The sequence below is a fragment of the Neofelis nebulosa genome, chromosome 1 (genome assembly GCF_028018385.1).
Source record: "Neofelis nebulosa isolate mNeoNeb1 chromosome 1, mNeoNeb1.pri, whole genome shotgun sequence".
Lineage (NCBI taxonomy): Eukaryota > Metazoa > Chordata > Mammalia > Carnivora > Felidae > Neofelis > Neofelis nebulosa.
The window spans coordinates 131,935,299-132,223,656 of NC_080782.1; the positions used below are offsets into that span (position 1 = coordinate 131,935,299).

At 38.3% G+C, this 288,358-nt stretch overlaps 3 protein-coding genes and 2 pseudogenes across 8 annotated transcripts; 2 read left to right on the forward strand and 3 right to left on the reverse strand.

The window, feature by feature from the left end:
• Positions 1–14,861: 14,861 nt before the first annotated feature.
• Positions 14,862–205,788, reverse strand: CDC42SE2 (CDC42 small effector 2). 6 transcript variants are annotated; one of them, XM_058717709.1, is made up of 7 exons: positions 148,465–148,552; positions 143,878–143,952; positions 99,117–99,293; positions 51,284–51,633; positions 21,713–21,814; positions 17,699–17,815; positions 14,862–17,264 (listed from the first exon to the last, which is right to left on the reverse strand). In XM_058717709.1, exons 4-6 carry the CDS (start codon positions 51,335–51,337, stop codon positions 17,717–17,719), a joined length of 255 nt encoding a protein of 84 aa, XP_058573692.1. In that variant the 5' UTR covers positions 51,338–51,633; positions 99,117–99,293; positions 143,878–143,952; positions 148,465–148,552; the 3' UTR covers positions 14,862–17,264; positions 17,699–17,716. The 6 variants fall into 6 exon arrangements, with proteins under 6 accessions (XP_058573692.1, XP_058573522.1, XP_058573781.1 ...); XM_058717539.1 differs by lacking the exons at positions 143,878–143,952; positions 148,465–148,552 and adding an exon at positions 205,702–205,788; XM_058717798.1 differs by lacking the exons at positions 143,878–143,952; positions 148,465–148,552 and adding an exon at positions 205,702–205,724 and having other exon boundaries at positions 14,862–17,183.
• LOC131504968 (plakophilin-4-like) lies at positions 91,813–95,517 on the forward strand (annotated as a pseudogene).
• LOC131490126 (U2 spliceosomal RNA) lies at positions 133,793–133,877 on the reverse strand (annotated as a pseudogene).
• On the reverse strand, positions 190,772–224,672 carry LYRM7 (LYR motif containing 7). Its single transcript, XM_058717318.1, has 5 exons — positions 224,551–224,672; positions 212,257–212,329; positions 210,702–210,772; positions 205,702–205,783; positions 190,772–195,362 (listed from the first exon to the last, which is right to left on the reverse strand). Exons 1-5 carry the CDS (start codon positions 224,617–224,619, stop codon positions 195,292–195,294), a joined length of 366 nt encoding a protein of 121 aa, XP_058573301.1. The 5' UTR covers positions 224,620–224,672; the 3' UTR covers positions 190,772–195,291.
• Positions 224,673–229,478: 4,806 nt separating this feature from the next.
• Positions 229,479–233,940, forward strand: HINT1 (histidine triad nucleotide binding protein 1). The gene is made up of 3 exons (XM_058717210.1): positions 229,479–229,703; positions 231,945–232,049; positions 233,226–233,940. Exons 1-3 carry the CDS (start codon positions 229,593–229,595, stop codon positions 233,388–233,390), a joined length of 381 nt encoding a protein of 126 aa, XP_058573193.1. The 5' UTR covers positions 229,479–229,592; the 3' UTR covers positions 233,391–233,940.
• The last annotated feature ends 54,418 nt before the right edge of the window (positions 233,941–288,358 follow it).

A 288,358-nucleotide genomic window follows, 5' to 3' on the forward strand; every position in this document is an offset into this window, starting at 1 on the left:
TTCTGTATCATTTGCATTTCCAAATAAATCTAATGGCCAGCTTATCAACTTACACACACACACACACAACTGCAATTTTGAGGAGGGTTTTATTTTGAAATAGTGTAACAATTTGAAGGAAATTAACATATTCATAAAATTCAGTCTTCTGATCTGTGAAGCCAGTATATTTCTGCATTTATTTAGATTTTCTCTTGACTCTCACTGTTTTATTGTTTTGGTTTAAGGTCTTTAATATTTTTCATATAAGATGTATTTTTTAAGTGATGTGATTTAGGGCTCCCCACCCCCCCTGCTTTACTGAGGTATGCTTGACAGATAAAAATTGTGTATATTTGAGGTATATGTCTTAGTTAGTTTGGGCTACTGTAACAAAACAGTTCTGAAAGCTGGGAAGTCCAAGATCAAGGTGCCAGCAGGCTCACTGTTCTTTGAGGGCCGCTCTCCGGGTTCATGGATGGTGCCTTCTTGCTTTGTCTTCACAGAGAAGGGGCTTCTATTATAAGGGTACTAATCCCAATCATGAGGGTTTCACCCACTTGACCTAATCACTTGCTACAGGCCTCACTTCCTAATACCCTCACCTTTAGCGATTAGGATTTCAGCATGTGAATGGGGGTGGGGGCATAAGCATTCAGTGGATGGCAGCATACAACTGTACAACATGATGGTCTAATGTATGTGTATGTTGTGAAATGGTTACCACAGTTAAGCTAATTACCGTATTCATTACTTCACATACTTAGAATCTGTGTGTGTTGAGAACACTTAAAATCACCTCCCATAGCAAATTTCATCTATGCAGTACAGTATTGACTCTAGTCCCTGTGCCATATAGTAGCACTCCAGAACTTACTCATCCTGCATAAATGAATCTTCGTACCTTTTGACCAACATCTTCCCGTTCCCACACCCCTCAACTCCTGGCACCCCCCATATTCCACACGTAAGTGAGATCATGCATTCTTTGTTCTTCTGTGCCTGGCTTATTTCACTTAGCATAATGTCCTCCAGGTTCATCCATGTTTCCCACAAAAGGCTAGATGTTTTTTTTTTTCTTTTTAAAGGCTGAATAATATTCCTTTGTACATACCACATTTTGCTTCCCCATTCATCAACAGATTGTTTCCAAATCTTGGCAGTTGTGAATAACACTGCAGGGAACATAGAGTTCCTGCTATGTATTCAGCCAACAGTCAGGAAGAAGGTGGAACCCTCAGTTCTCCAGGGAATGAATTCTCCCCAAATCTGGACCAGCTAGGAAGTGGCTTTTTCCCTAGGTCAGCCTCCAGATTTGAGCACAGCACAGCTAGCAGCTTGATTACAGCCGTGGGAGACCCTGAGCAGATGACCCAGCCAACGTCAGCCCAAACTCCTGACTCACTGAAATTGTGCTATTTTGAGCTGCTGAGTTCGTGATAATTTACAGCAACAGATAACCAATATTGTTACTTATTCGCTGTATATTCTCTCTGCCTTAGTTAGTTCTCTTATCCACAAACAGGTTACCAGCGATAACCTGTCCCGTATTTATTGTTGCTCTGCAGATGAAGTGAGTTCACACATGTATAATCCTTTGTCAGTGCCCGGCCACCTCGCACGTGCCTGTGCTGCCACTCTGCCTGCCTGCCTGCCTGCCTCCCTGCCTCTTAACCCGCATCACACTTGGGTAGTTTTCTACCTTAATTCTTCCATTTCATCTCCTTTTCTAGAATTTCATTTCTTGACCCAAACTTGGCTGGCCAACACTCCTTTATGTAGTGGTCACTTATCTGACAAAAGCACCTCTTGGAAATATAATCAAGATGCTCCCCAAACTAAAATTGGTTCCAAATAGAAAATGCACTAAGACTATACTCTTAACGTGTTGATGAGACTCAGCACTTCACTGTTTCTAAGTTAAAACACACTGGGAGTCAGAAATTTAATAAGTGAGTGGAGAACTAGAAAGAACCATACTCCTAGCACTAAGAATGTGATGAAGGCACCCTGCGATGGAAGGAGCCTAAAAACTCGGACAAGGCACAGAGGAGCTCTAAGGTAGAGGCAGGCTGTACCCTGGGGTTCTCTGAAGGTATCACTGAACAAATATAACGTCATGTTGGGTAAGACACTCCTCTTAATACTTTCACACTTTTAAAGACATATATTAGAAATATCTAATAGTTTAAAAGATTTTTTAAAATTTGTTAAATATTCCTTGTTCAACAATAAAAATAATTTTAAAATGTGTAAAGGACCTAAAAGAAACTTCTCTAAAAAAGATACACAAATGGTCAATAAGCACATGAAAAGATGCTCAACATCACTTAATTATGAGGGAAATGGAAATCATAATCGCACTCATTAAGATGGGTACTATAAAAAATAAAATAAAATCCCAAGTGTTGGTGTAGAGGTGGAAAAATTAGAACCCTATGCCCTGGAGGTTCCTCCGAAAAATTAATAGTACCATATGATCCAGCAATCCTATTTCTGGCTATATATCCTAAGGAATTGAGAACAGAGTCTCAGAGAGGTATTTGCACACCCACGCATGATTCACTATAGCCAAAAGGTGGAAGAAACACAAGTGTTCATCGATGGAGTCATCAAAAAATAAATTGTGGTGTGAACATAAAATGGAATATTATTCAGCTTTCAAAAGGAAGGAAATTCAGACAGCTGCTATAACATGAATGAACTTTAAGAAAAGACATTATGCTAAGGGAATTAAGCCAGCAAACAAAAAGATAAACCGTGAATGATTTTGATTGTGTGGGGTACCTAATAGAGTCAAATTCACAGGCACAGAAAGTAGAATAGCAATTGCCAGGGGCTAGGCAGGAGGGAAAAATTGAGTTATGGTTCAATGGGTATAGAATTCCCATTTGGCAAGATGAAAAATTTCTGGAGATGGATTGTATGACATTGCAAATGTATATAACACTCCTGAAATGTACACTTCAAAATGGTTAGGTTTGTGTATTTTACCACAATTTTAATTGCCAAAAAAAAAAAATCCAATCCAAGAAAAATGAACAAATGAAGTATTTGTGGTAGGCTGAGGGAATCAGTAGGCAGTGATGGGTTTCAAGTCCTTTGAGACCAGAAGCATGTTTAGGGCAACTGCACACACCTTAAAAAACCCAAACTCCAAATGATCACTCCCCTGCATCTCATCCATAAAATCCCCTAGGGCACCAAATATCAAGTAGCTAGTCAGCACTGATATTGCACCTAGGGCAAAAATTCACCAGGAAACTTGAACTTGGGTTTTAAGTCAAGCACTTCATTTCGCTAAAACCTTCTAGGGCTTTGTCATACTAAGGAGCAAAGAAAGAAGCTTTAAAAGTAGCAAATTTTTTTGTCATTGCCAAGGTCAGACTTTAAATCTTAATTGAACTCGTGACTTCCTTTGAGAGGCAAAATAATAGACGAGATAGCCAAAGAGCTCTTTCTGTTCCAGGAGGCACGTGGAAGGGACAGGTATTGGGTTGAGGTCTAGAGATCGGCCAACGATCAAGATGCTCAGGATGGCGAGAGTTCCGGAATCCTTTGTGGCCTGCTTAGAGCAACACATCAGGCCTCCGTTCTGGCTTCTGATGGCCCCAAAGCCAGCAAATCCACTGCAGCCTGGATCTTCGGGTGGGTTCTACCGCTAAGTCATTGGCGTTCTGGGTTTCTTTTCACTATTTTTTATCTTCCAATTAAAAATGTTTTACACTAGTTACTCCTGAGCCTTGTCATGTCTCCACCTTCTGGTTTAAAGACTACTGGGGCCTGGAATGTTACTGCATCGGGGCTCCTGATGAGCATGGGTTCGAGGCTTCAGAGTCAGGTGCCCCCCCACCTCCACTCAGGTGACAGGGAAGGAGAGTTAGAAGTGTAGCAGAGGGGCTACTGTCTTTGCTGTGAAAGCCTGTTCTCTTAGAGATCATGACTGGCAGGCAGCCGACCTATGTGGACTTAACCCCAGTTCTGCCCTCTCCTTCCTTGCTTCCCTGCCTTCCCTCGTTTTAGAACATGTCCCCAAATCCCTTTTTTTAAGGCAACCATTCCATCTCCAAGGCATGGTGTTCTGGTGGGATTTCAAGTGACAGTAACCTCCCCCCTCCCCCCGTGTGCAGACACACACACGTATTGTGTGCATGACTGCAGGTGGGCCTGTGTGAGGCCTTCCTACATTCCTTAGCATATAGGTGGAGGTCAATTCCTGTGAGCTCCTATGACACTCTTTTCTCAACTACAAGACTACTACACCCAATAATTAGCTGTTTGACCTTGAGCAAGTTACGTACCCTCTCCAACCATTGGTTCCATCGGTGCAATAGGGGATAAAAGTTCCCTAATAGGATGGTTGTGAGAATGAGCACAGCCCACGCATGCCTAGCACAAGGCTGGCCTTTACTAAGCACGTCTTCATCCCCTCCATGCAGTGGCCCAACCCTCAAATAGCCCCACGGCCTAGCATGTCCACTGAGCTTTGCTTTCCCTCCCCTGTTAGGCCAGGTCTGTAAAGGGCTTTTGGCAATCTGGAACTAATAAAAGTCTAATGAATAAACCAATCATTGAACCTGTACTGGAAATTTATCTTCTGCATTTATTTCTTAAGGTTGGAAAGAAAGCAGCGCTCTTAATTAATTTTGTACTATCTCTTTCAATAGGAGCGTATGCTGGTGATTTTCTTTTATCAGTCCCGAAATCCTTGTTTTTAGGAAATAGAGGGTCTGACGAACTTGCTCATGAACAGCCTTGAACTAGATTGAAACACCTGCTGGTTCTCTGGTTTTCTGTTCAGATTTGAGAGCTGCAAGTGGCTGGCGACAAAGGAGAAAGAAACCTCCAGTGACTTCACAAGCTACTGGGCAGAGAAAGGAGGGTGCCAATGTCATGGAAGGCAAAGAACAGACTGTTTTCTGAAAATCAGGTCAAGAAGATCATTGAGAGGTTTGTTTAATTCAAGGGAACACGTTGTGCTCGCCACTCACTGATTTCCTGGAATAACTGGCTGGGCTGCCCTGGGTTTCCCCTTACTCTCTGCCCATCACGCCAGGAAAGCCCCTCGGCCACGTCACGGTTTGGCATGTGGTGTTCTTCATGTGGGATGCTCTGATGAGATTGTCTGACCCTGTGCGTGATGTCTGAGGCTTCATTTGAAAGCATCAAGTGGTTTTTCATAGCCTTCCATGATTTGTTTCCCCCAAGGCCCCTGCTCCACACTGGCCCAGTGAGGACGCTCTGTGGGAGCACTATATACTATCTGTCCAGTGAGTCGAGCGGAGACCTTGTAATGGTTTGACAGTCTGTACAGAACTCGTGCTACCTGAGGAAAGAACACAGCTTAGTCGTGAGGTATTGGGCAGTTGCTCAACAGCCTGAGCTTCTGACATGGCCTCTTTCGGGGTCTCTGGTGCTGGCAAAAGGCACGTGCCCATGTGCCTTTTAATGAGATCTCAGTCCTAAAGGCATTTCTCCTGTCGTGCAGGGGTAGGCGGAGGTTGACTGTATTCAAGTTCATCCCCAGGATGCATTCAGCAGGAATAGAGAGGAGGGTGTCCAGTGATTAAGTCGCTCATCGGCATTTCTCAGCTGGAGGTCCACATCTGCTCTGAGGCGTTTCTCCCTATGCACTTGATCATGCTCTGAATAGCCCACTTTGTTTCCCGTCTCTTCATTTGTGCACTCTGCGGTTGTCTGTGAGTCAGTTCACCTGACCTGTTCTTTGGCTTTCTATTTGAATCTGACTACCTTAGATAACATATTTTATAAACTTCTATTAACTTATATAAAAACACAATGTTTGTCTTTTTGTGCTTGGTGTGTGTCACCTAGTGTGGTGTCTGCAAGGTTCATTCATCCATGTTGTACGGTGGCAGAATTTCCTTTCTCGTCAAGGCTGAAGAGTATTCCTCTGTGTGTGTACCTCTGGGACTGTGCTTTCACTTCTTTGGCATATACCCCCAGGAATGGATTGCTGGATCATAGGGTAGCAGCATTTTTCATTTTTGAGAAAACTCTGTACTGTTCTCCCATGGCAACTGTACTGTTTTACATTCCCACCAGCAATGGTACACGGTCCCAATTCCTACACATCTTTACTGACACTTGTTATTTTCTGGGGGTTTTTTTGGTTTTTTTTGTTTTTTTTTTTTAATTGTAGCTATCCTAATGGGTGTGAGGTGGTATCTCACTGTGGTTTTGATTTGCATTTCCTTCACAGTTAGTGATGTTCAGCATCTTTTTTGTGCTTTTTAGCCATTTGTACATTTTCTTTGGAGAAATGTCTATTCAAGTCCTGTGCCCATTTTTTGACGGTGGTGGTCATTGTTGTTGAGTTGGAGGAGTTTTCTTTTGTTTTTAATGTTTGTTTATTTATTTTGAGAGAGAAAATGTGCAAGCAGGCTCAGTGTTGTCAGCACACAGCCGGACACAAGGCTCGATTCCATGAACTGTGAGATTGTGACCTGAGCCGTAATCAAGAGTCGGACGCTCAACTGACTGAACCACCCCAGGCATCCTTGGAGGAATTCTTTATATATTCTGGATATATGATTGCAAATATATATTCTCCCATTCCACAGGTTATGTTTTCATTCTGTTGTGGTTTTTTGATGCAGTTGTTAATTTTGATACAGTCCAGTTCACTTTTTTTTTTTTTTTTTTTTACTTTTGTTTCCTTTGCTTTTAGTGTCATATCCAAGAAATTATTGCTAAATCCTCTTGCGAAGCTTCCCCTCAAAGCCTTTCCAAAAGTTTTGTGATATTAAGTCTTAACATTGGCGTCTTCAATCCATTTTAATTTTGATATTTTGTGTAAGGTGAAGATCTGCTATGGTCTCAGTGTTTGTGCCTCCTTCCAACTGATACGTTGAAATGGCTCTTTATGATGGTATTAGTAGGTGGATCCTTTGGGAAGGCTCTGCCCTCACGAATACAACTGGTGCTCTTGGAACAGAGAGATCCCTTGTGCCCTTCTACCACGTGAGGACACAGCAAACAGGCACTGGCTGTGAAGTGAGAAGAGGGCTGTCATCAGAAAGCAACCATGCTGGCACTTTAACCTTGGGCTTCTCGGCCTCCAGAATGTGAGAAACAAATTTCTCTTGTTTATAAGCCACTCAGTCTGTGGCATTTAGGTTATAGTAGCCCAAACAGACTATGACAAAGTTTAACTTTATTCTTTTGCATGTTTATATCCCATTTCCCAGCAGCATTTGTTGAAAAGACTGGCCTTAACCTTTAAGTTGTCTTGGCATCGTTGTTGAAAATCCCTTGTAGGGTAGGTGGAACATACACAGGAGAAATTATTTCTGGGCTCTATGGATATCCAGTGTTCCATTGGATTCTATGGCTGTATATGCTAATCCCACATGGGATTTAATTACTGTAATATGTTTTGAAATGAGACCTCCAGTTTGTTGTTTTCCAAGATTGTTTGGTTCTTCAGAGTCCTTTGAAATTCTATATCCATGTTAGGATGGGTATTTTTGCTTATGCAAAAAATGTCATTGGGATTTCGATAGTGCATTAAATCTGTAGATTCCCTTATATAGTATTGACATCTTAACAATATTAAGCCTTACTATCCATGAAAACAGGATAACTTTCCCTCTTTTGTGTCTTTAATTTCTTTTACTAATGTTTTGTAGTTTCCAGTGCACAGTCTTTTACTGCCTTGGTTAAATTTATTCCTAAGTATTGTAATTTTTTTTTTTTTTTTTTGAGGCCAGTATAAATGGAATTGTTTTCTTTTTTTTTCTTTTTTTTTTTTTAACATTTTACTTATTTTTGAGAGACAGAGACAAGAGTGCAAGCAGGGAAGGGGCAGAGTGAGACAGAATCTCAAACAGGCTCCAGGCTCTGAGGTGTCAGCACAGAGCCCAACGTGGGGCTTGAACCCACAAACCGTGAGATCATGAGCTGAGCCAAACTTGGATGCTTAACTGAGCCACCCAGGTGCCTCTAGAATTGTTTTCTTAATTTCCTTTTTGGACTGTTAGTATATAGAAACATAACCGATTTTTGTGTGTTGATTTAGAATGTGCAGTTTTATGGAGTTTATCTGTTGTAACTGTCCTTTGTGAGATCTTGAGGACTTTCTACATACAGATCATGCTGTCTTTGAAGAGCGGTAATTTTACTTCTTCCTTTTTAGTATGGATGCCTTCATTTCCTTTTCTTGCCCAACTGCTGTGACTAGGACTTCTGGTATTTTGTCCAGTAGAAGGGTGAAAGCAGGCAACTAAGTCTTGTTCTTGATCTTAAACGAAAAGCTTTCAGTCTTTTGACCAGAGTATGATGTTAGCTGTGGGCTTTCCATATACAGCCTTCATTTTGTTCAAATATTTTCTTTCTGTTACTAGAGTCTGTTGAGTGTTTTTTCTGTGAGATTGTATTGAATTTTTTCAGATGATCTTTTTCTCTATCAATTGTGATGATCATACCAGTTTTCTGCTCATCATTCTGTAATTGTGGTGTCTTACAATGACTGATTTTCTTAAGTTGAACCATTCTTGCATTCTTTTTATTATTATTATTATTATTTAAATGTTTCTTTTATTTAGTTTTGAGACAGAGACAGAGCATGAGCAGGGGAGGGGCAGAGAGAGAGGGAGACACAGAATCCAAAGCAGGCTCCAGGCTCTGAGCTGTCAGCACAGAGCCTGATGCGGGGCTCGAACTCATGGACTATGAGATCATGACTTGAGCTGAAGTTGGACGCTTAACCGACTGAGCCACCCCAGTGCCCCATCTTGCATTCTAGGAATAAATCCCACATGGTCATCTGCATAATCCTCTAAGGTGCTAATGAATTCTAGTTAGCATTTTGTTGAGAATTTTTGCATCGCTTTCCTCTTGCTGCCTTTAAGATTGTCTTTCTTTGACTCTTGATAGTTTGATTATACAGTTTACCCTTGAGCAACCTGGGGGCTACGGGTGCTAACCACCACCCTCCTGTCATGTACTCAAAAATCCACGTAAAATTTTTGACTCCCCAAAACTACTAAGAAAATAAATTTTGATTGGCTTCTGTTGACCAGAAGTCTTACCAACAACATAAACAATTAATACATATTTTGTATGTTACATATATTCTATACTGTATTCAAAGTGTGAAACTAGAAAAAAGAAAATGCTATAAAAATAATCAGGAAGAGAAAATATATTTGTCCATGTTCACTTAGCTCACTGAACATATGTAAGACCCCTGTTTTAAAATCTGTGCCAAGTCAGAGAGCTGCATTTTTTTAAAGACTGGTTTCTAGAGATGTATTTTGTTCCTTTGAATGAGCCATGTTTTGTTATTTCTTTCTATGTCTTATGATCTTTTGTTGAGATCGGGGCATTTGAAAAAGGAGCCCCCTCTTCCACTCTCCACACACCGGGTTCATGCAGGGGAAGACCTTTGCTCATCAGCCCAACTGAAGGCCTGATGGTCTTCTCTTTCCTGGGGATGTATCTTCCCTGGGACAGCGTGTGTGCTTTTGTCCTAGTTCTCCACATAGCAACTGCTCTGACATGTTTCGCTTCCGTAAGAATCTCATTCGTGCTCCTTCTCAGGAGACTTGAGTTTGTGTTCCCCTGCCTGTGATCTCTAGTCCCCAGCCATCCACAGGTCTTGAGTCCACATGCACCCATGTCTGTTGTCAGCATCCTCCAATCTACCTTCCACATTATGCCACCATTTCCATCAATGTTGAGTCCGGCGAGACAAACCAATCCCTCACATAGCCCCCAGACAAGCCAGAAAGTTAGAAGCAAGTTTCATTCTTTTCCTGGAGTCCTGAGGGAGAAATCCAGAATTAAGTGGTTTTCTCACAACTGAGGCATACTGCACAAGAGCAAGAGTGTGGCAAAGGCCAACAAAAGGCGTCAAAATTTCTGACCATAGCCTTTTTTTTTTTTAATGTTTATTTACTTTTGAAAGAGAGAGAGAGTGAGAGCATGAACAGGGGAGGGGCTGAGAGAGAGGGAGACAGAATCTGAAGCAGGCTCCAGGCTCTGAGCTGTCAGCACAGAGCCCGATGCGGGGCTTGAACCCACGAACTGTGAGATCATGACCTGAGTCAAAGTTGGACGCTTAACCGACTGAGCCACCCAGGTGCCCCGAGCATGGCCTTTTCTGTTAGGCGTTCACTTAGTTGATGCAGGTGAACTGGTTTCTAGCATTTTCACAAAACTATTTTGATTCATATATTATGTATTTGATGTTGCTGTGCAGGAAACAAGAGCCTAGAGCATCCTAGCCTGCCATCTTGCTGAAAACACCTCCCTGATAATTATTTAAAAGGTATTGTTACTTTGTTTTATGTTAGTGTTATGAAATTAACAGTATAGGGGCGCCTGGGTGGCGCAGTCGGTTAAGCGTCCGACTTCAGCCAGGTCACGATCTCGCGGTCCGTGAGTTCGAGCCCCGCGTCAGGCTCTGGGCCGATGGCTCGGAGCCTGGAGCCTGTTTCCGATTCTGTGTCTCCCTCTCTCTCTGCCCCTCCCCCGTTCATGCTCTGTCTCTCTCTGTCCCAAAAATAAATAAAAAACGTTGAAAAAAAAAATTTAAAAAAATAAAAAATAAAATAAAAAAGAAATTAACAGTATAAAGAAAATGAAATCCAAACAGGAAAACCGGAACTACATGAAAACTAAAAGTCTCCATGCCTGCTTCTAACTCCATTCCTACTTACACACATTGCATTTTGCATTATTCTGCAGGTTACCTCTTTAATAAGAAATTTCATTTCTTGACTCATCAACTTTTAATCCTATAAAAGAGGAGGCTTGCAAGACTTCCTTCTCCCTCATTCCATTTATGGTTTTAGTTTACATTTAAGTTTCTCAATTGTTAGGTTTTTGTTTGTTAAGTAAGCTCTGCACCCAACATGGGGCTCAAACTCATGACCCCAAGATCAAGAATCGCATGCTCTACTGACAGAGCCAACTAGACACCCCTAATTTGTTAGTCTTAGAATTTTTTCCAAGCTCTACTGAGATATAGTTGACATGTAATGTTGTTTATAACTGTAAAAGATAAACACAGACCTAGAGGTAGTACTTCCCCAGGATTTGCATAAAGAGATTAGCACTTACACTCTCCTCCACAACTTTCCCTTGCATTGAATTTTGCCATTTTCTAAAATGTATGGGGTGTTCTGTGAGAATAATTCTTTTATGCTATGCTTTTAAAAGATGATTATCTATGGACTCTTAAAGAGAGGCAATTAGTTGTCATATAACTCTTATTTGCATGGCTGACCCTGTCCTAGGTTCTTAAATTACATACATTGTTCCCTCAAAATCATGTCCTAGCTTTGGACAAGTGTGTGGTTTATACCAGCATATCAAGAACTGTCCTTTCTGCTCACTGACAGAATGTGTTATGTCACCCTGTTACTACAGTCCTCTCCACTTATCACAGTCTCAGCCTGGTGGCATTTCCAACTGTAGGTCTTCCAAATCCCCAGCTGTCCAGGCCACTGGTCATTTTGTGATCTCTCGCATGATTTACTTATTTGGCTTTTAAAGTCCATCTGTCTGCATCCCCAACACTAGAATGAGAGCTCCCGGAGGGTAAAGGAATTTGTTTTGTTCACTGCTGTATCTGCAGTGTGTGAACAGTGCCTTGGGCACATAGTGCTCAATAAAAAATGTTTGAATGCGTGAATCTTGCAGCTAATGATGCTTCTCATAATCAGCTTTCCTAAAATCTTCCCCTTGTTTCTTCTCATTAGGATAGACTGCTACATCAGCTTCAGACCTAGAAGTCCTGGCATTTCTTTGAATTATCCTCTTAATTTGTTCTACTAGTTCTTGCAGAGCATACTCTTTGGTACGTGTTTTCAGAAAGGGTGTGTGGAGAACTTTCTGACCACTCATCTTTATTTTGCCATCTCGTTTCACGGACAGTCTGGCTGTAGATAGAATGTACGAGTTCAAAATAATTTTCTCTCACAAGTCTGAGAAAGCGCTCCATTATAGGGCTGCTACTGAAAAATCTCCTAATCCTCAGAAGAAGAAATAATCTCCCAGAGCAGGGTGCAAGTCTTCAGAACAAAAGGTTCATTGAGGCTGTGAAGTGGGAAAGTATAAATGCAAAAAGGTTTTTGAAATTTCAAGACACAAAGAATGAAGAAAGCATTTCTTTTTGATATTTTTTTTCCTTCCCCGTGAGAGCATTTTCTGGGCTTAGCACACCAGGGATCACTTGAATCCTCCGTTTCCCTTAACTTTTCACACCTCCTATGACCTAACAGGCTGGGTTTTTTTTCTAAAATGTCTACCTGTCATGTTAGTCTCCTTCAGGAATATCAGATTGGTAAAAGGGAGGCAGGGAGAGAGGGTGGCTGGTTTTGGCTTCTCGGTTTCAGTAGTGCCTGATCCTGATAGGCTACTGGCCTGTAGCCTTTGCTCCATTGTGCACAGGTTGGATGTGGCTGCCTCTAAAGAGGGACGATTCCACTCACTTCCTGTAGCTGAGTGCTTTGGTCTTTATGTGTGTATCCCCCAACAATTCATGTTGAAATCCTAACTCCCAAAGATGATACTATCAGGAGGCGAGGCAACCGGCAAGTGCTGGTCATGAAAGTGTCACTTGTGAAGAGATGTTTTATAAAGAGATTCCTCTTCACCCTATGCAGATCTGAAGCCCAAACAGGCTAAGACACTATCCAAGCAGTGAAAATTAGAGGTAAGCAAAATCTACAGAGATTTGTGAAAAATCAAACTCAAATCTCATAGCATTTGGAATTTAGAATCTGAGTGACTACCAAAAGCAGCAACGAGGATATTTACCTCTTCGCTGCACTATTTCTGAACAGCGAAACGATGTTGTTGAAAGACACCCAGAAACAGCAACTAAAAATGTCTTCTGACACCGCCTGAGCATGCTGTGGCAAAGAATCGGGGTCTAACGTAAATAGTCGCCTGAAACATTTGAAAGGCACAGATGTATAAAGAATGAGTTTGTTTAGGTAACTAGGTGAAACTCTGAGGATTTTTAAGTTTTTTTAATGTTTATTCATCTTTGAGAGCGAGTGACAGGGGAGGGACTGAGAGGGAGATACAGAATCTGAAACAGGCTCCAGGCTCTGAGGTGTCAGCAGAGAGGCCTATGCGGGGCTTGAACCCACCAACTGTGAGATAATGACCTGAGGCGAAGTTGGACTGAGCCACCCAGGCACCCCTGGGGATTTTTAAATAAGTGTCTTGTTGGTTGTTCAAGGGGCAAAACCAAAAATAAAAATCCTTGCTTAGGTATCCTTTCTGAGCTCCCAAAGCAGGCTGTCCTCATATTTATCCATAGAAAGCTACTGCCCATGGGAGTTTGAGCCAGTTGTAAAACCTCCAGTGAACTGTGTTTACAGGGGAGAAAATTTGGGGTGAGAGGTGGATAATGTCTTCTCTCCCCAGCTGTCACCTTCCAATCAGACTACAGTCCCCCTGACTGCGTACCAGGATCACCAGTCCTTCCCCCTCAAATCAAACGTTTCCGTCTCCTTATTCAGGTGGTAACTGAAGGCAGGCCAGACAGAAACTGTTAAGATCAGTAGACTGGAGAATGAGGGAAGGGGTCAAAAGTAGCTAACTGGTAGGAAGCACTGAAAACATAGTGAAAAGTTAATGTGCTTAGATATAAAGTCAGAATAACATGAGTTGTTGAGTGGTAAAGTTTTCTTACTGGACCCTTTGAGATGGAGACAATAAATTGAAGGTTAACATTTCAGTTGCTTTCTTTGCCGTGTGCTCAAAGCATACTTTAAGCAGAAGGTAAATGATTTCCTTACCTATGCCAGTTGCAAGTTTTAGCAAATTCCAGATCATTTTTTTTTTAACGTTTATTTTTGAGACAGAGAGAGAGAGCATGAACGGGGGAGGGTCACAGAGAGAGGGAGACACGGGATCTGAAGCAGGCTCCAGGCTCTGAGCTGTCAGCACAGAGCCTGACGCGTGGCTCGAACCCACGGAAGGTGAGATCATGACCTGAGCCGAAGTCGGACGCTTAACCGACCGAGCCACCCAGGCGCCCCCAGATCATTTTTATAGATTTGTCCTTTATGTGCTTATCTTATGAGTTCTTGCACATTTTATTCATGTGTTTTGAAAATGTGCTCAAAGTAGAAATCTTGATAAACCAACATCAGTTTCTTCAGATACTTTTATTCTTAATCATGATGTCTTAATTGTTACTATTTTATCATCTTAACCCAATTTCCTTTTAGAGTCTTGGGCCATGAAATGAGGACAACAGGCATCAAAACTTTTTGCAATTTAAAAGTTTGTTTTCGAGAGAGAGAGAGAGAGGGAGACATAGAATCCCAAGCAGGCTCCAACCTGTCAGCACAGATCCCGATGCAGGGCTCTAACCCACAAACCGTGAGATCATGACCTGAGCCGAAGTTGGGACACTTAACCGACTCAGCCACCCAGGTGCCCCTGAAATATTCTTCCTAGTCTTCTCATTGATTTTTCTATTTTAGGACCAACATTACTTCACAAGATGCACCCAAACCTACCGGACCTATGCACAAGTGCAGTGGAGAGTTTCTAACTGGATGTACTGGTCAGTGTGTACACATTCTTTGTCCTCAGTCAGGGTTTCTCAATGGTGGCACTCTGACATCTGGGGGCTGGATAGATGTTCGGTAGCGCCCCTCCCTGAAGATGTGACAATGTCTCCAGACACTGCCAAGTTTTTCCTGGGGAGCAAACTTGCTGTCATGTTGGAAATATTCCAGAACTGCTTAATATGGTAGCTCACCGCTTCCTTACTATGTGGCTACAAATTTAAATTCTCTTTTAAAAAGCGACGGGTTGACAGTAATCACAACTGAAAATACAAGAATGCTAAAAAGGGGCTCTAAGAGAAATGAAAAACCAAACCAGGATGGAAAGAAAACATTTATTGAATCAAAATCAATACTTTCTTTTTAATATCTACAAGCCAACACTGAATGAACACAATGTACAAAAAAAGTATGCTTATATTATAAAAATATGTCAATTTCATCTTCTGGGAGCTGAGCAGAAGTCATTTTAAACAAAATCAAGGCAAACTTGCTCTCTATAATGAAACTGCTATAATTTAATAACAAAAGTAAAAGCTAATATATACTCATAAAGTATCTCCAAAGGCCCACTTGAAAGGCGATAATGCTGCACTGGAAATGCCAAACCCCATCACCACAGTTAACGTTCCCGGTCTGTGCTTACTGGCACCACTTCATGCCTCCACCAGGGGAAAGCAGCTCTTATATAGAACGCAGATCACTCTTAGAATCCGTGGCATCAGTTAACCCTTGTTTCAGCAAACCACTAACAGTCAATCCTGTTTATTTAGACTCAATTTTAAAATGAGACATGTTGCCCAAAATTTATAATTCCACTTAGGATGTGGGGAAGCTGCACCTTTCACACTCTTATCTTTAACCCTCCCTAGAAAATCTGTGTCCAAGATTAGTATGTTAAAACTGTACTTGTCTCCTTGAATTTATTGGCACCTTCCTTGGCATATGTTCTTGCACACAGTGTGGCTACTGCAGGTCAGTTACACGCCGAGGAGCATAGTGATGCTCCTGGAGTATTTGGTCCACACAGAAGATGTTAATTAGAAAAAGAGTAACATCAAATCATGAATTCAGCAAAAAGGAGCATGGCTCCCTGTGCTGTGATCCCAGGAGTTATAAGACAAGTATAAAAGTTATACGAATTTTAAAAGTCAAAGTAGACTAAACAGCATCAGTACTGACAAGGCCAAGGTCAGCAAATTCCAGAATGCAGTATCCACAGAGTAAATTAAACTAACTGCCTATTTTTACTACTAAGCATAGATGTTTTTCTTCACAGATTCTCTCTCCGTGTGGGGTTGACACCTAAGAAGACTCAAAAGTGCAGAAACACAAGCACCGAGTTACCTAGCACCCCCACTGCACTGGGTAACTTAAATTCAAAAGCACTGGTGGAGAAATGCTTGCCTGTTTTGCCTATAAAAACCCATTATTTATCCAGTTACCTAATTTCTTGGCTGTCTACATTTTCAATTAACCCCACCTGCTGCATAAAATGCTAACCCTACAAAGTGTAGTCAGAACTGAATTAGACATTGGATTTAAACATTTTAATAAGACTACAAAACCACTAACTGTCTTAACACTACACCCTCATAGGGAAGGAAAAGTACTTACAGAATTATCTGAAATATACATAATTTGTGAAGAACAAACATTTTGGAGCCTGAGCAAAGGTTTCTCACCCATGTCCTAAAGAATCACCAGCCAGACTGTTTTCACGAGGAACGATTCAGTCAAGTCACTAAATAGCTCTTGGTAACTTCCACTACCCTGAAAGAAGTCTGAATATGGAAAGGCCAAGGACTCTAGAGTCTGAAGTTAGGAGTACCGGCCAGGACTTGAACAAACTGTTAGTGGAAACAACTGGATCCCATAAAACTAAAATAAAAACAAGTAAAAACAGAATGAGTACACAATGAGACTGGATGAGGGCATCACCCCAACACGCTGATACACAACCATACCTGTTTACAATCCCAGGTCCTTGCTCTCAAAATAAATATATTGAACATTTACAACCAAATGAACGCCTTATGAATGCCAGATTTTAACTTTAAAAGAAGCTACAGTTAGGCCTCTTTGTGTGAAACTGACGAGACTTGGTGCCACAGCTAACCTTTCTCTAATAGCAGCAGTTACCCTCAGCCCACAGCAGCAAAGAAATACTCCTTTCTGGCATCCCATGGGCTCCCATATGAAGCAACTTCATAAAGCATGCAGATATCTATTCTGCTCAAGTTTCAAATGAATAAAAATGATCATTGTGCTTGTGGATGTCATACCTTCCAAAATATACATAAATGGTGACAAATTAACAAATAATAGCAGGTCCTACCTTACCAACAAACTCATAAGGCAGAGGGTTGGAGATGGAAGAGAAATGTTTCAAATGGCAAAAAAAAAAAAAAAAAAAAAAAAAAAAAAAAAAAGCAAAACAGTGCTAGCATTCACAAAAAAGATCATGCTAAGATCAGATTCATATTGGTAAAAATTAAGCCACAATCCAAAGTCTGTGAGTCCAAAGGCATGCATGCCAGCTGAAGGAAATGCAGGGTTCATCTGACAACAGCTTCTTCAGAGCAGAACAAGAACATCTCACTGGAGAAATCACAACAGGGTGAACAAGATGCCATCACACTTCTTTTTGTATTTGAAAAGGAATCACAACAACAACAAAATTAAAGAAGAGTGAAAAGAGAAAACACAGAAATTCACAATGACCTATAAAACCAAAAGAAAAATCCAAATTATTTTTACACTTTAAGGATTCATCCTTTACAAATTAAACTAGACAACTCTTTCAAAGTTTATCATGAAAAATATATTAATAACGCTGTGTAAAATATAAAGGTACTTCATGATATACGGCATTCCCCACAGTATCAATACTCAAATCAGTAATTTCACTTTTGTTTAAGGGACACAATCTGTCAAAGCCTCCTTCCCAACTGGATGTCTTAAAGCATTTGAGAAGAGCAACCTAAAACTAATACTCAAAGTAAAGTGCCTACAACGATCACTAGAAACACTCAACGGAGTAATAGATGTTTGCCCTTTTTCAGTAATTCACAATTTCTAAAGAGAACAAAGTATGTATGTTTTAACTCCAAGCCCTCACAAGCTATGCTGTTGGCGTGTGGGAGCTGGGTACTCACTGGAGAAGGGACGCGGGGCTATCCAGCCTTCGTGTCCACAAGCTGCATCTGTGCACTGGCAGCCATGCCACCCCCATAGCCCCCCTTGGACTGCATCTGGTTCTGGATGGAGCTAACCTAGAACAAGACAGAAACAGAACCAAGTCAGCAACTAGGGACGATGCAGCAGATGCTGGTCTCAACATTCCAGCTGAGCAGTTGTGGAAAGCATACTTTTTATAGAAAAAAATTCCATTTTTATAGACTTAAATTTTTATTTTAATATTTTATTTTTGAGAGAGATCGTGAGCAGGGGAGGGACAGAGAGAGAGGAAGACACAGAATCTGAAGCAGGCTCCATGCTCTGAGCTGTCAGCACAGAGCCCAATGCTAGGCTTGAACTCACAACCAGTGAGATCATGACCTGAGTCAAAGTTGGACGCTCAACCAACTGAGCCACCCAGGCGCCCCTAGACTTAAATTTGTCTGATTGCCCTGAGGCAAGTTGAGGAGGCTAGAAAACCACTTGCTGGGCCACCTCTTTCTCTCCCCATTTACCAGTGACAAAATCCCTGTTCTGTAATTCACAATATACTTGGTAACACTTCAAAAACAGTCTAAAGTATACAGATCAACTCAAAGTATACAGACACCTCACGTATAGAACCACGTCCATTAGAGACAAAAATAATTATGAATGAAATTGGACCAAAGATCAATTTTTAAAGTTCCATGTGATAGGATTTATATACTTGATAGTGTTAAAGTTAGGCATCCAAAGACTTGGATGGTAGTCCAAATGTATTCATTAATATGGTTAACTCTGGGTGAAGTATTTATTCTCTCTAAAGGTAAGTCTTCCTATCGGTAAAAGAGTCAACATGACAATCTGTCCTAACCACCCAAAAGGGCTATTTTCTGATGTATGAGATACATAAATGGTGCGGTATTTTCTCTCTTACTGGGCTAAAACAAAGGTGCATAAACTTACTGGCAAGTTGTGAAGTACCCTAAGTGTATCATCCATCATTCCAATCTTACTTCATACCCCACTGGAAGCAGTGAATGAGAGAATCAGGCTAGAATGCTAGAAAAAGGAGAGGTAAGAAAGTGTCAGAGGTGTTGACCTAACTGTGAAGAGTCAGAGAGCCCTCGCAATCAGCTCAGCCAGCCAGTTGACACTTCCATGGTTCCCCAGGGAGGGGACACGACAGACAACATCCATTATTAATCTACTTATCAAATACTTAGTAAGCACTTAATAGAAAACATGACTTGTGTGGTGTTTTCACTGGTGATGCTGAGTCAGTAGGTTTAAAGAAAATAGTAAAGACTTGCCTATTTTCTGAGCAAGGCAGTTTTAAATATATTCTAACAGAAAAGCAAAAAATAAAATGCATAGCTTATTTAGAATCCAAAAGGATTTAAGTAAGAAAATGTAACTGGCTCTCAAATGGGTAATTTTTACCCATCTACTGAAAATTTTACTCACGTTGAACATCTTATTCTAGTGGTATCACATGTTTTATCTGTTTTCACATTATTTATAATGACTACTTTATTAAAAAAAAAAAAAAAAAAACCTGAAATCTATAGGCCAATTTATTTTCAATAAACATCCCCAGTCTGAGAAGGCCACAGTACAGTCCATATGCTACAGTTAAAATTCATGTTCTGCTCCTTTTTTGTGGTACAAAGTTGATTTTACCTACCAAATAATTTCCCACCTAACATGTTACTTTTTCTTAGATATTTTAGGGCCTATTTAAAAAAAAAAAAATACAATCTTTGTATTTTTACACAGTGGATTCATAATGTCATGCTAATTCTTACCAAGAAAAGAAACTGGTTTTCCTCCAAAACTCAATTGTTCAATTTCAAACCACAGGATTTAGGTTTTCTAATGTATTATTTTGACTGTGTCTGTATTTTAACACAGTAAGTCTACATTATTAAAACAGTCATGGAATCCTTTTCTAGCAAAAATTTAGTATAAAAGGTTATCTTGGGAAGAACAGTTTATTTAGGAGAAAACAAATTCCACGTCATCTGACCATTCAATAATCCCGTATTGCACAGCTGTTTCATGTGCATCAAGCCATGTACCTAACACATGCTGCTCAGTCTAGGACAAACTAACAAGGCAAACTATTTCTTTGGATAAACAACATTTATGCTTTTGTCTCACACTATTACTGCATGTAAGAGCAAAATTCTCTCACCATATCAGGCTCAGACGAGTTTTATCTATCAATGAGACTTTCAGGAAACTCAGCAATGGCATGATATTCAACCTGACAGAACTGACTAAAAAACCAAGCCCATGCCCAATAGGAGTCAGAAGCTGTTTGTCACTGTACAAACAAAAAACTAATGTCGGCAGTAAGTACAAAAAGCCTTTGGGAGACATATTTGGTTCTAATGAGCTATGACACTTTTTTTAAAATCCCATCCCTTAGCAGAGAAAGCTGCCTGGAGACAGCCAAGGGCCTGTCTTGATCCAGCTCCTTCAGATGAAGCAGAAGTAGACGCCCCTTCAAGAGTCCTTCCTGAAGTTCTACCTAAATCAACGGCAGCAATAGTCACCAACATCAATGACAGGCTCCTTGTAGAGACAAAATGATGAATAGGAATCTTAAAGGAAATTGTGAAATGTACATAAACAAGATTTAAAAAGTTAAATACCATGAACTAAAAATTTATTTTAAATTAAAATGAATTTTAAAAACCTGAACTGGGGAAGACATTTATTAAGAAATTAAAATTTGGGGCGCCTGGGTGGCTCAGTCAGTTAAGCATCTGCCTTCAGCGAGTCTGAGCCCGGCCATCAGGCTCTGTGCTGACCGTGCGGAGCCTGCATTGGATCCTCTGTTGCCCTCTCTCTCTGACTCTCCCCTGCTTGCATTGTGTCTCTAAAAAATAATAAACATTAAAAAAAAAAAAAATTCATCAAAATTTGAAGCCATTCATTCTATTTATATGTATTAAAATAACGCTCTAAAGAAAAATCCTAGGTTCCTATTTGGTTATTTCATGCTGATCCAGGAAACAAAGCTACTGAATTTGTATTTTGATTGCAACCTGACACCTCTTACAACTCCACAAAAGCAGTTGAGCAAAACAAAGTACTTTTCCTACAGATTTAAAACAAACAAGCTGTTTCCTTTCCAGGAAGCTACAAATGTTATTCCTTTGCTTACCTAGTAACTGATGTGACAAACTTGTTTGCTGTATCCAGGATAACCATCTACCTATTTTAAAAGTCTCTGCTCTCTTGTAAAGTCTTTTGTTAATTCTGCCAAGTAAGCAGACAACGGGCAATTCGCTATCTATAAAAGTCTTACTCATTTTCTGGTTCTAAACACTTCAGAGACCATTTAGGTATATTAGTTTACTTTAGATTTTGGGCAAAGAGGCTCCTGATACTTAGTGGCTTATTACTTCAGGGCAATAATGAGCCAGAGCCCTGACAAACCCTCATTTGGTGCTGCTTCTATTCTAGTGCACTGTTTTCCTCTTGGATGAAAATTAAAGAATATACAAGTTCAAGTGAATAAATCTAAAGTCTATTCTGAAATACACTGAAATCTCTATAAATAAGAGCAAATATGCACAAATTTTAATCATCTGCTTAGTATCTAAGTTATTTACATTTCAGTGATGAATAAATCACATTCTAGTATCAAGTAAAGGCTAATATTTTATAAGGTAAAAGTGATAAACAGGTCTGCAAAAGGCAATTAAGTAAATTTAAGAGAACAGAAAGATTAATGTTACTAAAAGGCTGGTGTTCAAGTCCTTTAAAGTATTTTTTCAGGAGAAAGGCAGAAATAAATGCATAGTTTAGCAAGTTAGAGAAGAGATTAAATTTTCACTGCTTATTTTCTTCTCTATATACTCAGGTTATGTATTTATATTCAGTGCCTACACATTCAATGAGCATTGTATCACCATTAAGAATGTATGTACCTGTCATACAGATGACACAGGTCTATGCCCCAAGACCCCATCTGTATCTTCCATCAAAACACTTACGGAATTCATTCCACTGAACAGGTCTCCTGATCCTACATGAGCTGTGTGCACAAAATTTGTTGGCTCTCCAATCATACTTCGGTCAATCCGCCGGCGCCTTTTCTACAATATAGGGAATAATGTGTTGAGAGATGGATTTTATTAGCAACAAACTTAGTCTGGTCGATTTATATACTACAGATGAATGATTTTAATAACATAATAAAATCTGCCCAAGACACCAGGATCCTGAAATCTTGGACTACCACAATTACCTCATATGATGAAATCCCAAGAGAGATACGTGTGCACACACACACATGACCCGTAAAGCAAAACAACATATTATTATTCAGAATTTAAAATAGATTTTTTTGGCATAGCTTTAGCCACTGGCTTGTTTGCATAATAACCATTTAGGTTTCATTGTTTAAAAAAAATAAGACAAATGTAAATTTATCATCAGTCGCCACTATTGTTAGCAAAGAATACAGTGTGATTTGAGTACAACACTCTGATTTTTAACATCACTTTCTAGCTTTCATGGTTAACTGACGTTATTTTGATGGTTATTATTACTTAGATTACACCCAAAAACTCTCCCACACTGAAATAAATCAGCTGCTCCGTCTGGAGGAGATTTGGTCCTAGCCTGTTCACTCTTTTCGGGTCTGCACTGACTGGGAATGAAAGCCTATCCAAACTCATACTAGGCTGGGCCTTAGTAAGTCCTAATTTCTGACAACCACCTCTGACAGGGTACAGAATCCTATTTCCCAGTAACTTGTGCTACCAGCTACAATCCTTCCCTCACCAATATGCCCATTCACCCATTGAGAGGTATTTCCAGGGTAACTGTTTTACTTATCGTGAGATCATGAGAATCATGAGATCCTTCCAGAGACCACGGTTATCTAATATATTCTAGAAATTGGAGTGTATCTACATCCACTGAAAGGTTGCTAGAATCCTGATAAATCCTAGAAACAAGACAGACTCAAGCAACAGCCCCTCATGATTAAAAATTTATTTTCTACAAAGCCACACAAATGGAGGGTTCATGCATTAATTTTAGGAGCCACCAAAGATTGTTTTTACTGTCCTCTAGTTTTTTAAATTTTTTTTTTTTTTAAACGTTTTTTATTTATTTTTGGGACAGAGAGAGACAGAGCATGAACGGGGGAGGGACAGAGAGAGAGGGAGACACAGAACCGGAAACAGGCTCCAGGCTCCGAGCCATCAGCCCAGAGCCTGACGCGGGGCTCGAACTCACGGACCGCGAGATCGTGACCTGGCTGAGGTCGGACGCTTAACCGACTGCGCCACCCAGGCGCCCCGACTGTCCTCTAGTTTTTACTGCTACTGTTTAGAATCCCAAAAGAAGCTTGAGCTTTTCCCTGGAAATACTTATGTTCATCCTCACAGTTCAACAGTGACACTGGACTACCTCCAAGTTCATTGGTTTTTTCCATCCAGGGTTCTATATGGCAGGTGGTGGTCCTTGTCTATCTGAACATAAGTTTTACTGTCTCTTGGGAAAGTTTTCTTCTATTATGTTTTTTAATAATGCACCTTGTGTTCCTTTTTGTAATTTCTGTAGTTCCTGTTATGTGCACAGTGGATTGTGTATATTTTCATCCATTATTTTTATTTCTCTTTATAGTTTTACTGTACTGGAAAGTAACTTTATTCGATTCTCTTTGGGAATCCACTAATTTTTTCCTATAGGCCAAGACAGTAAGTAAGCCATTCAGTCTGTCATAGCTTCAATTCCACTCTGGTCCTTTTGGCACAAAAGCAGCTACAGACATTGCATAAACATATTAAGTGGAGCTGTGTTCCAGTGAGCATTTATTTAAACAAACAAGTACCAGGCCCAATTTGGACCATAAGCAGTTATGGTCCAAACTGCTTTGGATGATGATCCAAAGTTGGATCATCCCAGTTCTAGACCATTTTTTTAGTAGATATGTATTATTTCTCATTTATGGTTATCTTTTCAGAAGCTTTGTTATGAGAGGACATCACTGCAATATTTTCTAATCTGAGAATTTGTATTATAGGTTTTCATTTTTCCCTCTCAAAATGCTTGACTGTATGGATTATAGTCTGTAAAATTCGGAGCAAAACATTCTCATTCGTGTACTTAAAGCCCCATTTAGTTACTTCAAGTCCCTTTTTGAAGGGTTCATAAATTCAATCATTCTTTTGGGGCCCTGCTTCCTAGGATTACAGAAAATTTTCATGTTATCAGAAAACCAAGGGAAGGTATCACATTCTTCAATTTTCTGTCAGCACAAAGGCACAGATTTCCTGCTTTTTATTATATGTTCCTACTTCAGGTGTCCTAAAGGAGCCTCAAACTGCCGACCCCTCCATCAGACTTGACACCCACAGCATCTTTTCATCAGGGAGCCCCATATCAGCAATGCACCATCCTTCCCACTCTGTTTTCCATCTTTTCCCCAGACTCCTAGTTTATCTATTTCTATCATCCCATTTAACGTACTTCCCTTCACACTATTCTCATCTGAGATAACATAGCATAAACGAGCCTTAAGAAGTAATGCTACCTTCTCTTTTCTAGGATTCATGTAGGGAAAGAAGAAGCTAATGATAGTCTTGCAGCTTTTTTCATCTTGGCTACCCTGTTACATTCCAGTGAATTTGTGTGTGAGAAAGTTGTTTGTCCAGGCACAACCAAATAATTTACATTTGCCAGCAGAAGACAAGAATTTTCTCAGTACCCAGGCAAGACAAATTGTTGGGGCTTCTTCCCCAGTAAACGCCTTGACTGATAGAAAAGACTTCTAGCTTCCTGGCACCCTCCACAAAGCAGGAAAGGGTGGATGGCTCCAGGTGAAGAAAAAGATAGCAGTTAAGTTCCATGGGATAATGGCATTTGCAGACCTACAGACTTTTCCTCCTAAGGGCTTGTGCAACCAGCTTGCAGGTGCAACAGCTCATGACAGCAGAGGGTGCCACTCAGCTCAGCCAGAGGGCCCTCTTAGGCAGACAAGTGACAGGCATATTTCAGAAAGAAAGATGTACTTCAGGCCACTGGCAGTCTTGACCATCCCTTGCCCTGTGAACACACAGGAGCAACTTCTCAAGCTGGATCTTCATCATTGCCCCTGTAAGGTATGTTTGTCTTAGCAGAAGGCTACACTTGGCCCACAGCTTCACATGAAGTGATTCATTCTAACAAATGGATTACTGCAGGAAGATGTTGGGAGAAGAGTCAGCACTCAGGCCATCACCCAACCCTTTCCAGAAAGGTCTCCTGAAAGGAATTAACAAATGGATCAGCTTGTGAATCAAATTCTAAGACTAAAACATTCTGAATTTTGAGGGAGGATGTTCAACAGAGACTATTCTCTTAATGAAAAGCAAAGAACAAATAACTAATTTGTAAATCTGAGAACAGTGAGTACTGAGTTCAGAGTCTGGATTTCCCTTACATACTGGAATGTTTCTTCATGCCGTGTAATCCGATACTGATTTAAGGTACAGACGTTGAAGCTTTCAGTCCTTCCTTCCCTGATAACATGACAAGCTGGTTTTAAAAGCCACTTTGTGATATCTGCAGCTGGCAGGGAGGCTGGAGGGGCCAAAGGAGAAGTTATTGCAGTAATGTTGGTGGAAAGAGAGGACTTGGATTTAGCTGACAGCAGGTGAAAGGGAAAGAAATGGGTGGATTTAAAAGGTATTTAGGGGGCAAGATCAACAGCATTTGGTTACTGACTGGATTTGAGAAGGGAGAGCCAGAAGTTAAGAATATCTGAGAACAATGTGCACAATTCACAGGGTCAGAGAATACTGGAAGAGGGCCAGACTTTAGGAAGAACATGAAAGAGTTTAACACACACCGAATTTGAGTTATCTGTGAGACATGCAAGTGAAGTTACCAAGAGGGCAAGCTGGATACACGGATATAGGATTCTGAAAGAGGCTAAACTAGAGATAAGAAATTAAGTCTCACCACTCAGCACAGTAAATTTTTTTAATGTTTACTTTTGAGACAGAGAGCCATCAGGGAAGGAGCAGACAGAGAGGGAGACACAGAATCCGAAGGAGGCTCCAGGCTCTGGGCTGTCAGCACAGAGCCCGACATGGGGCTCGAACCCACAAACCATGAGATCATGACCTAAGCCAAAGTTGGACGCTTACCTGACTGAGCCACCGAGGCACCCCTCACCAGCACATAAAGGTGTACAAGTTAAGGGGACTTCTGAGGGAGACAAGTGTACAGAGGAATCCTAAAGTTGGACAGAGAAAAAAAATCCCTCAAAGGACACGACAAAGAAAATGCCTGAAAAGGAGGAGGAAAATCAGGTGCGTCCTCTTCTAGGTGTCATGGAGTGATGAGGCAAACAGTGGAAAGCTGGGGAGAGGTCAGGTCAAGGCTGGAATATGTCTGCATATTCAGATTCAGCAACATGCAGTGAGCACCTTCGTGAGGGCTAAGAGTGGAAGACCACTGAGGGGGCAGACAAGTGTGTAGGAGTCAGGAAACAGAGCGGTCAGACACAAACAACTGGACACGCCTAGGACAGGGACAAGAGGGCAGGCTGCAGCTGAAGGAAAAAAGCCGTTTTTCCATTTAAGATGAGAAAGACTGGATTTATGCTTAATTTCTGATAAGATGCAGTGAAAGAGACTCAAAGTAGAGAAAAATAATGATCAAGGTGGTAGGTTCCAGAGAAGGAAGGAAGGATAGATGCACACACAGACTGCAATGTTCTTTGGATCTGTGTTCTAACATTATCAATAAATCGAAAACCTAGATTCCAAATATAATTTATTTCAAAATACAAAAATGTATTTTTTTTAGTCACTGTGGACATTTAAGGAGTAGGACACCTCTGTGGTAAGACAGAGACAAGATTTAAACTCATGGGTAAACAAGGGGAACTCCACAGTTGGGCCTCTGCAAAGAAAAACAGGAAATGGTGCACTCACTCTGATACGTATTAACTGCTGTCAGTAGCAGAGTCATCGCTTTTCCTGGAAACGTACTCTATTCTTTATAGGGAACTCTATTAAGAGTGTCAACCTTTTGAATAATTGTTGCTATCCTTGAAATACTGTTAATCTGCATAAGGTCGAGGAAGGAGACAAGGAAAAATGTCTCTTCACATTTACTGAATGTTACTGATGCCTCCTTAAAGCAGTTTAATCTTAGACACACATACTGAAATTTTTTTTTTGAAGATTTTTAACCTCTACACCCAATGTGGGGCTCAATCTCAATGACCTGGGAATCAAGAGTCACGTGCTCTACTGACAGAGACAGCCAGGTGCCACATACTGAAATAGTGTGGGATGAACTTGCTTTAAGTTTTCCAGCTGAGGCGAGAGGGTCACAGGTGACACAGGATGGGGCCCCCATCCACAGCTAGTGAAGCTGGGTGCTACATACCTGGGAGAGGCAGTTCTCTTCCCTGTTTCTGTGTACATGTGGTAATTTTCCTCATCAGTTTTTTTAAAGTAAGTTTTTAAAGATTTGTTATTTTAGTGAATTTTCTCCTACCTTTACAACTTAACACAAAAACCTAAGTCTTGTTTACTAGTAAAAACTATGTGACACGAGAATGAATAATAAACAATTCCTTTTCTGATTTCCACCAGAACTTTTGTCCTCCTGATACTTTACTTTTTTTTTTTAAGTTTATTATTTTTGAGAGAGAGAGCGCACGCATGAGTGGGGGAGGGGCAGAGAGAGGGAGACACAGAATCTGAAGCAGGCTCCAGGCTCGGAGCTGTCAGCCCAGAACCTGACTCATAACTTGAACCCATGAACCGCGAGATCATGACTTGAGCCGAGGTTAGACGTTCAACGGACTGAGCCACCCAGGCGCCCCATGCTACTTTACAATTCTAAAATCATACTCTACCTACTTCCTGCCTTCCTCCCCAAAACTACTGGCAGAGATTTTAGGTCCTTGAAAACTACACTGCAGAGCTCCCATGTGACACTGGAGCTGGCTACATCGTCACCTGAGGGTGTGTGTGCTATTCGCATCCATCACTCATGCACTCCCATCACATGTTCCTTCTCTCAAAATAAAATTATAGCTGAAAACTAAAAATGGCTTACACAGTAAGGCCCAGGGGCAAGGTGTTCAGTGTACCCAGGGCTTCCACAAAATTTCTCTACACTTTTCTCAGCTGTGCCCTCCTGTCAGCTTCATTGTCAGGCTGGTAGCCAACAAAGCTGCAGCAAGTCTAAGGCCTTCTGTCCATGTTTACTGACATACAGAAGAATAGCGCTTTATTAAAAACAAGACAAATTCCCCCCTGAGGTTTCCACAAAACTTCCTCTGGCATCTGAATTCTCTGCCCTGTCCTGAACCAACCCCTCTCATCCACAGAATGCCTTCCTTGAGCCAAACTCAAACCCAATCGCTGCAAAGGGACAGCAGTTCCCTATGAGCAGCACAGACCTAATCAGGAATCACCAGGAGCAGGGGGGTCTGCCACTCAAACGATGGCTCCTATACGACAGACGAGGGGGAGAATGGATGCTGTGGTTGTAACAATAATATCCCGCTAGGCAACCATTAGTGAAATTACTAGTCAGATATTTATTTCAAAAACCTAGAATGTACAAAGTAGAGAAAGGATTACTCTGAGATTCTTCTTGCAACAGATCCCTCTTCTCTGGTTCCTCACTCATCCACTACCTTACATCTCTGTGCTTTTTTTGATCTTGTGTAAGCTGGCACCCTTGGTGTCTTTTCTTCCCTCTTGCACATCTTTACCTTATCAAGTCTATGCCGATAACTAGTGAGTCTATTTTCTACTTTCTGGGCTTGAGACTATACATTCAACTGCTTACTGATGAGGCCAGAGGACACTCAAGCTTCTGCACTTAACGCACAACTTTCTTTGCATAGCCCATTCCTCCTCTTCAGTCCATGTTTGGTCAACCACATTTCTGCCAGTATTTCCAGCCAGGTTTGAGGGCTGTCCCTCACCACTCCTTCTCCCTCATATGATCACATCCAATTAGCAAACTATCCTGGGGAGTCTGCCGCTTTCCTCCCTCCATCCCCACATAACTGCCACTACCTTATTTCGGGCCCTTGAGCCTCTCACCTACGTCAATGCAGGAGCCAGGAGTCCCTCACTTATCTGGTTCCAGTTTTACAGTGTTCTTTCCCCTTCCAATATGCCTCACCCTGAATCTAGATGTACCTTTCCAAAGTACAAAACTGATCGTGTTACTCATTTCAAATCCCTCAAAGGCTTCCCAAATTTTCAGGATAAATAAAAAACTCCACAGGCTATGGAAATCCTATTTCTCTCTCTATCCTCATCTTCAACTACATTCTTCCATGCATTCTAAGCTTTCATCTGCTATTTCAAGTTCCCTAAGTATACTATGCTCTTCCACAACTCTGCATGGAAGATTCTTTCCTCCTGTTCCATCAGTTCACTAACTCAGGCCTGACTCCTTTACTCCCTGGGGTTACTCCCACTCAGGACTCCCTGACTGCCTTGTATTCACCTACTAAAGCAAAATTTACATCTCGCACCAAATTTAAACTGTCCCCTGGATAGGAGATGTGTCCTATATAGGCAGGCATATAAAATGTGAAGCCACAAGGGCCAGGGCTATATATAACACACAATCTATCAACAAACTTTTTATGAATAAATTTATGAATAGTATGACATTCATGTTTTCAACACACCTTTTTTTTTTTTTAATTTTTTTTTTCAACGTTTTTTATTTATGTTTGGGACAGAGACAGAGCATGAACGGGGGAGGGGCAGAGAGAGAGGGAGACACAGAATCGGAAACAGGCTCCAGGCTCCGAGCCATCAGCCCAGAGCCTGACGCGGGGCTCGAACTCACGGACCGCGAGATCGTGACCTGGCTGAAGTCGGACGCTTAACCGACTGCGCCACCCAGGCGCCCCTCAACACACCTTTTTTAAACACATTTCTGCAGCAATATAAATACTCCCCCCCATAAATATTGCACTCTCATATTTCTTGAATATTAACCAAATATAGCTTCTAGAGAAATAGTGATTAGTTAATCACTTAAATAGAACTTCCTTCAGGACTACCATCTGGGCAGTTTAGTGTGCAAACACATGCCATTGAGGAACAATTTGTGGCCAAGCCCCACAGGGCAACAGGAGGCATAAGCTAAGAGCACAGGTAGGTACTTCTAGAAATGGGCACACAGTGAATAGAAAATGAAGGTGCCGGGGCACCTGCCTGGCTGTCAGAAGAGCATGAGACTTGATGTCGGGGTCCTGAGTTCAAGCCCCATGTTCAATGTAGAGATCACAAAAAAATAAATAGAACTTAAAAAAGAAAAAAATGAAAGTGCCACCTGAGGCAGTGAATAAAGCTGGTGCCTTCAGGCTATTAGGTAGCAATCACTCACACCAGTGCATCCTAAGTGAATGAAGAACAGAAAAAGAAAGATATGCTACTGACAGCTTGGTGACCCAGACAAAATATAAGTGAACCCCCACCTGTGTATTTTATCAAATAAACCTATGATTCCCAGGAAATATCCTGGGGCCCCACACAATATTTTCAATTTGAGGGAAACCCAATGATATTCAACTTAGTAAATAAAGGTAATTCAAAATTGCAACATTATGAAAGAAAATGTCAACTACCTTCATTTTGACTTTAGGTTGTACTTTCCAACTGATTAAGTTCTCCTTTCCAGCTTATTTCTTAAATCAGGCAAAAGACCCTGTGGGCAAAGCATCCCCTGAAGGGAACAGAAACTACTCCCTTGAGCAATGAGCACTGTCCTGAGCCACAAGACCCCATGTGACTGACTCCAAGACAATGATCAACTTGACCTTCAGTGCCCACCTGTTTGCATTCAACCATGTTTATCCCACATTATCCTTATATAAACCTGGTATTTTCGGCACTCTGGACAGGCTTTGAGACTTCAGTCTACTCTCACCCTAGTGTCGGACTCACTGAAATAAATTGTCTTGTTTCTCCCTGCCTATGGATTTGATTTGTGGCAAGTGGCCAAACCTGGTCTGTTTGAGACCCCTGGAACCAGGTGCTCTTGCAGCCCCCTCCACTCCAGGCTACAATTAGACCATATGCTCTAATGGCACATCTCTGCAAAGCAGTGCTTTCTGTGGTTGCTGTGAAAAAACCCCAAGCATTGTACGAGAGACAATATGGAACTAGAAAAGAGAGTTGGTGGCATTCATTCTGATTCCATGGCTTGACAAGGACAGGCATTGGCATCCGATCAGATCAGTAATCATGATTATATTCAAAGGAAATTAAAATTTTTTCTTTCAATTTGTTATTTTTTTTAAAGCAACCAAGGTGTTAGGACATACATGTTTACCAAGTTGTCTGCACAAAACTAGTTAATACATCTTAAAGAATTTCTCTTGGCTTAGAGGTGCCATGAAAAAAGTTACTCAAAGTATTAAGGGGACCAAAAAACAAACTTTGGGAACCTCTGAAATAAGTTTATGTTTTGAAATATTGACAGTAGGGGCGCCTGGGTGGCACAGTCAGTTAAGCGTCCGACTTCAGCCAGGTCACGATCTTGCGGTCCGTGAGTTCGAGCCCCGCGTCAGGCTCTGGGCTGATGGCTCGGAGCCTGGAGCCTGTTTCCGATTCTGTGTCTCCCTCTCTCTCTGCCCCTCCCCCGTTCATGCTCTGTCTCTCTCTGTCCCAAAAATAAAAAATAAAAAAAATAAAAAAAAAAAAGTTGAAATATTGACAGTATAACTAGGCAACAGGCATATTTCTAAAACAGTAATTTTTTCTATGATACTGATTCCCTGGGGGCATGAGCTGCTTTTGAGAGGCCTATTAACCAACCAATCCATGTAACAGAAAAAACAGAGTAATAAAAGTTATAATATAAAGATGGATTTGAGATTTTTTTTTTTTTGGAGCAAAAGAAAAGTGTGTCTTCACTTAGGCAAAAAATGAAAACAGTAGCTTTTATAGCACTAATATCAAAAAATACATGGAACACCCTCACCCCAAACCTATCCTCACTTGGCAACTGCCCATTATTCCTTAAGACCCAGATCAAACTCAACCTTCCAAGCATGGAGAGAAAAAAGCTATTTCAACCTTGTGAGCTCCTTGATCTGAGCATGGAGTGAAAAAGGCTATTTCTATTCTAGCACCTAAAACACCGTATCATAATCGATATACTCAGAGTTTGATTTCCCTAACATACTAAGAGTTACCCTATGACCAGAGCTGTGCCTGACAATAACTAGACAAGAAATGACTGCTAAATGAGAAGAAGGCTTTTGAAATAGTGTCAGCTCATTTCTCTAAAACCTGTCTTATTCAGTATTATGACCAACTATTTCTCAAAGAACTATTTTACGTGAAAGACGTTTTTAAAAAGGGGGAAGGAACGCAAATTCTGGTGTTCCTATTTGTGCGCAAGTCACTTATCTGATAGCTTTTTTTTTTTTTTTTAATCTCTGCTTCACAGTAATGCCGTGTCCTAAAGACCTCAACTGTCATCACTATTTTGGTTTCATACTGGGTAGAACCTCATAAGTAGTGGTTTTCAAACTTCTCTGTACATCAGAATTCCTGGACAGTTTGTTAAAACACAGGCTGCATAGCTCTACCTGCAGGATTTCAGATACAGCAGGTTTGGGAGGGACCAAAAATTTGCACGTCTAGCTGCAGGCCCCAGCTACTCTGATGGCTCAATGGTTTAGAAATACTGGTTCTAAAAACTTACAGGTGAATAGCTTAAAATAAATAATAGGTAATACTTAAGAGTCTTACTACATGCCAGGCACATTTCTAAGCACTTTAAACACAGGCACTCAATTGCTAATACCTTGAATATGTGATGCTTTAATATTGCCTTCAAATCTCAGCACCTCTGGCAATTCTCACTTAGTATCCTGACCTTTCCTCAAGTCATGCATTATACTCCCATTTGTTCACCTGTTACACTCCCTGAATAAAATTTTAAACTTTATGTGGGTTTCTTTTTCCCCTTTATTTAGAGAGAGACAGAAAGCACAGGAGTGGCAGACAGGGAGGGAAGAAAGGAAGGGAAGGAGGAGGGAGGGAAGGAGGGAGGGAGGGAGAGAGAATGAGAATTAAAGCTGACTCCACGCTGTCAGTGCAGAGCCTGACAAAGGGTTCAAACTCACAAACCATGTTATCATGACCTGAGCTGAAATTAAGCGTCAGACCAGTAACTGACTGATCCATTCAGGCACCCCCAATTTTTGTGTTTTTAAGTTACTTGGCAAGCCATTAGGTTGAATGGGGTTTTTTTTTCCATTCAAAATAACTCTACAACAACCAAGCCACCAATGGTGGTTTTTTGGGTTTTTTTTAGTTTTATTTTTTTAGTTAGACTTCACATCCAGCACTGAGCCCAATGCAGGCTTGAACTCACAACCGTGAGGTCAAGAACTGAGCTGAGATCGAGTGGGAGGCTTAAAGTACTGAGCCCCCCAGGCATCCCCATACAATGTTTTTTTAATCAATTTTTATCAGAAGACCCTAGGGGTGTCTGGCTGATTCAATCAGTAGAGCATGCGACTCTTAGTCTCAAGGTCAGGAGGCTAAGCCCCACTTTAGGTTTAGAGATTACTAAAACAATAAAAAAAGAAGAGCCTAATCAATGAAGCAATAATGAAACACTTCTTAACCAGCTATACCCTAGGGGCCACCAAAGAGGAGGCAGATACAAACTCCCATCTCTCAGTCTCTCCCTGGAAGCAGCCTATGTGCATACTTTAAGAGCTACTGTCTGAGTCTGATTTTTAACAAGGCTCCATATCTAGGTCCCCTTTAGGACACTGACAGGTCATGGCATATGGTCAAGGATTAGGAACCACTAACAAAATCTCACAAGGTTTTAGAGAGAACCAAAAACTTCCACCAGGCTGGAATGATACACTTCAACTCCTACACAAGCCCAGTCCATCATGACTGGAAGAGGTGGTTCTTTGATATAATGGAAAGAAACCAACACCAAGTCAAGGAAAATGAGAAAAGAGAAGAAAATTTTCCAAACTAAAGAACATGATAAAACTCCAGAAACACATCTTAATGAAATGGAGTTGATTTCCCTGAAACCACTAAAGATCTCAAAATAATGGTCATAAAGATGCTCACTAAGGTGAGGAGGACAATATATAAAAGAGAAACAATTTCCACAAAGAGAAAATAAGAGTGTACCAATGAGAAATCACGAAACTAAAAAATAAAATAACTGAAAAAAAATTAAACATTTTAACAAAAAACTAGCTCAAGTGGAAGAGACGATCAACAAACTCTTAAGATACCCCATGTTCACAAATCAAAAGGATTAGTATTCTTCACAAGTCCCTATTACCCAAAGCAATCTACAGATTCAATGCAATCCACATCAAAATTCCAGTAACATTTTTCTCTTAAATAGAATAAACCATTTAACATTTGTGTGGAACCCTCCCCCCCCCAAAAAAACACCTGAGCAGCCAGAGCAATCATGATAAAAAAAGAACAATGTTGAAAGCATCACACTTTCTGATTTTGCATTCTATCACACAACTACAGTAATCAAATCAGCATGCAATTGGCATAAAAACAGATACAGAGACCAATGGAACAGAGAGCCCCCAAATAATCCCAATCTCATATATGGTCCATTCACTTACATCAAAAGAGCCAAGAATATAGAACACAGAAAACTGGACAGCTACATGCAAAAGACTGCTATTTTATACCCAAAATTCAACTCAAAATGAACTGAAGACATGAACATACAACCTGAAACCATAAAACTCCTAGAGGAAAACTCAGGGGATAAACTCTTGGCAGGGATTTTTTGCATTTGACACCAAAAGCAAAACAACAAAACCAAAATAACTGTGATTACATGAAACCGAAAAACTCAGGCACCACAAAGGACAATATGAACAAGATAAAATGGCAACCTACAGAATAGGACAAATTATTTGCACATCATTTATATGATAAGGGGCTAATATCCAAATACATTAAAAACTCACACAACCAATGTATTCTCTTTCTAAAGATCTTAATAACATTTTCTACAAAGGGCACGTGGGTGGCTCAGGTGGTTGAGCCTCTGACTTTGGCTCAGGTCATGATACCACATGAGCCATGATCTCGTGGTTGATGAATTCGATCCCTACATCAGCCTCTGTGCTGAACGCTTAGAGCCTAGAGCCTGCTTCAGATTCTGTGTCTCCCCACCCCACAAACTCCCCTGCTCACGCACTTGGGGGCATGTGCTCTCTCTCTCAAAATAAATGAACATTTAAAAAATTTTTAAAGATCTGCTTTAAAAAATATTTTCTTTTCGGGGCACCTGGGTGGCTCAGTCAGTGGTGGTACAGAGCCTGCTTGGGATTCTCTTTCTCTCTCTCTGCCCCTCCCCTGCTTGTGTGCTCTCTCTCTCTCTCTCTCTCTCTCTCTCAAAATGAAATAAAACTTTAAAATAATAATATTTTATTTTCTCTGACTTTATTGTGAAGATACAGCATATAACACAGATAGCAGCAGTTTTTAGGGAGTTTCAATTGTGCAGGGGATTGGCCCCTACCTCTGCACTGTTCAAGGATCAAATGTATATACATACATCAAATCCATTACATTGCATACCTTAAATGAATATAATGTTATATGTCAATAAAATTGTGGGGGAAGAGGAGAAGAGCCTATTTCTACCTCACAGACTAGAAATAGTTAGGTCCATAGTTCTCTCAAATGGTCTACCTGTACACATTTTCATTGCTTACCTCTAGGCACTAACCAAGTTTTCTACAACGTACTTCAAATGTGAGTCATGGTTTTATTTAAATAATGATTGATAAATCACAAGCTTACCAGGATGATTATTCAGAGGTCATCTATAACCTATGTACAGATATCACTAATGACCTGACCTACCCAATCCACTATTTCCCATCTGTGTCCATAAGCCCCTTTAATGCTGAGTCAAACCACCTTTGAAGGTAGTCTGTAAATGACAATACATTATACTCTAAAAATAGTCCTTACTATTTAATACATTAAAACTGAAAGAAAATTTCTGCAAAAATCAATAGACATAAAAAGCTGCTACCCTGGAAAAAGGCATTGTCATTATTGACTTTAAAATATACAAAAATAATTGATTTATCAGAAGAGTTTATTACCTATTAACCAACATGTACCTAGTAAGTGTCAATACATTATTCAAAATGACACAACACTTATCATTTTAAGGGGAGGAAAGTGAAAACCATATGAATAAACTGTGATAGATAATACAAGTAGCTTCTACCTTTTACATTATCTTTCATAACAGATTTATTTAATGTGGCACAAAAGTCAAAAGGGCTTACATAGCTCAGCTTTGCTAAAACCCTGCTGAAAGTATGTAATTAGCACCAGAACTTGAGCCTTCTTTTACTTTTTCACTTTGGTTATTCTATCAAGGGGTTGTAAAATAGCCTCAAAGTTTATTTTAGAATTTGGTAAAGAAATACAAGTTTCTGACAGTATAAACTATCATTTACCAAAAGATAAAGAGTTGTTTTTACAATTCACATATCCTTAGCTCCTATTTCACTGATTCAGGTTTAACTTTTTTTTTTTTTTTTAATACAGCAAGCTTAGGGCATTCCAGACCTACAATAAATTTTCTATTGTTCTTAAAGGATTTCATGCAGCTTTTTAACATGCTTATCAGAATGATTAACAGATATCTAAACTATCAAAGTGAGATTTATCCTTTTGCAAAAATAGACATAAATCTTATAATGGACACATGCCATTTTTCCTGCAAATTTTTTTTTCTGGAAACACCAGTCTCCTTCCTTTCCTTTCAGGAAATCACCTCTTCCCAAACCCAACCTTATGATTTTGACAGGCTGCCAACCACAACAGTCCACAACCCTGATTATAAGTGTGCGCATATGACACAGATTGCTCCAGAATCCTTCACTGGAAAAAACTAAACCAGGGAGAAACCCTTTCTTCCTCATGGTTGTGAAACTGACATGACGGACCTGGACCTGAGGGTCACCATGTTTCCTATGAAGGAAAAACAACCACCTCTCGTCAGAAAGCAGCCTAAGTGCCAAGAATCAAGAAAGACAGAGAGGAGTCTTCACTGTGCCCCAGGCCCTGGATACAGATGTTTAAGAAGTCAGATCCAACTTTCCCAGGACTAGTAATAATATGAGCTAATAAAACCACCTGTGGAAGTCTGATTTCTAAGATCATAACCAAAACCCCCCAATTAATAGGTTAAGGGACAAAGTGAAGAGAAACCAGGGGTGAGATACTGCAGAGACTGGAAAAAAAAAAAAAATCTATTCTTCAATAACTTAGCCTACTTTACATTTCATATTCCACCATGAGGGTGAAACTTTTAAAAACAGTAAGGCTTTTCAGTATATGTATCAATTTATACTATATCTTCCGCTCTGGGAATGATAAACAATAATCTGCTGGCTTCTAGATCTTGGTGCACACTCACCGGCATGCCAGCAGTGGCCCTGAGGTCAAAGGGCTTCTCTAAGCCCTTTCGATAAAAAGAGGAGAGCCACACCACATATCACCACAGAGAAATCAGAACACCCAACTAGAGTTACAAGCAAGGAATTACCTCAAACTACAATAGGCAGGATATTTTGTGCTGGAAATGCACTGAAAATCCAATCCTGAGTACAGTCTTCTTTATTTTGCCTTTTAGAGTTTAGTAGAAACTAACCTTTTCCCACTCAATATAAATTTCACAGTTGGTAACAGATGAGAAGTTTGCAGGAGGCCTCAAAATTTGCTTTTAAAAAGAATCTCTAAGCAAATTTATAATGACCTTTCAAGGGCAAAATTGCTAAAAGCAAAACTGAAAGAACTAGCTGTTCTCGCTCAGAGGGAAACCTGAAGTGAACATGAGTTCTTTTGTCCCTTCTATTTAAAGTTAGTATCTGGATTAAACCACATGTTGCAAGCACCAAATAGGTTTAAAAAAATAATCTGAAACTGGTTTTCTAGGTACTAATGACAGTTATTTCAATGATCTTGAGTATAAAAGCCTTTCCAACACTAGAGATTTCCGCCACCACGAGTTGTTGTGAGATTGTTTCTGTCCATTCAATATGCAAGCATGTGTGTATACATGCATAACATAGCTACCTTTAGACTTGCAAAATACCTTCCATACTGCGCAAAGAAAATGTGATGTGGGTGACTCAGCTGAACATCCCTCTCTTCATTTCGGCTCAGATCATGATCCCAGGGTCATGGGATCACGGACTGAGCCCCACGTTGGGCTCTGCACTGAGCATGGAGCCTGCTTGAGATATTCTGTCTCTCTTTCCCTGTGCCCCTGTGCCCACTCGCACACATTCTTTCTCTTAAAAAAAAAAAAAAAAAAAAAAAAATTTAAAAGAAAATGTAATATGATGACCTACATTGATTTTAGTACAGTGAGACCTGTATTGGACTTGTGGCCTCAAGAAGTGTACATAATAAATTTGTGCTTTCATCTACTAACCTTGTGACAGACAATCTGTTACTGCAGCAACAGGAAACTAATGCACCCAGAGAGATCGTTACTACTACCCAAGGAGCCACAGCTGCTACTAACGCACATCTGGGAATCTTCTTGTCCACTATTCTTTCCATCTCTACTGTACTGACAGTTGCTCTAAAATAATCCATTTTCTTAGAACTGCATTATTTTATTTCTTTTCTTTCTTTTTTATTGTCAAGTTACCTAACATACAATGCAGTCTTGGCTTCAGGAGTAGATTCCCATAATTCATCACTTACATACAACACCCAGTGCTCATCCCAGCAAGTGTCCTCCTCAATGGCCATCACCCATAAAATAAACATCTTTGTTTCAAAGAAAGTCATGTAACTCCCCACAAATGCTATGTAAAATAGAGAAAGAAAAATCCAATGTTTATATTAACTTTTTGTAAATACTGTTCACAAGTGAGTCAAGCAGTGTTCCATCATTTTCTTTTCATGTACTATGTTGAATTGCTTCTTTTTCTTTGCTTCATGTTCTAGGAAACTATCATTAATTACTCCAAAACCATCCATAAATATCTGCAGTACAACTGGTTAAATAGCTAAATGGCTAGTCCATGTAGTCTGAAATTTCATTCAATAGGCCTTCAACCAAGAAATCTGTTGTTGGGGCCCTGGATGGCTCAGTCAGTTAAGCACCCAATTTCGGCTCAGGTCATGATCTCACAGCCCCATGTGAGGCTCTGTGCTGACAGGTCAGAGCCTGGAGCCTGCTTCAGATTCTGTCTCCCTCTCTCTCTGCCCCTCCCCTGCTGGTGCTCTGTCTCTCTCTCAAGAATAAACATTTCCAAAAAAAATTTTTTAATAAAAAAATTGTTTTTACAGTTCAGTAAAATATTCCTGTAATGTTACTTTGGTAACTTATTCTTGAAGGAATTCTGAAGCGCAAGGCAGTTAAAGAATGTTACGTTACTTCTGGTCAGTATGTCCCTTTTTAGGCAATTAGGCTGTGGCTGTGTTCAGCAAATTCCTATTCTATCATCCACTTTTTATTAACTCTCATCCATGCTTATCTCTTTATTCTCTTTTTCTTTGTGAGTTGTATCATTTCATACCTTTTGTTTTTAAACTCCTTTAATGTCACGTAAAGTGGGTTTCAGGAGAGCGGTGATGGGGAAAGAGTGAGTGAGTGTGTGTGTGTGTGTGTGTGTGTGTGTGTGTACACTTGGAAGATCCTGTTCATTTCAAATACAATGTACTTAGGGGCGCCTGGGTGGCTCAGTTGGTTAAGCATCTGACTTCCACCCAGGTCATGACACCATGCTTTGTGGGTATGAGCCCCATGTCAGGCTCTGTGCTGACAGCTCAGAGCCTGGAGCCTGCTTCATATTATGTGTCTCCCTCTCTCTCTGCCCCTCCCCTGCTTTCACTCTGTTTCCCAAAAATAAATATTAAAAATTTTTTTAAAAATACAATGTACTTAAAAATAATCAGTGGAGATAAAAACAAGAAAAAGCAGGAAAAATGTTTTTTTTTTTTTTAATTTTTTTTTTTCAACGTTTTTTATTTATTTTTGGACAGAGAGAGACAGAGCATGAACGGGGGAGGGGCAGAGAGAGAGGGAGACACAGAATCGGAAACAGGCTCCAGGCTCCGAGCCATCAGCCCAGAGCCTGACGCGGGGCTCGAACTCACGGACCGCGAGATCGTGACCTGGCTGAAGTCGGACGCTTAACCGACTGCGCCACCCAGGCGCCCCAGGAAAAATGTTTTTAAATGAAAGGAAATTTCAATTTATCAACTCAATATCCATAATAAGAGCAACCCTGTAAACCATGCACTATTCTAAGCACTTTACATGAATTACCTTACTTCACATACTTAATCTATTATATACTTTAATATATTCAATCCTAGAAGATAGGATTATTATTCCTAATTTTCCTATCATTATTCCTACTTGCAAAGGTTTAATTAATCTGCTCAAGGTCAAACAGTAAATGAGTTTTGGCAATGGAATTCAAACCCTTATCTCAACAACTCTTAAACCTCACAGAAAACCACATCTCATATGACGAAGGTGGAAAAAAGGAAAAAAAAAATTTTTAACTACCCTTAACTTTGGGGTTCCTAAAAATGAGATCAATTTCCCATAGCTCAACACTATTAAAAGTAGGTTTCTCTTATGTTTCTTATTAATTTTATCTGTTCCTAAAGTAGGCAAGAAAATGGTATCTAGTAACAGCTCTTCTGTGTTTAATGTAGAGAAAGTTCTGTTTACTTAATGTATATACAGAATTCACTCAGCTAGTATTTTTTTCCAGTATCTTAATCCCTTTTAGATACATGCATATAAGTGTATACGCAGAAGCATTTGTGTATCTTAAGATCCCAGTGAGAAAATCACCCAACTACTACCCAAGCAGACACTCACTGTAAGGACAAATAAAGCCAAAATCAAAACCACACAAAGAATGGCAGAAAGAAAAACGCAAAGATGGAATGAAAATGACAGGAATGTATACTATTAAGTTAATATATATGAAAATATTTGAACTAAGAAGGTCTATAAAAATGGCAGATAATAATTAACATTTGGTAGCAAGGAGAGCCTTTTAAAATGTTCTAACTGTTCTGCTGGTTTCACCTTAACTTATTAAAAGTGATGTTTATTTGCAGAGTTTCATAATTCAATTTCTTATCCAATATACATATTCACTTCCATTTGGGTAAAAGTTACCGAAACACACAAAGAAAGAAAACCAATCTTCAAGCACAAAGACTCTACCATTTACTCATTAGTCTAAACTTTACTGGTTAACTTCAAGTTTCCAAGTCTGCACGTGTCCACACACAAGCATTTGACTAGATGTCAGTGCAAAAATTGTTTTTAATTCACAAATGAAAACAGAAAACAAATCACAAGTAAAAGAAATAATGTCTCACCTTCTAAAAGAGAACAATTTAAGCATAGGTATTAGCTTTTCAAATAACTAAAAGAAAATTCAATGTACAAAAGCAAATGGAACATAAACATGAGAAATGTCTTATATAAAAAATCAAAATTTTTACTATGTACAAAGGTGGTGAGAGACCAGACCAACCTTTAGAGTACTCAGTACTTAAAGCAGATACAGCTGAGATCTTAGAATCTGTCCTGCATATAAGAGCTACTAATAAAACTGATCTCTAATATTTTCTACCCATTATAAACAAGTTTAAAGTAGAGAAGGATAAAAAACAGAATTTTTTTCCATGTATTTATATCACTGATGAACATATTCTTAAGAAATGCTTCTCAAATTTTCAGTACACTATAAACACCATAAATATCTATCCCAGATAATTACCACTATCGCATTAGGTTCCAGAAATTATTTAAATTCTAATTTCTCCTTAGTAATAGATCACATAAAATTTGCATGAAAACTTCCTTTTTCTACAAAAATGAATAGTTTGTTACCTGGCCTGGTATACTCATTTTTTTCCCCTGATTTTTATAAGAATAAAATTTGTGTTCCTTAACAGTATTACTCTTCTTTCCTTGTTTGTATATAATACCAAGGCAATGGGGGGATCAGGACCCAATCCACAGTAACTCTAGATATAGGCTTAAACTACCTCAATCTTGCAGTTTCTAAGTTTATAAAATCCAAAAGTCAGTAAAACAAAACTTAATGCTATTGATGTTTTAGAAGGGCCTTTATTTTAGCATTTTGAGAATTCACCACCTTATGAAACGATGCAGACCTTCACACTATTTACACAAATGACACAACTTAGAATTGAAGACTGTGTTTTCTAAATAAACCTAACAATATCCCAGGTGTGGTCAGAGGACTTGCGAACAACAGATCTTTTAAGAAATGCTTCAGTATTCATATAAGCAGCCAATTAATACAAGCTCACGCTACTTAACATTACAGATGAGGAAGATTTTCTTTATGAACATGAGGATATGTACTTTGTAACAAGCAAAGAGAAAAAAATTAAGTTAGGGCTTTGTCATATACATACATACTTTTCAATTATTTGATCACAATGGGTTTTTTCCCTCCCGGTTCATAAAAAAAAAAAAAACCTCTTTCCAAGTTTTTCCTTTTCATTTTAGCAGTATTTTTAATCACAAAGAACATAATACAATCTTGCTTTTGAGCTCCAAAGCTCCATGCTCTGACTTGTTCTGTATTCAATGGTCTATACCATGGGATACGCTTACTGAGGAATGCTCAAATGATCTGATGGGATGTCAGAGGAAAATAAAAGAACTCTGGTTTTTTTCATTTGCCCTTAATGAAAATTGAGTTCTAGTAATATCTGGTATATATAGACTGACATGGATGATGCTTGGTGGCTACTGACGGCATGTATTTCTACAACACTAAAAGACTAAATAGAAAGCACTGAATTAATGCTTAACCATACTTTAAATACAAAAATGAAACGTTACAGAATCATGTCTTAACAATGTGCTTCAATTTATCTAAAATGTCTTTTCTGTACTCTTCAGTAAGTGATTGTATGCTAGAATATAAATAGAGTATGCTGATGAACAAACTGTGGAAGAGCTGATTTGGGGAATTGTATTTGAAGAAATTTCTGGCTTGTGTATAATCCTGAATAGTCAAAAAAAAAGTCAGGTTACTTTTCACTCCACTATATTTAATATACAAGATAACACAAGTTCAAACTTCAAAGAGCTGTCATTACTTCCCTCCCAGAGTGATAAAAATGTAAAAGTTTGCTAATACGTGTTCATGAGGATATGGAACAGTACACTCAAACTACTGGTGGGAATGTAAACTGGTAACACCAAATTTAAAACAATTTGGTATTGCATGGTAAAAATGACTGCCTTTAGACTTCAAAGCCACTGATTCCACTCCCAGGTATATACCCTAGAGAAACTCAAGCATGTGTTCACTAGACAACATACTCACAGGAAGGCACAAAAGAGCATTATTCACCACAGTCCCATTTTGCTAACAACTCAAATTTTCAAAAGGACTATAGTGGATAAACATATTATGGGGTAGTCACACAACAAACTGTGAAAGAAAAAAGAAGTTTAGCTACCTGAATCCATATGGTCCAATCTTATAAAGTTAATATTTAATTAAGGAAAACACAAAAGAGTACAGCTAGGAGAACTCCATTCATTTAAAGTTAAAACAGGTAAACTAAATAATACTGTTTGGGGATATATATATATAGATGGCAAAACAATAACACAAAGCAAGGAAGTGATTTGAACCAAGGTCCTCCCAGTGATGGACCTGGGGTGTGTCTGGAAAGTACACTAAGAGACTGCTGGGGGGTTGGCAATGCTCCTTTTCTTAATATAGGTAGTGTGTGCTGCCTAACATATATGCTTCATAATTATTTACAATACTGTATGCTTAGATGTAAAACAAACTTTTAAATTATTAATATTTTGGTATAAGAAAAGTGTCATGGTTATGTTAAGTAATAGTCATTTATAGGAATAAACAGTGACATATGTATGGATAAAATTATATAAGGCTTGGGAGTGGTCTTCAAAGTAACAAAGGAAAGGCAAAAATGGATGGAATGGAATAAACAAGGTCACATAAGAATTGAAACTGTTGAAGCTTAGAGATGGGGTATCACATGGCTTGCTAAGAAATAGCTGGTTGAGGTTGAGGAAGAGTAAAAAACCACAATCTAAACTGAACAAAGATCAATTTAAGAAAAGCATTAAAGAAACCATTTTTAACATTTACAAACTTATAAAAGCACTGTAATTTCTGAAAATAAATGGCTTTCTACTACCTCTGCTCATCCCCAACTTGACCTCACGTGAAACGCAAGGGACACTAACTTACAGGGCTTGCTGACTGGTCAAGGGCAAAAACCTTCCACTGCACTCTGGTGCCAAGAGCCTCTCTAATTTGTCTTTAAGCGTGTACACACAAATTCAACCTTCTCCTTGGGATCTGAAGTGCACAGGGCACACAAACCCCCACACTCCAAAGTAGGTGACTATGAGGAAATATGGCAGCTACTCCTGAGGCAGGTATGGAAGTTGTGGGGCATTAAAACAGTCTTAGGAATTTCTAGGTTTAGTATACACCTGAAACATTTCAATCAGTCTTCTGCAATACCTTTCTAAAAACTAATGACATTTTTCATTTCTCAACTGATAAGGGTAATTTTTTATTTTTATTAAGCAAATTCATCTATTAAATGCTTTGAGATGCTTGTAGTTACATGATAGGATTTTTTTGTGAAATTAAGCAAATGAAGAGCACGTACTTTTTTGTTTTCAGAAGGAATAAAGATATTTTTACCATATTCACATTTCACATATGGTATATGGAATGTTATTCTTGAAAATGGAAGTTCTAAATAAACCTGCCATCTGGAGTCATTATAATATAGTACCTACAGGGATGCAGTGCACTTGAGTAAGTACTCTTCTAACTATACAAATCCCCCGAAATCACAGAATGCCCTCAGCTAGAGTTTCCTCTACTGGCTTTTCACAGAATTGTTAGTTCATTTTACGAGGCTTCAGTAATGGCTTTGATGCTTGTGAGGATATCTATGGTCTTCTTAATAATTCCAAACTGTCTAGTGACCCAAGCCACCCCTTCCAATACCTCAACTATTTCCTTTGAAGAAACTTTAAACCCTTGAAAACATAGAGCACGATAATCTTTGTTTTGTTGTGGTCAGTCCAGCAACACCTCCACCACCACCATCACCACCACCACCACACACACACACACACACACACACACACACACACACACACACAAACTCTCAACTATACATTAAAACTACATGAGAACAACAACAAAAATGACAGGAAGAAGAGCCACTGAGGGCTTTTCTAACAGCCTCATTGTTCGACACACTACAGGCTGATGAGGAACCTCTGGGTGAGTGTGCACAGAGAAGGCAACTACTCACCAGTCCAGAGCTTAACAGTATGGTCAGTCACGGCTAACTCTGAGTCTGGGCTTACAGAAAGTAACATTCAAAACATTACAAAAAGACCATGTTCTTCCACTTGTTTTGTTGAAAACCATTCAATGATTTCCCATTTCATAAAGAACAGAAACCATGAAGTCTTTTCATGGCCTGAAAGGCCGTATAGGAGCAGGCCCTCAGCAACCTCCCCGACCTCATCTCCCAGCACTGTTCCCTGGGCTCACAGCCACTCTGCCTTCTCTGATGCTCCTGTCACACACACAAACTCTGCACTTGCAGAGCCATGCACTCTCAGTCCCTCTGACTGCATGCTCCAACCTAAGGATCATGTGTTTTATTCCCCTCCATCTTTGCTTAAATATCACTTCACCAGACGGGCCTTTCCTGTATACTCTTAACACCTCTATTTCTCCTCTATCTCTGCTCCCTGATTTCCTTTTCCACAGAGCAGTTCTCCTCAGCTGACATCACAAACACTTATTTATTCACTAAGTTTCTCCTTTACTAGAGTGAAAGCTAAGACAGCAGAAACAATGCCTGCCATCACTACCTAGTTTACTGCAGAAATAACTGGTGTGATAGTATATGCACTAGCATACATTAACTGTGTGTATAAACCTAATTAAAATGACACATTTCAGAGACAAATAGCATTAACAAAATATGTGATGAAATATTATAAGTGGAAGGCATGTAATATAAATGGAAAAGTGGGGGAGGGTTGTAATTAATATTCACTATTTTGAGGATACCTCAGAAGTTTATTACCTTGATTGTGGTGATGGTAACACAAGTGTATGCACATGTCCAAATTCACCAGACTGTATACATTATTATGTGCAGTTTTTTGTATACCAATTATTCTTAAATAAAGCTGGAGGAAAAAAGAAGCCCTCCAGTACTGTAATGCACAATACTATGTAAAGAATCACTAGAGCCCTAAAAAGATCTGACAGATCTTTTCATCTTTTTTAAAGAAAATTAAGTTACAAAGCAGCAACCATCCAAGTTTATTACTGTAGCTATATCTAATAACAGTAACTACAACATTAATAAAATATAGTCAACTTGAAAAGTTAGGATTGCCACGGCTCAAAAAATTTGAGACTCCTTTATTCTCTGTACTGTACTGTGAAGTGAATGAGTAGGAAGAAAAAGTATGATCTTGTGCCACTACACAGAAAAATGCATCTGTTTTCTTCCCATATTGGGTTGTTTCTTTTTCATACGTGGAATGTGCAAGAGCAGGCGGTGGCAAAGAACGAGTGGGAGAGTTGGCATGCAGCACTTAATTTCAGTAAATACTTTAGAAAACTTCAGAGATGACCAAGCAGCTTTCAAACAAGGCATTCTTGATACGTCTCATAGAACTTCAAGGATATGTTTTTGAAGACTGTAAATATACATAAAACTATTAGTGCATCCTTTAAATGTTTTTCTGAGGCCAATAAGCAAGGTATTCTTGCACTGTAACAGCCACATGGCCTTGTTAAGTTTTGTGTTCTTTTTCTTGGCAAGCCAAAAATAAGAACTCATATGCCCATGGAATTATGATGGAATATTTCATGCAAATATATATTATTAAACAATAACAGAATACTGACGTGTTGTATGTGTGCAAAAAACTCAAGGTGTATGTAAATCCTCTGTGTAACAGAAAATGTATTTCTAAAGTTTCATACTTTCAATTCCAAGGCTTTATGCTCCTGTGGTCTACTCTCCTAACCTATATTTTTCTATTTTAGCTATTAGTGCTTATACCTACATCACATACTGGAACAGGACTCACTTTACTATTTACATGATAAATAATGACAATGAAAAAGTCAATCTTAAAAATTATAGCAGTACTGACTTCTGGTTTCCAGGCCGGCATGTAAAGAGCGTGGCAAGATTCACTCTCTTCCACACGCAAGGAAAGAGTTGAACAAACTGAAAACAAGTAACTTCTTAGATCCATCATCAAACTGAGATCACAGAACTGCTGCCCCCAAAACCAGATAGAGAAACACAGAAAGTCAAAACTTACTGGAGCAGAAACCCATGATGAGGAACTTCTGGGTACCCAGGACCAGTGTAGGAAGGCCTAAACTCTAAGTGATGAATTACTGGAAGAGGAATGTACACGAGTCTGAGAGTTAAGTACTTCAGGGGGCCCAGTCTTAGTTTCACCTCCAGGAACTCTACTATATACTCAATTGAAGATCAAAGAAACATCTCCTTGTGCTTCAACAAAGAGAGAGAAAAGTAGGTATTTTTAAGTAAGACAGGGCATTTTGTTCTTAACAAAGGCTACAATCATGACAAACTATTGTACCCCACACCTTACCAACACATCAATAAGGCTTCTATATAACAGGAGAATACAACTGAAAGAAGTAGACATCTCAGATCTTATTTAAGAAGTCTCCAAGCAAATGTAAAGAAAATATGGCACAAAAACCAATATACCAGAGGAAATTTTATCTTCTGACACCAACAACTACAGTAAACATTGGCCTAACACCGAGACAGATAAACATAAGTTGGCCTGTTCACTTCAGTTCCTTTACTCGTTACTATATCTGACTCTCAACAAAATATTACAAGGCATAAAACAATACGGGGCGCCTGGGTGGCTCAGTCGGTTGGGCGTCCGACTTCAGCTCAGGTCACGATCTCGTGGTCCGTGAGTTCGAGCCCCGCGTCAGGCTCTGGGCTGAGGGCTCAGAGCCTGGAGCCTGCTTCCGATTCTGTGTCTCCCTCTCTCTCTGGCCCTCCCCCGTTCATGCTCTGTCTCTCTCTGTCTCAAAAATAAATAAATGTTAAAAAAATAAAAAATAAAAAATAAAATAAAAAACAATATACCCACAATTCAAAAATTCCATAATTTTTAAAACTGGTGAAAATGTAATCCTTGACAGTATCATTTATAACAAGTTACACACAATAACTTAAATGTACAGGTAAACACACATTCACTAAAATATATATTCATATTATGTTTAAATTAGAACCTTTCCCATTAAAGTCAGGAAAAGCAATGATGTTCACACATCACTGGCACTATTCAACGTTACACTGGAGGTCTTAGTTAATGCAGTAAGACAGCAACAGGACAAAAGATTTACTTACTAGAAAAAGACTAAAAAAAAAACATTGTTACCATAAAAGATATTTTGAAAATATAAAGTGTTCAATAAGTTGGTTAAAAGATTAGTGGATAAAATTTTTTTATTTCCTATATACTAGTAAAATTCTATTAGAAAATGTAATAGAAAAACAATTCGATTCACAACAGTATTAAAAGACCCTAAAATATTTAGAACAAATCTAACAAGAAATGTGCAAAATGATGAACTGATGATGAATGATGAAGTTTTAAAGCTTTTCTACAAGAATATTAAAAGGTTTATGTAAATGAAAACATATGGTATGTTTCTCAAAGGGATTGTCCAGAATTTTGAAGACATCAATTCTCACCCAATTACACTCTATATATAATGCAATCCTAAAGTAAACACCTGTTGGATTAGAAATATGCATTATAGGGGAGTGCGGGTGGTTCAGGGAGTTGAATGTCTGAACTTCGGCTCAGGTCATGATCTCACAATCTGTGAGTTCAAGCCCCGCTTTAGGCTCTGACAGCCCCACCAGGCGCTGACAGCTCAGAGCCTGGAGCCTGCTTCGGATTGTGTGTGTGTGTGTGTGTGTCTGCTCCTCCCCCACCCACACTCTGTCTCCCACTGTTTCTCAAAAATAAATAAACATTAAAAAAAAATTTAAAAAGGGGTGCCTGGGTGGCTCAGTCAGTTAAGCTTCTAACTTCAGCTCAGTTCATGATCTCACAGTTAGTGAGTTCGAGGCCCACATTAGGCTGTGCTGACAGCTCAGAGCCTGGAGCCTGTTTCAGATTCTGTGTCTCCCTCTCATTCTCTGCCACCCACACACACACACTCTCTCTCTCAAAAATAATAAACATTTGAAAAAAATTTTTAATTAAAAAATATGCATTATGAAATATTTTATATAAAGAAAAACCTAATAAGGAACCATATAAAAACCAGCTACCTAACAAAATATTACCAACATAGTTGAAAAACAGTATCTATAGAATAGATATCCTCTATGATACAGCAAAAATTTACTTAGTAACTACAGCAATTAAAGCAGTATGGGAGTGACACAGATGTAACCATTATGAATAAAACCAAAAGAAAAAAGAGACTTCAGGAATGGACCCTGAAATATATGAAAAAACATAGTATATAGTAAAAGTGACATTCCAAATCACTAATACAAAGATTATTTAATAAACTGTCTGTAGAGGCTACTGGGTGTCTCAGTCGGTTAAGCGTCCGACTTCAGTTCAGGTCATGATCTCGCGGTTTGTGAATTTGAGCCCCGCATCGGACTCTGTACTGACAGCTCAGAGCCTAGAGCCTGCTTCAGATTCTGTGTCTCCCTCTCTCTCTGCCCATCCCCTGCTTGCACTCTGGTCTCTATCTCAAAAATAAATATACATTAGAAAAATTTTAAAAATAAACAAACTGTCTTTAGATAGCTGATTAGCATGAAAGAAGAGACCCCTACCTCACACCACACAGAAGAATCTTCCATACTTCATGGATCAAAGAGTCAAATGTAAAAAACAAAATTATAATAGTTGTAAAAGGGGAAAAGGCAGAGTAAATGGCACAAGGAATCTGCATCCAAACACAACAAATGCATTGGCAAAATCCGTCTTGACAGAACTATTTTAGAACTCTGGAGTCTATTCAAGGCTTGCAACCTCCAGGGAAGACTTCGAAGATAAACTACAGTTAATTTCCCCTCAATCTCAGTTCTTACTAGAGTAGCAGCTACCCATCCCCCACTCCTAGCTGTGCAGAGCAGCTTACCACATCTTGCAGAGCCAGGGTGGGCAAAAATCAATCCGTCCTCTAATTACCTGTGCTTCTCATCAAAAAAGAGCAAAGAGGTGGGCAGCCCTTGTACCTCCCCTTCTGGCTCAGCCACTTGTAGGGGATTTAAAAGCTGGCATCCTTTCTCCTCTCCCCCCAAATCCCTTCATTTTTTCATTTTTTCCCCCTTGAGGAACCAGACATAAAAGACTAAGACATTCAAAAATCACTGCATGTATACCCAAGAAAAAATTTAAAAGTGACAGCACATGCTCTGGAAAAGGCTCAGAAAATATCTGAGAAGACTTTAAGATTACACCTCATTCTTCCTTTTATGGTCTTACAAGTGTAAACCAAACAATACAAACTCACTTATTCAGCCAGCCAGCCACCCGGCTAACCAGCTGGCATCTATAGCTACATTCTCCAAGGTAACAGATCTGATCCTGAAAATACAAAGTAAATATAGTCAGGGTCCCTAAAGAATTAAAAGTGTGGTAGCGAGACTGTACAAGGGTTATTTACCATGCAGAAGCTCCATGTCATAACAGAAAAATGAACTAAGGAGCTAGTAGGAATAAAGATGAGGTAATGGCTAAGTCAGGAAAAAGCTGGTGGAGATTTTATAGAGGTTATTTGATGTACACATCTTAAAAGATGAAAAGAAAATGACACTTTGGAGGGCAAGATTTAGGAAGAGGTAACAATATGAGTGTACAGGTTAGAACGCACAAAAGTGGGGCATGTACCAAAAAAAGTCAGCTAAGACCACTTACTATCTATAGGACTTTGAGCGAAAAACTGAATCTATTTCAACTGAACAATAAGGGTAATGGTATCTTCCTCAGAGGTACTGTGAGGAAAAAGAGGTGGTAGATCAAGAAGGATGTAAATGCAGTCTGGCTGCCACACCCTTCACCTGCTAACTTCCAAGGCCAACTCTACTGTTTTACCTCAAATTGGAGTCTCCACCTCTCACTGTTCCTCTAGAAGCCATGTACTCGGTAGAGGAGGACAACATCCTCACTCATGTACAATGATCTAGCACAGTTCTTGACACATAGTATTTACCCAAAAAACAGGTGTGTTTTTTTTTTTTCTCTAACCAGATGTTCAGAGTTCCCCTAAACTACTTTCTGACACTCCTGAGATCTGCCCTCCAATTACTGCTACAGTCCTGATTCTCAGCTTAAGAACCAGTGGTATGTTTAATAAGCACCCTACCCAATCTGTACACATATTACATCATACTTACAGGCTGAGGCTGTTCTGCAATACAGCAGTTGAAACATAACCAGAATTCACTCATGCTTATAGTCCACAGTATAAAGCACCAATGAGCACCAATGAAGTTCTTGAATCTTAGCTCAGGAAGCTTCACAAAGCACGCTCCTTGAGATGCTGAATGTCCAAAGATACCAAAAAAATAATTTTATTACTTCTCTGTGTTTTTGCTCCTGGAAGTCAAGTATCTTATACAGATAATTCAATGAAGAAAGTCAAACTGTCTTTCTTTCTTTGCTTCTGGCTCTACAGAAACTTGTTTCTGAACCACCAGGAAGGTACAAAAATTCTTGTCTTGACTCAAGGCCTCTAACAGGTAATCTAAAAAAAAAAAGAAAAAAAAAGAAAACAAGTTATTTTACTGATCATTAGATTTCTCAATTATTTTCTCATTTTCTCATTATTTTCTCAATCTGTGATAAAAATATTTCCCTAAAACATAAGCATTGAAAAAAAATCAAGATTTTAATAATCTGATATTCGACAAAAAATTTTTAATGTTTATTTTTTTACTTTGAGCACGTGAGCAGGGTAGGGGCAAAGAAAGGAAGAGAGAGAATCCCAAGCAGCCCCCACGCTATCAGTGCAGAGTCCCAATGGGGTTGGATCTCACAAACTGCAAAATCATGACCTAAGCTGAAATCAAAAGTAGGACGCTTAACCAAGTGGGGCACCCAAGCACACCACAAAAATTTTTGAACATTTTTTTTGAGTGTTAGGTATTAAGAATATAGCAGTGAAATAAAACAGAAATCCTTGCTTTCATTAGGCACCCTATTTTATAACTATAAAAGTATTAATTATTCTAATAAATTTGTCTAATCACTAACTACAACACTATGACTGCCATATAAAAGTCTCAAATTCCAGGCAGAAATACTGATCATTTTCATGTTTCTTCACTTGAACACTGTTTTCAAAAACAACCCAGAAATAACTGGTACAGCAATCAATTCTTCTTACTCATTTTGTGAATTAAGACATTAGATCCCTGCCACCACCAACACCACAATCAGCGTCAGTAAAAATAGTTTATATCCCACTGGTAGTCAACCAAGCTGAGTCGATCAGAATACATGTCTGCCAATCTTCTTTGTGAACTTGGGCTAAGAGTGAACCTATCTTTTCTTCTTGACTGCCAAGATGTTGATTTTAAGGCCTTAGCCAACTAAATTCCAAACTTCATGCAGATGACCATTCTGAGATAATAATGCTGACAAGGAGACAAGAGAGGAGAAAATTTAGACGACATGAATCTCTGCTTCCTGTCATCCCTAAGACTAGTGTGACCTATGGGCCGGAGCTGTGTTTTTGTGAGGCAGTGTTTCTCTCTCTGCAGCCTGAAGCTACACTGAAGTGGATTTATATCACCTGCAGTCTAGTACAATTATCATGTGAAGATGTCCAGTAGACCACTGGATATACAGCTTTGAAACCAAAGAAAATTCCTTGAATTATCAAGAGATGATAAATGAAGCAATGAATCTGAAATTCTAAAGTAGCATAAAAAATAATAAAGAAAGCAGTATCATGAAAAGCAAAGAGAATCTAATAGAGAACTCTAAGTAAGTAAGCATTATTAAGTTAGTGAGTTACTAAGTAAGCAAGTTAGGAGCATTTAACTGATGGGTAGAGAAAGAAAAGTCTACCAAGAATATCTGAGTGCTATCAGAGAGAGAGAGAGAGAGAGAGAGAGAGAGAGAGAGAGAAGGAAAACCAGCTACTTTGGTGATCCTGCTTCAAAGAGGAAGGAGATAACATAATTAACTGACATGGAGAGAGCAAAGACAGAAAAGAGTCCATTAGAATATGGGCAGCGAGGAGTCTGCTTGGGATTCTCTCTTCCTCTCTCCCTACCCCTCCCCTGCTCTCTCTTGAGTGTACATATGCATGCATGCTCTCGCTCTCTCTCTCAAATAAATAAACATTTTAAAAAAAGAAGACAACGATGAAGAAGAAGAATGGGCAGCAGTTACATGGCCCTGGTTACATCTGTTTCAGTAAAGTAGTATGGGCAGAAATCGGATTAGAGTGGGTTAAGAAGTGAGTGAAAGGTGAGAAGTAAAGGCAACAAATGTTAGGAAAAATTTCCAGGAAGACAGGATACGAAGTTTTAGGGGTGCCTGGGTGGCTCAGCTTGATTAAAGCATCTGACTTTGGCTCAGATACAATGAAGAAAAAAGCCATCCTGGAAATGAAAAGATCAAAGACCAAAGATGCATTAACAATATTCCTCAAAGATCTGTTAACATCTTTGTCCCAAGCAGTCATATGTTTATAAATTTTTGAAAACGTTATAAATTTATAAGCTATGCAAACTATAAATCATAAACCATCACAGGCCCTGAACATTAAGTGAAATAACATTCCTCCTTTTCACTGTCTCCAAAACCAGGACTCGTATAATAGGAATGATAGTAATTTTTATATTCGTACACATGAAGATCTTCAGTAAAGATAAATGCATCTTATGTTTATGTCACAAATGTAGTACTCTGCTTCTACGAAGTCCAGAAAACAAGTCTCCTAACATACCACAGAAAAATGACATGTTAAGATTTAAGCCTACATTTAAAGAGAAAGATGAGAAGGAAGAAAATTTACATTCTTGCCATAGTTAACAATTCAGAACAGGGAAGATTTATTTTCAAGCAAGGATGAACATTCCTCATCTCACTCAAACTTCCAAAACAAAGAAGTGGCAGTGTTACAATTGATTCTGTCCACTGAAGTAGGTAAATAATATGAAGGTTTAAAGGCTCAGAAGAACAGTATGTTTCACTTACTTCCTTCTTAAGAAGAATATAACAGGAAAGAGTTAAATTCACAATAACATGAACATTATTTCAGTGTTGCATTTAAGAAGTTTAATTCCACCCTGAATCAAAGACAAGAAGTCACTGTAAAATAAGTCACTGAGATGAAACAAGCACAGCAGAGGGAATACAGTCAATAATAAAGTAATAACTTTGTGTGATGACACATGGAAACCATACTTGTGACAAGAATTTCATAATGTATGTAACTGTCCAATTTCTATGCTGTAAGCCAGAAACTATGTCAACTATACTTCAATTAGAAATTAAAAAAAATTTTAATGATAAAAAAGTCTTTGTGAAATGAAGTATCTTTTAACCAGTTCCACAAAAACAAAAATACATCTCTGTTTAAAACTGCAAATTCTTTACGCTCATCATTGTTGCAACACAGACATGGTAAAACTCCAAATCTATTGAAATATGAGGTTAATTTTTTTTGTTCCAAGTTTTTATTTAAATTCAAATTAGTTGACATATAGTATGTTATTGGTTTCAGAAGGAGAACTTAGTGGTTCATCACTTACATACAACACCCAGTGTTCAACCCAACAGGCACCATCCTTAAGGCCCATCATCCATTTAGGCCATTCCCCCACCCACCCACCCCCCGCCACCTCCCCTCCAGCAACCCTAACTTTGTTCTTTATACTAAAGTCTCTTACAGTTTTCCGCCCTCTCTCTTTTTACCTTCTTTTATTTTTTCTTCCCTTCCCCAAGTTCATCTGTTTGGTTTCTTAAATTCCACATATAAGTGAAATCATATGGCATTTGTCTTTATCTGACTTATTTCACTTAGCATTATACACTCTAGCTCCATCCTGAAATCTGATGTTTAAAACTATTGTTTAATTTAATTTTCTTATCTACATATAAAGTCAGGTAAGTTTCCTTCTTATCTGGAAATTATGTTTTTCAGAAACCACCTTTAAATATTAATTTTGGATTGGGAGGTGTTGTGGTTTTTTCTCCTTTTAACCAAGTGTGCTTTCTGCTTAATACTTGAAAATAATAAACGGCTTCCTAATTTACAATCCATAATATTTCATTATGCCACATTTTACCAAATTCAAAATTCCTTCCCATTTAAAGCACAGCTATTAATTTGTGAATTTTAAAATACACAATTTCCCACTCGCAGGTAGTACTTTGAAAATGACATTCACAAGACTTCCTTCATGTTTAGTTGCAGAATTATTTTTTTTGAAGTACACTAATCTGTGCTTTGTTTTTGAAAAGGATAAACAGCTGAAGTTATTTCCACCTAGATAATACATCTGGAGAAACATACTTTCAGACCAAGAGGTTATTTGCAACTCCACAGATGTGTATTTGTTAAGTAAATACATAACTCTAAAAATGGTTCAAACATGCCTTGGAACGTCATCCCAATACATTTTCCATCTTCTTGCTTTTCTTAAACTTCCTCTTTAGAATTATTTTTCGGAAATGTATAGACTTAAAATATTTATACATACCCATCTTGAGACAAGTACTAAATTTATCACAAAAAAATGTCACTAATAATATATATACTATAGTTACTTTCATTTCTTGAACTGCCAGTTGCTTAAAACATGCAACATGATGTTGCAACAACATCAAAATCTACACTTGGCTTGAAACACAGCTCAGCATATGCTGGACATGTAAGGGGTCAGACTGGTCTACAGACCACAGAGTATTTCACAAACACAGAGATTCACAAGATACAAAATTTTAGTAAAGCTTGCAGTGAATTATCTGGCTATTTATCAACTGAGCAGAGCTTCCTTGAATTAAAAGCTGGTCTCTTGATTTTTAAAGAGATTGGCATGAATAAAAAACTGTGGTAGTATTCTCCACCATCAGCTTCCACTCCTCCTCACTTTCTGCACTTAAATGCTACAGACGTTCGCTTTATATACTTGCATGAAAACGTTTCCTATAACAATGTAAAGAACATCCTACCCAAGGTAAAACTGTTTCTTAAACTTCCAAAGAAACAATAATAAAGCCTTGATTTAAGACACAGAAGGGCACCTAGCTGGCTCAGTCGGTTGAGTGTCCAACTTCGGCTCAGGTCATGATATTGCACTTTATGAGTTTGAGCCCTGCATTGGGCTCTCTGCTGTCCGTGCAGAGCTTGCTTCGGATTCTCTATCCCCCGTCTCTGTACCTCCCCTGCTCATGTGACCCCCCCCTTAAAAATAAACATTCTAAAAAAACAGGAAACTGAGACACATCTTTAGCTAAACAATTTCTTTTTTGTAGATTATTTTTATTTTTATTTTTTCCCAATATATGAAATTTATTGTCAAATTGGTTTCCATACAACACCCAGTGCTCATCCCAAAAGGTGCCCTCCTCAATACCCATCACCCACCCTCCCCTCCCTCCCACCCCCCATCAACCCTCAGTTTGTTCTCAGTTTTTAACAGTCTCTTATGCTTTGGCTCCCTCCCACTCTAAAGTTTTTTTTTTTCCTTCCCCTCCCCCATGAGTTTCTGTTAAGTTTCTCAGGATCCACTTAAGAGTGAAACCATATGGTATCTGTCTTTCCCTGTATGGCTTATTTCACTTAGCATCACACTCTCCAGTTCCATCCACGTTGCTACAAAGGGCCATATTTCATTCTTTCTCACTGCCACGTCGTACTCCATTGTGTATATAAACCACAATTTCTTTATCCATTCATCAGTTGATGGACATTTAGGCTCTTTCCATAATTTGGCTATTGTTGAGAGTGCTGCTATAAACATTGGGGTACAGGTGCCCCTAGGCATCAGTACTCCTGTATCCCTTGGGTAAATTCCTAGCAGTGCTATTGCTGGGTCATAGGGTAGGTCTATTTTTAATTTTTTGAGGAGACTCCACACTGTTTTCCAGAGTGGCTGCACCAGTTTGCATTCCCACCAACAGTGCAAGAGGGTTCCCGTTTCTCCACATCCTCTCCAGCATCTATAGTCTCCGGATTTGTTCATTTTGGCCACTCTGACTGGCGTGAGGTGATATCTGAGTGTGGTTTTGATTTGTATTTCTCTGATGAGGAGCGACGTTGAGCATCTTTTCATGTGCCTGTTGGCCATCCGGATGTCTTCTTTACAGAAGTGTCTATTCATGTTTTCTGCCCATTTCTTCACTGGGTTTTTTGTTTTTTGGGTGTGGAGTTTGGTGAGCTCTTTATAGATTTTGGATACTAGCCCTTTGTCCGATATGTCATTTGCAAATATCTTTTCCCATTCCGTTGGTTGCCTTTTAGTTTTGTTGGTTGTTTCTTTTGCTGTGCAGAAGCTTTTTATCTTCATAAGGTCCCAGTAGTTCATTTTTGCTTTTAATTCCCTTGCCTTTGGGGATGTGTCAAGTAAGAGATTGCTACAGCTGAGGTCAGAGAGGTCTTTTCCTGCTTTCTCCTCTAGGGTTTTGATGGTTTCCTGTCTCACATTCAGGTCCTTTATCCATTTTGAGTTTATTTTTGTGAATGGTGTGAGAAAGTGGTCTAGTTTCAACCTTCTGCATGTTGCTGTCCAGTTCTCCCAGCACCATTTGTTAAAGAGACTGTCTTTCTTCCATTGGATGTTCTTTCGTGCTTTGTCAAAGATTAGTTGGCCATATGTTTGTGGGTCTAGTTCTGGGGTTTCTATTCTATTCCATTGGTCTATGTGCCTGTTTTTGTGCCAATACCATGCTGTCTTGATGATGACAGCTTTGTAGTAGAGGCTAAAGTCTGGGATTGTGATGCCTACTGCTTCGTTCTTCTTCTTCAGAATTACTTTGGCTATTCGGGGCCTTTTGTGGTTCCATATGAATTTTAGGATTGCTTGTTCTAGTTTCGAGAAGAATGCTGGTGCAATTTTGATTGGGATTGCATGGAATGTGTAGATAGCTTTGGGTAGTATTGACATTTTGACAACATTTATTCTTCCAATCCATGAGCACGGAATGTTTTTCCATTTCTTTATATCTTCTTCAATTTCCTTCATAAGCTTTCTATAGTTCTCAGCATACAGATCTTTTACATCTTTGGTTAGATTTATTCCTAGGTATTTTATGCTTCTTGGTGCCATTGTGAATGGGATCAGTTTCTTTGTCTTTCTGTTGCTTCATTAGTATATAAGAATGCGACTGATTTCTGTACATTGATTTTGTATCCTTCAACTTGGCTGAATTCATGTATCAGTTCTAGCAGACTTCTGGTGGAGTCTATCGGATTTTCCATGTATAATATCATGTCATCTGCAAAAAGTGAAAGCTTGACTTCATCTTTGCCAGTTTGACGTTTGATTTCCTTTTGTTGTCTGACTGCTGATACTAGAACTTCCAATACTATGTTAAGCAACAGCGGTGAGAGTGGGCATCCCTGTCGTATTCCTGATCTCAGGGAAAAAGCTCTCAGTTTTTCCCCATTGAGGATGCTGTTAGCTGTGGGCTTTTCATAAAAGGCTTTTATGATCTTTAAGTATGTTCCTTCTATCCCGACTTTCTCAAGGGTTTTTATTAAGGTTGCTGAATTTTGTCAAATGCCTTGTCTGCATCGATTGACAGGATCATATGGTTCTTATCTTTTCTTATATTAATGTGATGTATCAAGTTGATTGATTTGCGAATGTTGAACCAGCCCTGTATCCCAGGAATGAATCCCACTTGATCATGGTGAATAATTCTTTTTATATGCTGTTGAATTCGATTTGCTAGTATCTTATTGAAAATTTTTGCGTCCATATTCATCAGGGATATTGGCCTGTAGTTCTCTTTTTTTACTGGGTCTCTGTCTGGTTTAGGAATCAAAGTAATACTGGCTTCATAGAATGACTCTGGAGGTTTTCCTTCCCTTTCTGTTTTTTGGAATAGCTTGATAAGGATAGGTATTATTTCTGCTTTGAATGTCTGGTAGAACTCCCCTGGGAAGCCATCTGGTCCTGGATTCTTATTTTTTGGGAGATTTTTGATAACCGATTCAATTTCTTTGCTGGTTATGGATCTGTTCAAGCTGTCTACTTCCTCCTGATTGAGTTTTGGAAGTGTGTGGGTGTTTAGGAATTTGTCCATTTCTTCCAGGTTGTCCAGTTTGTTGGCATATAATTTTTCATAGTATTCCCTGATAATTGTTTGTATCTCTGAGGGATTGGTTGTAATCATTCCATTTTCATTCATGATTTTATCTATTTGGGTCATCCCCTTTTCTTTTTGAGAAGCCTGGCTAGAGGTTTGTCAATTTTGTTTATTTTTTCAAAAAACCAGCTCTTGGTTTCATTGATCTGCTCTACAGTTTTTTTAGATTCTATATTGTTTATTTCTGCTCTGATCTTTGTTATTTCTCTTCTTCTGCTGGGTTTAGGCTGTCTTTGCTGTTCTGCTTCTATTTCCTTTAGGTGTGCTGTTAGATTTTGTATTGGGGATTTTTCTTGTTTCTTGAGATAGGCCTGGATTGCAATGTATTTTCCTCTCAGGACTGCCTTCGCTGCATCCCAAACCGCTTGGATTGTTGTATTTTCATTTTCATTTGTTTCAGTTTCATTTGTTTCAGTTTCGTTTGTTTCCATATATTAATTTCTTCTCTAATTGCCTGGTTGACCCACTCATTCGTTAGTAGGGTGTTCTTTAACCTCCATGCTTTTGGAGGTTTTCCAGACTTTTTCCTATGGTTGGTTTCAAGCTTCATAGCATTGTGGTCTGAAAGTATGCACGGTACGATGTCAATTGTTGTATACTTATGAAGGGCTGTTTTGTGACCCAGTATGTGATCTTGGGAGAATGTTCCATGTGCACTCAAGAAGAAAGTATATTCTGTTGCTTTGGGATGCAGAGTTCTCAATATATCTGTCAAGTCTATCTGATCCAATATATCATTCAGGGCCCTTGTTTCTTTATTGACCGTGTGTCTAGATGATCTATCCATTTCTGTAAGTGGAGTGTTAAGGTCCCCTGCAATGACCACATTTTTATCAATAAGGTTGCTTATGTTTGTGAGTAATTGTTTTATATATTTGGGGGCTCCAGTATTCGGCACATAGACATTTATAATTGTTAGCTCTTCCTGATGGATAGACCCTGTAATTATTATATAATGCCCTTCTTCATCTCTTGTTACAGCCTTTAAAGTCTAGTTTGTCTGATATAAGTATGGCTACTCCAGCTTTCTTCTGACTTCCAGTAGCATGATAAATAGTTCTCCGTCCCCTCACTCTCAATCTGAAGGTGTCCTCAGGTCTAAAATGAGTCTCTTGTAGACAGCAAATAGATGGGTCTTGTTTTTTTATCCATTCTGATACCCTATGTCTTTTGGTTGACGTATTTAGTCCATTTACATTCAGTGTTATTATAGAAAGATATGGGTTTAGAATCATTGTGAGGTCTGTATGTTTTATGCTTGTAGCGATGTCTCTGGTACTTTGTCTCACAGGATCCCCCTTAGGATCTCTTGTAGGGCTGGTTTAGTGGTGACAAATTCCTTCAGTTTTTGTTTGTTTGGGAAGATCTTTACCTCTCCTCCTATTCTGAATGACAAGGACTTGCTGGATAAAGGATTCTCGGCTGCATATTTTTTTCTGTTCATCACATTGAAGATCTCCTGCCATTCCTTTCTGGCCTGCCAAGTTTCAGAAGAGAGATCAGTCACGAGTCTTATAGGTCTCCCTTTATACGTTAGGGCACGTTTATCCCTCGCTGCTCTCAGAATTTTCTCTTTATCCTTGTATTTTGCCAGTTTCACTATGATATGTCGTGCAGAAGATCGATTCAAGTTACATTTGAAGGGAGTTCTCTGTGCCTCTTGGATTTCAATGCCTTTTTCATTCCCCAGATCAGGGAAGTTCTCAGCTATGATTTCTTCAAGTACACCTTCAGCACCTTTCCCTCTCTTCCTCCTCTGGAATACCAATCATGCATAGATTATTTCTCTTTAGTGCATCACTTAGTTCTCTAATTTTCCCCTCATACTCCTGGATTATTTTATGTCTCTGTTTCTCAGCTTCCTCTTTTTCCATAATTTTATCTTCTAGTTCACCTATTCTCTCTTCTGCCTCTTCAATCCGAGCCATGGTCGTTTCCATTTTACTTTGCAGCTCATTTATAGCATTTTTTAGCTCCTCCTGTCTATTCCTTAGTCCCTTGATCTCTGTAGCAATAGATTCTCTGCTGTCCTCTATATTGTTTTCAAGCCCAGCGATTAATTTTATGACTATTATTCTAAATTCACTTTGTTATATTGTTTAAATCCTTTTTGATCAGTTCGTTAGCTGTTGTTATTTCCTGGAGATTCTTTTGAGGGGAATTCTTCTGTTTGGTCATTTTGGATAGTCCCTGGAGTGGTGCGGAACTGCGGGGCACTTCCCCTGTGCTGTCTTGAATAACTCGAGTTGGTGGGCGGGGCCACAGTCAGACTTGTGTGTACCTTGTCTTCCCCTCTCCTAGGGGCGGGATTCACTGTGGGGTGGCATGGCCTGTCTGGGCTACTTGCACACTGCCAGGCTTGTGGTGCTGGGGATCTGGCGTATTAGCTGGGGTGGATAGGCAAGGTGCACAGGGGCGGGAGGGGCAGGCTCAGCTCGCTACTCCTTAAGTAATCTGCTTTGGGAGGGGCCCTGTGGCACCAGGAGGGAGTCAGACCTGCTGGAGGGATGGATCCGCAGAAGCACAGCGTTGGGTGTTTGCACGGTGCAAGCAAGTTCCCTGGCTGGAACTGGTTCCCTTTGTGATTTTGGCTGGGGGATGGGCGAGGGAGATGGCGCTGGGGAGCGCCTTTGTTCTCCGCCAAATTGAGCTCTGTCATCCCAGGGCTCAACAACTCTCCCTCCCGTTGTCCCACAGCCTTCCTGCTCTCCAAGCAGAGCTGTTAACTTATAACCTTCCAGATGTTAAGTCCCGCTTGCTGTCCGAACACACTCCATCTGGCCCCTGCCAGTTTGGCCAGCCAGACTTTGGGGCTCTGCTTGGCGGGTGGGCCGCCCCTCTGCCCCAGCTCCCTTCCGCCAGTCCGTGTAGCGTGCACCGCCTCTCCGCCCTTCCTACCCTCTTCCGTGGGCCTCTCGTCTGCGCTTGGCTCCGGAGAATCCGTTCTGCTAGGCAGTTTTCTGGGTTATTTAGGCAGGTGTAGGTGGAATCTAAGCGATCAGCAGGACACGGTGGGCCCAGCGTCCTCCTACGCCACCATCTTCTCCCAATTATATGTCTGTAGATTATTTTTAAAAATTTTTTAATGTTCATTTATTTTTGAGAGACAGAGTATGAGTAGGGGAGGGGCAGAAAGAGAGAGCAAGACACAGAATCTGAAGCAGGCTCCAGGCTCGGAGCTGTCAGCACAGAGCCCAACATGAGGCTCGAACTCACAGACCATGAAATCATGACCTGAACCGAAGTTGGATGCCCAACAGACTGAGCCACCACAGCACCCCTGGATAATTTTCACTGACATGTTTTTGAGGGAAAGCAGCAAGGTACAAAATAATATACATGGAATGGTTTCATTTACATGAATTTCAAAAATTAGTTAAACTAAACTATTTTGTTTAGAGATACACACATTGGTAAAAGGAAAGCAAGGAAATTACTGTAATAAATGTCAGGAGAGTAGTTACCTCTAAAGTTGAGGGCAGGGATTGAGAATAAGCCCATGCATAAAAAGCTCCTGGCATGCTGGCAATATTCTACCTCCTGATCTGGCTGTTATACTTGGTTTATAATTATTCATTAAAGAATACATGTAAGTTCTATGCAATTCTCTATATATTTTTAAGTAACAATTTAAATGAAATGTAACTAAAAGAAGCAAATCCTAACAGTGTCCACTTGATCATAGTAGAATGATAAAGATCAGGAATGGAAATGCAAAACATGGAATCAAGCAAAAATGAACATCCTTGCTACAGACTTTGAAGGACGTGGTGAACACACTGGGGTTGGGGCAGGGGATGAAGTCTCTGGTTCTATCAAATGCCAAAGAAGTTTTTGCCAAAAATGCAAACATTATTAATCAACAACCAAGCAAAAGCACAAATTATCAATAAAGCTTATTCACAGCTACACCAGCACTAAATCTGTCCCAATCTGAGTAAAATGGTTCTTTAATACTGACCTGTGGTACAAAATCCTTTTGAAAAACTACCTACTTATCACAGCCCTACTTTTCTGTGGCTAATCAGGTTTCTGTAACTACTAAAATAAATGGGGTAATTTTTTTCGTATATTTGAAATGACTAATTATATGTTAGTCTTCCTGCAGCTTCATATAAATGTAATCACACAGTATATGCTCTTTAAAAAAAAAATACCTGACTTCTTTCATTTAGCATTTTTTATGAGATTTACTTATGTTGCTTTTTTGTTTTAATTTTTATATTTATTTTAATGTTTGTTTATTCTTTAATGATTTTTACATTTTTATTAATTTTTTCATTTTTTAAATTTTATTATTATTTTTTAAATTTACATCCAAATTAGCACATACTGCAACGATTTCAGGAGTAGATTCCTTAGTGCCCCTTACCCACTTAGCCCATCCCCCCTCCCACACTCCCTCCAGCAACACTTTGTTTGTTCTCCATATTTATCAGTCTCTTCTGTTTTGTTCCCCTCTGCGTTTTTATATTTTGTTTCCCTTCCCTTATGTTCATCTATTTTGTCTCTTAAAGTCCTCACATAAGTGAAGTCATATGATATTTGTCTTTCTCTGACTGAATAATTTCACGTAGCATAATACCCTCCAGTTCCATCCACATAGTTGCAAATGCCAAGATTTCATTCTTTTTGATTGCTGAGTAATATTCCATTGTATATATACACCACATCTTTATCCATTCATCCATCGATGGACATTTGGACTCTTTCCATACTTTGGCTATTGTTGGTAGTGCTGCTATAAACTTTGGGGTACATGTGTCCCTTCAAAACAGCATACCTGTATCCCTTGGATAAATACCTAGTAGTGCAACTGCTGGGTCGTAGGGTAGTTCTATTTTTAGTTTTTTGAGGAATCTTCATACTGTTTTCCAGAGTGACTGCACCAGCTTGCATCCCGACCTCTACTTTTTTCTAAATAGATTTAACTGTACAGATACAGTACAATTTGTTTATTCATCCGTTGATGGCTACTACTGCTTTTCCAGCTTTTTGGTTATTAAACATAAGGCTATTACAAACTTGTTTGTACAAGTGTTTGTATAGACAGACGTTTTTATCCCTCCAGAGGAAACAGGAATGGAATTGCTGGATCTTACTCGAAGTTTAATTTTAACTTGGTAAGAAACTACTGACCAATTTTCCAAATCCATTATACCATCTGCACCTGTGCCAGCAAGAATGCGAGGCCCTGCTATTCCACAATCTTGCAACTGTTTGTATTGACAGTCTTCAGTGTTGGTCATTCTAGTGGGTATGAAGTAGTATCTTACTGTGGTTTTATTTTGCACTTTCCTGATAACTAATGGTAGTCTTTTCATAAGCTTGTTGGCCATTCATATGTCTTCTTTGGCCATATTTGTTCAGATCTTTTGCTCATTTTTAAATTTAGTTGTCTTATTCTGTTGTGTTCTTTATATATTCTAGATCAACTCAACTGTCCAAAATATATACTGTGAATATTTCTTCCTGGACTTTTTTTTTTTTAGTGACATCTTTTAAGTATGTTTTTTAATTTCATGAAGTCTGACTTAACAATTTTATAACTTATGTTTTTGGACTAAGTTCTTTGCATTTCCATACACATTTAGAATCAGTTTGTCAATTTTTACAAAAAGTGTCCTATATTCTGAGATTAAATTTTTCTAACAATTACAAAACAGAAAATCACATCTTAATAATATTGTGTGTTCTGATCGATTAACATGGCATATCCAATTGAATTAACTGACTTTGTAGTTTTGAATGTAGAGACTTTACATGTTTTGTTTTTGTTTTTTTTTGCATCAGTTTGCTCCTCAACATTGTTTATACTTTTCATATGAAAGCTTTAAAATCTAATGTAGTCAAATGTCAATTTTCATCCTGGATTAGGGGGTTTATTTTACTTGAAAAGTCATTCCCTATCCCATTATAAACCATTATTCTATTATAAACCTATCATCCCATATAGCACTGGTTAGGTTTACTTTTATAAACTGACTTGGACATTAATCATTTACATTTTATAAGTTTCATAAGGTAACATTTTCATAATATACTCAGGCTTTATTTTCCTCACATCTTCCTTTTACTCTCTGAATTAAAACCAAGTATTTGACACCAAACATGAACATATCATTGTGTTTAGGGATGTAGTAGAGATTTTTCTGGCTCAAGCGTGCAAGGGTTTACAATACAAACACAGAAGAAAGTAATATTCATGGACACCACTCTCTCATGTTCTACTCCCCACATTTCTTCTCCTCCTTGTATGAGAATGACTGCTATGTTTACCTTTTCCTCCCTTTAATAATTTTCCTCCTTTTCTTTTCTTGCTACTTTTCTTCTTTCCATTTTTTGGTTTCTCTCCCTCCCTTTTTCTTTCTCCCATTTCCATTTTATTATTCCCTCCCCTTAAACATTTCTTTAGCTGCCTCGATTAGAAGTAACAATTATGTGACACATAGCCTCTCAATGTATTAGTTGATGGATTGAAACCTCTCTTATCACTCTGAACTTTTCATCTAAGTCCAGGCAGACATTTATATACACCTGCATATGAACATCTCATTTAGTCTCCTACTTACCTGAAACACAGTATGAAAAACTGAATTCACTGCCCTTTCCCTCATACTTGTTTTTATGTTACGTTTCTTGGTGGGTGGTACCATCACCTACTGTTTACCAGGACACACACTGGAGTTCTATTCTACTACCAGAAGTTCTTGGAATAAATCCACACTTGTACAATGCTTTCTTACATTTTAACAAATCTCTGTCACTCAAATAATACAAGCACATAGATTTTTAAAAGTCAAGTAATGGGGCACCTGGGTGGCTCCGTCGGTTAAGCATCTGAATCTTGATTTCAGCTGAGGTCATAATCTTATGGTTTGTGAGTTTGAGCCCTGCATCAGGCTCTGCGCTGATGGTACAGACAGATACTGCTTGGTATTCTCTCTCTCACATACACACATGCAGATACTATTCCGACCTCTATTGTTGCTGATGAGAAGTTCATGGTTAATCTCACTTTTGGTCCTTTGAATGTAAATGTGTTTTTTCCCTATGGATGCTTTAAAGATTGTCTTTCCATTTGGCTTCCACATGTGCTCTTTCTCTCAAAATAATTAAACTTAAAAAATAAAATAAAAATAAAATAAAGTAATAAAAAGCTATTAAAAATCAGAAATCTCTAAAAAATAAAAACACGAAAAAACAAAAAAACCTCTTCATCTCCTGGTGGTAGTAATTTTTAATTTACCAACATGTTTTGTCTAGTATTTTTAATCATAAATATGTTTATTGCTACCTGTTGAGTTGCTGATTTTTTGATAACTTAAACTGACTTTCTCTTAAAACAGATGAGAATAGGTCTTTTCTTTCCACACTATCTCCCATCTTCAAACTCCATATCACTGTCATCATCACCACTAGATAATTACAATTTTTGGTTGAATCAATATTCAATGTTTCTGTTCTTATAAGTGCTACTGCAAAAACAAGTAACATTAAAATCAGCTATCCCTTCTTCAATCATCTTTTGTTTTCCCTGAGGTTAATAAGTGCTCATCTTTTTTATTTGCTTAGCTTTTCCATGCGCATGTATCAGAACTGTAAAATATTTTAATTAGATCTGTAATTTCCAAAAATGTAACCATATGCACAGATGTACAAATTCAAATTTTTTTGGTTTCTTCACAAAACCTAGCTTCTTGCTTCATTTCTGACTAGCTGCTCTCTAGGCACGTTCCCTCAGTTCCTTTCCTGTTTCTAGTAATTATGTATTACTTTTTCTTCATTTTCCTCAGCTTATTTATAAAATCACATACTCCATCACCTTTTTGTATGTGAAAATAGTTGATTTACTCACACCTTCCACAGTCCAGTAGCTTCTGAAGGAAGGGGATATAGGAAGGAAAATGTTTTAAATCCTTGCATTTAACATTTGACTGAGCATTTGGTTGAGTACAGGATTTTAGAGGCACTGTTTCACTCTTCTATTTCCAGAGTTGCTAAGAGGTCTGGTGACATTCTAATTTTCTTTACATTCTAGGTGAAAAGTTTTCAGTTTTCTCAAAGGTTTAAAGATTTTCTCTTTACTCAAAATTCTCAAATTTCAAACACATAACTTGGTTTCGTCCTTTTTCACCCAATGTGCTGAGGACTGAATGAGCTCTTTCAAAAACAATAGTATCCTTCAGTTCAGAAAATGTTAAGTATTCACGCCATCGGGCTGCTGTGTGAAGTAAACAAAATACTTATACTTGGCACATGTAAGTACAGAATGATGATGATGATCAATAGTTATCAACATTTATCCATTTCTTTGATAGCCACTCTATCTTGTTTCTCAATCCTTCCTTTAAAGTTGAATTTCGATCTTCATAAAGTACAGACTTTAGAGGTTTTTTTAATAATACATGCTCTTAATGATTATCTGCAAGTGGTAAGCTTCCAGTTGTTTCTCTAAAATTGTGGGAGAGGTGGCGTTTAAAATTTTTAATTTTAAAACAATTTACTTATAGAAGAGTTATCAAAACAGAAATCTCCCATCTATCCTTCATTCAGATACATTGATAACACAGTTTCTATATTATGCCCTTAATCTTGAATGACAGTTTACCAGCTAAGTATAAAATTCTTGGTTGACAGTGCTTGTTCACAGTTAATCTGACTTTTGGTCCTTTGAATGTAAATGTGTTTTTTCCCTATGGATGCTTTGAAGATTGTCTTTCTGTTTGGCTCCAGTTTCATAGAATCTCTAGTTTCAGGTTCATTTCTAATTATTTAAGATTCTTCCACCTGTTTCTCAACTGCTATTTAATTTTCACTATTAATATTTTCCCCCAACTTTGACTTTTAATTCAATCATCAAAATTTTTATTTCAACAAATCCTACATGGTTGTTTTGCAAATTCACTTATTTCAGTGTCTTAGTTGTTTATTTAGACACTTTAGACTGGATTTCTATTGTTTTTCTGATCTGCTAAATCAGTTCCTAGTCTTCTAATTAGCCTTCTTATGTTGTCTGCTAACTCTTCCTCATGTTGGACTACTTCCTTGTAATTATATTATGAGTTTATCATCACTGGGAGGTTGTTTTTCTGGTCAAAGTCCCATGCTCCTTGGCTGAGGAAGAATCCCTACACAGCAGCTGCATTTGCTAACACTTAGATATCCACAAGGCCAAGTTCACAAAATCAAGTATAAACTTTAGTTCCTTCACTTGGAATTCTCATACCACATGGCTACTATGCATTCATATGGAGGTACAAGCTTGGAAAGACAGTATGGTGTAGAGGTTTAGAACTTAAGGCTCTGAAACTAGACAGCCTAAGTTCCAATCCTGAATTCCTCTACCTACTAGCCGTATGATCTTGGACTTGTGTGTGTGTCTCAGTTTCTTCTTCTATAAAATGGAGTTTATAATTTTATCTACCTCAAAGATTTATGTGAGGGTTAGATGAGTAAAGTTGCTAAGCACAGAGGGTGGCAAACAAGTTTAAATAAATAACCAACCAACCAAACGGTACTGTTTTTACTGTGTTACCATTATCGTCATCATTATTACATCATTTTTTTTCTCTTCACCCAGAGAACTGAGCAGAGATAAGCTTCCTTGATGCTTACCTAGGCAGGTGGACAAACTTTTCTAGTCAGTCTCCCTTCTTAGATGGGAGTAGCACACATAAAAAAACACATGGGTCAAAAATAAAAACAAAAACAAAAAAAATGAGTCTATTTATTATCATTTATATTTAACAGAGAGAATAAAGTAGGAGCAGTAAAGAAAAACAAAACTTACCTACGTCAATTAAATTAATCCCTTTGACAGTAATGACATATTTTCCACAAAAGCAAATTTAAATGTATATATAATTTGTATGTCTATGGCATACAGCAAGATTAACAGTATCAAGAATACTCAGCATATACTTTAAGTAATTCTAACTTAATTCATCAGTTACTAATTATTTAAAAATACATTCATATATAAATTGTATTTAGTCAGGTTTGCTCTTCTTGGTATAGAAAACCTTGGTATCAGAGATTTAAACTTTCAGAAGGGAATGCTCACTCAGTACCTAGTTACTGCCTGAACTGTGTGCCAAGTCTGTTTTGCAAAAGAAAGGCTGAGGGGAGGTAATTAAAAGGCCTGAAAAATGAGAAGTATGTGTAATTCATGCTTCTTAGTCAGGCATGGAATCTCCTATCAATCCCCTGAGGATGTGAAAGTCAACTGAACACAAACTGTGGTCATTTATCTGGATGTAGAACTAGGTAAGGCAGAGACCAGTCTTTGATTTTGTGTTCCAGATTCATCCCAGAGAGAAAAGATCACTGTGGTTTTACATTTGATTCCTACTTGCTTTGTGGTAATTGCCTGAGAACTTTTTGTTAACTTGATACTTTCCCTAAATAAATGAGGTATTCTCGTCTGTCAGTGATTCTTTCGCTGGGAGAAACTTTTACAAGATTAATTTGTTTGGATAAGAGAACTCTGTCACACTCCTTAAAGAGTTCTCTTAGCTGTTGTAAATTTCTCCACCCCCAACACTACCATAAAAATTAACATCAGATTGTATTAACAAAGTGCCTAATATCTGATCTGGCACAAAGTAAGAGCTGACTTATGTTATCAGGTTATCAAGTTTCTTCTCAAGTCAAACATCAGGCAGTATCAACAGAAGGTCTAGCACCAGATACAGTTTGTTCTGTAGCTTAAAATGATTCACAGATTTTCTTCTTAGAGACTAATAATACCTACAGAAAAAAATTTTCTAAGAATTACATATGTACATAATATCTTTTAAGTTCCAGATGGAGCTGATGAACACAAACAAAAAAGCTATATACATCACATTTCACTTATGTATTTCTCATCATTAGTAAGTTAAAAACAAATGACGACACATGTGACACAAGTATGCCCACTGCTAAAGACTAACCAGACTACAGGAATTTATTTACAGCTCTCAAACTTATCATAATTTATTCTTTCAACAGTTGCTTAGGTCTCCAAAAAGATGTTGCTAAGGCTAATTAGGTAGGGTAGACAGAAGAAAAGGAAACAAGTGTAGAAAAATACGGCCTATATAAATGGTGTATCAAAAAATATACCATTAGCTTTATTACAAATGAACAACAATCAAGATAAATCATATTTATTACAAGTAAAAATCACTGGAATCCTTATATTGTGTAAGTGAACTATTGCTTCTGGTATTAATATAAAACTTACACAAAAAACTGTTCTCACACCTACCGAACAGATTTTTTATCTACAAATGCACAGAACTATTTCCATAGGTTTTTTAAAAAAAATTCTAGAAAATACCATCCTGAAATTCTGTTCTAATTTTACAGAGGAAATGAAAAGAAAAAATTAAGTCAATGCCACCAACTGGAAATCAAAACATGGTATCTTGTGTTCTTAAGAATACAAAAAAGCAGGGCGCCTGGAAGACTCATTGGTTAAGCTCAGGTTTAGGCTCAGGTCATGATCTTATGGCTTCTTTGTGGAACAGAGCCCCACACTGGGCTCTGCACTGGCAGCATGGAGCCTGCTTAAGATTCTTTCTCTCTCTCTACCCCTCCCCCACTTGTGCGGTCTCTGTCTCTGTGGCTGTCAAAATAAATAAACAAACTTAAAAAAAAAAAAAAAAAAGAGTACAAAGAAGCAATATGCTGCCTGGAGTCAGAATGGGTTTCTATTTTTCCAAAAGAAAAATCTCTAAACTCTTTAGCAAAACCTCTTACAGGCAGATTAAGTTCATTAAAACTTAATGTTCTGCCCTGATAAAATAATACAAAAATTCAAGTTGTCAAAGGGCAAAACTTGCTGTTATCTTTATCTTTTAAAAAGTTTTCTTACAAGGGGCTCTTGGGTGGCTCAGTCAGTTAAGCGTCTGGCTCCTGATTTCGGCTCAGGTCACAATCCCACGGTTTGTGAGATCCAGCCCATGTCGGGCTCTGTCTGACAGGGCAGAGTCTTCTGAGGAGTTTCTTCTTCTGTCTCTGCCCCTCCCTTGCTCGTGCTCTTTCTCCCTCTCTCTCTCAAAATCAATAAAAACGAAAAAATAATTTTTTAAGCTTTCTTATTATATACACGCTAAGTGCATTTATACAATTATTTTTTAAAACACAGTGAAATTACATTCCCTAAAGTTAAAGCATTTTTTGTATTTTAAATGATCCTCAAAATATCTTGAAAAAAATTACTCAAATCTGCTATTCTCCTTCCTTACACATGAACTTTACAAGAATAAGGTATATGTATTTAGTGTATTACTAAAACAGAGAAAAATTAAGTTGGAATTTGTATGAAAGGTTAAAGATATATCTATGTGGGATCCTAGTCAGTGGTTAATATCTATTGCCCTTTTTGGTTGCCTAGAGAAAATAATATAAGGAAAAAATACTTCTCCATCACCTCTTATCTTCTAGCCCTTAAAATGAAATTTAATATATTTCTATGAACACTGTTGAGACTTTACATGTAGACAAAAACCTAAGAAATATTTTAGAACAGATCATCTTACAGTATGATAATCTCAAAGATCACAGTCAAAAAATTCAATTTGGGGACAACACAAAGAAAAGTGAAACACAAAGTATAAAATACCTGTTGTAACTTATTATCAGTGAAGTCTTCCATTGCTTCATTCAACTTTAAGTGCACTCTATCAGTGAGGAAATTAAAAAGTACACTCACATTTGGCATCTTTTAAAAATATCTCTTTACACAAATCATGTAATCAGTAACCCTCTGATAACTCAGAAACCAACTTCAGAAAATGGGATCGAGAGAATGGAGTAGGAAGATCCTGACCTCACATTCACTCAAGGAAACACCAAAATCTACAAATATATACAGAACTACCTTTGACAATAAACTCAAGACTAACAGAATGGATCATACACACTGGGATATTAAAAAAAAAAAAAAAAAGCCACAATGATAGAATAGGAGGAGCAGAGAGGCAGTTTAGTCAAGACCCACACCCCAGTGTTAATGACCCACAAAAAAGGATGAATATCACAAATATAAAAGCCATCTATGAAGAAAGAAGGTCTGAGCCCCACATGGTTCTCCACATCCCAGGGTGCCTATGCTGGAAAGAGACACCTACAGTGTCTGGCTTTGAAAACCAATGGGATTTACATCCAAAAGAGCCAGAGGGGAGTAGGAAACCAAGACTCTGCTCTTAAAAGGCACACTGAACCTCAGTGGCTCAGAGTCCCAGCACAGAAACTACAGTCTGAAAAGTGCCTGGGTTACATGTGAAGGAAATCCACTGACTAATTCTAGGGCATGTAAAAGATGGGTAACAATCGGTTGGTATGTTCTCTGGGGAAGTGCTTATGGGTGCCCGTTTTCTTACCCTCATCTACTTAGCAGGCCTGTAAGCACCATTTCTGACATTCTCCATCTACTATGCTAGCACCACTCACCCTGCTCCAGCATTATCCTGTGTACTTGCCTCACCCAAGCCACTCAAGTAACTTGGAATCCCTCCCAAGCAGCACCCCATTCACTCCCACCATAACTGCCAAGTAGCCTTGGCTGTTCCTGAGACCCTCCTAAACATTCTGCCCTGGGGGAGCAGTCCCATACACTAAAACTTCCAAAACAAACACAACCTTACCTCCTAGCAAGCTGCCCAAAAGACATGCCTCGCCATCAGCAAATCCCAGCTGTCACAGCACGGCCTGATATCTAGCCACACTGTGGGCCGGCCCTTTACCAGTGCACCTACAACAGTCCTGATTGGGCTTCTCAGCCACACAAACGGCACGCCAGCCTTATGCACCATCATGCATGCAGCAGTTGATGGCTAGACCTCAACAGACAGCCAGACGAGGGGAAAGTCCCGTAGACCAACAAATCCACTTCATTGCAATCAATCCATCCACAACAGGAGGGTAAATGCACACCACACAGGGAACATTCCTGGAGCACATGCCTCAGGTGACCAGTGGAATTTGCGCTACAGGGCCCAACAGGCCAGCTTCTGCATAAAGACACTACTTAATGACCAGGAGCTGTAACAGATCTACCTAACTAATAGAAACAAGCAGAGACTAAGGCAAATGAAGAGACAGGGGGAATAGATTTCAAATGAAACACGACAAAACTTCAGAAAATGAACTAAATGAAAGAGAGATAAGCAATCTACCAGATAAAGAGTTCAAAGTAACTACCTAAAAATGCTAATCAAGCTCAGGAAAAGAATGGACAAAGACAGTAAGAACTTAAAAGCAAGGAAAATACTTGGAAAAAAAAGTAAGCGGAAGAATACAACCACTAAAATTTAAAATACACTAGAGGGAATCAGCAAATTAAATGATTCAGAAAAACAGATCAGCAATTTGGAAGACAGTATAGTGGTAACACCAAATCCAAACAGCAAGAAGAGGGGAAAAAAGTGATCTGAAAAACGAAGATCACTAAGAAAGAGACCACTAAGAAAGAGACCACTAAGAAAACATCAAACATACTAATATTTGCATTATAAGGGTCCAAAAAGGAGAAATCAAGGAGAAAGGGATAGAAAATTTATAAACTTATTTGAAGAAAATAGATGAAAACATCCCTAACCTGACAAAGGAAACTGACATCCAAATCCAGGAAGCAGATAGAATCCCAAAGGCACCCACACTACAATCAAAGTCCAAGCAGTTAAAGAATCTTAAAAGCAGCAAGATAAAAACAAACAAAAAAACTAAATACTACAAGGGAACGCTCATAAGGCTATAAACTGATTTTTCAGCAGAAACTTTATGAGCGAGAAGGGAGAGACACAATATTTTCAAAGTGTTGAAGGGAAAAAAACTTAAAATCAAGAATACACTACACAGCAAAGTTATCACTCAGAACTAAAGGAGAGATAAGCAGTTTCCAAGACAAGCAAAAGCTAAAGAAGTTCACTGCTACCAAACTGGCCTTACAAAAAAATCTTAGAGGGACTTCTTTAAGAAAGAAAAGGCCATAACTTCGAGTGAGAAAATTAGAAGAAAATCTCACTGATAATAGTAAACATATACAAGCATACCCCAAAAATATTTTGAGTTCAGCTTCTGACTACCACTATAAAGCAAAGAAAAAACATGTGACGGCTATACAACATGCTACTAAACAACCAATTTCAACAAAGAATCAAAGAAGAAATCAAAAACCACATGGAGACAAGTGAAAATGAACACAATGATCCATAATCTTTGGGGCACAATGAAAACAGCTCTAACAGGGAAATTTATACCAAAACAGGCCCACCCTAAGAAATAAGAAAAATCTCAAACACTCTAACCTTACCCCTAAAGCAACTACAAAAAGAACAAAATTTAAGGTTAGCAGAAGGAAATAATAAAGATTAGAGCAGAAATAAATGAAACTGATATTAAAAAGAATGCACAAAATCCATTATACTGAAAGCTGGTTCTCTGAAAAGACAAAACTAGTAAACCTGTAGCAAGGCTCATCAAGAACAACAGAAAGAGCTCAAATAAATAAAATCAGAAAAAGGAGGGATGCCTGGGTGGCTCAGTCAGTTAAGTGTCTTTTGTTTTTTGTTTTTTTAGTGTTTATTTTTGAGGGAGAGTCAGAGCACAAGCAACGGAGGGGCAGAGAGAGAGGAAGACATAGAATCTAAAGCAGGGTCCAGGCTCCAACCTGTCAGCATAGACCCTGACATGAGGCTCAAACTCACGAGTCCTGAGATCATGACCTGAGCCAAAGTCGAATGCTTAACTGAGACATCCAGGCACCCCATGCTCTGACTCTTGATTTCAGCTCAGGTTGTGAACTCAAAATAAGTTAAGTAAAATAAACAAATAAACTTTAGAAAAATAAACAACTCTTAAAAAAAAAAAAAAAAAAGGAAATCAACCCCATTTATAATCACATCAAAAAGAACACCTAGGAATAAATTTAAACAAGGAAGTAAAAAAGACCTGTACTCTGAAAACTGTAAGACAATGACAAAAGAAACTGAAGACATAAATAAATCGAAAGATATCCTGTGCTCATGGATAGCATATATTAATATTAAAAGGTCTGTAATACCCAAAGAAACATATACATTAAATGCAATTCATATCAAAATACCAATGGCATTTTTCATTTAACTAGAATAAAGAATCCTAAATTTTATATGAAACTACAAAAGACCCCAAATAGCCAAAGTGATCTGGACAAAGAAGAACAAAGCTGGATGTATCATGATCCCTGGTTTCAAATTACACTACAAAGCTACGGTAATCAAAACTGTATGGTGCTAACACAAAAAGACAGAGATGGATCCATACCAATACAGTCAATCTTCAACAAGGGAGGCAAGAACATACAATGGGAAAAACAAGTCTCCTGAATAAATGGTGTTGAGGAAATGGAAAATTACAAAGAAAAAAAAAAAAAGAATGAAAGGGGACCAGTTCTTTTTTTAAACATTTTAATGTTTATTTTTGAGAGTGGAGGGGAGGGAGAGGGAGAAGAAGGGAGAGGAACAAAGAGAGGGAGAGGGGCAGAGAGAAAGGCAGACAGAATCCGAAGCAGGCTCTAGGCTCTGAGCAGTCAGCACAAAGCCCTATGTGGGGCTTGAACCCACAAACCATGAGATCATGACATGAGCCGAAGTCGGACACTTAACTGAGCCACCCAGATGCCCCTTAAATATTTTTAAATGTTTTTATTAAATATATAAAATATATATATATAAATAATATATATATATTTTATTAAATATATAAATATAAATTCAGGGCTCAAACTCACAACCCTGATATTGAGAGCCACATGCTCCAGTGACTGAGCCAGCCAGGCACTCCAAAACTCGCTTTTCTTTCTTCCTCTTTTTTTTTTTTTTTTTTTTTTTTTTAAGTAAGCTATAAGCTCAGCGTAGGGCCTGAACTCACAACCCTGGTATCAGAGTCACATGCTCTACCAAATAAACCACCCTGAAAGTGGACCACTTTCCTTTGCCATATACAAAAACAATCTCAAAATGGATTAAAGACTTAAAAAGTAAGACTGGAAACCACAAAACTCCTTAGAAGAAAACACCGGGAGTAAACTTTTGGATATCAGTTTGAACATTTTTCTGGATGTGTCTCACCAAGCAAGGGTAGCTAAAGCAAAAATAAACAGGACTACCTCAAACTTTAAACTAGAGGATCTGAATACATAGTTCTCCAAAGAAAACAGATGGCCAACAGACATATGTATCACTAACCATCAGGGAAATGCAAATCAGAATCACAATGAGATCTTACCTCACACCTGTCAGAATGGCTAGTATCAAAAAGACAAGAAATAACAAGTGTTAGCAAAGATGCAGAAAAAAAGGAACCCTCATGTGCTACTGGTGGGAATACAAAATGGTGCAGCCACTATGAAAAACAGATTGGTGATTCCTCAAAAAATTGGCAATAGGACTATGACACAATTCAGCAATTCTACTTCAGAGTAGTTTTAACAAGGAAAGGAAAATACTAATTTGGAGCAATATACAAACCCCTGCAGCATTATTACAATATCCAAGACACGGAAACAATCTAAATGTCCATCAAAATATGAATGGGTAAAGACAATGTAGTGTACACACACACACACACACACACACACACACTAGAATAAACCATAAAAAAGCATGACATCTTTCCTTTGCTACAACAAGAATGGACACAGAATTATGCTTAATAAACAGTCAGACTGAAAAAGACCATACCACATGACTTCATTTTATGTAGGAGTAAGAGAATAGGTAAAATAAGGGAAGGGGATTAAAAGGTACAAATTAGGGGTGCCTGGGTGGCTCAGTCGGTTAAGCGTCCGACTTCGCCTCAGGTCATGATCTCACGGTCCGTGAGTTCGAGCCCCACGTCGGGCTCTGTGCTGACAGCTCAGAGCCTGGAGCCTGCTTCCGATTCTGTGTCTCCCTCTCTCTCTCACCCTCCCCCATTCATGCTCTGTCTGTCTCAAAAATAAGTAAACATTAAAAAAAAAAAAAAAAAAAAGGTACAAATTATACCATGTACAGCATAGGGAATATAGCTACTAATATGTAGCAATTTTGTATCATGGTAAATGGTAGCTAAATCTATAGCTGTGATCACTCCCTAATGTATATAAAATGGTTGAGTCACTATGTTGTATATAAGAAACTAATAATATGGTATGTCGCTACAGTTAAAAGGAAAAAAAGCATACATTTTTGAATGATTTCACCATACATACATGTATGTATGTATGATATTGTATTATATGTATGTTATGACAGATTTGTTGGGCAATAACCAAGTAATAAGCTCCAGGAATAGAGCAATTAACAACAGAGTAATTTGAATACTTTAAAAAATTTATTACTCACTAACAAGGTTAAATACAAATATGTAGCACGCATGAAACTATAGGCCCATCTTCTATTTCATTTGTCTCCTGAAGGTGTAATTCACTTTGGGGTTCCATTCAGTCAAGTACCCCCACCACCCTGCCAAAACCCTACAGATTTGGTGATGAATTACAATCTTAAGGACATTACCTCTTAGAGTAAGTGTTATTTCTTATTTCTAATAAGCAATACATATTTCTTATCTCCAGTACGTATTACTACTCATTTCTAAGAGTTTAAAAAATAAACCCTGATGGGGCATCTGGCTCAGTGGGTCAAGTATCCCACTTCGGCTCAGATCATGATCTCGTGGAGAGTTCAAGCCTGAGCCTGGAGCCTGCTTCAGATTCTGTGTCTCCCTCCCTGCCACTCCCCTACTTGCATTCACGCTCTCTCTTGCTCTCTCTCTCTCTCTCAAAAACAAATAAGCTTTAAAAAAAATTATAAAAAAAAATAAAATAAACCCTGATCATAAAATGATGCAGTAGCAGCCAACAGGAGAGCAATTTGGTGGTGCAAGATGGCTATTTGAGCAGAGACCCAAGCCCCTCCACTCCTTAAACTCACCCGGACTCCCACAAACCAAGATCTGGATGTTGGCCATTTCCACCACATATTATTAGATTAAGCAGATCTTCCCCCTGCCCCAACCAAGGGATCATTACCTTACCAATCAAAATAAACAGACATCTGGAGCAGAAAAAAAAAGGTAAAATAAAGACAAACACTAACAATTTACACCATCTGGAGCAGAATGCCTCCACTGTGCAATACAGAAATGCACACCAAGGGACTATCATTAAAACTGGAGTCCAGACACCAGAAGGGGGAGCTCTCCTGCCCCACTACTCCTAGTTAATTGCAATGCCACCAGAGAAGGAGGAAGGAATAATTTCTCCTTGCCCAGCAACAAGCTCAGCCAATAAGAAAATATACACCTCAACCAATGAGAAGCCATCATCATGCTCAACTCAAGCTTTACTCCAAAGGACTTTCCTTCAAAGCAGCTCCCTCCCATCTTTCTCCTTTTCTCAATAAAGTAATGCTCCTCTCCTCTCCTCTTATCCCATCTCCGGACTTGCATATGGTTTTACATACTTGCATTTTGAGATATATTCCAAAATGCAGTACCTTGACTGATGCTGAATAAACTCATTTTGCTAGTAAAATAACTGGCCATTTTACTTTTAGAGTTGACAGGAAATAACCGTACTAGAGGGATATTATTACCACATGAGAGAAGTTCCAGAAAGAGGGAAAAAATAAAACATTTCAAGAGAAAAATAAACATGTTAAAAAATGATGAGAGTAAGTTTTCCCAGAATTAAAGATAAAAGAAGTCATAACTGAAAAGCCCAAAGAGAGGCAGCTGGGTATCTCAATCAGTTAAGTGACAAACTTTGGCTCAGGTCATGATCTTAACAGTTCGTGGACTGGAACCCTGACATGGGCTGTGTGCTAACTGCTCAGAGCCTGAAGTATGCTTTAGATTCTGTATATCCCTCTTTATTTGCCCCTCCCCCACTTGCACTCATGCCCTCTCTTTCTCAAAAATAAACATTACAAAAAAAATTTTTAAAGAAAATTAAAAAATAAGAAAAGCCCAAAGAGCCAGATAAGATACAAGGCAAAAAAAACTCACTGCTGAAAAAAATTAAGGTTATGTAAATTGGTAGTACTTTTAGAAACTGTCAAAACTGTGTACATTTAATGTGTATGACTTCTGAAAATCCAGAAATAATTGAGGATAATGCAGAAAATGCAAAATATTTATATGCACAAAAAATGTTTTATTGCAATACTTCTTTATTTTTATTTTTTTTTAATGTTTATTTTTTGAGAGAGAGACAGAGTGTGAGTGGGGGAGGGGTAGAAAAATAGAGGGAGAAACAGAATCCGAAGCAGGCTCCAGGCTCTGAGCTGTCAGCACAGAGTCCCACGTGGGGCTTGAACCCTTAAGCTTTGAGATCATGACCTGAGCCGAAGTCAGACGCTTAACTGACTCAAGCCACCGAGGCGTCCCAGCAATACTACTTACGATAGGAGGGAAAAACCCAGACACAACCTAAATGTTGGTAATAATTAAATTATGGCTTAATGATAGATTCTACAGCAGCCACTCTCATAGTGTTGAGAGAAAAGAGTATGTTTAACAAATTTTATTTGAGGACATCTAAAGAGTCCAATAACCGTGAGAAATGTACATTAAAACTACAATGAGCATGTATTTCTTAAATTACTAAAATTTAAAAACCTGTTTTTAAAAATCTGACAAACTTGGTAGCTTGTGCTTCAAATATTTTACCAAGAATAGGCCAGCAACAATTACTTTTTAGATATAATTCACAGGAGTATTAGCTTCCCAGACTTTACAGGGCATTTCTATACTAAAGGAGAATATAATGCAGCTACTCTTATTGAGTAAGCACCTTATGACAATTTTTTCATTTTGTAAATATTAAAATATAATTCAGAAAATTTCAACATCCACTAGGCCAAAGAAAGGTGTTATTTCTGGTCGTATTTCTACTAAGTGGTTTATATTTTTATCAGTTTCATTAGCTCAGCTCCACATGAGACCAGTGCCTGCCTTGATTTCTGGAATTCTGCCCCAATTCTTTTCTCCTAGTCCATGTTGCCAGGGTTGCAGCTGCACAACCAATTCTTATTAAAATGTAAGTCTTTGAAATGCATGTCTATGGAAAAGAATATAAAGGATTTCATTATCTTTTCTCAAAACTGACAGGATTAAACCCCCACCCTTCCCAAGCCTTACTACCACTCAGCACCCTTCTTTACCAACTCACACACCAAGTACAGTAAATGCAACTGCTCAGTCTTAAATATTCAAATGAAAAGTCATAAAGAAGTTAATTACACAGTGGTGAAACTTGAAGTCTAGCAAAAATTATTTTTAATGTTTTTTTTTTTTATTTATTTTTGGGACAGAGAGAGACAGAGCATGAACGGGGGAGGGGCAGAGAGAGAGGGAGACACAGAATCGGAAACAGGCTCCAGGCTCCGAGCCATCAGCCCAGAGCCTGACGCGGGGCTCGAACTCACGGACCGCGAGATCGTGACCTGGCTGAAGTCGGACGCTTAACCGACTGCGCCACCCAGGCGCCCCAAAAATTATTTTTAAATGACTTCTAATACTTAACGATTTAATTGTAGGCTACAGCTACAGCTGTATATATCTACAGCTAGATATTCACATAATGATGTAATACTTTTAAATACTACTACTAACTACTTCCAAAGAATAAATACTTCCAAGACAGAAGCAGCAATTCTATGATGATAATGCCAGAATAATGATTTCAGGCACTTCAAGTCAAGAAAACAAAACTGCAATTAATTTACTTAAAATGGAAAGTGTTTTACCAGGTATTTTGTAGTAGGACATTCATGACCCTAAACTTTTTTTGGAGGAGAAAAAAAAACCTGAAAAGCAATTTATACCCCTTTTCCATTTTTCACTAGGATCTCATGTACTTTTTTTTTGTCTGGATAAAATCCTTCAACACTGCTTGACCTTGCTCTTAAAAAAAAATTTATGACTGAATTCATCTTGTGAGAAAAGTTAACACCAAACTGTCAAGACTATGAAGGTAAAACTTTTCAATTAGAAGTAAACAGAGGAGGGGGTGCCCAGGTGACTCAGTTGGTTAAGCGGCCAACTTAGGTTAACATTATGACCTCTTGGGTGGGTGAGTTCGAGCCCTACATCGGGCTCTCTCCTGTCAGTGCAGGAGCCTGCACTCAGACTCCTGGTCTCTCTGTCTGCCTCTCCCTGGCTCAGATGAGCTCTCTTCCTCTCTCAAAAATGAACATTAAAAAACTAATAAATATTTTTTAAAAAGTAAACAGAGGTCGAATTCTACCTTGCAGAGGAAAAATGACATACAGTTTTTTATTAAAACATCGTACTTTTAATGCTGGTACACAGTTGAAATTCTTATAACATGCAGAACCTGAGAATTTAAACTATGTATGAGAAGGGGCACCTGGGTGGCTCAGTAGGTTGGGCGTCCGACTTTGGCTCAGGTCATGATCTCGCTGTCCGTGAGTTCAAGCCCCGCTTCGGGCTCTGTGCTGACAGCTCAGAGCCTGGAGCCTGTTTCAGATTCTGTGTCTCCCTCTCTCTCTGACCCTCCCCTGTACATGCTCTGTGTCTCAAAAATAAATAAACATTAAAAAAAAATTTTTTTTTAACTATGTACGAGAAAAGTTGGCATAATTCATTTGGGTTAAGTATAGCCTAGTTTGTTCCCGGGTCATTCAATCATGGTTAAATAGAAGAAAAAAACAGGAGAGGCACAGTAAAGGGTACTATCCCTTTAAGATCTTATTATAGAACATATACCTAACGACAAAGCATACTGAGCAACGGTTGTAAAAATTGACTACTTGTTTCATTCTAGGTGATCAAAATGAAATCAGATTAAATATACTTGATAAACTTTTTTAAATATGCAAGGAATTTATGACTATAATGCTTGTTAAAAATGTATATTGGGATCACCTCATATCCATTACGATGGCTAGTATCAAAAAAAAAGTTAAATATAGGTGAGATTGTGAATAAATTGGGAAGTCTTGCACACTGTTGGTAAAATTGTAAAATGGTGCAAACTCCTGTAATGAACAATATGAAGATTCCTCAAAAATTGAAAAATAATACCACTAGGTGATCCAGTAATCCCACTTTCAAGTACATCACGTGTGTGTATGTATGTCTATTTTTTTAAGTTTTTTTTTTTTACATTTATTTATTTTTGAGAGACACAGATAGAATGGGGGGGGGGGGAAGGCAGAGAGAGAGGGGGACAGAGGATGTGACAATGTGGGGGGCTTGAACTCACAAACTATGAGATCACGACCTGAGCTAAAGTCAGATGCTTAACCGACTGAGCCACCCAGGCACCCCTATTTATTTATTTTAATGTTTATAAATTTTTGAGAGAAAGAAAGATATGGAGTGTAAGCAGGGTAGGAGCAGAGAGGGAGACACAGAATTCAAACAGGCTCCAGGTTCTGAGATGTCAGCACAGAGCCTGACGCAGGGCTTGAACTTACAAACCACGAGATCATGTCCTGAGCCAAAGTCAGACGACTAACCGACTGAGCCACCCAGGCGCCCCTAGGTATATCAGGTATATATTTAAAAGAACTGAAGGCAGAAGCTCAAAGAATATGTACACACTCATGTTCATAGCAGCACTATTTACAAGAGCCAAAAGGGTCAATGAAGACAAACATCCAACAGCCAATGAATTCACCAACAAAATGTGATCTATACATATAACGGAATACTATTCAATAGTCTTAAAAATCCTGTCACATGCTGCATGGATGAACTTTGAAAACATTATGCTAAGTGAAATAAGCCAGTCACAAAAAGACCAATACTGTTGATTCCACTTATATGAGCAATTCTACTTACATCTAAAGTACTCAAATTCAGAGAAACTTCTAACGTGCTAGCAATAGAAAGTAAAAGGAAGTGGTTGAATGAGTATTTGAGTTTCATTTTTGCAAGAGGAGAGTTAAGATCTGTTCACAACGATGTGAATATATTACTAAACTATACACTTAAAAATGGTTAAGATGGTGGGGTGCCTGGGTGGCTCTGTCAGTTAAGCATCTGACTCTTGATTTCAGCTCAGGTCGTGATCTCATGGTTCGTGAGATCAAACCCTCTATCAGGCTCTATGCTGATGGCATGGAGCCTGCTTAGGATATTCCCTCTCTCCTCTCTCTCTGCTTCTTCCCTCCGCTCATACTCTCTGTCTCAAAATAAATAAACATTTTTTTAATGGTTAAGATGGTAATTTGTTTTAAATATTTTTTTTCAACTTTTATTTTAGGAGAGAGAGACTGTGCGAGCAGGGGAAAGGGACAAAGGGAGAGAGAGAGACAATCCCAAGAAAGCTCAATGCTCAGCACGGAGCCTGATCCCAAATTCAATCTCACAATCCTGGGATCATGGCCTGAGCAAAAATCAAGAGCTGGATGTTCAAGAGACTGAGCCACCCAGGCAGCACCCCAAGATGGTAATTTTTGTTGTATGTTTTATATCACAATAAAATAAAAAAAACTTTTTAATGTAATTTAATGTAATGTAAGGTTTCACCCTTAAGAAATTCTGATGCGTTGATAAAGATGAAAATTAGGATAAAGAGGTTTTATTACTCAGTATTACATATTAATTTGTGTGTGTGTTATATGTTTCTTTTTGGTCACATGAGTAATATACCAATATGTTACCATAGTGTAAAACTCTAAAGATGCAAGAGTAGATTATGACAAAATAAATCTCACCATTATCTAGCCACCCAGTTCTCCTCCACAGACACAGCCACTAGTATCAACTTCTAGTGTAGCCTTTCACAAGTATTCTAAACATACAAAAGAATATAAATATGTATCGTTTCCTTTTTAAAATATTTTCATGTGACTGCATATATCATTTGGCACCTTGCTATTTTCACTTAATACTTCCCTTGGAAAACAGGCAATATCAAGAACTTTTTTAAAACTGCCTATCTCAATTTTGAAGGCTATTTTTTATCACATGGGTATGAACAATCTCCAATAGGTGTAAAGCTGAGTTGTTTCTCACCTTTTACTTCCACATACATAATGCATGGAATAATCTTATACTTTCACACATGTGGAATATGACAGAGTGAACCCAAAACCTAGAGCATTTATCTGTGGTGGTGGATCAAAGAATTTGTAGATTTAAATTTCAGTAGGTATTTTAGATTTTCACAGATATTTTTCAAATCTAACAGAATATACCAAGCTACACACCCACTAACAATCCACTAGAGTATCTGCATTTCCAATCTTTGAAAAATGCCTCCTCAACTCCAATAACATAAAGGGGGGTAAAAATCTGCTTTCCTCCTCTGAAGAGAAGGATCTATTTTGTTTGTTTGTTGTGGACCATTACCCTGCTACAATATACTGCAATTAAAAAAAAAAAACAAAAAATCCTTTTCTCTGATCTGGTATGCATTTTTATCATATTCTAAATTTCTATTTCCATTCAAAGTGATTATTAATAGATATGAATTTAACTCATTGTATTACCTATAAAGTTGTTTGGGGATTTTTTTTTTTTTTTTTTTTTTTTTTTTTAAGAAAAAGAGGGAAGGAGAGCACGAGTAGGGGGTAGAGGGAAGAAAGAGTGAGAGAGAGGGAGAGAGACAGAGACAGAGACAGAATATGAATCTTAAGCAGGCACCACACTCAGTGAAGAGCCCAACACAGGGCTTGATCCCACAACCCTGACATTGTGACCCTAGCTGAAATCAAGAGTTAAACGCTCAAATAACTGAACCACCCAGGCACCCCTTCTTTGTTCCTTTCTAGTCTTGGTTGCTTTTGGTCTTTCTTTCCCAAAGATTCCCCTTTAATATTTCTTGCAGGGTGGGTTTAGTGGTCACAAAGTCCTTTAGTTTTTGTCCCGGAAACTCTTTTATCTCCCTCTTTCTAATTCTGAATGAAGCCTACTGGATAAAGTATTCTTGGATGCCTATTTTCCCATTCAGCACATTGAATATATCATGGTTAGTGAGACCAACAGAAGTTCTTCCCAGAGGCAGAAACTGTTCTCCACATTACTTTCTATGGTATAGAGAACAACTACAGCTGAAATAAGATTATTCCATGAATAAAGGGAAATAAGGGGTTCAGAATTCCATCCCAAATAAAGAACTTAAAATGAGTGCTTTACTACAGGCTTAGAACACCAGGATGAAGTGGGACCCAGAATTTGAGAAATTAAATAAATAAATAACACTGGGGCTTGGAAAGATCTTCCTCCCACCCCTACTTTCAACTCATTTAAAAGACCAGCATTTCAGGTAAGTACAAAGATGCATAAAATACAAAACCCATGTGTCTGAGTAAATAGTTAAAAGAAGAGGACTCAAAAGGTCCCATTAAGTGAACCCATTCAACCTACGAAAAGCACGCATGCTAACCAAGGCCAGCTCAGGCTTGGCAGGTGTATCTAGGTCCTAGCCACTATCAATATCAAGTTTCTTTCCCCAGAAATCCATTCAAATTCTATAGTTTTTGACCTTAAGAGCTTTACTCATAACAGCATCCCAGTCCTGATTTTTAACCAAATTACCTCAGCTAGGCTTGACAGTAACTGTTTCCTTTTCAGTGGATAATTCTAGAACTCCAGGAAAATACAGAAATCAATACAGAAATGATGAGGTCAACCAAAAGCTACAGCATTAATATTTTATTGCCATTAAATATATTTTAACAACTTACTATTAGGGTATTTTATGTTCTATTTAAAAGGTAAATATAAATATATATATATTTATATATTATATTATATATATTTTTATATAAATATAAATATAAAAATATTCTATTTATTTAAAAGATAAGAAAATGTGATAAGCTAAATTTGCAAGTATAATTTATTGGACATTTAAGGATTATTTATGTTTTAAGAAAATTTGTTTACTGGTAAATCCGCCTTGTTAAATGCCTGAAATATATGAAGGAATCAGAAAAATGTAGCTATAGCTTATAATATTTAGGAATGTAAGTAATCAGGCATGAAAGTGTTAGTCTATTTTTAAAGAGTAAAATTTACTCTTCCCCATCTACCATTAAAACCCAATGACAATACCACAGCAACCAGACAACAGAAAGTAATGAAAAGTATCCAAATTGGTAAAGAAGTAAAACTGTCACTATTTGCAGATGACATGATAACCCTGAAAACTCCACCAAAAAACAACTAGAACTGATAACTGAATTCAGTAAAGTCACAGGATATAAAATCAGTGCATGGAAATTCACAACATTTCTACATACTAGTAACAAAGCAGCAGAAAGAGAAATTAAGAAAACAATCCCATTTACAACTACGGCAAAAATAGTAAGATACCTCGGAATAAATTTAACCAAATAGGTGAAAGATCTGTTCTCTGAAAACTATAAAAGACTGATGAAAGAAACTGAAGACAACACAACCAAATGAAAAGAGATTCCATGCTCATATGTTAGAAGGACAAACACAGGTAAAATGTCTACACTACCCAAAGCAATCTATACACTTAATGCAATCCCTATGAAAATACCAATGGCATTTTTCACAGAACTGGAGCAAAAAAATCCTAAAATTTTTATGGAACCACAGAAGACCCTAAATAGCCAAAGCAATCTTGAAAAAGGAAAAACTGCAAGTATCACAATTCCAGACCTCAAGTTACACTACAAAACCATAGTGATTAAAACAGTATGGTACTGGGATAAAAACAGACACACAGATCAATGGAAAAGAGTAGGAAGTCCAGAAAGAAACCCATTAATCATATGGTCAATTAATCTGCAATAAAGGAGGCAAGAACATGCACTGGAAAAAGTCTCTTCAACAAATAGTGCTGGGAAAACTGGACAGCTACAGCAAAAGCATGATACCAGACCACTTTCATACACCCTACATACAAATAAACTCAAAATGGACTAAGACCCTAAATGTGAGACCTAAAACCATAAAAATCCTAGAAGAGAGCACAGGTGGTACTTTCTCTGACACTGATTATAGCAACATTTTTCTAGATATGTCACCTGAGGCAAGGGAAACAAAAGCAAAAATGAACTACTGGAACTACTTCAAACTAAACAGCTTCTGCACAGCAAAAGAAACAACCAACAAAACTAAAACACAACTTACTGAATGGAGAAGATACCTGCTAATGACACACTCAATAAACAGTATCCAAAATATATAAAGAACTTATATAACTCAACACCAAATGAAACAAATAATCCAATTGAAAAATGGGTAGGGGCACCTGGGTGGCTCAGTCTGTTAAGCATCTGACTCTTGATTTTGGCTCAGGTCATGATCTCATGGTTTTTGAGATCAAGCCCCACATTAAGCTCTGAGCTAACTCTGCTGGGCTCTGTGTGGGGCCTGGCCTGCATGAGACTCTCTCTCTCTCCCTCTCTCTCTACCCCTCCCCTCCTTTTGCTCTCTCTCAATATAAATAAACTTAAAAAAAATTTTTTTTTTTTCAATACAAATGGGAAGAATAGGGGGTGCCTGGGTGGCTCAGTTGGTTAAGCATCCGACTCTTGATTTTGGCTAGGATCATGATCCCAGGGTCACAGGATCAAGTCCTGTGTCAGGCTCTGTGCTAAGTGTGGAGCATGCTTGAGATTCTCTCTCTCTCTCTGCCTCTCTCCCCTATATTCACGCTCTCTCTCTTAAAAAACAAAAACAAAAAAAGGGCAGAAGAAGACATGAATAGACACTTCTCCAAAGACATACAGATAGCTAACAGACACATGAAAAGATACTCAACTTCATCCATCATCAGGGAAACTGCAAATTAAAACCACAATGAGATCTTACTTCACACCTGTCAAAAATAAAAAAGACAACAAATGTAGACAAGTATGTGAAGAAAAAGAAACCTTCGTGCACTATTAGTGAGACTGCAAACTGGTACAGCTATTGTGGAATACAGCATGGAGGATCCTCAGAAAATTAAAAATAGGACTACCCCATGATCCAGTAACCACATTTCTGGTTACTTACTCAAAGAATATAACACCACTAATTCGAAGAGATAAATGCACCCCTATGTTTATTGCAGCATTATTTACAATAGCAAAACTATCGAAGGAGCCCAAGTGTCCACCAACAGATGAATGGATAAAAGATGTGGCACACACACACATACACAGGAATGTTAGCCATAAGAAAAGAATAAAATCTAGCTATTTGTATCAACATGGAGTGATAAAGCATAATGCTAAGTGAAATAAGCCAGAGAAAAACAAATCTTGGATGATCTCGCATATATGAGGAATCCAGTAAACAAATCAGCAAGGCAAAAAAAAAAGAGGGAGACAAACCAGAAAACAGACTCTTAATTATAGAGAAAAACTGATGGTTACAAAAGGGGAGATGGGTCAAGGGATGGGAGAAATAGGTGAAGAGGATTAAGAGTACAGTTGTCTTGATGAACGTTGAGTAATACAAAGAATTTTTAAATCACTATACTGTATACCTAAAAGTAAAATAACACTGTATGTTAACAACACTGTAATTAAAATAAAATACCCAAAGACAGTATACACAGTACTCAACTTGTTCTGAGTTCTATGGGTCAACCATTTTTAAAGAAAACCATAGAAAGATAACCATAGGAATGTGGCCTTGAATGGAAAATTTCTATACCCACCCTAAGATCAACACATTTCCTTTAATTAGTATCATTCCCTATAAGCATTTCTTCAGTGAACATGTGCATTAAAACCATTCACAATTATTAGATGGTTAATAATAAAATTAAAATAGGTATCCTGCATAGGACTACTTTTTAAAGAAATGGCTCCTTTTATAAAAGCACATCTTATGGAATGTGGCCTTGAATGGAAAATTTCTATACCCACCCTAAGATCAACACATTTCCTTTAATTAGTATCATTCCCTATAAGCATTTCTTCAGTGAACATGTGCATTAAAACCATTCACAATTATTAGATGGTTAATAATAAAATTAAAATAGGTATCCTGCATAGGACTACTTTTTAAAGAAATGGCTCCTTTTGTAAAAGCACATCTTATATCTACAGAGCACAAAACAAGCAGAGCATTTTCTCAGGCTGCCAGGAAAACACTCTTTAATCAAAACCACAAAAGGGCTGCTTTTCTGATTTCCTCACAGAAATCACAGCCTTTATAGTGAGAACATACAGCAATAGCTACAATAAATTCCAGCTGCTGTGGTAAGGATTATTATACTATGGTTAGCTGCTGAGTGGGCCCAACACGGAGCCACCAATTCTATTTACTTAAGCAAAGCATAGCTCCTCAAATGGCAATTATGTCCAGATAATTATACCCTAGACCATTAACCAAAATAACTAGAAATTTAATATCAGTTTCCATTCCCTTAAACTATAACACTATTATAAGACTTTCAAAAATATTTTCTAGCTATAGATAGAGACAGATATTTGGGATCATACTGACAAAATTGAAGAGTAATTCCAATTATTCCATTCCTTAGATATCTCCCAAACTCCTCCTTTATAGCTATCTGCAAGTTTAACAGGAGAAACTCTGAACCATTCAGGGGCAATATTTGAATGGGACAATCACATTCTACCTCTGTATTTTAGTAATTTTCTATAATATGCATATTTCCTCATTCTCTCACATTTGGTAAATGAATTAGTCCTCGTGTGTGTGTGTGTGTGTGTGTGTGTGTGTGTGTGTGAGAAAGAGAGAGAGAGACGGAGGGAGGGTTGGATGGAAGGAGGGAGAAAGAATGAGAGAGAGAGAGAGAGAGAGCGCGCTCATGCGAGAGAACTAAGAGAAATACCTAAACCCACCAGCGAACTACTGAAAGAGTGGTACCTACAGCAAAATGCTATCAAGTCAGAATGGGAAAATGGTAGGATCAGAAATCAGCTAAATGACCATGAAACCAGGAAACTACAACAATATTACATATCTATTTTCTGGGTTTTTTCCACTTCTAAAATTGATACAACATTTTCCTATCATTAGTCATAATACAGGCTTATTATCAATATGCCTCACTAATCAGATAATTATAAAAATTAACATATTGAACATATATTCACTGAACTCCTACTACATGCTAGCCCCACATAAAAATTTTTAAATATATATTTAAAATAAATACAACTCAGCAAGTTATAAATTATAATAAACTTATTTTTTAAATGTACAAAAATGAATACTGCCAGAGGTAAGACGTGTATACATTATCAGAGATTAAAAATGAATGCGGTAGGGGCGCCTGGGTGGCGCAGTCGGTTAAGCGTCCGACTTCAGCCAGGTCACGATCTCGCGGTCCGTGAGTTCGAGCCCCGCATCAGGCTCTGGGCTGATGGCTCGGAGCCTGGAGCCTGTTTCCGATTCTGTGTCTCCCTCTCTCTCTGCCCCTCCCCCGTTCATGCTCTGTCTCTCTCTGTCCCAAAAATAAATAAAAAACATTAAAAAAAAAAAATTTAAAAAAAAAAAAAAAATGAATGCGGTATAAGTAGGTAGAAATAACAGTAATTTTTAGTTTTAGCAATTATGACACAGCAACAATTAAGACTTTAAAATCTGGCCTACATAGACGTCCAAATAGAATTTTTAAAAAACTCTTAATAAAACAGAAGTACTTTGCTCTCTTTCCTATTTTATTTATGAAGAATACTACTAAGGGCTGGGCATCATGCTCAGTAGTGAAAAACTATATTCAATTAATGTAAACATTTAGTGAAACATCAGATGTTTTAAATTAATTAACAAGATGCTCACTGTTATCACAATGTTCTAGAAGTTCTAGATAATGCAACTAGTAAGTGAACCAATATGATATAAAGTCTGAAAAGGATAAGCAAAATTCAATATTATGTATGTTTATAAATAAGGACTCTATTCCCAGAAAAGCTAAGTCAATCAGCAAGACTATTAGAAATATTAAGTGGGGGCGCCTGGGTGACTCAGTCGGTTAAGCATCTGACTTTGACTCAGGTCATGATCTCACAGTTCATAAGTTCCAGCCCCACGTTGGGCTCTGTGCTCACAGCTTTATATTCTGTGTCTCCCTCTCTCTCTGTTCCTCCCCACTCATGCTCTCTGTCTCTCAAAAATAAATACATGTTAAAAAATTTAAAAAAAAAAAGAAATATTAAGTTAATTTAGTTAGGTTAGCTGATTAAACTTTCCAATAATAATAATCTTACTAATGTTAGTAAATAGGTGAGTTTAAGGAGTACAACACAATGAAAAGGCAGTGCAACAGAGGTTAATACACACATGGATCTCAGAGCCAAACAGATATGGATTATAATCTCAATCCTACCACTTCCTAGCTGCATAAACTGCTATAAAGTCACCTAATGTCTCTAAATTTTTTCAAGTATAAAGATGAAGAGGGGCCTCTAGGACTGAGTCCTTATCAATGCTGGCTGCAAAGCTAACTCCACAGGCACGGGGCAGAGGGGCAGGGTAGCTACCACCCCTGTGGCTGGTGGGAGAGCTGTTCCAGGGAAGGGGGTGTGTAGGGAAAGGAGGGTTGGGGAGCCGTTGCTCGCTTTTCAAATTTTGGAGGGTAGCACAGCAGCTACCCCTCAGGCAGATGTACCTGGTTCCTGGAGTGAAAAAAAAACCCTGTCTAATCTAGAAAAAGAAATAAATGCCCAATACTGAGCAGGCCTCACTGGTGGAGGAGGAGCAACCACACAAAGAAAACTGCCTACAATGGCCTAGGCCTGAAACCCAACACCACAGCCACCACTGTTCTAGCTTCCCTGAAGGAGCAGCTCACCTAGGGGAGTCATCTCCTTGGAGATCAAGAGATGTGGAAATACTGATATGATGCCATCCATCCCAACAACGACCTCATCAGGACAGAGTCAGCACAAGGGACCCTCTATTCACCATGAAAGATCATTGGGTAACTCAAGAAGTTCAACACAAATTAATTCTTATTCTGACAGTGAAAACCAGGAAGCAAGGAGTTTCCAAGACAGCCAGAATCTGGGTAAGACACACAAGAAACCACAGCATTCGCTCACAGTTCAACCAGTAACCATTTAGTAATTCAAGAGCTGAAGGGCAAACACTAGTTCAACCATGAGTAGCCAATCAGGCCATGAGAAGAGTTAGTTCAGCTCCATCTAGAGCACAGTCGTTCTTATGTTACCAGGACAGGTATGTCTTCCTCAAAGGGGTCAGTGAGAACTTCTCTGGATAGATTTGGCTCTCCGTCACTGAGACTCCCGACCACCGAACCCCAGGGCATCTTCCTCCACCCCATTACCTGCTCAGTGGGCAGCGTCTCCATACTCTAAACAGAGAGTCATCTCCCCAACAGTTGTACATCAGACTGTATTAGTCATCACCCTACACTCCTCCAATCCCGAAAGACCAATCCCTCAGTACCAAACTGCCACCAGAGCAGGGTCCCCACTGACCCTGATGGTCAAGCTCAAGCAGCTTCCCCATCCAAAGGCCAAGTGGGGTCATTGTCCTGCAGTGATGACCACTATATCACACATCTGGGACCTTCACTGAAAAGGACTGTTCATGACACAGAACAATGTGGACAGCAGCATCGTGCCATTACAAGTATGGTTCCTCATCAGCCAGACAGCCTGACAGGCTTACAGATCCTAGGCTAGTCAGCCCAACCAACTTGGGCAAGACCTTCATTCTGCTGTGTCTCCCAAACTGCTCATCACTACTATATATGGAGGCAAGACCCAGTACAGCCCAAGGTTATCGCAAACCAAACCACAAAACCATGGAGCTCTAAGGATTACAGGCAGCACTGTATTGCACAGGTACAGTAAGTATTGAAAATATGCAAACGATATCCAGACAACAAAGCGCCCTTACATACCAAAAAAATAATGATGCTCTGAACACAACAGCTAGCCACACAGAGCCCTACAGTCCAATCCAACACTGAGTGCAGGAGTGCAGATGTAACAGGCTTCACCATGCAGCACCAGCTGATGATGGCACCACAAGATCCACAGCCACAGACCGTATTCAGACAGACCCCAGGGAGTGCCTGGCATGTTCAGAAGTTGGGTCAAGTCGCTCACATGTTGCAACACCCTTCCCATCAGTTCAGGCATATGCAGTGGCCTACCTGCATCACCTGTGCTCTGGCAACAATAAAGTGCAGAAGGTGATGTACAGATTAGGAAGAATCAAGCATTTGGTCCACCTTCTTGATGATAAGAGTTTTGGAACTTTGGCGGAATGCTGTGGTGGTCTCTGAAACCTCCTTTTTGCCAGTCTTACAGATGAAAAATAAAATACCAATCAAGAATGTTGGTGAGATATCTGCCTCGTTCCAACTGGTAAGAAAATCTACTGATAAAGTAAGGAAATTTGTATAGGAGTTCTCTGGAATTTATCTCCATGGGATACTGTAAAGGTGACAATCCACTGAGATACTCTCTCAACCTTAACAAAAAGTGTGAATATTCCAGTTCTTCTGAATGCAGTAATTCTTCTTTTGATGCTGATCATAATCAGACTTCACTTGTTCTGCCTAATTCTGTAGGGGAGGGAGGGAGGGAAGAAGCAAATGCAATCCTATGAGGGGCTGGCAGACTCACATCGGCATGTGATTCGCACATGTATGAACACATCTAATTACAATAGCAACACTGTGGTGAACTGTGTTTGCACCCCCAAGAAACCTATCCTATCAGCCTGGCTGCTGGGATGACTTAACTAGGAAAAGAGACTCCCAGCAAGGACATAGAGCCAGGCTGACAGGGGGAGAAGAAAAAGAGAAGGACATAAAAAGATCAATGAGATGAAGTTGGTCATATCCCCAAGTTGTCAAAGTTCTCCAAGGGGACGAGATGCTGTGGCATCCAACAATGGTAAAACGGTATCTGATTCTTCCACCAGAAAGTTCCAACCCAGCCAACTTGAAAAGCTCTGCTAGATCGCTCCAGAAGCAGTCTTCTGGAAACTAGATGTTTACAGCATACATCCTGGTGGCCATCCACAAAGAAAAAGGGCTGCCCATCCTTATAGAACTTCTCATGGCAGATAATGATAGAGCTACCCCATGTGAAGCAATTGCTTTCAGGAATATGGTGCAAGATGTTCAGAACAAGAAGATCACAGGTAAATATACCATAAGACCTAACCAATTGGCTTCCCAGTAGCCCTGGTCCTCATGTGCTGTCTGACGAGATCACGGAAGCCATCTGCTATACCAGGTCCCTCCAGCCTGTATCCAGCTCACTCAGTAGTAACCCGCAGATGCAGGGTTGGATGCAGGCACCCACAGGACTCTACAGACTGAGACTGGGCTGATTCTGTCTGCATTCCAGGCCCTTCCTCTCTTCATGATGCAGTTCTGGGTATGGAGCACTTCATACGGCTGCAGGCATCAATTACTACTACCCCAATAAACTGGAATTGTGGAAGGAAGGAAGGAAGGAAGGAAGGAAGGAAGGAAGGAAGGAAGGAAGGAAGAAAACAAAAAACCTCTGCACGAGGTCACTAGCAAAAACATGGAGAACAACAAAGTCCTTGTTGACTCAAGGGAGAAAGAAAAGCTAGTGAACACAACCAAAGGCAGAGGAGACAGATCATCTCTCAAAGTGGTAAAGGCAGCAGCCCAGCTCTTGAATACATTATAGCAATATCAGGACCTCCAAAGCATTCATGAAAAAGATGGATGCAATCAAAACCATTTTTTTACACCTTCACTGTACATTGCAGACCAATTCAATTCACATCCTTCCTTGTCTACCACTAACCAACAGATGTCACCCATCAGTCTGTCAGCAGCACTTCCTCCTCACGAATACTGTTAAGAATCAGAGACCCTCACTCTGAATACAACAGGATCCAGCCACCTATGCAGTATTTTAAGAGCCAGAAGGAAACCACATATAAAGGCTTATACTCAGGCTCCAGCAAATCTTCACCAATTTACATCAGTTCCTATTACTCACTAGCAAGAAAACAAAACAGATGGCTACGGGATACTAGCTGTATTGTAGTCAAGATGATTTCAAAAGAGGGGTGCCTGGCTGAATCAGTTTTAAGAGTGTGTGACTCTTGATCTTAGAGTTATGGGTTCAAGCCCGACATGGAGTGCAGAGATTACGTAAATAAATTTTTTAAAAAAAGAAAAAATGATTCCAACAGAATTGTATTTGCAGAACTGTATTTGCAGTCTCCTCATAGCTATGAAGATCCTTATTTTGATGATGACTAAGTTCACTTTCCAGCTATTTACTGATTATCCAACACAGTATGGACTGAAATCAACCACAAGTTATATGGACTTTCATTCCATTAAAGGACCTTCTTAAGAGCAGAACAGTACCCAGAGTCTCCAGACTTGTGGGTGTAGCATCAAGATGCTCAGTAGAAATCTTTCTAATCTTGTTTAGAATGAGAAGAAAAATACATCTTGCTGATCTGCTGATGAAATGTGAAAGTGAGATATAAAGAATGAGTGAAGAGCGTTTTTTTCTTTTCTGAAGACTTATCAGTGAAGTGAGGAAACCTTTGGGAGAGAGCACTTTGACTTTCTAAGCTCTATTTAGGTGTCAGAACTAATTACTTATAGATTCTTTAGTCTGGTAAAGGTGTGGGCAATGCAAGGAGAGGTTTGAGAAATGAGTGAAAAGAGATGGGGGATGTGTAGGTAAAATGAAATTAAAGGGGATTTTTAAAATGTTCATAAAGTTATGTTCTGATAGTATGAATAGACAGTCAGTCAGTAGAGCATGCGACTCTTGATCTATAGGGGTTGTGAGTTCAAATCCCACAATGGGTGTAGAGCCTACAAAAGAAAAGAAAGAAAGAAGAAAAAAAGTAAAGAAAGAAAATGGATGTTCTTCATGTTTTATTGCTATTAGAAAAAAAATTTGTTCAAGAATTAAGATAATGTTGAAAAGTGTACAGAACTTGGCATTTACTCATGTAAAGTATTATTTGCGTTTTTCCTTTAAAATTTTTTAATGCTTATTTATTTTTGAAACACGGAGAGGGAGGGAGGGAGGGAGGGAGGGAGGGAGGGAGGGAGAGAGAGAGAGAGAGAGAGAGAGAGAGAGAGAGAGAGAGAGAGAGAGAGAACACGTGCGTGCGCGCGAGTCAGGGGTGGGGGAATTAGACAGGGAGTCACAGAAACAGAAGCAGACTCCAGGCTCCACACTGTCAGCACAGAGCCCAACACGGGGCTTGAACTCATGGACTGAGAGATCATGACCTGAGCCAAAGTTAGACACTTAACCAACTGAGCCACTCAGGCGCCCCTATTATTTGTATTTTTAATAACAGAAACCAACTTGTCCCTTAAGTTAAAAGACACAAATACAAAGTGTATGCACTATATTAACCTTTCTAAAATCTGAAGAATTGTGAAACCCCCACAAATATATCTGGCCCCAAGATTCTGAATAAGGAAAACAAAAAGATTTTAAATAAAGGCATAAGGTGTGTATATTTCCTAATGCTTTATTAGGAAAAACTGATTAGTGAGAATTTATATATATATTAATATACATATATTAATATATATATAAAAAATATATATATATATTTTTTAAGGACTGCCAGACTCCAGGTTCCCCACAATTGTTTGTTTTACCAGCTTCAGAAGTACCAAGGGCTCAGTAGGAGTCTCCATCAAACAGCTAATTACAAGAGATGATGGATACTCCTTTTCTTCCACAACCCTAACCTCAGTTAATAACAGATCATTAGGAGTGCGAGTGGCTCAGTCGGTTAAGCATCTGACTTCAGCTCAGGTCATGATCTCTCAGTGCATGAGTTCAAGCCCCACATTGGGCTCTGTACTGACAGCTCAAAGTCTGGAGCATGCTTCAGATTCTGTGCCCCCCTTTCTCTTTGCTTCCCGCCCCCCCACACACTCCTTCACTCAAAAATGAATATATGTTAAAAAAAAATTTTTTTTTTAAAGAGATCATCAATCCTCAGTTAATAATCCTACTCTACACTAGTAGGATCATTCAGGTAATGATAGCCTATTCTAGTTAACAATAAGCTCCTTAGCAATGGCATGGACAATGTATTTATTTACCACCTTCTACTTAATCTTTGAATCCTTGGAATCAATCAATGAATGGCCTGCTTTATCTGCCCCCTTACACAACTGATAATGGATTGCATTATCAGAGACTTACTTACCTAATTCACAAAGTCCCTTGAGTTATCATACAGTTTAAAATGGGTGATGATAAAGGATGTATCAGTCAAGATGTTTTCATACACAGGGGCGCCTGAGTGGCTCAGTCAGTTAAGCGTCCAACTATTGGTTTGGGTTCAGGTCATGATCTCACAGTTTGTGGGACTGGGTTCCAAGTCAGGCTCCTTGTTGACAGCACAGAGCCTGCTTGGGATTCTCTTCTCTCCCTGTCTCTCTGCCCCCCTTCCCCTAACTTGTGCCTCTGTCTCTCTCTCTCTCTCTCTCTCAAAATAAACTCTTTTGAGAGAGAGAGAGAGAGAGAGAGAGAGAGCGAGACAGAGAGCGAGAGAGCGCGAGCAAGCATGCGAACAAGCAAGGGAGGAACAGACAGAGAAGGAGACAGAGGATCCAAAGCTCACAGCACAGAGCCTGATGTGGGGCATGAACTCACAAACTGCAAGATCATGACCTGAGCTGAAGTCAGACGCTTAACTGACTAAGCCATCCAGGCACCCCTTTGTTTCTTTCTATCTTTGTCCCTTATTCCTATTAGTATCAAAAACAGAACATAAACTATTCTGTGTTTATAACACAGAAGATAGTGAAATTTATTAGACTGAAAATCAAAAATCAAATATATAGGAAAAGATCTGATTGTGACAGTCAAGTTGAAGAAAAACAAAACATTTTTTTAGAATAGAACTGATTACTTGAAAATGTATTACACACCAATCATCTTAAAAGCCAAACTTCATTTATAATCCTCCAGGGAAGTAGTGTGGTTAAAGAAAAGAATTTGAATTAAAAGACAATCTCCGTAATTATTCAATTCTGTAGATTGGTTTTTCAAATACTCAACTGTTCAAACAATTCAATTCAGTAAATATGCACTGATGGCTTTATTAAGAAGATAATACTAATGTAAGACACAGCAGGAATATAAGCACACCCCTGACTTCACAAAATTTATAATGTGCTAGAAAAGCGACATACATAAACAAGTATTACTGGACAGGACAGAACCTAATCAAGCATAAATAAATGCATGACACACTAAAGACAGTGGATAATCAGTGGAGAAATCAAATGAGAGGATTTCTGCAGCAAGTTAACAGTAAGGAAATTGATTATTTCACATCACAAGTTAGGGTAATTCTAGGTATATTACATGGAGCTCCCAGTTCTACTTCTCTGCACTTTTCTTGCCTCTGCCCTCCTTTCCATAAGGGCATCACTTTCAGTCTAGTAACAAAATGGCTACAGCAGTTCCAGAGGTCAATCCAGATAAAACCATCTTTACGGAGAAGAGGGATCATCTCTTTTCTTCTTTCTCAAAACCAAGAAAACCTCTCCCAGCATCTTCTTAAGACTACTTTCTATGACCAACTGGCCAAAACTAGATCTATTCCTAAAACAACCACTTCCAACAGCAATGACATCTACCATTAACCAAGATTAGAGTGGATGCTGTTAAGTATCATGACCATCATTTTAATGTGAGCTGAATATTTCAAGGACAACAGGCCTTGGAGAAAGGTATAATTTGACAGAGAAATAAAGAAGAAAAATACAATGCCAAAGGAATAGATGTGCCTAACTTAAGAAAAAAGTCTGACTGCAAACATATGTTAAATACAGTTAGGGATGAAGTGTTTTCCTAAACTGCACTGTTGTCATTCTCTGTGATACAAAAATTAACTTATTATTCAACAGTGAGTAAATGGTAAGAACAAAAAAGGAGGAGTGCTTTTTTTATGGAAAGGATATAGTTAATTATCAGTGGGGATAGTCAAACTTACCACTCCTTGTCAATGGAGTCACCCATTCAGCTATCTCTAGGTTGAGAACATTCCATATTACACATACAGATGACTGCAGATTCTATGAATAGCAGTTGGTTCTTGAAGGTTTCTTCTCATTTGGGTTCAGTCAAATGGGTTTCAGTTAAATGTCCACAAACTCACAGTTGGCCCGATCTACAAATGAAAGCATGCAATTAGGAGGCAAAAAGCTATAGGGAGCAATTCCCTCTTCCACCATCTATAAGTAACTGACCTATAAGAAAACGGAATTTAGGGGCGCCTGGGTGGCGCAGTCGGTTAGGCGTCCGACTTCAGCCAGGTCACGATCTCGCGGTCCGTGAGTTCGAGCCCCGCGTCAGGCTCTGGGCTGATGGCTCGGAGCCTGGAGCCTGTTTCTGATTCTGTGTCTCCCTCTCTCTCTGCCCCTCCCCCGTTCATGCTCTGTCTCTCTCTGTCCCAAAAATAAATTAAAAAAAAATGTAAAAAAAAAAAAAAAAAAAGAAAACGGAATTTAAATACCAGATTCATTAAGCGCCATGTTCAAATTAAGCAACTTGCATTTCAAAGGTTGTAATGTACTTATTACAGTTACCACCCTCTTCACATCATATAAATTTATTGTTGTGTTCATAGTATACCAGGTCCAAGTCTTACCATAGATTGCTCACGGGGTAGAATCTAACACATATGTATGGTGGACCAAATAAGGATGACCTACATAGCATGTAGGATATATACATATATAGGATAGCTACCTATAAATCAGAAGACTCAACATGAAAACCAGTATTTCTGACCTCTCTGGGAGGAAAAAAAAAAAAAAAAAAAGGTCAGAAGATCCAGCAATGTTGGGCCCACATTCCCACATGGTAACAATCTGTTGGAGCTGATTAGCAGCTAATCCTTCAGATGGGACATAGGCTTTGCAGTTGCCTGCAGATGTCATCACTCTCTTATAACACAACTCAATTATCTGTATGGATCCTGCTTGCCTGGGATGTTGCAAACTCTGCTATATAATCATAAAAGCTCAGAGGGAACATTTATTACTGTCAAAGTGAAGCATGTTTTTCTGCCTTGACAATACAACAGGGACAGCTATATTGGCTTTGGAGTCAGAGGGCCCTAGGTTTGAGTTCTAATTTTGCATACAACTAGTTTGGGACTTAAGGCATATTTTTAACCTAAGATATATGTTATACATATTTATAAAACTCCAATGCACTTAACAGTCAACAAAAGGCCTAAAATCCACCATGTCCAAATTGAAATGATAATCCCAAATTCACGGCTTCCTCAGTCTTCTGCATCTCAGTAAGCTGCAATGTGATTCATGTGCATAACCCTCAAACCTCAAAATCCTTATACACTTTCCTTCATTCTCACAAAACCAGTACCAAGGCACTGGGTTCTCTAAAATATATAATTTGAATGGACTCTTGGAATCCCCTAAAAACAAATAATTCCTCCTTCAGAATCAAATACTTTCCTGAAATTGCCTACAAATTCAACTATTTAAATAATGGTACTTTGAAGTTTCAAGATTCCATATTATGAGGAATATTAGTATTTCATTTTTAAAAAAATGATGGAGGTACCTGGCTGGCTCAGTCAATAAAACATGCAACTCTTGATCTCAGGGTTGTAAGTTAGAGCCCCACAATGGCTGTGGAGATAGCTTATAAATAAAATCTTTGGGGTGCCTGGGTGGCTCAGCTCGTTGAGTGTCTGACTTCAGCTCAGGTCATGATCTCATGGTTTGTGGGTTTGAGCCCTACATCGGGTTCCACACTGACAGTGCAGAGCCTGCTTGGGATTCTCTCTCTCCTTCTCTCTGTGCCCCTCCCCCACTCATGCTTTCTCTTTCTCAAAATAAAAAACTTGAAAACTTTTTAAATAAAATAAAATCTTTAAAAAAATGAAGACAAAATACTGGGGATAATACATACCACTCCTTGCAAGATACTGACCCATTATATTTTGTGAGCTTACACATTTCTTCCAATCTAAAATGACAATGAACTAGGACACTATACTTCATCTGAAGATGAAACTAAGCAACAGATGGTTAGAATTAAAAAATCAACTGTTTCTATAGAACAGCTGTTCAAAGAAATCAGAAAATTAATTTTGAAAATAATTCTATTTAGTATCACTGGAAAATAGGAAATAATTAGGAATAAATTATCAAATGATGTACAAAGAGGACAAATAGATACAGTACTGTATTCATGAATTCAATGACCTTTACATGTCAATTCTAATTTGAACAAGATTCCATGCACTTCTAATCAAAATCCAAGCAGTGCTAACAGAAATTGACAAGGTGAATCAAAAATTCATATGGAAATGCATATGAACTAGAATGGCCAAAACAACCTCAAAGATCAATTATATTCGAAGATCCGTTATAAAACTGCAAATATCAAGACAGTGTAGTACTGAAGAGAAACAAAAAGATCAATAAAACAAAATTGACAGTCCAGAAATAAAGCTATGTATATACGGTCAACTGATTTTCTGCAGAGGCAGGCCTTTTCAACAGCCTTTTCAACAAATGGAGCTGGAATGACAGGATATCTACACATTGTACCATATATAAAAATCAACTCAAAATCCATCACAGCTCTAAAGGGAAATTCTAAAACTGTAAACTCCATGAAGAAAACACAGTGGAAATTTTTGTAGTCTTAGAGATTTCTTAGATAAAACACAAAAGCATGACACATAAAAGACAAAAATGATAAACAGGACTTCAAAATTACTAATTTCTGCTCTCCATAAGATGCTGTTAACAAAATGAAGACAAGCCACACAGTGAAAAAATATATATATGTAAATCATGTCATCTGAAAATGGACTTGAATCCAGAAAGAATACAAGAATGCTCAAAACTCACTAAGAAAACCCAATTTTAAGAAGGGACAAATGATCTTGACATACTCCTGATCAAGGATAGACACTAGCAAGTAAGGACATGATAATATGCCCTAACATCATTGTTCATTAGGAAAATACAAATGTTGGCAATGATATGGAGCAAATTCAACTCTCATATGCTGTTGATGAGAATGTGAAATGGTAAAACCACTTTAGAATGCAGTTTGGCAGTTTCTTAAAAAATTAAACACACACTTACCATACAACGTAGCAATTCCATTCCTAGTTATTCACCTAATAGAAATCAAAGTCTAGAAGTGCCTGGGCGGCCCAATCAGTTAAGTGTCCGACTCTTGATTTCTGCTCAGGTCATGATTTCACTGTTTACTGAGTTTGAGCCCCACATGGACTCTGCGCTGACAGTGCAGAGCCTGCTAGAGATTCTTCCTCTTTCTCTGCCCCACCCCCACTCACACTCACTCTCAAGATAAACGAACTTTAAAAAAATAAACAAAAAAAACCCAAAAAAGATATGGAAATCTACTTCCACAAAAGACTATTAACTAAGCACCTTTATTTTTAATACCTGGAAGTGAAAACAACCCAACTATCCTTCAAGAGGTGAATGGAATATACTAAGTAAGCTATAGCCAACCAATGTACTACTATTTGCAACAAAAAGTTAATGAACTATTATGCACTAGTCAACATGGATGAATCTCAAAATAATTATGCTAAGAAGCCACACCGGATTGTAGAACTCACACATATGTAATTCTAGAATCTCTAGTAATAGGAAAGAGGTTCAGTTGATTGCCTGAGAATAGATAAGTAGGTTGAAAAAAAGAATTTTGGAGGGGACAGGTATTTTCATTATCCTGAGTGTAGTGATAATTTCACAGGTATAAATAGTTCTCAGTTTATAAAAACTAAAATATGTGCAGTTAATATTAAATTTAAAACAAATTCATTGCATATTAATAACTGGTAGCAAGACTGATTCATATGAAAGGCAAGACCCTTTCAAGCCATTAACTTTAAAAATTATGGCCACCATCTTTCTTTTTGGAAAATAACTCCGTTGAAAAGTACAGTATGTCAATGCTAAAGATCAAAACCATAATTACTAATCAGAAAGAAAGCATATGCCAAAAATAGTTCTCTAGAAAACCCCATATAATTTAGCAGGAGCAAGAAAATTTAGTGGATTTCAAAATTACTCATTCAAATGCAGTCCATAAAGTACCAGTCTTTCATTACATTTTGTAGGAATTACATAAAAAGTAATTTTTTTCACTGCCAACCAAAAATATTTTAATGCATTTTATTAGCATTCATCTCATATCACTATTACAATGTAATTCACATGCTGCTTAGAATTAATGAAGAAATAATGAAATCAGGTCCATTTTAATTAACTGCTGGCATCACATGCTGCTTTTGTACCTCATTAAATGGCACCTCCATCCCCATTTGCCTGTTATTTATACTGAAGACAAAGCAAATTACATTATTTCCTTAGCTGAATTTAGCCATTGAAAAAAATTTTTAAGTTTATTTATTGGGGGGAGGGATGTGCCCACTGGGATGTGAGCAGTGGAAGGGCAGAGACAGAGGGGGAACAGAGAGAATCCCAAGCTGGTTCTGCCCCGCCAGTGCAGGGCCTGATGTGGGGCTTGAACTCATGAACTCTGAGATCATGACCTGAGCCCAAATCAAAAGTGAGACACTTAAATCAACTGAGCCACCCAGGCACCCCAACCATTTTAGACAATATCAAAAGTGTGTAAGCTCATCTCTTATCCGAAGATACCTCTTCTCCAAATTAACAAGGCTCAGTTCCATCACAATGCTATTAAAAACAAAACAAAACAAAAAAACCTTCATCTTTAGAGAAATGAGTTAATAGTGCTACTTAGAATACTTTTAGGGAAGTCAGAGAGAAAAAGTATACTAGTTCTGAATCAAAACGAATGGCACAACTAGAGCGAATGTTCCACATATGAGAACATCTTTCCAAGTCACTGCTGCCTCAAGGGGAATGTCCTGTCTTGGGACACTTATCATAAGCAGTAAGTATATTAGGATAGTGATGTGAAAGTACCAGATCTAGACCAACTTTATGATACCTGGCAACCCTCGGATCCTAAGAATTTAAAAATAAAATCTATTTTTAAGTGCCCAAATCCACTGCAAAAGTCTGTTTAGGAACACCTGGGTGGCTCAGCTGGTTAAGTGTCCAACTTCAGCTCAGGTCATGATCTTGGAGTTGCTGAGTTGGAGCCCCACTTCAGGCTCTGTGTCTCCCTCTCTCTCTGCCCTCCCTGGCTTGTGCTCACTCACTCTCTCAAAAATAAATAAATGGTTTAGGAAAAAAAAAAAAAAAAAGCAAGAAGCTAAAGCTCTAAGTCTTACAGTAACATTGTTGCTTAGTTTCCATTTTCCCCCAATGAATAATGGCTTAAATCATCAGGCCTTTACCCTATTAAGTTACTCTGATACTGAAAGAAAAATATGTACTAAGTATATGCCCCATCTCCTTGCTCATTTTATTGTCAAATGCTAATTCCTTTTTTCTTCCCAAAGAAATACAGATCTGGCAAGAACAATAAAGACCTGTAAGAAATCTAGTCAAATTTCCTCATCTTACACATTCAGAAAGGTAAAGAAATTTGCTCTGAATCTCTTAACTAATCAGTATACTGTAATACCTATTAGCACTGCAATAAGTCACTGCCATTTATTTCCTTCCTAAGTACACTGTAAAGAAAGGCATATAACTATTCAATTATACAGTTTAAGTGAAAAGTTATCTGGGCAATAGTATCATAGCCAGAGGTGATACTGTTGAAGACTCAAAACGTTCTGCCTCTTGCCACTATTTGCTGGTGCTAATAACACTGCACATAGTAGGGTTACAGAAATGGATAGAAGTGAGGTTGTATTTGAGAGTACCTGTGAATGAGGCAAAATGTTTAAAGAGGGAGAAAGAATGTATTTCTAACTACCAGAGTTTCAGAACTTCTGGAAAAGGCTGCATATGTCTTAATGAAAAACAGAAAAGGAGGGAGGAGGTAATCAGATGGACTACCAGCGTGAATGCAAAATTGTACAACTTCAGAAACACTAAGGAAACCTACCTATATAGGTATACATACACTTACCAGGCACCAAAACAATTCCACTCCCAAGAGAAATGAAAACAGGTCCACACAAAGAATATGGGCTAGAGGAAGCTGTACAGGATAGCAGTTTAAGAAAACAGGCTCTGGAGTAGAACTGCCAGAATATGAATTCTGGCTCTGGCACTTACTAAATATGTTGAGTTTAGGCAGTTACTCACCATGCCTCACTCTAACTATAAAATGGAAATAATTCATAACGCTATTGTCAGGTTTAAATTAGGTTAATACATGTAAAATGCCTAGAATGTAGTCTTAGCACAAAGCCTTCAGAGTTATGGCTATCAGAAGGGGAATGGGATTTGATATATGATGTAAGATTACAAGAGTAACTTTCTGAGTAAGTCAGAGGACATTTTAAAATACATATACACACGCACAGCCTCTGCAGTACGGTGTAGTCAAGAGTTTACATGGATTTTGATTATGGGCAATGTTGAGTCATTTCATTGTTTCCAAGTCTAACTGCCATGGAGAAATGCAGGCCAAGTTTTCTGCACTTTGGTTTCACCAACTATAAATAAAAACAATGCCACTTACCTCAGAGAGTTATTTTAAGAATGTAGGAAGATGTTCAAAGTGCTTACTTAGTACAATGCTTGGCACATGGTAGCTTAAAGTTGACACTATTTTATTAAAGTATTATTGAAATAAGCACATTTTAACTACAATGACCATTTGTCCTTATTTGCTTATGACAGCACCAGTTTATGCAAGTTTTCACAATGTAGTTACAGCCATTCCTCTATCTCGGTATGTCCCAGTTTAAATGAAAAATTTTCTCATTATGTCCTAGTTTAGATGATAAATCATATGGTTGCCCTCATTTATAAATGAAGTACTTTCAAGATTCTCCATCTACTTAGTTCTTTATCTTCTCAAATGTTCTCTTATTTCCTTTTAATGCAATCACCTCTTTGTTCTCCAACTCAACATCTCCATTTTACACACACACACACACACACACACACACACACACACACACACAGTCTCTGGCTCTCACTCTCCTAATCTCTTTATCCAGGTGGTTGGTAACCTTAATGCTCAAGTCCAGGTTTCTCTGTCACCCCATACTCCTCAGCAATGTCATGTTTCCCAAATCTAATCCTTCTCAAATTCTTACCTGTCCCTTCAGTCTTAATTCCAAGAAAAAAGCCTACTGACCCAAAATACCACCACCACCACCACCACCACCAATTAACATTTTAGGTCTCTTTAGAGATATCGACATTTTAACAGCTAACTCCTAGAGAGACAATGCCTTAACCCAGAGTAGAGAATCTACTAACATGAATTTTAGACACTGTGAAAGTTGACTAGAGGAGACAATTTTGAGAAATATTTTCTCAAATCAAAACTCCCCAAATCAAAAATTTTGGTGGGTTTCTATTAAATAAATACATCAGAGCGGTCCTGTTTTTTTGTTTTTTTTGTTTTTTTGCTGGTTCTCAAATAATCCCGACAGAAACACCACAGGCTTTTAGCTCAAATATAAGGTAACAGTTCTTTAAGGGTTTTGGCCCGTGCCTTCTTTTCACTCTACAAATGCTCCCCTGAATTATGTTGGATCACTGCCCTGAGTTCAGTTATATGCATATTGATGACAGCCAAATCCACTTTCCCAGCAGAGCTCTATCTAAAGCAAAGTTCTCAAGCAGAGATGCCTTTCAGCTCAACCTCCTATAACCAAATGCATACAGTATACCTCCACCTGGATGTGCTACCTGTCTCAAGCTTAACTGAACACCAATTCTTCCACGACACTCCTCTACTCCAATCCCACTCAAATAACTTTCATTAAATTCTCTCAGCCACCCAGTTCCCCAAACCAAATCCTTGACTCCTCCCTTTCCATCTCTTCCCCCGACAGTCAAACAACAATGGAATTCTCTAAACTGTTTTTCCAATCTGTTTCTTCTTACTCCAAGAGTCACTAGTGAAGGTCTGAGCACCACCATCATATCTAAAAAATACTATTATATCTGTTTACTGATCTCTTGGCACATCTCAGCCCTCTAATTCACTGCCATTTGGGGTAGAATGATCCTTCTAAAATGAATGGCTGGTGCCATTTATTATTTTTTTTATTAAACTCTGTTTATCTGTTAATGACTAATATCCTCAGGAACATCTCCATTAATAAAATTTCTAAGGGCCTTTTTGATGTGGTCCCAGTTTTCCCTTCAACATCATTTACTACCTTTTCCACTCAATGCCCTATAATTGTGCCATCCAACCATTCTCAACTTCATTCTGTTCCACAAAATACCAGGTTCTACCTGTCATGGCTATAGGGCATCACACTTGGTGTTCAACTTAGCCTGGCATACTCTTCAGAACTTTATATGGCCATCATTTCCTTCAGGAAACTTTTTCCAACCCTCTCATCTATTTTAGGTGCTCTTCAAAAGTATCAGGCACCTTCCATTTAAGGCACTTATATTAAAGAGGTTATCAATCCTGCTTGTACCTCCAAACCATGAAAGGAACTTAGGGCTAGAATTTCATATTCAAAAGTTCAGGAATATGGCCTCTTATTTTAGATACCATATCTTAAGAGACATTAATAGGCCAGAAATATCCAGAAAAAGAAAAAGCCAGAGGTATCAGAATCCCAGATTTTAAGATACACCACAACACTATAGTAATCAAAATAGTATGGTATTAACATGAACACTGACACATAGATGAGTGGACCAGAATGGAGAGCCCAGAAATAAACCTACCTTATATGCTCAATTAATCTATGACAGAGGCACCTGGCTGGCTCAGTTGTTTAAGGGTCTAACTCTTGGTTTTGGCTCAAGTCATTATCTCACAGTTCATAAGATAGAGCCCCATGTCGGGCTCTGCACTAACAGTGCGGAGCTTGCTTGGGATTCTCTCTCCCTCTCTCTCTGCCCCTCCCATACTTGCACTCTCCCTGTCTCTCTCAAAATAAATAAACTTAAAAAAAAATCTGTGACAAAGGAAGCAAGAGTATACAATGGGGAAAAGATGGCCTCTTTAATAAATGGGGCTGGGAAAACCTGACAGCTACGTGTGAGAAAATGGAACTAGACCACTTTCTCACACCATACACAAAAATAAACTCAAAATGCATTGAAGACCTAAATGTGAGACCTGAAGCCATAAAAATTCTAAAAGAGAACAGAAGCAGTAATCTCTCTAACATCAGCCACATTTTTCTAGATAGGTCTCCTGAGGTAATGGAAACAAAAGCAGAAATAAACTACTGGGACTACATCAAAATACAAAGGTTTTGCACAGTGAAGGAAATCATCAACAAAACAAAAAGACAACCTACTGAATGTGAGAAGATATTTGCAAATGATATATTCACTGAAGGGTTAATATCCAAAAGACATGAACAATTTCTACAACTCAACACCAAAAAGCAAACAATCTAATTAAAAAAATTGACAGAGGAGGGGCACCTGGGTGGCTCAGTCGGGTAAGCTTCTGACTTCGGCTCAGGTAATGATCTCACAGTTCTTGGGTTCAAGCCCCATGTCAGGCTCTGTGCTGACAGCTCAGAGCCTGGAGCCTGCTTCAGATTCTGCATCTCCCTCTTTCTCTCTGCCCCTCTCCCACTAATGCTCTATCTCTGAAAAATAAACGTAAAAAATTTTTTTCTTAAATGGACAGAGGACCTGAAAACAAATTTTTCCAAAATAAGACATACAAATGGCCCACAGACACATGAAAGGATGCTCAAAATCAGTCATCATCAGGGAAATGCAAATCAAAACCACTATGAGATATCATCTTACACCTGCAAGAATGCCTACTTGAAAAATGTAAGAAGTGTTTGGCAAGGATGTGGAGAAAAAGGAACCCTCAGGGGCACCTGCGTGGCTCAGCAGGTTGAGCATCTAACTCTTGGTTTCAACTCATGTCTCATGGTTTCGTGTATCCAAGCCCCATATCAGGCTCTGTGCTGGCAGCATGCAGCCTGCTTGGGACTCTCTCTCTGCCCCTTCCCCACTCACACTGTCTCGGTCTCTCTCAAAAATAAATAAATTAATTAATTAATTTAAAAACAAAAAAAGGAACCCTCATGCACTGTAGGTGGTAATGTAAACTGGTATGACCACTGTGGAAAACAATATGAATGTTCCTCAGAAAATTAAAAAAAGAAATACCATATGATCCAGTAATTCCACTACTGGGTATTTGCTGGAAGAAAACAGAAACACAAATTCATAAAAGTTTTATGGACCCCCATAGTTACTGCAACATTACTTACAAAGGCCAACATATGGAAGCAACCTCTGTGTCTATCAACAGACACATGGATAAGGAAGATGTGGTACACACACACTGGACTATGATTAAACTCCCTTAAAAAAGGATGAGACTGTACCATCTGCAACAACATGGATGGACCCAGAGGATATTATGCTAAGTGAAACAAGTCAAAATGAGAACGACAAATACCTATGATACCTATGATTTCACTCATGTGGAATCTAAAAAAACAAATAAACAAAAAACAGAATTAGACTGATAGAGAAAAAAATTGATGGTTGACAGATGGGAAAGCAGGTAATGGGGAGGACAGGCAAAATGGGAAAAGGCAAGTGGGAGATATAGGATTCCAGTCACAGAATGACTAAGTCAAAGAAATAAAAGGCATAGCATAAAGAATAGAGCCAACAATATTGTAGAAGCATCATATGGTGACAGATGGTGGCTACACCTGCGGTGAGTACACCATAACATACAGAAACAGTGAATCACTTTCTGTATATGCAAAACTAGTATAAATGTTGTGTGTCGACTATACTCAAATTTTTTAAAAAACTTAGAAAAAGAATATATCCAGAGAAGAGAAAGCTGAATGGTGAGGAATCTGAAAAATATGCCATGTAAGAGTTAAGGGAACTAGAGATTTATCACAGCTTTCAAATGCGTGTAGGCCAGAGCATACATCATGTGAAAGAGGAAGCATTACTGTGGGTTATCAAAAGAGGATGGAAGCAAAGCCACTATGTAGAAGTTTCAAAAAGGCAATTTTTGGTTTAAAAAGAAGAACCATACAGGGGTGCCTGAGTGGCTCAGTCAGTTAAGCATCCGACTTCGGCTCAGCTCAGGTCATGATCTCGCGGTTTGTGAGTTCAAGCCCCATGTCAGGCTCTGTGCTGACAGCTCAGAGCCTGCAGCCTGCTTTGGATTCTGTGTCTCCCCCTCTTTCTGCCCCTACCCTGCTCATGCTCTGTCTCTCAATAATAAACATTTTTTAAAAATTAAAATAAAAATAAAAAAAGAAGAACCATATAAAGTATAACTGTCCTTCCAAAGACAATGGGTTGGCTAGAAAAATGGTGAATGCACACTCGTCCAAGTTTAAAAAAAAAAAAAAAGAAAAAAGAACACTAAAAATAGTTCTACACTTGAGAGAATGTCAGATTAAATAATATTGACAGACCAAATCAATTATAACATTCTAGGACGCCTGAACTTCTAAAATATTTTAAATAGGACCAGGTGGCAGCTGAATTAAAGCAAATTACCCTAGCCTACACTGTTAAGAAACAATGCCCTAAGACCTAAGATTTAACTGCCTGTTTCACAAAGAAATCAGAGGAATCACTCATTAAAAAAAAAAAAAAAAAAAAAAAAAAGCTGAAGACTTTTCTTATATTAATGAAGGTTTCAAAGAAAAAAAAATAAAGCATTTTCAGTAAGACTACATGAAGGGAGAGTTTCCTATTTTTTTATTTGACCCTATGTGGGGGAAAAAAAAAATCTAGATAACAATTGGTCAGTTTATTCCCACAGAATGCTTATTTCTCCAAGAATGAAAAGATACAGGGGTATAGCTCAAGGGCAGAACATCTGATTGCAAAGGATAAAAAATAACAAGAAGGCTTATTTAGGATGTAATCACTTTTAAAAAGATTTTGTAGACTAACAAATATTTGGCTTCCGATTTATACATGACGAACAGAGAAAGGCAAAAAAAAACTTTTAAAGTTTTCCTAATGTTTTGTAGAATTATCATGGCCAAGGTACAAAAGAAAAATTGAGAAGAATGGAGCTAACTAAAGGCTATGTGCTCTCTGCTGCCATATTTGATTTTATCTTTAGATGAAACTGATCTGGAAACAGGCCATTTTTGCATGGGTGAGAACAAAAGTGAAAAAAAGCATGTATTTATCTTCATGGTAAGACGTTATTAAAAAGCGAAAAAACTGTCCAAATTAGGAACTCATTGTCAGCTCTCACTATTTACAACCTCCACACTTTTATTTTACAACACTGAGAAAAAAAAATACTCTATTTTCATTAAAACATTACTTTTAATAAACAGGCTGCATTCTTAAGTTTGATTTTATTCAGAGATGGAATCTTTTCTCCTTATAGGAAACACTTTCCTATTAAAATTAATATTACAAATATTACGAGTCTTTAAAAATAAACTAAATTTATAAAACATTATTTATCTTTCCATACAACTTTCCAAAACACTTTTGTATATATGAAAGGCAGTACCAGGAAAGCAACAAGCCTCCATTTTGGGTTGACTTGTGTCCATTTTCCCCTATTATACCCCACAAAATACATACTGAAGTCCTAACCCCAATAACTCTGAATATGACCTTATAGGACTATTGCAGATAGAATTAGTTAAAATGAAATCATACTGTAGTAGGGTGGGTCCCGAAACCACTATGATCAGTGTCCTTAAAAGATGCCAGCCAGGTGAAGACACAAACAGGGAGAATGCCATACAATAAGGAAGGCAGAGACTGGAGTCACACAGCTGCAAGGCTAAGAATGCCAAAGAGTGCTGATAAACCACCAGAAGCTAGGAAGAGACAAGGAAGGATTCCCCTACAGGTTTCAAGGAGTGTAGTCCTGATGACACCTTAATTTTGGATTTCTAGCTTCCAGAACCATGAGACAGCAAATTTCAGTTGATGGTATCTTACTGTGGCAGCCGTAGGAAACAAATACAGCTTTCACTTATTTGATTAGAAAAGTGAAAAATCATCACATCATGTGAATCTAAATGTTACCATCATGATCACTGCAATCCATTACCCAATGAAAACAGAACGTTGGCCTTGCTTTGGAACTGTGACTGTCAACAAGGTCTCCAGCTAACAGAACTGAGTCCATGTTTCTATTAACTGTAGATTTTTTATTCACTATCTAGGCTAGACTCATACAAAGGCCATTAGGTGTTATAAATATGTGTTTTCCATCACTCTCTAACTGGGCAGTCTTCACGTTCATACTTTACATCTTATTTATTTACTCATTTTGACTAAGTAGTATATATACAAAGTAAATGGGAAGTGAACTTTTTTTAATGAACTCGGCGTTTTTCATTTCTTTAACATTTTTTAATTTTAAATCCAGTAAAGTTAACAACATACAGTGTTACATTAGTTTCATGTGTACAATACAGTGATTTTACAATTCCCTACACCGTTCAGTGCTCAGCACGAAAACTGTCCTCTTAATTTCCATCACTGATTTCATACATCCCCCTCCACCAAGTTTCCTCTGATAACCATCAGTTTGGTCTCTGTAGTCAAGAGTCTTTTTGGTTTTGTTTTTTGGTTTGCCTCGTTTGTTTTCCTTAAATTCTACATGAGTGAAATCATATGGTATTTGTCTTTGACTGACTTGTTCCACTTAGCATTATACTCTCTAGATCTACCCATGTCAATGCAAATGACAAGATTTCATTCTTTTTTGTGGCTGAATAATATTCCATTGTGTCTATATACCACGTCTCCTTTATCCATTCATCTGTTGATGGACACTCAGGTGGGATTTGAACTATTTCACCCTCTCCTATCTATCAATCACCCTGTTCTCCACTCCCAAGACAAGCACTATTAACATTTTCTTATGTATCTTTCCAATGATATTTTATGCATTTATAAAATTATACGTGTGTATATATAATTTTTGTGGTAGACAAAATGGTAACATATTCCATTTATCATTTCATATCTAATTTGTATTCTTGTACCTTAGGAGAGGATTCTGTATAGGCAGGACTTCTATTTTTATTTGCTGTACAGCATTCCACTATATAAATGTATCATAATATACCTGACCAATCCTCTGTAGATGAATATTTAGAGCGCTGCCAATGTTTACCTTTATCATAAATGATACTGTAACAGCTGTCCCTTTATTGTCTTTTTCTTGAGCCCTTTCTTTGCCATCCTGTTTATGACTGCAATCTCCTCTTCCCTACCTTGACAGTCCCCACCTTGCTCCAATGCTTTATTTCTTCCCAGAGCACTTGAAGTTACCTGGCATTCTATGTATTTTACTCATTCATTGCCTGTCTTCACCAACTAGAAAGGAGGCTCTAAGAAGACACAGATTTTTTTCTCTTTAGTTTGCAACTGAACTCCTGCTACATGAGTCCCTACAACACAGCTAGTGCTCAGTAAGTATTCATTGAATAACTCAATTTTTTACTTACTCCCACCAAAGAAAAACCTACATAACTAAAAGGTACAACATATATTCCCTTTACAAAAAAAAAAGTTTGAGAAAGAGAGTGTGTGTGTGCGCGCGCAAGAGCAGGGGGAAGGGCAGAAAGAGAAGGGGAGACAGAATCCCAAGCAACCTCTGCTCTGCCCCACTGCCCCCAACGCGGGGCTCAATCTCACGAACTGTGAGATTATAACCTGAGCCAAAATCAAGAGTCAGATGCCTGACTTAGCCACTCAGGCACCCCAACATATCTTACATTTAAGGCAAAATAAATCATAGTTTCCAAACTGATCAATAATTGCCCTTTAATAATTGCCCTGTATTAATGTGCTATATTATGGCAAACAAGATTATGACATTTTAATTTGATCCAGATTTGATACACTCTGTGAACCCAGGAATGTCTCCATTTATTTCAGCTTATTTGCCCAAGGATAATGCTTCCTGATTTTACTGAATATTACTCAATTAAAGGATGAGTCTCTGCATCTTAGTATGCAGTGGCCCTCCTGCACTGACACTATCATTAACATGCAATTTCTTCTACCAGCTGTGCATTTTCAATCCCAAGAGTGACTCAGTGTGGTATTATTTCTGGTAAATGCAGAGGGTGCTGAAATCACAACTTATTTTCAGAAAGTCAATACATTTTTAATTTATACCAACTGCCTTCCTAAGGTCTTCAGATGTGGTAAACTGCATCATTCTCTTGCAGAGCACTCAGTATGCATTTCAGTCAGGCCCTGGCACACTCTGGCCTAAAAGTGGTCACTGACAAATTACTCACTGGGAGAGAAGGGAGGATATACTTTATAAGAAAATAAAGAAATATAAGTTCTCACTCATTTTTATATTAAAACTTAACAAATCTATATAATAAACTGTAAAAAGAACTCTATGTTCAACAATTCAATACTCAAAATTAACAAGTATATATACTATTATTCAGTATGAAGATCTCCATCATAAACCAGATTGGTAATCAATACAGACTTCCTGAGCTAAAATTTTTTTTTTTACTTTACCATGGGGAGAAAGTTATATACATTCAGGAGAAACTGTACTTGGACTAGTAATAATGGGGTATAATACTTTCTTGTGATTTTCACAGCAGCAATGAGCCACAGGTCCCATCAGCCATGCTATCATGGGGGTAAATGACAGATATACTTACAACCATTCTGTTTTTCACTTACAGCATTCAATATATTACATGACACATTCCACAGTTTATTATAAAACAGGGTTTGTGTTAGAGCTTTTTGCCCAACTGTAGGCTAATGCAAGCATTCTGATCACATTTAAGGTAAGGCAGGCTAAGTGATGATGTTTTTGGTATGTTAGGTGTATCAAATGCCTTTTAAACTCTGGATACTTTAAACTTACGATGTAACCCCATCCAAAGGAAGTCAAGGAAGAGCTGTACTTTATTCCAAAAGAACACAACAGACTGGTTCCCTAACAACTTCAATTCCACCCACTCCTGTGTATGTACAACCCTGTCTGTTACCAAGAGGCAAATAACCCCCAAACTTAGCAAAGGAATCATTAGGAAGGTTCATGGGTACTGGGTCATGTTTGTTACAACAGCATTTTGAAGGGTTTCTCTAAGCTTAAAAGGGAAAATATATTAAATCTGCAAGAAAACTTAGATGTAAACAAGAATCTTGATCTTTTACATTTATTTTTAAAACTTTATTTCTGAAACAGATAAGAATCTGTATTTTTTAAAAAGTTATGGCCATAAAACAGTAATTTTAAAATTTACTTTTTTAATAAGTATAGTAGTCTTCCCCCTTATTCCTGATTTGTTACCCACCAGCAACCTCATGATCCTCCTCATGAAGCATGGTCAGAAGGTCAAGAGTAACCTAATGTTACATCACAAGACCTGTATCAGTCACCTCAGTTCATCTCACCATGGAGGTATTTTTTCATCTCACAATATCACAAGAAGAAGGATGAGTGCAGTACAGTAAAACATATTAAGAGGGGAGCCTAGCCAGCTCAGTCAGAAGAGCCTGTGACTCTTGATCTTGAGCCCCATGTTGGGTATATGGATTACTTAAATAAACAAGACAGAGAGAGTGAGCAGGGGAGGGGCAGAGAGAGGAGGACAGAGGATCTGAAGTGGGCCCCACACTGAGAGCAGTGAGCCTGACGTGGCGCTCGAACCCACCAACTGAGAGATCGTGACCCAAGCCGAAGACAGACTCTCAATCGAATGAGCCACCGAGCGTCAGAAGATGGTACTGATTCTCAAGTCTCCAGGGCACCAAAGGCATAACTGGGAAAGTCTCAGGTCAGCAAAGCAAGAAATACTGAAAGAAACTCATGGTCAAGATTCCTTGCCTAATCAGTCTATGTTAGTATTACAATTTGCAAGGGAAAGTAGTCATGCAGTGGTTGTTCAGTGCAGGTGTTACCATTTCTATTAGCATTGAAAAAGTCAGGCCACTTGGACAAGAAAACAAACACAGCCTGGCTGGTTTGACAGTGAGGACTAGTAAGTTATATAGCAATATTTTCCATTAAAGTAAGTAAAAAGAACCCACAGGGTCAAGATGTTTGGCAGCATATTCTTTAAAAACATAGGCAAAATAGACACTTCTCTAAAGAAGACATCCAGATGGCCAACAGGCACATGAAAAGATGTTCAACGTCGCTCCTCATCAGGGAAATACAAATCAAAACCACACTCAGATACCACCTCACGCCAGTCAGAGTGGCCAAAATGAAGAAATCAGGAGACTATAGATGCTGGAGAGGATGTGGAGAGACGGGAACCCTCTTGCACTGTTGGTGGGAATGCAAATTGGTGCAGCCGCTCTGGAAAGCAGTGTGGAGGTTCCTCAGAAAATTAAAAATAGACCTACCCTATGACCCAGCAATAGCACTGCTAGGAATTTATCCAAGGGATACAGGAGTACTGATGCATAGGGGCACTTGTACCCCAATGTTTATAGCAGCACTCTCAACAGTAGCCAAATTATGGAAAGAGCCTAAATGTCCATCAACTGATGAATGGAGAAAGAAATTGTGGTTTATATACACAATGGAATACTACGTGGCAATGAGAAAAAATGAAATATGGCCTTTTGTAGCAACGTGGATGGAACTGGAGAGTGTGATGCTAAGTGAAATAAGCCATACAGAGAAAGACAGATACCATATGGTTTCACTCTTATGTGGATCCTGAGAAACGTAACAGAAACCCATGGGGGAGGGGAAGGGGAAAAAAAAAAAAAAAAAAAGAGGTTAGAGTGGGAGAGAGCCAAAGCATAAGAGACTGTTAAAAACTGAGAACAAACTGAGGGTTGATGGGGGGTGGGAGGGAGGGCAGGGTGGGTGATGGGTACTGAGGAGGGCACCTTTTGGGATGAGCACTGGGTGTTGTATGGAAACCAATTTGACAGTAAATTTCATATATTAAAAAATAAATTAAAAAAAATAATAATAAAATAAAATAAAACCCAGCATTGGTAGGCAAAAAAAAAAAAAAAAAAACATAGGCAACATACAATACTCCAGAAATTACATCTTTGACAATTTGGTAAACTTAAGTTTTAATGTCAGTTCTAAAATATATGAGGAAGTACAAAAGCTTTCAAAAAACTTTTAGGGTCAACATATACAAAAATGTTTAAAGGTAACAACTTGCAGAGAATAACAGTACTGTAGAACTAACTATAATAGCAACAGAACACTATCAGCTCTTTAAAAATAAATTTGGAAAGTAACTGGGAGGAAAAAATGCTTATACCAAAACCTAATCTCATGCTCCTTGCAAGCAGTCAACAGGGATTCCTAAAGCAGAATTAGGTTTCCAGGTCAACTTAATACTTTCTCTTGCAAAGGATAGATGCCATGCTCACAAATACTTAATAGTGAAGAACCTAAGTCATAGCATTTGACTGGTATTTAGCAAAAGGCTATTTAATGACATGTTCACCATACCGAAACTACTCAAAAGTTTGGTATCTCACAAAATATGGTAGGTATAAATACTTTCTCATAGAAAAGCATACTAACTTGTAATACTCTCAAAATTTTATGAGCAAATAAAAATTTCTTTACAAAACTCAGTATCAAAAAAGTTTACATGTTTTCATTCTAAATTATAAGAAGAAAAGCTATTTTTACTATCTGACACATTCTTTTTACAGATTACCACACCTTCTCCTTGTTAACAAACAACTGAGGTAGCATAAATGATTTTTAAAAAGATATTTAGGGGTGCCTGGGCAGCTTAGTCAGCTGAGCATCCGACCTCGGCTCAGGTCACAATCTCATGGCCTGCAAGTTCAAGCAGCCCTGCGTTGGGCTCTGTGCTGACAGCTTGGAGCCTGGAGCCTCCTTCGGATTCTGTGTCTCCCTCTCTCTCTGCCCCTTCCCTGCTAGCTCTCTCTCAAAAATAAATTAACATTTAAAAAAGGAAAAAACTTAAAAAGATGTTTAAATTACACGTTAACTCAATCCTATGAAAAACCAGCAGTGAGGAGTAAACACGAGATTTTACAATTATATTCTTTTTTTTTTAATTTTTTTTAACGTTTATTTATTTTTGAGACAGAGAGAGACACAACATGAATGGGGGAGGGGCAGAGAGAGAGGGAGACACAGAATCGGAAGCAGGCTCCAGGCTCTGAGCCATCGGCCCAGAGCCCGACGCGGGGCTCGAACTTGTGGACCGCGAGATCACGACCTGAGCCGAAGTCGGACGCTTAACCAACTGAGCCACCCAGGCGCCCCTACAATTATATTCTTTGAAAATATTTCACCTACTCAACCCAGAGGTAAACACTATAAAAGTTTTTACAAACACTAGTTTATTTCCAATTGGAAATGTTAGAATTGACATGCTGTTTTATGAAATTAACAGAAAAGCAATGGCTCACATTACAGGAAAAGAAAATTTTCTGAATAAATCAAGTCTAAGTTGTATTTTTTCATCCCACCACCTTCAAAATACACTACACATAAAGCCTTGTCACCTAACAAATATGAAAGCTTGTGCTGAATGTTAGATAGGTTATTCAAGTAGTGCTTGGCATTCATTCTTTCCTACCACTCCTTCTATATGCCTTACTGAACCTCAGGCACAGGAAAGCTAAAAGAAAATAAAACCAGAAAACTAAATTTCCCAGATTTCACCTAACAGTTAGCATTCGGAATCAGGTTCTACCAGTAAAGCCTCATTGTGAGACCTGGAAAGCAAAAGTGAAGCAAAGAAAATTTGGAAGCTATCCTTCTAATGTTAATTTAAGTGGTAAACAATGACACAAGAGAATCGATGAGAAACAGTTACAGTAACTTTACTCACCAGATGCAAGGATATCAAGAAGCAGTCACATCACAGATTCAGCATTCCTATGACGGGTCCCTGGTTTTATTTTCCTGACCTTTCAGCTATGGCTTTATGTTCTTAAAAATATAATCCAGTGATGGTCCTCTGACTCCGACTCTTCGAAACCAAACAATGATTTTTTTTTTTAAGTATCAAATTCTCTGTATAAAATAACTTTCCACCTGAGAATCCTAAAATACTGTTTGTATCTTGCAAAGAATGCTCACAGATATAAGTTTAAACTGTGCATTGGCTGTATTTATTCTCCCTTTCCCCAATGTAGAAGTCAAATACACAAGAATTAGTGTTATTCTGTACTACAATTATGAAGTGAAAATTTGAGGTGAAATGAAGAATTAAAAGTTCTCTTAGCAGTAGTATGAAACGACTATGACAATTAGAGCAACATAAGAGCAACATTTAATGAAACCAATACTGCACTGTTAACTAAAATTTAAATTAAAAAAAGAAAAAAAATAATAACACTGAATTATCTTTTCTTGGCTAAATAAATTTATCAGTAATATACAAAGCTATAGCTATGGTCATTTTTTTTAATTTTTTTTTTTTTAACATTTATTCATTTTTGAAAGGCAGAGAGAGACAAAGCGCCAATGGTTGAGGGGCAGAGAGAGAGGGAGACACAGAACAAGAAGCAGGCTCCAGGCTCTGAGCTGTCAGCACAGAGGCCGACGTGGGGCTCAAACCCTCAGACAGCGAGATCATGACCTGAGCCGAAGTTGGCCACTTAACCGACTGAGCCACCCAGGCGCCCAGCTATGTTCATTTTTTAAAAACGTTCTTGGGGCGCCTGGGTGGCTCAGTCAGCTGAGCGTCTGACTTCAGCTCAGGTCATGATCTCACATTCTGCGAGTTCGAGCCCCGCGTCAGGCTCTGTGCTGACAGCCCAGAGTCTGGAGCCTGCTTCGGATTCTGTGTCTCCCTCTCTCTCTGCCCGCCGCCCCCCCACCCCATTCTCTCTCTCTCTCTCTCTCAAAAATAAATAAATATTTAAAAATTTTATATTAAAAACATTTCTTTCACTCTGATTATTAAAGAAATATATGCTGGGGTGCCTGGGTGGCTCAGTCAGTTAAGCACCCAATTCCTGGTTTCAGCTCAGGTCATGATCTCAAGGTTGGTGGGATCGAGCTCCATGTTGACTGATCTCTGCACTGACAGCACAGTGTGCTGGGGATTCTCTCTCTCCTCTCTCTGGCACCCTCTGACTTGCTGTCTCTCAAAATAAATAAACATTAAATTTTTTTTAAAGAAGTATGTGCTTATTGCGAATTGTATGGAAAATACAGAAATGTTTAAAAATTTTGATAATCCCCATCCCCCACTACTACATGCACTGATTAACAAGTATACATGTACAACTTAATATCTTAGTTTACCACATGGGCAATCATTTTCCCTTGAAACACTCCATAATTGTTAATGGATGGTACAGGCAGATGTGCCTAATGTAACCATTCCCCTTCATTGAAAATATAAGTAATTTTCAATTGTTCTTTCATATAAATAATGCTTCGCTGAATATTTCCGGATAGAAAGCTTTTTTTTTTTCTTTCAGAGTTTATTTTTAAGTAACCTCTACACCCAACATGGGGCCCAAACTTATGACCCTGAGATCAGGAGTTGTAGGCTCCAGTGACTGAACCAGCCAGGTGCCACAGAAAGCTTCTTTTAAGGATAAACAAAAAACGTTATATATCCATAAAATATTATTCAGCTATAAAAAGAAATGGTGCAGTCTAGTAATTTCTCAAAATGTTAAATATAAAGTTACCCTATGACCCAGTAATTCTGCTCCATACCTATGATAAATTAAAACATACATCTACATAAAGCTGCATATGAATATTCATAGCAGTATTCATAATAGCCAAAATGTGGGAACAACTCAAATATCTATTAACTGATGAATAAATAATATGTGGTATATCCATACAACTTATATTCACCCATAACAAAGAATCAAGTGCTGATACATGCTACAACACTGAAGAACCTTGAAACATTTGCTAAGTGGAAAAGCCACTCACAAAAACACACAATACTGTATGGTCCCATTTATATAAAATGTCCAAAGGAGGCAAAACCAGAGAGACAAAGAACAGATTACTAGTTGCCAAGAGCTGCGAGAAATAGAGGAATGGGGAATGACTGCTAATTCTTTTTGGAGATGATGAAAATATTCTAAAATTAGATAGTGCTGATGGTTGTGCAACACTGACTTATACATACTTTAAAAGGTGAATCACGATATTTGAATTACAATCCTGACACCAATTCCGAGGTACAAAACACACCAACACCAAGCAATTCTCCAACACCAACTGGGTGTCCTATAACTCAACTCAATTCTAACACTATATACCTAGAAACAGCATCAGATCCCATAGGCTAAGGGGCTCATTCCTACAAGACTGCCCCGCCCTTCAGAAACCAATCATTAGTCCAGACTGTCATCTGTGCTCCTGAAGGTGCCAGGACATCCTCCTCAGGTGTAATTAATATGCTACAACAGCTCACACAAGTCTAAAAAACATTTTAGTTAGGAGATTACCAGTTTATTATGAAAGGATATATATAATTCTGGAACAGTCAAATGGAAGAGATCAACAGGGATAGGAGAAGGGCACACAGCTTCCATAATCTCTGAGTATGTCACTCCTCCCAGCACCTTGACGTGTTCACCAACCAAGAAGTTATCTTAACCTCATCCTTCGTGGTTTTATGAAGAGGCTTTATTACACAGTCATGACTGATTAAATCACTGGCCATTGGTGACTAAGCCTGCAGCCCCTGGCCCTCTCTAGGTCAGAAGGGTGGGTTCCCCTGGCAATCAGCTGCCACCCTTTAGTGCTTCCAAAAAGTTACCTCATTAATGTTACAAAAGACACCTTTAAGGCTCTCTTACTTAATAAATCCCAAGGGGGTGGGAGGGAGGGGAGGGTGGGTGATGGGTATTGAGGAGGGCACCTTTTGGGATGAGCACTGGGTGTTGTATGGAAACCAATTTGACAATAAATTTCATATATTGAAAAATAAATAAATAAATAAATAAATAAATCCCAAGGGTTTTAGGAGTTCTGCACCAAAAACAGGGAAGACCCAAAAGATTATTTATTGTAAATAACATCACATAAATTACCTCAAGAAAGGTGCCATTAAAAAAAAAGAAAACAACCTCCTCCCTCAAGAAAGGATGAGGATTATTTCCTTAGGATATAGTTTCAGAGACAAAAATACTACTCTTTTATATATTCCAAACTGCTTTTGAAACAAACAAACAACGTTCTACACTCCCTACAGCAATGTATTTGATACCTGTTTCACTGTATTCAGGTCAATTGGAACCATTTCTTAAATCTTAAATCTGATAAGAGACACTTATAAAACACATTTTCCCATATTTTAGTCATGTTTTTCCTTTGCAAAGGGTCAGTTCTCAGCCTTTAAAATAGACATCTTTATGCACACAATTGTTACACTATACACAAATGCTTCAATTTCTCAAGAAACAAAGAAATTAGTTATTAACCATTTTGGTCAGCAATAATGAACTTGTCCTAACTCTCTTCTACTTTGGCTTTGACTTTAAAACTTTCCTTGAAGTCAAAATACTTTTTAAAAACAGTTACAGGAAGCACTCTCCTCCTTAAATAAGCAGATTTTAAGGACACTACACTGAATCCACCTGGGTTACACGAATTTCCAGTTTCCTGACTGCAATTCACTTTTAAGTGAAATGTCCAACTGACTCCAGAGATGTTTTAAAATAGGGGTTCCTGGGTAGCTCAGTTGGTTGAGCATCCAACTCCTATTTCAGCTCTGGTCATGTTCTCACAATTGATGGGTTGAGTCCCACATTGGGTTATGCACTAATAGCATGGAGCCTGCTTGGGACTCTTTCTCCCACTCTCTATGCCCCTCCCCAACTTGTGTGTGTATGCTCTCTCTCAAAAATTAAAATAAAAATACACCTAAAAAAATAATAATAATATAAGGTAGCAGAAATGAAATATTTATTAACTTTCTATAAGCCAAGTACTTAATATGTACTTCATTTAATTCTACCGAACCTATTACCCTCACTTAATAAAAAAAGAAAATTAAAGTCACCAAGACTGAGGGCTGACCATGCAGCAAATATGTGGCAAAGTTATGGATCAAACTAAGGTGTGCTTGGGGCACCCGGGTGGCTTAGTCGGGTTAAGTGTCTGTCTCTATTTTGGCTCAGGTCATGATCTCAAAGTTCATGGGTTAAAGCCCCGCATCAGGCTTCGTGCTGACAGTGTGAGGCCCGCTTGGGATTCTCTCTCTCCCTCTTGCTCGGCCCATCCCTGGCTCATGCTCACTCTCTCTCTCTCTAAAAAAAATAAAACCAACAGAAAGAACCCTAAGGTGCGCCTAATTCCAAAGTCCATATTCTTTCTGCCACTTTACAATGCTTCCCAAGTCACTGACTCTGAAAATGAGACAAGATTTTCAACACCAGTACTGCCATTTAATATGTGACTAATTTGAGCTTAAAGTGTGTATCATTTTTAGAAAAACAAGGTATTTATTCACAAATACAAAAATGGGAGACTACAAATTCACTGTGAGATGGAAATCTAAAACAATACCTATTCTTAAACAGTAAAATGTACAGAATTCTATATATTCTTCAATTTGTATCAAGATTCACTGAACCTTCCAGCATTTACAAACATGTGATCACTGACTGAAAAACATTTTTTGAGGAACTGACTGCCAGTCTCCACTTCAGACAACAAACACATCATTTCTCAGTAGAAAAGGCCACATCAAGCACAATGCCTTTTATTCTTCTTTACCACATGAGAAATGTTTTCAGGATTATATGCACCAACCAGGAAGTAGCACTACAAGTTAAGAGAAATGGCTACTTAGCTTACTTAAGAAGCAAGAGTACAGGAGCTTGTGAGCAAGCACTAATACAACAAAGAAAAAGACAAAATCAAAAACAATAAAAATAAGGTAAGAAACCAGCTTTCAACTCTACCAAAGGTAATGAATACAGCTGTGATAAAGAAAAAGTCATTTAAACCATACAACTCTTAAAGGACTCTTCATGAGCTTTTAAAAACTACTTTTAGTCCCGAGCAACTACTTGGTAAGATTAGGACTGATTTCCAAAGCATGAAATATGCCAATACATATTACAAGGATGTGCACATTCATGAAACAAAAATCAACACAAACGTTAATACAAGAATTCTTACACTTAAAACCTTTTTCCAAGCCCTCCTTCACTCCTCATTCTGACATATGAAAAAGGGTAGCGACAGGCACCTGGCTAGCTCAGTGGGAAGAGCATGCAGACTCTTGATCTTGGGGTTGTGGGTTCTAGCCCCCTGTTGGGTACAGAGATTACTAAAAATAAATGAATTTTTAAAAATAAAATAAAAGAGGTCGAAGTATCTAGTGAAATGGTCTTGGATAGATGAAAGCCTTTAATAAAACATATTTTTCTTCTAAAATTATTTTAATATTAAGACATTGGGAGGACCTGGGACAGACCAAAAAACAATCTTTATATACAGCCCCGAATTTTTTACCCTAGGGCTATTATTAAAATAAGTCCACTGTACAAAGAATCATGTACTGTTTTCCTTAGCTGGTACAACACAATCAAGCTATTGTGCAATGGTAAAAGAGCTCTTAAGAAAAAATTACTGCTGAAGTAATTTTTGAGTCGAGGTGACTTACCACATTTTACTCTCCATAAACACCATTGTTTTTAATCACAACTTTACTTACAGCTTTACCCACTGTCAAACAAAATTTTCACTTTTCAATGAGATCCTTTCAAACTAAAGTAATAAAAGTAATGCCTTTAAGATCACAGTATTTGCTAAATTGTTTACTAAGTGAAAAAACATTTGCTAATCAATTTGCCTAAAAGGACATTCAACAAAACATTACCAGTGGTGATCTTACTGTGACAGAATTATGGACGTGTGGGTTTTTTAACATATATGTATACTCTGATTCTCTGCATCAAATATAAGTTATTTTTTTAGTGCTTGTGCATAAGAGACAGATCTTGAGTTAAACGATAAGAAATATAGGTGCCATATTTTAATTCATTATCACCAATGCAAATCCACTTATTAACGTAAGGCAAATGTCGCTCAAAAACCGTCAGTAGGTCGACAAAGTTCAATTTTTAAATGAAGCTCGTCAGGAAAATTTTTTTTTTTTAACGTTTATTTATTTTTGAGACAGAGAGAGACAGAGCATGAACGGGGGAGGGGCAGAGAGAAAGGAGACACAGAATTGGAAACAGGCTCCAGGCTCTGAGCCATCCACCCAGAGCCTGACGCGGGGCTCGAACCCACGGACCGCGAGATCATGACCTGAGCCGAAGTCGGACGCTTAACCGACTGAGCCACCCAGGCGCCCCTCGTCAGGAAAATTTTAAACAAATGTCCTAAGATAGGTGCCTATAAGAAAGTAACCTTATGGTGGGGGGAGGGGAAACGGTGAGATGAGGGAGGAAAACAGTTTGGAACATTCAGGTGATCAGAGGAAAAGACAAAAGACAAAAACTACTAAAACCTGAGAAACAGGACAACATCATTTTGTTGATTTAAAGATTCACAGAAGAAATCAGAGTAGCAAGAAGCAAATTATCAGAGACAGCAGGTAAGCACTTAGAGGACAATGGGCAAAAGGTGAAAACAAAAAAAGGCGGCGGGGTGGGGGGGGTAACGAACAAAACACAAAACACTGAACTCAGACGTATTTATGTCAATCTTTCTGAAAAGCAAATTTTAAAATAAAAGTTACCTACTAATTTATGACTCAAATTGAATCGGCTCTCAGTTGTTTGTTTTTTTTTTTTTACGTTTATTTACTTTTGAGACAGAGAGAGAGCATGAACGGGGGAGGGTCAGAGAGAGGGAGACACAGAATCTGAAACAGGCTCCAGGCTCTGAGCTGTTAGCACAGAGCCCGATGCGGGGCTCGAACTCACGGACTGTGAGATCCTGACCTGAGCCGAAGTGGGCCGCTTAACCGACTGAGCCACCCAGGCGCCCCTCGGCTCTCAGTTCTTCACCAGAAAAAGAACACCTTACAATGAACATAGCAACTCAGTAGCAAAAACAAAAACACCTTCAGAGGCATCTCAAGGTCTTACGTGCCTGGAACTAGTTAAAATTAAGTATGCAGTTAAACAACTGATAAACATACAAATAGTTTTTACACATTAAAAGAATCTACAAATCGTCAGATGTTAATGGAATGTAATTTTGAAGAACAAAAAACTTACAGCTCTAAGGTAAACCCATGACTGAACTGACTTCCTGACTACAATGAAGAAATTATCTTTAAGCCGAAATAAGTAACTCAACTAGTTTAAACCACAAAACACTGTCAATATTCAAGCATTTTTATCCATAAAAACAATTTCATATAGTTCTACCCAGTGGTCTGCTGATAAATATTTAACAACCACTTCTCTGGAAGAAAGGTCCTGATTTGTACCTTTTGCAGACTACCATGTTGTAGAGTCCACAGCCAGTTTCGAGCTGCCACCATGTCATCACTGAACACAGAGCTGGAGAGATGCACAAGATCAGCTCACCAGCTCCAACACACCATTAGTTTTTCCCAATACTCTCATCTAAGCATCATCAGCACAGTTCATAAATTTTCTCATCCTTTCCTTAAATCAGGCTTTTACCTGAATAATTCTGTTTCCTACTTCCCTACATTAGAAGGAATACATTTTTGACACTTTAAAATATCAGTGCACTGAAATCCATTCACAATAAAGAATAGATGAGGCTGGTACCTCATTTTATTCATTCAATACTTTTTTTTTTTTTAATTTTTTTTTTTTCAACATTTTTTATTTATTTTTGGGACAGAGAGAGACAGAGCATGAACGGGGGAGGGGCAGAGAGAGAGGGAGACACAGAATCGGAAACAGGCTCCAGGCTCTGAGCCTCATTCAATACTTTTTTACTAAACACTTATCTAGTGCCTGAGCACTGTGACAGCAAGGAACAAGAAAAAGGAGCTCCTTGCTCTCATAAAGTTATAATCGATTTTAGGACGCAATAAAAAAATTAAAAATATATTATCTTAAGGTCTGAAGAATGCAGTAGTGTAGAACAGTGATGGGAGGGTGCTATTTTAAACTGAGTGGTGAGGAAATGAGGTGATATTTAAGCTGAGATCTTAAAGATAAGAGGCAAGCCTTACAAAGATCTGGGAACCATCATTTCAAAAGGACAGAGGAAACAACTAGTATAAAGAAATCCCTGGGGTGCCTGGGTGGCTCAGTAGGTTAAGTTTTGGCTCAGGGCATGATCTCAAGGTTTGCTGAGTTCGAGCCCCAGGTCAGGCTCTGTGCTAATAGCTCAGAGCCTGGAGCCTGCTTCAGATTCTGTCTCCCTCTCCCTCCGCCCTTCCCCCACTCACACTGTCTCTTTCTGTCTCTCTGTCTCAAAAATAAACATTTTTAAACATTTTTTTAAAGCCCTACGCAAGAACAAGCAAGGCATGTTTGAGGAATTAATTTGTGGCTAAAGGCTTATGAGAAGGAAAGGTGAGCTACTCTGAGAGGTTGTCAAATCTGTATTATATAAACAGAATGTGAGTGAGCTTTTATTTCCTGAGTGAGTACAGTTTGTATTTTATTCTGAACAGATGGGGAAGAGTACTTTGAAAAAGCTGTTCTATGAATGAATGAATGCATACTTTAACAACCCTTTATGAGACTCGGTTCACAGCGTATTATTTATATTCACTTTTCTCAATATTATCATTTTGGTTACTTCACAATCCACCTAGAACAATATCAAGTTAAAGCAGGCCATAGTAGGCCTCCAACTATGAATACACCTAAAAATAAACTTAGAGATTTGACTACGTATCACTTCAGAAATAATGATCTTATTAATCCAAGATGGGTATTTCATATACGAAATGCTAACATATGAATTCAGGTAGGCCAATGTCAAATTCTAATGAAGACTATATAATTAGTCTACAAAATAGAACGATTAATTCAAAACTGTAGGCAAACACTTGTTAGTATGTCATCCAGAATCAACTTTACAATAAACTTTTAAAAAACTGTGTCATGTTTTATTTACTTTTTATAATGTCACAGGTTTAGTGTGAAAATTTTTATATTTTAATTTCCTATTTAATATGAAAGAAAATATACCAAATCTGATTTACAGATATAATTGCATAGAAGTTAAAATATCCAGCATATACACGTTTATATTACATCTGTGTATTACAACTACAGATACATACACATACAACACATACAAACCCATACCTCTATGGCCATGAAAATTAAGTTCACATTATGGCAACATGAAAGTCCATCAGACTAGTCAATCAAGTCAAATTACTGCATATTACATAAAAATAGAGAAATGTTTAGACTGGTTTATGGAGAATAATGTACGCCTAATGCATAAAAAGTTGTTCATTTAGAAACTTCTAAGTCACCTATTTTAACAATTTATTTAAAGGATTTTTTTTTAATCAACAGGAAATGAGACTTATAACTCAGAAAAAAAAGAGTTTAAAAATAAATAAATTTTAGAGGCACCTGGCTGGCTTAGTCAGTGGAGTGTGTGACTCTCGGTCTCAGGGTTGTGGATTCGAGCCACACATTGGGTGTAGAGATTATTTTAAAAGATAATCTTCAAAATTAACTAATTAACTGACTTTAAAAAGATTTTTTAAAAATCTTGTCCCAGCATAATGAAATACTTAAAGTTTACATTATTGTTAACTTCCCTCACACTCCCATTTCCTACTTAAATATTAAATTGCAGCTTTAAAAATTCATTTAAATACATTCAAGTATTTTCCACTAAAGAGCACAAATATGTTTATAGATATTATTCAATAAAATTGTGCACACTAATGTAGCTAACTGCTAGCTTACCAAAGAACTACAATAAGGCTACTTACAGTTCTCCCCCCTTTTTCGAGGGGGTGGTAAACAGGCAGTGCAATACCAAGAGGACAAGGCATACTCATAAATTTTTGTACAGTGAAAAGCTCTAAAACTATGAGACCTCTTTTTGACCTCTCTACAAAAAAATTAAGAAATGCTAAGTAAATGTCAGGTAAGCCACATTCTTGATCATAGTTTTCTTTAACAAAAGGAGTTTGGTAATAGACAAGCAACTACATTTTGGCTCCCAATCTCACTTGAACCAATGTCACTGATAAAAGAAAGGCAAACTATAGCCCAACTTGAAGAACCTAGTAAGTCCATGCAAATCACCAACATTCAGAATTCAATAAACAGCCCAAAAGAAGTATGCGGCAAGCCAAAAGTAGTTTGTCACCCTACTTCCAAATCAGGCTTTCCTTCTCTTTATTCCGTTTACCTTACCCTCTCTGTTCCTTTCCTACCTCCTCTGTCCCTTACCATTTTCCTGTGTATTTTCACTTTCCATACACAAAAAGTGATTTGAACAGTTTTTCATCTTGTGTCTAAATGTCTTTATGTAATTTTTACAGGACTTTATAGCTTTAGGTGAAAAATTTTTAGTCAAAATAGTTTTAGTTATAGAAACATACATAAAAGTTGTTATCAAAGACCTGAATAACAAGTTAAATGGCCGCTCATTTAGCAAATGTGAATGCTCATCCAGTGCGAGTCATTATACTGAGGGTCCTTTAATGAAAAGAAAGCTCTTTCCCCAAGGAAAGAGCAAAACTCTAAAGCAAAACTGTGCTTGGCGGGTTTAACAAAGTTCCAAGGAGGCCTGCGTACCTGGTGTGGAGTAAACCAAGGAGAAACTAGTAGTACATGTCATCAGAGAGGCTGGAGGCACAGATTATGGAGGGCCCTGTAGGCCCTGTTGTATTCTGGCTTTTACTCTGATTAAGGAAAGCCACTGAAGGGTTTAAAGATATAAGTAAAATAATCAAACTTTCATTTCAAAAGGATCACTCTGGCTACTGTGTTCAGAAAAGCGGAGAAGCAGCAAAGAGACCAGGAAGGAGACAACTAAAATAAGACAGGCAAGAGATAATGGTGGCTTAGAGAGAGAAGCAGCAGGTGAAGATACCAAGTTATGGTTGTATTCAGACTTACAGTAGATTTTAAGATAAATACAGGACATACTTTCGTTATACATTATTTTGAATCAGAAGTGGGAGTATGAGAAAGAGGAGTCAAGAATTTCTATAAGGTTTCAGCTAGAAAAACTGAAAGAAGGAGTTATCACCTAATAAGACAAAGGAGACTGGAATAGGAATAATCATTGGGGTGGGAGAGCAAGAAGGATGAGGGGTTCAGTTTTGACTTATTAAATGTGGGATATTTACTTGGGAATGTTGACTTGGCAGTTGGGTACACATGTCTGGAGGTTAGGAAAGAGAAGCTGAAGGTAACATTTTTAGTTTGAAATGTATGATAATTCTAGCTAGAGGATAGGATGAGATTACAAACACTACATATAAATATAGAAGAGGTTTAAACATAGAGCTCTGGGATACTGCCTTATTTTTTAGAAGTTGGGGCAACAAAACAGAACCAGCAAAAGAAACTGAATATAAGGAGTAGTGTCCCAGAAGCAAAAGAAAAAAAGGTTTCAAAGATAAGAAAATTATCAACCATGTGAAATGCTGCTGCTACTACAACCAAAAGGATTAAGACTGAGAAGTGACTAGGGAATGTATCAGCAAGGAGGTCATTAGGAATCTCAACAAGAGTAGAGTAAAAAAGAAAAAAACCCGAAGGTAATGGATCCAAAAGAGATAGCACTGATGACCACAAAAAACTCATACAGAAAACAGCACCTGAAGAAAAGTGTGGTGTTGAGGGAGGTTTGTTTGTTTTTTTTTTTTTTTTAAAGATGGGATATATTTCAGCATATCTCTACACCAACAGGAATGATCCAGTAAAAATGGGAAGCAGTGATGACGCAACTCATTGGCAGGCAGGAGACCAGTATGAATACAGAGGCAATGCAATGTCCTTGACAGCAGGGGATAGAACCAAGGGCAGAAGAATAGAGGCCATGGTCATAGCATAATACAAAATCCAGACAGTGTAGGTAGAGAGGCAAAACTTTTCTTCTGATTGCTTTCATTTTTAATATACAAGAAGCAATGTCATTAGCTGAAAATGAAAAGAAATGCTCAAGTTTTCAGGAAAGATGTAAAATGGTCATTGAGGGGAAGTGGGAGAGTGATTCAACCGGGGAAATGTACTACAGTTACAGAACTGTGGGCAGCATGAAGGGCCCTCCTTAGGTCTGGTCACTGGTCATGAATTTACCAGGAGACCAGGTCAGCAGTGTTGTTTTCCTCAAGCTACACTCAAGGTGACATACAGGATGGACTAGATGCAGAACTGAATTGGGGGAGGAGAGGCAAATTGCGAGAGGAGTACAGCGAAGAAGTGCTATAGGGAAATGACGGTGTACAAAAGGTAGAAACTGTAACACGGACCATGGATTCAAAGCATGGACACGGCAGAAGGGGTACTTGTGACAGTAAAAAAAGGTGGTGGCAGCAATGGGCTATAGGTCCCAGACACAGAAGTACTGTTTAAGTGGGGATAATTTACAGAAGAAGCTGGAAAGGTACAACGTTGGGGTCCTGGGGGAATGCCTAAAACTGAGTCGTATGAAATAACCTTAATAAACTAAGGGCGGGTCTAGTTAAAAAGTTCTAGAATTACTTTAATACTAAAGCAAAACCTCTCCTTGGACATAGCCTGAAGATGAGGCCAACTGGAAGGTGAAGAGAATGTAACAGAAAAATTGTATCACAAAAATTGTAGGTAGAAGATTCCCAGACATGGAATCCCCAAAAAACCCATTTCCAGCACTTCTGAAGAAAGGGTCCACTTTGAACAACTGCCCAATTCAGAAAGCACCAAAGTCAGATCATAACGGGATGAGCCATGTTAAAATCATACCTTTCCCCCCAATCCCCTTTCCTCAATGAGCTGGACCCTGGACAGGTGAATTGGACAGCATTTTAAAAAGGTAATGGTAAAATAAGAGACATCTACCAGGACTCCTGCTCCAAAGCAGGCTTCTAGATCTCAAGAAGTTCTGAGCTAGAAAAGCTCTAAATTAAGAGTTTTAACAATGAATATTATATTGAACTGTGCCTTCTAACAACAAAATAAGACTATTACTGACAAAGGAGCACAAGAATTTTTATTATCTAAAAGTGACTAGAAAAGCTATCTGATCTTCCTAAAAGCTCATCCACAGGCAAGGAAATCCTTAATCTACAGGGACAGTTTAAAGGTATAGGGTGAGAGAGTTGTTTTCTGCGTAAACTTTATCAAATCCCATCCACTACACATAACAATTCCACAAATATCCATGGGTTCCCGCTATATGTAAGAGCAAAATATGCTCAATTGCTCAATATACACAATATACTCAATGCTCAATTGCTTTATTAAGCAAAAAGTGGGAGAATATTAAGCTAAATGAAACAAAATTATTTTACTAAGTTGTTTTACTGAAAGATGCCTATAATAATTCAATCATAAAGATTCAACTGGAAATCTTAGCATGAATTTGTAACTGGGAAAGAGAGAAAATGAAAATATCAGCACTCATGGGTTAGTCATTTTCAAAGACACCTAAATTTAATATGAAATTATCTAAGGCTTTCTAAGAAAAAGGGAGGTTTGTTTTACTACAATCCATTGTGACTAAAATGCATTTGCAGGTATTTTATGGTGTCTTGATAAAGACAGCTTATTACCAAGTCTTTTGGCTTGCAGTTCAGAACTCCCTTTGGATGGGAGCCTACAACTCTTTCAGCTAAATCCTGCTCTGTTCATTATTTGTTAGTATTATAGAAATGTTCAAGTATTCTTAAGCTTTGAAGTGAGGTACCAGGACACATAAAGTTAATTATTAATACGCTAAATTCCAAGTTTCTCCACATGGTATGCAAAAAACCCAGAATAAATTCCCTCACCTAACTAGGAACTAAGGAATAAGGATAAGCACACATTTCACTTCTTTCTTCTCCAGAATGCACAGGGAACCCATAATGTTCCCCCTCCATGATAGATCTAAAACATCACAATCATTTAATAGTCAATAAAATGTTAAAATATTTCATGGGAATGGAGATTAAGAACATTGTAACAGATGAATACCAATATGCATTTCCAATTGTGAGAAAAAACTTGATACTTTCTTAATCTACACAAATTTGAGAACAGCTATAATATGCTTTTTATCAGCATCATTTAAAAAATAATTTTTTTTAAATATTTACTTTTGAAGGAGAGAGACAGAGTGTGAGTGGGGGAGGGGCAGAGAGAGAGAGAGGGAGAGAGAGGGAGGGAGAGAGAGACAGAGACACAGAATGTGAAGCAGGCTCTTCAATGCTGACAGCTCAGAGCCCAACGGGGGGCTAGAACTCACAAACCATGAGATCATGACCTGAGGTGAAGTCAGACGCTCAACCGACTGAGCCACCCCGGCGCCCCTATCAGCATCATTCTTAATCACTATTATATCTGACAAAGGAAACACTTTGTATAGCACTCTCAAGGGTCCCAAAAAAACTTTAGAAATCAACAAATTTCCTACTCCCATCCTGAAATAATACACATACCCTGAGAAAGAAAGCATCAACATTTCAAATACTCCAACAATTATAAAATGGTAAGGTTCTGGAATTTATTTAGACTCAAAACACTATAAAATCCTCCCAAGTAGTAATAATACTTTGAAAACACATTATTTTTTTAAAGATATAAAAACCTAGTCATTATGGGTTATTTCTTAAAAAAAAAAAAAAAAATTAAAATGTCTCAATACTCTTCACTTGATCTTAGCCAAAAGGCCAAGAAGCGATAAAATGTCTCAATACTCCTAACTATCAGGAACTCTGATGAGGAAGTTCATTTCCAAACAAAATACACCAAGCATTTTTTATTCAACATATCACAGCTTGCATACACTTTCAAAATATTGTTTTCCTTATTAGAGAGGGGGACAAGGGAGGGAGGGGTGGGGAGGGTGTGTGTGGGGAGAAGGCGGGGGATCTCAAGCAGGCTCCACACCCAGTGCAAAGCCCTATTGGAAGCTCAATCCCATGACTCTGGGATCCTGACCTAAGCCCAAATCAAGAGACACTCACCTGGCTGGGCCACCCAGGCACCCCTTGTTTACACTTTTTTTAAACATCACTATTAGCATCCACTGTTAGGTTTCTTATCAGCACCAGACTATCAGCAGTATATTGTCAAAGTAACTCTTCCTACTAGAAACATACATTTAAAGAAAAACTATCATAACCCTCTACAACTAAAAATTAAGGAATTACTTTCCATATTACTCCCAAGCACAGAGACAAAAAGTAGCCAATAAATCTAAAAATCTGAAGGCTCTATATGAAGGTACGTATTTTTTCCAACAATGTGTAATGTAAGGTGTTAACAAGTCAAAAGGGTCCACCTAAAATGAAATGTTATCTATAAAAAAATTATTATCCTACATTATTTTGTAATAATCTAAACTGACTTTGGAACACATCGATTTGGCCTTCTGATGAGGCCAAATAAAATAAGCACTGTTTTGGAGCACCTGAGTGGCTCAGTCAGTTAGGCACCCGACTTTGGCTCAGGTCATGATCTCACAGCTCATGGGTTAGAGCCAACCGCCCCCCCCCCCCCCCAAGTCCAGCTCTGTGCTGACAGCTCAGAGCCAGGAGCCTGCTTCAGATTCTGTGTCCCCCTCTCTCTCTGCCCCTCCCCTGCTCACACTCTGTCTCTGTCTCTCAAAAATAAATAAACATTAACAAAATTTTTTTACATAAGCACTGGTTTTTTTAACCCTATGTATAAAACAAAAAGAGGCAATGCAACCTTACATTCAGAATAAATTCAATACTACAAATAGCATTCTCTTTTTTAGTAATCAGTTTCATCACGGTCGCAATACTAGATAGAAAAACCTAAACATGGAACCATGAATTATTACTAATAGTCCTTCCCTTTTCAGCATGATCAAGTCAATATTGCATTTATTTGCAAATGGTGGCTACAAGGTCAAATCAAACTTCTGAATAGGTGCTTTACTGAAAACATTTCTTGTAGAAAAGGAATCCACTGTTTTTCCTTGGAGATTTTTAAAAATAGAAAATGCTGTATAGCAAAGATTACTTACAGAAAACAACCACAAGTACATTACTCTTCAATAAATACACTGTACCAAATTTATCCAGTGGGGAAGAAGGAGAAAATAAAAATACTAGGGTGTTAAATGTCTTCCTCCCTTCATTTTAAAATGTAGATTGCTTTTATTAAACAGACAATATGGAAATTCATTGTCTCAGCCCCATGAAGTTACTTATTAACCATTAAACAGACTGTTAGGGATCTACACTTCCTGCACTCCACCTGCCATCTTTCCCAACTTTAAGTAGGCAGCAGGGGTACAAGACAGTCCCAACTTGCAACATCGATCAAGAGGAAAGAACTTCACGCTCAGGTTAAAACCATAATTGTGGGTTTCGTTTGCTTCTAGAAACTCAGCAACCAACTCAGGTGCTAGTACATAATGGGTGCTTAATGAATACCGGTTGAATAGGGTTTGATTGGTGCAACAGTAGTTTTCCTTTCCCCCTAACTTTAGAGTTCCCCCTAGATCAAAAAGCAACTTAAGACTAGGCCATCACGGTCCCCCCAAAGCCCATAAACTTCATTTATTCGTAAGGAAAGAGAATGTGGGGGGGGGGGGGTCTCAAAAAAACAAAATACAAATCACTTTAATTTCTTCGCTCTTTCAGAAGAAAATCAGAAATAGCCCTTGTTTTTAAATAACAGAAAATGTCTACCAACTTCCCTCAAAATGAAAACTTCCACATTTCAACCCTATTTTCTACACTTGTAACATGGAAAACTGATTATCAACACTACGTATAGGTTGGGTAAAAGCAAGAAACACGAATATAAAGAAAAACTACATGTTGTCTGCCAACGGTTTTTCCTCGAGTCAAGAGGGTTGTATACCTAAATTTTACTAGCTCTGAAATCAGTTTCGAGGTTTCAAGATTCGCTCATTCATTCAAATACTTTACTGAGCACCTACTATAAGCCAGGCACCTTAACAAAATGTGTCAATTCTGTGAACTGAACCTCAGCACCAAATTCCCGTACAGAAGCTTATCATCTACAGTTACAGCAGCTAAAGAGAAATCCCAATGTTGTTTCAAGTACACATGAAGTCAGGCCATCGGGGCTCCTTTTCAGCTATGAATGCGGCATCAGCGAGCCGCTACCTACCACACCCGTTACCAAAAATCACAACTAAAGCAGCAAGCGCTCGGTAAGACAACCTGTAAGAGTAACACGAGCTTCTCCGAGGAGGTGGTCAGTCAGGGCTTTCTCTCCGGGGCCCAAAGAGAACCGCGGCGAGACACGCGGGCTGAACGCGCCGCACGCCTCAGGCGAGAGTCGGGGCTCCGGAGGCTGGGGGGGGGGGGGGGGGGGGGGAGGGGCTCCCCGCCCCCCCCCCAACTCTCACCTGGAAGACCCCGACCTTCTCCGCCCACCCCCTCGCGCCTTCCTCCTGACTCCCAGACCTGCAAAGTTGGGGGGGAGGGGGTGGTCCTTTCATTTCCATTTTACATCAGGCGGGCGGTTGGCTCCCTCAGCCACCCGCCTGCCGTGAATTTTGAACTGAGCATGTAACCATTTCTCAGAAGGAAAGGGAAGAAAAACCAAAGGCAGGGTCCGCAGGAAGACCTCGCCCAGACCTGAAAATGGAGCCGCAGGCTCAGCCCACAGCCCGCAGCGCGCGGGGGGTAGGGCCGGGCCGCGCTCCCCACTGAGCCCGTGGCGACGGGGGTTCGAGGCTGCGGGCCCCCGCCCAGGAGGCCGCGAGGGCGAGGGGTGGAGGGCGGCGCTCGCCCCGGACCGGCGCTGCACTCACCGTCGCCTTTGTCTCAGCCTCCCGCTCCGGCCGCAGCCGCTCTCGGTGCCGGCTCCGCGGCTCCTGCCACCCCCACGCCCGCAGCTGCGCTCCCCGGCGCGCTCGCCGCTTCCTGGCCCCTCCCTCCCCGCCCAGGCTCGCGCGCGGGCGGAGCGATAGGCGGCGCGCGCTCCGAGGAGCGAGGGAAGACTGCGCCGCCGCGCAGCTGCTGCCGCGCCGGCCCCACCCCTTGCCCCGCCTGGGCGTTGGACTCAGCCCGCGACCCCCACGACGCGCAGCGCCAGCAGCTGCGCGCGTTGGGAAGCCCCTTCCGAGGAGAGACAAGGGCCGAGAGCGGGGGCTGGAGCCCGCGCGGGAAAGGACGTGCCGGAAGATGGCGACCAGGTCTGGGTGGGAGCGGACGACAGCCCCTCCTCGCCCTGCGCCGGGGGACTGGCAACGGTGGCTCGCGCCCCCACCCTGGACCGCGCGGAGGGGAGGTGCCTGCACTCGAAGTGCGACCGCGAGCGCTGCCAGGCTGGCCGGGGTCGGCGCTGAGCCTTGGCACCGCTTGTCGGTTGGAAGTGTTCGAGAGACAGATACCCCGAAATCAAATTCCTGGACCACAGCTTTTGCTTAACGTCGGAATCGTTGAATCTGTCATCAACTAACTGGCTTTTACGGCCTAGAACTTCCACCTGACATTTGAAAAGTGTGAATGTACTCGTGTCCTGGATCTCTGAGTCTTATTTAGCTGTACATTTTATATACCCCAGAAATCAGACACACCTAAGAGTGCCCATCTAGCAGCCAACATTCCACCAAAATGACTACAATAACTTTTCAGGCCTACCGCACTTGGAATATCATATAATACACACGTCTTCTCCACCTAGATGGATTATATTCGTGCAATATTAGTGGGTTTTTTTCTAAATGTATAATTCTCCCTTGCTCAAAAAGCAGTTCAAGACCTAGCCACAGTCCTTCTAGCTAGTTGCTCCGAACAAACACTTTGTGGAGTCCTTGGCTCCTTTCCTTCTCTCATCTTCACCTCCAAGCCTTCGAGCAAGCCTGCTAGTTGTACCCTCAAAATGAATCAGAATTAGACTGCTCATCAACTGCATTATTTCCATTTTCTCTTGTCTGGATCATACTTCAGTGGTCTGTTAAATGGTCTCCCTGCCCACCATTCACTCAGTCCCTTGTCAGAACAACAACCAGAATAAAGAATACTCTCTTGGGATGCCCGTGTGGCTCAGTGGGTTAAGCATACCACTTTGGCTCAGGTCCTGATCTTGGAGTTTGTGACTTCCAGCCCTGCACTAGGATCTCTGCTGTCCAGGTGGAGCCTGCTTAGAATCTTCTGTCACCCCCCCCCCGCCCCGCCCACTCCCTGCCCCTCCCATGTTTGTGCTCTCTCTCTCTCTCTCTCTCTCTCTCTCTCAAAAATAAATAAACACTTCAAAAAAGAATACTCTCTTAAAAGTCAGCTCCTGGCTTATCTGGTCAAAATCCTCCAGTAGCTCTCTTTCACTGTCTGTAAAAGCTAAGGTCTTTATGGCGACCTACAAAGCCCTTGCTTTGCCTTTGCCCCTCACCTCTCCCACTCCAGCTCCAACCATCCTCCATCCTTTGTTGCTTGAATGTTCCTGACAGACTACTACTTAGGGCCTTTGCAAGAGTCATTCCTTCTGCCGGGAATAATTTTTCCTGTGTCTACTTTCCCTCTTGTAACTCCTTGCTCAAATCTCACCCTAACTGCGATGCTTAGCCTGACCATGCTATTTAAAATTGCAACCACCCCAGGGTGCCTGTGTGGCTCAGTTGGTCAAGCCTCCCACAACCACTCAGGCCATGACCATGGGTTTTGTGAGTTTGAGCCCTGCATGGGGCCATGTGCTGAGAGCTCAGAGCCTAGAGCCTGCTTCACATTGTGTCTCCCTCTCTCTCTCTGCCCCTCCCCTGCTAGCACTCTCTCTCTCTCTCTCTAAAATAAATAAATGTTAAAAAATAAAATATATTGCAACTTCCCCAACCCCAACTCTCATTCCTTCCTAACTTGCTCTTTTTCTTTTCTTTCCATGACAGTTTATTTTTTATTTATTTTTAATATATTTTTAAGTGTATTTATTTATTTTGAGAGAGAGAGAGTGAGCAGGGAAGGGGCAGAGAGAGAGGGAGAGAGAGAATCCCAAACAGGTTCTCGCTGTCAGCACAGAGCCCAATGCCAGGCTCAACTCAAAAAGGAAAAGATCATGACCTGAGCCGAACCCTAGAGTGCGATGCTCAACCGAATGAGCCACACAGGTGCGCTGTATGATTATCTTAAAGTCCATCTTCTCCAATACAAGATGAAATTTTGTTTTGTTCAGCTGATGTATTCCACTGCCTAAAGTAAGTGAAAAAAAAGATTTTTAAATCCCGAAATGATAAAAAGCTCAAAGAAAAAAAAAATAACCCAGTTTTTTTTAAACTCGCTCTTGTCCCAATTTCTCAGTTAACCATAGATCCTTATCTACATTATAATTTAAGCATTTTTTTTTTGTAGTTACCTGAGTGCAGTGAAAACTTGCCATTTAATGCAGTTTTTCTACCCATTGATATACTGGTATCCTATTTCACTAAGTAGGAATAACTTGTTACACTAGAGAAAGCTTTCTGGCCTGAAATTCAAAGGCATATTAATTCTAAAAATTTCCCAGGACAAAAAAACCCAGGAAATTCCTCTAACTGCATGTGAATCTATAATTATCTCAAAAATTGTTTTAAATGTGGGATGCTAGGGGCACCTGGGTGGCTCAGTCAGTTAAGCGTCCAACTTCGGCGCAGGTCGTGATCTCACGGTTCATGAATTTGAGCCCCCGCATCGGGGTCTGCGCTGACAGCTCAGAGCCTGGAGCCTGCTTTGGATTCTGTCTCCCTCTCTCTCTGCCCCTCTCCTGCTCACACTCTGTCTCTCTCTGTCTCAAAAATAAACATTAAGAAAAAAATTTTTTTAATGTGGGATGCTAAAAAAACACAAAAAACAGAAAATTCCTGAATTATAGCAAATGTAGGTGTTGTTTTGTTTTTTTTTTTAGCTTTGTTTATTTAAGTAATCTCTACACCCCATGTGGGGCTCAAACTCATAACCCTAAGATCAAAAGTCCCATGCTCTTCCAACTGGGTCAGCCAGGTACCCCACAAATGTAATCATTTTGTGTGAATGTCTTAAATAGTAACATTTCCTATCATTTATTCATAAAGGTTAATATTCATTATGTAAACATTCATTTTCAAGTTTCCCATATTATGTTTATAACACATCACATGCAATTGATTACCCTGATAATATCTAATTTCAGTTGCTACAGCTATTCATACACCCCTCTTGTCAATAGAAAAAGAAAATCAATTAAGAATACAATTCTTAAAAGATACCTTCTGTATGAAAGTCTGTGTGTGTAATTATCTGGTATTATATTTATAGCATATTCTCTGTATGTATTTATCTCTTATGATTTAAAACAAGTTAAAGCTACGATTATCCTTATAGTTTAGCTTTTTTTTATAGAATTAAATGGACTCCTTTTGTTTAAAAACCACTGATAATGTGTTTCATCAATGTCAAAACATGGCTTGTAATTCCAATAATACTAAATAATTTTACTAGAGTTAATATTATGATGCATCTGTACTGTCCTTAAAATTGTTACCAAGTAAAATCTTACTCCAAAGAACAGGTAGAAAATAGACACTGTTCATGCTTTATCTACTTAACATACACTGAAAACTCTGCTAAAATAAACCCAACCATTGTACTACAACAGTTTTGTTGTAGTATGAACTGTTTTGCACACTTGGTAGTTCATAGAAAAGAAAATGACCTCAACAAAACTAACAGTATATTTGTGCCATAACAAATGGAAACGTTAACGCAAAGAACAACAGCAAGAATGTGTTTGTCTATCACTACTCATGACCTCACAGCTGCCACATTGACTTGTTTCTGCAGTCTGTAATTAGTTAAATACATATCCCTTTAAACATGTAAACACATGAAGTTTTTCTAAAAGTATGGTATTAATATTTTTAAATTACTTTCCAAAATTTGATACCAGCTATTTCTCACATATAGGAGACTACAGTCTACACTGCACTATATTACTACTACACTATCGTCTACACTCTAGTTTGTAGTTCAAACTCTACTACAAAATAAGCTGGATGACCCTGAGCAAGGTTCTTAATCTTTCTAAACTCATCCTTTCTTCTAATTTAATGGGACCATAGTAGTACTTACCTCCAAGAATCACTGTGAGAAATCCATGAGAGAACTCAACCAAAGTTCTTAGCCTTGGGCCTTGCACATGCCAAGTGCTGGTAAATGCTAGCTATTATCATTACGCAAGCATATAATTAAGCTCATTGCCCTATATTTTTATACTGAGAAAATGGCTCATAATTGGCACCAAACGGGATGGTTTGAGTTCTACATCAAGATAGTATAATATGCAATTAAATGAACATTATTAAAGAGGCACTCACATTTCTTCTACCACCACTATGTGCCAGGTACAGTGCTTGATAACAAAGGAAGCTAAGAGAAATAAGGCTCAGACTTAGAACATCTTTACGGTTCAGTGACATACAGTAAGCAAATAACTACTTTCAAAGTAGTATAACCATACTTCCTGGTTTGTCAGGAACACCTTTTATCCTGGCTTACTAGTTATTTGTGCCTCCTTTCATTCTCATGTGTCCAAGTTTGGACAATACATTATGTGGTCACCCCTAACTAGAAGTATGTATGACGACACGCTCAGAATACAGGGAAGAAACCATCAGTTGTGTGTAAAGCTCTAAAGACTTACATTGCTCCTTGAAAGAAACATTTGAATTGTCCAAGTGGACCAAATGAAGGGGGAGAGATAGAAGGAAGATCTCATTTTTATTACTCCAAGTCAAAACCACAGAGCGTTTGCATACTTGTTAATAAACTTAGTAAATTCCCTTGACCAGTGTTAACATCGATTAGTTTGGTGATTTCATATTTTTTTCCTAAAGACATAACAGAACTACTCCAAGACACAAACAATATATAACACATATTCATTTCTTGATACAATAAATAGCTATTATGTACCCATGGTCTGTCTTTGATGTGATAGAAGATACAAAAAAATTGTATAAGACACAGCTAAGCTGCATAAGATCTAGTAGCAAACACCAAATATCTTAGGTAATAGTTAACAAGATAATGAGACACAGAGCACATGAAGTGGGACTTGGGGAGACTGAGAAAAATTGGGAACCACCTGGAACTTACTGAGAAAAGGGAACCTTACCAATTCAGAGAAGGATCATAATCCATGGCCCTTTCTGTGACTGAAGCAGCCAAAAAGGTAGAAGAACCTGAGACAAACTTGGCTTCACACTTTTACCCAGAGCTGCTCCTTGCTGATCATCAAACCACAAATATTCATTGAATGCCTGCTGTTTGCCAGGTAGCATACCAAGTGCTGTGGGAAAACTTAGTCTAAAGCATGGTCTTTGTCCTTAATGAAATGTCACACAGCAACATTTGAATAATTAGACACAGTACCCTTATGAATGTAGTTGAGGAGATCACTGAGGTCTGTATTGTCAGAAAAGGTTTCTTAGAGGGAAGGAATTCAAGGTGGGTCTCTGGGAAAGAGGGAGTCATATCAGTGTTTTCTAAACTGTGGATCGCATACCTCTGGTGGTATGAGGTATGATTTTAGGTGATATGCTTAACAGCAGCAGGGATGGAGGGGGTGAGAACGGGGAGAGGTAGTTTGGGGTACATGCATCTTCAACACAGCCTGAGATGTACAGTTGACCCTTGAACAACGCAGGGGTTAGAGGCATACTTGAAAATCCACATTTAACTTTTGATTCTCCCCAAAATGAACTAATAGCCTATTGTTGACAAGAAGTCTTGATGTGGAGAACAAAGACAAAAGAAAAAAAATTTAACTTCCTTACATCTTACAGCCCAGTGACAAGGACTTGAGATAGACAGAGTGACCTTCCTCAAGGAGATTAGCTGCCTCGTTGTTAATACTTTGCTAAAGGCAAAAGGCAACCTCAGCTTGACATTATCCCAGCCTCCAGGATCCTGTATATCTCCTTTAACATATAAAAATCCCTTTTGGGGCGCCTGGGTGGCGCAGTCGGTTAAGCGTCCGACTTCAGCCAGGTCACGACCTCGCGGTCTGTGAGTTCGAGCCCCGCGTCAGGCTCTGGGCTGATGGCTCGGAGCCTGGAGCCTGTTTCCGATTCTGTGTCTCCCTCTCTCTCTTCCCCTCCCCCGTTCATGCTATGTCTCTCTCTGTCCCAAAAATAAATAAAAAATGTTGGAAAAAAAAATTTAAAAATCCCTTTAGAAACTTCCTTTATCTCTACCCCCACCCCCAGATATAGATAGATAGATAGATAGATAGATATTAACATATATATATGTGTTGATGTTTGTTTATTTTTGAGAGAGAGAGCATAAGTGGGGAAGGGGCAGAAAGAGAGGGAGACAGAATCTGAGGCAGACTCCAGGCTCTGAGCCATCAGCCCAGAGCCAGTCGCGAGTCTCAAACCCACAGACTGCAAGATCATGAACTGAGCCAAAGTCAAATGTTTATCCAACTGAGCCACCCAGGCATCCCTCAAGATATATATGTTGGCAATCATCCTTCAAACATATGGCCCACTGATGTACATGTGAAGGGTCTCACGACTAAGGTTTTACTAGACAGTAATAAATGACCTTCTAACAACAGCTAGCCCCTCAAGGTCCTGGAAACCTTGCTTCCAAATTCCTTAGAGACTTACACTATCCCTAATACCATTCCAACTTGAAAGTATATAATCAGCCACTTCTCACAACCCCAGTGCATCTCTTTCTGCCCGTGGGTCCTGTCCCCATGTTTTAATAGAACCACCTTTTTTGCACCGAAGATGTCTCAAGAATTCTTTCTTGACCATTTGTTCCCAAACGCAACATTTCACATCATTACCTATAAGATAAACAGTTAACACATATTTTGTATGTGATATGTATTTATATATGTATTTACATTGTATTCTTACAATAAAGTAAGCTGGAGAAAAGAAAATGTTATTAAGAAAAGATGAAGGAAGGGGAAATACATTATGGTACTGTACTGCATTTAATGAAAACAATCCGTGCATAAGTGGACCCACACAGTTCAAACTTCTGATGTTCAAGAGTCAACTGTAATTGCATTACGGCCCCTCAGTTCAAAACAAAAACCCCATATGAAACAAAACAAAAATAAAACAAAAAAAAGCGTTAGGAATTATAATAAAAATGCCCCTGGGGACAACCAGAGAAGAAGAAAGGAGCCTTTTGAGAATAATTCTGCTACATCAGTTTAGAGACTACCAGTAACTAAGAATTACCTTTTCTTTTTTCTTACAGTGAACACTTACATATGGCAGGTAATTCAGATCTTGCCCATATAATAGTGAGAAAAGTTTCCTCTATACATTTGTTAATGTTAAAAATATGAGTCAGCTAAAAGGAACCTCTCAAGTAAACAACAGTAGCAATAAAGAGAAAGGGGATGTGTCACTTAGGAGAGCACAAAGTTGGGCAAGCAAAACCTCAGTAATTGGCATTTCGTTAAAGGGGAGTTCCCAAGAAGAGCAAGAGCCACAGTGGATTTTGAGCTGAGTATTGGCAGGTTGGCATATGAGAGTGGGGAAAGAAAGAGTCCAAAAGGCAGGTTTCCAAGAGAGACTGAGGTCTGCACTGTGCTGGGGGGGAGGGGACTACTCCCTGCACCTTGAGGAGGCTCTTTGGCTCAGAGGAACCAGCAGAATTGGCCCCAGTGACCTGTTAGGAAGACATTCAGAAGGCACCAGTGGGACTCCCACCTCCATGGTTTCCTAGGGCTTCAGCAAGAGGGGACATAGAAGCTTCAACATACCTTAAAATGTCTGGACACCCCTGCCCTTAAAACTGATGGGTCAGAAATGTTATAATTCCACCTAACACAGAGATCTACTTGTTGCTTTCACAAAGAAAGGGTTTTATATATATAATTTTTTTTAATGTTTATTTATTTTGAGAGAGAGAGAGAGAGAGAGAGAGAGAATGGGGGAGGGGCAGAGAAAGAGAGAATCCAAGGAGGCTCTGATGATGTCATTGCAGAGCCCAACATGGTGCTCAATCTCATGAACTGTGAGGTCACGACCTTAGCTGAAACCAAGAGTCAGACACTTAACCCACTGAGCCACCCAGGCGGCCCTCACAAAGAAAGTTCATGATGAGTAAGATTTGAGGGTAAAATTGGAAGAAAGGGAAGGTAATACACCAGGATCTTTCACGTCCAATTCTCATTCCTTCCCTGGCAAATGTTACTACCTGAAAGAAATTAAGCTCTTGCTTTTGTCCCTGTGACTAGCTAAGCTAAGTAGCTGGCAGAATTCTGATACTTTGCTCTGTGCCACTGCCACTGTGGTAGCATACATGCCCTATATAATCCCTAGGACTATAGTGGGCAGACTGATGAAAATAGATCACCCACTCCCCCCAATATTCTATGCCCTCATTCCTGGACCTGTGGCTAGGATGAGATAGTCCCATGATTATGTTATGTTATATGTCATAGTTGACCTGAACAGAAGATACTCTGGGTGAGTCTCATCTCACTACAAGAACCCTTAAAGCAAAGAGTTTTCTACCACTAGTGGCAGAAGGAGAAGTCAAAGAAATTGAACTCATGAAAGAGACTTGATGAACCATTACTGGCTTGAAGATAGGGTAAGGGGTGGGCACATGACAAGGAATAAAATCAGTCTCTAGAAGCAGGGAATGGCCCTTGGCTGACAGCCAGGAAGGAAACAGGGATCTAAGTCTTATATCGACAAGGAGCATGAACACTGCCAACAACAATAATGTGCTTGGAAGCAGATTTTTCTCCCAGAGTCTCCAGATGAGAGCTCAGACTTGCAGGCACCTTGATTTCAGCCATGTGATACTGTGAGCAGAGAATTCAGCAATGACATGCTGGACTTCTGACCTACAGATAATATGAGCTAATAAATGGGTGTTGTCTTAAGCCACTAATAGTAATTGGTTACGCAGCAATAGAAAACAAAACCACTGTTCACTGCATTAACTCTTCTCTAGACAGGATGTGAGGTGGTCCTCCAGCCTTGAGTGTATCTGAGTTTCCACTCTATGGTCAATTCACAAGACAAATAGATCAATACTCAGGCATTAGTAAACAATTCTGGGTTATTTATGATTATATAGGGAGGGGAACCACGGGAAAAGACTGGAATCTCTGATAATTTGGCATATGAGGGACTTAAGTTTTATTTTCATTTGGGTAAAAAAGAAAATCAGATCTTATTTTGAAGTAATTGGCTGGTAAGACCTCATAACAGTGGGTGATATTAGAATTTCTGGTAGCATATGGTGCCAGTCTCTGAAAAGGAAAGGCATTTTAGAGAGTTCTCTAGTAAAAAGAGAATGATGTCTGAAGTCAGGCAGATATGATTAAGTTTTATTGACAGACAGCTGAGTGTCTGATCATGGGCTTGTAGGAAATTTTTTAAACTCTTTGAGCCCCAGTCTACCTATTTTAAAAGAGGAACAATACTTATCTCATAAGATTTGGGGAGAATTAAACGAAATTTAGTTCATGTAAAATCTCAGTGCCTGCAGCACAGCAGACTATCAATTAATTTGTCCCCTCTATTGGAGTGGAAATTTTTTCGCAACTTCCTTGTAATGTTTTTAAAGTAAAAGTAACTAAATTATAGCATATACTAGAGTAATGCTATCTTACAGAAATATAATGCATGCTACACATGTAATTTCAAACTTTCCAGTAGCCACATAAAAATAGTAAAAATAAGCATATAAAATTAATTTTAATAATATGCTGTTTAACCCAATATGTAAAAATACTGTCATTTCAACATGCAACCAATATAAAACTGTATTAATGATAAATTTTACTTTTAACTAATAAACTAAGCCTTCAAGGTTGTTTATATATTTGATACAGCACATCTGAATTGAATATAGTCATGTTTCAAATGTTCAATTTTGGCATGTAGGTAGTGACTATGGTACTAGACAGCTCAAATATTTCAAAAAATTCTCCTTTATTCTTTCTTAATTCTAAAATAAACATGAATAGGTGATAAATAGATAATTATAGGTGTATGAGAACACACATGCATATACATTACACTCTGGCATAAACTAAACAGGTGTTTTTTTGTGTGTTTTTTTTAAACCATCGGTTCTTAGTTACAATAGTTGCACTGCAATAAGAGAATTAAGGTATAAGTGGCTTTCTAATTTCAAATTCCAAAAATACTACAAATCAGAGCTATATAGCCAAAGTAAAGTAAGTACAGGCAACCATGATAGCCAGGTGAAAACAAAATCCTATCTTGCACAAAAGAATACAGGTTGGCTTTTAAAGTAACTTTACTTGAGGGTTATATATTCATTTTCTTTGCTTTTTCTTTCAAGACACTGGACTAGACTTTTGGATTCTACAAAGCTTGTTTCTTCTTTCTAAGTCAGTATCTCCATTTTTGAGAATGAGAACTAAAGCATATTGGAAATGGTGGGAAATAGGAGTAATACACAATAGCCACCTAAAGACTCAAAGAAAATCTGTAACACTTCTACTAGGATCTTCAAAGATGATTCAGACAGTGATCTTGCCCCTAGGGTGGATACCGTCAGGCAGGAAAAGAAGAAAAAAACCCCAAAAAACAAAAACCAACAGAACAAATTCAAACATGGGTAATACAAGGTACAACACTGAAAGAGACTGAGAGATACCAAAAAACATACCATGAGTATATATAAGAACAAAATCCTATTCAGTGGCAGTGAGGGAAGGTTTCCTAGATAGGTATCCTACACGAGAGATTTTTTTTTAATCTTTTTATTTTTAAAGATTTTATTTTTAAAGATTTTAAAAATCTTTTTATTTTTGAGAGAGACAGAGAAAAAGGGAGAGCGGGGGAGGGGCAGACAGAGAGAGAGAGACAGAGACAGAGACAGAATTCTAAGCAGGCTCCAGGCTCTGAGCTGTCAGCACAGAGCCTGACACGGGGTTGCAAATCATGACCTGCAAATCATGACCTGAAACAAAGTCGGCTGCTTAACCAACTGAGCCACCCAAGGGCCCCAAAAATGGTTTTTAAAGAGTAATTAATAGGGCTCCATGTAATTCAACAGATATATGCTGCCTACCTACTGTGCAGCAGGTCCCATAGAAAGCAATAGAGCTACAGTGATGGAGGTCTATGCTTAAGCTGTTGGGCTGGGGATGGAGAATAGTGGAAGAAAAGCAAAAACCAGAAAAATGTCACAGCTGTGGATCCTAACAGCTCTTGACTCTTCATACCACTTCTGACAGCCCCTTGTCTCTGAACTCTTCCCAAGTTCTGCCTCTTGTACCCACAAACAATTTCTGGCTTCTTTTCTGTTTCTGACCCTCCATGTACAATCAGACTCTTGGTCTTACCTTGTCCGCAGGCCAGCCTGGCTGTGGGGTGAGTGTTTCATCTCTGACCCCTGCCCTGCAGCCACATGCAGACTCTGCCCACCCTTGCTCTGGCTCTAGCTGTAGTCAGGAAGCTGCTGAATCAAGAAGCTGCCACCACAGCTTCCGGCTCCAGCTTTACTCTAGCGTGAAGAGGAAGTTGGGCAGAGTTAGGTAAGTATTATCACAGAGATAGTTTGGGTAGAAGACGTTTGACTCAGTCTGTAGGGATCCTATTCTTAAAAGATCAGATGCTTGAGAGGAATTATCCAAAAAAGAACGGAAGGATCCGATTTTTTGGCATGGAAGAACCAAACGAATGAAATCAGGGAGAGGTGAGAATGTGGTGCCTTTAGGTAACTAGGGAATGAGTGCAGGGTCAGAGAAAGGAGCCTCTTAGGCACAGAGACAAAAAGATGCTGCACCTGCACAATGACATTACACTGTACTAAGGAGTCTGGCTTTAGAATATGGAACAGAATATGATAGTAATAAGTAGGGCAGAAAGACAAAATGCATGAATGATATTGCTTTAAGAATAAAGTGTGTATATATGGCCATGTCGTTAAAGTATCACATATAACCTTTGAACTTCAAAATATTCCTGCTTCAATTACTTCCTTGATAAGCTCCATATAGCATTCGTCTGTAAAGGATAGTATGTGAAGAGTTGAAATGGAATTTTTTCAAGTTTATTTATTTATTTTGAGTGAGAGGGAGAGAGAATCCCAAGCAGACTCTGTGCTGTCAGCATGGAACCCAACACGGGGCTGGATCCCACCAACCATGAGATCATGACCTGAGCTGGAATCAGAGTTGGGCACCTAACCTACTGCACCACCCAGGCGCCCCGAAATGGAATTTATAGTACCTGCATGATTGTTTTATATTCATCTGTGTGTTTTTAATAAATCATCAGTATTGCAGGGATTGATTTCTTCCTGGTTTATTTTCCATTACTATGAACAGTTTTGTATTTACAGTATCTCCTTATGAACAGAAATTGCCACACACGTGAGATTCAACGGGCACTGTCAATTCAGTGAGTTATTCTGCTATTCATATATTGTCTCCAAGACCATTTTCCCCCATTTTTCTCTTCTCTCATAATAAAGAATTGCATATTCTACTTTATTAAAAAGTAGATTAAATGGGGGCGCCTGGGTGGCTCAGTCGGCTAAGCGTGACTCTTGATTTCGGTTCAGGTCGTGATCTCACAGATCGTCGGTTTGAGCCCGGGGTCAGGCTTGTGGCTATCAGCCTGTCAGCACGGAGCCCACTTTAGATCCTCTGTCTTCCTCTCTCTCTTCCCCTCCCCCGCTCACTCTCTCTCTATTGAAAGATAAATAAAACACTAAAAAAAAATAGGAAAAAGGAGGTGGATACTTTAAAAGAGAAAGGAAATTAACTTTTTTGAGAGGGGAATGTTAACATTTTGATCATTTGACAACTTCATGGGAATTTCTTAAGTGGAAAAAACATAAAAGATTTTTAAAAAAGAATTTCCTTTGGTAAAAAGAATGATGTCCACAGTGATTTCTTGGTTTAGAAAAGTGAAAAGAACTAAAGGAGCTTTTTGCAGCTTTTTGCTCCAAGTGAGACCTGCCCAACATATTCTTTTGCTCACCAAGCGATAATTTCAGTCCTATTTCCATATTCCATGAACTAATAAATTATAAATCAGTAAGACAAATATATAAAATATTAAAATAAGTCATCTATTTGTTAAGAATTCTGACAAACAACTATAGCGCTATTCATTATTTCTTCATTTGTTTTTATATTGTTTTCCTGCCTCTGTATATATTCTTTAAAGGGGATTTTTTAAATTAATGGACTTCTTTTTAGTAGTTTTAACTTTACAGAAAAAACTGAATGGAAAGTACAGAGACTTCCCATATAGCTCTCATCCCCCTAACCCTATTATTAACATCTTGCATTAGTATGGTATATTTGTGTTATGGTAGGTATTTTTTATTTACTTATTAAAAAAATTTTTTTTTACATGTATTTATTTTTGAGAGACAGAGAGAGACAGAGCACCAGTAGGAGAGAGAAGGAGACACAGAATCCAAAGCAGGCTCCAGGCTCTGAGCTGTCAGCACAGAGCCCGACACAGGGCTCAAACTCACAAACTGTGAGATCATGATCTGAGTGGAAGTCGGACGCCTTACCGACTGAGCCACCCAGGTATCCCTTTTTTTAATTTTTTAATGTTTATTATTTATTTTTGAGAGCAAGAGAGCGCACAAGCCCGGGAGGGGCAGAGAGAGAGGGAGAAACAGAATCTGAAGCAGGCTCTAGGCTCAGAGCTGTCAGCACAGAGCCCGATGCGGGGCTCAAACTCACAAACCGTGAGATCATGACCTGAGCCAAGTCAGACGCTTAACTGACTGACGCACCCAGATGCTCCTTTGATAGGTATTTTTTCAAAAATTTTTAAAACTTTTCTCTACAGAGGTGTTGGATATTTTCCATTAGATTTATTCCTACAGACTTGATATTCTCCAATATTACCACAAATAGTTTCTTCTCTTTTATTACTCTTTCTAGGTATGTGGTGCTAGTATATAGAAATAAAACTAACTTTTGTCTACACCTGACATCTTATCAATTTGTGGATTATTTTGGGTTCTCATATAAACAGAATCAATTGCAAATACTGACCATCTTATTTCCTTCTTGCCAAAGCATATGCCTCTACACTGATTAGAACCTCCAATGCAAGACTTAACAGAAAAGATGATCTTTCTCTAATTTGTTTTTTTTTTTAATTTTTTAAATGTTTATTTATTTTTGAGACAGAGAGACAGAGAGAAAGGGTGAGACAGAATCTGAAGCAGGCTCCAGGCTCTGACCTGTCAGCACAGAGCCCGATGTGGGGCTCGAATTCACTAACCGTGAGATCATGACCTGAGCCAAGGTTGGACGCTTAACCGGCTGAGCCACCCAGGTGCCCCTCTCATTCTTGTTTTTAAAAGGAATGCTTCTAATATTTGTTCACTTAGAATGATGATTGCTTTGGGTTACCTATAGATAACGTTAATCACATAAAGGAAGATGAGGAAGTAGATACAACACACATGTAATTGGTATATAATTGGTATCCTCAAAGATATGAACCCCCTCCCAAAAAAGGACCATCTTAAGTAAAGACATAAATCAAGAAAACTTTTTGTCTAGATAAAAGGCCACTTATCTTTTACTCTACTATGAACCAACTAACACGAGACATATCCTAGCAAAAATGTTACTGAGCATCAACGGTAAAGAAAGAAAATTTTGGTTTGCCAGGTGAAACTGTAAGTCACAATGACTGTGTTTCTGATTTCTTCATAGCCTTGTTTTGAAGTCAGTAAAATGATGTCCTCAAAGAACTCAACATCCTCAAGGGAAGAAAGTGTGACTCAAGAAATTTTATGCCTGGTAAATTACTCCTAGGTATTAAAAGCAATAGAAGTGCAATTCTGAATACAGAAAAATTCAGGGAGTTCTTCTTCAACAAACTACTTCAGAATTTAATTTCAGCCAACTGAGAGATAAATGGAGAAACTGGCAAAAGGACAAAGTATGCAATAGTGAATTCATTTAACTGTGAAAACAGAATAAAATAAAAGTTTGTGGTTAAAGAAAAAATATATAAACGTCATAAACTCTAATGTTAAAATAATGTTACCTTTAACAAAAGTTGGTACAGGAAGAAAAAAACCATAGGCTCAAATTATATGTATAAGAAAATTCATTTGGCATTGGGTTTTTTTTTAATGTTTACTTATTTTTGAGAGAGTCAGCATGAGTGGGGGAGGGGCGGAGAAAGAGGGAGACAGAGAATCCCAAGCAGGCTCTGAGCTGTCAGCACAGAGCCTGACGTGGGCCTCAACATTCACAAACTGTGAGATCATGACCTGAGCCAAAATCAAGAATCAGATGCTTAACCATCTGAGCCCACCCTTGGGCCTTGGCACCAGGATTTTTAAAAATCCATGGGGCGCCTGGGTGGCGCAGTCGTTAAGCGTCCGACTTCAGCCAGGTCACGATCTCGCGGTCCGTGAGTTCGAGCCCCGCGTCAGGCTCTGGGCTGATGGCTCGGAGCCTGGAGCCTGTTTCCGATTCTGTGTCTCCCTCTCTCTGACCCTCCCCCGTTCATGCTCTGTCTCTCTCTGTCCCAAAAATAAATAAAAAACGTTGAAAAAAAAAAATTTAAAAATCCTTCCAGGAGATTCTACTATGCACCAAAATTTAGGAACCACTGCACAATGGGAATAATGACAGTCACTTTCCTGTTTAAGCCTCAGTTGTCCACGGGAAGTGCAGCAAACAATGTTGACTTCCACCTGTCCCAGGACTGTTGAACAGGGAGATACCAGTGGTTACAATCCGTACAGTTAAATCAGAAATGAGATAACTAAGGTTTTTTTCTTCTTCTTGGTATGACACATTGTTTTATCATAACAGTCTCAGCAAGAACAGGCTCTTATTGACTATGAATCTTGCCCATTGTTATAGAAGTCATTAACAAAGTTTACCCTGAATAAATCCACCCAGGATACCCTGTACCCAGAACATCCATATCACTCAGGAAGACAGACAAAAGAACAGTAAGCACAGTACAGACCTAAAATAAATACATAAGAAAACAAACAAACACCAGAAATAATCACCTGTAAGCTCTGGTATCCAGCAAATTCAAGAATATTTGGGGTCTCTTCTTTGGGATGAGAGTAGTGGGGAACTAATGGAACCTTGTTCTTTCTTTCCTGTACCCATAATTTTCTTATTCCATGCTGGGTTTGCTCATCAGCCTATTTGCTTGTCTGGGCTTTTGGTCCATAGAGGCAGCAAAATCAATTCCAGATATTTCTCTCACCCATCAGAATGGCTGCAATTCTGAGCCATTGGCAGCCAGTATCTTTGCTTTTCTTGTACATTTTCTCTGTAAACTATAGGAACAACTCCTGTCATCCCTTATTATCATTTCCCCTGTAATTCTGAACCACCAGCTTTAGCCATAAAGAATACATACACTCACGTGTATGTTAGCTCTTTTGGTAGAAAAATTACCCAGAGTTTCCTTTCTGGAGTGAATCTACCTTTTTTAAGGGTGTCTTGCACACTTTCACATTTTGAAGACAGTAGATCTTGCTGCTGTTACGTAACCCCTCAGGACTTAGAGCAGATTCCTCAGCAGGCCCTCTTGCTCCTGGGATCATGGAAATCTGTAGCCACTTCATTCACTCCTAGGTTAGCAGACACCTTGGCCTTCTGACCCCTTGGGACTTAAGACACCTGGGCCAGCCTAATTTCCATTTTTGAAAATGTTCTTTCGTGTGCTCGAAATGTATGTTTTCTGCAGTTGTGAGTATAGTGTTTTCTACATTGCATTAAGTCAAGCTTGCAAGTTATATTGTTTAAATCTTCCTTACTTTTTCTGTTTTTTAAAAAATATTTATGTATTTTATCCCTATCAAAAGAGGTGAATTATATCACCAACTATGATTTTGATTTTGTCTAAGGTCTATTTTTGCCTCTTAAATGTGGGCCATGTTAAGTCTATAAAAATTTGGAATTTTATATCTTCCTGGAGATCTGGACCTGGACCTTTTTTTATGTTATTCTTTTTTATTTTAAGATTTTATCTTTAAACAATCTCCACACCCAACATGGAGCTCGAACTCACAACCCTGAGGTCAAGAGTCACGTGCCCTACTGACTGAGCCAGTCAGGTGTCCCTGGACCTTTTATTATTATTAAGTGTTTCTCTATCTCTAGTAGTAACTTTTCATTTTAAATCCTGATATTATTAAAGCTACATCAGCTTTCTTTTAGTCAGTACTTGCACGGTTTAATTTTTGGAATTCTTTTACTTTAAGCTTCAAGATCTCTATTCAAAACAATGAGAGTTTAATGAAATTTAATTTGACAGCCATTTTACCACATTGAAACTCTCTGTCCACTGTTTTCTGGCTTCCATTGATGTTGGGATCTAACTGTGGCTCCCTTAAACATATGCACTGCAGATATGTGGCTGGACAGCAGGAACTCCAGTCCAGAGCAACTGTTCCTAGATCAAAGTCCTCTTTCTCGTGGACTCAGATTATGAGCCTCCTGGGCTAACCCAGAAACACAAACTTGAGTTATCAGGAACTTTAATGTTGTTTTGACATTGGAACCTCTTCACTTTCACCAAGAATTTTTGCTTCAGAGATGAACAAGTACAGAGATCAAGATTGGCTACATAATTTATGTGTCTTGTACAAAATGAAAATGCGAGGCTCCTTTTTAAAAAATAGTAGGAATAAAATAAACCCACGATTATATGATCAATTGATCTTTCACAAAGGAGGCAAGAATATGCAGTGGGAAAAAGTCTCTTTGGCAAATGGTGCTGAGAAAGCCATTAGAGCTACATGTACGAGAATGAAACTGGACCACTTTCTTACACTATAAACAAAAATAAACTCAAAATGGATTAAGGACCTAAAGGTGAGACCTTAAACCATAAAAATCCTAGAAGACAGCACAGGCAGTAACTTCTCTGACATGAATCATAGCAACTTCTTTCTAGAGATGTCTCCCAACACAAGGTAAACAAAAGCAAAAATAAACTATTGGGACTACATCAAAATAAAAAGCTTCTGCACAGCATAGGAAACAATCAACAAAACTAAAAGACAACCTACTGAATGGGAGAAGATATTGGCAAATGATAGGTCTGATAAACAGTATCCAAAACATATAAAGAACTTATAAAACTCAACACCAAAAAACCCAAATAATCTAATTAAAAATGGGCAGAAGACATGAACAGACATTTCTCCAAAGAATACATACAAATAGCCAACAGACACATGAAAATATGTGCAGCATCACTTATTGGGGAAATGTAAATCAAAACCACAATGAGTTTTCACCTCACATCTGTCAGAATGGCTAAAATCAAAAGACAAAATGGGGCCCTTGGCTGGCTCAATTGGTGTAACATGTGACTCTTGGTCTCGGGGTTGTGAGTTCAAGCCCCATGTTGGGCTTGGAGCCTACTTAAAAAAAGTAAAAATAGGGGCGCCTGGGTGGCTTGGTCGGTTGAGCGTCTGACTTCGGCTCAGGTCATGATCTCACAGTCCGTGAGTTCGAGCCCGGTGTCGGGCTCTGTGCTGACAGCTCAGAGCCTGGAGCCTGTTTCAGATTCTGTGTCTCCCTCTCTCTCTGCTCCTCTCCTGTTCATGCTCTGTCTCTCTCTGTCTCAAAAATGAATAAACGTTAAAAAAAATTTTTTTTTAAAGTAAAAATAAAAATGAATAACTAAAAAAAATACAAGAAACAACAAATGTAGGCAAGGATGTGGAGAAAAAAGAACACTTGTGTACTGTTGAAGGGTATGCACACTGGTGAAGATACTACAGAAAACAGCATAGAATCTCCTCAAAAACCGGGGCGCCTGGGTGGCGCAGTCGGTTAAGCGTCCTACTTCAGCCAGGTCACGATCTCGCGGTCCGTGAGTTCGAGCCCCGCGTCAGGCTCTGGGCTGATGGCTCGGAGCCTGGAGCCTGTTTCCGATTCTGTGTCTCTCTCTCTCTCTGCCCCTCCCCCGTTCATGCTCTGTCTCTCTGTCCCAAAAATAAATAAATAAAAAAAAGTTGAAAAAAAAATTTAAAAAAAAAAAAAAAAAACCAAAAATAGAACTACTCTATGAGCCATTAATTGCACTACTGGATATTTACCCAAAGAATATGGAGACACTAATTTAAAAAGATACATGCACCCCTATGTTTAGTGCAGCAGCATTATTTACAATAGCCCAGTTATGGAAACAGCCCAAGTGTCCATTGACTAATGAATGGATAAAGAAGATGTGGCAACATTACTCAGCCATAAAAAAGAATAAAATCTTGCCATTTGCAAACACGTGGATAGAACTAGAGAGTTTAATACTAAGCTAAGTAAGTCAGTCAGACAAAATAAATACCATATGATCACACTCATATGTGGAATTTAAGTAACAAAACAAAAAAGCAAAGGAAAAAAAGAGAAACAAACCCCAAAACCAGACTCTTAACAATAGGGAACAAACAAATGATGACAGAGGGGAGGTTGGTGGGGAGGATGGGTGAAATAGGTGATGGGGATTAAGAGTATGCTTATCATGATGAACACTGAGTAATGTATAGAAGTGTTGAATCATTATATTGTATACCTGAAACTATATAACAACTGTATGTTAAGTACACTGGTATTAAATTTTTTTAATAAAATAAAATAATAAAATAATAAATACATACATACATAAATACATAAATAAATAAAGGGGTGCTTGGGTGGCTCAGCTGGTTAAGTGTCTGACTCTTGATTTCAGTTCAGGTCAGGATCTCATGGTTCCTGGGATTGAGCCCCTCATTGGGTTCTAGGCTGACAGTGTGGAGCCTGCTTGTGATTCTCTCTCTGCTCTCTTTCTCCCCCTCCCCTTCTCTCTCTCAGAATAAATAAATAAATTTAGAAAGAAGGAAAAGAAAGAAGGAAAAGAAAGAGAGAAAGAAAGAAAGAAAGAAAGAAAGAAAGAAAGAAAGAAAATACCAAGACAGCAATAGCAGAACATTAAACCAAGTTCAGGATCCTTCTGAACAGGGGAACCTGTGTTACTGCACTGGCTGCACACTGAAGACACTGGCCTGTATAAGCCAGATCCTGCTTGCTGGTCCGATCGATTACTCTTCCGCACCAACACAGCCATTTGTTCCACTAGGACTTCAGTGAAATTCAAAGGAAAAGAAAGCTGATCACAAGACATGAGTTGTAAAACTTTAGAAATTCATAACCTTCTTGCAAACATATATACGCTTTTTCTAGAAATAATATATAAATGAATGAATTCTTATAACTCTCAGTTATTGACTTCAGAAGACACCTTAACCCTAATTATAATAAGCAAGCAGAAGTGTAAGAGAGTAAAGAGACTCGTATGAATGAGATCTGCGAAGAGTTCCTAGCAGAGGGCTTAGAGTTATGCTTCGTTGCACTTTACTGATACTTCTTACAAAGTCCTAAAATAAATGGTTAATAGAAATCCAATATACAGTTTGAGAGATAACCAGGCAAAAATAAATATACAAAGGTTAGAAGTAGAGAGACTCAATACTGCTACGTCTACGAAAGAACAAAATGGAAAAGTAGTTTATATTCTAAGCTAAGCAGAACATAATAAAAATCCATAAGATGAATTTTCTAATTCATAAAAATGTTGCATAAAACATAAAGAAATGTTTAAAATCTGTAACTGAGTCTATAAGAAAGAAAAATTCATAGGTGCCAGAAATGAAAAAGGACTCATTTCTGCCTTGGGAAGTGTGTTAACTGATACTAAGGCAGAATACTGGATCTAAATATTGACCCTATTAGCTAGAGACTGGAGTTTAATCATCATAGGAGAACATAACATAACAGTTTTGGCCATTTCAAAGTGGGGATATAGAACTGATACTTCCTATAAAAAGAAATGACGTGTGGAAGGGTTTCCCCTTTGGGTAGACAAACTCTATCAAATCAGAGAAACATCAAGGAAGTAAGCTCTGAGCAGGACTCTGGGATAGCGATCTCCACTCCCCCACCGAGAAACAAAATGTAAGTTAAGCCTCTCTCAGATGTGGAATCTGAATTTATTCTACCCCTATGGTGAGGGAACTCCTGGCCAAGACATTAATATTAAAGCTGGTGCTGCACCCCAGTGAAAAACACCCAGGGTGCCAGGCAGTAGCAAACTCCAAAGTGCTCTACAGGGATGCTTCTTCAGCAGTGGTCACATGAGTTTTGTACTCAAGATACACGGTAAAAAAAAAAAAAAGACAAAACATATGACATTATGTCCACAGAAAAACAATAAACAGGAGTACAAGCAACCTGGAGAACTTACAGAAAAATATTTCTGCAAAATAATTCTTTCAAATGATTAAAAAAATGGAAGAAAATAAAAAAGTTTTAAATTACTGTTATTAATAATAGTAACAATAATGGATTTTTGAAGTTTACTTATTTATTTTTGAGGGAGAAAGATAGGGAGAGCATATGATCAGAGGAGGGGCAGAGAGAGAGAGAGGGAGAGAAAATCTTCACTGTCAGCATAAAACCCCTTACGTGGGACTTGATCCCATGACCTGAGCCCAAATCAAGAGTCAAATGCTTAACTGACTGAGCCACCCAGGCACCCCTCAATAATGAATTTTTAAGAGAAAAAATATTAAAGAAAAACAGTAAATAAAACTACAGTATAATATATATGAAAGACAATATGCAATTTTGATTTTAAAAATACATAATTTTGGGCGCCTGAGTGGCTCAGTTGGTTAAGTGTCTGGGACCTCAGCTCAGGTCATGATCTTGTGGTTCATGAGTTCGAGTCCTGAAGTTCATGAGTTTGAGCCCGACTCATGCTCTATCTCTCTCTTTCAAAAATAAATAAAAAACATTAAAAAATGTTTTTAATATACAATTTCCAGAAATGAAAACTAATGCTTTGAATTGAAAAGTTCAATTAAAGTACAGATTATACATAGCTGAAGAAAAAAACAGTAAAGTGGATAATGGAGCAAAGCAAATTACTCAGGATATCATGAAATGATAAGATGGAAAATAAGAACGAGTGGTTAAGAGACAGGAAGGCTAGGGGCACCTGGCTGGCTCAGTCAGTAGAGTGTGTGACTCTTGATCTTAGGGTTGTGAGTTTGAGCCCTACGTTGGGTGTAAAGATTAAGGAGAAAAAAAAGACACATGAAGGATAGACTGAAAGGCCTAATATAGACTGAAAGGATTTTTAGAGTGAATAGGGATAATATAAGAGAGGATGTATATGAAAATACAATGGCTGAGAATTTTCCAGAAATGATGAATATAATAAATTCTGAAATCAGAAGAGAGTGGAGACTGGAGAAGAATAAATAAAAACAAATCCATATCTGCACTGTAGATGATACTGCAGTGATACCTACCACTTCAGTGATACCACAAAACGCATAGATTAAAAGGAAACTCCTACGGCAACCTTGAGAAAAGATGGAGACTACAAAATACATTTTTTTAAAAGTTTATTTATTTATTTTTGAGAGAGAGAGTACAAGTGGGAGAGGGCAGAGAAACAGAGAGACACAGACACAGAATTGAAAGCAGGTTCCAGGTTTTGAGCTGTCAGCACAGAGCCCAACACAGGGCTCCCACTCACAAACCATGAGTCATAACCAGAGCTGAAGTTGTACACTTAACCGACTGAGCCACCTAGGCTGCCCTACAAAATACTTTAGAAAGAAAGAAAAATCTGAAAGACAGACTGGAAAAATGATTTCATTGATAACAGATATATCAGCAGCGACTATAGAAACTGGAAAACAATAAATAATACTTGCAAAGTGCTGAATGGAAAGAACCGTCAGAACAGAATTCTGTCGAGTGAAACTATCATTCACAAATGAAGGAGAAATAGACATTTCAGACAAACTGATTAACGCAGGCTGCCTCTTACAGACTCTCAGGAAAAGAGCTGTCTTAATAAAAAGAAACTTGAACTAAGGCAGAGTGAGAGGCAAGAAACAATAGTGATCACATGACTAAAGATGTTGACCTAACAAAACAGCAGCAAAAATGACCAATTTGATGTTTAAAATAGGTGATGTCCCCCTCCCTCCTCCAAAATTAGGTTACATATTTTTGAGAGCCAGATGGGCTTAATGTAAAGTTTACATGGACAAATAAACCAGAATAGTTGGGAAAATTATGATATAGGAGAGCAACGAATGGGAGTTCTCTCTACAAGACAGCCAGCCAAACACTTTTATGAAGATTACATGAGAATAATGTGGTCTGGCATCTGAATACACAGATACATCAGTAGAACAAGATAGAAAACATGCAAACTGCTGTTGTGATGTGTGTTGGAATTCAGCATAGGTGGTCTCCAATTTACAATTGTTCAATTTAAAATTCTGTGACTTTATGATGGACTTTATGAAAAATCTGAGTTTCCAGGAGAAATCACACTTCAGATTTTCAATCTTGGTCTTTTCCTGGGAGAGCGATATGTAGTAGGGTAATTTGTTGTGATGCTGGCGGGGACAGTGAGCCACAGCTTCCAGGCAACCACGTGATGATCATGAGAGTAAGCAAACGATATACCTATAAGCATTGTTTTTCACTTCATTACAGTATTCAATAAATTATGACATATTCAGCACTATATTGTAAAATTGGCTTCGTGCTAGATGATTTTGCCCCACTGTAGGCTAATGTAAGTGTTCTGAGCACAGTTAAGATAGTCTAGGCTAAGGTATGATGCCCAGTAGGTTAGGCAGAGTACATTCATTTTCATTTTCTGGTATTTTCAACTCACAATGAGTTTATTGGGACATAACCCCATCATAAGTTAAGGAAGTTCTGTATATGACAAAGGTAGAACTTCAAGTCTTGTGGAAAAGATAGATTAGGCAAAAATCTGTTAGAGTAACTGGTAGATATCAGGGAAAAAATAAATTTAATCTCTACCTACCTAAAACTAAAATAAAATCTAAGTGGATCAAAACCTTAAATGTAAAAAATTAAAACTATAAAATTACTATAAGGAAATATAAAAGAATATTTATTAAAAATCTTGAAATGGGGGGCGCCTGGGTGGCTCAGTTGGTTAAGCATCTGTCTTTGGCTCAGGTCATGATCTCGCGGTTTGTGAGTTCAAGCCCTGCGTCGGGCTCTGTGCTGACAGCTCGGAACCTGGAGCCTGCTTTGGATTCTGTGTCTCCCTCTCTCTCTGCTCCTCCTCCACTCATGCTCTGTCTCTCTCTGTCTCAAAAATGAATAAAACATTAAAAAAAAATTTTTTTTAAATCTTGAAGTGGTTAAGACTTTTCTAAGAGTGATTAAAAAAAACAAACCAGAAACTGTAAAATAAAATATTGATAAACTTACCACATATAAAACCAAAAATTCCTGCACAGAAAAATAGAAACAAAAACAAAAGAAAACAAAAAAACCTCCCCCCCAAATACCATAAAAACATTGAAAGAGAAATGACAGTCTGGGAAAAAAATCTTACAATTCGTATCACAAACAAAAGAAAAAAAACCAACAATTGTATAGAGAAATGGGCATACGATGTGAAATGACAGTTCACAGAGAAGGAACTATCGATGATTCTTAATATATGAAAACATACAAAAAGACTTTTGACTTGAGTCACAGTAAAAGAAATGCAACTTAAGACTCCAGTAAGATGGATTCTCTACCTATCTGATTTGTAAACAACACGAGTTTCTAACACACTGTTAACAAGGGTATGGAGAAATCTTCTTTCAAAATATATATTACTGGTAAAACCAGAGTTGATGAAGCTGAAGGTAATCAGATATAGGTAAATTCTAGTTGCTGCTTCAAATAAACCCCACAATTTTATTTACTTAACAGAAGTGTATTGCTTGTACATGAAACAGTCCACTGGGATTTCCTAGTAGTGGGAGCAGGTGATGGGGGGAGGGATGTGTAGGGAAAGAGGTTTGATTCATGAATTCACTCAGGGATCTAGGTTGATGGTAATTCTGTCCTCTCCAACAGGTAGCTTTAAAGTTGCCCTGATATCAATATCCAGTCAACAAAAGCAGAAAGAATTTAGAGAACTGTACGTGGTAAATATCTTAGCTTGGGCTGCTTTAACAAAATACTATAGACTAGGTGACTTAAACAAAATAATTTTTTCCCTCATAGTTCTAGAAGCTGGAAGCCTGAGATCAGGGTGCCAGCATGGTGAAAGCCCTTGTCCGGGTTGCAGAAAGCTAATTTCTTGTATGCCTGAAAGAGAGCAGGCTAGGTCCTCTGTCTCTTCTTACGTGGGCATGAGTCCTGTTCATGAGGGTTCCACCTTCATGACCTAATTATCCCCAAAGGCTCCACCTCCAAATACTATTACACTGAGATTAAGGTTTAAATTTAATATATTTTTTTGAGAATTTTTAAATATTTATTTATTTTTGAGAGAGAGATAGAGCGTGAGTGGGGGAGGGGCAGAGAGAGAGGGAGACACAGAATCTGAAGCAGGCTCCAGGCTCCTAGTTGTCAGCACAGAGCCAGATGAGGGGCGTGAACTCACAAGCCGTGAGATCATTAACTGAGCCAGTCAGACACTTAACTGACTGAGCCACCCAGGCACCCCTGAAATTAGGGTTTAATTTTGGGTATTTACATTCAGTCCATAACAGTAAGCTTTTTTTTTTTTTTTAATTTTCACTCGCTTAATTGAAATGTACCAAATGTCCTTTCAAATTGCAATTTAAATGGTATACACGGGTGTTATAAACTCTTTGAATAAACTGTAAAAACTGAGGTTATAGTTGCTATATAACATTACATCAGTTTCAGGTACATGATATAATGATTCAATATTTGTATATACTGTGAAATGATCACCATTTTAAGTCTAGCTACCTCCCTCATCACACAAAATTACAGATTTTCTTTTCTAGTGATGAGGACTTCTAAGACTTAATCTCTGAGCAACTTTCAAATATGCCATGCAATATTATTATTACAGTCACCATGCTGTACATTATATCCCCACGTCTTGCTTATTGTATAACTGGAAATTTGTACCTCTTGACCCCTTTCACCCCACTTTTTGCCCACCCCCAACTGCCTCCCCTCTGGCAACCACCAATCTATTCTCTGTATCTATGAGTTCTATTTTGTTTGGTTTGTTCATTTTTTTTTTCAAGATTCTACATACAAGTGAAATCATACAGTATTTGTGGTTCTCTTTATAACTTATTTCATTTAACGTAATACCCTCAAAGTACATCTGTGCTGTCACAAATGGCAGGCTTTCATTCTTTTTATGGCTAAAAAGTGTGTGTGTGTGTGTGTGTGTGTACATACATATGTGTGATATGTGTGTGTGTGTGTGTGTGTGTGTATATCACATCTTCTTTATCCATTTGTCCATCAATAAGCACTTAGGTTATTTCCATATCTTTGTAAATAATGCTGCTATACACATAGAGGTGCACTATCTTTTTCAAATTAGTGTTTTCATTTTCTTCAGACAAATACCCAGAAGCGGAATTGCTGGATCATATGGGAGTTCTATTTTTAATTTTTTTCAGGAACTTCCATACTGTTTTCCATAGCAGCTGCACTGATTTCCATTCCTACCAACAGTTCATGAGGGTTCCCTTTTCTCCACATCCTTTTCCACACAGGGTCACCAACACTTTCGGAACAGGAAGTTTTAAGGGGGCAGCCATAGGAAAGCATTGAAATGCATTTGTAGAATAATTTGCTGAAATTAAGACGTACATGCTCTGTGATGCATGCCCTTTGAGGAATTTATCCTACAGATATATACACATATATGCAAAATGATGTTTATGTAAATATGCTCACTTTAATATTGTTTTTAGTAGCAAAACATTAAGCAACCTGTAGGTGTTTGTGAAATACATTATGATACATGCATGTAATGGATATTATAATAAGAATTATAAAGCCATTATATTATAACTTATTTATATGTGTAATATAAAATATATTTATAATATATTATAAATAATTATATAAATTATTATAGGAATGAGAAAGTTGTATATTTACTGATATGAAATAATCTGGAAGAAGTATTTTTGGATGAAAAAACATATAGAACAGTATGGGTTCTATACCACCATTTACATGAGCAAAGAAAATATTATGTACACACCTTATATGCTTGTCTATGAGTATTCTGCCTCCAGATGGATATACAAGAAACTGGTACAAATGGTTGCCTGCACAGAGGAGGGGGCCTTGAAGGCAAAAGACAGAGATGGGAAAAAATCTTTCACTGCATAGCTTTTTGTAGCTTTGAAAAAAATTGTTTTTACTATGTACAGCCTAGTCAAAACACAAGATATTTAGGGGTGCCTGGGTGGCTCAGTCAGTTAAGCGTCTGACTTCGGCTCAGATCATGATCTCACGGTTTGTGAGTTTGAGCCCCACATAGGGCTCTCTACTGTCTGCACAGAACCCACTTGGGATCCTGTCTCCCTCTTTCTGGCCCTCCCTTACTGGCATGTGTATTCTCTCTCTCTCTCTCTCTCTCTCTCTCTCTCTCAAATAAACATTAAAAAAAAAAAAACCCAAGTTATTTAAAGATAAACCAAAATATAAGAGAACAATAATACGGAAGATGCTGGAAGTTAGGCAGAAACACAGTGATGAGGATTAGTTAGAAGGCAGGTAGACAGTTTTAAAGCAGATCTTTTAAAGACATTTATGCAGGATACAAGTCCAAGTAACCACTAACAAAACAGACATAAAATGTATAATTCTGAAATAGAGTTGGGGTAAAGAAAAGTTGCGGTAAAGAAGAAAACTTCAGCAGAAGACAAAAAGGAAGAAACAAATGAAAAGCACAAAATGGGACAGGTAGTAATAATTCAAATATGTCAGAAATTGCAATGAATGTGAACTGATTAAGTCATACGTAAAAAAAAAAGAAGCAGCGTCTGGGTGGCCCAGTCGGTTGTCAGACTCTTGGTTTTGGCTCAGGTCATGACCTCAGGGTTTCATGAGTTCAAGCCTGATATCTGGCTCTGAGCTGGCAGCCCGGAGCCAATGCCCGGAGCCTGCTTGGAACTCTCTCCCTCCCTCTCTTTCCCTGTCCCTCCCCCACTTGCACTGTCTCTGACTCTCTCAAAATAAATAAATAAACTTTAAAAAGTTTTTTTAAAAAAGTAAAAGAAAAGGAAACTTCAGATAGGCCCTTCAAGATTGTCCAGCCTGCCAACCAGCAGAGATGTGAGAAAAGCCATCTTAGACCATTGACTCCCCAAGCTGGCCCAGACCAGAAGAGACCATCCAGTCAATTCACAGAATCATAATAATAATAAATGTTAAGCCACCATGTTTTTCAGCAAAAGTTAATTGGCAGAGTTGGGATTTTAAAAATCATAATAAAATATATCAACAATTTTATGCTATTAAATTGAAAAACCTTAAGAAAAGATGATTTTCTAGAAAAATATTCCAGAAACAGATTCAAAAAGAAAGAAAAATATGAATGAATATAAACCATTAATTGAAACCATTACTCTCATTTAAAGCACTAGGTTTAGAGTTTATATGAGATTAAAAAAAAGAACAAACTTCAAATAACAGTTAATTTATGATAGAATACAAAAGTAGGAAAAAGAAACAACTAATGTAACTTTAATACAGAGTTACACAAGAACAGAATGGAGAAATGAAAATGAAAGGCCAATCTTGCGGAGAAACATACATGAAAAGCCCCATACAAAAATGTTAGCAAATGAAATCATGCATATACATTCATACACAGAAAACGCACATATTTTTATATGTTTACAAATGCATCATGATCAGGGCACCTGGTGACTCAGTTGAGTGTCTGACTTTGGCTCAGGTCATGATCTCACAGTTCATGAGTTGAAGCCCCACATCGGGCTCTCTGCTGTCAGCACAGAGCCGGCTTCTGATCCTCTGTCTCCCATTCTCTCTGCCCCTCCCTTGCTTGCACTCTCTCAAAAATAAATAAAAACATTAAAAAAAAAAAGAAGCAAATACATCATGATCAAAAAGGTTTTACAGCAGAAATGCAAAGCACATTCAACAATAAGTTATTTAACATAATTTTCTTGTTGTACTCGTTAAAAGATTTAAAAAGAAAAAGCCATTTGGGGCACCTGGGTGGCTCAGTCGGTTAAGCATCCGACTTCAGCTCAGGTCATGATCTCACAGCCTGTGGGTTTGAGTCCTGTGTCAGGCTGTGTGCTGACAGCTCAGAGCCCGGAGCCTGCTTCAGATTCTGTGTCTCCCTCTCTCTCTGCCCCTCCCCTGTTCATGCTCTGTCTCTCAATAATAAATAAATGTTAAATAAATAAATAAATAAATAAAAAGAAAAAGCCATTTAATCATCTCATTTGGTACAACAAACATGAAGAAACTCTTACATGACTATGAATGGACAAAAACTTTCCTAATCTGAAGGGTACTGTGCAGGCTTTTTTGACTTTTGGCTGTCAGCTTTATTCCTGCACTTGCTTTTTCTCTTCTGTCACAGGAGGCTGGAAAGCTGACAATTCTATTTCCCTTGTTCCCTTGCTGTTGTTTGGTTAGGTTCTGCCAATGGGAGACAATGGTGAGGATTTAAAAGGTGGCAGAGGGAAAGAAGCCATTGGGTTGCCTTCTGCTCCCGGCCCTAGCAGCTGCACCAGCTGGGCCCCAGCTGCCCAGCAGTACAGCATTCCTGGGCTCTGAGAAGCACTTTCACCTTTTTGCTCCTCTGTCATTTCAACTATTTTGTAATTAGTTCTCTGTGTTAACTACCCTCTGTTTGACATTCCTAAAATGGTTTCTATTTTTCAAACTGGTTAATAAGTGATATAAGTATCCATCAGCCTGCAACAAACATCATTAATAGTGGTGAAACTTTAAGAGATTTTCCTGTGAAGACAAGAATAGGACAAAGATGCTTGCCCTTACCGCTTTCCAAGGAATATTGCACTGGAAGCCTTAGTCCAAGCAACAGGATAATTAAAAGGAAATGAATTATAAGGAGTTAAAAGAAGATAAGAGAATTGTCAATAAAAAAAAAAAAAAAGGATGCTTGGCAACACTTCTTGGTGCTATATTACACCAAAATCAATTGCATGTTTATAAATGCTATCTGAAGGATTTTTCAGAGAGGGCTCTCTGGTGTCTTTGTATAAGGGAAACTGATCTTAAAGGATCAGGGCCCTGCCCTTATGACCTCATTCAACTTCAATTACTTCCTTTGAGTGCCCTCTCTAAATACAGCTTCACAAGGCTTAGGGCCTCAGTATGAATTTGTGGGGGGGTGGGGGGCAGGGACACAGTCTGTAACAAGAACGTACACCCTGAAAGAAGGTGAGAAGCTAGGCTGCCTGTGTTTGCACTCAGAAAAATTGAGGTATCCTTAATTACTTTTAGGTCAAATGTCTTTTATTAAAGAGAATAGAGCCTTTGAATAACTCAGATGAAGGGCGTAAGTCTCACAGAAAACAGAGACTGAAGCCAAAATTCCAATGGATTTCATGGGAACCAGAAAGCCACCAGGGACCAAGGCTGCTCTATGTTTATAGTCTGTGGGGCTGATTCTTTATATGGTGCTGCAGGTTGGGCAGACAATGAAAGATAGGTCTCATACAGTTACTAAGCATGAAGTTAAGTTGTGCACCTCTAACAAAATATTCCGTTCCTTCATGCGTTTACTATGTATATCCATACCTTTACTTAAACTTAGCAAGAAAACTTAATGTAGATTGAAACATAAAATCCAAAATAAAATTAAATTCCATAAATTAATGTTTAATCTAGTTTTATAAAACAAATGTACCCAACCTGACATTGAGTCATGAGCTACCAAATATAGAAGTTACATTTTATAACTATAAAGACCTACTTCTTTGTAAGACCACATCTGGTAAAGGGAGTGTTATTATCACTATTTTTTAAAAATTTTAATTCCAGTGTAGTTAACATGCAGTGTTGTATTCACTTCAGGTGTACAATATAGTGTTTCAACACTTCTGTATGTTACTCAGTGTTAATCCTCTTCACCTATTTCTCCCATCTTCCCACCCACCTCCCCTCTGGTAACCATTTGTTTGTTCTCTATAGTTAAGGGTCTGTTTTCTGGTTTCTCTCTCTTTTTTTCCCCCTTTGTTCATTTATTCTGTTTCTCAAATTCCCCATATAAGTGAAATCATATGTTATTTGTCTTTCTCTGACTGGCTTATTTCACTTAGCTGAGGGGACACCACGGCTCTACTCTGAACTGTCACCCTGGGCTCCACCTAAGTCACTGTTCACACAGCAGCCACTGCTTTACATTGCATGCCTGTTGTGCCTGTCACGCTGCTTCACCTGGGCCCCCACTCCTTTCCCCTCAGGCTGATGCTTATACTGGTGCTGCTGCCCTAGGTGCCCCTCTTGGTCCCTCCACGTGGGCTGGGGCTGCCCCAGATGCTGTCACTCTCCCTGGATGCTCCTTCTCCGTGCTCTGCCGCTCTGACCTACCCCATCGTTGCACCTTCTGCTTCAGCTCCTGCTTCTATCATGGTTGTCCTCTCTGGCCGGTCAGCATGCGTCACCATCACCCCCACTCTGCCCCAGGCTGCTAGTGCTCACCTTTCATTTCTAAAATAGGTAGGGAAACAGTTTCCTCTTCTGTTTTCTTCCTCCTGTAGAATCCCACATCAGGACTTCTTGGGGCCTGAGATGTTACATAGTTTAAGGACTCTTTACCATTATTCACACGCTTCTCTGTCCTTGTACATCCTCCACACTGGTGACTGGGATGGCAATAGAGCGTATATAAGTGGAAGTTGTGTCCTACGCATTGCACTGCACCCAGAAATCCTCTTGAAATGGCAGCCCTTATTACTTAGTTTAGTTTATGACGCTAGGCTTCCTTCCTTGATATTGTGCCATACTTCTTCCAGGAGTTGCATAATCCACTTTTCTTTTATCCAGTTTTCCACTCAGTTTGAACTCCATTCATGAACACAGTTCAAATACATGTCCTCGAAGATGCATTAGCTTGTGGCTCCACCAGTGAATGCAAAGAGATCCAGTGGTAGCTGTGGGCCGTATCCCATACTAAAATATGGAGGGTGGCTATGCCACTACCGGATTTAAAAAATTCTCCTTTGGCTTTATCATAGAGAAACAAGTCTTCTATAATATCAACTATTCGTCAAATACATATATTATACAGATGCTTCCAGTCTGGAATAAAACAAGGATCTTTACCCTCAAGCGGCTTACATTTTAGTGAGAATACAGACAATAAATAACAAATATTTATAAGTATATCCCATATTAGCAGAGGACGACTGCAGAAAAAAAGAGAACAGTATAATAGCATTAGGATAGTCAGAAGTGCCAGTAGTATATGTATATGTGTTGAACCAGTGTGTGTGCATCCATGCGAGGGCACAGCTGCAGTAGTAAACCAGGCGGTTTGGGCAAGTCTCGTCGAGAATGGTGTGTCACTCAGGGAAGACGGGGAGAAACAGAGGAAGTTAGCTAAGGGAAAGAACATTTCAGTCAGATGGCATAGCCAGAGCAAGAGCGTGTTTGGAGTGATGGAGTAATAGCAAGGAGGCCAGTGGGTGAAAAGGAGAGTAGAAAGAGATAAAGTCAGAGAGATAATGGGATACCAGATTAAGTAGGACCTTGTAGTAAGAGTTTTGCTCTTACTTTTGTTGTTATAAGAGTTGCTCTTACTCTATTTGTTGTAAGAGTTTTGCTTCTTTGCTGAGTAAAATGGAAAGTTATTTGAGGATTTTGAAGAAACGACATGGTCTGTCCTACATTTTTAAAGCTCATTCTGGCTACTAACATGGGGTTTAGGTTATAGGAAGAGACACAGTGAGGAGGTTACAGGGTTAGTCCAGGTCAGAGAGGACAGTGGCTTAAATCAGGGCAGTCACCAAGGAGGTAGTGAGTAGTTTGATTCTGCAAATATTAGAAGGGAGAGCCAAATAGGAATTCTTGACAAATTGGATGGGAGAGATACACAACAGTCAAAGCTAACTCTAAGATTTTTTTTTTAAAGATGTTCTTTTTTTAAGTTTGTTTGTTTGTTTGTTTATCTCAAGGATAAATAAATAAATGAATAAAGATTTAGAATCCTAAGCAGACTCCACACTGTCAGTGCCCAGCCTGACCCAGGGCTCAAACTCAGAAACCATGAGATCATGGCCTGAGCTGAAATCAAGAGTTGGATGCTTAACCAACTGAGCCACCCAGGCACCCCTAACTCCAAGATTTTTGACCTGAGCAGATGGAAGGACAGAGTTGTCCAGGATGTCAAGATGCCAGGATGGAGAAGGCTCCGGATGGGCCAGGTTTGAATAGTGTGATCTGGAGCTCCATCTGAGACCTGTAAAGTTTGAGATTCCTATTAGATATTCAAATGGAGATACTGAATAGGCAGTTAGATATGTAAGTCAGGAATTCAAGAGAAAGATCGAAGCTAGAGAGATACATTTGGGAGTTGTCAGATTAGAAGAGACATTTTTAGCCCAGAAAACAGATGAGATCATCAGCGGAGTGAATGTGGACAGAAAAGAAGAAAGGACCCATGATTGATCCTGAGGCATACTCTAACATGGGTTAGAGGGGTTAGAGAGGGAAGAGGCTAGGTTAGCCAGAGGCTGAGAAGAAATAGCCATGGAGGGAGGAGGAAAACCAAGAGTGTGGGGTCCTGGAAGAAAAGTGAAGAAAGTACATCAAAGAGGAAGGAATGATCAGTGTCATAAATGCTGCTAGTCAGGTAAGACGAGGACTGAGAATTGATGATTGGAATGATCAAATGAGGTCATTTGATGGCCTTAACACAAAGAAATGTGGTGCATCAGTGTGGGCAAAAGCCTATCGGAGTAGATTCAAGGAAGTGGGAAGGAAAAAACTGGAGAAAGAATTTACAGATAGCCATTAAGAAATTTAACTGTAAAGAAAATGGGCAGTAGATGGAGGGAAAGTAAGTCAAAAGAAGGTTTTTGTTCATTCTACTGAAGATGATAGAAATAATAGCATGCTTGTAGGCTGATGGAAAGGATTTAATGGAGCGGGAAGAAACGATAACATGAGCCACGGAGCAGGAATGACTGGAGAGATGTCTGTTACTGGGAGAGAGGGGATAAGATCTAGATAAGATCAGAAAAGATCTGACTGCCTTTAAACAGAACAAGAAGAGTTCATCTACCGTAACAAGCCGTTTTGGGGGAGTTTTTGTTTTATGTAGAAAATTGAATTTTTTAATCTGACTTATAATATTGATCACAAGAAAGCAAAATGTTTGTCAGATCAATGGAAAGTTACCTGTCCAAGTTGGCAGTTGTGCCCCCAGACATCCTCCTGCCAGTACTCATCCTGCAGACACATGTCTAGTCCCAATAGTGCAGTCCATGCCCCAGACATATATGGGGAAGGCCAAAGAAGGCCAAAGACCATTTTTCTTTCTTTTTATTTAAAAAATATTTTTTAATGTTTTTATTTATTTTTGAGACAGAGAGAGACAGAGAATGAGCAGGGGAGGGGCAGACAGAGAGGGAGCCACAGAATCCGAAGCAGGCTCCAGGCTCTGAGCTGTCAGCACAGAGCCTGACGCGGGGCTCGAACTCATGGACTGCGAGATCGTGACCTGAGCTGAAGTTGGACGCTTAACCGACTGAGCCACCCAGCCGCCCCCACCAAAGACCATTTTTCTAATGGTCATTGACATTCAGTTCTGGGGTGAAGATGCTCCAGGTTAGATTAAAACATCAGGATGAAAGAAAGAATTGCATTTTACAATCAATTGCGTTTCATTTAGGACTACAAAGGAAGAAGAAACAATTTTCTATTTTAAGGAAGTGGATAGGGTGATGATGAGTCGAGTAAATTAGCTAAGAAACAGTGCTAGGAAGAAGGAGAGAAGATAATATGCTACTTAAAAAAAAATGGATGGGGTGACGATGATTTAATTATGTTAGCACTAGCTAAGAAATGAGTTAGCGCTGTTGTACCTTTAAGGGGGGGCTGGTCTGGAGACTTGAATATGGGACAGATCTGGAAGCTTGGCAGCAAGCAGAGTAAGAAGCAAAGACTTCTTTGGTAGAAAATGATATTGTCATTTGTATCTGTCTTTCTGAGGGAATCACTGGGCATGGTATTGAGAAATTAAAGGTGCCACGTCCCACATTCATGTCCTCCTCCTGTGTCCATGCCAGCCCACATGTCACTTTGTTAAAGAAGACTGCTGATATAAAGCAGATGGACAAGAAGCAGATAGTGTGTCATCCCAGGCCAAAATGGGACTGGAGGGTACTCATCTGCAACAGACACACAGTAGAAATGCAAAGGCAAATTCAGTAATGTGTGGGTCTTCATCTCCATTCATTTTGTTTCTTTTATGTGTCATTTAGAAATAGCTCTGGTTTCTTTTGATTCAGTGTCATTATCAGATAATGCAAATAATAGATGGCATATTAAGAATTTCCAATGTGCCGGGCACTGTTCTAAGTAGTTACAATGGGTTTTTTTTTTTTTTTAATATTTTATTTATTTTTTTAGAGTCCACACCCAACATGGGGCTAGAACTCATGATCCGCCCAAAAAAGAGTTGCATGCTTCACCGACTGAGCCAGCCAGGCATGCCCTCAGTAGTTAAAATGTATTAATTAATCTGAGGTAGGGACTATTATTTTCCCTTTACAGATGAGGAAGCTGAGACACAGAGAGGTTAGACAACCTGAACCTCCACACAAAATTAGTGGCAAAGCTGTGTTCCTGCCTCATCTGGAATCTCAGGACTTAGGGACTTTTGGATTGCTAAGCACTTCTTATTCTATTTGTGAAAAATCTGTTTCATCTTTGCGTTATGAGATTCTATCCCAATAATGAAAATTGAGCAGAAATTTCTCATCTTCATAGACATATTAAGGTAGAAAAACTCAGTTACTCTTGCCCGGAGCATTCATCCACATGAGCATTATGCAATGATGAATCAGAGCTGTTTGAAAGGTTTGGGGAGTGATATATTATTCATATTACTAACTGCCTTATCACACTAAAATGGTAACTTACACAATGTTTATTTTGAATATTATTCAGGTAGAATTTAGTTATTTAAATCATTTCTGACTTCATGTATATATATGAATCAATGATAACTTGCAATGTTCTTTTCAATAACAATTTTTAACAACTAATAAAATATTAAATTTACACAATTCGCTTATGGAAAAGAGCTGATGGGTAGTGTGAAAAAAGAGGGCTGCAAATAGAGGGAAAAAAGGTGTGAAAGAAAAATTTATTTGTATAAGTTAACAGAATCATTTTCCTCTTTCCTTTAGAGATTGTTTGTAGAGGAGGATAAATGAAACAAAGAAGTCAGAAGATACTCTGTAAGGCATGAAGCTTCTCCATCCTGTAATAGAAATAGTCCCTGAGACCTCCATTCCATCCTCTGGAAAAACACAGTGAGTATTCTGGGGTCGCTTGTTTTTTGTTTGTTTTGGTTTTCTTCTTCTTTTTTTCCCTCAATCATAGTGTTCTCACACAAGAGAATCCCATTACATTTTAAACTCTGAGGGTGAGGTCACATTTCTTGCTCCTTCTGTATTTTGCCTAGTATCTAGTGCTATGCTTTGCTTAGTGAAGGTTGTTAATCAATATTGATTTAGCTGGGTGTGATGGTTAATTTTATGTGTCAACTTCACTGGGCTAAAGGATGTTGGTAAAACATTATTTCTGGAGAACTAGGAAATCTCAGCTGGTAAAACATTATTTCTGGATGTATCTGTAAGTGGAATCTCTGGAAGAGATTAGGATTTGAACAGTAGACTGAATAAAGATCTCCTTTAGCAATGTGGGTGGGCATCATCCAATGCAATGAGGGCATGAATAGAACAAAAGGTAGAGGAAGGATGAATTCACTCTTTGTTTGAGCTGAGACATCCACCTTTACTGGTTGTCAGATATTGGCACTCTGACTCCTTAGGCTTTTAGACTTAGATCAGGACGGACACCGTTGGGATCCCCAAATGCCATCCTATTCCCAGGTCTTTGGATTGGACTGAAGGACACTACTGGCCTTCCTGATCCTCCAGTTTGGAGATGGTAGCTGGTGATTAGCCTCTATAACAGATACTGCTTCTGTTTCTCTGGAGAACCCTAATACGTGGGGAGATAGGATGGATGACCAGATATTTAGCCTCAGATGAGGTACTCTTGGAAACATTTTGGCCTTGGAGATACACGAACAAGTCTGTATAACTTGGGAGATTAGAGCTGAATATACACACACACACCCATAATGTAGAACTGCGCCCTAGTAATTAGGCCATAGCACGTGTTTCACAAAAATACCACTTGATGAATGTCTCATCCTGAGCAAAATTCCAGTAATAGTTCTGCCCTGATTTGCTTTGTGATCTTAAATAATTTATTACCTTCTGTCATTCTACCTCATTTTCTACATCTATAATAGGATATTCTATCAAGGTGCCACAGAATCACATTAGATAAAATGTGCTGTTGCAGATGGAAATAGGTGTTATGTGCTGCCTGCTTGGAAATCTTTTCTGAGAAAAAAAGTAAAAGTATTTTTAAAATAGGGCTATTCCTAAAACAAATGACATAATTAAATGCAAGTGTATGAGCAGCAAGAACATTATGTACTGACAGTTTACACTTACAGAAATTCAATACTTCTAAGTAATTCCTATATCAACTATTACTCAGGCATATTGACATAAAATATAGAGGAATTAGAGTGGTCACAAGCAGAAATAATCAAAACCTTATTCCAATAGATACCTACATTACAGTTACTGTGGCAACCCACAACTTTTCTTTTCCTGCATTGTGTGTATCAGAGCCACATGATGTTCTGGCAAACGACATTTTAGCAGCCCAGGTTCCAAGTACAAAAGTTAATGACCCATCTCAGTTCAGTCTTACTTGTTCATTATTGTGGAGGGAAGTAATAAAGTGCTATAGTTCCTGGAAAAAATGGCCAGACTTTATTTTTAGTGCAAACAGAATTTTATTCTTCTGAAAAGGATACTGAAGTAAATGGTAATTAATTATTTTTTAAAAGATTTTATTTTTAAGTAATCTTTACCCCAATGTGGGGCTTAAACTCACAACCTTAAGATCAAGAGTCGCATGCTCTACTGACTGAGCCAACCAGGTGCCCGGTAGTTGATAGTTTTTAAATCTTGAAATATAACAGAATTGTGGGCTTTACTTACTTGTTTAATTTATACCATTAACAGGAACAAAATTTTTTTGTGTGTTTCATATAAGTGTTGTGTTCAAGTAACTATGCTAAGATCACAGGGAGGGGGTAATGATTTAATGTAAACTGCATGGTTTGTTTTTTTTTGTTTTCACTTTCTTTTTAAGTGAAAATCTTTATTGTTAGCATAATATACATGTATACAAAAAAAGCAAACAAATTCCAAGTGCGTAAGCTCAATGAATTTTCACAAAGTAAACACTGTGCAATCCCCCACTTTAATCAAAATACCAAGCATTAGCAATACTTTAATAGCTTGTTTCCAGTTTGGGCTAAAATATTAGTAACCATATTTGTATGTCTTTGGTAAACATAGTTCCATAACTCAGAGTACAAACGTTGGGTCATAGGATATGCATATGTCCAGCTTTAGTAAACACTGACAAACAGGATTCCGAAGTTGGTCCAGTTTGCACTGTGGTCAGCAACATATGAAAGCTCCAGATGCTCCACATCCTTGTCAACTCTTGTTATTATCTGTTATTTACATTTTAGTCATTCTGGTGGGCATGTAGTGATATTGCCTTCCCCTTGTATTTTCCATTTCTATGATGAGTAATATAGTTGAATACCTTTTTTTCAGGTTAATTGACTAATTACAATCCCCTTTTGGAGATGTGGAGATCTATTCAAGTCTTATGCCCATTTTTCTAATGTTATATCTTTTGTATACTGATTTGGAGGAATTCTTTATCCATTCTGGATGTGAATCAGATATATGTACTGCAAATACCTTCTTTCACTATGTAATCTGCGTATTCGTTTTCTTAATGTGTTTTTGGCAAAGAGCTTCTTAAGTTTAATGTAGCCCAAATGATCATTTTTCCCCTTATGATTGATGTTTGTGTCCAAGAAATTCTTGTATACCCCAAAGTCATAAAGATATTCTATTTTTCCTTTAAAAACTTTGTTTTCTCTTTTATGTTTATATCTACACAACATTTCGAGTGGATTTTTTAGTATGGTGTGAGATATGGTCCAATAGTTTTTTTCTATTAATATCCTATTCACCCACTACCATTTATTGAGAAGAACATATTTTCTCAATCATACTTCTGACACAGGCCTATATGAGAAGGCACATTCAGGAAACATAAGTCTTTAAAAGAACTGTATATAATCGTGTGAATAATTTGGAATGCTCTGGATTGCCAATACAGATAATATAAGAAAATTAATTTATCTTTAGACTTGGGTTGGCAAATTGTTTATGTAAAGAACAAGATAGTAGGGGCACTTGGCTGACTCAGTCAGTAGAGCAAGCAATTCTTGATCTTCGGGTCATCAGGTCAAGCCCCATGTTAGGTGTAGAAATTACATGAAAAACAAAATAAGCTTGTAAATATTGTTTTAGACTTTCTGGGTCATATAATTTCTGTCCCAACTACTCACTGTTCCTACAGTGTGCTGCTATAGCAAAAAAAAAAAAAAAAAAAAAAAAAAAAAAAAAAAAATATATATATATATATATATAGATATATATATTGATATATATTGATATATATCAAGACTCTTGATCTATATATATATATATATATATATATATATATATATATATGGCTACAGACAACATGTAAATGAATGGGCCTGGTAGTATTCTAGTCAAACTGTATTTACAAAACTAGGTGGAGAGGTGGAGGGCTAGATTTGGCCTGATGGTTGTAGTTTGCCAACTCATACTCTAGATGGTAACCAAATTACCAAATAATTATGTAATTTTTCTATTTCCTTGTATCAGTGAAAACCTGATATAGGAATAGACCTTTGGCAGACAGATGGCCTGATCCTGCTTCGGGGTTGTTCACAGGAGTTGATATTGATTCACCCAGTCTGAGCTACCCCTTAGGTGTTTCATGAGTATTTAAGATAAGACTGAGTGAATCAGTATCAACTTCTCCAGTGAATCTTCCCTATGCAGTCATTTAGTGAGTGTTTTCAGAAAGGTTTGGAAGGATTAATGTGGTATAAAGTTCCCTAATATGAGAGGGAATGGAATTATTGAGGACCTAATTGAATCATGCCCCAAGTCAGGTCATTTCATTGGCAGTTTGGGGGACCCAAAGATCAGGGAAGTTTGCACATAGTACTGTTTTAGTGCAAATGAATTGTGTCCTCTACCTAAAGACTGTATCCTCACCCCACGTCTATAGCCCCTTTCTGTCAATCACTTCACAAACTCTTAATGACAGCTACACTCCTGGTTATAGAATATAACCTTCATTGTAAATAAATATCAGAAATTGGTTTAAGCCACACACCAATCACGAATCAAGAAAAAACATCTTAGGGGCACCTGGGTGGCTCAGTTGGTTAAGTGCTGACAGCTCAGAGCCTGGAGCCTGCTTCAGATTCTGTGTCTCCCTCTCTCTTTCTCTGCCTCTCCCCAGCTCACATTCTGTCTCTCTTTCCTTCAAAAATATATAAACATTTTTAAAAATTAAAAAAGAAAAAACATCTTTAGTCCAGGTGTTTTAAACATTCACATTCCTCTTCTGAAAACATTCTTTTTGCATTTCTTGATATTTTATTACCAGGTAAACACTGTCAGTTTTGTATGGGTCTAAATAGAACAGTGAAGTTGTCAATGCATTTTGCTCAGAGAATTAGGTTTCGATCTCCCTCATTGAATTGTCAAATTCCCATTCACAATTTGTGTATTTTAATTAACTACCATACTTTTTTTAAGTTTACTTATTTATTTTGAGAGAGAGAACATAAGTGGGGGGAGAGGGAGAGAGAGAGTCCTAAGCCCTGATGCAGGTCTTGAACTCATAAACCATGAGATCATGACCTGAACCGAAGTTGGACGCTTAACCAGCTGAGCCACCCAGGCTCCCCAACCACCATAATTGTTAAATGACAGTTTAAAGCATCATTTAAGAATCAGTGGAAAGTGAATCAAATTTCACTTAGGTAATTGCTTAATCAAATCATAGGATTTTAGTGTCAACAGCAGTGTACAAGTTGGCTGTCATGGAACACTGTCCTAAATATTTTCTGGAAACTTCTCTCTCCACCAGGTTCCTCACTTAGCCACAGTTATTTGAATCAGAGGTTGTTTCCTTCATACAAATAAGGCCAACAAGCACTGTTCTCAGACAATCTGGAACTCAGACCAAGGGATTTTAGCCTGGGTGTGGCTACTCTCTTGAATACAGGAAACGAAAACAGAAGAGCTGCTATTTTATTATCTCCTTCGTGTGAACTGAAAAACAGTGACTGCAGCAGTAGGAAAGAATGAAGTAGGTGCAGAGGCTGGGGTGGAGGGCATCCCTGGATCGCCTAAAGCACTCCAGTCTGCTCCTATAGCTCAGCTTCAATCCAGCTTCTATGAGATGCAGATTTATTCATTAAACCTATTGCCTCCTCTCTTTCTCTCTTTTCTCTCAAGCTAGGTAAAGGGGGTTTCTGTTAATCACAACTAAAATATTTCTTTATTTTTATTTTTGAGACTGTGAGAGAGAGAGAACAAGCTAGCGAGTACAGGGGAGAGTGGGAGAGAGGAAGAGTGACAGAATCCCAAGTAGGCTCCACACTCAGCACTAACCCAATGCAGGGCTTGATCCCAGATCATGACTCGAGCCATAAATCAAGAGTCAATATGCGGGGCTCGAACTCATGGACCACGAGATCATGACCTGAGTCAAAGTCGGATGCTTAACTGACTGAGCCATCCAGGTGTCCCCACAACTAAAATATTTCTAATAATCTAGCCCACACATCTCATTGTATAGGAAAAGAAACACAAGTCCAGGAATGATAAATGATTTACTCAAAGATCCCATTTTCAGTGACAGAGCTGTGACTAGAACCCAGTCTCCTCCCACTTTGGTAGGTTTTTCTTCAGGTGATCCTAGATAGACATTTACTGAATGAATGAATGAATGAATGACTCCATCAATGAATTCACCTTGAATCTCAGCATGTGATTAGCTCTTTTCTAGTGGGTCTGCTCTCTTCTTTTGGTCTGAATAGGTAACAAACGGTCTCTGGGATACTTACTTCCCAGAAGGGAAAACGCTCAGCTTTAGAGTTGTGCTTTTCCTGCTCAAGAAGTATGAGCTAATTATGGAAAGGCCTTATTTGGTATAGCAGATTCTGTGCACTGACCAGATGTCTCCTTCAGAAGGAGTCATTCATTTCTCTAGCTCCTGGGAGTGCTGACTGCTGAGGGTTCACAACTATTGCTCTTGCTAGTTGTCCGATTGAAAGGAATTGCCTCAGTCAGGTTATGCCTCTTCACCGGGATCTGCCTGTCCTCAATGACTGCTGATGCCAGGAAAGGTAAGTCCGGTCCCCTTGCCTCAGCTCAGCACAATTCTGAAGGCCAGTTCATCTCCTGGCCTCCTTTGCAGCTGTGTGCTAATTCCACAGCTCTCTCCGTCAAGTCTGCCATACTCCCTCAAAGGGGTTATTCCTGAGAACACTCCTTAACTTAAATCTCCTTGGAGCGCCTGGGTGGCTCAGTCGGTTGAGCATCCGACTTCGCTCAGGTCACCATCTCGCGGTCCGTGAGTTCGAGCCCGGCGTCAGGCTCTGGGCTGATGACTCAGAGCCTGGAGCCTGCTTCCGATTCTGGGTCTCCCTCTCTCTCTGCCCCTCCCCCGTTCATGCTCTGTCTCTCTCTGTCTCAAAAATAAATAAATGTTAAAAAATCTCCTACATGCACAGTCTGTTTCTCTGGGAATCTTATCTATGACAGTAGTACCTTCACTGTTACCAGAGCAAAATATAAGAAGATGAAAAATGCTACATAAAGCAATTTGTGGCAGAAAGCTTAAGATCTCACAAAGTTGTCCTCTCTTAGAAACAAAATCCTGGGGTGCCTGGGTGGCTCCGTCAGTTAAGCGACCTACTTCAGCTCAGGTCATAATCTCGTGGTTTGTGAGTTCAAGCCCTGCATCTGGCTTTGTGCTGACAGCTCGGAGCCTGGAGCCTGCTTCGGATTCTGTCTCCCTGTCTCTGCCCCTCCCCCACTCATGCGCGCTCTCTCCGTCAAAAATAAAAATAAACAGTGGCGCGCAAGTGGCTCATTCGGTTGAGCATCTGCCTTCAGCTCGGGTCATGATCTCACAGCTGGTGAGTTTGAGTCCCACATCAGGCTCTGTGCTGACAGCTCAGAGCCTGGAGACTGATCCGGATTCTGTGCCTCCTTCTCTCTCTGCCCCAACCCACTCGCATTCTGTCTCTGTCTCTCTCAAAAATAAATAAACATTTTTAAAAAATTAAAAATAAATAAATAAAAATAAACGTTAAATTTTTTAAAAATGTCCTGTTTTTCATTCTAATTGATATTTTAAAAATAGTGTTAGCTGTGAGTTATTTTATAACTGTTTACTTCTTTAAGATATTAAAAGTACGTCATCTTATGTATTTATTGTCTTCTACCAACCACTTTCTAATAAATTACTTTTTATATACTTAAAACTTTTTAATCCCGTATAGCAGTAATTACACTCCAACTGCCTCCTTCCTTGCTGGTCTTCCCTGATAGATTGTCTTGTCTTTGAATCTCTAGCACCTATCTTTCAGATTGACCCTGAGCAATTCAGTTATTGTTGGTTGAAAAAAGAAAAAAGATCGCATTCAGTTGAAATTAGGAAAAGGATTATAGCAGGAAAAAGATTCATAAACTGAAGGCCTGAATCACATTTTGTTGATTAAGATTCCTTATACTCAGAAGCCTTGAGATATTAACATTGGATTGTCAGACAATTGGATTAACATTTTAGGAACTTGTTTGTTTCTGGGGCACCTGGCTGACTCAGTCAATGGAGCATGCAACCCTTGGTATCAGGGTTGTGGGTTCAAGCTTCACTTTAGGTGTAGAGATTGCTTAAAAACAAAATCTTAAAAAAAAAGAAACCTGTTTGTTCCTAGAAAAAGTATCTGGAATTCTCAGGCAACATGTGAACTAAAGCTAATACAGAATTTAACCATTCCACCAACAAAATGCTGAATGAGATTCAATTTCAATTAACTTCAACTTTTAATTTTGAAAAATTTCAAAGCTAAAGAAAAGTTGTCTGCTTAAAAAAACAAAAAAGCCCTCCAAACTTCACCTTTTTTCTTTCTTCCCCTCTTTGACTGTCTTAATGAACTCATGGGTTATTTCATTTTAAAATTTTTATTTAGGGGCGCCTGGGTGGCTCAGTCGGTTAAGCGTCTGACTTCGGCTCAGGTCAGGATCTCACAGCTTGTGAGTTCGAGCCCCACAACGGGCTCCGTGCTGACAGCTCAGAGCCTGAATCCTACTTCGGATTCTGTGTCTCCCTCTCTCTGCCCCTTCCCCACTCATGCTCTGTCTCTCTCTGTCTCTCAAAAATGAATAAACGTTAAAAAAATGTTTTAATAAAAATAAATAAATAAAAAATAAAATTTTTATTTATTTTTATTTTTTAAAGTAGTTTCCATACCCAACATAGGACTCAAACTCAGAACCCTGAGATCAAGAGTCAGATAATCAACCTACTTGAGCCACCCAGGTGCCCCAGAATATTTTATTTTTAATTTATGTATAAGTCCATTATAGTATAATTGTTATTTTTGATCCATAAATTGTCCCAAACTTGGAGCTCCTGGGTAGCTCAGTTAGTTAAGTATCCAACTTCAGCTCAGGTCATGATCTTACGGTTTGTGGGTTTAAGCCCCGCGTCGGGCTCTGTGCTGACAGCTCAGAGCCTGAAGCCTGCTTTGGATTCTGTGTCTCCCTCTCTCTCTCTCCCCCTTCCCCACCCACACTATGTCTTTCTCTGTCTCTCAAAAATAAATAAACGTTAAAAAAAAAAAAAAAAAAAAAACTGTCCCAAATTTGACTGAAGAGTTCCTTCACTCTGGCTTGTGGGTCCTTTTAACATTACATCATTACTCTTTTAGCATTTCTTTGCATTCTGGCTTATATTACATGGCTGAGCTCATAGGAAATGAAAAGAAATTCCCATTTGCTAGAAAGAAAAGAGAACTGAAAGTCAAAGCAGATTGTAATCGTAAGGTGACACTGAGGTAGCCTAAAAGGCTGTGAGGTGACCTGGAAATAGACCTTACTTAAGAGCTAGAGGCTTAGATTTTATTTCCAGCATATCACAGGTGATGAGTCCCTGGACTTAGGTGTAACAAAGAGTAGAACTGAGATCTCTGTATAAAGCAAGTCCCCTTCAAAGTACCATGAAAGAGGACTGAAAAACTATTCATAAGGCCAGAGAGAGAGAGCAAAGATCCAGGGACTCTGGGTGGGGGAAAAATCACTGGTGAGAGAAGAAAATCACCATGCCATTCACTGATTCAGGATCAATTCTAAATGACCTGAGTGGAATGGAAATCTCCAAGTTACTCTTGGGGTACCTGGCAAAGTCACGCATAAAATCTCTTTGGAGGAACACTCCCATAATTTACAACTCCACATTTGATCATAAGAGAAATAACAATTGCCATTCAAGATATACACATTATCAAAAAATTATAAGACACATGAGGAAAGACTGTCAAGAACAAAAAGGAGTATTGACAATCTAGACAGATGATAGAATATTCTGAGAGAGACTATAAAATTAGTATTTTTAAATGATGAAAGATATGAAGAACTAGGATTACAGAACAAATCACTGTGCAAAAGGAATAGTGTATTTAATATAAAAACCAAACATTATGACTAGAAATGAAAAATAGTCACTGAAATTACAAGAGAAATGCATGGGTGTTAATAAACAACAGATCAGATACTGATGAAGAAAGTGATAGTGAACTAGAGCAAATACTAAACCAGTAAAACTGAGCAAAGTACCAGAATGAAGCACAATGAGAGATGCCTAATAGGAGCCCCCACTAAGCAAAAAACTGTAGAGAATGTTTGTGAGTTAATGAAAATATAGGGGATGAAAAATTTCCAAAATTGAAGCATGACATGAATCTTCAGAAAGATGAAGTACACCAAAGTTGAGTAGGATAAACAAAAATAAAATCTCTACCTAGAATACCAAAGAAAACACAGAAGTCTTAAAATCAATCATAAAGAAAGGACAGATTAGCCAAAAGGGACTGCAATTAGATTGCTAATAAATGTCTCAGCAGTAAAATGAGGTTAAAAGACAACACTATCTGTGAAGTGCTAAGGAAAAAGGTGCCAACATAAAATTCTTTAAAAAAAAATTTTTTTTAATGTTTATTTGTTTTTGATAGAGACAGAGACAGAGCATGAATGGGGGAGGGGCAAAAAGAGAGGGAGGCACAGAATCCCAAGCAGGCTAAAGGCTCTGAGCTGTCAGCACAGATCCTGTCGCGGGGCTCAAGCTCATGAACCTCGAGATCATCATCTGAGCTGAAGTGGGACGCTTAACCCACTGAGCCACTGAGGTGCCCCTCAGCATAAAATTCTGTACCTAACTAAACTTATTCAAGGGAAAGGCTGAAAATAAATACTTTCAGACACAGATATTCATTGAAAAAACTATTAAGAACGTATAGAATAAAGAAAGTATATACATTCAGAGGGTTATTTGGGTCTATCTCTGTGTTCTATCTTCTGGTCAACTGCTACCATTTTTCAGTTTTTTCACCAATACTACACTTAGAATCACTAAGACTTTATAGTCTTTTTTAACAGCTTTATTTTATTATAACTGACATATATGGTAACTACCCATATTTAAAATGTACACATGAAATTTGTACATACATGTGCATGCATCCATCAAATCATCACTACTATCAAGAAAATGAACATATGGGGCGCCTGGGTGGCGCAGTCAGTTAAGCGTCAGACTTCAGCCAGGTCACGATCTCGCGGTCCGTGAGTTCGAGCCCCGCATCAGGCTCTGGGCTGATGGCTCGGAGCCTGGAGCCTGTTTCCGATTCTGTGTCTCCCTCTCTCTCTGCCCCTCCCCCGTTCATGCTCTGTCTCTCTCTGTCCCCCCCCAAAAAAAAAAAAAAATGAACATATACATCACCCTCCAAAGTCTCCTCATACACGGTTTGAGTTCCTCCCACCATCCCTCTCCATGCTCTCATCCTCTGGCACCAATGATCTGCTTTCTACCACTATGGATTAGTTTGCAGTTTCTAGAATTTTATATAAACAGTATCATAAAATATGTACTTGTTTTTGTCTGGTTTCTTTCACTCATAATAAAGTATTTTGAGATTCATCTATTCGTTGCATGTAGCAATAGTTCCTTTCTTTTTATTCTAGAGAAGTATTCCTTTGTACCAAAGGAATATACCAAAATTTATTCATTCATCTGCTTCATGGACATTTGGGTTGTTTCTAGTTTGGGGCCATTACAAATAAAGTTGCTATAAATAAGGTTTTATTTTATGGAGATATAATTGACATATTAGTTTCAAGTGTACAATGTAATGATTCAGTATTTGTATGTATTGTGAAATAATCACAATAAGTAGAATAACAGTAAGTCTAGTTAACAGTCACTACCTCACATAGTTGCACTATCTTTTCTTGTGATGAGAACTTTTATTTTCTTAATTAATTTTATTAAAAAATTTTTTGAGAGAGAGAGCCCACAAATCAGGGAGAGGGGCAGAGGGAGAGAGAGAGAGAGAGAGAGAGAGAGAGAGAGAGAGAGAAAGAGAATCTCAAGCAGTCTCCATGCTCAGCGTGGAGACTGATTTCATGATGGTGACATCATGACTTGAGCCAGAATCCAAAGTGGGATGCTTCACTGAGCCACCCTGGTGCCCCATAATGAGAATTTTAAAAATTTACTTCCCTAGGATATTTGAAATATACAATATTATTAACTATAGTTAATGTATAACTATATAATATATATATCTATAATTTATACATATAATTTTTATATATTATATATAAATTATATATATAATTAATGTAATGTTGTACATTACATCCCTGTGATTAATTTTTTTTTACAACTATAAGTTGTACCTTTTGACTACCTTTGATTACCCATTTTGTCCACCCCTACTCCTTGACTCTGGCAACTACCAATCTGTTCTCTGTATCTATAAGTTCAGTCTTTTTGTTTTCAGAGTACACATGTAAGTGAGATCACACATTATTTGTCTTTCTCAGACTTATTTCACTTAGCATAATGTCCTCAGGGCCCATCCATGTTGTGGCAAATGGCAAGATTTTATTTTTTAATGGCTGAATAATTTCTCTCTATATAATATAAATACCTGCAGCACATTTTCTTTATCCATTCATACACTGACAGACACTTAGGTTACTGGAAATACACTGCAATGAACATGGGGCGCAAATATCTTTTCAAGCTAGTGTTTTCATTTTCTTTGGATAAATACCCAGAAATAGAATTGCTGGATTGTATGGTTGTTTTATTTCTAATTTATTGCGAAACTTCCATACTGTTTTTACAGAGTGGCTCCACCAATTTACATTCTACCAACAGTGTACAAGGATTCCCTTTTGTCCACATTCCCACCAAAACTTACTCTTGTCTTTTTGATAATATCCATTCTAAGAGATATGAAGTGGTATCTCATTGTGGCTTTGATTTGCATTTGACTGAACAGTGATGTTGAGCACCTTTTTGTGTACCTGTTGTCCATTTGTATGTCTTCTTTGGAAAAACATTCAGATACTCTGCCTGTTTTTTTAAATTGGGTTGTTTTTTTCTTGCTCTTGAGTTAAGTTCTTTAAATATTTTTGGATATTAGCCCCTCATGAGATATGCTTTATAAATATTTTCTCCAATTCTATAGGTTATCTTTTCATCTTGTTGATGGTTTCCTTTCTTGTGCAATATAATATAAATAAGTCTCCATGTGGATAAATGCTTTCATTTTTCTTATGTAAATACCTGGATTATACTGGGAGTATATGTTTAACTTCTTAGTAGTTTTTCAAAGTTGTTCAGCCATTTTGCATTCCCACCAGCAATGTATGGGGATTTCACTTCCTCTAGATCCTTGTCAGTCTGTGGTATGGTCACTCATTCTAATTTTAGCTACCAGAAAAGGTGTATAGCAGTATCTAATTGTGATTTTAATTTCTAATGACTAACGTTGAGCATCTTTTCATGTGTGTATTTTCCACTTTTATAACTTTTTTGATAACTTGATAATTTTTTCAAATATTTATGTTTCAAAAATTAGCCTGTTCCCTGATTTTAAGAGTTCTTTATATATTTGGGATACAAATTCTTTATCAGTTTATGATGTGTGAATATTTTTTCTCAGTCTGTGGGTTATCTTTTCATTCTCTTACAGTTACCTTTCACAGAGCCAAGTTTTTTAATTTTGATAAAGTCCAGTTTATTTTTTATGTATGGTGCATTTTGTGTTATATCTAAGAAATCTGTGTCTAATCCAAAGCCAAAAAAGATTTTCTCCTGTTACTTTATGAAGTTTTACAGTTTTAGGTTTTATATTTAAGTCTATGACAAATTTTGAATTAATTTTTATATATAGTGTGAGGTATGGATCAAAATTCCATTTTTTGCATATGGATATCTAATTTTACTCTTCTGTTATAGCTGATTTAGCTATTTATGGACCTTTATTATTCCTCATAAATTTCTGAGTAAATTTTATTAGTTCGTCAAAAAATCCTACAGCAATTTCAAATGTGATCACAATGAATTTAAAGATCAATTTGGGTAGAATCAACATGAGCATAACTTTCTCCAATTATTTCATTGAAATTCTCTTGCCTAAGGTATCAAAACCACCTTCATGCTTCTAAATCCTACTGGAATTTTTAAATTGCAATTACACTGCAATCATTCCCTCTACAATGAAACATTTTTTTCACTTGGCTTCCAGGACTCTACACCCGGGGTCAAAAACTTGTTCTGTATGGGAACAGATAGCAATTTTAGGTTTTATGGATGAAATTACTCAATGATGGCATTATAGTATGGAAGCAGCCATAGAAAGCACGTAAATGGACAAGTGTGGTAGTATTCCAATAAAATGTTACTTACAAAAAAAGGCAGTGGGTCAAATTTACTCTCTGTGAGCCACGGTCTGCCAACCTCTATTCTACCTTCTTTTTGTTTTCCTCCTACCTTACTGGAAATTTTTCTGTCTCTGGTGCTTGTTGTTCTTTATCTCCTTAACCCCAACACTGGAGTATCCCAGGACTCAACTTTCCTTTTCTATCTAAATTCAATTTCTTGGTGATTTCATCCAGTATTATGGTTTTAAGTACTTTATCTATATTAATGGTTCCCAAATATGTATTTCCAGCCCAATTTCCTGAAATACAGAGGTTACATTTAATGTCTTATTAGTATCTCCACTTGGATATCTAATAGGCATTTCAATCAATACATGTCTAAAACTAATTTCCTGATTTTTCACAAACCTAGTCTGTTTTTAACCATAGTAATTGATAGCAACAATGTATTTCTAGTTGCTCAGGCCAAAACTCTTGGAAATTATCTGACTCCTTGTTGTCTCACTTCACATAAGAACACCATGAGCTCTATGAAAATATACCCAGAATTGTGCCCCTTCTCACCACTATCAGTGCTGCCACTGTGGCCTAAGCCATTATCACCTCTTATCTAGATTTATTCAACAGACTTCTAATTCATATCCCTGCAATCAACCCTGCCCCATAGTCTATTCTCAGCACAAAAGCCAAAGTGAGCTCTTTAAGACTTAAAATCAGATATCACTTCTCTTCTCAAAATCATCTAATGGCTTTCATTTTGATAAGAGTGAAAACCATAGTCTTTGTAATAGCCCAAATAACCTGGCATCTACTCCCCAGCTCTTTCTATCATATCATTTCTATGACTGCATCTACTACTACTCTTTCCGTAAGTCACTTTCCTCCTGTCACTGGGCTTTCTTCCATGACAGTAGGCATGAGCCAGTGTTAGGAACCTTGCACTAGCAGTTTGCTGTAAGGGAAAACTCTCCCCTTACATATATGTATGTCTAGATCCCTCATACCCTTGTCTTTGCTCAACTATCACTTTCTTGGTGAGACCTTCCCTGATCACATTTAAAATTGCAACACCTTATTGTTCCCAGCTTCCCTATCTCCCTTTCCTGCCTTATCTTTCTCCACATTACTTATCACCTTCTAATTTACTTGTTAATTTTGCCTATCATCTGTCTCTCACCTCCATAACTAAGTTTCCTCAGGGCAGTGAATTAGCTATTAAAATATGGCAGTTTGAAAAAAAAATATGGCAGTTTGAGAAAGATTTACATGTAAAGTCACTATTTATAAAACTATGAGTGTAGGGGAACCCATGTGGATAGTAGCAGATAAGCTGTTGCAACCCCAGGCCTAAAAAGGAAAGGGAAGCTCTTATGCAAACTGGAAGGCAAGAACTGTACAGAACCCACCTTGAGAGAAGCTTTGAGGATAGTACAGCCTGAGGCAACTTCTCAGGGATACAGTCAGACAGATAAATAACTGCCCTCATTTTCCTCCCTCCTGATACCTGCCAGCATCCCCCATTAGCCGAACCAACCAAAAGTCAGAAAGTACAGAAGCCACTTGGAGCTGGTTTACACAGTCAGTCCTCACAGAGGAGGCTGAGACCAGGGTAAAGAAAGGAGGAGAGTGGCTCTAAAATAACAAATAGAAGACAAGGCAGGCATTTTTGTTACTTGGGTCCATGTTTGTATCATACAATAGGTTTATAGTAAATGAGTGTCTAGGTCTCTGTTCAAAAAAGAGGGAATGATCAATTATGCCAACTGCTACTGAGAGGATGAATAAAATAAGAATTAAAAACTGACCTTTGGACTTCTAAGTGGAGGTCACCAGTAACTGGGACAAGAAGGGTTTGATTGCAGTGGTAGAGATTAAGCCTTGAGTGGGGTCTGTATAAGATAGAATGGGGAGAGAAGTGCTGATAAGGACAGAAACCTCTTAGTAAAAACTGCGGAAAAATGTAGTGTTGAAGCTCGAGGGCAGAGGTGGGTTCAATAAAGTTTTTTTTAAACAAAGGAAATATTCCGGAATGTTGAATGCCATTGAGAACAATCCAGTGGGGGGGGGGGGGGGGGAGATTTGGGGGAGAAGAGGGATAATAGTAGAAACCAAGTCCGTAAATAGCTATGTCCTTAAATGATTCTAATATATTGTAACTTGAGATATGATCAAAGTTCTTTTACACGTAATCAGAAAAAGGATGGCTTATCCAATAAATGATCCTGAGGCAAAATTTTCCAATAAAAAAGGTAAAACTAAATCCCTCCCTCATATATAAATAAAAATAAATTCTAGATGGCATTAAGTCCCAAATATAGAAAGCAAAACCTTAATGTTCAGAGGAAAATGTTTTAGAACATCTTTATGCCTATGGAGTATAAAATATTATTTAAAAAGGTACAAAAGCAAAATTAATAAAAAATCTTTTAAAATGGATACACTAAAATAAACTCCCATAATACAGGTTGATGATAAACAGTGTTAAAAGACAAGTCACGTTATGGAAGAAAGCATTTACAGATAACAAACACAAGATTAGTACCCAGAACATATAAAAAGGATTAGTGAGAAATAGCCAGACAATCCAAAAGAAAAAGGAGGACAAAGGATATGAACACACATTCATAAAGGAAAACTGTAATGACCAGTAAGTACAAGATGATCTCACCAGTAATACAGAAATCCAAATTAAAACATGATACCATTTCATGGGGCACCTGGGTGGCTCAGTCGGTTGAGCGTCTGACTCTTCGTTTTGGCTCAGGTCATGATCTCCGGGTTTTGTGGTTTCAAGCTCTTCACCAGGCTCTGTGAGGCAGCATGGAGCCTGCTTTGGATTCTCCCTCCCTCACTGCCCTCCCCCACTCGTACTGTCTCTCTGAAAATAAATAAACTTAAAAAAAAATGATACCATTTCATATCCAAATATTTGACAAAAATGTGAAAAGTCCTATATAACACTAACAGTGAAGATATGGAAAAATGGGGCTTCTCATACAGTGTTGACTAGAATATAAAGTGGTACACCTACTTTAAAGAACAATTTAAGAGTTACCTGTGTGGCTCAGTCAGGTGAGCAACCAACTCTTTATTTTGGCTCAGGTCAGGATCCCAGGGATGTGGGATCGAGCCCTGCCACTGGGATCTATGCTAAGTGTGGAGCCTGCTTAAAATTCTCTCTCTTCCTCTGCCCCTCTTCCCTGCTTGTGTTCTCTAACATTAAAAAAAAAAAAAAGAAGAAAAACAATTTAAAAATTCTAGCAAGAATTGAATATGTACATACCCTATGACTCAACGGTTCTGTTTCCTTGTGTATATTCAGGTAAACTTTGGGTACAAAATCCACATGCTGGAATCTTTGGTAAATTTGTTTGCAATATCAAAAAACAAAACAATACCACTGTTCATCAAGAGACATGGATAAACTAGTTTATCCTTACAATGGAATAAGACATAAAAGTAAAAGACCTAGCTATTTATGCAACAAAATAGATCTCATATAAAAATTTTTTAAAAATAATCTCTAAAACCTCATGTATGATGAAAATAAGCTCGAGAACACATAAAGTATAACACCATTTATTTTCATTTTAAAACCACAAAACAACACTATATATTGTTTTGAACACATGCACATTTGGTAAAAGTATAAAAACAAGTATGGGAATGATATCCATGAACTGTAAAACAGTAATTATACCTGAAAAGAGACAGGCGAAAGAAAAGAGAGGTGGGACTTTAATTTTTTAAGATTTTTGTGTCTCACAAGGAAGGAGCTCTTTAAACAAATATGGCAAAATGTTAACATCTGTCAAATGTGGCAATTAGGCTCATGAGTGTCTCATACACTAGATGCTGATATCTGAACTATTTCATAATTAAGTTTTAAATAAATCACTAGGGGCGCCTGGGTGGCTCAGTCGGTTAAGCGTCCGACTTCAGCTCAGGTCACGATCTTGCGGTCCGTGAGTTCGAGTCCTGCATCAGGCTCTGGGCTGATGGCTCAGAGCCTGGAGCCTGTTTCCGATTCTGTGTCTCCCTCTCTCTCTCTGCCCCTCCCCAGTTCATGCTCTGTCTCTCTCTGTCCCAAAAATAAATAAACGCTAAAAAAAAAAAAATTAAAAAAAAAAAATAAATCACTAGCAGCTTAAATACTGTCCTTTAAAAATTATACATTGATACACTCACTGTAAAAAATATTTAAACATGCAAGAGTTATCCTAATAAAAATCCTCAATTTATCAGTCCTTTCATCAAATCTCATTTTCCTACCTACCTACACTTGGCTCTTGAACAATATGGGGGTTGGGGAGCTGAACTTTGTGCAGTCAAAAATCCACATATAACTTTTGATATGCCTCAAAACATAATAGCCTACTTGTTGGCCTTAACAGTAACAGTTGATTAACACATATTTTATACAAGCATTATATACTGTATTCTTTTAAAAAAAAAAGCTAGAAAAAATATTAAGAAAATCATAAAGACAAGAAAATACATTTATAGTATTGTACTCTATAAAAAAAAGTCTATGTATAAGTGGATCTGTGCAGTTCAAGCCCTTGTTGTTCAAAGGTCAACTGTAGTAACATTAAGCATGTATATTTCTATTCATTTGTATATACAGTAAAACCTTGGTTTACAAGTATAATTCGTTCCAGAAACATGCTTATAATCCAAAGCACTTGTATACCTAAGTGAATTTCAAGAACCATCGGCTCAGTTGTGATCATGTGACATTCGGCATCATGTACTACACATACTGCAGAACATTCCTCGTTTATCAAGTTAGTATTTATTAGAAATGTTTGCTCGTCTTGTGGAACACTCACAGAACAAGTTACTCGCAACCCAAGATTTTACTGTATATGCACAAACCTGTGCAAAGTAGTTCTTTTGTATGTAAATGGTTCATAGAGAACATATATTCTGTGACTTGTTTCTTTCAGTTGACAATATATATATTTTGCATCAATTTTTGAACTGTTGTGTAGTATCCCAGAACTCTATTTCCTTTAATTCTCTGCCCCAAGTTTGGAAATTTAGGCTATTATCAATTTTTTTAAATTATAAATAATGTTACAGAAATTTCTGTAAATATATCTGAGTGTTCATTTATTAGCACTGCTGTGTGCTATTGACATAAAGACTGAACAATATATTTATTTTAAATTTTGATGTCAATTTTCCTTTCAAAAAAGCCCTATCACTTACATCCTTTCCAGAAATATGAGATTGCCCATTTCCTCACACCCTATGACCTTTAAAAATATTGGGTATCTTGAGCTTCTTTAGCTTTTGCAAATTTGATGAACAAAATTGTTTCATTTTGTTTTAATTTACATTTCTCTGATCACTAGTGAGGCTTAATATTTCTTCTTCTGTGAACTTTTAATTTCTATCATTTGATCATTTTCCACTGAGTTATCTTTTACTGAGTCATAGGAACATTTACATCTTAACTATCTTTTTAATGTTTACTTTTGAGAGAGAGAGAGACAGACAGAGACAGACAGACAGACAGAATCTGAAGCACGCTCCAGGCTCTGAGCTGTCAGCACAGAGCCTGACATGGTGTCTGAACTCACAAACTGCCACATCATGACCTGAGCTGAAGTCTGAAGCTTAACTGACTGACCACCAAGGCGCCCCACATCTTAACTACTTTAATCATATGTTGGTAGCAAGTATCTTCTGTAAACTTTATTTATAGTAGCTTTCACAGAGTGTACAAGTTATATATTTTTATTTAGACAGACTTCCAATCTTTGGGGATTTTGATAGGTAACATTTAAAGAACTGTTCACTTCCATAATTTTCAATTGTCCCATCTAGGAACATAGTATATCTTTCATTTTTAAGTTACAGCTTTTTTTTAAAAAAGTCCATTTCCTTTTTTTTCTAAATTTATTTATTTTTGAGAAAGTGTGTATCTGCTCAAGGAGGACAGACAGAGACGGGATAGAGAATCCCTAACAGGTTCTGCGCTGCAGTGCAGAGCCCAATGCAAAGCTCAATCTCACAAACCATGAGATCATGACTCAAGCCAAAATCAAGAGTCAGCAGCTTAACTGACTGAGCCATCCAGGAACCTCTAAAAAGTCTATTTCTATTTTATAGTTTTGTTTACTAATATAAACAGGATCTTTTCTCTTATATATCTAAAACATGTATCTTGGAGAAAATCTCAAAGCCACTACTTTAATAAAATAAACCTATGAATTATTAACCTCTATTGCTCTTAATGGTAACTATTAAAAAAAAACCCTGTTGAGATATTTAAATTAATGTGAGTGAAGAATTGAACAAGGGAATTAAGATTAAAGAGAGAAAGCTAAGAACTGCTAAAACTGTTCAATAATACAGAAATAATTAAAATATGTTAAATTAACCTAGGTCAGGCAACTTTCCTTAAAATATATAATATACTTAATGAAACAGTAGTAAGTCAGGCAAATTACCAGTGATGGTATTATGACAACTTTCAGCATACTTTTATAAAGGCAAATTTCAAATAGCAAACAACTTTTATTTTTATGTAGGTATAATTTCCACATAAGTAACAAATATACATAGGAAATGAAAAACTAACATAGCAAATCTTTTGACATGTATAAACCATTTCACAGACTACTAACTACTCTCCTCAAAAGTATTAGAAGGCATTAAGGATAGTCAATGGCTTAATGTTAAGTATAATATGTCTAAGGAATTTAGAAAAATCTTTGATTTTCTAAATTATTTTATTATGTTTTAAAATTAAATTATGTTAAAACCTAACATTTCATATCCAGAATGGATATATCCATGTTTTTCCAACAAACAAAGCTTGCATCAAGAATCTTACAAAAATTTTACGGGTGCCTGGGTAGCTCAGTTGATTAAGCGTCTGCCTCTTGGTTTCAGCTCTGCTCATGATCTTACAGTTCATGGATTCGAGCCCTGTTGTCAGAGCAAAATCAATTTTGGATTCTCACTCGCCCTCTCTCTCTCTCTCTCTCTGCCCCTCCCCTGTTTGTGCTCTCTCTCAAAAATAAATATTAAAGAAAAAAAAGAATCTTGCAAAAATTTAAAACTCTGTATTGTTATTGGGAAAACTTATCAGGGAATTAGGAAAGAACACACTGTTCACTAAGAACAGAGAATGGTAAAGACACACAGATAAAAGAAAAACAAGAAGATTATTAAATACAATTTTATAATTCGTACCATTAGAGGGTACAATGACAAACTGTTCTGTGATATTCCCAATCTTGTCAGGGAGGGATGGGACATGTGGGAAAAAAAAGCCATTTAAGTTTATTGATTAAAATGGAAAGAATGGAGCCATGTATTACATTTTCATTATAAAGTCTAGCTATGTCTAAGTACAGCTATTTCTACTAAGGCTATATTATATAGTTTGATCAAGGGTCACTCCTTCCTAAAAAAATTCGGATTTATTCCACAGTGATCCTAGGTGATTTTGATATTTTATTCATCTATCTTCAGAAGACTTATGAAAAAAAATGTCTTTACAGGAACAGAGAGATACTCTATCTCTGAAAGGAAAGTGTATAATTATTTGTTAGAATAATTACAGAAATAATGTCAATGCTTTACAGGAAACAAAGGCCACTTTCTATAGACAGTTGGTATATGCTATGATTTTTTACTAATTTAAGGTTTGTGGGACTAATCATAAATTTAATCTAATAATTTTAATCTAACAGTTTCATTTCACATGGGAGGAAAACCCACCAACTTGTCAAAACACTGCACTCTTAGTTATGGTGAGACTAAAATACTCATCAAGGTCAAAGAGAAATGAGTATGACATGCCTCCCTAAGCGTTCATTTTACTTTATAAACTTTGATTTTATATGCAAATTACAGGTCTTCTTATCTAATGCTGTCTAGAAATATTTAACTATGTTCTGCAGTTTTCAGCAATGTTCTTTTAATGTGAAATTTAATTATGATGCAATACTTCATTCATTTTCAACAGGCCAGTTCTAAGAGGAATATTTCCATTTCCAAAACTTTTGCCAGAGTTATATATTTAAGATTAAAAACTACAAAGCTTGAGTTTATCCTAGAAAACTCATTTTTTCTGAGTTGGTGCATCACAATATGGCACATTTTCTACAAGGAGTTCTTTCCTAGGGACCAATTCTGAAAGAGAAACAAAAAGAGTAATTGACATCATGAAAATGAACATACATTCATTTCCCTCTAAACTTTTTTACAATAAAATATTGAATTTTAAGGTAGATCTTCCATAAATATTTGAGTTAATTTCTAGGGTGAAGTCCTTGATTTTAAATGGAAACCGTTAACAGAATTCTCATTTCAGATTATATTAAAACATATATGATCAACTGAACCTTTTATCATTTATTAAATATAACTAATTACGTGAACAGAATTAGACTAAAGCACATTATCACCTATCTGATGACAGATTACTGATAATTAAAATAATCAACAGGTAATTTGTTTAAATGCCTATTATATAAAAAGCAAGACTGTTTCTCTAATTTAAAGATCCTAAATTTTACAGAATAGTAGTTCTCACATGGGGGTGTTTTGGGTGGTCACACCAACTGAAGAATGCTGCCTGCATTTAGTGGGTAGGAGCCAGGGATGTATGGGACAATTTGGTGCAGTGAAGAACTATCCTGTTGAAAATGTCAACAGTTCCCTACTGAGAAACACAGTTAAACAACAACAACAAAAAATATGAGTCTTCAGTAACATATCTTGCTGAAGGTCAACTGAGATCCAAAATTTTGAGACCATTGATTTTCCCTTTTTTTCCCTGAAGAGGTTAATTCAGGTATCATGATAAAAAAAAATGCTCACATCACTTTCTATGAAATAACTTGGGTATACTCTGTCAGGTGCCTATTCTGTCAGGGGCCCCTGGGTGGCTCAGTAGGTTGAGTGTCCAACCCTTGATTTCAGCTCAGGTCATGATCCCAGGGTTATGGAATGGAGCCCTGCATCAGACTCCAAGCTGAGTGTGGAGGCTGCTTAAAACTTGTCTGTCTGTCTGTCTCTCTCTCTCTCTCCTCTCTCTCTCTCTCTCTCTCTCTCTCTCTCTCTCTCTCTCTCTCTCCCTCTCTCCCCTCTCTCTCTCTCTCCCCCTCCCTCTCTCTCTCTTTCACTCTCTCTCGGGGCACCTGGGTAACTCAGCTGGTTAAGCGTCTGACTTCAGCTCAGGTTATGATCTCGCAGTTTGTGAGTTCAAGCCTCGTGTTGGGCTCTGTGGTGTCAGCATGCAGCCTGGAGCCTGCTTCAGATTGTGTCTCCCTCTGTCTCCGCCTCTCCCCTGCTCATGCTCTCTTTCTCTCTCTCTCACAAAAACAAACATTAAAAAATTTTTTGAAAGAATTCTCTCTCTCCCCCTCTCCCCCACGTGGTCTCTGTCTTTGTCTCTCTCTCAAAAAAAATCATGGTCATGAAAGAAAGAAAGATTGAGGAATTGCTTCAGATTAAGGAAGACTAAAAAACATGGTGACTAAATGCTATTTGTGTGATCCTCAATGGATCCTAGACCAGAAGGAAAATTTTTTTCTTCTGCTATGGAAGACAAGTTAGGACAAATGAAAACATGCAAATGATACAGTTGTATCAATGTTAATATTGTGGTTTTGATAATTATACTGTGGTTTTATAAGAGAATCTCCTTGCAAGTTTAGCAAATATATATGAAAGTATTTTTAAGAAATACACTCTTTCTCCAAATATAATCTTAGCGGGCTATCATGATTTTAAAAATGATCATTTTGGGATAAAGAGGCATTATGTCTGCAATGTACTGTCAGAACATCCAGGAAAAAAAATGAGGGAGGAATAATAAAGCAAATGTGGTAAATGTTAGCATTTGTGAAATTTCAGTAAAGGAAGTATCCATACCCTTCAACTTCTCTTGCATCTTTTCTGTAAATTTGAATTACTAAAAAAAAAATTTCTAAAAGGTGTCACTAAAATAAATTTAATTCAAAAGGAAAATATAACTGATCTAACTAAAAATAATGTTCTTATGAGCCAGGTCGTAAATGTGGCTTACTGAAATGAAAACCAGTTAAATAAATATTTTATATCTCATCTGCTTTTACCAAATCTTGGGAGATATCACCAGAGAGCAAATTATAGATTAGGTTTTAACTTAGTAACAATGGCAATAAATTGTTTCACTTATCAAACATATATGTGCCTATTTTATGCTGAACATTACATCATGAAATGAAGATGCAGAGATGAATATATAATAGTCTTTTCAGGACAGCATGGTAACAATAGTTAATAATACTGTATTTGAAAGCTACTAAGAGTACATCTTAAAAGTCCTTATCTCAAGAAAAACAATTTGTAACTATGTAGAGGACAGACATTAACTAGACTTATTGTGGTGGTCATTTTGCCATATGTACAAATATGGAATCATGTTGTAGAAATGAAACTAATAATGTTATATGTCAATTATACTTCAATTAAAAAAAAAAAGCCTATTCAGCTTCAAAGAGTCTACAGTCTGGTTGAAAAGACATTAACCAAAAGTACAACAAACAGTAATTTAAAAAAGTAAGAGATTTAATTTTCTCACATATCAAGAAATATGAATTAAGGCAGTCCTGGGCTACTACGGGTCTTTACTACCACTAAGAAGCCAGGCTCTTTTTACATTCCTGTTGTGCTATCCTTCATGCGTGGTTTTTGTCTTTACTGCTGCTGTGACATCACATCCGCTCTCCAGGCAAGGAGAAGGGAAAAGGGCAAAAGGTGAGAGCTAGGTTGGTTTATGACTTTTTAACAGGAAAACAATAGCTTTCTTGCAAGCAGCATCCAGTACACAACTGCTTATGTTGGCCAGAAAGGTGTCCTGTCGCCTGAGAAATAACCTTTTTTCTTTTTTTTTTTTTTTTGTCTTGGCACACTGCACCCTGAACAAAAGTTTTCAGCTAGTAAGAAGGAATGGATAGTGAATACAAGTGGTCCACCCTCCTGTCTACACAACATGAATATATACCCTTTGGTGCATACACAGAATATATCCATTTACAACCCCCAAAGTCTTATCCACCAGGTTTAAATCAAGTATTTCTGGCTGATGTACTAGTCTTTCCCTTAGGTCTACCCAGGGCTCACATGGTAGTATAGACACAGCAATGAAAAACTGGAATAGGAAACACAGCAGTCACTGTACCACAGCAAATCCTAAATCCTGCTGGACAGGAAGAGCAAGGACTTCTTGCTTTTGCCAAGCGATATATTCCCTAGTTAGCCAATCTGGCAGCACCTATCCTGTTTTGTGGGAGACTAAAAGACCTTCTCCTGTCCTCTCTTCTTCAAGGCTCCTGGTTCTGTATGCTAGGGGCATCCTTGTCCAGAGGTGGGATACTGGGGAAGATCCTCTTCGTTGAGACTGTGAAGCTTTCACAATCCACTTGCTATTGATATGTGTTCAAGGGTCCAGGGATGGCCTTAAGAGTTGAAGTGAGCTAGCCAGACTTGGGGTTTCTTGGCAATATAATTCATTTAAAAACTTTATAAGCTCCAAATTTATTTTTTTTTCTAGTCATTTCCATGTATAGGTAGTCATAGGTTTTTAAGCATGAAGATTTTCATTCTTTGGTAATGGCCTCTACATTCTGCCCATTCCCCAATCCTTAGATTAATGCATATTTCTTAAAGTAACGAAAAACTATAGGCTCCAGTGAGTAAATGCACTGTATATCTGATCTTTGCCTGACAAATGAGAATGGCTTGAGGCAAGGATCTTATTTCATGTCAGAACTCAAAAGCCCCGGCTTGTATTGGCTATAGTGTTAGTAGGTAAGAGCAATTCTCATCTTCAACACTGCAAGACTCTAAATCTAAAGTATAGGATTCTCCATCAGGACACAGACAGAAAAGTGCCCTTAGCAAAACAGCACTTCCTTCCATCTTTGCTTCGTAGCAACTAGCTTAATCTGCATTCATTCTCTTTTTCAATATTCTGCTGAAAGCAGGAAGATATAACCAGAACACCATGACATTCTGGTTATTTCTCTTATTCCTATAGCTTCAGCTGGTACTTAGTGTGTTTCAAGAAACACTACGAGGCACTTACCTCATGTTTCATCACTACATAACAAAGGCCACCAGCCTAAAGACTGTAAAGGTGAGATCCATAACAGTCATATCCACCTGTGTCTGTGCCTTCCATTCAACTAATCGCACAGCACCTCACTTTTGGTAACAACTTCTGTTGTTCTTAGTTAAAAGTAACAGAAGCTGACTCTGGCTGATTAAGCAGAAAAGGCATTATTAAAAAGGTTTTTGGTCTAACTCATGCAATTATTGTAAGGGCTTAAGAATCAGGCATGCTTAAGGCTAAGCTTCCAGGAACAATGTACAAATCCATACCACAAAACTGGCTTGATGATGAAAACTGCTGCTGCCTGTTGGCCCCTACAAGAAACTGCCATCACTTCTATCACCATGGAACAAAAGATGCTACATTTCAGATGCTGCTGGAAACTAAATTTTACTACATCTGCTTCTGCCACCACACCAGTGCCACTTCTGAATCAGTAAATTGACTCTGCCATTACTGCCAGCAAAACAGATTGTATGCCAACCATCTTTTCTCAAGTTCATTTCTGAGTATGAGTGAATGTACTGCACCTATGTCAAATTCCATGCCTGAACTTTATTTTTTTAACATCTATTTATTTTTAAGAGAGACAGAGCACGAGTGGGGAAGGGCAGAGAGGGAGACACAGAATCCGAAGCAGCTCTAAGCTGTCAGCATATAGCCTGAGGCTCAAACCCACAAGCTATGAGATCATGACCTGAGCTAAAGTCAGATGCTTAACCAACTGAGCCACCCAGGTGCCCTTCCATGACTGAACTTCAAAGAAAACCAAGGAACTGAATTTTCCAGATTCTTATAAAAAAATTTTTTTTAATGATTATTTTTCAGAGACAGAGAGAGACAGAATATGAGTAGGAGAGGAGCAGAGAAAGAGGGAGATACAGAATTTGAAGCAGGCTCCAGCCTCCAAGCTGTTACCATAAAGCCCAACGTAGGGCCCAAACCCACGGACCATGAAATCATGACCTGAGCCAAAGTCGGCCACTTAAATGACTGAGCCATCCAGGAGCCCCTGAATTTTCTAGATTCTATAATGGAAATTTAGAACTCACTGAGATGGAAATTTCTGAAACAAAATGAGCAATTCAGAAAGTGGTAAATAACCAGAAAACCTGTCAAATATTCATTACTCCATCCCTTAACCCAATTCACCTTATTAGGTAATCTTTGGAATCAAAAGGTGCCCTACAATAGAATTTTTCTAAAGTAACTGCTAGCACTTTCATTAGGACAAATATATAAGAGGCAGATTTACATGCTGTATACTATTTTTCATTGTAATGTTTCTTTACTGATTATAAAATCTTTGACTTTGTTCTCTATGTTAGATATCAATGTGCCATAACAACATTAAGTTTATTGAAGTTGTCAGATCTTGAAAAAGAACTACATCGAGATCATGATTTATTTCCTGTACTTTAGAGGCCCCTAAAAACCTTATTATGGTCATATGAAATTTATCAGTTAAAGAGTAATTTCTTTTTTTTAATGTTTTATTTATTTTTGAGAGGGAGAGAGCACAAGTGGGGAAGGGCAGAAAGAGAGAGGGACAGAGGATCCAAAGTGAGCTATGCACTGAAAGCAGCAAGCCTAATGTGGGGCTCGAACTCATTAACCATGAGATCATGACCTGAGCCAAAGTGAGACACTGACTGTGTCACACAGGTGCTCCCAAAAAAGTAATTTTTTTTTTTAAATCACTTTATTTTATTTATTTTTTGAGAGAGAGAGGGTGCAAGTGAGGGAGGGGCAGAGAGAGAGAGAGAGAGAGACAATCCCACAATGGGCAGAGAGAGAGAGAGAGAGAGAGAGAAAGGGAGAGAGAGAGAGAGAGAGAGAGAGAGGGAAGTGGAGCTCACCCAAAGTAGGGCAGAACCTCACTTTAAGCGGAGCTCAAGCTCACCTGTTGCAGGACTTGAACTCATGAACTGTGAGATCAAGACCCGGGCAGAAGTCAGATGCTTAACTGACTGAGCCTCCCAGATATCCCCAAAACAATAATTTCTTAAAATAAAATCCTTTAACTTATTTATGGCCCAAATAAAAATTTAGGTCAAGATTAAAAATAAATAAATAAGTAAATGAAACAAAAGAGGAAGTAATACTTTCAAACTCATTTTATGAAGGCAGCATTACTTTGATACCAAAACTAGACAAGGATGCTACAAGAAAAGAAAATCAGAGGTCAATATCTTTGATGAAAACAGATGCAAAATCCTCAACGAAATATTAGCAAATCAAATTCAACAACACATGAAAAGAATCATGTATCAAGTGGATCAAGTAGAATTTGACAATCAAGTGGAATTTATACCAGGGATGCAAAGATGGTTCAACATCTGCAAAATACTGTGATACACCACATTAACAAAATGAAGAATAAAAAAGAATCATAGAATCAATGCAAAAGATGCAGAAAAAGGATTCAACAAAATTCAACATGCAGTCATGATTAAAAACTCTCAGCAAAACTGCTGTAGTAGAAACACACCCCAACATAATAAAAGTCACATAGGACAAGCCCATAACATCATAGTCAATGATAAAAAACAGAAAGCTCTTCCTCTAAGATCATGAACAAGACAAAGTTGCCTATTCCCACTGCGTCTGTTCAACACAGTACTTTTTAGCCAAGTAGCAAAATTTTAATTCATTTCTATATACCAGTACAAACACTGATAAAATTTGTGGAGATATTTGCTTAAAATAACTTTAAAGTAGATTAAATAATCCAATTTGTTATATCTTGGACATAGGCACAAAGTAGGAAAAAGAGACCCATATATCTCTTAATAGAAAGAATGATGAGGCCATTCTTAAGGTAATATAGCACTATATGCTAATTACCATGAAAGGCTCAAAAATTTCAATCTTGTGGGAAAATTAAATTATAAAGAAAACCAAAAAATCAAAAGAAATTTAAACCAGTATTCTCACATCTAAAACCAGGCATTTGAAATATATCCAATTTAAATGTTTGAAATAACTTAATTTTTATTCATATAAATAAATATTATTTTATTCAAATAATAACATTTGAAGGGACTAACTGTATAAAATGTTGGCTATACTACACAAAAGCTCTAAAGATCATTATTAAGATTAAAGGTAATGATTAAAATTTGCAATTTAGAGTAATGCAAATTTTATGTTTTGCATTTTTTTTTACTATGTTTATTGCCCTTATGAATACAACTCAGATCTAATAATTTCTGATAAATCCTCATGAACTTAAAAATAACTTTAAAGCTTTATAGGGCTTAAACTACTAAATACCAAGACTTACTATGAGACTGTAATAATCAAGACATTAAAGCATATGATGGATCGATAGAAAAACTAATTGCAGAGATTATGAAGTTCGGAAACAATTGAAAGCATATATAGTCATTTTATTTTATAACAAAAGTAACCCTGCAGTACAGTGGGAAAAAGTGGTCTTCTCTATAAATGCTCGATCAATTGGACATTCTCATGTAAAAACATTGTGACAAACACCAAATGATTTCACTTCTATGTAAACCAAACCAAACCAAACCAAAAATACACAGCAATGAACAAAAAAAGCATAAAGAGACCTATAAATACAGAGAACAAACCGGTGGTTGCCAGAAAGGAGAGTAGTGGGGAAATGGGCAACAAGGGGTGAAAGGGAATGGGAGGTACAGGCTTCTAGTTATGGAGTAAGTCACAAGGATAAAAGGTAAATAATAGGGAATATAGTCAATGGTAGTGTAATAGTGTGTTGTGATGAATGGTTGCTACATTGCGGTTAGCATAGCATGGACAGAGTTATCAAATCACTATGTTGTAAACCGGAAACTAACATTGTGTCAACTATACTTCAACTAAAAAAAAATCTTGACCCCCTAGCTCATACCATATACAAAACCCAACTCCAGGTGATATAAACAACCAAATGGAAAAGATCAAACATTAAAGCTTTTGGAAGAAAGCATAGGAATGTCTCTTCATGACCTTGCTTGAGACACACAAAGATTTTTTAAACAGGACAGAAAAGTATCAACCATAAATGAAAAAATAGACAAACTGGATTACATTAAAATTACGAACTTCTCATCAAAAGGCAACATTACCAAAACCAAAGGCAAGCCATTAAGTAAAAGATTCTTGTAATACATAGATCTAAGAATGTATATTCAGAATATACAAAGAATTCCTTCAAATCAGTAATAAAAAGGCAGCTAACCCCTTGGAAAAAGGGGAAAAAGGGGAAAAAGACTTGACCAGTCACTTCATAAAAGAATATCCAAATGGCCACTTAACAACTGAAAGGGTGCTAGTACTTTATTAGTCACCAAAGAAATGCAAATTAAAATCACAATGCAAATACCATAACACAATCACCAGAAAGGGCGCTTAAAGAGGTGCAGATTACCAAGTGTTGGTGAGGATATGAAGCACCCTGAGGTCCCAGACACTGCTGCTGGAAGTGTAAATTAGCCTAACTAATTTGGAAAACTGGTTAGGAGTATCATACATTCATTTTTTCGATACAGTACAGTACTATAAATGTATTTTCCTTATAATATAATGTTTTCTTTTCTCAAGCTTACTTTACTGTAAGACCATAGTATATGATACTATAACATATGTGTTTATGTTATCGGTAAGGCTTCTTATTAACAGCAGGCTATTAGTAGTTAAGGTTTTGGGTAGTCAAAAGTTACACATGAATTTTCTAATGTAGTCAGCACCCCTACCCCTGCACTGCTCAAGGGTCAACTATGTATATGTGTGTGTGTGAGTGTGGTGTTGGTGTGTGTGTGTGTGCGTGTGTATACCCACACACACATAAATTTTTCATATATTTATAAATTTTGAACTAAAAGGCACATCCAATTATGTTCAAGGAATCAATAGTCATTACACATTAAGAATTAGAAACAACACAAATGAACAACAGCATGGATAAACTGTGATATGTTCCAACAGTATTCATAGAAATGTTATACACAACAAAACAGATTAATGTCACAAATGCAATGTTGAAAAAAGCCAGACAAAATAGTAATCCTTTACGAATCCATTTATATAAAGTTCAAACATTTTATTTTACTAAATTAAAAATCTATAGTATTAATAGTAAGGATAGTGGTTAGCTTATTAGAAGCGGGTATCTGGAAGGGACATGAGGAGTTAGGGGAATACTGGTAATATTATGAAATAGCTTACTTTGTATGGTGATTACATGGTTATTTTACTCTGTGAAAATTCCCTGGCTGTATATTTATAATTGAGCACTTTTCTGATTGTATGTTATACTTTGAGATTACTTAAGAAAAAAAAAGAAAGAAAGAAAGAAAAAGAAACCTTGGGACACCTGGGTGGCTCAGTCAATTTAGGATCTGACTCTTGATTTTGGCTCAGGTCATGATCCCAGGGCCAAGGGAGCAAGACCTGTGTTTGGCTCCACACTGAGTGTGGAGCTTGCTTAAGATACTCTCTCTCTTCCCTGTTCTGCCCCTGTCCCTTTTTTTTTTTAATTAAAGAAAAAGAAAACATTTTCAAAAATTTGAATGTCATCTTTTGTTGTTGTTGTTGTTGTCGTCCTCAAAGATAGTTTAGGGAATGAGAACAAAATATAATGTGAAATGAAAATTCTGCTGAAGCCCTATGAGGTATCTGGAGGTATAATGGAGGATCCTCAACTGTATTTCCATTTTCTATAAAACCAACTCTTCTAAATTAAAATAACTCTAACCAAAGAATAAAAGATAAACAGTCTAAGTAGGTGATAACTGATAATACAATTGTTAAGAACATCAAATAAATATGATGAAAAAATAGTCATACTGTTTTTGTAACTATAGTTCAATAATATAACCAGTAGTTAAAAAAGAAAAAGAAAAAAAAATCTGGTAAAATAAAGTTTCATAATCTGGCATTTTAAACAGTAGCCTTACAAATACATACAGGATAGGAGCACCTGGGTGGCTCAGTTTGTAAGCTTCCAACTTCGGCTCAGGTCATGATCTCATGGTTTATGAATCGAGCCCTATGTCAGGCTCTGACATGGGCTGACAGCTTGGAGCCTGGAGCCTGGAGCCTGGAGCCTGGAGCCTGCTTTGGATTCTGTCTCTCCCTCTCTTTCTGCCCCTACCTCACTCACACTCTGTCTCTCTTTCTCTCTCTCTCTCTCTCAAAATAATAATAATAATAATAAACATGTAAAAAAATAAAAAAAAATAAAAAAAAATAAAATTTATAAAAAACAAACAAATGTATACAGGATATACCACATTGTCTGGCAAAATCAAGTTGCTTTATTATTAAGCATTAAAAGCACTGCAACTGCTCAATAGTTTAAACACATAGAAGTCAGAAAACATTTTTAATTTTACTTACTCAGTGTATTGTGGTCTGTATGAATACCTTGTACAACAGATGTTCTGAGTAACAATTCAACGTCGGAACCTATTTTTATTAGCTGTTAAGAAAACCAAACATAATAAATCCTCTGGGTGTTTTTTTTTTCCAATGGTCCATATAGAATGCAATGATTTTGAAAACTGTAGGTATACTGTTTAGTTGTTTTTAGGTAATACTGCCTTTAACTTTTTAAAACTATTCCAAGCGTAGAGAATATAGACATGTGTGTACTTTGAACTTTTATCCAACCATTCCAAATTTTGTTCCAAAATAGATTATTTTTTCTTGAATGTGTATTTTATATGTTAAAAATGCTGTTTTGGGGGGCGCCTCGGTGGCTCAGTTGGTTGAGCCCTTGGCTCTTCATTTCGGCTCACGTCATGATCACATGGTCATGAGACTGAGCCACATCAGGCTCCACTAACAGTGTGGAGCCTGCTTAAGATTCTCTCATCCCCTCTGCCGCTCTCCCCTGCTTTCTCTCTAAAATAAAATTAAAATAAAATCTTTTGGGGGGCGCCTGGGTGGCGCAGTCGGTTAAGCGTCCGACTTCAGCTCAGGTCATGATCTCGCGGTCCATGAGTTCGAGCACCGTGTCGGGCTCTGGGCTGATGGCTCAGAGCTTGGAGCCTGCTTCTGATTCTGTGTCTCCTTCTCTCTCTGCCCCTCCCCCCTTCATCCTCTGTCTCTGTCTCAAAAATAAATAAAAACGTTAAAAAATTTTTTTTATTTTTATTTATTTATTTAAAAAAAATTTTTTTTTCTCAACGTTTTTTATTTATTTTTGGGACAGAGCGAGACAGAGCATGAACGGGGGAGGGGCAGAGAGAGAGGGAGACACAGAATCGGAAACAGGCTCCAGGCTCCAAGCCATCAGCCCAGAGCCTGACGTGGGGCTCGAACTCACGGACCGCGAGATCGTGACCTGGCTGAAGTCGGACGCTTAACCAACTGTGCCACCCAGGCGCCCCCCAAAATTTTTTTTTAATAAAAAAAATAATAATTTTTTTTTTTAAAAAGCTGTTTTCGGGGTGCCTGGGTGGCTTAATCTGTTAAGCATCCAACTTTTGATTTCAGCTCAGGTCATGATCTCACAGTTCATGGGATTGAGCCTGGCATTAAGCTCTGCTCTGCAGAGCCTGTGTGGGATTCTCTCTCACCCTCTCTTGCTCTCAAATAAACTTAAATAAAAGAGTAAATGCTGTGTTCTTCAGGAGACGGCTGAGTCTTTCTTTTATAGAGTTGGATGTACTATAAACAACAGAAATTATACTGAATTAGAAGTCAGAATACTTGGATTCCAAATCTGGCTCTATCATTAAGTATTAGGCCTTGAGTTAATGACCTACTCTGAGTTTCAGAATTTATCATATGCAAAATGAAGAAATGGACTAGAACAATGATTTGTAAAGTCGTGGACCCTTAAGGTACCTTGAAAGTCTTTCAGATACCATGAAGTCAAAATGATTTTCATGACACTAGAGCTTTCTGCATTGTTTGAGTTATAGCAAAAGTAGAATTTTCTCCATGGACTACCATTTTGACCTGAATGAACCACAGACAGACAAACTATGATTATTCAGACCTGGGTATTTGGAAAACATTTTCTTGAAAATGAGTAAATGGACTCTATTTTATTTGCTGACAATGACAAAATTCAAATTTTCAAGAACAAATTAGAATTCTAGGGAAATTGTATCTGCCACCATGAGCTTGATAGTTTCCCAATACTTAGAAATTTTACTTATGAGATGGATATTAACATTAATAAATATAATTTTAAAACATTACATATTGAACTATGTCAACATTTGGAAGGTATGCATTACTTAGTGAACCTGTATTTTCCAAGTCAATGGTGCACGATGTTACAAAATCATGCATGGGTAAAAGATCCATTCCAAGAGAAAGACATATTAAATATATTGGTCGACTAAATCAAGACTTGAGGCCACGCTGGAGAAGAATATCCTAGGAAGAAGCAAAAGCATAAATGCCGTAAGACAGGAAAGTTCTTGGTGAATTCCAGTGCTCTCAAAGAACACACTGAGACTGGAAGAGCAGGAGAGAGAGATTGAGCTGAAGTGGGGAGTTAACAGGAGTCAGATGATACAGTCTTACAGGCCATGGTAAGGACTTTAGTTTTTACTTTGGGATGAGAAGCTATGAGGGTTTTTGAGTACAAGAGTGATGAGATACACCTTTATATATTTTAAAAGGCTCAATCTGGGGCACCTGAGTAGTTCAGTTGGTTAAGTATCCGACCCTGTCCCAGCTCAGGTCTTGATCTCAGGGTCGTGAATTCCAGCCCCATGTTGGGCTCTACACTGGGTGTGAAGTCTACTTAATAAAAAAATAAAATAAAATAAAAATAAATAAAAATAAAACAATCTTCTTTTAAAAGTGTTGAGGAATAGGCTCTAGGGAGTTAGGGTGAAAGCAGGGATACCTACTAGGAGGCTTTTGTAATAATCCAGTGAGAGATGATGGTGGCTTGAACTAGGAGGTAATGATGGGGAGAAAGAGAAGTGGTAGAATTCTGGATGTATTTTGAAGGTTAAGCCAACAAAACTGTCTGACAGGTTGGATATAAGTGTGAAAGAAAGCAATCAAGAAAGAGGTTGACCAAGGTTTTTGGTCTGAGCATTAAAAGGAGGGAGTTGCCATTAACGGATACGGAGAAGGGTGTGTTAGAGCAAACACTCACCTCTCAACAAACCTGAGAAGGGACCTGGCAAGAGAAAGGAAAAATATGGGTGTTCTCATCTATTGGAGGTGCATAAACTGAGTTGAATCATAGGTCTAATGCTGGAAACAAAGTTAGATGAGGAACAGGGATACGGGGAAATCAGAGAGGATGAGCAAGAGGTGGTCCGTACAATCCAGGGGCCAAAAAAAAAAAAAGCATCTATTTATCTGCCTACTTCTCTCCACCCATTGGTCTAACAGGTAACAGAGTTCCACAGTGCAACTAACCTTTAAAGAAATTTACAAACTGTTGAGGTGTAGTATCAAAGAATATTCAATTTATTTTAAACGTTACTCTGTACTCTGACACTTTTCCAACTACATATCTGTGTAAGGCTGAATTTTCTTCATTTATTTTTTATGTTTATTCATTTTTGAGAGAGAGAGAGCATGCACACAGGGGAGGGGCAGAGAGAGAGGGAGACAGAGGATCTGAAGCAGGCTCTGTGCTGACAGCAAAGAGTCCGATGTGAGGCTTAAACTCACAAACTGTGAGATCATGAGGTGAGTTGAAGTCCGACGCTTAACTGACTGAGCCACCCAGGTACCCCTTCATATACTTCAACCTAAAAAACACTGCACTGGACTGAATGAGGAAGCAGATATGAGAATTTAGCTGACTGCTATTAAGTCAGACTTTAAAGAGATTTGCAAAATATAAAACAATATTCTCACTAAATTTTTTGAAAATATGGTTATTTTCCATAAACAGTATATCTGTTAATGTGTAATGAGCTTATTTTTAGACAATAAATATATATTTCAAAAATTTCTCAGTTTTAATTTCTACTATGGTAAATAGTGAAAGAGACACCACATGAACAGCACTTTGGGGTCCTCAACTTTTAAGAAAGTAAAAGGGTCTTGAGATCAAAGAGTTGAGAACTGCTGGTGTAAAAGATGCATAAAATTCCTTTTGGCATCAAGATTTCATTAATGCTCTAATACACAACAACGTGATAATCTAAGAACCACTAAATATTTAACAGATGCAGAATTACAAAACATACAAAATATATATTTGTATACAACAAATATCTAATTTCTATACTGCTTAATGCTAAATTAGTGCTTCACAAGTAAAATAAATTTAGAAGACTGTAGTTCATCTCCCAGTTGACATAAACAGACTTCAATTTAAAATTTTTTTACCATGATTTCAAAATTAAAAAACAATTACCACATTCTTAGTAATCAGTCTACTGAATAGCAAATGGTACAAACTTTTGTATACATCCATTACCCTCTATTCAAGTCATCACTTATGATGTCATCTTAACTTCTGCCATGAAAAAAATTACAAAGTCCCTGTTTGCCCTATCAAATGGCTAAGTGAAATCTTTCCCTTTATATTACAGGGATAGAAATACTCAAGCTACCTCATTTTGTCTCATTAATTTGATCATTATAGATATTTACTATTCTAAAAATAGTATTTTTCTCTACTGAAGATAAATGCATTTTAAGTAAAAAAAAAAAAAAAAAAAAGTTAGCAGGTAGATTTTATTAAACCAAACCAATTCTTGGAATTATAACTGCCCTGCAAATAATTTTCCATTTTTTTGTTTTCTTCCTAAGGGTTCTTTCCCTACATTTATACAAAATGAGATAAAGAAATACTTGGGAAGTTAAAAACAGAGACAATATGTATGTATATGCAATATGAGTTTAAACAATAAACAAATCATTGTGCATTTTTTAAAATGAATATGTACTGGGAGTATTAGGAAGTTCATAGATTAGTGTCAGCAGACGGACTGTCTTCAACTAGAACAAGTGACTAAAAGGCAAAACAAGAAGAGTTCACAAACTGGCTGATTAACTTTCACTGCCAAGACAGGAATTAAAAAAAAAAAGCCTCTAGTTGAGCTATATGAATAGAGAAGTTCTATCCGCCGTTTTAATATTTATTCTCCTTACTTTCAGTCACTTGCCTTAGGTGAAGATAGAATTTCTGTGGGTTTCTGGATTGGTTCAGCTGCTCTTGCTCTGACCATAGCTATATCCATGTTCTTTTCAGCCAGAAACTTGCTGTCTTAGGGGTGTAGGTAGATGAGCCTGAAGAGGTGAGCCATACCAAACAAGTGAACTATAGATATAGTTGTGATGCCTTTAACTATCAAGTAATAATTTTTATTTCATATAACCCCTCTATTTTCATCATTTTCTCTAGTGGCTAAGAAAACATATAAGGGCTTTGTCATAAATGAAAGACTCAATTACTGTACCTCTTCTATTTTCTTGGGAGAAGTTTCACTTTTATTACTTTTGAATTCTTCATTTATCTTTATTCTGGCTGCTAGAGAAAGAAAAATATATATACAATTATTTCTTTTCTAATTTATAATTCCTGCCCCAAGAATTTATAGGTTATTCATTATGAATGACTACTTCTCTAGTAGTCGAGATAGTTTTGCCTCATGTAAAACAAATGATAAAAAAAAAAAAGATATTTATTAAACAAGTGTCTTGGAGAGCTTCTGACAGGCTGGCAAATTTCTAATTAAACTGAATACATTCTTAATGCTCTAATATTTTTGTTTTCTGCTTTTTACTTCCAGTTTCATTTGTGTACCTCCAGCTACTAGACTCTAATAAATCCCATTTAATGCTTTTTTCCATAAATCTAAAAATTACAATTAAAATGCTTTAAAATGGCAAAACTCAATATATAAAGCATGTTAAACCATACACACACACACACACACAGACAAAGACATAGGAACAAAATATATATATAATTGTCTTGGCTAACATGTAAAGTGAGTGATAAACCTTTTGTTCATGTACACCACTGACACTTGGCATCATTATAGCAAAATTTAGTCTAATCTAACAACTGCCTTATTGATGCTGTGAACATTTAATAGAGCAACCCATGTAAAGTGCTTAGTAATTATGTAAGGTTAACTGTTCTTATGTCACTTGAAAACACTTAAAGTAACAAAAATATGCTGCTGATGGAGAATAGCCAGAAAAGCTGCTTGATATATTTCGATACGTAAGATGGTGAAGATTTGGGCTTTGCACCCAAACTGCTTAGGCTAAATTCCAATTGTACCTCTCACTAAACACGATGTGGGAGAAATTCTTTCACATTTTGTCAATTTTGTCATCTGAAGAAAACAGAAATTATAATAGTAACTCACAGGGATGTAGGATTAAATGAATTTGGTGAAGTATATACAAAATGAAGTATACACTTTAATATTCAAGAAATTATTTTTGGTGAATTACAAAAACTTGAATTCCTGGGGAACAGTGAGGACACTATCTAAGTGCCCTCTCAAAGAGTTTTAGAAATATATTAAGATAGATACTGAACATGACCAACATAGAAACTAAGCTTTAGAGCTCTGATTTCCAGATAAGAAGCCACTTAAAACAGTGAAATACTAAATTATAATCGTTTGGGATAGGTTGTCTTTCAGCACTACTATCACTTTGAGCATGAAACAAGGCATTAACTATATGGTAGTATCTGGTCCAAGAGTGTGAAAATGGGATTATATAATAGAGGAGTAAGTTTAATGGCTTGAACATAAAGCAAGCAAAAGATCATACTGAAATTCTGATTTTTTGTAAGAACTTGATCTTTAAAAATTTTTTAAGAAGATACGCCTCAAAGAAGTGTAAACTAATCTTTACAAAACATAACAACATTAGGGGAGAGATAGTGAAGATCACTCTCTAAGATGGGTCTTGACCATACCAGTTTTCTTGGATATATTAGTAGCCATGTGAAGAATGCACTTACTCCAAAGGAGCAAAAAGTAAACCTACCTTCTAATGCTCTGGTATCATTTTTAAAAACCTGTTGTCTGGTCCTGTGTAATGTTTTAAAGAGCTGTAAAACCTGTAAAAGAAAAAAAAATTAGAATTCAGATCTCAAAAGAAAAAAAAATTCACATTTTATATAATTACAAGGATTCAACAGTATTTCTTTCCTGTTTGTTACTTAGACTATTTTTCTTTTTTAAAAATGTTTTTATTTATTTTTGAGACAGAGGGAGAGAGCAGGAGCAGGGGAAGGGCAGAGAGAGAGGGAGACAGACTCTGAAGCAGGCTCCAGGCTCTGAGCTGTCAGCACAGAGCCCAACATGGGGCTCGAACTCACAGACTACAAGATCATGACCTGAGCTGAAGTCAGACGCTTAACCGACTGAGCCACCCAGGCGCCCCTATATTTCAAAGTAGCTGGTGAAAATGAGGGTTTGCCAAAATAACTTTCCCTTCATTATTTATCTTTAAATAAAAAAAAAATAGCTTTATTTAAAAAATAATACCAAGTTCTTGGAAAAAACAAGGGATGGTCAAAAAGTTAATAATCCCCCTGTCAAAACCAGTATACTATCAACTACTAACAAACTTTGTCAGTCTGGTTTGTATTCTCACTTTTCTTAACATATTGAGGACTTCATCTGTTCTTAAAAGTTTTACACACACATACACAAACTCATGAACCTGGTATGTATCTTAAGAGACCAAGAAGCAAGATGTTACAGATAATTTAACAAAGTGTGATTCTGATTTCTCAAAAGAGAAGCAGAATACTGAGACTAATGAATATTCTAAGGCTATGTTAAAGAAATAGAGAACAAAGCCTGACATTTGGGTAGAAGACAGACTATGTAGAGTCTTTAGTGTTAAACTAAGTCTACTTCGCACTTCTCAAATCTAAAAACATACTCAATCCTGTTCCCCCAATATTGCTTTTTCTCCTGTCTTCTTAATTTCAGAGAATAGGAGACACTGAATTTCTCAAGCTTGAAATCTTTAGGTGATTCTTTAAGTCTACATTACTTTTCATGTGGAAACCTTAGGAATGTCTCTCTAATGTTTTCGATATTCTCCATCCCTGAACATTATTTAAGTTCATCTTCTTGTGGTAGAGGATTTGCATTTTTGAAAATATCTACCTGCCTCTGTAGTTGGGTCATCATTTAGCTTAGACTACTTAACACAGATTTGTCACTCTGCCCCCATTCCCTCCTTTCCTCTAGTTTATTCACTAGACAAAATACCTAATATTTATTTACTGAGTATATCCTGTATGCTAGGAATGGTTTTAAATATTTACATATATTTACCAAACATCAAAGACACCAAAACAGAAACAAGAAACATGTAGCAAAAAATAAATAAATAAAATAAATAAATAATAAACAAACAAATAAATAAAACAAAACAAAAACCAAACCATCACAATGAACTTACTCAGAAACAAAGTGACTGCAAAGACGTTGTAACAATAAAAAGAAGTTATAGTAAATTAACAAAGAAACATTCAGAAAATTCCCAAAAGCTCTCAGATAGCAAATGAGTGACAGCAAATATTAAGTTGAGAAAAACAGTTGAGAAGTAGAATAAAAATTCAGAGGTAGAAACTGAGGGGAGAAAAGAAAGAAAATTAAGAGCATAATCTAGATGAACCAATAATTACATTAATAGGATTTCCAACAAGAAGGAACAGAGAAAACAGACAAAAGAAATTAAAAGGCGGAGAAAATTAAGAAAATATCACCAACTAAGGCACTTGAGATACTAGATTGATAGTTTCACCAAGTACCCAACACAAAACCCATACGATAGGACATCATGATATAAGTTCAGCACAATGCTAAAAAAAAAAAAAAAAAAGGAAAATCTCAAAGATAAAAAACAACTCACAGATAAAAAACAGAAAATCAGACTGGCACTTGACTTCTAAATAACATCATTATGAGAAGACAATGGTTTAAGATTTTCAAGCTTTGAAAAAAAAAAAAAATGTCCAGCTCAAGATACCATACATAGCTAAACTATCACCTAACTACAAAGGCAAACAGACATTTTCAAAAATGCAAATGCTTCACAAGGGGATGAACTACAAAAGAAAAAACATGGGAACCAGTGAGACAGGTGATCCAACACAGAGATGATGGTGGAGAACAAATACATGTCAGCATTTGTGTGCCCACCCTGGAAAAGAGTCTAGACTACAGCCAAGGATGAACTGCTCTAGAAAAGATGTTCCTAGGAAAAAAAATCAGACTGAATTTGGGAACAGATAAGTAGGAAACTAACCAATGATAATAAAAACAAAATTATTAGTTTCAAGAAAAACAAAGAATTAGAAAAGAAAGGCAATGTAATCATATATTAGAGGACTCAACTGTGGACAATTTTATACAGTCATAGTAATATCAAAAATGAAAACTGATACACCAAAATTTATATAACAAGAAGACTAAGGTATAAGGAGGGAGCTTAGCTTGGTCCTTAACTTCCATTGTTAAAAGTCAGTAAATAATTATCCTCAAAGAGAAAAAAAACCCAATGAATAGCAGTTTAAACATGTTATTTAGAAACATGGAGGTAAATATGAAAATAGCTAAAATGACTAAAAGCACTTATCTCTGGGGAGCAGGAGTTGGAAGTACGTAGAAGGAAGTAGACATCTATTAGTTTCTGTGTAACACTATTTGACTTCTTAAACTTTTCACATTGATCACCTTTATAAAAACTAAAAAAAAATTTTTTTTTAAAAGAGAAAGGGAAAGGACTTTATCAAAAAAGAGTTAAAGACAAGCACACATTGGAAGAAAATATTTACCAACCATATATCTGGTAAGGGGACAGTATCTAGAACATAAAAAGAACTCTCACAACTCAACAATAAAAACACAGACAAAGGATATGAACAGACATTTCTCTAAAGATAGACAAATGGTCATTAAGACCATGAAAAGATGCTTAACATAATCTGGCATCTGGGAAATATAAATGTAAATCTCAGTGAAATACACTTAACCCCAGCAGAATGGCTGTAACGAAAAAGAAAATCAGTAACAAGCATTGCAAGAATGTGCAAAAATTAGAACTCATACATTGTTGGTACGAATGTAAAATGGTGCAGCTGTCTGGAAAATAGTTGGGCAGCTGCTCAAAAAGTTGAACATAAAGTTATCACATTTTCTAGCAATTCCATGCTTAGGTATATATCCAAGAGAAATGAAAACATACCCTTATGTAAAAACTTACACATGAACGATTATAGTACCATTATTCACAATAGTCAAAAAAGTAGAAACAAGTCAATTTTCTATCAATTCATGAATAGGCAAATAATCCATACCGTTATAGCATGAATTGTGCTTCCCCCAAAGGACATGTTGAAGTCCTAGTCCCTAGTACTTGTAAATGTGACTTTATTTGGAAATAGGGTCATTAAAGATATCATTAAGATGAGGTCATTAAAGTGGACTCCACTTTAATGGATACAATATAACTGGTATCCTTAAGAGGAAAATGCCATGTGAACACAGAGACACACACAGACTGCCATATGAAGATGGAGACAAACATTAGAGTGAGGAAAGAGCAAGCCAACAAGCCAACGAGCATCAAAGATTGACAGCCACCATCAGAAGCTGGGGAGACTCTACCCAGTTTCAGAGGGAGCATGGCTCTCCTGGCACTTTCATTTCTTTACATTCTCATTTTCATTTCATTTCATTTCTAGCCTCCAGAACTATGAGACAATACACTTCTGTTGCCTTAAGCCACCTAGCCATAGGAAACTAAAACAGATTTTAATACTGGGAAATCAGGTACCACTATAACAAGTACCTAAAAATATGGAAGTGGCTTTGAAATCGAGATGTGTAGAGTCTGAAAGAATTTTGAAGTTGTGACAGTAAAAGCTGAGACTGCCTTGAAAAGACTGTTTGTAGAAATATGGACTTTAAAGGTAATCGAGTATCATAGAAACCTAGGCAGTTTAATATTACAAGAGTGGTGGAAGAAAAGTTGCATGGGATTGAGGGAAATGTAAAGTTAAGTAAATTTTACATGCTGTTTAGGGAAAAAAGAAAGTAATGTCATTAATAAAAAAGCCAGTGTCCCTAATTTAAGAACTAGTATACACAAAAATAAATTCAAAATAGATTCAAGACTTAAATGTTAGATATGAAACCATAAAAATCCTATTTGACATTGTCCATTGCAACTTCAAACTAGGTAGGTCTATTGAGGCAAGGGAAACAAAAGCAAAAATAAACTATTGGGACTACATCAAAATAAAAGGCTTCTGCACAGCAAAGGAAGTCATCCACAAAACTAAAAGGCAACCTCCAGGATGGGAGAAGATATTTGCAAATGACATATCTGATAAAGGGTTAATATCTAAAACATACAAAGAACTTTATAAAACTCAATACTCAAAAGATGAATAATCCAATTAAAAAGGGGGAGAAGACATAAATAGACATTTCCAAAAGACATACAGATCACTAACAGACAAATGAAGGCGCTTAACGTCACTCATCATCAGGGAAATACAAATCAAAACCACAACAAGATATGCCCTCACACTTATCAGAATGGCTAAACTCAAAAACACAAGAAATAACAGGTATTGGCGAGGATGTGGTGAAAGGGGAACCCTCTTGCAGTGTTGTGGGAATGCAAACCAGTGCAACTACTCTTGAGAACTTTATGGAGGTTTCTCAGAAAGTTAAAAATAGAACTGCCCTATGATCCAGCAATTGCACTACTAGGTATTTACTCAAAGAATATGAAAATACTAATTTAAAGGGTTATATGCATCCTGATGTTTATAGTAGCAATATTTACAATAGCAAAATTATGGAAACAGTTCAAGTGTTCATCAAGTGATGAATGGATAAAGAAGATGTGGTAAATATATATACAAAATGTAATACTACTCAGCCATCAAAAAGAATGAAATTTTACCATCTGCAATGACATGGATGGAACTTGAGAGTATTATGCTAAGTGAAATAAGTCAGTCAGAGAAAGACAAATACCATATGATTTCACTCATGGGTGGAATTTAAGAAACAAAATAAATGAGCAAAGGGAAAAAAGAAACAGAGAGAAGCAAACCAAGAAACAGACCCTAAACTATACAGGACAAACTGATGGTTACCAGTGGGGAGGTGGTGGTGCAGGGGGATGGACTATGTAGGTGAGGGGGATTCAGGAGGGCACTTATGATGAGCACCAGGTATTGTAATACCTGTATTACAGGTATTACCTGTATAACTGTATACCTAATATTATATTGTATGTTAACTGGACTTTAAATGAAAACTTAAAGGAACTAGTGTAAGGAAAAGAAAAAAATGTCATCAATACTCCCATTCCCCAGCTGATATTCCAAAGGGAACCAGTTCCTGTCACCGCACTTGCTTGCACCCCGCAAATGCCCAACGCTGTGCTTCTGTGGATCGATCACTCCGGTGCTGCAGGGCCCCTCCCACAGGAGACCACCAAAGGCAAAGCTAGCTAAGCCTACCCCTCCCACCCCTGTGCACCTTGCGGATCCACCCCGGCTAAAACGCCCTTGGCCAGATACCATCGAAGCAGCACCACAAGCCTGGCAGTGCGCAAGAAGCCCAGACAGGGGCCACACCACTCCACAGTGAGTCCTGCCTCTGGGAGAGGGGAAGATAAGGTACACACAAGTCTGACTGTGGCCCCAGCGGTGGGCTGGGGCAGACATCGGGTCTGACTGCAGCCCTGCCCACCAACACAAGTTACTCCGGAGAGCACAGAAGTGCCCTGAAGTTTGGAGCTACGACAGGGACTACCCAAAATGATGAAACGGAAGAATTCTCCTCAAAAGAAACTCCAGGAAGTAGCGACAACTAACGAATTGATCAAAAAAGATTTAAGCAATATAACGGAACAAGAATTTAGAATAACAGTAATAAAATTAATCACTGGGCTTGAAAAAGGCATAGAGGACAGCAGAGAATCTATTGCCTCAGAGATCAAGGGACTAACAAATAGTCATGAGGAGGTAAAAAATGCTATAAATGAGGTGCAAAACAAAATGGAGGCAGCCATAGCACGGATTGAAGAGGCAGAGGAGAGAATAGGTGAATTAGAAGATAAAATTATAGAAAAAGAGGAGGCTGAGAAAAAGAGAGATTAAAAAAATCCAGAAGTATGAGGGGAGAATTAGAGAACTAAGTGATGCAATCAAATGGAACAATATCCATACCATAGGAATTCCAGAAGAAGAAGAGAGAGAGAAAGGGGCTGAAGCTGTACTTGAACAAATCATAGCTGAGAACTTCCTTGACCTGGGGAAGGAAAAAGGCATTGAAATCCAAGAGGCACAGAGAACTCCCTCCAGATGTAATTTTAAACGATCTTCTGCACAACCTATCATAGTGAAACTGACAAAATACAAGGATAAACAGAAAATTCTGAAAGCAGCTAGGGTTGAACATGCTCTAACTTACAAAGGTAGACACATAAGAATAGTAGCAGAACTATGTAGTGAAACTTGGCAGGTCAGAAAGGAATGGCAGGAAATCTTCAATGTGATGAACAGAAAAAATATGCAGTCAACATTCCTTTATCCAGCAAGTCTGTCATTCAGAATAGAAGGAGAGATAAAGGTTTTCCCAAACAACAAAAACTGAAGGAATTCATCATCACTAAACCAGCCCTACAAGAGATCCTAAGGGGGATTCTGCGAGTGAAATGTTGCAAGGACCACACAGTACCAGAGACATCACTACAAGCATGAAACCTACAGACATCACAATGATTCTAAACCCCGTATTTTTCAATAATAACACTGAATGTAAATGGACTAAATGCTCCAACCAAAAGACATAGGGTATCAGAATGGGAAAAAAAAAAAAAAAAAAAAAAAAAAAAAAAAAACCAAGACCCATCTATTTGCTGTCTACAAGAGACTAATTTGAGACCTGAGGTCACCTTCAGATTGAAAGTGAGGGGATGTAGAACTATCTATCATGCTATTGGAAGTCAAAAGAAAGCTGGAGTAGCCATACTTATATCAGACAAACTCGACTTTAAGTTAAAGGCTGAAACAAGAGATGAAGAAGGGCTTTATATAACAATCACAGGGTCTATCCATCAGGAACAGCTAACAATTATAAATGCCTATGTGCTGAATACGGGACACCCCAAATATATAAAACGATTAATCACAAACATAAGCAACCTTATTGATAAGAATGTGGTCACTGCAGGGGACTTTAATACCCCACTTACAACAATGGATACAACATCTAGACACAAGATCAATAAAGAAACAAGGGTCCTGAATGATACATTGGATCAGATGGACTTGACAGATACATTTAGAACTCTGCATCCAAAAGCAACAGAATATACTTTCTTCTCAAGTGCACATTGAACATTCTCCAAGATAGATCACATACTGGGTCACAAAACAGCCCTTCATAAGTTTACAAGAATTGAGATCATACCATGCACACTTTCAGACCACAGTGCCATGAAGCTTGAAATCAACCACAGGAAAAAAACTGGAAACCTCCAAAAGCATGGAGGTTAAAGAACACCCTACTAAAGAAGGAATGGGTCAACCAGGAAATTAGACAAGAAATTTAAAAATATATGGAAACAAATGAAAATGAAAATACAACAATCCAAATGCTTTGGGATGCAGGTAAGGCAATCCTGAAAGGAAAATACATTGCAATCCAGGCCTATCTCAAGAAACAAGAAAAATACCAAATGCAAAATCTAACAGCGCACCTAAAGGAAATAGAAGCAGAACAGCAAAGACGCCCCAAACCCAGCAGAAGAAGAGAAATAATAAAGATCAGAGCAGAAATAAACGGTATGGAATCTAAAAAAACTGTAGAGCAGATCAATGAAACCAAGAGTTGGTTTTTTGAAAAAATAAACAAAATTAATAAAACTCTAGCCAGGTTTCTCAAAAAGAAAAAAGGAGATGACCCAAATAGATAAAATCATGAATGAAAATGGAATTATTACAACCAGTCCCTCAGAAATACAAGCAATTATCAAGGAATACTATGAAAAATTATATGCCAACAAACTGGACAACCTGGAAGAAATGGGACAAATTCCTAAGCACCCACCCACTTCCAAAACTCAAACAGGAAGAAATAGAAAACTTGAACAGACCCATAACCAGTGAAGAAATTGAACCACTTATCAAAAATCTCCCAACAAATAGTCCAGGACCAGATGGCTTCCCTGGGGAATTCTACCAGACATTTAGAGCAGAAATAATACCTATACTTCCCAAGCTGTTCCAAAAAATAGAAAGGGAAGGAAAACTTCCAGACTCATTCTATGAAGCCACCATTACTTTGATTCCAAACCAGACAGAGACCCAGCAAAAAAAGAAAGCTACAGGCCAATATCCCTGATGAATGTGGATGCAAAAATTCTCAATAAGATACTAGCAAATAGAATTCAACAGCATAAAAAAAGAATTATTCACCATGATCCAGTGGGATTCATTCCTGGGCTGCAGGGATGGTTCAATATTTGCAAATCAATCAATGTGATACATCACATTAATAAAAGAAAAGAACCATATGATCCTGTCAATTGATGGAGAAAAAGCATTTGACAAAATTCAGCATCCTTTCTGAATAAAAACCCTCGAGAAAGTCAGAACAGAAGGAACATATTTAAACATCATAAAAGCCATTTATGAAAAGCCTATAGCTAATATCATCCTCAGTGGGGAAAAACAGAGCTTTCCCCCTGAGATCAGGAAGAGGACAGGGATGTCCACTCTCACCGCTGTTGTTTAACATAGTGTTGAAGTGCTAGCATCAGCAATCAGACAACAAAAGGAAATCAAAGGCATCAAAATTGGCAAAGATGAAGTCAAGCTTTCAGTTTTTGCAGATGACAGGCAGATGACATGATAGTATACATAGAAAACCCAAAAGACTCCACCAAAAGTCTGCTAGAACTGATAATGAATTCAGCAAGATCACAGGATACAAAATTAATGTACAGAAATCAGTTGCATTTTTATACACTAATAATGAAGCAACAGAAAGACAAATAAAGAAACTGATCCCATTCACAATTGCACCAAGAAGCATAAAATACCTAGGGATAAATCTAACCAAAGATGTAAAAGACCTGTATGCTGAAAACTATAGAAAGCTGATGAAGGAAACTGAAGAAGATATAAAGAAATGGAAAGACATTCCCTGCTCATGGATTGGAAGAATAAATATTGTCAAAATGTCAATACTACCCAAAGCTATCTACACATTCAATGCAATCCCAATCAAAATTGCACCAGCATTCTTCTCGAAGCTAGAACAAGCAATCCTAAAATTTGTATGGAACCACAAAAGGCCTCGAATAGCCAAAGTAAATACTGAAGAAGAAGACCAAAGCAGGAGGCATCACAATCCCACACTTTAGCCTCTACTACAAAGCTGTAATCATCAAGACAGCATGGTACTGGCACAAAAACAGACATACAGACCAATGGAATAAATAAAGACTACAGAATTGGACCCACAAACGTATGGCCAACTAATCTTTGACAAAGCAGGAAAGAACATCCAATGGAAAAAAGACAGTCTCTTTAACAAATGGTGCTGGGAGAACTGGACAGCAACATGCAGAAGAATGAAACTAGACCACTTTCTTACACCATTCACAAAAATAAACTCAAAATGGATGAAGGACCTGAATGTGAGACAGGAAACCATCAAAACTCTAGAGGAGAAAGCAGGAGAAAACATCCTTGACCTCAGCCGTAGCAATTTCTTACTCGACACATCTCCAAAGGCAAGGGAATTAAAAGCAAAAATGAACTATTGGGACCTCATGAAGATAAAAAGCTTCTGCACTGCAGAGGAAACCATCAACAAAACTAAAAGGCAACCGACAGAATGGGAAAAGATATTTGCAAATGACATATCGGACAAAGGGCTAGTTTCCAAAATCTATTAAGAACTCACCAAACTCCACACCTGAAAAACAAATAATCCAGTGAAGAAACGGGTAGAAGACATGAATAGACACTTCTCTAAGGAAGACATCTAGATGTCCAACAGGCACATGAAAAGATGCTCAACGTCACTCATCAGGGAAATACAAATCAAAACCACACTGAGATATTACCTCATGCCAGTCAGAGTGGCTAAAATGAACAAATCAGGAGACTATAGATGCTGGAGAGGATGTGGAGAAACGGGAACCCTCTTGCCCTGTTGGTGGGAATGCAAACTGGTGCAAGACTCTGGAAAACAGTGTGGAGGTTCTTCAAAAAATTAAGAATACATCTACCTTATGACCCAGCAATAGCACTGCTAGGAATTTACCCAAGGGATACAGGAGTACTGATGCATAGAGGCACTTGTACCCCAATGTTTATAGCAGCACTTTCAACAATAGCCAAATTATGGAAAGAGCCTAAATGTCCATCAACTGATGAATGGATAAAGAAATTGTGGTTTATAAACACAATGGAATACTACCTGGCAATAACAAAGAATGAAATATGGCCTTTTGCAGCAACATGGATGGAACTGGAGAGTGTTATGCTAAGTGAAATCAGTCATACAGAGAAAGACAGATACCATATATTTTCACTCTTATGTGGATCCTAAAAACTAAGAATAAACAGAGGGTTGATGGGGGGTGGGAGGGAAGGAAAAGTGGGTGTTAGGCATTGAGGAGGGCACCCGTTGGGATGAACACTGGGTGTTGTATGGAATCCAATTTGACAATAAATTTCATATTAAAAATTTTTTTTATTAAAAGGAAGAAAACTAAGTTACAGATTATGTTCTCTTCCTCATTTGCTTATATTAGATAATTTAGGTAGCATACATGGAAAGTGGATTTTTTTTACAGGCAGATCAGTTGGAATAGGACATTGACATTTTAAGCTTGGACAAGTTAGTCAGCCTTTGTCTCAATTTTCTTATAATGGATTAATATTAAGAGTATATGGGAAATTTTCAGAACCAGGTTTCCCTTAAAATTTTTTTAATGTTTGTTTTTGAGAGACAAAGACAGAGGATCCAGAGTGGGCTCGGTGCTGACAGCAGAGAGCCCCATGCAGGGCTTGAATTCCCGAACGAAGAAATAATGACCTGAGCCAAAGTCAAATGCCTAACCGAATGAGCCACCCAGGCACCCCTGGGTTTCTCTTTAGATCATTACTTACCTGTCCTTTATACGTCTGGGTTATATGTTCCTGAGGGACAGCCACAGCACTGGGTACCTCCAACACTGTATATTAATCAAATGCTTACTTGCTGTGATCCCATACTTCCTCAAAGACTTCTTGGTCACTTTTGTATTCTTCACACTTACCATGAGTACCTTCTATACATGGTAGATCTTCCCAAAAGTGTTTTTGGAATGAATCCTATTTAATTTATTTTGTATTAAAGTTTTTCAAGCAACTTCCCACTTCAATAACTTTCCATATAGTACTTCCTCTTTCTGGAATATTCTTTTCTCTTTTCACCTATGAATTTTTTTTCCCTCCTAGCAAATTTCTAATCAAACTTCAGGACTCAACTTATACTTCTATGAGATGTATTTTTTTGTATTAAAGATTAATAATTAATCTTTGAATAATTCTTTAAAATTGTTTCTATTGGTGCTGTGACATATACTAAAATGTAGTAGGAACACCAAATTCACTAAAACATGAGGCACCGCTTGTTTGTTCCTTATTGTTGACGCTGACCAACCATTAGCAGTGCTTTTCCTCACTACACCTTTCCAGGCTTATACTGCAGCAACAGTGACAGGCCCCCAACAGGTCACGCTCTAATTTAAGGTTAGGAATGGCTAGTCTTGAGAAGTGTGTCCCAGCCAGGAACCTTTATCATTTTAATGAGAAATGAATCTGAGACCAGGTCTTCAGCGAAGTGCCTGGTGGGCCCATCACTTCCCAAGCTCATTCAGAGCACTCAGGTCTCACAGGACTCTGCTGTCTCCTCAGGTGTTAATTTTTGACAAGTGATTCTGAGGGTCCTCGGTTCTTTGGTTCCCAGACTTCAGTGTACTTTCCGGTTATCTGACGGTACTTTTCATCTCATCGGATGGTTGTGGCGCAGGAGTGCATTTGGCGTTTCGTCCACCTTTCAAGGATGTAAAAGTGGTCCCTCACACAAACGTTCAGTGTGGGGATGAAACAGGGGCAGAACTCAAGTGCAGCCTTGCATGGCTTAGAAACACATACTTTGGCACCCCAGAAAAAGAGGGAGGAAGCACTGGTATTGCCCTCCCTCCGCACCAGCACAAAACCTCGACGGCCCTTCGGAGTTGGTCACCGGGCTCCACAGCAGCAACGTTCACATCCTCCGTGAAGGATCCTAAACCCATATCTACTGAAGTTACAGACAAGCTTCGCAAGGCCGCCGCTTTCCCTTCCCGTCGCTATCGTACCCATGCCCTCCCCGTACCCTGTCACCTTGGCCGCCTGACCCATGGCTCTCCGCGCCGCGGCGGCTACTTCTTCAGTGGTCGAGTCGCCCCGCCTCTCGACAACCAATCACTGTTTGGCGTGGACTATCCAACTACCTGAAGTCACGTTCCTATCGTGCCGCAACCAATCACTGCGCAGAATCCCCTTAGTAACCCGCCCCCACAGAGGACCCTGGAAGACAGTTTGCTAAACTCCCGCAGTCTGGTAAAACCGCGAGAAAGTGCCGAGCTCAATTACTGGAGAGAGGAGAACGGAAATTACCTGGACGCCATGTTAGTTAGGGGCAGAGTCACTTCCGGTCTCGCAGAGTGTCTGTTAGGTCTCGTGGATGGTTTGTGCACCGATACGTTATACCTGTTGTTTGGGGGTTGGAGTTATCTATTAAAGAACACTTATGTTAACGTTTCCTAGTTGCGAAAGTGTGCGTAAATAAGGGCCAAACCCTACTACAGCGGCTGTTGATTCAAATGCTGATGCCCCAAAGCGCTTGTCTAAAATTAATTCCCCATAAAGGTGAGATAGAGTTACTTAATCAAGACCATACGGCTAGTAAATAGAGGTCTGGATACCAAACCCTATGTTGCACCTGAAAATCCAGTCTTACCCTCGACACATTCTGCTTGGCTTACTCTACTCCTTGGTTTTGCTGGTCAAGAGGTCGGAAATGTTATTTAAGTACATTTTAACTTAGGACCTTGCAAGCTTCAAGAAAAATCTAAACCTTTCCCCCACTGCATAATCGCTGTTTCCCTTCCCTACCTCACAGCCTTTCAGGTTAACGTTTAGTTAAAACCGACTTTTTATTAGGAAAGAAAGATTTGAAGCAGTGGATCTTAAAGACCTTTTTCCTTCTCTGTGATATATGTCATTTTATTTTTTTATTTTATTTTATTTTAATTTTTTTTAACGTTTTTATTTATTTTTGAGACAGAGAGAGACAGAGCATGAATGAGGGAGGGGCAGAGAGAGAGGGAGACACAGAATTGGAAGCAGGCTCCAGGCTCTGAGCCATCAGCCCAGAGCCCGACGCGGGGCTCGAACTCACGGACCGTGAGATCGTGACCTGAGCTGAAGTCGGATGCTTAACCGACTGAGCCACCCAGGCGCCCCGATATACGTCATTTTAAAGAATACTGCAAGTCATCATGAGACTAGCAAGATAATAGTTGATTTTTTAAAATTATAATTCCTTAGATCTGCAGATGAGTGTTTAACATAACCAAGCAATTAAACCAAATATACTGGAAACAGGAAAAATAGCCAGGAAACAATAGATGATCTAATGACACTACATGATTCTGCCTTCTGATTTGTAAAGAATGATTGAAACATGCTTTTCTTTATTTCCAGTTTAGAATCATAGCACAGTTTCCTGAAAATTCGTAATTTATTGTTATAATTTCTGGCTAACTAGGGTCCTGTATTCAGTTAAGCAAACCCCCTCACCTGCCAATACTTGAAAATACAGTTCCCATAGTGCCCTAATCGGTTCAGTACTGAAGCTTCTCTTAGATAAATCTGTATGGTTTGTTCAGCTGTTCCATAAATGAGGTGACTATATTGGTTATTCTAGGAGTATGAGTTTGGTAACATCTCAAAGTATGGGACCCAGAACTGAACAAGAAATTCCAACTTGTTCCTCACATAAGTTCATGCAGTTATACAGTAGGCAGAATGAAGGACTCCAAAAGGTGTACTGTTTAAATCCTAGGAACGTTTGAAGATGTTACCTTATATGACAAAAGGTACTTTACAGATGTGATTAAATTAAGGCTTTTGAAATGGGAAAATTATCCTGGATTGTCTGGTGGGCCCAATGTAATCACAAGGATCCTCAGAAGTGGAAAAAGGAAGGAGAGACAGGGAGAGGTTTGAAGATACTCTGCTGTTGGCTCTGAAGATAGAAGAAAAGGCCTCAAGCCAAGAAATGCCGGTACCCTCTAGAAGGTAAGGAAAGGGAACTATTCTTCTCTAGAGACTCTAGAAGGAATGCAGCCCTGCTAACACCATGATTTTAGCCCAGTGAAACCCAGATTTGTGACTTCTGGAATGCTACCTGTTTGTGGTCCCTTCCATCTTCAAAGCCAACAGGAGAGAATCTTCAATCTTTGACTGTCACCTCTATTTCCATCATCATATCTCCTCTCTTTCCTGTGTCTCTTTTTCACTTATAAAGGTCCCTGTGATTATACTGGGCCCACCTGGACAATCCAGGCAATCTCTTCTACTGCAAGATCCTTAATTTAATGACATTTGGAAATCCCTTTTACCATGTAAAGTAACATATTCATAGGCTCCAGAGATTAGGGCAAGGACATCTTCTGCCTACCACACCCAGTTGGGGTAAAGCTAGTTAATAAGGTTGAAATGGAAGGAAATGAAGAAGTAGCCATGGGCCTGATTGCATAAGAACCTAATGTGTCAAGGCCAATATTTCAGATTTAATTCTGTGATGAAATGCCTTGCCAGCAGGAGAATGACATCATGATTGATATTTTATAAAAATTTCTTTGTGTGCTGAATGGCAAACTACTACAGAGGAAGCAGAGAGGCTAGCTAGGAGGCTCTCAATGTACTCCAGGCAAGATATGATAATGGCTTGGATTAGGGTGATGTAGTAGAAGAGGTGAGGAGTGATTAGATGTATGATATATACTGCAAATATGAGAAAGAAGAGTTAAGGATGATTTCAAGGCTTTTGACTTGAGCAATTTGATGAATGGTATTATAGTAGATGTAGAATGCTGCCAAGAGGAGTTTTGTGTGTTTGTTTACTGTGCAAAGAGTAAAAATATAATTTTGAAGTGCCTGACAGACATCCATATTAAGATAGTGAGTAGGCAGTAATATATACTATAGACCAATCTGGAATTAAGTGGTAAGGTAGGTCAGGAGATACATACTGGAGAATCATTATTCTGTATATGGTAAAATCTGAGTGAAAGATGACCATATTTATTATCCAAACCAGTATATATCTCTTTATAACTTTCTACTTTGACAATTTCAGTCTTACAGGAAAGTTTCAAGAATAACAGGATTTGCATGTCTCACTTGGATTCCCCAAATGTTCACATTTTACTACAAATGGTGTTATCCTTTTCTAGGTCTCTATATATGAACATTTTTCTTCATTTCTTTACTGTTTGAAACCGAGCTGCAGACATGATAGCCCTATACGCCTAAATACTTCAGTGTTTTTTTATTTCTACAAAAAGGTCAGTCTCTTACATCAGTGGGTCTCAAAGCATGATTCCAGGGCCAGCAGCAAATACATCACTTAGAAACCTGAATTATAAGACCCCATCCCATATCAACTAATTTTGATAATTTTGCTGTGGTTATGTGAGGAAATTAACATAACTTTCTTTTTTTTAATTTTTTTTTAATTAAAAAAAAATTTTTTTTAACGTTTATTTATTTTTGAGACAGAGAGAGACACAGCATGAACGGGGGAGGGGCCGAGAGAGAGGGAGACACAGAATCGGAAGCTGGCTCCAGGCTCTGAGCCATCAGCCCAGAGCCCGATGCGGGGCTCGAACTCGCAGACCGCAAGATCATGACCTGAGCTGAAGTCGGACGCTTAACCAACTGAGCCACCCAGGCGCCCCATAACTTTCAAAATTACTATCCAATTTATAGGCATTACTTAGATTTTGCCAATTGCCCCAATAATGTTGTTGATAGCAAAAGTAGCAAATGGGACAGGTGCAATTCGAAGGATCTACTATCAGTAATTTTTATTGGTAGTGGACAAAGCAATACAAACTGGTAAAGTATAATCACATAAGTAGTCCTGGAGCTATAGTTAATTTTTCTTAATAACGATATGTAGAAATTAAATATTAGCTAGAGAAGAAGGCTAAGAACGGAACCCATTGAGAAGTCTGGAACTGGAGGCTTACTGTGAAGGAGAAATAGCATCCAGAGAACGAAGAGAAGACTAGGAGAGTGAAATCTATACCTGAAAAGAGGAAATGGTCAACAGTAGCAAATGATACCAAGAGGTCTAGTATGATGAGAATTGTAAATGCCAACAGAATTTTATAAGTGGGACTTCCTTAGTGACATTGCAAGAGGGAAATGGGTTTAAAAAAAATATGAGAGGGTGGACACAGAATAAATAAAACTTTTAAAAGGCAGCAAAGATTTGAAGGGGTATGTCAAATTAAGAAAGGTATTGTTCCTTTAAGGTGGGGCATCTTACATTATGTTGATTACTTCTGGGAAAAAGTTTTTGTAGAGTCCTGGGAAGATTACAAACTACTGATGCCTGGGTCCCAACCTGGGAGTCTGATTTAATTGATCTGGAGTGAGGCCAGATTCAAGAGGATTTTTCAAAAGTTCCTCAAGTGATTTTTAACATGTTGTGCAAACCACTGCTAGAGGGATAAAAAAACTGACGCAAGGAGGGCTTACTTACTGGAGCCAAGACTTTCTGTGGCTGAGAAATTACGTGGTACAGTGTCTCATACAGCAAACATGCTTGGATTATCAAATCTTTTCAGTTACAGTACCTAATTTTTCCTACAAGTGCCCATAAAGCAAGGGAAGAAGGGCGTATACAGTAACTCCACTCCCCAAGACACACTAAAAGAAGAAAGAAAAATGACCTCGATGTGGTTCCCTAGGGCCTCCGAACAGGAACCTCCCTTCCGCCGGGTCTAGTCGGGCGGTTCTTGCAGGCTCCCGCGCGCTCGCTGCACCCCACAGCTCAGGTCGCCAGTGCGCACGCGCCGGACCTGCTCGGGAGCCTGAGCAGCGGTCCCCGCGCAGGCTTGGCCGCGCACTCCCGCCCTCTGCCCGCTGCCCCGGCTCCTCCCTCCTCCGGAGCTTCTCCTTGGGGCGGCCGCGCGGGAGAGAGGCCGAGATGGCTGATGAGATCGCCAAGGCTCAGGCCGCCCGGCCTGGTGGCGACACGATCTTCGGAAAGATCATTCGCAAGGAAATCCCAGCCAAAATCATTTTTGAGGATGACCAGGTAGAGACCGGGCGTCGCCTCGCTGGCGGGCAGAGGCAGGCCAGTCGCCCGTGGACACGCGGGTTTCCCGTCGAGGGAAGGGTCGGGCGGCGCCACGAAGGGAAGGGACCCGGTCGCCCCACGCGGCCTCTGCCGCGGGCCCCCAGCCAGCGGGCAGGGCCGCGGCCACTCCGAGGCGGCCTGCCGGCGCGTGCCGGCGCTCCGGTTACGCGTTATCAGCCCGGGGCGCGGGTCAGGCCGCCCGGCGCCCGCGGGGCCCGCACCGTGAGGTCTGGGCGCGTGTTGGGGACGCGCTGGCTACTCGGCGTGGGCTCCCGCCGGCTCCGCGGCTGCCTCGGACCTCGCCGGTGTCAGGAATCTTACAATCTCGCCAGCGCTCTGCCTGACAGGGAGAAATCCGATCGCGCCCTGACTCGGGCCCAATCTCCGCGATCTCCCGCGCACAGCGGGTCCGCCTGGGCTTTCCCGGGTGCCTCTCAGCGCCGCGTTGCGCAGACAGCCTGGGGCCGGGTGCACCGGGGTGGCGGGGGGCGTGCGGGGGTCGAAGGTCAGCTTCCGCGAGGGCCAGCCAGTCAACCCCACCCCCACCCCTGAGATGAGTGGGTTCTGGGATTTGCTTTCCTTTGACCCCGCGCGGTAGCAATGGTTCCTTTCTTGTTTGACAGGAAGCAGTTTTTCTGCCAAGGACTGAGCATGTAGTTTTTGTTGACTTCACCGTAGGTGAAATTCTGTTTTAGAAAGTCCGAGTTGATGTGACATCTTGTATAAAATATTTAGTAAGCAGTTGTATTTATGAGTTTGGATCTGAGTCAAAGCTGGGCAGGAGGTTGGATGATTTAGACAAATACTTTTGTAACTTTCTGTTAAATTAACTTTAAGAAATATAGAATATAAGGGAAACATTCTTCTGATGCTCCTATGGCATTCTTAGATTCAAATGTTATCCAAGATTTAATTAGATTCCTTTAGGTGATTTTATTTGGATACCTTTATTTGTCACTAGGAGGAAAGTTATTTTGTTCTAAAAAGTGCGTCTTTTTAAATATTTTCACTTGCTTTTTATAAATTATTGAAATATTGACTTTTGAACCACCTACGCCCCAAGAAGTATAACTGCATGAAGCAATCTAAATGATACAGCATTTTGTGTGGAGTACTAAGTAGAAATACTCCTGAGACACTTGAGTAGGGTTAGGTTCTATTAAGTAGCTTATGCCTTCATTACAGAACAAGAGATACAAAAATATTCATGTGGTATGTAATTTGTCTAAATGCTAACTATTCTCCTTGTGTCAATGAAAGAATAGAATATTACTTAAATAGTTGAGTAAATAGGTCTTAGTCAAATATCAGACAAATACATAATTACAAAGCTGATCACTGCAGTAAAGGAAAAAAAAAACAGGAAATTGCACAATCAGGGCTTCTCACCTAGGGACGTTGGGGAGGGGAATCAGATTTCTTTCAGAAATTTTATATATGCTGGGAGCTGAGGAATGAATAGCAGTTTAAGTTAGAAGTTGGGGTTGGAGAGGGGAGGGAGGACCATTGCAGTAGGGAATGGTCTTTGAAAAAGCCTGGGAGGGTAGAGAGAGATGGAAGACAATATGATTTCAGCAGGAAGAGTTTGCAGTTTCTACTGGAAAGGTAGACAAGGATTAGCATGCCTAATTTCTACTTAACTTTTGGAATTTCCCTAACTCATAGAGCCTGGCGTGGCTCAGTTGGTTGAGTGACTTCAGCTCAGGTCATGATCTCACGGCTCCTGGGTTCCAGTCCTGCTGAGCTGTCAGCACAGAGCCTGGAGCCTCCTTGGGATTCTGTGTCTTCCTCTGTCTCTGTCCTTCCCCCACTCAGGCTCTGTTGGTCTGTCTGTCTCTCTCTTGCTCTCAAAAATAAATACACATACATACATATGTACATACATACATAAATTTCCCCACCTCAGCATGGTTGTCTGTAATCACCCAGTCAAAATCAGGTTCTTCTATGTTAATCATGTATTTCACCCTTTTCCTTTGTAACAAATAGGTAGATTTTTAACTTAATTATACCCTTTTTTAAGGCCAACCTTCCCATTAGGCTGTAAGTTCCATGAAAGGGACCATGGGATCACATGTATTGTGTACACTTCTGATTTCCGAGCATCTAATACGGTGCCTCCCATGGGATTAGTGTGAAAGAATAAATGTAGCCTATAAGATGATATACTAAAACTGATTTTTTCCCCCTTATCTCTAGTGTCTTGCTTTCCATGACATTTCTCCTCAAGCACCAACACATTTTCTGGTGATACCCAAGAAACATATATCCCAGATTTCTGTAGCAGAAGATGATGATGAAAGTGTAAGTAAATGTACCAACACAATTTATTTTCTTACCTTTTTTTTAAATTTGGGAGACTAAATTTTGACCTGAAAGTGATGTCACATTTTCATTTTCCTAAGGACAGTACTGAGGGAATAAACCAGATAATCACTAGGGAAGTGCAATGTATAAATAATTTGAGGGTTTTTTTTTTAATAGAGATATAGTTGACACATAATGTTTTGTTAGTTTTAGGTGTACAACATAATGTTTATATATATGTATATTATGAAATGATGACCACAGGAACTCAAGTTAATATCTATCACCACAATATTCTTAAACAAAATGGTTCCTAACGAGGAATAGTTGGTGAGACTTATTTTTCCTCAATAAAGAAACAGTACGTCATATAGGGGAAATTCAGTGAGTCTTCTTCTATTAATGCTATTAAAGGAAAGAAATCACTATTTCATTTTGCCAGACATATAGGCCTCAGTTAAATATTCTCCTTATGCTCCTTGTGATTGATTGTATAATTGTTTGTAAGTACTGGCTTTTCTCCTTGACGGGTGCTTTAAAACTTCCTGCCTCATTGATATCAGGCCTGGTCATATGACTTGATTTGGCCAGCAAATGCAAGCAGAAGTGGTATGTCTTGCATAGAAACTGTAAGAGCTAGTACCTGGTTTGTCATGTTCTCTCTTCCCTTTCCCCCTATGATCATACAGAAACTACTCCTTCAGCCTGGGTTTCAACGTGAAAAAAGATGTATTATTTAGAGCCTAGTCTACTTGTGATGAACATGTAGTGAGCACAGGAAATGTATCTTTGTTATAAACCAGTATTTGGGGTGGTTGTTACCATAGCTTAACCATACTTATCCCGATTGATATACCCTCCTATTACAAGAAAGCAGGATATATCTTGCTTTATTAAGAACATTTAAATACCTCTTGGAATATGATTTTACAATTGTTTTAATTGAGATTTACCTCTGATTTGTTTATTGGAATTAGTAATGCATAAATACCTAATCTTAATGGGTTTTTAATTGTAAATTAGGTTATTAGTACTAAGAGTTACCAAATAATTTGTCCAGACGGGTATGTTTCAACTTGGTGGTCTTTTAATATTTCAACTTGGTAGTATGTTATTTAATGGCAAAAACTTGTAAATTGCCTATACTTAAGAAACTTTTTTTTTCTTTTCCAGCTTCTTGGACATTTAATGATTGTTGGCAAGAAATGTGCTGCTGATCTGGGCCTGAAGAAGGGTTATCGAATGGTGGTGAATGAAGGTTCAGATGGGGGACAGTCTGTCTATCACGTTCATCTCCATGTTCTTGGAGGTCGGCAGATGAATTGGCCTCCTGGCTAAACATGTTTTAGGGATAATTTTCCCTTCTCTAGGCAATGATCAATATTTGCAAGTTCCAATATGTTAAATAGTATACGTATTTTTGCCTGTGTATGGAGAGATTGAGGGAATAAAGGCCCATAAATAAAAGATAATGTTGCATGGTTTACAATCTCTCTGAAACCTGTGTTTGCTTTATTAAAAAAAAAAAAATGTTGGAATGTATGAAGGTAGAATTCATAATTTGGGTATTCTTTTTTCTCCCTAATGTATACTAAACATATGTACATTGTTAAAATGGTATGACTGGTTTCTGAAGACAAATACAAGATTTCACAAATTTTTAGCTTTGCAATACCCTTTTAGGGTAAAATATTAGTCCAGGTGGAGATTTTCTAATCTAATTTTCTCAATACTTAAGAACAAAAGAGTATCTTATGTGATTGATCCAGAAAGTGAATGTTTTGGGTCTAAGAGCAATGGTTTTTGTCAAGCCCACGTTCCCCCTGGACTGTTGGGGTAATTTGGAAGGAATAAAAGTAGATTTGTCACAGAATCTTTGATGACCATATGAAGCCATACGTTGTTATTTCTTTCATTATCTAAACTCTCTGAATATTTATTATAATTATATTACTTAGAATTAACTTTCCACATTGAAAACTTATAAAAATATTTTAAGTTGTGCAAGAATCTGGCTATGTGGAATTAAGGAAGAAATCTCAAGGTCTGAGTTCTCCTTATCAGAACATACTTTTTTAGTCTTGCCTTTCTGCCTTCCACAGACTAGTAGTTGTCTAGAACCAATTTCTGTAAATAATAGTGGGTGTAACTTTTTTTCCAAGTTAAATCTCCTTTCTTCATTCATATATGGTACTTTATTGTATTGATTATAATTTTTTTCTGTTCACATTTTGACTTACAAAATAAGAAGTAATTAAATTTTAAAAAGCCCTTTTCTTATGGCATGGGTTTTAATTAAAAAGAAAAGAAAGTAGTTAAGTCTTTTTCAAACATGTACTACAAGTGTGCCAAGAGTTGATTTAAACTCTGCATATCAGTCCTTTCATAAGTCTGGAAAGCAAACTGTTTGAGAGCACCAGCTGATGATAGTAATTGCTTCTTGAAATGCTTTGTGTGATATACAGGATCATTTAATAAAGAGATTTTTGCCTCTACTGTCATAACTTGGAGATATTGCAGGTTCTGTACCAGACCACTGCAATAAACCAAATATCACAAAAGTTACTAAAATTCAATGAATTTTTTGGTTTCCCAGTGCACATAAAAATTACATTTATACTATACTATAGTCTAAATATGTGATAGCATCATGTAGAAAAAAAAAACAGTGTACATACTTTAAAAAATACTTAATTCCTATAAAATGCTTACCATCATCTGAGTTTCCAGTGAGACAATCTTTATTGATAGAGGGTCTTGCCTTGAGGTTGATGGTTGCTGACTAGTAAGGTTGGGGTTGCTGTGGCAATTTCTTTAAAAAGGCAGTGAAATTTGATGCACTGATGGACTCTTCCTTTCATGAATGATTTCTCTGTAGCATACAATACTGTTTGATAGCACTTGACCCACAGTCGAACATCTTTCAAAATTGGATTTTTCTCAAACCCTGCCACTGTTTGATCAACTAAGTAATATTCTAAATCCTTTGTTGTCACTTCAACAATCTTCACAGCACCTTCATTAGGCACAGATTCTATTCACAAGAAAGCACATTGCTCACCCTTAAGAAGCAACTCCTTATAGCAATTTAGTCACATCTCAGGCTCCACTTCTAATTCTAGCTGTCTTGTTCTTTCCATAACATCTGCAGTTACTTATTCCACTAAAGTCTTGAACCTCTCATAGTCCTCAATGAGGGCTAGAATCAACTTCCAAACTTATGTTCATATTGATATTTTGACCTCTTCCATGAATAGCAAAGGTTCTTAATGGTATCTGGAATGATTAATCCTTTCTAGGAGGTGTCCAATTTACTTTGCCCAGATCCATCAGAGGAATCTATTCTATGGCAGCTACAGCCTTAGGAAATGTAGTTTTTATTTATTTTTTTTATTTTTTTATTTTTGGGACAGAGAGAGACAGAGCATGAACGGGGGAGGGGCAGAGAGAGAGGGAGACACAGAATCGGAAACAGGCTCCAGGCTCTGAGCCATCAGCCCAGAGCCTGACGCGGGGCTCGAACTCACAGACCGCGAGATCGTGACCTGGCTGAAGTCGGACGCTCAACCGACTGCGCCACCCAGGCGCCCCTAGGAAATGTAGTTTTTAAAAGGTAAGTCTTGAAAGTCAGAATTACTCCTTAATCCATGGACTGCAGAATGGATGTTGTCTTAGGCATGAAAACAACATTAATCTCATTCTACCTCTCCATCAGGGCTGATGACCAGGGTGACCAGCTACATTGTCAACGAGCAGTAATATTTTTAAAGGCCTTTTGTTGTTTTTTTCCTTAGCACTAGGTCTCAATGGAGGGCTTAAAATATTCAGTAAATACTGCAAACATGTTGTAAACAGATGTGCTGTCATCCAGACTTTGTCCGATTTATAAAGCAAAGGCAGAGTAGATTTAGGATAATTTTTAAGAGGCCTAGCAGTTTCAAAATGGTTAATGAGCAATGACTTCAAATTCATGTTTCCAGCTGCATGAGCCCCTAATAAGAGAGTCAGCCTGTCCTTTGAGGCTTTGAAGGTAGGCACTGACCTCTCTAGCTATGAAAGTATTAGCATCTTTTTCCAAGAGAAGGCTTTTTGGTCTACATTGAAAATCTGTTGTTTGGTATGGTCACCTTAATTAATTCTCTTCACTAGACCTGAAAAATTTGTTCAGCACTTGCTGCTTCCTCTTGCAATTTTATGTTATGGAGATGGCTTCTTTCTGTAATTCTCATGAACAAACCTTTGCTACCTTTAAATTTCTGGATCCTTCTTTCCTCTCTCAGCCTTCGAAGAACAGAAGAGAATTAGGGCTTTTCTCTGGATTAGGCTTTGGTTTAAGGCAATGTTGTGGCTGCTTTGATCTATCCAGACTATTAAAACTTTTCTCCATATCAGTGATAAGGCTATTTGCTTTCTTATTCATGTAGTCACTACAGTAGCACTTTTAATTTCCTTCAAGAACTTTTCCTTTGCATTTGCAACTTGGCTAACTGGTACAAGAGGCCTACCTGCCAACTTGTTCTGTCTTTTGACATGCCTTCCTCGCTAAGCTTAATCATTTCTGTCTTCTAATTTAAAGCCAGAGACATGTAACTCTTTTCAATTGAACACTTGGAGGCCACTGTAGGGTTATTAAGTGGCATAATTTAAGCATTGTGTCTTAGGGAATAGGGAGGCCCAAAGACAGGGAGAGAGATGGGGAAGGGCTAGTTGATGGAGCAGGGAGAATACACACATTTATCGATTAAATTCGCTGTCCTACATGGCTGTGGTTTGTAGCACATCAAAATAATTACGATCACAGATCACCATAACAAATATAATTGTAATGAAAAAGTTTAAAATCCAAGAATTACCAAAATGTGCCAAAGATATGAAGTGAGAAAATGCAATTGGAAAAATGGCACTAATAGACTTGCTTAACATAGGATTGTCACAAAGCTTCAATTTGTAAAAAATGCAGTATCTGCATAATGCAGTATCTGTGAAGTGTAATAAAATAAGGTATGCCCCTAATAGCTCATTAAATTTTCTTCCTAAGTATATTTATTACCATTCTATCCAGTTCCATAAACTTCTCAGGAATAGTTACACGCATTTGTTTATTTAGAGTAACTTTTTTTTTTTTAGATTTTTAAAAATGTTTATTTTTGAGAGAGAGAGAGAGAAAGCACAAGCTAGAGAGGGTCAGAGAGAGAGAGAGGGAGACAGAATCCGAAGCAGGCCCCAGGCGCCAAGCTGTCAGCACAGAGCCCAATGTGGGGCTTAAACTCACAAACCATGAGATCATGACCTGAGCCAAAGTTGGATGCTCAACTGACTGAGCCACCCAGGTGACCCTAGAGTAACTTCTGATGTTTCTATAGCTGGTTTCTTTGTTTCGTACTGAAGATTAGGCACTTTTTCTTAGAAATGCCCTTGGTTTAGGGGTGCCTGGGTGGCTCAGTCGGTTAAGCATCTGACTTCAGCTCAGGTCATGATCTCAAGGTTCGTGAGATCAAGCCCCGCATTGGGCTCTGTGCTGACAGCTCAGAGCCTGGAGCCTGCTTCAGATTCTGTGTCTCCCTCGCTCTCTGCCCCTCCCCCGCTCATGTGCGTGCACACGCGCTCTCTCTCTCTTTCTCTCTCTGTCAAAAATAAACGTTAAAACAATTTTTTAAATAAAAAAAAAAAAAAGAAATGCCATTGGTTTAACATGGATTCACTCTACTTTGTTTGAAAATGACCTGATAGTGATGGAACTGACAAGGAGTGATCAGATTTCAGCATGTTTTTGAAGTTAAATCTGGAAGGATTTGCTAATGGGTAAATATGGGGGTAAGAGAAAGGATGAAGGATTTATTATTTCTCAAGAGTCTGTGGACTGACTGGGTGGTTTTTCTGCTGCTTTGGACAGAGTTAGTTGTGTCGCTGTGTTCTCCTGAAGGTTGGAAGGTCGAAGATGACCCCACTCAGATGTCTCATGTTGGTAATGGAAGCTAACTGTGGTCCTTTGATTCTCCTTTGTATGGCCCCTTATTCTCGTGTAGTTTAGACTAGCTTACATGATGGTCACATGGTGATAAACACCCCAAACCCAGTGTAAAATAATTATTATTTCTCATCATTTTGTGTGTTGGTTGGGTGGTTCTGCTTATCTAACCTGGGCTCACTCATGTAGGTTGGATAGAATGGATTCTGAGAATTGGGATGGCTTGGCCTCTTTCCATGTCTTTCACCCACAATATTCTACACAGCTTAATGTTCTCAGGGCAGCATTCAAGAGGGCAAAACCAATGCTGCAAGACACCTGAGGCATAGGCTTCAGAACTCAAGTAACACCACTTGTACCACACCTTATTGGTCACAGCAAGTTAGAAGGCCAGTCTAGATTCAAGGGTTTGAAGACAGAATGAAGTATGCAAGAAGTATATCTCTTTTTTGTTTTCTATAACAACTTTTCTGTTTTGATTCTCTGATCCAGCATGGTAGGAAATTCTTCATTTTAGTCAGTTTAGAGTTTCCCCGCCCATCCCCAGGTGTGTACCTAATTTATGGAGGGTCTTGTATAATGTCATGATATCAGGTGCCATCTAGGCCTTGGTGTCATTGGTCTCTATAGTCTGCTGGAGACTTTCATTATCTCACTTAATCCTTATTTACTGATCCCTGTACGTTGACACTTTGCAATAATGATGACCAAGATTATGACAGTAATTATGACAGTTTTATGACAGTATTAATAGCCATTGCTATTTATTCAGTGCCTACTATGGGATAGGTGCTGTGCTCTATTAAATACAGTATTGCTAAAAAAATAAATAAATAAATAAGTAACTCTGTATTTGTCTATTATATCCTGCGGCATTTGCTCAGAGTATTATATGTGTAATGGACGCTTGTAATTATTGGTGTCCAGCATTTGAACCCTGTTCGCATCTGAGGGATTCCTTGCCTCCCAAAAGAGAAGCTGAAATGAACAGATATCTAGTATTCTAGCTCCTCTGCCAGCTGGGATTGAGGCCCTTGACTTAGGCTCTGCCAATCAGATACACTCATCCGGGATTTTGAATTTGAAACTAATGACACAAAGAAACAAGGACAGGGGAGACTTCTTTCTGGTGTCAGTGGCAACAGCACCCAGTTGGCAGGCACAGCAGTGTCTGTGTTGCCAATCGCTGGATCCAGTATTGAATACCAGGGATGATAACAGTGCTAGCTGTGGTTCCTGGGTTCAGTGACAGTGGGAGCAGAGCCCCACCAGACTAGCGCTCTGGTTCTGTTTTCGGGTGTGGTATTACTTGCATAGCTTCTCTTTCTTTTTGCCTGTTTTCCCAGTTAATCTGTGACTAGCCATTAAATATGGCTTCAAGAAATTAATGTTTGGAGAAATTTTTAGTTGGAATGGTTTAGACAATAGATTCTCAGGGAAAGGTGAGGTTAGGGGGTGGAGAGCCACGATTAGTTATTTGGCCTGGTTTGGGATAAAGACAAGGAAAATCCAGCTAACATTAAGGAACTGTATTTTTATAGCCCATGGTAAATAGTAGTAAGTAGCTAATCAAGTCATTCTGTGGATCACTTGTACCGATGCTGCCAACTGAAGGCAAGGCTTTGGGTCTGCCAAGTGCTACGGCCATAGTACCGTATGAAGGTCAACCAGAATTCAAGGTTGGTGGAGGTATTGTGATTGCTTCTGATTGCTTGCTGAACAGCTTTAAAAAATGAATTACAAGATTTCTTTACTTTTTCTTTCCTTCCTTCCTTCCTTCCTTCCTTCCTTCCTTCCTTCCTTCCTTTGACAAACTAAGATTTCTACGTTAGTGGTTCAAGTTAGCAGTTGAAACCCAAGGGCTTTCTATGACAATGCTATAAAAATCTGAGAGATTGTTCCAGGAAATAAGCTCTTGTAGCTAGAGAACTGAAACAGTTGTAAGCCAAACAACATTTTGATCCTCAAGGTTGCCATGTTTCAATTCATAGCTTTGTCTAGACTCTTATGAGGAAGAGTATCGATAAGCAAAGAATGGTATCTGAATACTTGGAATGAGCTACACTGGACAATTTCGCTGACTCTGAGCATCCCACATTCCTAACCTCCTGAGCCTTTCTTGTCAGCTGAAGCAGTCTCTTCTCTTGTGTAAAAGGTATAGGTTGCTTAAATAACCTTCCCAATTATTTCTCTTATATACTGCAGCTATTCCTGTACCTCATTCTTGAAAAAGAAAAGTAAACTCCTGAGGCCTAATCTTCCATGCATCTCTCACATTTCCTTCTCTGCAGTTTTATCAGAAGATCCCAAGAGACCCTAAATGGTACCTCTGAGACCATTCTCAGAACTGCAGAAAGAGAAGTTGCTAGGCGAAAAGAACACTTTCTACTACTGACAGGAATGGAGAAAAGCTGAAAACACCCAAGAGTTAATAAGCTAAAAGTAAATTAAAAGATAAAAAGTAGAGGGGTGCCTGGTGGCTCAGTCAGTTGAGCATCTGGCTTTTGATTTCGGCTCAGATCATGATCTCACAGTTCATGGGATTGTGATTCTCTTTCCCACTCCCTCTGCTCCCCCCCCCCTCAAAAATAAACAAATAAGAACATTAAAAAACAAAAGATAAAGAGCCTAAAATCAAATACAAAGAGAACCAAATGAAATCAACTATATATAAATCTTAAAAACAAACACACACAAAATATAACTCAAGTACTTTTTGTAAAGTTTATTTTACTTATTTTGAGAGAGAGCAAGGGAGAAAGAACACGGGAGGGGCAGAAAGGGAGAGAGAGAATCCCAAGCAGTCTCCACACTGTCAGCCCAGAGCCCAATGTAGGGCTCAAATTCATGGACCTTGGCATCATGATCTGAGCTGAAATCAAGTCTGCTTAACTGAATGAGCCACCCAGTCATCCCTCAAGTTACTTCTGAAAACAACACATGGACTCTAGATCCTAAACCAGATAAATTTTGAGGACAAGGACAAATGCAAAGAAATCTTGAATATTATCTCATAGGCTTGCTGTTTGCAGTACTGTTTGTAACTCTGTGTGTATCATAGGATAGAACAAAGTTAACGGTGTGAATGAAAGAGTTTTCATTGTGGCAGAAGGGAGATAAAGATATGGAACAGGAAAAGGCGAGAAAGAAGCTCATGAAGTTGAGAAGTACCAGTATACATTGATGGTTAAAAAAAAGGCATAGTCTTATCCACTAGGCTTAGTGACAGTAACATTACATACACACCTAGCTTTTGGTCTTTAACTACTGTTCCTGATTTAAAAGGTTCCTTGAAGAAATGGCTGATTCCAGGTGTGGGGAAGGGAAAGTACAAGGTGAGCATTGGATATCTTGTTTGGGTATGCTGGGCAGAGGGAATGCTCAAAGACTGAGGAGGTCATGTCAAAAGGACACAGGAATTTGACTGAATGAGCTCCAGGTGGCCAAATATGGGATCGTTAGAGCATAAGAATAATTAATAATGGGCAGGATATATGGAAAAAAATAAATATGTAAATCTATATTGAGAGGTACCCGGGTGGCTCAGTTGGTCTAACTCTTGATTTCAGCTCAAATCATGATGTCACGGTTTGTGGGATCAAGCCCTGTGTAGGGCTCTGTGCTGACAGTGCAGAGCCTGCTTGGGATTCTGTCTCTCCCTCTCTCTGCCCCTCCCCACTCTCACGCACTCTCTCAAAGTAAATAAACATTTTTTTAAAAATCTGTGACTTTATATTGAGATGACAGAGAGAGAGTGTGTGCTTTTTTCTTTTTTTAGCATAAGTGCCAACTAGTAATTGTAGAAGAAATGATCAAATGGAAGAAAAAATCACAATTTTTCCACTCACTACATAACATATATATAACAATGTAACACAATGTAACAACTGAATCAGTCAAGGACATCAATGAATGCTAACACCAGAGGGGGATATGGTCTCAAAGCATCACTTTACTGGTTTGCAATCTCAGAGTTTCTTAGGTGAAATTCAAAACCAGGCCCCAAATGTGCAGTGCAAGGAAAAACTGAAGAAATAAGCAGATCCCTCCAGTTTTGGGGTTTTTTTTGAAGAAATTTTTTTTAGTTTTATTTTTTTTTGATAGAGAGAGACAGAGCACAAGTGGGGGAGGGGCAGAGAGAAGGAGACACAGAATCCGAAGTAGGCTCCAGGCTTCAGGCACTGAGCTGTCAGCACAGAGCCCGATGCGGGGCTCAAACTCACAAACCATGAGATCATGATCTAAGCTGAAGTTGACGCTTAACAGACTGAGACACCCAGGTGCCCCTGGTGGGTAGAAGTTTTAATAAGCAGGGGAACTTACATATGAGGTTTGTCTTGGGCAGCCTTGAGATGAGTAGATCTCTGGATCTGCCCACGAGAATCTTCAATGTTTATTTAGAGGTCTTAACAGAGCTCAGGCACATAAGCCATCCGGATAGTCTCAACAACATATTACTCTCTCTCTGCTGCATCCTTGAACTGGCTGCTAGTATAGCAATAATAGGTGGAATGTAGATTCCTAGGATAGGGGAGAGAGTAAGGAGGCTCCAATAGCCTGGGTCTAGCTCACAAGTCAACCACACTGGTCACATCCTCTCAGTGACCTCCTTCAGTACACTTCCAAATCACTTATTAGTTACAAAAGGAGAAAGTATGTATTCCAGTGAAAAGATCCACTGGTTATTAGCACATTAAATACGTACACAAAAAAACCATCACCAATAATGGTGCAATAAGGAATACATGACATTATCATAGGGTATTATCTTGCTAGATGTGTTTAATGTGAATCTAATGATGAATAAACAATCCAATAAATGTTTAAATTCAGAATATGGGACATTTTATAAGACAACTGGGTTAAACTCTTTTAAAAAAGTCATTGTCATGAAAAACATCAATACTGCAACTACCAATATCGTAAACAATAACCACCATCACCAAAAGGTAATTATATTCTTATATTAAAAGAGGCTACAGAGACATAACATAAGACAATGTATTTATAAAGATTGGATCTTGGATTAAAAAACAGCTGTAGGGGTGCCTGGGTGGCTAGTCAGTTAGGCATCCAACTTTTGATTTGGGCTCAAGTCATGATCTCATGGCTCATGAGATCATGCCCCACCTCAGGCTCTGTGCTGGGTATGAAGCCTGCTTGAGATTCTCTCTCTCTCTCTGTCTCTCTCTCTCTCTCTCTGTCTCTCTCTCCCTCTGCCCCTCCCCTGCTCATGCTTTCTCACTTTCAAAAATAAATAAAGAATTAAAAAATCCCAAAACAGCTATGAAAACTTTCCTGTAACAACTGGGAAATTTGAATATAAACTGTATATTAAATGACACTATTGAATGGTTAACTTCCCTAGGTGGGTTACTCTGTTGTAGTTTTATAGGAGAATATCCTTGTTCTTAGCTGATGAATCCTGAAGTATTAAGGGATAAAGGGAAGTGTAATGATTGTTTCAACTTATTCATTAACAGTCATTCTCTATTTCCTTCTAAACTTACTGACTCCAGCCCTCAATAATCACTATTTTCTGTCTTTATGGAGTTGCTTATTCTGGACATTTCAGAATCATACAATATGTGGTCTTTTGTGACTTAATTCTTTAATTTAGTACCCATTTTGTAGCATGTATCAATACTTAAGTCCTTCTTATATGACACCGTTTGGTTTTCCATTCATTGGCTGATGGACATTTGGATCGTTTCCACATTTGGCTCTTATGAATAATGTTGCTATAAACATCTATGGGTAGGTTTTTGTGTGGATATAGGTTTTATTTCTCTTAGGAATCTACCAATTTAATTGGAATAGGAATTGTTTATATGGTTACTCATTTGGTCATATGGTTAGTCTGTGTCTATAGTCTTTTATGACATATATAACATAGAGACATATATGTCTACATTCTTTTTTAAAATTTGCCATAATGGGGGCTAACCCATTTTCCTAATCCACCAACCATGTATGACAGCTCCAATTTCTCTACATCTTGGCCAACACTGCCGTTTTTATTATAGTCATCCTAGTGGGTGTGAAGTGGTATCTTGTGGTTTTGATTTGTATCTCCCTAATGGCGGATGATTATCTTATCTATTGGTTATCTTTTCATGTGCTTATTGCCCATTTATCTATCTTTGAAGAAATGTCTATTCAGATCTTTTGCCTATTTTATTTTTATATCTTATTTTTAAAAAATATAATGTTTATTTATTTTTGAGGGATAGGCAGAATATGAGCAGGGGATGGGCAGAGAGAGGGAGACATAGAAACTGAAGTAGGCTTCAGGCTCCGAGCTGTCATCCCAGAGCCTGATGTGGGGCTCGAACTCACAGGATGTGAGATCATGACCTAAGCCAAAGTCGGACATTTAACCAACTGAGCCACCCAGGTGCCCTTCATTTGCCTATTTTAACAATTGTCTTGTCTTTTTAATTAGACCCTTATTAGATATAGGAATTGTGAAAATTTTCTCATTCTTTGCATCACCTTTCCTCTTTTTTCATGGTGTCCTTTGAAATACACAATTTTTTTTTATTCTGAAAAAAGTTTTTTTCTCGTAAACTTTAAACCCAATGTGGGATTGAACTCATGACCTTGAGATTAAGAGTCACATGCTCTATCAACTGATCCAGACAGCCCCTAATTTTTTTTTTTTTTTAATTTGAGTATAGTTGACACACACTGTTACATTAGTTTCAGGTGTACAACTTGGTGATTTGACAAGTTTATACATTATGCTGTGTTCACCACAAGTATAGCTACCATCTGTCCCATTACATTGTTATTACAATATCACTGACTGTAGTCCTTATGCTGTCTTTTTTATTCTCGTGACTTACTCTTCCATAACTAGAAACCTTCTATCTCCCTCTCTTCTTTGTCCATTTTGCCCACCTCCTTACTCTCATCCCCTCTGGCAACCATCAGTTTGTTCTCTGTATTTATAGATCTGATTCTATTTTTTCTTTGTTCATTCACTTTTTTAGATTCCATTTATGAGTGGAATCACAGGGTATTTGACATTTTTCAGTTTTATTTCACTTGGCATAATACCTTCCAGGTCCATCTATGTTGTTTCAAATGGGAAAACTTCATCTTATTTCTGGCTATATAATACTCCAGTGTGTGTGTGTGTGTGTGTGTGTGTGTGTGTGTGCGCGCGCGCGCGCACGCGTGCACGTATATGGTTTCCTTGTTCCTTCATCTATTGATGAACACTTAAGATGCTTCCATGTCTTGGCTATTGTAAATAATGCTACAATAAACATAGGGGTGCATTTTTTGTTAGCATTTTTGTTTTCTCTGGGTAAATACCCAACAGTAGAATTATTGGATCATATGTTATTTCTTTTTTTTTTTTTTCTTTTAGAGAGTGCTAGAGAGAGAGAGCACATGTGAGCAGGTGAGGAGCCAGAAGGAGAGAGAGAGATAATCTCAAGCAGGCTTCACATTCAGTGGGGAGCCTGATGTGGGGCTGGATCCCACTACCCTGGTATCATGACCTGAGCTGAAATCAAGAGTCAGACACTCAGTTGACTAAGCCACTCAGGAGCCCTAGATCACGTTATTTCTAATTTTAATTTTTTGAGGAACTGTTTTCCACAGTGGCTGTACCAGTTTATGTCCCCAAATACACAAGCATTCCATTTTCTCCACATCCTCGTCAGCACTTGTTGTTTCTTGTCTTTTTGATTTTAGCCATTCTGATAGTTGTGAGGTAATAACTCATTGTGGTTTTAATTTGCATTTTGCTGATGATCAGTGTTGTCGAGCATCTATTGGCCATCTGTATGTTGTCTTCATGAAAATGTCTATTCATGTCCTCTTCCCACTTTTAAATTAGATTGTTTGTTTTATGGTATTTAGTTGTATAAGTTCTCTAAATATTTTGGATACAAACTGTTTATTGGATATGTCATTTGCAAATATCTTCTCCCAGTCAGTAGGTTGTGTTTTACTTTTGTTGGTTGTTTCTTTTGCTGCAGAAGTTTTTTATTTTGGTATAGTCCCAATAGTTTATTTTATTTTTATTTCCCTTTCCTTAGGAGATACACCTAAAAAAAATTGTTGCTATGGCTGATGTAAGAGTAATTACTGCTTGTGTACTCTTCTAGGAGTTTTATGGTTTCAAGTCTCATGTTCAAGTCTTTAATCCATTTTGAGTTTATTTTTGTGTATGGTGTTAGAAAGCAGTCCAATTTCATTCTTTTACATGTAGCTGTCCAGTTTTCCCAGCACCATTTATTAAAAAGATTGTCTTTTCCCATTGTATATTCTTGCTTCCTTTGTCATAGATTAATTGACCTATAATTTTGGAGTTATTTCCAGGCTCTCTATTCTGTTCTATTGATCTATGTGTCTGTTTTTGTGCCAGTACCATACTGTTTTGATTGCTGCAGCTTCTGAAAAATTCTGAAGTCTGGTATTGTGATTTTTCTTTCTCAGGATTGTTTTGGCTATTTGGGTTTTGTTTGGCTATTTCTGTTTTGGCTTTTGTAGTTCCATACAAGCTTCAGGATTAATTTTTCTAGTTTCATGAAAACTTCTATTCTTAATATGATAGGGATTGTGCTGGATCTGTGGGTAATATGGAAATGTTAACAATATTAATTCTTTCAATCTGTGAGCATGGAATATCTTTCCATTTGTTTGTGCTGTTTTCAATTTCATCAGTGTTTTACTTTTCATCAGTGTTTTCAATTTCATCAGCTTTTGGAGTACAGGTCTTTCAACTCTTTGGTTATGTTTATTCTTAGGTATTTCTTTTTGGTGCAATTGGAAATGGTGTTATTTTTTTAAATTTCTCTTTCTGTGACTTTTTGTTAATATACAGAAATGCTATGATTTCTGGGTATTAATTTGGTATCCTGCCACTTTACTGAATTCAATTTCCTGACGGAGTTTTTAGGATTTTCTATGTATATATTATACTGTCTGGAAACAGTAACAGTTTAACTTCTTCTTTACCAATATGGATGCCTCTTATTTCTTTTTCTGGCTTGGTTGCTGTGGCTAGGACTTCCAGCACTATGTTGAATAAAAGTGGTGAGAGTGGATATCCTTGTCTTGTTCCTGACCTTAGGGGGAAATCTCTCAGTTTTTCACCATTTAGTATGAGGTTAACTATGGGTTTTTCATATATGACCTTTATTATCTTGAGGTATGTTTCTTCTAACCCCACTTGTTGAGAATTTTCATCATAAATCTATGTTGAATCTTGTCAAATGCTTTGAGATGATCATATGATTTTTATCCTTCATTTTGTTGATGTGGTGTAAGATGTTGATTCAAACATTGAACCATCCTTATACTTGGGGAACAAATCCCACGTGATCGTGGTGAATTATCTTTTTAATGTATTGTAGTGGTTTGCTAAAATTTTGTCAAGGATTTTTGCATCTATGATCATCAGAGATACTGGCCTATTGTCTGTTTTCCTCCCTCCCTCCCTCCTTCCTTTCTTTCTTTCTCATTCTTTTTCTTTGTTTTCTTTCTTTATTCTTTCTTTCTTTCTTTCTTTCTTTCTTTCTTTCTTTCTTTCTTTCTTTCTTTCTTTCTTTCTTTCTTTCTTTCTTTCTTTTTCTTTCATAGTGTCATTGCCTAGTTTTGGCCTTGTGGAATATATTTGGAAGCTTTCTTTCCTCTTCTATTTTTTGGGATAGTTTGAGAATAGATAGTAATTCTTCTTTAAATGCCTAGTATAGGGGCACCTGGGTGGCTCAGTTGCTTAATCATCTAACTCTTGATCTCAGCTTAGGTCTTGATCTCAGGGTTGTGAGTTCAAGCCCTGCATTGAGCTCTGCACTGGGCCTGAAGCCTACTTAAATAAACAAACAAACAACAACAATAAAAAATGCCTGGTAGAATTAATTTGTGAATCGATCTAGTCTTTGATTTATTTTTTGGTGGCTTTTTGATTACTGATTCATTTTCATTATTTGTGATTGGTCTGCTTAGATTTTCTATTTCTTCCTGGTTCAGTTTTGGAAGATTATGTCTCTAGGAATTTATCCATTTCTTCTAGGTTGTCCAGTTTGTTGCATATAATTTTTCATAATATTCTCTTATAATCCTTTGTATTTCTCTGGTGTCAGCTGTTACTTCTCTCTTGTTTCTGATTTATTTGAGTCCTTTCTCTCTCTCTCTCTCTCTCTCTCTCTTTTTTCTTTATGAGTGTGGCTAAGGTTTTGTCAATTTTGTTTATCTTCTCAAAGAACCAGCTCCTGGTTTCATATATTTATTTCTTTTTCTTAGTCTCTTATGTCATTTATTTCTGCTCTGAACTTTATCACTTCCTTTCTCCGACTTACCACGGGCTTTGTTTGTTCTTTTTCTAGTTCCTTTAGGTGTAAGGTTAGATTATTTATTTGGTCTTTTTCTTATTTCTTGAGGTAGGCCTGTATTGTTATACACTGCTCTCTTAGAACTACTTTTGTTGTGTCCCAAAGATTTTAGACTGCTATGTTTTTATTTTCATTTGTCTCCATGTATGTTTTAATTTCTTCTTTGATTGCTTTGATGAGTCATTGGTTGTTTAGTATCATGCTGTTTAGTCTCCATGTGTTTATTTTTCTTCCAGTTTTTTCTTTTGATTTATTTCTACTTTCATACCTTTGTGACTGGAAAAGATGCATAGTATGACTTCAATCTTCTTAAATTTATTAATGCTTGTTTTATGGCCTAATATATGATCTATTTTGGAGAATGTTCCATGTGCACTTGAAAAGAATGTGTATTCTGTTATTTTTCAATAGAATGTTCTGTATATGACTGCTATGTTCTGTATATGACTGCTATGTCCATTCAAAGACACTGTTTCCTTATTGATTTCTTATCTAGATGATTTGTCCATTGATGTAAGTGGAGTGTTAAAGTCCCCTATGTTATTGTATTACCATCAATTTCTCTCTTTATGTCCATTAATATTTGCCTTATGTATTTAGGTGCTCCAAAGTATTTACAAGTGATAAACTCTTTTATTGCATCGATCTCTTTATGATTATGTAATGCCCTCTCTGTCTGTTGGTATGGTCTTTGTTTTATTTTATTTTTGTTTATTTATTTTTTTTAATCTTTAATTTATTTATTAATTTACATCCAAGTTAGTTAGCATATGGTACAAGAATGATTTCAGGAGTAGATTCCTTAATGCCCCTTACCCATTTAGCCCATCCCCCCTCCGATAGCCCCTCCAACAACACTGTTTGTTCTTTATATTTAAGAGTCTTTTATGTTTTGTCCTCCTCCCTGTTTTTATATTACTTTTGCTTCCTTTCCCTTATGTTCATCTGTTTTGTATCGTAAATTCCTCATAGGAGTGAAGTCATATGATATTTGTCTTTCTCTAATTTTCCTTAGCATAATATCCTCCAGTTCCATCCATGTAGTTGTAAATGGGGTATGGTCTTTGTTTTAAAGTTTGTTTTGTATGGCATGTTTTTTTTTTTTTGAAACACATAAATTTTTAATTTTGATAATGTCCTATTTACTTCTCCTGTGTTACTTTTGTTTTTTGTGTCTTATCTATGAAATCATTGCTTTATCAAGGTCAACATTTTACACCTATGTTTTCTTCTTTTAGATTTAGTTCTTACATTCGGGTCTTTAATCCATTATAAGTTTCTGTATATCATGTTAAGTCTAACTTCATTGTTTTGCATATGGCTATCTAGTCCCACTACCATTTGGTGAAAAGATTATTTCCCCATTTAATTGTCTTGGCATCCTCATTAAAAAATCAACTAACTATAAATGTGAGGATTTGTTGCTGGGCTCTCAATTCCATTCCACTGATTTATTTATTCTTATGCCAGTATCAGACTATCTTGATTTCTGTAGCTTTGTAGTAATATTTGAAATTGGTGTGATTCCTCCAGTGTTTTTTTTTGTTGTTGTTATGTTTTGTTTTGTTTTTTGGCTTTTTGGTTTGTTTGTTTTTGTTTTTGTATTTTAGATTGAAGTATAGTTCACACTTGAGTGTTCTTTTTCTATTTTGTTTTGGCCATTCTGGGCCCCTTGATTTTTAAAAGTGGACTTTATGTTTTAGAACAATTTTAGTTTCACAGCAAAACTGAACAAAAAAAGAGTTTCTATATATCTCTGCTCCTACTATCAATATCCTGAACCAGAATGGTACATATGTTACAATCCGTGAACCTACATTAATACATCATAATCTTAAAAAGTCCACTGTTTACTTTAGGGTACATTGTTGGTGTTGTACATTCTATCAGTCTGAACAAATGTAAAATGACATCTATCATTATAGTATCATTCAGAATATTTTCACTGTCCTAAAAATTCTCTGTGCTCTGACTTTTCATCCATCCTTCCCCACTAACCACTGACCTTTTTATTGTCTCCATAGTTTTGCCTTGTCCAGAATGTCAATCTGTTTACAGATTGACTTATTTTCTCTTAGTAATATGTGTTGTAGGGTTTCTCCATGTCTTTTGATGACTTGATAGTTCGTTTCTTTTTAGTGCTGAATAATATTCTATTGTCTAGATGAAACACCTTATTTATTTATTTACCTACAGAAAAATATCTTGGTTGCTTCCAACTTTTGGCAATTATGAATAAAGGTGTTATAAATACCTCTGCACAGGTGGTTTGTGTGTTTGTCTGTGTGTGTGTGTGTGTGTGTGTGTGTACACAAATTTTCAACTCGTGTGGATAAATACCAAGAAGCACAATTGCTGGATCTTATAGTGAAAATATATTTAGTTGTTAATAAACTGCCAAACTGTTGTCCAAAGTGGCTATATCACTTTGCGTGCCCATCAACAATGACTGAGAGTTCCTGTTGCTCTACATTTTTACCAGCATTTGGTGTTGCCAGGGTTTTGGATTTTGGATATTTTAAAGGGTGTATAGGTATATCTTATTTTTGTTTTAATTTGCAAGTCCCTAATGAGATAGGATATTGAACATCTTTTTATATGCTTATTTGCCATATATATATCTTCTTTTCAGGTCTCTTGTCAATTTTTAAATCCATTATATATTTTCTTATTTCTGAGTTTTAGAAGTTATTTTTATATTTTGGATTACAGTCCTTTATCAGATACATCTTTACCAATACTTTTTGCAAAAACATTATGCATGTTGGGATTTTGACTGGGATTACAATGAGCATTTAGATCAAATTGGAAAGAACTCACATCTTGATGATACTGAGTTTTTCTGTTAATGAATATGGACTGTCTCTCCATTTCTTTAGTTGATTCCTTCATCAGAATTTTATACTTTTCTTCATTTAGATATTATACATACATATATATGTACACATATTAGATTTATACCTAAGTATTTCATTTTTTGGGTGCTAATATATAAATGGTATTTTAAAAAAATTTTTGAATTCTACTTGTTCATTGACGGTTTATGGGAAAGTGGCTGGCTTTTGTATACTAACCTTGTATCCTGCAAACTTGCTTTAAAAGCTTATTAGTTCTGGTAGTGTTTCTTGTTGTTTATTCCTTCTGTATTTCTACAAAGAAAATGATGTCATCTATGAACAAAGATAGTTTTATTTCTTCCTTCTCAATATGCATACCTATTATTTCCTTTCCTTGTCTTACTGCATTAGACATGGCTTCCAGTATGTGATAGGAGTGGTGAGAGGACATTCTTATCTTGTTCTTGATATTAGCAGGAAAACTGTTTAGTTTCTCACATTTAAATAGGTGTAGGTTTTTGCAGACGTTCTTTATCAAGCTGAGGAAGTCCCCCTCTATTCCTAGCTTGAGAACTTTTATCATAAACCAATGCTAGATTTTGTCAAATACTTTTTTCTGCATCTACTAATATTATGTGTTTTTTTTTTCTTTTTTAGTCTGCTGATGTGATGAATTACATTAATTTATTTTCAAATGTTGAACCAGTTTTGCATATCTGGGATAAATCCCACTTAGTCATGATAGATAATCCTTTTTATACAATGGTGGATTCAATTTATTAATATTTTGTTGGGGATTTCTGCATCTGTATTCACAAGGGATACTGATCTGTAATTTTATTTATTTATTTATTTATTTATCTATTTATTTATTTATTTATGCATGCTCTGGTGTTTGTATTAGGGTGATGCTGGCCTCACAGAATGAGTTAAGAAGCATCCCCTCTGCTTCTGTCTTCTGAAGGAGATTGTAGAGTATGGTAAAATTTTTTCCTTAAATGTTTAGAATTTACCAGCAAATCCACCTGGGCCTGTTATATTTTGTTTTGGAAGGTTATTAACTACTGATTAAATTACTTTGATGTATGTAGACCTATTCCAATTGCCTATTTCTTCTAGTGTGAATTGTGGCTGATCGTGTCTTTGAAGGAATTGGTCCATTCCATCTAGGTTACCAAATTCGTGGGCAGAGAGGTGTTCACAGATAGTATCCCTTATAATCCTTTTGATATTCCTGGGGTCTGTAGCAATGTATGCTCTTTCATTGTGACTAATGGCAACTTGTGTCCTCTCTTTTTCTTGGTTAGCTTGGCTAGAAGCTTTTTTGGTTTTAGTGATCCTTTTTATTTATTTTTTTTTTTTTAATTTTTTTATTTTTGGGACAGAGAGAGGCAGAGCATGAACGGGAGAGGGGATTTTAGTGATCCTTTTTAAAGAATCAGCTTTTCATCTCAATGATTTGATTGCTTTTCAGGTTTCAAGAGAGAATTTTACAATTTTATTAAATTATTCTTTAACTTTGATTATTTCTTCTGCTTCCTTTGAATTTAATTTGTTCTCCTTTTTCCAGTTTTAGGGGGAAGCTTAAATTAATAATTTTAGGGGCACCTGGGTGGCTCAGTCGATAAAGTCTCCAGCTCTTGGTTTTGGCTCAGCCCATGATCTCACAGTTTGTGGGAATGAGCCCTGTGTAGGGCTGAGCTGACAGCACAGAGACTGCTTGGGATTCTCTCTCTCTCAAAATAAATAAACATTTAAACAAACAAAAAACGTTAATGATTTTACATCTTCTTCTTTCAAAAAAATTTTTTTAAATGTTTATTCAATTTTTGAGAGAGACAGAAACAGAAGGCAAGTGGGGGTGGGGCAGAGAAACAGGGAGACACAGAATCCAAAGTAGGCTCCAGGCTCTGAGCTGTCAGTGCAGAGCCTGACATGGGGCTTGAACCCATGAACCACAAGATCATGACCTAAGCCAAAGTTGGATGCTTAACCAACTGAGCGACCAAGGTACCCCTAGATCTTCTTCTAATACATGCATTCAATGCTATAAATTTTCCTCTAAGCATTGTTTTTGCTGTATCGTAAACTTGTTTCGTTACATTTTCACTTAGTTCAAAACATTTTAAAATTTTTCTTGAGATTTATTCTTTGATCTCTAAGTCCACATGAATTTTTGAACTAGCTTTTCTTTTTCTGCAAAGAAGACAGTTAGAATTCTTATTCTTCAATAAGAATAAATGATTTCCAATGACTAAAAGTACTTTGGAACCAATGTAATGCCAACTGAGGTCTATAATACTTTTCTCCTTTAGCTTCATTCTTTCTCCGAATGTGTCACTTCAAAACAGAAGATTTATTTTTTGAACGTACAACCTTGATATTGAGTCACAGCCTCCACCAACTGAACCATCCAGGTGCCCTCCTCCCAGTATCTTTGATGGAATATTACAAAATACATTGTGTCACTCTTCTTTCTCTTCTTTCCTCTTTTTTGATATATTTATCCTTCTGTGAATAGCATCAACAATTCCTGAAAATGAAAGAGCTCTAAGGCTCATTAGCTATAAGAATGGTAAGAATCTTACTCTTGAGACCAAGTGTTTACCCTTTTTAAATTTTATTTTCTGTCATATCACATTAGACACTTATATTTGGCCACATAGTACAGGCTGGGGTCAGGAGAGCATTAAGCTTTGCTAGACTGCATTTAAAAAAAAGTTTCCTGGAGCACATTTTTGTTATTAAAGAAAATAAATTAGGTTCTAATTCAAGAGGTGTTTCTCTGGATTTTTGTTAATGCTGTAAAAAAATTGTTTTGTGTCTGCCATAATAAAACCAGTGCATTGATTTTCCTTTCTGGGTTCAGGAAATGCCTCATTTAATTAATTGTTTGCTAGTAACTACTCTTAGGTAAAAAGCAAAGGAATGAATTCTCTTTATGATGGAAATAAATGGTAAATATGGCATATAGCATGTATTTTGCAGTTTATACTACTTACATTTCATTGAACATGGCTATGAATGAATCAGGGAAAGACAGATATCAGAGAATTCTCATGTTTGCTAAAGGGAGGATTTAATTCTTGGTATTGAGATATTCTATGTCTTTAAGATTCAGCTATTTGGTGTGTTTAGGAATCTGTAAAAGGTTTTGTTTAAGAGTATAATTATCATGATGAGCATGTATAGAAATGCTGAATTACTATATTGTACACCTGCAACTAATATAACACTGTATTTTAACTATAATGGAATTAAAAAAAAAGGTTTTGTTATTACTCTTGTGAAATCGTAATGACTAGCATTTCTCTTTGGAAAATATAAATTACGCTGTGTTGGAGTTTCCAAGAGGACTCCCAATAAATACCACCTCTCTTCCTTGTTTGAGTTTTGGACAAACTGAGAAAATAAAACCAAGAGTAAAGATAGAAGCCAACATTTTGATTACATCTTACTATTGGTAGAGATGTGGTTGGAGGATATGACCCTAGGTCTGTAGCCATGTGTTCTTCCTAATTCTCAGCCCATAATTAGATTTAATCCAGGAGGGGTGAAAGAACTGGGGGAATAGGAGGGGATATGAGTTTCTTGCTTGCAAGAGGAAGAATGGCAGAGGTAAGAATTTCCATTAGGGGTTATTCTTCACAGATTTACCCAACAGATAAATCACTCCACTCTCTTGGGATGGAATGGAAAAAATGGAAGAATGTGCTTAGGAAGAAGCCCTCCCCAAGGAAGCCAGGAGAAGACGAAAGGAATTCCATTCCTACATTCCCCAGTTCTTTGTTCTTTTAACCCATTTATTTAGTTACTAAGCCTGTGGTTGACCACTGTTTAGTGCCCCTTCATAAAACTGCTCCTCCTAAATCATTCACTTCTCTCTGGGCATCATTCTGGAACTGTTAGTGGGAATTTAGATTTTGACCCAAGAAGGCCAGGAAATGAGTGAGAAAATACATTTATTAGTCAATACTAAAGATACTCCATTTCAAAGGCTGGAAACTAATTCCCCACTTTGCATTCTCAACTATGTACAGTTACACTGTCCAACAGAGTGTATCAGAGGTCCTGCATGAGAATGGATTAACATATTAATATATAGTAATTAAATAATAACACAAACTCTGAAAATATGGAACTTCATGTGTGAATGTGAATGTAAATCTTTGCTCATTATCAAATTCCCAGAAATTAGTCTAAACATAAAATCTTTTTGTAAATTTTATACAAAGGAATTAAAATCCAAAATCAACATTTTTGTTCTATTGAGCTGCAAGTCTGAAGTTAAAAATTTTTCAGACCCCAAACTCATCCTCTCAAATTTCTTTTATTTGGTTTTAGCCAGGGACTAGGTGCTTAGCCATGGACCATGATGTTATGGTTTCAGCTGGCTCTCATGTAAGGAGTATGTTTTCTTTACAATTTCAGAAATAATACCTGTTCAGAGTCAGGTTTTTCCTGGCTCTCCCATTTTAGAAAGTTCAGAGTGTTCACAGACCTTATCATAGCCACAGATTTAGGAAAGGAGATGTCTCTATCCCAGGAGCAGGAGATGGGGGAAACCAGACCCCACTCTGCTTCAGCTTCAATGAACTTACGAGATGGGGAGTACAAGAATACTTGGGCAGAGGGCTCCAAGCTGGAGAAAACCAACCCACTGTCAAGAAAACCCACACTCACAGCTACATGCAAAAAAATGCACAAAATGGAACCATGTACAAAAATAAACTCAAAACAGTTTCAAACCTAATTAAGACCTGAAACTATAAAAACTCCTAGAAGAAAACATAGGCAGTAAACCCATGGATGTTGATCTTAGCAGTATTTTTCTGGATCTGTCTCCTGAGGCAAGGGAAATGAAAGCAAAAATAAACTACTGGGACTACACCAAACTAAAAAGCCTTTGCCAAGTGAAGGAAGCCATCAACAAAATCAAAGGGAAATCTAATGCATGGGAGATGTGTGCAAATGATATATTCAATAAGGGGTTAACATCCAAAATACATAAAGAACTCCTAAAACTCAACACCAAAAAAAAAAAGCAAACAATTTCATTAAAAAATGGCAGAGGACCCAAACAGACACTTTTCTAAAGAGGACATACAGATGGCTAACAGACACATGAAAAGATGCTCAACATCCCTAACCATGAGGGGAATATAAACCAAAACCACAATGAGATATCACCCCACACCAGTCAGAAGGGCTAGTATCAAAAAGACAAGAAAAAAACAAGTGTTGATGAGGATGTGGAAAAAAGTGGACCCTTGTGTACCATTGGCAGAAATGTAAACTGGTACTGCTACTATGAAAAAACAGTATGGAGATTCCTCAAAAAATTAAAAATTGAACTACCAAACCATCCAGTAATTCTACTTCTGTATATTTACCCCAAGAAAATGAAAACACTAATTCAAAAAGACATATGCACCCCTGTGTTCACTGCAACATTAAATATAACAGCCAAAATATGGAATCAAACTAAGTAGTTCATCAATAGATGAACAGATAAAGCAGCTGTGGTATATCTATAAAGGGGAGTATTACTTAGGTATAAAAAAGAAAAATCTTGCCATTTGCAGCAGCATGGATGGACCTAAGTAAGTCAGAGAAAGACAAATACCATGATTTCATTTATGTGTGGAATCTAAAAACAAATGAATAAACGGCAAAAAAAGAGAAACAGACTGATAAACACAGAGAATAAACTGGTAGCTGCTAGAGAGGTGGGGTGGGGAGGTGAAGGGGATTAAGCAGTGCAAATTTCCAATTATAAGGTAAAGAAGTCATGGGAATGAAAAGTACACATAGGAAACACACTCAATAATAATGTAGTAACTTTGTAAGGTGACCATAGTAACAATAGTTATTGTGGTGAGCATTTCCTAATGTATACAATTGTCAGATCACTATGTTTTTGTTTTTTTTTTCAGTAGGATCCATGCCCAACATGGGGCTCGAACTCACTAGCCTCAGATCCAGAGATCAAAGGTTAAATGCTCCACTGACCCAGCCAATGCACCCCACTGTGTTGTACTCTTGAAACTAATATTTATTGAAATTATATTTAAATTAAAAAAAAACCCAAACTGGGGCGCCTCGGTGGCTCAGTAGATTAAGCATCGGACTTCACAGCTTGTGAGTTCAAGCCCCACATTGGGCTCTGTGCTGACAGCTCAGAGCCTGGAACCTGCTTCAGATTCTGTGTCTCCCTCTCTCTCTGCCCCTCCCTCGCTCATACTCTCTTTCTTAAAAATAAACAAACATAAAAAAAACTAAAAAAAACCCCAAAGTTAATTACCATACACTTCTCAAACAACCTTGTAGATAAGGTGTTCCCTTTTTGCCCCTGTATTTGTAGGAATTTTCCAGGGAAATAGAGCCAACACAATACAGATAGATATAAATAGATATACAGATTTAGATACAGATGAGGAGATTTATTATAGGAATTGGCTCACTGCGCTTATGGAGGCCGAGAAGTCCCATGATCTGTATTCTGCAAGCTGGAAACCAGGAAAGCTGTTTATTTACTTCAGTTCAAGGCCTGGTAACCAAGGGCCTCTGGTGTAAGTCTGAAGGCTCCAGAGTCTGAAGGCTGGTTAACCAAGTGGAGTTGCAACATCTGATATCCAAAGGCAGGAGAAGATGGACGTCCTAGCCCCAGATGAGAGAGAAAGTCTGAAAGAGAAGACAGGAAATTCTCAAAAAGGACTGAATGATACCCACCCATATTTGTCAGGGTGGATCTTCTTTACTCAGTCTACTGATTTGAATGCTAATTTCTTCCTGAAACAGCCTCACAGATGCACCCAGCAATAATGTGCGATCAACTCTCTGGGTGTCCTTTAGCTCAGTCAGGTTGACAAATAAAAATCACCGTCTTAGCCTCCTAGGGAGAAAGAGCAAAGGAGGACACTCCTTGGCTGAACTTACCCAAGTCAGAGGTTTCTAAGCAACTGCTGAACGTCAGTGAGTCCTCTTATTGGTCTCCTCCCCTCCCACGCGCAGGACTTCAGGTTAAAATTTATCTAATTTTAAACCTGAGGACACCTGGACCCCAGGCTGCTGGTAGAGGCTTAACAACTGACTGGAGCTTGTTAGGGGCAGAGCCTTGATTCGTAGTGTTGGCTGATCTGCATGGCATAAATACTCCCACCCGGGCCAATTTCAAGCTGCCAAGTGAAAACTGAGTTGAGAGGAGATGTGCAGAAGCACAATGTTATATGATATTTCCACCGTACAATATACATAAATATTATCAGGAATACAGATAATTGCAAATTGTAGTAAAATAATTAGGAAGTGATAACTTTTGAGTATTGTAAAAAAAAACCCTTCTATAAAAATTTTTAATTTTAATTTAATTTCTTTTTCAAAATTTTATTTATTTGTTTTGAGAGAGAGAGAGACAGAGACAATCAGAGGGAGAGACAGAATCCCAAGCAGGCTCCAAGCTGTTAGCAAAGAGCCTGACTCCCGGCTCCATCCCACAACCCTGGAATCACGATGCCAGAGGAAATCAAGAGTCAGACGCTTAACTGACTGAGCCACCCAGGCGCCCAAACACCTTTTTATTTTTAAATAATTACAGACTCACAAGAAGTTGCAAAATAGAACCAGGAGGTTCTGTGTACCCATCACCCAGTTTCCACCAATGGTAATATCTTATATAATGATTCTATAGTATGAAACCCAGGCAATTGAGATTTCATGGCCTTTGATTTTTTAAATTCCACTTTTAATTGTGGTAAAATACAAATAATGTAAAATTTACTATCTTAACTATTCTTCTTTTTTTTTTTTTTTAAGTTTTTCTCTGCTCACTCTAGGTACAATTCCAAGTAGCTAACATTTATTGAGGAAAACTATGCCTAGCATGTGCTTTCCATGTAAATTTGGTCCTCACAACTATTGAAAATAGATGCCAGTTTTCTTTTCTTTTAAGTGTTTATTTATTTATTTTGAGAAAGAGAGCACACATGTGAGAGAGTGAGGGGAGGGGGAGAGGGAGAGAGTCCCAAGCAAGCTCCATACCCTTAGTACAGAACCCACTAACTGTGATCATGACCTGAGCCTAAATTGAGTGACTGAGCCACCCAGGTGCCCCCTATCTTAACCATTCTTAACTGAGTGTACAGCTCAGTACTATTTTTTAGTCACAATATTGTGAAACCACCTCCAGAATTTTTACCTTGCAAAACTGGAACTCTATGTCCATTAAATAACCTCCCACTCTTCCTACCCTCAACCCCTGGCAACTACCATTCTATTCCCAGGGTCTATGAATTTGATTACTCCTGGTATCTCATATAAATGGAATCATACAGTATTTTTTGTCTCTGGTTACTTTCACTGAGGATAATGTCCTTAAGATTTACTCATGTGGCGGGGCGCCTGGGTGGCGCAGTCGGTTAAGCGTCCGACTTCAGCCAGGTCACGATCTCGCGGTCTGTGAGTTTGAGCCCCGCGTCAGGCTCTGGGCTGATGGCTCGGAGCCTGGAGCCTGTTTCCGATTCTGTGTCTCCCTCTCTCTCTGCCCCTCCCCCGTTCATGCTTTGTCTCTCTCTGTCCCAAAAATAAATAAAAAACGTTGAAAAAAAAAAAAAAAAGATTTACTCATGTGGCATGTGTTAAAATTTATTTCCTTTTTAAGGCTGCATTGAAGTATTGCATTGTGGGTATATACCACATTTTCTTGATCCATGATCTGCTGATGGACACTTGGGTTGTGCCTACCCTTTGGCTATTAAGAATAATGCGACTGTGGACATAAGGATTGCCTGTGTTTTTAACATAACTTATGTGTTAGTTTGTATAATTTAATTTTTAATTATGGCTGTATTTAAAACTGCCTTGAAAAATTCCTGAAAATTTAACAATTGGTTTTGAGCCACTTTACCAACTAACACATCAGTGGATTATAGTCACTTGAGCATGGGAATGAGCACAATGTGTTCTGAGACAGTGGCAGAGGAGAAAAAAACAAAACAATATTTTCTCCCATTTTGTTTTATTCTCTCCCGCTGGGCTGCCTCCCGTTCTAGGCCAAAGCCACCATACCTCACACATACCAGTTCAAAGTACTTCCCCCATTAAGAATTTCTCACCGTTTTCCTTCTTTACATACTTGAGGTCAATCTTGGGAGAGGGAGCCAGTATCTCTGGCAGCTCAGCATCCTTTCCTATGTTATCTCTACCATTTACAATGATATTTTCTTTTTTTTAATGAATGTTTATTTTTTAGGGAGACAGAAGGACAGAGAGTGGGGGAGGAGGAGAGAGGGAGGGAGACACAGAATCCGAAGCAGGCTCCAGGCTCTGAGCTGTCAGCACAGAGACTGTTGTGGGGCTCCAACTCACAAACCATGAGGTCATGACCTGAGCCAAAGTTGGATGCTCACTTGACTGAGCCACCCAGGCACCCCTGCAATGATATTTTCACTGGTGAAGTATGACAACAGAATGCCTGTCTCCTTTCATAGGACTATGCCTTATTAATCCTGGACTTCATGCTTACTGGAGCCCTTATCTGGAGGAGAGGGTATGCCTGTGCCTTAAAAACACACGTTGCATCCCCTGACATTTCCAGGGGGATAGAAGTCTTTTAACTTGTCAACAGTGATTTTTTCCCCTTCTAGACAATTGCCAATCTCTGGATGGAGGGGATGATCCCCTGAGGCTTTGTGGACTGCTTTAGTTTTCATGAATGCCTAATGGGATTAGGAGAATTTCTGCTTTGATTGCAAATTGGGAGAATGCGCTTTAGGAAGTAATGAAGATACAACTAAAGTCGAGCAAAGAAGGCCTTATTGCATTATGGTTTGTAGAACACTGTTAATTTTCCAGAAAAGTATATATATTTTTTTACGTGTATAGCATATAATGAGAAGTTGTAGTGGGGCCATTTGCATGGTACAATTATACTTTTGATGAGTGCTATTCATAAACGTTAGCCATGTACTTTGGGGACTCATTAAATTTCATTTAGGTGACACATTTGAAAATTCATAGATCTGATAGGAAATTGTAATTAATCTCTGTTTCTCTTCAGGGAAGAAGCTGAGAAATGTAGCTGCATCTGATGAGGTAGAACTGAGAGACTAAGTAGGAGGGGTAAGCCCGAGGGAGGCAGTCATACAGGCCTAGGTGGCCAGCCTACGTGACCCAGGACACTGGGGAGATAAACCACACAGACCAACTTGCAGAGGCTCAGAGGAGGGTATCCACACAGCCAGCTGGACATGTTCACTTTCTTCCATCTCTTCTCCAGGGGCTACGTGCCAGTTTTGGCACTAGGGAACTTCTTTCTCCCTTTAGGTATTGGTTATGACATGGCATTTCTGTCAGTTATTTAGTAAGAATTACAAGATTTGTGTTCCTGTGCTATTATTTTTGCTGATTACACACCATGTACTACCCCATGATATCTGACCATTTATTTATGTCATAAATTTATCTCAAGATTCCTACCACTTAGTCGGCCACATGTTATTTCTCTTTAGGGAATGGACATAGTTTCCTGTTCAATAAGCATCGATTAGGTCTTGGGCAGGAAGTCCTACATGCAAGAATATCATCTACGTATATTAGATAAAAACCTTGGAGACATATTTCAGCAATCAGTAAAGGGTTGTTTTTATTTATTTATTTTTTGATTTTTCCTTGCACTGTTCGCAAGTGAGTCCAGTTTTCAGAAGCAATGGCTCACTAAATTAAGAGAACTATGGTTATAACTCAGTGTATATGACAGTCAACAACTCTAATTAGATGGCATTTAGCTCAGGTTTGATTAAAAAAAAAGATGTGTCTGTGTTTTGGTAAAGGAAACCAGGGTGTGCCTATTATTCTTGGTTTATCATGGAATGCAAGGATTTTAGGAATCTTACTCTCTCTTCAGATTATATGTGACAAAGAGTCTCCCCTTGACCACACTTTAGTCAGGCTCATTGGAACTTTTTTTCTCAACTGGTCTTGACTTTTGGACTTCTGTGTCTTTCTCTGCTTTGCCACATTTTAACAAGAATCCTGTCAAGTTGGTTTAACCAGAATCTCCCACCTTCCATATCTGATCACCTTCAATATCTGAGTGGGTTCCTCATTCCCCATGATTCTCCAGTGTCTGATCACTCTGGTCTGCTTTCAGCAGGAATCCTGTTGGATGGGCTTAGCCAGAATCTTCTCTTACCCTTGATGTTTCCTCTTAATGACACTCCATTCACCAACCCCACTTTCTCCCATTCCAACCTGGTTTATTGGCAATAAATTTCCACTTTTCCTTGCCATATTTGGAGTTGAGCCTGATTTCTCTCCCCACCTACAAAACTTCATTGTAGCGGCTCCCTTTGAATAAGTTCCCTTACCATCTTGAAAAGGTGACTGCATATTTGCTTTTCCTTTAACATATGAAAACTTGCTTAGCTGAATGGTGAATAGAGTTGGGTTAAGGATAGGATGTGTTTTTCCTTTTCAGGTGGCTCTAAAATTTACTACCTTAACTTTTGGAGGAAAGTATTGATTCTAATTATTTTATAAATGTTTTATGAAGATGTGTGTGCACAAGCACACACCCTCTACTTTGGTTATAAGAACGTTATCACCTCTGATAGAATTGGAATCTAGCTAATCTATGGGCTCTTAAGTGAAGAGTAGCAGCTGGGTAAAGCAGAAAAAAGATTGAGGGAGGTAATTCTTGAGAGATGCTCCTGGCCTTATCCATACCTCTACATACTCTTACATTGCACCCCCTCAAATGCCCCATTTTCCTCCATGTTTTATTTCATTTTTTTAAACTGCATGAAATTCCACAAAATGAAAATTAACTTGAGTTAATGAATATCATTAAAAACATGAAAAATCTAGAGGGTTGAATAAACTACTCATTTATAGTTAGGGTGAGTCCTTTTGTGTATTCTTCTTGAGGTGCATGGGACTCTGCTCCTGGGATAATCTATTTGGCCACATCAGAGATTATATAAGAAATGCATGAGTTAATGCACATTATAAAAATGTCAAACAATTTGGGTATATACAGAAAAAACACAATCCACTTTTTTATCTCAATTCCTTCTGGCCTCCTAGTTATAAGCATATATATACATAGATACAAATATGTTTTTCACTGAACAATATGTCTTAAAGATCTTTCCATATCAGAGTACCATGATTAGTTAAAATTTAGAGTTCCCTGGGTGGCTCAGTTGGTTAAGCACCAGACTTTGGCTCAGATCATGATTTCAGGGTGCGTGGGTTTGAGCCCCATGTCGGGCTCTGTGCTGACAGCTCAGAGCCTGGAGCCTGTTTCAGATTCTGTGTCTCCCTCTCTCTGCCATTCCCCAGCTCATGCTCTGTCTCTCTCTGTCTCTTAGAAGTAAATAAACGTTAAAAAAAATTTTTAAGGGGCTTCTAGGTGGCTGAGTCAGTTAAGCGTCCAACTCTTGGTTGCAGCTCAGGTCATGATCTCGCAGTTTGTGGGTTCGAGCCGCATATCAGGCTCTGCGCTCACAGTGTAGAGACTGTCTGGGATTCTGTCTCTGTTTCGCTGCCCCTCCCCTACTTGCTCCTTCTCTCTCAAAATAAGTAAATAAACATTAAAAAACCCAAATTGTTGCATGGTATCACATTAGGCAGACATAAAATAAATTATACACTAAAGGTTCAGCATTGGTTAAAATGAGAAAAAGGAGACAGTTTCTAAATCTTAATGGTAAAAGAAGTCTTGAGGGGACAAAAAGAGGATAAAGCTGTTTATCAGGACATGTGGTTAGAGGTGGTTATCTCAAAAACACAACAGATAAAACTTGAAGCTAAGACAAAGTTTTTTTGTTTTGTTTTTTAAATATTTATTTATTTATTTTGAGAGAGAGAGAGATAGAGAGCAAGTGGGAGAGGGGCAGAGAGAAGGAGACAGAGAATCCCAAGCAGGCTCTGCATGGTCAGCAGAGCCCAATATGGACTTGAACTCACAAACTGTGAGATCATAACCTGAGCCAAAATTAAGAGTTGGACGCTACCAACCGAGCCACCCAGGAGCCCCTAGGTTGATTTCTATATTTAACTATTATAACATTCTGTGGCAAACATCTTTGTACAAGCTTTCGTAAATGTGTACAAAGATGTGCAAATAGGAGAGATGTTTAGAATTGGAATTTCTAGGTCAAAACATGTGCACATTACGTTTTGAAAGAAATTATCTGATTTAAAGGCAATATATTTTGGGTCAACTTGGTGGTTCAGTCAGTTGAGCATCTGACTTCGGCTCAGGTCATAATCTCACAGTTCGTGGGTTCAAGCCCTGTGTCGGGTTCTGTGCTGACAGCTTAGAGCCTGGAGCCTGCTTCAGATTCTGTGTATCCCTCCCTCTCTGACCCTTCCCTCCTTGTGCTCTGTCTCTCTGTCTCTCTCTCTCAAAATAAATAAACATTAAGAAGAAATAAACCGTGACTTTAAAAAATAGAAAAAGTTTGTATGTTTGTAGCAGTATATAAGAATATCATTTATTCAGGCACCTGGGAGGTTTAGTCAGTTATGTGTCCAACTTCAGCTCAGGTCATGATCTCATGGCTGGTAAGTTTGAGCCCCGCATTGGGCTCTCTGCTTACAGTGTAGAGCCCACTTTGGATCCCCTGTCTCCCTCTCTCTCTGCCCCTCCCCTGCTCATTCTCTCTCTCTGTCTCTCAAAAATAAATATTTACAAAAATTTTAAAAAGAGTATCTTTTATGCAGTATAATTACCAGCACTGTATTTTAAAAGGTAGCTTTAGGGGCGTCTGGGTGGCTCGGTCGGTTAAGCGTCCGACTTCGGCTCAGGTCATGATCTCACGGTCCATGAGTTCGAGCCCCGTGTCAGGCACTGTGCTGACCGCTCAGAGCCTGGAGCCTGTTTCAGATTCTGTGTCTCCCTCTCTCTCTGCCCCTCCCCTGTTCATGCTCTGTCTCTCTCTGTCTCAAAAATAATTAAAAGTTAAAAAAAAAATTAAAAGGTAGCTTTGTTGAAATATAAATCACATGCTGAAAAATGCACCAATTTAAAATGTATAATTCAATGGTTTTTCATGTATTCACAGAGTTGTATAACCATCGTCACAATATAATTTGAGAGCACTGTCTTCACTACCAAAAGAAACTCCCCATTAGGAGCCACTCCCTAATTACCCCTTTCTCCTGATCTTTCAGCCCTAGACAGCCACCGATCCTCTGCCTCTATAGATTTGCTAGTCTGCACATTTCACATAAATGGAATCATAAAATATATGATCTTTTGTGTCTGGCTGTTTTAACTGAGCCTTATGTTTTCAAAGTTCATCCATGTTGTAGTTAGTATTAGTGCTTCATTTCTCTTTATGTTTGAATAATATTCCATTAAATGGATATAACCCATTTAGTTTATCAATGTATCAGTTGGTAGACATTTGGGTTGCTTCTACTTTTTGGTTATTATGCATATAATGCTGCTGTCAACATTTGGGTGCGAATTTTTCTGAGGAGACATGTTTTTGTTTCTCTTGGGGGTATCCCTAGGAGCGGAATTGCTGGGGCATATGGTAACTTTATGTTTAACTTGCTAATGAAACTGCAGAACTGCTGTCAAAAGTGCCTGTACCATTTTACATTCCCATCAGTGATGAATGAAGGTTCTGAGTTTTCCACATCCGCACCAGTGATTGTCTGTCTTTGAGTCTAGCTATCACAGCGGGTAAAGGTGGTATTTCCTTGTGATTTTGATTTGCACTTCCCTAATGAATAATGAAGTTAAGCAACTTTTCACTATGTGCCTTGAGGCCATTTACATACCTTCTTTGGAGAAATGTCTATTTAGATCTTTTACTCATCTGAACTGGGTAATCTTTTTACTGTTGAGTCGTAGGAGTTCTTTATATATTCTGCATATATAAGTCCCTTATCAGATGTATAGTTTGCAAATAACTTTTCCTATTCTGTGTGTGGTATTTTCACTCTAACATTGCATTACAAAAATGTTTGTTTATTTTGAGAGAGACAGAGAACAAGTGGAGGAGGGACAGAGGAAGGGAGGGGGAGAGAGAGAGAGAGAGAGAGAGAGAGGGAGAGAGAGAATCCCAAGCAGGCTCTGTGCTGCCAGCACAGAGCCCAACACAGGACTTGATCCCACAAACAATGAGATCATGACCTGAGCCAAAATCAAGAGTTGGATGCTTAATTGACTGAGCCACCCAGGTGCCCCTTCAACATTGCATTTTATCAATCTTTTAATTACTGGAAATCTTATAGGCAGAAAAGGTGACTCACTGACCAATTTGTATCATTTTCTCCAGGTTGAACTCATTTTTTAAAAAAAGATCTTTTATTTTTAAGTACTCTCTACACCCAGTGTGGGGCTCGAACTCAGAACCCCAAGATTAAGAGTTGCACGCACCACTGATGGAGCTAGCCAGGTGCCCCAACTCATTTTTATATATTTACTAGTTTTTATTAGTGCTTCTTATATAGGTTTCCTGGTTCTGTAATTTGCCAAGTTTTATTTGCTCCTTTTGTTTAAAAAAATCTAGCTCACAAAAATTTGAATAAAATATTCTGTTCTAGCCTCCTTCTTTGCAGATACACCTTTGTAAGGAAGACTAGATTTGAATTTTTCATACTCTTAGCAGGTTTCCCTAGAATGTGGGACTGCAGGGAGGGTTGGTCCTCAACCCAGCTCTAGGGCCACCCTATTTTTTCCTGCTTTTCCCCTGAGGCAATACACAGGGTGTTTATACCCTGGCTGTCACAAGCACTCTCCTCTTCTATCTCCCTGTAAAGGACTCGTGACCCCCACCCCTGGTGAACCAGGGAGCCCAGGTACCAGTGGAAGGGGGCAGACTCTGGGTGGGCACACCCCCATTGCTCTGCAGACTCCTGGCTCCATGCCTCAGGCAGAGGGGTGAGCCCAGTGAAGGTTCATAGCCAGTATAGGGACCCTTCTTGCAGGAGCTGAATGATACACAATTTTTTTTAAAAAATACTTTTTTTAAATGTTCATTTGTTTTTGAGAGACAGAGTGTGAGTGGGGGGAGGGGCAGAGAGCGAGAGAGAGAGAGAGAGAGACAGAGAGAGACAGAGAGAGACAGAGAGAGAGCACAGAATCCAAAGCAGGCTGCAGGCTCTGAGCTGTCAGCACAAAGTCCCATATGAGGCCTGAACTCACAAACCGTGAGATCATGAACTGAGTTGAAGTTGGACACTTAACCGACTGAGCCACCCATGGGCCCCTACACAATTTTTTTTTTTAAATAAATAAGCTCTACTAAAAATAAATGCTATTAGTACCAACTTTAATTTGGGAAAACCCGGGGCGCCTGGGTGGCTCAGTCAGTTAAGCGTCCGACTTCGGCTCAGGTCATGATCTCTTCGGTCCGTGAGTTTGAGCCCCGTGTCGGGCTCTGTGCTGACAGCTCAGAGCCTGGACCCTGTTTCAGATTCTGTGTCTCCCTCTCTCTGACCCTCCCCTGTTCATGCTCTGTCTCTCCCTGTCCCAAAAATAAATAAAACGTTAAAAAAAAATTTGGGAAAACCCGTCATAATTTCCATACAACTCACTTGGAAATCAACTTTTGAAACCCACCTATTAGTTTGGAAGATGTGTTCTGCCAAGTCCATGTTAATTTTATACTAGACCTTGCATTTGTTAATTTATGTTTGTAGTTGCAAACTCACATGAGAATGGTCAACCTGAAGCTGGGAATGAAAAAAAAATTTTTTTTAATGTTTCTTTATTTTTGAGAGAGAGAGAGACAGAGTGCGAGTGGGAGATGGGCAGAGAGGGAGGGAGACACATAATCGAAGCAGGCTCCGGGCTCTGAGCTGTCAGCACTGAGGCTGACACGGCGCTCTGACTCACCAAATGTGAGATCATGACCTGAGCCGAGGTCGGAAGATTAACCGACTGAGCCACCAGGCGCCCTGAAGCTGCGAACTTTATTTTTGAAAATATAAAATATATAAAATGTCTTGATCTGGAGGAGCTTGTTGGGGAAATCTAGCTAAATTTAGAATGCAGTTTTCAAGTACAATTCACCACAAGATTAAAAGTTAAAGATCTAAATGATGTTCGTTGTTTGCTCCAAACAGACAGAAAGGAAACCAAACCCGAACAACAAAATGTAAACATAAACAAAAACAAAAACAAAGGCAAACAAAAACCAGACTGAAAGTGGACAGCTTGTCAAGACCAAGTCATATCAGCTCCTTGGGAAGTCTCATATGAATGTCTAGATGTTAGGAACTGGACATAATTAAGTAGATCATATCAATGGGGAGAAAAAATGGAAAAGTTCAGCTTAATTTTGGGTCTTCAGATGGGGCTTAATGCTAATTATCTTACCTTAAACTGAGTCTGCTTAGTGTATAACAGAATGAACCATTATGCCTAATTAGTCAGCATTCTTTTCTTCCAATGTTAAAAACAGTAAAGAGAAAACCTGTCATTGTAAGATGCAGTCATAATGCTTTCTGCTTATTCAGTTTTGATAGGCATTTCTGAGCCAAGATGAGTTGGGTTGATAGTTTTTCTTTAGGCTGTAAACCCAACATCTTTGTGCAAGTAAAATGAATACTGCCCTGGGAGTTAGGATACCTGGACTCTGGTGCTGACTGTCACCTGAGGTCTATCTGTTCAGTTCAAGGTCTTTAGGTGTCTTGCATACCATGAGGTTTCCTGTCTCCCTCACAACACTGTGTAGGGAGGAACAGAAAACACTTAGGGGAAAGCACTTTGAAAAGTATCAAGAGCTGGTGCTCCGTGTCATGAGTTGGTTGTGAAGATCAAATAAATATTTGTCTGGTATCTGATAGATAGTAATGGCTCAACTAATGTTAATTATTATTGTTATCCCTGCCTCTCACATTTAAACCATATTATGTTTTACACAGCTTCAAAGATCTTACCTTGGAAAAATTAGAAGCATGTAGGAACATTAAATTCCACCTTATAAGTGAATGAATTAAAAACAATTTGATATTTGCCAATCGCTTTCCCTCTAAGTCATTTACATATTATCCTTTTATGTCCAGTAATACTATGCTCAGAAATATGAATATTTAGTGTGGATTTCTTCTTAAAAGAGAAGCCTCTGGGGATACCTGGGTGGTTCAGTCAATTGAGCGTTCGAATCTTGATCTTGGCTCAGGTCGTGATCTCACAGTTTCCTGAGTTTGAGCCCCACAGCAGACTCTCCACTGACAGCATGGAGCCTGTTTGAGATTCTCTCTCTTTCTCTCTCTCTCTCTCTCTCTGCACTCCTGGCACTCACACTCTCTCTGTCTCTCTCAAAATAAATAAGTAAATAAACTTAAAAAGAAAAAGAGAACCCTCTTTTTTATTTGTGCTTTGCCTGTTTATCTGACTTAAGGCATTTCTATTAGTTGATTCTGAGTCTTTTCATGCACTTCTCAGTGTTCCCACAGCAGGGCAGAGCAGCACTGTGAAATGAACACTAGTCAAGCTGAGCTATGAGAATGCTAGGTCTGCTGGCCTTCACCTTGCTGGAATCTGCAACCTAATAATGAAACCCTGTGAACTCTTTGTTTGCAGTCATGCTTATTAAATTTAACGGCTCCTTCCTGAAGCACTTTCATGCCCTCTGAGCATTTTGTGTGTGTATATGTTTAGTATAATCAGAAGGGCAACAATTTAATGTTTACTCTGTATAACTGCCCTTCATTTAGTTTGATGCTTTCCTCTGTGGAAGGGAAGAGAAACCTAGCCTTGCGCTTGAGACAACCACTGATGTTGCTTTTGTGACTGAGAGCAATCCTTTGAGAAACCATCAGGTTGATGCTGCTGTTGTTTTTTTTCACTCCTTACAGGTAGAAGAGAAATTATAAAAGGCTGCATCTGAGGCTTACATGTTGTTTCCACAGCCAGTGTTTAACACTTACCCGGGGATCCAGACATTTTCTTGAGGCTCTCCCTACAGCTTGAATTCTAGAGTAATCTGTAGATAGGTCTCTGAGGTGGACACTGATAAATTAAAAAAATTAAAAAATATAGCAAATGACCATATATGGGTGCAATATTACAATGGCTATTTGAATGTAAACCTAATCACTCACTATTAACTCTTCTTTTCCATCTTGGCAATCTTTCAGAAAAGCACCAATAAAAGAAAACATTTACTTAGCTATCTTGTTCTTCATAAAGCCGAGGACCTTCCTGATACCACCAGTATTTTTCTATGATTTAATTAATGCCCCCCTCCTCCCACCTCCCCCGCCCCCCGCCTCGACTTTCTAATCCCTGTTTTGTCTTTTTTTTATTATATGAAATTTATTGTCAAATTAGTTTCCATACAACACCCAGTGCTCATCCCAAAAGATGCCCTCTTCAAAGCCCATCACCTACCCTCCCCTCTCTACCACCCCCCATCAACCCTCAGTTTGTTCTCAGTTTTTAAGAGTCTCTTATGCTTTGGCTCTCTCCCACTCTAACCTCTTTTTTTTTTTCCTTCCCCTCCCCCATGGGTTTCTGTTAAGTTTCTCAGGATCCACATAAGAGTGAAACCATATGGTATCTGTCTTTCTCTGTATGGCTTATTTCACTTAGCATCACACTCTCTAGTTCCATCCACGTTGCTACAAAGGGCCATATTTCATTCTTTCTCATTGCCACGTAGTACTTCATCGTGTATATAAACCACAATTTCTTTATCCATTCATCAGTTGATGGACATTTAGGCTTTTTCCACAATTTGGCTATTGTTGAGAGTGCTGCTATAAACATTGGGGTACAAGTGCCCCTATGCATCAGTACTCCTGTATCCCTTGGATAAATTCCTAGCAGCGCTATTGCTGGGTCATAGGGTAGGTCTATTTTTAATTTTTTGAGGAGCCTCCACACTGTTTTCCAGAGTGGCTGCACCAGTTTGCATTCCCACCAACAGTGCAAGAGGGTTCCCGTTTTTCCACATCCTCTCCAGCATCTATAGTCTCCTGATTTGTTCACTTTGGCCACTCTGACTGGTGTGAGGTGGTATCTGAGTGTGGTTTTGTCTAATCCCTGTTTTGAGCAAGTTACAGTGGCGCGCGCCTGCGCGCGCGCGCGCGTGTGTGTGTTTAGGGCTTATTTGATAGACTCACATACAAATCAACAAGTATTTGTTAAATACCATGTATAGAACACTGCTAAAATGGGGACTTCAATCAAGTAAAGAATGTAGACTTTACAAAAGTACAATTTGAGGCTGATGGATAAGACCTTAGATATTAATAACTGTTAACATTTTAAATTTGTAACATTGAAAATGGATAAGCACTAAGGTTTTCCCAGTTGTAAAATTTTGATTCTATGATTTAGAGAAAAAAGGAAAGAAATATATATAAGCAGATACTAAATTTTATGGCATAGCTCTAAGCTCTGCCTCAGAAGATTAATGATGATGATAATGATTTAGGGTTGATTTTTTTTGACCCCAAAACTGTTACTAATGATTAAGGTACCAAAGGAAGAATTCGTATTTTTTCATTCCTTTTGGAAAAAGACATGACCAGAGTTTTTCCACTTGCTGTGGGCTGTTTCTATCTTCTCAACAACAGGTACCTATGATAAACATTGTACAGTGTAATGGTGCCTGGGTGGCTTAGTCATTTAAGCATCTGGCTCTTGATTCTGGCTCAGGTCATGATCTCATGGTTCATGAGTTTTAGTCCCACGTTGGGCTCTGTGCTGACAGCTCGGAGCCTGCTTAGGATTCTTTCCCTCTCCCTCTCTCTCTGTCCATTCCCTGCTCTTGTGCATGCATACGTGCTCTCTCTTTCTCTCTCAAAATAAAAAAAAAACTGAACACTGTACATCCTACTCAATGCCTTTTTAAGGTATGTTAATCATTGGTATGATTGAAAAGGTATGAATGAAAAGATACTCAAAATGTATCTGTCATTTTAATTTAATCCACAGGTATTTCAGGGCCACCTACTGTGTGCAAGACACAGGAAATACAAATAAGAATAGGCTTTATTGTTCTGCATTATATATACTGACTTTATTATATTTATTGTGATTTCTTAAAAAAAGGTAGTAATTATAGAATATAGTCTGCCTGCTCTTCTCTCTCTTGGGATAATAAAAAACATAGGGAATGATTTTGTGTGTCCACAGAAAAGAGCCACAATATCTGTGGCTTTTCAGAAGTCAGTGGCTATTCTCAGACTATAATTTCAATATTGGCAGAACCCTTGACACAGATGACTTCCAAATCCACATCCCTAACTTTGAACACTTCTGAATTTCAGTCATAAAACTCCAACCACTTAGTGGAAATACATTTGGATATCCTGCTCACCTCAGTTGAACTTAATCGTAAGAGTCATCATTGACTGGCCCCCATCCTTTTTCGACTTCTTTTTATGGTGAGTTTACCTAGTGTTGAAACTTTGGAGTCATCTTAGATACCTTCTTCCTTCTATGTCATAATCAGTCACTAAAGCCTGTTAGTTCTTCCTCCATAGCTTCTTTCATATTAGACTCCTTAATTTGACTTCTGCAGTCATCACTATAGTATATGTCCTTATCTTCTATCTCTTATCTTTTCACCTCCAGGCTCTCTGTCCTCTAACCAGTCACCATTTTCATATTAAACTTCTGAGAGTACTGCTTAGATCTCTAACAGCATTTCCAGTTCAAAGTTATTCTAATTCCATTACTCAAGAACATTTAGGATGTTCCTGTTATTTAGAAGATGAAGCCCAAGTTGGAGTTCAAGGATTTCAGTCTCATTCCAACACATTTCCAATGATGTCCTCTATTACACTAATATCACGATCCTCTGCAGCAGGTTTGGCAATACATTCATGCCTTGGTACTTTTTCACACCTTCTTTATCTGCTGTTTTTTCTCTATATTCCCATGTTAATCACCTGTCCAAATTGAGCCCTGGTATCATTTTTAAAAATTGAATCTTCCCTGACTGCTCTATTTAAAGTGATTTCTCGGGCGCCTGGGTGGCGCAGTCGGTTAAGCGTCCGACTTCAGCCAGGTCACGATCTCGCGGTCTGTGAGTTCGAGCCCCGCGTCAGGCTCTGGGCTGATGGCTCGGAGCCTGGAGCCTGTTTCCGATTCTGTGTCTCCCTCTCTCTCTGCCCCTCCCCCGTTCATGCTCTGTCTCTCTCTGTCCCAAAAATAAAAAATAAAAAACGTTGAAAAAAAAAATTAAAAAATAAAGTGATTTCTCCATGGCTGAATCAAAAGCAATGTCTATGCTCATATATGGTGCAGTTGTCTGTGTCTGATGTTTATAAATCTCCCTTTGAAATAGAGGCTATCCATTATTCTCTGTATCCCCAATGCAGATAAAGCAGCTCTCAAACTTATTTGTCAGTCAGCCAACTGAATGAATGATTCAGTAAATACAGAATGAATGAAAAGTTAGGCCCAACTGACTTGACCTAAAAGCCTTACATAAGATTTTGACCACTGAACACTTTAAGACTGGCATTATGTTCTTCCCCAATGCCTTGAGTGGACCATAATAAAGTCAGGAAGAAGATATCATCTGTCCTTGTGGAGAAGATTATAGGCTTGGGTAGTCAGTCAGAAGTTTCTGCTGGAGTGCCCAAAGGGCTCTTGTAGTCCTACATCCTTTTGAGCCTCAAGTCTTTGAATATTCTGTGAGGACTGTAGGACATTTGCAGAGAAATGAGTTTAAGATTTGCTTTTATTCTGTCCAGAATAGATTGAAACCACAAATTCATATCCCTGATCTTCTTCCCAGACTTCTGGAAAATGTTTCTGCCAAGAAGGCACCAAGCATCCCTCTGCATTAGGTCGAGAGGTTTTGACAAATATCTACTGATCTCTGTTGGATACTCACCATAAGAGCTGTCAACTTCTATCCCAAGAGATAGATGTCCAAGGGTCTGGCCTGATTAGAATTACCTTAAGATTTAAGGCTAAAGATTTAAGAGTTTATCTGCCCATATTATCACATATACAAGTCCACAGAACAGTTAAGGGGCTACTGAATAACTTCCTATGGGTAATGGGACTAAGAGGGAAAATGATTAATTCACTCTGTGTCTTCTTTACTGACAATATTATGTACCATTTAGGCTTGTGAATTTGTATGGAGTAAGTATGATGAAATATTAAAAAGTTTTATTTTATTATTTTATTTTATTGAGATTGTTTTATTTTGAGATTGTTTTATTGTGTTGTGGTTCAAAAGTGAAAAGAAGAATTTGACTTAACATTTTCATTATATCACCAATCAATTATCTGAGTACATGATTCAGATATATCCCCTTGGCCCAATTTCCATGACATCACTGCTTTGGATCTATGATGTTGTTGACCAAAGAAGTTGACTTGTAGAAGTTCTAATAATGCCACTTTTCTATTGGTTTCCTTGCTCTCCTCTTTCACATACTTGTTTGGGAAGGAAAGGAGTCCTTTACTGACGCTGTGATAATGATTTACTGTGAAGCCGAACTTTCATGATAATCAAAGAATACATATACAATTTCCATGTTCTCAACAGCAGGTATTCTGAGTCTGCAAATATTCCTCTATTTTCCTTTTCCTAGGAAGTTCACTGGAGATCACCGTATGTGAGCCTCTGTTTCTTCTTTAAAGCCCAAACACAAGTATTGTGTTTGCTCATATAGTTGCCCCCCCTCCAAATTATTCCCTTAAGAACTAGTGTACATTTCCTAGTCTTTAAGGATCTCTAGGGTATAGTGATTTTGAGTGACTTTTCATCAGTTTTAAATGGATATTTACTTAATATCAGCACCACCATGGTGACAGAGCACATTACTGAGCACATCACCAAAAAATGATTGACACACAGTATGAGATACTGAAGATGACTCTTTTGACCAAGAACCATTCATTCACTCATTCATTCATTCAACAAATAGTTCCTGAGCACCTACTTCATGCTAAGCACCGTGGTATTAACTGGGAATAAAATAGTGAACAAGGTAAGAACATTCCTTATCTTCAATGATCTTATGTTCTAGCAGGTAAGACAGATTATAGGTGAGTAGACAAGTGGATAAATAAAATAATTGCACACTCTTTTATGTGTTATTTAAGGAAATAACCAAGTATTGCAGTTGGGTGGTCATGGAAGACTTCCCTGAGGAGGTGACATTTGGGCTGAGACTTGAGGGCTGTAAAGAAGCCAGACTTGTAAAGAATCAAAGAAGAGATTCTCCAAAAGATCAAACAGTTAGTGTAAAGATCTTAAGGGAAAAAGTGAAACTAGCCAGGTTGGAGAGAAAGGTGGGATCCAAATTATGTTGAGAGAACCCTGAAGGAGAAGGTAGAAAAGAATGGGAAGACCTAGAGGGTTTTAATCTGGGTTATGGTAGGAAGTGGATTTTACTTTGAAAGATCATTCTGGCTACTGTGAAGAGGTGGGAATGGAGGAAAGGTTAGAAGTTCACTGAGAATGTACATGTGCCGGATGTCTTCTGTTTGCTCCTACATATTCACCTTATACTCTATCCTAGATGGCTAATCTGAATGGATTACTTCAACAGGTTCCCATGCCCTGTGTCTTCAACAGGGTTTGACCAACACTCAGCTGAACACCAGAGAAAGAGAGTGAGGTTAGGCTAATTATTCACTTGGATTCTTTCCTGTAAGACCTATGTTCCTCAATGAAGACCCTTGCTTCTCTTGATGTGGCCTACTCTTTTATTACTGTTTCTTCTCTGGGGTTCTTTCCCTCCCCTCACCCTTTTGAGGTTTGATAACAGCTCTGATGCTGCTAGCCTAGATAGCTTCAATCTTGTGTTTCCTTCACTTTGTATGCTTGTTTGAAGATACACCTTGAAGTTCTAGTTCTGTCCAGGGTTGGACAGAGTCTTTCAGGGTTAATCACCCCCAGGATTCTATCTTTCTTTTTGGCTTCTGCAGATTCCTTACTTTCTTGCAGTCTCAGCAACTCATTCAATATGGTGACTGCTATTATTTAGCTTTTTTAGTAAATTCATTGGGAGAGTCTTAAAATATCTAACCAACATGGTTACTCTCCATTTATCCTTGTGATAGACACAGAATCTCCTGATCATGGGATGGACACATGACACAGGCTGAGGGAATCTTAGTTTCCAATTTCTCTGGGTCAGTGATTGGTTCAGGTGGAGCATGTGCCCCAAGTGGAGACAATCAGAGACATTCCCCGGGATTTTTCTAACCAAAGCCAATATGGGAGAGAGATTTCTTCTTTTCCTTGGTTTTGAGCAGCGAGGATGTAGGAAACCAGAATTTCCAGCACTCATTTTTACCCCTGCCATGGCACAAAGGCCTGTCTGCTATAGGAGAGGTTGAAGGCAAGCAGAGATCAGCAAGCATTAGAGATGGGTTGAAAAAGAGTGACAGGGGGTGGGGGTGGGAGGTGCGGGGTGGAAGACTACTTTGGAAGTCAGGTTTCCAGTTCCCATTGCTGAGATCCTTGGAGCTGTATGAATCTCCATAACCCTCCCTTTGATTCTGTGACAAATTTCAATATCCTTCCTACAAATTCCTTAATTCAGTTGGGTGGATATCCTATGGGACTCAGGGCCTAGGCACTGTGGGATACTCAGGAGACAGCTTTATAGCCACACTTTTATCAGTGTGACCTTGTTGGAGACTGGCAGTTTTTGAAAACAATCATGTGTTACCTCTTCTAATATCAAAGTAAAACTACTCAGCAGCATAGCTCTCAGGCACCTGATTCAGAAGGGCACCTGATTCAGAAGCTAAATCAAAGGTAGCTGAGATGAGGCTATCTTTCCCATGACATCAAAGACAAAATTAAACCTGCAGCCCCTAACCTGTCGATCCAGAGCCTTCACCAGCTATAAATTCAAATTAACATTTAGGAGGAATTCGCTTTCTTACATTTTCTGTTGCATTTCCAGTCATTACCAAAATTCTGGCAGACTTGATATCTTGAAGCATGATTGAATATTTAACATATTTTAGAAAGTGAATGTGAAAAATTAATTTCAAGAATAATTTAATTTTTTCTTTTAGAAAAAAAAAACTAACACCAGATTTTATAAAACCTTTTAACATTGTTTCAAAAAAACGAGAGAGAGAGAGGCACATTACATACATTAGTATACGTGTTCCTCTTTTAAAGTCTGTCAGATTTGAAGTTTTGAACAGCTGATAGGCAAAACAGAGTCAGCACTATAATCAAGTTACTTCCCACTTGATGTCAAAGGGTTTCTCTTGCGAAGTTAGCTTTACCTGAACTGAAGTTGATAGGTGGGGGGTGGAGATGTGCGGCTCTTTGTTCTTCATCATGAACAAGCTCAACTTCCCAACAGCTCCCTGAAAGACTCAGTAAACTCTCAAGACCAGTCAAGATTCAAGTCCATTTACATCACCATTAACTGAGCTCCCGAACTCTAACCAAGCAAAACACATCAAAGGATCTATGAGCATATGAGAATAGTGCCTCTACTCTCAATCATTCTTTCAAGGACCAACAGGATCAAGTGAGATGACACTTGATCAGCCTGGGACATCATCAAAAGGATCAGACATGGGGCGCCTGGGTGGCGCAGTCGGTTAAGCGTCCGACTTCAGCCAGGTCATGATCTCGCGGTCCGTGAGTTCGAGCCCCGCGTCGGGCTCCGGGCTGATGGCTCGGAGCCTGGAGCCTGTTTCCGATTCTGTGTCTCCCTCTCTCTCTGCCCCTCCCCCGTTCATGCTCTGTCTCTCTCTGTCCCAAAAATAAATAAAAACTGATGGGGAAAAAAAAAAAAAAAAGATCAGACATGGAAACAGTACCTAATGGTGCCTCTCTTTTTCTCTTCCTCCTTCCTTCACTCTCCCAGCTACTGTCCTTCCCCATTTGTATTAGTTTTCTATTGCTGATGTAAGAAATTAGCACAAATATAGTGGCTTAAAACAACACAAAAACTTTATCTTACAGGTCAGAAGTTGGAAATGGGTTTCCCTGGACTAAAATCAACATGTTAACAAGGCTGCATTCCTTCTAGAGGCTCTAAGGGAGCCTGCCTTTTCCACCTTCTACAGGTCACCTGCATTCCTTGGCTCCTGACCTCTCTAGTCACCTGCATATCAGCAACTGCAATATTTTGACCTCTGCTTCCCTCATCAAATCTCCTTCTCTGACTTTGACAAAGACTCTTCTGATTCCTTGTTTCACTTTTTAAAAAAAAAATTTTTTTTTTCAACGTTTTTTATTTATTTTTGGGACAGAGAGAGACAGAGCATGAACGGGGGAGGGGCAGAGAGAGGGAGACACAGAATCGGAAACAGGCTCCAGGCTCCGAGCCATCAGCCCAGAGCCTGACGCGGGGCTCAAACTCACAGACCGCGAGGTCGTGACCTGGCTGAAGTCGGACGCTTAACCGACTGCGCCACCCAGGCGCCCCTCCTTGTTTCACTTTTAAGGGCACTTGTGATTTACAATGGGTCCACATAGATAATCTGGAATAATCTCCCCATTTCAAGGTCAGCTGATTATCAACCTCAATTTCATTTGCAATCATAATCTTCCTTTTCCACGCAACCTAACATATTCACAGGTTCTGGGGATTAGGATTAGACTTTGGGGGTGTGTATGTGTGTATTATTTTGTCTACCACACTATGTCCCTCTTAAACCATTACAAGTCAAAAGTAGTTTTTAAGGTCAAAAATAGATCTAAGATGATGAAATGTTTCAGAATTAAATAGTTGTGATGGTGCACATCCTTGCAAATATGCTAGAAAACTACTGAATGGTATACTTTATTTAAAAAAAAATTTAATGTTTATTTATTTTTGAGAGAGACAGAGTGTGAGCAGGTGAGAGGAAGAGAGAGAGGGAGACACAGAATCCGAAGCAGCTCTGAGCTGTCAGCACAGAGCCTGACACAGGCCTTGAACTCATGAACTGTGAGATCATGACCTGAGCTGAAGTCAGAAGTTTAACCTACTGAGCCATTCAGGTGCCACTGAACAGTATACTTTAAAAAGGTGGATTTTATGGCATATGGATTATACTGAAAGAAAAAATATGTCTACATAACCCGTGGACTCACTATATGCTTGTCAAGTACTTGCTCATTAAAAATAATCTCAGTGGAAAGAAAAAATATATATGTATACAAAAAAGTCTCAGTTGTCTATATGGGTTCTATTCATCTTGCTTATATCACTCAGTCACTCTTTCTCCAACTTTATCTAATTCATTTTTCTCCTGAGTGGGAAAAAGTTAATGAATCCAGATATATCAATTTCAAGAAAGATTAAAGAAGAGACAGATATACAGTAAAACAGTATATTGGAGCTTCAAAGATGTTTTAGATAATTGAGGCTTTCAGCTCTAAGACCAACCTAAGTCATACACTAGCAGATCTTACTGGGTTCTATAGAATTTGGAATAATTCCCAAGTAAATGAGGTATGTGCTTAAAAATATCCTGGGAAGGTTTATATAGAAGTTTAAATGGTACATGTTAGTAAATATTCTGAAGGAGAAAATATAGACAACTAGAGATCAGCTGCAGCTGCATCCCAAGATAAGTAAGTACAGGTTTCCTGAGGCCAAAGAGAGTTTTAGGTAGGTTTTAATGACAAAAAATGATGAAGAAAATAAAAGAAGAAAAGAGCTCCAGGGGTTCTTCATTTAAGACTACAGGCTTAAATCACACAGTATCAACTAGTAAGCCTTATTCTATCTGACACAGAGGCTCAGTAGAGATGGTAATGTTCACAAGGATCCCAGGACACAGAGCACAGGGCACAACCATCATGTAGACCAGTGGTTCTGAAACCTTCTCTGTGCTGTACACTGTGGGGAATAAGCTTAGGAATTCCCTGAGCTTGCACAGATGGGTTAACAAGGCATAAAGAATTAGAAAACCATAGGATGTACACACCCAAGTTTTGGTAAACAAGAGTAGGTAAATAAGATTAGGTAAATGCGGCAAAGTCCCCCAGTTATAGGCAAAGTAGGGCAAGGTCCCTGTATAGGACAAAGGTATAGGAATAGGGAATCTCAGGATGAAAACATCCAAGATGAGGTAAATAAGATTAGGTATTCAGGGAGGAAACAGCCCCCAACTTAGTACAATAGCAGAAAGCTGCTTTCACAGCAAGGAAGGACCAAATTAGGTAAACAGGTAAATAGGGTTATAGACAGCTGTGGGGTGAAGCTGCCCAGAGTGGAGCTAATTAGCAAAAGAAAGGTGCCTTGTTGAACCTGAGGTAGCATGCTCTGTCTTTGTTCCCTAGACCAGTTTAGGTAGAGGTTGTGCTTCCATCTGCTGTAAACAACCTTCTGCCTGGTGCTAGGATTTTGTTTTGTATTAACCCAAACCCCTAACACTGCATATCCTCAAAACCCCCTTTTCCTCACGCCCATGAGTTAATGTTCATCATTTCATTGTCTCTTTGTGCATGCCCGTCACCACATTTGTAAGCCTTCTAATCCTAACGAAAACAGAGCAAGGACCTTTACTCGGGGCTCTTGTCTCCCCCCGGACATTAGCCTCCCTCATATTTTTAATCCTGCATCCCGCTCTCTTACTGGACAAGAGAGAACTCCAGACCCAGAGTCTACGATAGTACACCTCAAAAATCTAGGTGCAGAATATATGTGAATGGCTGTGGCAAGCTTTCCCAGGTTTACTTCTCAAGCATCAAGTTCGTTAGAGGGGAGAAGATATTAGAAATGGGGAGGGTGAAGATTGAGAAAGTATAGTGTCAGTTAATAGTGATAACTGATCCCTTGAACTGCCATTCATGTTTGGGGAATAATACAATTAAACAACTAACTAGTCACCCTAGCTGTCTCCTTTATCTCTCTACTCACCTTAGGGGAAATTCAAAACTTATGTTGACGAAATGGTATTTGTATCTTTTAAACTATTTTTATTCACTGTGTAAAGTGCCTTTATTCTTCAGGAAAAATCTCACAACATTTATTAATCCTCCCACAGTGCTGTCATAAAAGACAAACCTGAGATGAACTTTTTTCTTTTTTTTTTTGCTTTGAGTTTGCATTTAAAAGAATATGATGCTGGAAGAGAGGTTTCAAGAATTTACAATGAACTCACTGAGTTATTTATTGCTGAACTTTTCCTTCACTCTCACCAAGGGAACACATTTATTATATTTTCTTCCTCTGTGTATTTACATTTCTGAGAAGTCTCCAGAAATTGAAGGAAGTGGGGAATCAGTATACTTACTCTGCAGCCAGGGAGACTCTTCATTTTTTAATAGCTCATGATACCAATGTGATAGTTGAATCAAATAAATTTCTTGACCAGAGATTGTGTTGGTCTAGCTTGATTTTTCAAACTGTAATCAACCCATTTCTATGCTGCTCTTACAGCTGGATGTAGTTTATATTTCAAAGTCTCTGAAAACATAGGTTACAAATTTTCTGGTTGTAGACGGGGTGGGAAAACCTTTTGATGTTTTTGAGGTGAAAATTACCCATCAAAGAAGGAGACTTGAGCATGTGCACTGGGAAAAAAAAATATCCTAGTTCCATACTTGAAAAGAAGAAGGAAAACAAAAACCAAAGACCTTGTATTTCAAAGAATAAATTTTATTAATTTTAGGCTTCCTTGGAAATATTATCCTGACCTGTCATGGGCTCTAAGAAATGGTAAGACAATCAAAGCAAAATTATCAGTAGATTTATCATCCAAGCCATAACTTACCCACAACAAATTATGAAACCTCAAATTGTTCTTTCATGCAATATTTTTGTACTATTAACCTAAAATCTTTCTCTCTCTCTCTCTCACACACACACACACACACACACACGACCAGTTGGTTAGCCTTTATGGACTGCAACAAAGCTTAATGCAGTAAAATTCTATTACAGGACAATTTGCTCTCCCACAGATTTGAAGGATGGCATAAAATATATTTTTCATTTCTTTCCCAAGCTTAAGCAGTTGGGTTCCAATGCAATTAGCTTAAGCTATATAAACTATCAGGAAAAGTAAATAAATAATCACTTCCTCAAATAGGTTATTTGAAGTGGGGTTTCTCAAGCTTGGCATTATTGACATCTGGGTCCAGATAATGCTATGTTGTTGCAGGTGTCCTATGAATTATAGGATATTTAGCAGCATCTCTGGCCTCTTCCCACTAGATGCCAGTATCACTCCTCCTCCATTTGTGGTAACCAAAAATACCTCCAGACATTTCCATTAATTTCACAGGAATAAAATCATCCCTGGCTGAGAATCACTGATTGAGAGTGATGGAAATTTGGGGTTCTTGTTTAGGATCATCAGCTCTACGGTTCCTCTTTCTTTCTCTACAAGGATCAGAAGTGCATTCTCTTGTAAAGGAGTTTATGTAAAATACAGACATTTAAGCAAAATGTGTTGCTAGACTTATGCAAAACCCCATTCCTCACCCGACTAGCAATTTCACAGAGCCAACACCTTCCAGACTGATGGTCAGACTGTTTCACTCACAAATTGTTCAGTGGTTCTTTTCTTTTTTTCATTTCAACCCCTTTCCATCATGATGATCAAGCCAGCCTTTCTCCCTGTGGTGCCCACTGAGAACCTTGAATAACCCCCTGCAAATCAAGCCTTGTGTTATTTCTTGGGTCAATACTGCCTTGCTTGCCTTATCCTGTGGGCCTTCCAGTTCCTCTCCATTCAATAATATTCACATGTTCTTGGAGACGCTTTCTCAGTAAAAGGCATCTTAGACATATACTGTGTTACAGTTTAGAGTTTTATTTTGGTTGGCTGGGCCTTTAAAAAAAATCTGTGTCTTTCATTCCTGACATATATGTATATATCCCGAAATTGCAAACAGAAGTTTCTAAGCAGCCTCAAGTCCCCCTGAGTCTTAGAAAAAATCATTTTAACTACTCTTTTTTTTCCAGTTTTATTGAGATGTAATTGACATATAACATTGTAATAATTTAAGGCATACAGTATAGGACTATATTATAAAATGATTATCATAATAAATTTAGTTAACATCCATTATCTCATAGAGATACAAAAAAAGGGAAAAAGAAAGAACATGTTTTTTTCCCATGTGATGAGAACTCCTAGGATTTACTCTCCTCATATTGTAATGTACATTATATTCTTCCTACTTGCAACTAGAAATTTGTAGCTTTTGACTATCTTGATCCAATTCTTCCTCCCCTTCCCTCTATCTCTTGTAACTGCAAATCTAATTGCTTTTTCTTTTCCTTTTTCTTGTTTTTATTTTTTTTTCAAAAAAATTTTTTTAACGTTTATTTATTTTTGAGACAGAGAGAGACAGAGCATGAACGGGGGGAGGGTCAGAGAGAGGGAGACACAGAATCGGAAACAGGCTCCAGGCTCTGAGCTGTCAGCACAGAGCCCAACGCGGGCCTCTCGAACCCACGGACCGTGAGATCATGACCTGAGCCGAAGTCGGCTGCCCAACTGACTGAGCCACCCAGGCGCCCCATTTCTTCTTGTTTTTAAATAAATTAAATGTTTATTTATAAGTGAGAGAGTGAGCGAGAGTGCAGGGGAGGGGCAGAGAGAGAGGGAGAGAGAGAATCTCAAGCAGGCTTTGTGCTGTCAGCGCAGAGCCCCACTTGGGGCTCCATCTCATAAACCGTGAGATCAGATGCTTAACTGAGCCTCCCAGTCTTTCCTCCTCCTCCTCCTCCTCCTCCTCCTCCTTCTTCTTCTTCCTTCTTCTTCCTTCTTCTCCTTCTCCTCCTCCTCCTCCTCCTTCTTCTTCTTTTTTAGATTACACATATGAGTGAGATCACACAGTACTTGTCTGTCTGTCTCAATCTGACTTGTTTCACTTAGCATAATGCCTTCAAGGTCCAACCTGTAATTGCAAATGACAGGATTCCACCCCCCCCCTTTTTTTTTGGCTGAATAATATTTCACTGTGTATATATATGCCACATTTTCTATCCATCCATTCATCTGTCAGGGGACACTAACACTGTTTCCATGTGTTGGATATTGTAAATAATGCTGCAATGAGCAAGGAGGTGCATATATCTCTTTGAGACTCTTTATTTTGTTAAATTTTTTTTTTGCTGTGCAGAAACTTTTAAATTTGATGTAGTCTTACTTACTTATTTTTGTTTTTGTTGCTTTTGCCTATGGGGTCAAACCCAAAACATCAATGCAAGTCCAATGTCAAGGAGCTTATCCTCTATGTTTTCTTCTTGGAGTTTTATGGTTTCAGGTCTTACATTCAAGTCTTGACTCCTTTTTTTTTTTTTCTTTTTAAGTTTATTTATTTAGTTTGAGAGAGACAGAGACATTGTGAGTGGGGGAGGGGCAGAGAGAGGGAGAGAGAGAATCCCAAGTAGGCTCCACACTACTAGTACAAGCCTGATGTGGGGCTTGAACTCATGAAATCACAAGATCATGACCTAAGCTGAAACCGAGAGTCAGATCTTAACCGACTGAGACACCCAGGCACTCCACAAGTCTTGAATCCTTATATCTGCTACTGCTGTATTTTTAAAGTTCTCTCCCTTAGTAGGCAATTCCCTGTTACTATAATCTCCTGTTACAAGTTACTAATTGTATTAAAAATTTCCTATTTAATTACTCTGTGGTCTCTGTCTACTGATTGGACGCTGACTGATACAAACTCTACCACCATTGATTTTGTAAGAACTTTGCCATCCCATTATTTTCGTTTTAAAAAAACAGAGTGCTGGTGTACCTGGTTGGCTCAGTTGTCAGAGCATGTGACTCTTGATCTCAGGGTTGTAAGTTTGAGCCCCAAGTTGGGTATAGAGATTACTTGAAGATAAAATCTTTAGGGGCACCTGAGTGGCTCAGGTCAGGATCTCATGGTTTGTGAGTTTGAGCCTCACATTAGGCTCGCTGCTGTAAGCCTGTCAGCACAGAGCCTGCTTCAGATTCTGTTTCTCTCTCTACGCCCCTCTGCCACCTGCACTTTACCAAAAATAAATATTTTAAAAATCTTTAAGAAAAACAAAAGCCAGGTGCTGGTTTAGGCCAAGGTGAATAAATAACTCCCATATCATCTTCAGCTACCTCAAAGGTGTGACCACATTCCATGCTGTAATGCTATAGCAGCATGGCCAGTCAGTACTCCGTTTGAAAGAGACAGTGGTCTTCAGATAACAAAAAAACAAAAAACATTCTGTGAGTATCAGTAAAAATACTGAGTGTTTACAATATTACATATATTCAGAGCAAAAAAAAATGATACTTTATTAGAAGGAGTTGGCTAAAGGTACTAGAAATCCAACTTAAACTAAATTAAGCATACCAAGGAATTTATTAGAAGGACATTTAGATTTGTCACAGAATCAAAGGAAGGAATCCAGGAACTCATGAAGCTCCAAAGATCTTAGCAATTAGAACTGGAAGCCTGACACTTCCAAAGTGTTCTCTTTTCTATCACTCTTTTTCAACCCATTTCAAATCTTTGCTGATCTCTGCTTGCCTTCAATCTCTCCTATAGCAAACAGGCTTTTGTCCCATGTCAGTGGAAAAAACCAGTGCTGGAAATTCTGATTTCCTACATCCTCGCTGCTCAAAACCAAGGAAAGGAAGAAATCTCTTTCCCCTATTGGCCCTGGTTAGAAAAACCCCAGGGAAAGTCTCTGTCTCCACTTGGGGCACATGCTCCTTCTGGACCAATCACTGGCCCAGAGAAACTGGAGACTAAGATTGCCTCAGCCTGTGTCATGTGTGTGTCCTACGATCAGGAAATTCTGGGTCTGGTTTAGGGATAAATGGAAGGCAAGCTTGTCACTTAGATATTCGAAGGATTCAGCTAATGAAAAGACTACAAAAGCTAAATAATAAGCTCTTAATAATACATAACAACCATCATATTCACTAGGTGCCGAGATGGCAAGAAGGTATAGAATCTACAGAAGCCAAAAACAAATTGAAAGGAGATCCTGGGAATTGTTTAGCCTGAAAAACTGCCCAATCCTGGTGACCGAGAGCATCTATCTTTATTGCTACAGCAGGTATGAGAGACAAGATATATTTTTATTAGAAGCTTTTTAAATCACGGCTGCCTTATTATTGATGTTTCATTACAGACTAAAAGCAATCTTATCTTAACAATAGCTAGCCCTCCAAGGGCTTGGAGACCTTGCTTTTAACATGCACACATTCCTTAGAGACTTAAGTTATCCCTAACTGCCGCTAACTAAAAATTATATAATCAGTTACTCCTCACAAGCCCAATGCAGCTATTTCTGCCCACAGGGTGCTCTCCCTGTGCTATAATAAAAGCACCTTTGTGCACCCCCTAAAAAAGTTTTCAAAAAAATGGGACTTGAAAATATGAGCAAGGAAAAAGAGTGTGTGAAAATGATATAGTAGACTTGAAAAAGAGCCAAATCGAACTTCGTGTCAAAGACTGTCCGCCTAGATTTTGTTCCTGAAAGACAAAGGACAACTTTAAGCCATCACTCTAACGAGCTACTGATCATCTCTGGGGACTGTGAACTGCGGCTTTGAGCCTGTGATAAAACTGCCTTTCTGTGTTCCAAGTGATCCCTTTTCAGCTTCGTTTATTTACTCATTCTACACATATGTCACCATCAGGCTGTTTGTGCCACAAAGGAGGTCACAGTGTAATAAGAACTCGGGTTCACAATCGGATCACGACAACGCAGGGTGACAAGTGCTATAACAGAAGAGTGGACGAGAGGTGAGAGGAGTTCAAGAGGAAACTCCTATATCTACCTGGGTAATGAGGAGCCGTTTCAAACTGCGATCTGAGGCAGACAATTGAGGTCGGGCACCTTGGGAATTGGGAAGAACACGTACAATAGCATGGCCCCTAGGAAGGCGTGTGGTGCGTCTGGCAAGTTTCCAGAGCTTCCGTATTATTGACTCACAGTGGCGAGTGTGTGTAGAAGAGGGAGAAGATGCAGGAATGGTCAACTAGGACCAGGCCGAAAAGACCTTGTCCGCCTTGTCTCAGAGCTGAGATTTTATCCTGTAGGGTAGGGGAGGGGCGTTACAGAATTTTAATCTGGGCAGTGACATGACAGAGGCTGCAGGAATGAGCACTCCCTCATGTGTAGCAGCGATTCACAACAGAAGTGGTGAAGGCCTAACCCAAGGCTGTGGTGGCAGGGGGATGAATCTGAGATATTTAGCCGGTTAAATCACCATCCTTAACTGAAAAGGTGCAATGAAAGAGAGAGACAAGGTTTTTGGCTTGTGTAAATGGGTGTGGAGTAAAGTGCGAGTAAATGTTGTCTCATGAAAATGAAAGATAAATGTGAGTTAGAAGGATATAATATAATTCCCACCCCCACGCCCCGCAACCCAGAAGAACGTAATTTTAAAATTATAGGGAACCTGCAGCAAAAAAATCCCAAGGAGGGAAAAAAATGGCCTTAATTTGTCAGCTGAGCATAAAGCAGTATTATTGGACAAAAGTAGAAAGGGCTGGCTTTCAGAAAGGCTCAGCGCTGGTGAAATGAGCCAAAGAGAGGAGGAAGAAGATTTTCTTAGTCTCCTAGTGCCATAAAATGAAGCTGGGACAGACGCCCGGGATCCTATTTTCGCAGTTTTAGAACTCCTCTAGAGACAGAATTCTTGCTTCTTCTTACTTCATCAATGAGACCAAGAAAAGTTTTTGGTATTTTACTGAGAGTGGTTATTTCTCCAAAAGAAAAATAAAATCTTACCTTATCCTGTCAGGCTTACAAATGTTTTAGTTAAAACATTAGGACCATCAAATCTGCATAGGTTAGTCTCGCCTATATTTAACAGGGCCACTGTCCCATTTTCTAGGTGGCTTTGCTTCTTGCTAAGGCTGGACTGTCCTCAGAACACGTACACTCACATACGTATTTTCTAAAGAGAAGGTGGGGAAAAGAACAGTGCCTGATCGTGCTGGGCTTGAAACTCATTACTCTGCCGTCTCTTTCTCTGTGTCTGGCCTGAGCCATGAACCATGAAGCTGAGTCCTATCTTCACGTTCTTTGCTTCTGCTACTGGTCATGCCTGCAAACCTGACTTACACCTCTGGACTTTTCCTCTCAACCAATTCTCCTCATCATGTCCTATACCTTCCATATGGAGTACTCTTATAATCTGAGTGAATCCAAATGCTCCATGTTGACCAATCTCAGCATGCTGCCACATTCAAAGAAGTGATGAATCAGACAGAAGTAATTAAAATTAATTTGAACCTTTGCCTATGCCTCTAAAGAACATGAAGGGAGATCCAA

What these genes read in the sequence shown, in the direction of transcription:
- CDC42SE2 (XM_058717539.1), bottom strand. Translation starts at nt 51,337, where the DNA reads ATGAGTGAATTCTGGTTATGTTTCAACTGCTGTATTGCAGAACAGCCT. An exon ending in TTGCAGAACAGCCTCAGCCT is followed by an intron (nt 21,815 to 51,283) that starts GTAAGTATGATG and finishes CCTATATTGTAG; the next exon opens with AAAAGGCGCCGGCGGATTGA. An exon ending in TGTTCAGTGGAATGAATTCC is followed by an intron (nt 17,816 to 21,712) that starts GTAAGTGTTTTG and finishes GTCTTGTTCTAG; the next exon opens with GTTAGCTCCATCCAGAACCA.
- HINT1 (XM_058717210.1), top strand. Translation starts at nt 229,593, where the DNA reads ATGGCTGATGAGATCGCCAAGGCTCAGGCCGCCCGGCCTGGTGGCGAC. An exon ending in TCATTTTTGAGGATGACCAG is followed by an intron (nt 229,704 to 231,944) that starts GTAGAGACCGGG and finishes CCTTATCTCTAG; the next exon opens with TGTCTTGCTTTCCATGACAT. An exon ending in CAGAAGATGATGATGAAAGT is followed by an intron (nt 232,050 to 233,225) that starts GTAAGTAAATGT and finishes TTTCTTTTCCAG; the next exon opens with CTTCTTGGACATTTAATGAT.
- LYRM7 (XM_058717318.1), bottom strand. Translation starts at nt 224,619, where the DNA reads ATGGGTTTAGGATCCTTCACGGAGGATGTGAACGTTGCTGCTGTGGAG. An exon ending in CCGGTGACCAACTCCGAAGG is followed by an intron (nt 212,330 to 224,550) that starts GCCGTCGAGGTT and finishes TTTCTTTTACAG; the next exon opens with GTTTTACAGCTCTTTAAAAC. An exon ending in CTCCCAAGAAAATAGAAGAG is followed by an intron (nt 205,784 to 210,701) that starts GTACAGTAATTG and finishes TTTTCTTAACAG; the next exon opens with CTAATAAAAATAGGTTCCGA.